The sequence below is a fragment of the Pelecanus crispus genome, chromosome 6 (genome assembly GCF_030463565.1).
Source record: "Pelecanus crispus isolate bPelCri1 chromosome 6, bPelCri1.pri, whole genome shotgun sequence".
Lineage (NCBI taxonomy): Eukaryota > Metazoa > Chordata > Aves > Pelecaniformes > Pelecanidae > Pelecanus > Pelecanus crispus.
The window spans coordinates 43771514-44059871 of NC_134648.1; the positions used below are offsets into that span (position 1 = coordinate 43771514).

At 37.2% G+C, this 288358-nt stretch overlaps 1 protein-coding gene across 1 annotated transcript; it reads left to right on the forward strand.

Annotated features, from left to right (window-relative positions):
* Positions 1 to 7604: 7604 nt before the first annotated feature.
* AKAP6 (A-kinase anchoring protein 6) lies at positions 7605 to 243034 on the forward strand. Its single transcript, XM_075713039.1, has 12 exons — positions 7605 to 7928; positions 47841 to 48092; positions 53471 to 55258; positions 78548 to 78670; positions 99641 to 99737; positions 101009 to 101172; positions 157354 to 157502; positions 163502 to 163622; positions 194158 to 194304; positions 197761 to 197985; positions 215718 to 215933; positions 239600 to 243034. Exons 1-12 carry the CDS (start codon positions 7605 to 7607, stop codon positions 243032 to 243034), a joined length of 7041 nt encoding a protein of 2346 aa, XP_075569154.1.
* Positions 243035 to 288358: the final 45324 nt, after the last annotated feature.

A 288358-nucleotide genomic window follows, 5' to 3' on the forward strand; every position in this document is an offset into this window, starting at 1 on the left:
TGTAAAGATGCACAGTTGGTACCTTTTGAGATATGAACTCTCTCTGAAACAGAACACTGCTTTGCTTCCAGTTTTAATCCACTGATTAATTATAGGGGCATAATACTGTACACTTTATGAAATTCCTGGACTTGACAATACAGGTGCAAATTGTTGATATGATGACTATACTGCTTTTATGCCCAAAGCTTTTACTCATATAGATTATCATTCTTGTGGCTTTATATATATATACTGAAATGAATTCAGATCAGGGACTTGGAGTTTATTGAAGCAGCTGAAGACACTGAATAAACTGAGGGCTTGAGAGAGGTGAGTTCAGGACTGTTTGCTGTTTGAAATTTTCAGTTATGCTTTTTTTAAAAGGAAGCTGTTTGCAGGTTAAGGTCTTTTGTTGAGTTGTTCCTGAAAGGAATACCTGAAAGCGATTCTGCTTAGATCTTCCAGGTTCTCCTTTGGAGAACTGTGTGCAAAAACCATGGCAAGTAGGATGGCTGAAGGGCCCTCTTGGATATATAAGGTGGTTGGGCAAATGACTGGGACCCTGAGAGGAATTGTGGTCTACCACTTTAAAGACCTTTGGGCAAAGAGCACATGAGAAATGTAATGACTGCTTCCATTGACAAGTGGTTGGGGTTCTTCTGAAGAATGAAGAGACCTAGGTCATGAAAACCAACAAAATTTAAAGCTTCTGGATAGCACGATCTTAAAGTGGTATTTTATGACCTCCATCCTAGTCTCCTAAGTCACCTTTTTTCAAGGCTGAGAGTTTCAGCCTGCTCAGTTTTCATTTGAACAGAAGCAACTACATATTCCTGTTTGTCCTTCAAATTGCATTCTTTCAACCCTTTTCCAGCTCCACTGTATTCCCTTTGTGATGAGGGGGCCAGAATTGCACATAACATGCCGGATGTGTACCATGGATTTAAACAGTGATCTAATGATTTTTTTTTTTTCTCCTGCTTTATTTCCTGTGCCTTTGCTAAATGTTCCTAAAGTTTGATTTTCTTTTTGACTACCATTGAGTATTAAGACAATGGTTTTAATGGAACTTTCATAGTTTTCCTTCCAAGACATTGCTCTTGAGTAGTAACATTCATCTTGGAGCCCATTCTATACATGCAATTGGGACTGAGGTTTTTTTCATATACATAACTTCATATTTGCCTATAGTGAGTTTAATCTGATATTTTATTGCTCAATTTTTCATTCTTGTAAGGTCCTGCATTTACTTACAGTTTAAATTTGTCCCAGGTATTTCAATACCTTCTGCAGACTTTTTCACTTGATTATTCATCCACTTTTCAGGTCATTTATCAGTTTATTGAGAAGCACAGTGCCCAGCAGAGGTTTCTGTGAAACTCTGCTTGTGATCTCTGTTTCCGTTTGTCCTCCATTCCACTGTCCATTTATTGCTACTGTTTCCAGCCTTTTACTCAAATATTTGTCCTTTCAAGGACCTTCCTCCTTATCCTGTGGCTATTTAGATTCCTTCAACTTTTGGCATTGGGTTTTGACAAAAGCTTTCCGTGATCTATTTGGGAAACTCCAGTAGTGTGGCTTTTCAAAAGCAGTGGAGACTCTTCCTCTAAAAAATAGTACTTTTTCATGTGTTGCCTCATTCTGCTACAGTTTCTACTGATTTTCCTGGTATAAACATCAGGTGGAGAGGTCCCCCAGAACCTTTCTTTAAGAACTGGTATCCTAAGAACCAAAGAAGTTTCAAGTGAAAGGTCATGCACACCACAATCAGCAATTTGGCAATTTCACCTCTGCCTTCTCACAGGTTGCCTGGGTATATAATGCCTAGACCTTGTGGTCTATCAGTTTGTTTCATAGTTTCTCCTACTGTCCCATTGATTCCAGGCAGATCCTTGCTAAATCCTCCAGTAGAATCTCCACTTGCCCTGATTTGCCACAATAATTTCCAATTTCTAGCTAAACACTTGCCTTGTAAGATCTACATTTTCCTTCACCTTGTATTAGAAAGAGAAACATCAGATACCAAAGAGCATGCTGGGTCACTGCAGTGTCTTAAATCCTGATTTATAGACATAATCAGGAACTCAGAGATCCATGGTGGGATTTCCGCAGTTAATCATTGGTGGTCTGGCTTTGCTACCTTGGGGGTAGACTTTTTAATGGACTTAAGTCAGTCACATTAAAAATTTTAATCATGATTCACATTAATGTTCAGGCTTAATATTGGCATTGCTATGCAAGACTGTTTGGTCTGTATCTTGCAGGAGTTCAGGCATCATCATATTCCCTATCAGATATACCTTCTAAGAGTATACATACATCAAATACAAGGCCTAGCAGCGCTAAATGAATTTTTTTTCCCTTCTTGTCCAATTTGTTCAGATTTTTAGGTGTAGTAGTAGGATAATTGTAAAGGATATGTTTTTGAAATGTGTTCAGAGGGAATGATATGAACAGAAAAAACTAAATTGGCTCTCTTAGAATTCAGTTCTTAGAAAGCTTTTTGAAATTGTGTATTTCTTAAATCATGTGGGAAATCAGCAATAGAATAAGTGTAGCATGGATAGTGTTAATGTGATATTAAATTCAAGTTGCTCTATATGGAGTTACTGACATGATGTATTTCACTTTTTTGGTGTACTGACACAATTTATTTTTTGCAGTAGATACAGTAGATTGCATTTTCAAGGAAAGATGTAATGTGTCTTACAACTTGGCAGAGAATTCCTGAGACTATTGAAATGGAAAAGGAATGGAAATATAACTTGGCTGTGTGAGATATTAATTTTGACTGTATCTATTTAAGAAAACTCAACATCAATGAACTCATTAAATCTGATGTTAAAATTTACATCATTAGATTTCAAAGTCAGCAAGCAGACATGATTATTTAATGATGGAGTTTCTCTGGATTTTTTTGGGCCATTTTTGAGAATGAAATGAATTGTTTACTTGACAGACAGGTGGCTGTATAGTGCTTATGGCTGATTTTAACAATATGCGACAGTAAGAAAAATTAGAGCTTATTAACATTCACTCGAGCCAGTGTCTGCACCACTGATCAATACTTGGACTACTGTATGACATAAAATGCTTAATGATCTTTGTTTGACAGGAACCAACTGCTGTTGGAAGAAAACGTGGATGATCTGATAGTTGGCAGAGTAAATATGGCCTGTACTTTATAAACAAGGAAAATGTGAATAATTGGGGAGCAGAATGAGTGAGAGAAGTCTTTCAAGGCTTGTGGTGATTGATGAACTATATTATGGTTGACACACACATTCTATGTTTTGCATAAAAGCGTTAGCATCTGATTGAGCAGAAAACCAGGGAAAGTGAGATTGCCTATGTGATTAGTGGAAGGTAATCAACCATCTGTTAGGCATAATGCACTTAATAAAGATGAAGATAGAAAACATATGTGTGCATGTGCTTACACAGGATCTCACCTTTTGTACAAGTATCCATGAAAATATAGAACTGTATCTAAAGAACTAACACAAAGCAAAAAAAATACTCACAATTCATCTATTTTTTTCTCCCACCAGAAATAGTCCAAGCTTGTAGCTATGTTGTGTAGTTCATAAATGTGTCCTTTCAACAGACTGAAACAGTAGCTTCAGAAATGCCAGAAACAAATTATTTGAGGTGGGTTTTTTTTTTTTTTTTTTTTAATAATGGCATCATAACTCTCACTCTGACTGTGATAGGGGTCCTGCTTAGGAGGAAATGGATCGCTTCTTTACCTCTTTTCAAAAATTATTTTTGCATAGTAGTGTATAAAGAGAAACTCTAAAAAATGTATTCCGTTTTAATATGTGTTCTAACACTTATTATAGTGGTTTACAATTCACTGTCTGTACATCTGACAAAATCTGGAAGAATAAAATACTCCAGAAATACAACAAACTCTAAGGCCAAAATTTAAAATCAGTCACTTAAAATACCAAACACCACAACACATGACACCAAAGTATTGTTTAACTTGATCATCCATTCATATATTTTTTAGCAAATGTTTTAATCCACTAGATGACAGTTTGGTATATGGAATATTGTTCTTAAATACACTTTTTCAAATTTCAAATTAAAATCGGTTTTGCTGAAATTTATCATATGTCACCGATGGTACGTTATGCAAATAATGGAACTGCTGAAGAAGGACCTCCCTGCCCCATCTTGCTGTTTCCACCTTCCATGTTTCAGTAGAAAAGTAATATCCTACATATTGGAGGGGAAAGGGTATAGCTAGAGGACAATAGATGCAAGTGTCTATATCAGAATGGGGTGGAGAGCAGCTGATTTAGGCATCTTCAGTAGCTGGTGTCTTAACAAAAATTTAGGAATGCAGTCCTCTGCAAGGCTGCTGGCCTAGTTAGAAACATGGAATTCTAACTTGCACGTGGTCAGTAATCCACAAAGTGGAACCTACTTCTGCTCAAAGGTATTTTGTCAAGTTTTATAACTCCTAAATTGCCATATGCCTGTGAGGTTTGCTGATGTTGCTGGGCCTTGTTGTTTGCTATTTAGTGTTTCAACATTAGAACTTTGTAAAAACACCTCTGTGGCAAGGATTTTCCTGTTTTCCTTTCATACCCGACACATGAGGGTGACTGAAGCTTGCAGTCTCAGTGCCCTGCCAGCGGGTTTCATAGGTCAGTGCAGGCGTGACAGAGGAATTATGTTGCTTTGCCACAGTTGCAGAGGAGCTGGGGGAGGGATAGTGGGGTGGAGCTTACTGTTTCTCCAGTGATTTTAGGAGCGCTCCTGTGAATGTGCTGCCTCAGTGCTAGTTTTCTTGGGCAGCGCAGGAGAACCTTTCAGTTTTCCTTTCTCGCAGCATAGTTGATGATGCCTTTTTATTCTGCCAGGAAACAATTTAATGAATCTGTGTCCTAGTGTTCAGATTCAGTCATTTCTAGCTGCAAGTTTCTCCTTTCAAGCATTTGTGTGCTTTTTAAAGGTTTCCCAGACCTTGCTAATTAGTATCCACAGCGTGTTTTATTACCTTTATAGGATTTTTTTCTTAAGAATGTGAAAAGAATGATCTGTTTTAAAGTTTCTCCACATATTCTTACTTGAAGTGTTGCAACTTGTGATTTGGCAGAAAGAAAAGGATTCAAAGGACTTGACTTTAAGAGCAACTAGGATTAAGGAGGCATTAGCTGTAATGCTGGAGAGCCAGTATATAGAGTCAAGCACATCGTAACAAAAACCAGGTCAGCAGGTTCCTAATGGTTGCTAATTGCAAACTCTGTATCAAAGCTAGAGCTATGCTCTGCATGCAGCATGGACTAGCTTTTGTTTGCTTCTGCAGGGGCATGTTTTAATTTCTGTTTGCTAATTGCTTTAACATCCTTACTGGAGCTGAGTCATGTTGAAAAACTCTTGCAGAGTGCCCCCCCCTTTTTTTTTTTGTAGGCTACTAAGCAAATGCTGCACTTCCTGTGTTTCTGTATCATTTAGTGATTCAGGACCAACTCTTCTGCTGATAGCCATGTTTAATTTGTTAATGATAAACATGCAGAAATAAGGATCATGTGCACTGCACTAAACTTTCATTTTCAGGAGGAAATAATGTAAAGAATATGCTTGAAGTAAGATATTGGCTGTTAGAACAGTTGATTTACATGCTTTAAAACTGGGGCTATGAGCAGCAGTGTCTACGACAAAAATGTTTTCAATTTGAGTGATTTGTCTAACAATGTATTTTGAGTATGTATGGCAACAAAGTTTAGGCTGAAAAACAGGCAGTGAAAAGAAATGGATTTGAAAAATACTCATCATCCTGAAATGTTAATTTCATACGGTCTTGTTGCAGAGCTTTTTATATAACACCGTTTAATTCTGAAGTCTTCAAAAATCTAACTAAAAGAGTTGGAAATCGTACAGCAGGCACTGAGAATGATTGGAATATTATTCCATTCCCTTTCCTTGATTACACTGATAGAAAATTTTGTTCTGAGGTGCCAAATTAATATTTACTGGCTTAATATCAGTTCTAAATATTGTTTTGTGGGGGTGACAGATGTGCAAAAGATAATTTACCAAGTAGTGGCAGGATAGGAAATAAAATCAAATTAACAGTAAATATAATTTTTTTGTCCTTCATGGCTATGAGAAGTAGACTGGTGTTTAGATACTTCTTTGGTACTCTAATTGCCTGCAGGAGTAGTCTCTGGATGCTGAGAATCCACTTGAAATATTTAGAAATATAACTCAGTAGTCACAGTGTAGCTGATTTAATAGTGAAAGGCACTGGTTTCTTTTCTGCAATCTTACAGCTATTATGCTAAAAGCTAAAATGCAGACTTTATAGAAAAGGGAGTCAAACTACAAACTTGAAATGTTGCCCAAATTAATAGCTGCATAACTAAGTTATTTGCAGTCGTAGCACTATGGAAAGGGAATACCGGCAAAAGTTATTAAAATGTAGTGGAAGTATTTCTAATATGCACTGGTTAAAACAAAGGAAAAACAGCTTTAAAAGGACCTAATAGTCCTAATTCTCTTAATGTAGACCTACTGAATATAGCTTAGGGTTGCAAAGTATTGAAGAAACAAGTAAGTGCTGATATAAGATTTAGTGAAGTTGTATGTCAAAGGCAAGCATGTGTCAAATTTGAGTGTCTCCAAAATTAGGTAAAAAATACATCTCCTACTGAATAGAAGTTTTCATAATGCTTTAGGTACTTATGTCCTAACTGGGTGCATGCTGTTAAGCAGAGTATTTTTCTTCTTGGGCATAGGGTTTACAGCAGCCTTCTGTATTACATACAGCTAGAGTGCACGGACAAAGAGGTATGCTGTGAAATGTTTTACTTATTTACATTTTCCAGTGAAAAGTATATATTGACAACACAGCTTTTGCGCTTTAATAAAGCCACTCTTGTAAAATGATGTTTTAATTTTAGGTACATATTTTGACATTTGGAATTCTTATCTATAAGTTTTGATAGAATTGTTGCTTATTGCAACAATTCTTAATCAAACCAACCCACAAGAATTTAAACTTCAAAACTAAAATCTGCCTACAATAGCTCAATCAGGTGTCCTCAATAGTTGCTTCAAATTTGCCTTCAAAATTCTTGTTGTACGTGATCAATAGTTGAGTGGACAGTTGGAAAATTTGAATAAAAGTTGAGATCATTTTGGTTTTAGTCATAAATTTCAGGCCAAGGAATATGTTCTAATATGTGCTAGTTTACAAATACCAGTCCTACATTAACTCATGGAGTTTAGTAAAGCTCTGCTAGCTTTGTCAATGCTCAGTTTATTTATGTTGCAGTTATAGAAAATCAGAGCATATTTTTCATCAATGAAAAGTGTCATTTCCAAGGTGATTGTCTACAATGAGAGAAATGTGGTGTTTGTTATTTTTCTCAAACAAAGAACTTGTTTGTTCAACAACATTAATTTGAAAAATGTATTTTTTCTTGAAATTCTAGTGTAGATTTGCAGGGTGAAAAGTTTATTTAGAAGTACAATACCTCTCAGAGGTTGCCATTTAGTCCTTCTCTTATGAACATTTTTGTTGCAAAATTTGGTCTCATAACAGCCGTTTCTTTTCTTTGCATCTTTGCAGCTATTTTGGAAAGAATTATCATTTAGACTTTCCCATGTTAGCCATGGATGTAGCACTTTCTCCCATGAGAACACAAGAACTGGATCCCATGCCGTCTGATGCGTCTCCCATGCTTATAAACATGACTCCTACGGTGGAACGAGATGGGGAAGAGGATGTCATGAAGGAGCTTGATTCTGGCCAGCAGTATGAAAAGCCTCCTCCTCTACACACTGGGGCCGATTGGAAGATTGTTCTCCACTTGCCAGAAATTGAGACCTGGCTTCGGATGACGTCTGAAAGAGTCAGGGATCTGACCTACTCTGTCCAGCAGGATTCGGATAGCAAACATGTGGATGTGCATCTAGTACAGCTGAAGGTAGGATGAATTTTATATTGCAGACTTTTCAGTGAAGGTGTTTCACTTGACTCTGCTACTGGTAAAGTAAACAAAAGAGCTTTTCATAACTGCTGTAGCATGTCTGACAGCCTGTGTTAAAAAGCAAGTAAAAGGTTTTCAGGGAGATAATAGAAACTATCATTCTCAGTTTTTTGCAACATTATTTACTCATCACTTAATTCAACAGTCATAACCATATTAATGAACATGCTCACACTCCAAGAGCAGCTAATACAACACTAACAATAACCTGACCTGACATGTCAGAAGTGCCCAGAAATATTCTCATTGATTTTAATGGGCTTCAGTACCTAAAACTCCCAAATTTGTGTCCCAATAAACATGGCCGCATTTGAAAACTAAGCAAGTTTCAGAGGCAGTAGGATAGAAAGGTGGTCTAATGTCTGGCCTTTCAGTCACGTAAAGGTTACGCTGAAGATTAAACTCAGGTGGGACTACATACAAAATGGTAAACATGTAGAATTTTTTTTCGGATCTGAGCCTTAGTGAGAAATATGAAGTGATGAGATTCGAATGGTCACAGCCAGTAAACCAAGCTTCCCCTCCCAGCAAGAAAATGCATTAACAAGACTGGACTTTGTCCCCCAAAAATCTGTTTTGTGTAAACTAAAAGAGCAACAATCTCCATTCTCCCAACCCAACAACTGAACACAAGTATCTGTAAACAATTCTCTCTCTCTTGGTCCCAGATTTAAATTTTGGTGTTGAATCTTTAAAGATATTAAGGAAATTCAAGGTGAAATTCAAATAGATAGTGTCTGGGACTGTGTATATATGTTCATTTGTATGGCTTGGTTTGCAGCAGCAGATGAAGCATGCTTTTGAAGGCAGCAAACAACCTCCAAAAATAGCAGGCAAATGTTATCTCTTCAGGCTGAGCTGTCTTCAGAGTTGCATTCTGAGGCCTGTGTATGTGAACATAGTCTTCCTTCATACTCAGCGCGATGGTATTTTATTTGTGTTTATTTCAGGAGTGGAGCTGTAGGCTGTCTTAAAATACAACTCCATGTGCTAGTGCTAACCATACAGCAATTGTACTGTAATGATCGCTAACCAAATAGAGAGCTGATCTTGAGTTCTTTATGGCCCCGCCATTTTTCTGAAAAATTTGGGGTAGACATTGCGGCTTTGGATGAGAGAAAGAACTATGTCCACAACGTGCAGTAGGTTTTTAGCAAATACACCTAAAAGATATTTCTGTAGGCAGGCATAACAAATCTTGCTGGACTGGGTGACAGTTCTGATCTGGAATTGCTTGTGGCCGTATTAGTGCAGTGCTGAACTGAAACTAAAGAGCTGTGGAGCTTGTGGATGGTATTTGCACACAGCTTTGGACTGGCTCAGAGCACAAGTAGAAAAGATTTGTGCCTGCTTACAAAATGAGAATATTCTGTGCATACAATTCACCCTCACACATTCATTAAAAGGTTTTATTTCCAGATGGAGGTCAGTGAATGAATAGTATTCCTTATGGTTTTCTGCTTTTTAGAGATTATTAGTGAGTTTGCAAGAGTCAACAGTAGTTCACAAAATACTTTCCTAATGTTTTTTTCCATGTAAGCAATTGCTGTAGCACCTAGGGATTGTTTGGGGCTAGGAAGAGATCTGGTTAATGCAACTGCAAAAAAGGACAAAAGAATAACATGAAGGAATCTCAATTATCTGCAATTATCTGGCCTGTCAGCCTGGGGGGACCTGTCACTGAGGCTGTCGAATATTCTATGTGCCGACCCTGGACTCAAAGGGAAGTGCTCTTTTTCTGTGTGTTTATGCATGTGTGTATTGGGTGCGTGCACAATAATGACTTGTATTTGAAGATATTTTTTAAATATTTGATTTTTTTTTTAAGTTTTCACAAAGTAACATAAACAGAAAAAGCTTTCAAAAAGATCTGTAGTAGTATTAAGAACGCAGCGAAGTCTTAGCCAACACATAAGGAATACAGAACTTCTGTAACCTGCTTACCTTTAAACCTGTATACAGACAAAAAAGAAACAAGAATGTAAAAGCAAGTGTTATGGAAATACTTTTATTCAGACTTTAGATATATTTTAAATTGTTTATCCTTGTATCCTCTTGCATTATATAACTTAATGAAAATGAGCTAAGCAAAAAAAATTACATAACCTCATAGAGTTCCTCTTTTTTTATTTGTTCTGTGTTCCAATAAATCTCCTTGAGGAGCTCTTTCCAAGTGGTCTGGGTCCTTCTGGAATTGTTGTGCCCAGGCTTGACACAGGGCTCAATGTGAAGCTTCACCATTGCCAGAAGACTGGGAAAAGTATTTCACATGTCTTTCAAACAATACATAGCAGTTTAGTATTTTCTTTTTTTCACAACAGCAGGAGATGGTTGATTCATGTTCAGCTTATGATTCACTGTAACTCCCAAACTCCTTTGCTGCACTATGGGTTTTTCACCTCTCTCTTATCCATTTTATCTGTGAAATTTTACATGTAGGATTTTGCCTTTGTCCATTATTGAACTTTTTTTGTTAATCTCCCATTTCTCAAGTGTGTCCGTGACTTTTTCAGTTCAAATCTGTCTTTTGGTATGTTTGAAGTGTCTCCCCCAAGCACACATATTGTCATCATCTACAAATTTAAGAAGCCTTCTCTCTACTCTTTTGTCCAAACCATAAAGACAAAAATACAGACGCAGGATAGAAGTCTGTAACATAATAGTTTCTGAATATAATTTTCAAACTGCAAATGTAGCAGTAAGGCAAACAGTTTTTCATTTTCTCATAGTTTGTTTTCCTCAGCCAGGAGAGGTCCAATTCAATTTTCAGGCAGCTTTCTATTCATTTTGGATGCCTAAAGTTGATTTCCTTTCTCTGGCTGTCAGCTGGCTCATGGTGATAGGGCTGGTTTGAGGATCTAGGCCATAGCAGACTTTTTATGTTATTCCTTGGAAAAATTGCTCTGCAAACAGATCATCTCTTTCTCTTGTGAATATTTGCTCTGTATTCCTGTTGCAGATCTGTCTGTGCTTCTGCTCTTTCTGTAATCAAGAACATTGTTTCTTTTTTTGTGGTTTGTTCCCTGGTGATTTTGGTGTTTGCTGGCAGTGTCTTTTCATGCTACATGACTTAGGGCTTTACTAGCCACCACTGATCCTTTGAAAATACTTGTTTCTCTCACTTTTGCAATGCCTTTTCTCAGAACTAGCTACGTAGCATGAGTGGGAGGCTTGTCTTATGTCATCCCTTGGGAAATTTCCTGGAAAGCTCAGCTTCACATGAGTGCTTTGGTGAGCTAGATGCATGAATCATAACTCTCTGGGGTCTGGAATGCCTTCTATTAGTCATTTATCTGGTCATCAGTCTTAACTTAAGCTGTGCAAAGATACATTTACATCTGTCTAACACATTCAATGCAGCTGTTATCAATTGCAAGTATTTGTAAAAGAGATGCAAAAATTACAGGTTTACTACAAACAAATCTAAAGGTGTTCTCTCTGTCCTTGTATTGTGTTAACCTGCTAAGATGCTTTCATGATCCATTTAGCTTTTTTCAGTCTGAATAAAATATGCTTGCTTTTACAGCAAATTCTTTCTTGGAATCCTCCTGAGGTCCATCTCAGATTCAACTACCATTCTTCTGCTTTACTTTATATCCCTTAACCCTCTCAGGGAAGGGTCTAGTGTTTCAACTCTTTGATTATGGCTTTCTCTCTTTTTGAAAAAAACCTGTAATTTTTGATGATCTAGTATAATCTTCTGTATTTTAGATATCTGTTAACTTTTATTGTGGAGTAAAGCACTCCACCAGCGCTTTGTGACTTAAATGTCTGATTCGTATATTGACACAGAAACAAACACATTTTATGCTATGATAAGGTCTTTAGATCTTTTTGGACCACTGATCTTTTCTCTCTTTCCAAGTAGAGAGACTTCAGTCATCTTTTTCCAGGGTAGCTGGGTCAAGCTCAAACATCTCTTGACTGGATCTTTCATCTTTCCTCCTGACTCCTACAAGATTTTCATGAACTTTGGAGAGAGGTCAATATCTTGTAACCACTATCCTTTGCTATCTCTGTTTCCACTTTTTGGGGGGCGGAGGGGGGCAAAGAATTTTTAGTTGTTTTTCCCCTTGTACTTAAATCCTGGATAAGAGAAGAGTGTAAGGAATTATCATAGAAAGACATTAAAGGATGTTAGTCGAGACAGCCAGCATGGCTTCACCAAGGGCAAATCCTGCCTGACTAACCTAGTGGCTTCCTATGAAGGAGTGACTGCAGCAGTGGACAAGGGAAAAGCAGTGGATGTCATCTACTTGGATTTCTGTAAAGTGTTCAACACAGTCCCCCACAACGTCCTTCTCTCTAAATTGGGGAGACATGGATTTGGTGGGTGGACTGTTCAGTGGATGAGGAATTGGTTAGATGGTTGCATCCAGAGGGTAGTGGTCAACGGCTCGATGTCCACATGGAGACCAGTGACAAGTGGTGTCCCTCAAGGGTCTGTGCTGGGACCAGTGCTGTTTAATATCTTCATCAATGACATAGACAGTGGGATCAAGTGCACCCTCAGCAAGTTTGCAGATGACACCAAGCTGAGTGGTGCAGTTGACACACCAGGAGGATGAGATGTCATCCAAAGGGGCCTGGACAAACTGGAGAGGTGGGTCTGTGTGAACCTCATGAGGTTCAACAAGGCCAAGTGCAAGGTCCTGCACCTGGCACGGGGCAACCCCCGATATCAGTACAGGTTGGGCAATGAAGGGATTGAGAGCAGCCCTGCGGAGAAGGACTTGGGGATACTGGTGGATGAAAAGCTGGACATGAGCCAACAATGTGCGCTTGCAGCCCAGAAAGCCAACCATATCCTGGGCTGCATCAAAAGAAGCGTGGCCAGCAGGTTGAGGGAGGTGATTCTGCCTCTCTGCTCTCCTCTGGTGAGACCTCACCTGGAGCACTGCGTCCAGCTCTGGGGCCCTCAGCACAAGAAGGACATGGACCTGCTGGAGCGGGTCCAGAGGAGGGCCACAAAAATGATCCGAGGGCTGGAGCACCTCTCCTACAAGGCCAGGCTGAGAGAGTTGGGGTTGTTCAGCCTGGAGAAGAGAAGGCTGTGGGGAGACCTTATTGCGACCTTGCAGTACTTAAAGGGGGCCTACAAGAAGGATGGGGACAATCTTTTTAGCAAGGCCTGTTGTGACAGAACAAGGAATAATGGATTTAAACTAAAGAAGAATAGATTTAGACTAGACATAAGAGAGAAATTTTTATACAATGAGGATGCTGAGGCACTGGAACAGGTTGCCCAGAGAGGTAGTGGAGGCCCCATCCCTGGCAACATTCAAGGTCAGGTTGGATGGGGCTCTGAGCAACCTGATCTGGTTAAAGCTGTCCCTGCTCCCTGCAGGGGGGTTGGGCTAGATGACCTCTAAAGGTCCCTTCCAACCCAAAGCATTCTATGAGTCTATGATTAGTTTCTAATATAGCTGCAGTTAGATACAGGTTATTCCTTTTTTCATTCCATTACAAGCATTTTGACAAAATTTAAAACCAGGGTACTGTAGGTGTCTTTCTCAACCACCCTGCTCTAGAATTCAGTAGGCTTTTATTCAATAAATAATATTAAATATTGCTTGTTTTATTGAATAAATACTGCAGGCTGGACCAAATGAATTTTCTGAGTACTTTTCAACTTTTTTTTTTTTCCCTGTATCAGTTCCTTTCAAGAGCAAAAATCAGTCTTTTTTTTTTTTTTTTTTTCAGATGTTAAAATAAGTCACTCAAAATACATCTGAGTCTGGAAGATAACATCAGTAAACTCAATTTCTTGTAATTTGTAGCTCAGAACAGTCTTTATCATAATCTGTAAAAGGACTTATTCAATGCTAGTAGCATTGCTGAAGTACCTCATCTACCACATGTCTTTCTGTAACATTAGAAACAGGGCTATTCTTTCTTCTCACCTTTGGTTTGATGACTCTCAATGGCTCTATTATTCTGAAGCTTGTGACAACATACCTTGCTTCTGCAGTTGTACAGCTTTTCAGCTGTGCCATCTAAACCACCTTTAACTAAGTGCACATATGAAGTTTTCCTAAAGTCTGAATCTCTAGACTGTACAGACAACTTATAATAATAAGAGAACTTGGAGAAGAATTAAGCCTCATTGTGTTACCATAACATCATTGATATTTTACGAAGGATCATAGAAAATGTTAGTGACAGTCTTTATAGAAGGATGTATAGATGAAGCTCCTAATGGAAATAATGAGTGAACTGCTTTATCTTGACAGAAGTTTGCCACAAGATGTATCTGTTATATTCAACAGATGAAAATAAAACTTGAATTGGAGAGATTGACTGCAACGTTATTCAGCTGTTTTGCTTGCAGACAAGATATGATCCTGATACTTCAAGTGAAGAGTTGCTATGCAAATTTATGAGAGTCATTATTCAAAAGGAGGTGAAGGGAAATAGTGACTCTTAAATCCACAGACATATTTCTGAGAAGACTTCTGGGCATGTTTAACAGTTATGCTTCGTGAAACAAATTTCTCTGACAAATACATTTATACCTTCCATGTGTGGATGTTAGTATGAGTGTCTATAAAAGTAAATATTTGATTATAAACTATGACCTATAGCTCAATGGAGACAACTTCAAGACATACTATTTTATTTAGGTCTGAGGATCAAAAAGTTGTTGCACATAAATTTGTGGAAGTGTTATTTGCAGAGAATCTCAGGTCTAGCAAATAAGTTGAGAGCCAGTAATATGGTAATTGTTTGCTTTTGGCACTATTACCAATCCTATACTAAGAAGTCACTTTAAATTGCATATGAAATAAAATTAGTTTAAACATCATTGAAATGCAATTCGCTTAACAAAAATGAACACTTAAGGGTTATCTGTGCAATAACATGTCTCTACTCTGAAATGTGATTTTTCAGTTTTTGAGAACTATTTTAGATTGTCTATAGCTAGAGGACAGAATGTTCACACCAAAAACTCCTAAAATGAAAGTGGACTGTAACTACAGTGAAAATGTAACTTCTTTCATATTGAACTAGTTAACATGTCCTAGATGTGTAGGACTGTACATCAAAAACGGACTCTCTTAAACTAATGGCACGTAATAAATTTCAGTCTCCTTTATCCTGTTAAAGTTGTAAATTTCTCTGAGAAAATTAATCTGAAAAGTTTAACATTTGGAAGACCTCAAATGTTTCAGTTGAATGCTGAGGGGGAGGGGAAATATTCTCCATGCTATCAACAAGCATAACTAAAACCAAATTTACTGAAGAATTTTTTTAAAGAGCATTTTCTTGAATAGTTGAGGTTTTGGTGTACACTGCAGATTTGAAGCAATTAAAAATTATTCATAACATTCAAACTCTTTATTAACTTAAAATGTAATAAAAAATGTGCTAGCTGGAACTGTATTTTCAGACTCACAGTTCCGAGTATCAGGATTTCTTTACTGCAAATTTGGTAAGAAACCTCTAGATCTTGGTTCTCTATGTAACATATGGGATATTTCTGTGTTAGAATAATTATTTCAAGGAAAATATATACAAAATTGCTTTGCTCTTATCCTTTTCTTTCTTTTTTTTTTTTCTTTTTTTTTCAAATCTAACCCAAAATCTCATCTGATGACAGGTCATATGTTTGTGAAGCACTTGAACACCAAACAAACAGTAATTTGACTATAAACATATCATGTATTACACTGCTTTTTATGCATAGTGATTCCAAAGATTTGACAGTCTTTGTAGATTACAATCTAAGTAACTGCAGATGTGACTTTTTTTTGTTGTTGTTTTTCAGCCAGATGGCTTAACACAACATAGGCAGAAATATGCTACCTGACTGGCTGCAAATCAAACCCAAGTTTGCATATGGAAGTATGGTGAAAGACTAGATAATAAATACATTTATCTATATGGAACATTGCCAGTGGAATATATTTATATAAACATGTAAAATATGTTTATTTTACACTGGTATTGGTGAAATGCTTTTTTTTTTGAAGGGGAAGGGTTAGAGTTAAGAGCACATTCTAGCTCAGCCTCTAGTCAAACGCTAAATTTAATGCACACTTATCCCAACAACCTCAGTGGGGCAACTTTATGTGCTTTAATTCACCTAGCATTTAACCAATGGATAATAGGATTTATTTGGATAAAAACAGGTTTGTTGTAGATATTTTTTTTAACTGTTTGTAGGATCTATCATATTTCTCACATTCAAGTTATTTTTCAGACCAAGTATATTATGAATTCCAAAAATGTCAGGCACTCATAAGTAACTCTACCAGAGCAGATGGTATATAACAATATATATCTATAATGATAGCCTGATACATCTATATATTGGCAGAACATATCTGCTGTATGTATTAGTTCTATGCTTTGTAAACACAAGATTTCATACACAATTTAAAGGAAGCAATGGGTTTGTTAAGAAGTTGTATTCTTATTTAGTTTGCCTCTGAACAGCTTGGTGGAATCACACCATTCTGTAGGGCAGTTGATTGTAAATGCTGGTAAATACAGATTAACTCTTCCGATGTTTTTTGCAGAGGCTACCCTTTACTTACAGTCCAGGCTTGGATATTAAACAAATGGGTTTATTAGTTTTTCTTATTTTCTGAGTAGCTGAGTGTGCCTACATTTTACACTTCTTTAATTTTTAAATTTTCCTCTGTGCCTTGAGCATATTTCCCTGTTTTGCAAAAAAAGCCTGAATGGAAAACATGGAGTACCAGCAATAAATCTGTGTTTCTTAAACTCTATTTGGTCAAACAATCACATTGTTTAGAAGCCTTCCAACTTGTATAGCACTTCTACAGTCTTGCTCAGATCGATGTTTTTAAGGAAAAAGACGTGACTTGTTTACCACATCTTAACATGCTTTACTACAACAACTCCACGCCTATAAAAGTCATCTTGGTTTTGTAGCTTTTAAGCTAAATTCTCTTCTGCCTGAGGGGAGCAAAACCACTTTTCCCACATCCCTCGAACATTGTCCTAAACCCTTGGCTATATGTTATCAAATATAAACAGAGGCTAATGCTCTATTCTGTATAGAGAGCAATGCTGGAGGTATGAGGCATGCTGTTTGCTCACCTACTGGGTCAGTGCCTTCAAGGATGAAAATGATGATCAAGTAAATGTCAATTTTCTGGGTACTAATTAGGTTTAGAAATTCGGTGCAAAGTTGCTTAGACTTGCCAGGACTGGTGGTAGTCTGAGCTCAGAAATGCAAAATTTTAGGCAGCTGGATACTTTTAATTGAATAAAAGAGGTGTACCTGTGGTATTTAGATATCTATGAACTAAATGGCAACTGAGCAAGATGATTCAGGACTGCATTGTTGCCTACATCCCATCCTAACGTTTGTTCTGCTCTGGTCATTAAAATCTGTTAAAAATGCATTCCTGAAGGCCCAATCTTAAGTTCCTAATGGAAAAAAAATACTGTTCTGATTGCTTACAACATTTCTCAATAAATACATGAATGCTTTGGATTACTGCTAGTTATATATTATTGTTAGTGCTGAAACCATTTTGGTGTTACAAATATTTTATACTAGGAGAGGTATCTGTTAAGCCTGTGACCATTTTGGTGTTACAAATATTTTATACTGAGAGAGGTATCTGTTAAACCTGTGTAGGCTCTTACATGTTTTTAACTTCAAGTATGTGAATATTGCTAGTGTCTATATTGGTTTATTAACATTCAGACAATCTGTTTTTCAACAGTAACCTTAGAAAAAACAGTAAACACCAACATTTGTAATCTAATTTTAAATTATGATCTAGTGTAGTTGTAGATAATACTGCAATTTCAAGATGAAATTGTATATCTTTAATGTTTAGGTAATGCACATTGATAATTAAAAATTGTTTTCAAAAGCAAATAATGGCAGGTTAACACAATAGTTTTTAAAAATTAGGTGGATTTAAACTGTGCCATTCAGCCTAATAGAAAAAAACTTCCCCCCTCTACTGCTGGTATTGTTCAGTCTGTGTAGATACAATGAAGTTAAACTGATTTTCTTTCTCCTGTTACAGTTTGGTAAACAAGTCTATTGATATAACTCATATTTATGCAAACCCATTGTCTGCTTGGGTGCCATAATGTGAACACAGAAAGAGCGTAAATACTTTATTGTAGGTTCAGTTGCCTTCTAAAGAAAGCTGGTCATTATTTGAGGGATCAAATTAAGATGAAAGGCTGCTGGTTAGAATATAACAAGAGGATGAAAGAATTGGGAGCTAATAAAGAGAAGAAAAAATGGAGAAACAATAACAAATTTCTATCTGTTGTGATATCATTTCTGAATAGAAAAATGAGAACTACTTGGTTAGTCTGCTGTTATCTATGTATCAAGGGAATGAAAGTAGCTAAGAGCTGGAAAGGACTTGACTGGTAACCCCAGTGATAATGGCAGATCTGGCTTGCATAATTTATCAGGATAAATGAATAAGTAATAAATGTTGCAGACAGCATGCTGGACCTTTTTTAAGTTCGGACTTTCTTTCTAGAAGAGCAGGGAAAGTATACCAACAAAAATGATTGGAATTACTGCTCTTGTGACAAAGGGACTTGAATATTCCTTGGAGTGGTAGAAGACACCAGCACTGGTATCCCTTCTTGGGCTTAGGCAAAAGAGATTTTTAAAATAGGAAAAAAAGGGGGGGGAGTGGGGAAGGAAAAAAAAAAGGCACAGGTTACCTAATTGACTCATTTGCATGAGTCCATATGCATGGCATTTGGAAAGGAATTGTGAACAATGTGTGGAGCATCTAAGCCCTCCCTTAGTGCAAGGGTACAATCTGAAGAGCTCCTTAAATCAGCTTGAGTTTCTTCAAAGCAAACCAGTAAGGATACACTGAGCAAAAATAATGCAACCTGTGACATTCCCTCCATGGGAGTGCTCTTCTTGCAAGGGTAGAGATGCATTCATTAGTTTCTGAGCAACATATCTGGACATAGAAGGGTGATGTGTAATTATGGGGGGTGTAGATATAAAAGTAGAGTAGCATCTGCGATGCTATGGAGGTCTTAAGGTTGTCCTAAAATAGACATTTGGATTATTCAGCAGTCAGGGGACTTGAGAAGAAAGGTGAACATTTGCCTGTGAAAAGGGAATTGGAGCTCTAAGATGAGGAAAAAAGTGGGTGTTTTACCACTCTCAGTTTCTTAATCTAGTTCTAAAAATAAAACTCTGCAAAATCTCACTCTTATTTGGATATCTACAGTTTTGAAATATATACTTATTCCAGAATTTCTGGTTTAGACCTCAGCAATACAGGAATACATGTAAGTGCACTTTGACCAAATATAATGATTATTTCTCCCTCTTCTCACTTCACATTGCTCCTACATTAAAATATGCTAATACAGGCTTTAGAAAATGAGCTAATGTACTCTACCAATGGTCTCTGGAGAAATATTAAAGTAAATATCAAATTCCAGCACAGATGTTACCTATTACAGTCTTCTCTAGTCTGTATCCTAATCTGATTAAAACACAAATGTTTACTGGATATAATGATGTAATGATATAAATACTTTTCAGTATGATGAAAAAATGTTGTATGTTAAGTCATCGTGCAAATTAATTAACCAAAACATTTGCTGAGGGAATGTATTTTGTTGTTTAGTGTATGTATATGTGATGATAATAACACCTACCGATATCCAGATTTGCTGGAAAAAACTAAACTAATACTGTTTCAATGGTATGAGTAAGATTCAATAATGTCAACTTTTTAAATTAAAGGTCATTGACACTATATCATTATTTTTATTTGAAAGTAAGGATGCCAATGGGAATTTTTATTATGAAAGCTGTGAGTTGGTTGAGTTTATTTTATAAATAAATATGTATATATGTAAATATATATGTGTGTGTATATAAACAAAAGCATACATACAAAAAGCAGTGCCACTTAAATCCTCCTGGTGATTTTTTTCTTGAGGATTTGTTTGAGTCTATATGTAGCTTAGAAGGTAGGCTATTATTATGTTTTATAACAGTCATCTAGTTCTGATCTGCATAGTGAACTATTATATTTACAGACGTTTTCTTGCTTGGCATATTTCAGTGGGCTTTGTGGACATATTTCTTATTAGTCATTATACTGGCAGGGTTTGTTGCTTTTTCAATTTATAATTACATGTCACTTATAATAGATATCTAAAAACTGTAATATGGCATAAGGGAGCAGTCAAAGAACAGGCACAAAAAATTGCACAAAATGTAAAGAATTTTTTAGTTTGCTTCATTATTGTCAAAATTGCCAGATGGGCTTTTACTATAAGAGAGTTGACAGAAGAAATTTCAGGTTATAGGATGATTGCTGTCTGAATGCCAGAAATGCAACATGAATATTTCAGTAACGTAACACACTTGTATTTTATTAAGAACAAGTTCCACAAGTTTGTGATTTTTAAATATCCTTGGATATTTGCCTCTCGAATTATATGAATTCTTCCTCAGAATAAAATCCCTTTCTGTATAGTTAACCATTAAAAAGCCTTCTGTGAATTGATTCGATTCCTTCTTAAATCAATTAAAATCTCACAGCTAAGAAGTAAGCAAGCACAGCAAAAGGGTGTTGTGTATTTTCCTGTGGCGACTCAATGACATGTCCGTATAGCTATGCTTATACTTTTAATTGAAATGTTGCCCTGCTACGGGGCAGGGTACTATGATGCATAGTACCCATCTTGTGACTGAGGTGTGTGAGATGTCTTCTGTAGCACTGAGGTGAAGTTCATGTGGCTTTGTCCAAGCCTGATCTGTCTTCTTCGGGCAGTCTGGGAACCGTGCTGGACCCTGAGCTTTTTTTAAGGATTGCTCTAGAGCTTGGCCTCATTGTTTGCATCTAACAAATATAGCTGGGTGGTAAGTCTGGGCGGGAGCCTAGGTTCAGGCTAATGTCTGACTGACATTGTAGGTGTAGTGATGTCATCTTCTTCAGAAAAGGTTATAAATACACACTAGATTTTTTTCTTGGATTGTCTTATGCTTCCTTGAGTTGCATGTAAAGAAGCATTAGGAGTATTACATACATCCATCCAAAAGATTTGATCTGCAGATTTTAATGTGTTCCATGTAACTGTCTCTAGTGACATTGTGCAGAATCAGAGACAGATGAACAAGCTTTCTCCTTGGACAGGAGCTGAACCATTTACAACCGACTGTGCAGAAACAGGGAGGAAAAGGAGAATACATACCTACCAGTTCCATCTGTTAAAGCTTTATGAATGCTCTCTCCTCTTTCTCACTGTAAACGATTCCCTGGAGGAAGATAATAGCTTTTGTGGAGTCAGTTATGATTCTAGGCCTTGCATTTTGAAGACAGAGCACTTCTTTCTTTTGGAAATGTTGCCATTTCTTTTTGGAAAACACATGTAATTTAGAAGGCATAAAGCAGCACTGTATTAGCAATCGTAGCACTCCAGAATTCTGACAGACCTTTCGTAAGTTTTCACAAAATAGAAAATCTACTGAATCTAGTAATACATTGCAATTTCCCTTTTCCATTGAGCAGTGTACTTACTTTTCATAATCTGTATTAGCTGAGAAAATGTATCTCATAAATTTTAGTGAACTATATTGCTTTTATTCTCCTCAGTTGGCCCTGCAACCATACCTGCCCTTAGCTGTGGTTACACACTTCAAAAGGGACTTGAAACAAGTTACAATATACAGTCTTATCTTTTGGTGCAGCCATGCATCTCTTAGTGTTCTGATGAGTACATTTGCTTCTGATCACGAATTATACAGACATTCAAAAGGCAAGAAAGCAAGTAACATTTCTGCAGAACAGGTTCTGTAGATGTGATCATAATTTATCTGATAATGTATAGGGAATAGATGATTTTATGTGTGCATTTCCAATGTGATCGTGATCTGGCATTCTGAAATAGGCTCTTTTCAGTAACTGACATATATATATAGGGTCATATATGTGCATAAATATATGTGTATATGTATATATAATTTTTGTAATATCGTAAAAGAAATTCAGTGCCACTACTATCTCAGTATTTGTATATCCACTTATTCCTCATGCATTTCTGTTTTTTCTCCAAGATTATTCTGAATTATCTGCCCTAAAATATTTGAGCTGCTCTACCACAATTCACTCTAGTACATGATTTAATTTATGTGTGTGAGTAAGATCTCTGTGTTTGCAGTTCACCTCATTCTTCATAGTTATTGAGGACTACCCTTTGTCTATGTGTCTATTTAGTACACTGACAGAACAAAAACTTCTGACATGACAGAATATTGCTACTGTCTTTTGGGAAGCAGAAATTGTACTCAAGGAGCAATGTTATATTGTAAATGGTGCAAAGTATCTGTACTCTTGGATACAGTAAAGTATCCGAATGACCCCCAGAATAATAGAAACAGAATTTAATTTTTGAAGCTATTAAGCTGTATGGGATGAGCAAAATGGTTCATACACAACTCAGTCAGCTTGTATGAAAGGTATGGCTGGAATTTGTCACTACATCCCAGCACTATCCAGCATCTAGAAGACAAAATTGTCAAATGGAAGTCTGCAAAATCATTAGGCAACTATGCTCTGAAATCATAGACCTGAAATACTAAACTGAATAGTCTTCAGCAGTTATTTTGAGGCTATATTTTTAAGAAGCAAGCAAGGCTAGAAACCTTTTAATTAGATCCAGGATTCTGAGGTAACAAATGAATTTCACAATCTGGACATTCAAGAATATTATCAGGTATCATAAGACTCATGATAAAATAAAGGGAAGAGGGATATTTCTGAGGGCAATACAGTAGGATTTTTACAGATGTGGTACCATTTAAGCTATCCTATGTTTTCTTTGCCGAGGTCATCTGGACCTATTTCATACAGCATTTATAGGGACTTCCTGAAAGTTCAGATGCCTTGTTTAACTGGGAGGACAGGACAGTTTGTATGCATTTGTTTGTCCATTATCAGGTACAGGAATCCCTTCTTTATCTGTTTTTCACATGGGGCTAGCATCTTAACTTGAAATGGATAATTTTGATACATTGGATTAAAATAGCAAATGTTATGCAGTGTGTTACCTGTAAATGTGTGTAACCTCATGGATTCTTGCATATGATGCACACAAATATAATCTTCTCTTCAAAGAGTAGTTTAAGTATCCACACTGTTTATGAATCTAGGCCAGCAGTTCAGTATGAGAAATTAAGGCAGAAGTAAATAGGAATAGTATACATGGGAAGGGGGCCAGTCTCTTTTCTCCATAGGAACATTGCCTCTCTTGTTACGAATAACATTGTTTTCTTTCTGAAATACTGACAGAATACTGACAATTCTGTATTTCTTTCAAATTTCAGGTAGAATAAGCAAGGAATGCTGAAAACATGATTTTTTTTACCATATTACAATTTAAATCATATGCTTTTGATTTTCAGCTGAGATCTGCAAGAATAGCTTCCCTGACTCAAATCTGTTCCAGATTCTTCCTTGATCCTAATTATGAATGAAATACTTATAATATCCCCTTCTCAATGTCTACCCCTGTTTTCTCTTTCTATTTTTTTAATGCTAAGGAATAAACAAGTACAGCATCAAACTAAGTGTTTGAGTGGCAAAGACTCCATGGTGATCTCCACTGCAATTTAAACCATGGTTCTCAGTTTTGTAGTTACAGTATTTGGGACTGATTTGTGAATTTTGCACCAGTTCTTAATTATTAGCTGGATTTTCTTTGCTACTGTGTTGTCTTATATAGGAGAGCTGAAAAAGATAGCAAATCAGAATGACAGGGCCACACCTGTAAGTTAGTATAGAGGTTGCTTGAAAAATTACCAAGGAAAAACCCACTTTGTATAGGTATCTTAAAAACTGCTGAAAAAGGGATTTTCCTCTATTCAAAAGAGTACACGTATCGGTGCGGACCAGCTCAGGAGTTTTATTTTGTTAAGTTGCAAACCAGTTTCTACCTATTGGTTGCTAGCTTTATTTTCCAGCCTCTCTCCTCTGTTTTCTTTGCCTTTCTGCTCTTTTCAGGTTCTCTCTCTCACAATTTTTGTCTCCCATCTGATTCTTGTCCTTTTTCATTTTCTTCTTCATGTCTGTCCTTCACCAAAGCACATTGCCGAGTCATCTGCTACTATGCTGAATTGCTACCTCAGAAAGCCTGCCTTTCTTTCTTAACCTGGACCAATGCCACGTTCTGTGGAGAGAGCAGGAGCCTGCCAGAGCACATGTTTAAGAAATACTTACTGCATTAGAAATGAAGGAGGGAAGTAGAAGACAATGCCGTTCTCTACACATGGGCCTTATTTCGGTTTAGTGCCTTTTTTTAAGTCTCTCTTTGTGTGATCTCTATGATCATAGAAGAGTAAAGAAAAAGTTCAGTTTAAAATCTTTAATACCTTTTCTAGTATGCTCAAAGCAATGAATGCATAGGTTCTTAGGGTGTAGGAGTTGTTTCTGCTTCAAAGAGTTTCTAGCATGGTCGTGGTATGTTCCTGCAGCAAATTAGCCAGTCAACAGTTGGCTGTGTGTGTTCACACACGGTCCTGCATCACTAGAATCTGATCTTGCTGACTTTAATGGAGGTTTTATACTTAGTCTTCCATCTTCCCTTATTAAAGACCAAGATTCAGTTTTTATAATTGAATGGATACGGCTTTTGTTGCCTTGCTGTTTGAGTAATCTGGCCTTGAGTAAGAAATACAGCTATTAGCATTTATAGAAAGGAGGCAACTTAATTTTGGTAGTGAAAAATGGCAATTGAGAAGGAACTATAAATTAGTCATCTACAAGAATTTCCCAGAATTCTCCATTAAACTGCAATTATTAAATGCTTCAAGTCTACTTTGAAGGCCTCACTTCAAACTGTTTCAGGCAAGCAGACTTTACTCTTTTGCAGAACCAGCTGCAATTGGGAAAGTACCCAGTACATGGAAGTCTACTTACCAGGGCCAAAATTAACAAAAATAAAAAGAACCTACACAAAGTCAAAACCTCTGCATTTAGCATTATACAGAAAGCCAGAAAACTAATGTACATTTAGGACATAGTTTTGCAAATGTGCATGATGGCAATTTTATGCTCCTGGGATGCCCTTGAACTGTATGGAACCACTCAAACGTGGACTTTAATAACATATCTGAGTTACTTTTTAGCATGTAAATAACATGTTTACAATGTTGTACCTTGTTGAGTTATTTTTATAAGAGATTAAAATGTCTTTATTGCATTGTACCCGACTTCTTTCACGAGGTACTAGTTTTGTATCATGTAGTATTGTAGGAAAATCTCTGTAATTTATCTTCTTGGTTCACCGCATAAGACGACAAAGGAGATAAATTATAATTTTCAAAAATATTGGCTTTGTGTGTAATTAATTGCATTTATTATGTACGTTGTTAATCTTTTCGTTCGTTATTTCTATTCATAAAGCATTTGTGAGAAATCCATGCTAAATATAGTGTCCTAGAGAGCTAGAATTTCTGTTAAAAAAAGCGGGGGGGGAAGCCCCAGATGAAACTCCGGAGCCTCTGTGCAGTAGTCTTTGGGAATAATGTTTAGTAACTTCGATATTAAAAAAAGCAGCGAGACATTTCCCACGGGGTTTCCTGTAGCCCAGGCCGACGGCGGTTGCGCTTGTGCTGCAGCGCCACCTAGCGCTCCGGGGAGCCGCCGGGATTTCCCAGCTGCTGTGGCTGCTGAGGGGGAAAAAAAAGAAAAGGGGAGGGAGGGGGGCGAAGAAAAGGAGAGGGAAGGGGGAAAAAAAAAATGTTTGGTATCACGTGCACAGAGCTTTGGAGCATCAGTAGTAATTTGCAAAGGTTTTTTAAAATATTTTTCAAAAAAATCGTTACTAACATGTCAAATATAGCATAAGACGACTTTAAAAAAATAAAATGCTTGATTTTGCAATGGTAGAGCTGCTATAGAGCCCTTAGGGAAACATATGTACATTTATGTATATACTTAGATTTACAAATATTTATACTGGTACTCCCATGAAACATCTAATTTCTACAGTGCTTTACATGAGAAAAAATAGAAGCCTGGCAACGCTGCTAATAGGAGACAGTGTTTAACTTAAAGGTGTCCCTGAAGAAGGAGACACCTATAACCCCGGAAGTTTTGCCTTGGATACAAAATTACAGCTTCTCCTGTTCTGCGTGGGTCACTGGAAAAATTAATGTTTTAGTTGGTTTTACCCACTATTTTGAAGTTGTTTACACAGTGAAAGTTAGCATGATCACACCCACTGTGTATTTGATATAATGCAGACCAGCCAAACACAGTGTGACTTGTACTGAAGTCCAAAATAAACTGGTAGTAAAATCAGGAGTAAGAACAACTTCTTTCCGTTCCACCAACCCACGAGACCGCTGCTGCTATCATCCCCTCACCCTCTTGGGCAGTTCTTAAGGCAAGCTCTCGCTCTCTAAGAGCATGTTTCTTTTCCTGTTTTGTTTACACTTCACAATTTATTTTAATCAAAACAGGCTTTTATAGTGTGCAGTAAACATTCTTACAAAACAAGTTTTCTGGAAGAGATGCAGACATCAGTGTAACAACATCCTGGATATGTAATGTATCCAGCATGATAAAGTTGGAGAAATGCCCTTACATGTTAAGTAGACTAGTGGGTTTTGTTTACCTTCCTCTGATAAGTTAATGACCAGCTAAATATCTAACATCTAAATATGTTTCTCAATAGAAACATGATAAACTCCCTTTATCCAAATGTACTCATGTTTTCCTTTACTGAAAAAAACAAAACAAAAACAATGAAAAAAGATGTAAGATAGGCTGAACTTGAAGCTCAAAAAGAGGCTGATCGTATGTGCTGGCATGTATCCTCAAAAGTATCTGTGCTCTGCCTTAAAAATCTCTGTGTGTACTTCCCCTTCTTTTTTTCCTTCTATGAAGGCCTATAAGAACTATTCACATGTAACACATACAGCTGTGCACATCAAACCCTAGTAAGAAGCAATGTGAAATACCCAACAAAATACTGTACTGATTTTGTGTGGGGGATGGATAAGGGGCTGACAGTCCATTGAAACAGTGATAAGACCAAGATTTTTGTATGCTGCGTTTCCCCTAAACTCTGTTTTCTTTCTGTTGCCTTGGAACAATATGTGCATTCATTTAACTATGGAATAAAACTGGTCTTTTGCACAGTTTCATTTCACTGCAACTCAGATGGACTGAAAGAACAGCTGAATAACTTGATATTGAAAACTTAAAGGTCATGAATATTGGATGTAACAGCTGTTTCCATTAAAAAAAATGAATGATGTAATCCCATTGCCTAGAAATGTCTGGAATGTGACAATCAGTTGCTTGGAATAGGAGAAGGAAAACCAGTTTTAACCAGCCTTTCATTTCCTAGGAAAGACCATGTTTAGAGTTTTGCATGATTAAATCCTTCAGGGCAAAAGCTAAAACTGTCATTTGTCTAGCTATTCATTCTGTATGAAATATTAGAAATGCAATTTAGAAAAAGAATTCCTCTGCAGTAGCCTTACTCAGCTTTTGGTTTTTCGGGAGGATGATGAAATGTTATAACAGAGAAGTCTGGCTCCACTTAGAGTCTTTCAATTACAATATATATCTCTGAATATGTCAAATCATACCTTCTAACGATAATGCGTTGATGATTTTTTTAATAGGTTACTAAGCTTGAAACGTGTGGGTGAAATCTGCAGCTTCATCTATTTTCGGTGCACTTGTTTGCTAGAATAAATAGGATGCCAACATGTGTGCACTCCAAGCAGCCCCATTTAATTCCTTATTTTCTGAAGGAAAGAATTTGAAAATGTAGGGAGGAACAGATTAAACCTTCAGTCTCTGCTGTGTGCAAATGGAAGATATGCTGTGACAAAGGGATACATAATAGGTATGCAGTGAAAAAATGATTTAGCTTCTCAATGATTCTCAGTTTAAATGCCAGTAATGAAAATGCCAAAGGCAGTATTCACTGATGTTTTCGTTATCAAAACCAGAGGTTAATGTCTATACTACTTCTCTGTGCCTCATGTTGGTGCAATTTTTCACATATTTTTTCTCAAGACATTAAATAAATGCAAATGTGTGCAATAGGACCAGCACTTGGGACAGATTTGTTGTTAAACGTCATTTTTCAATTAAATTACAGTGATACACATGCTGCAAAAACTGTCATCTTAGAATTTATCTGTTTTGCTTTCAATCTATTTGCTGCTTCTAACTGGTGTGTTCTCCTTTTTTGTTTATAAAGACACAAGGGGGTGCTTAGGGAAAATTTTAGGGGAAATGAAAATATCAGTTAATTTCAACTTCATTAAGTTTGAACGTTCCCACTCTTCTATTTAGACTTGGTTATATTATCTGTAAGAGAATAAAACCAACCTTCTATTCTGGTATCTTCAACCTTCAACCTCAAATTGAATTTTATCTAAAAAGTCGCAGAACAATATAATATCATGCATCCGACACTTGTCTTTGTACCCTTCTTAATTATTGTGCATAAGTCCTTGATGTACTCCATGCAGAGCTACACTTGTGTGAATTAGTAAATACCAAGTAGAAAAGAGATCTGAATTCTGGTCTCTTGTATCCCACTTGAGAACCACAGGTACATAATGGGCTATAAACCAATTTTTTTTAATCATGCTCATTGAGTTACTTAGACAAACTGGATATCATGGAGGAAAGCCTATTCTGCTTTTGAGAAAGTTTTCCAGCCAAATTGTACACAAATTTATTTGCAAAATTTTGATTTAATTCAATACATATTTTTTCCAGTGAAGATTTATTCAACTGGAAAACTTGAAACTAGCTTAACTCATGTTACCCAGCTCTATTTGCAAAACTCACAAAAGATCAGGTTGGTTGCAGATGTGGGCTGTATTCTTAGTCTATTATGTAAAAAAAGTGAGTTTGTAATATACATTATGCAGGCTGTCTGGTTGGTAAAGATAGCATAAGGGAAAAACCATAGGTATTAAACCCCAAACGGAAGTACATAATTGAAAAGAGTTACAGTGATGTTACAAGTTTGAAATGAGAAGCCTTTCAAATCTTATTTCTGATATTTTTTTCTAAGCCCCTCCCCAAACCTCATTATTAACAAATAAAAAAAACCCCACCCAATAATTCTATTTAAAGTGTATAAGTCAACCCACCAGTGATGAACCTGATCACAGGTGTCACTTCATTGAATGTTTGTGTTTGACCTAACCCTTCTAAAAGTATTTGTATTTCAGGGAAAATAGATGACTCATTAATTCTACCCCTGACCTGTTTCCCTTACTGCCTTCTCTCTTTCACATCTCCAGAATAATTTGCCGAAAATGTGCCTAGTTGTGCAGAGCTACTAGCAATAAAGATCTTTCAAAACATTTATGATGAAACCACCAGCTCTGCTGAATGATCCTCCTACTATGTAGTGTTTGTTTATTAAAAAGTCAGCTCATGTATTATTCTGCTTATATTTCTTTCACCATGGATTTATTCATAACCTTTATAGTCTTTCTGGTTAAGATGGTAGTCCATTTCCAACTTATCAGTAGACTACATGCTTTTCTCACCCAACTTGACTCATCCATAGCTGCCTCCTAGAAGAGGGAATGCAATCAGCAAGTAAAATACTTGCTAGTAATGCAAATGACATGCTGAGATAAGTTTCTTGGAGTTACTTGGTATTCAACAGGAAATGGATTTCCTGCTATTAGACAGGTATGAATCAAGTTTCAAAGAGAGAACTGAGCTGCTGATCCTCAGTTATACTTTCTTGGCATTTTACAAGTTAAGCCCCAAAACAGAGGAAGCCCTTGCAGATTCATAGCATCTCAAGGTCTCATGCCACTGTTGCATGTAAATTAAATAAAGGTTTTAATTGACCTTGGAAAATCTAATATTGTAAAAAGGATATAAACCTACTGTAGCCTACGTATCTGCCTGTTTAACTACTAGCGCTTGATGAAAACTGATATTTTTCCGATGAAAGTTATAATATTTCTGAACCAGAATTAATTGAAACTGGAACTGAAATAATTTGCAACTGAAATAATTTGAAATAATTTTGAGCTATGACTTTTTAAAATTTGGCCAGAGAGCTTCATATAACATTCTAAATTACTTGAGTAAAACCAGGTAATGCAGTGTAGGTTATAATCTTTGAGCACAGAGCAAGCAACTGTGGTCAAACCTGGAAATGCTGCTTCAGTCAAATTTTTCTGCCCTCTGCTCTGAAGACAGTAGTCCTAATCTGCTTTTTCACTAGGCACTGAAATAAAACATTTGTCTTACTGTTATTTTTTCTGCCACTTTTGAATCAAATACTATTACCGTCTTCTTTTTTAAATTGCTGCTTATTCCTACAGAAGTCAACCTATTTATATGTTCAGGAATTGATCTAAAATGGAAAACACATCAATTTTAATGCAGAATTTGTGATTTCCAAGTTTTAAAAAAGAGGATGGCTAAGAGGAAAACCTGTTTTTATTAACTTCCTTCTTAGAGTTTTTGACAGCTGAGGCTGTCCTGCATTAGTAAGCCACTGCTTTCATGATGTCTTCAAGTAGTTGGGTTATGATAATACATAAGAAGTCTTCTCTTATAAAGATATTATTCTAGAAAAGGTAATTGTGTATCCATGGCAGTAATGTTTCTGTTCTTATGCTCAGAGTTCAGAAGTGTGTATTCATTCAGGTACTGTACTATTTGTGGTGACTGCAGTATCCTTCTGAGTGTTGACCATCCTGAAGGTGTATGAATTGTCAGTTCACTCAAAAACTCTAGCTCTTGATCTTGTGATATATTTGAAGACTCTGTCTGGTGCCTTTATTGTATTTTAATATTTGCTATTTGGGATGCCTCTAGCAGTCAGCTTGTTGCTAATTATTTTGAATGCCATCTCAAGTTTGTATGTAACTCAGGATACATTTGCTATTTTTAAATGAGGACAAAATGAATTTATGTTGTTTTCACCATTCTTTTCCCAATATTCTTTATTTTCAAAAGCACATTTTGCCTCAGGTAAATTTTGCTACAAGACCAAGGGAGCACTTTCATTGTGATTAGTGATGTGTAGAAGTTACTAAATCATTTGCAAAAGCAACAACTATTCTTGGCGGAGATTTTTTTTGTTTGGTTGTTCCCCCTGCCCCGATCATTTACTCTCTCCTTTAAAACAAATCTCTCTCTCTCAATGGCGTTTCTGATTGTGGTGCTTTCAGAAAAGCTTGTCTTGTGTGTGTGCACGCACACAAGCTGGCTGACCATTCCAGTTCTAATGTGGGACAGTTGGAGGAGCTGTTTGTTGTGGCTCCATCTGTGAGGTTAGATCTGCCACTATTGGAAGTATGAGGATGGGTGGGAACAAGAAAGCTGATCCATGAATACAAAAGAAGAAAAGAGGGGGGGGGAGGAATGAGAATGAACAATGATGAGGGTGTGGAGGTATGACTGAGCCTTTTGACACGACTTTGAAATAGTTAGACAGCCAGAGAATTCAGAAGGAATCCAGGGCAAACGAGGGGTTACCAAAGGCCTGTACAGAAGAGGGAGCCCTTTTCAAGATAACCAAAGAGAAACTAAAAGATATTGTTAGAGTCCAGCTGTAATAAGTTCAGCTCGGTAAGTTATTTTCTCCTCCCATTCAGAATGTAACAGGTAATTATTACAAATGTGAACATTACAAAAGTAACAGTCTCTGTTTTGTAACTGATGAATCACTCCATTGGGGAAGTCATAACTTCCTATTAATACATTTGTTCCAAGCATATGATCTACCAGGTCCTAAAATAAATTCTAAGCTTCCTAATATTAACCCAGTAAGTATTTCCATTCCATTCGAAGCTTAACAATGAAAGTCAAAGTAAATTGGGGGTCAGATATTTACTTTTACGCTGTGAATTAGAGGGTCTCCCCTCTCTGAGATCAGCTTTACAGGGTTACCAAGTGACCAATATTATACCAGATTCTTTCTTGTCATAATGCCATAAACATTCTGCTGGAACTTAGGTCAGTGCTTAAAATAACCTTGCTAATTGCAAGTCTACAAGTGTCGGCTGAAATTTCAGTTAGCTGCCATACAGCAGATCTGAATGCTGAGAAATCACTACTGTAGCTCTGAACATGCAAGGGAAGAGCAGACAGGCCTGAACTTGATCTGCACAATAACACAGGTAGAGGCAGCAGACTATTTGCAATATTTCATGCAAAACAAAAGCTGTTGACTCGGCACTGAAGATGGATTGGGTTACAGATCATCTATGGCTTACTTGTCTGTCTTTTAAACAGACACTTATTTTCTGAATTACTGGATGCATGTAACTCCTTTAGCTGAGGAAAGGAAATGGGACAGTCTTTTTTTTGCAAAGCTGATACCTGAAAACTCTCCTTGCAGTATAAAAGAGGTAAGACACCATTAAAGTGAAATACTTTACAAAATGTTAGAAAAGTCTAAAGCAATAAATTATCAGTGTTTGCAAATTGCTTTATCAGTAAGGGTAAATGCTTTTTTAATCAGCTGGTTTTCAGCTTCTAAAGAAGTATTGCATGGCCTAGATATGTTTGATTTGGAATAATACAATTCATTTTCTGCGCACTGTAAATCTAACTTGCAAAACTGACAGAACTTTTTCCCTGTGGATGTAGATTTCTGAATATTGGGAAAAGCTTGTTCAGTCTCTTTCACTCCCTGTTCTACACAATGTAAAGTTTCTGCAATCATGATCTTAGGCTTAAGCAGTTGAAATCTTTCACTTCTGAAGGTAAAAAAGTTGTTTGTCGTGTAAAGCTCTTAGTCCCATGTTTCGATGGGGAGATGATAGCTTTTGTGTGTGTGTGGAGGTGAAACTTAACGCTCAATCTTCTCTATTCCCTGAGACATTACTCAGCTAACTTTTTATAGGTCACAGTATAATTAGAAATAGACACTGTAAGATTATAATTACATTACTTTGGCTAAAACTTTGACCTATATTGTGAAGAGATGTGTTTAGTGAAGGCTCAGGAAACCAACAGACTGAAAATAATTTAAGTAATGGAAAATATGGAACTTCATCATTATATCTAGATTTTACTATCTTTATTAGAAACTTTAAAAATTCTGTAGTTCTTCATAGGGAGACTGAATGTGACATATGAACACTCTGATGCTTACAACTCACAATTGCATTAATTTAGGAGACCATTTTCAAGATATTCTGTGAGCTGTAACCTTTCCAAAGGCCCTTTGTTTTATTTTTGTTCTCAGCTCACAAAGTTGTATGTGTGCCATGTCCTGAGGAATATGCTCAGACTGCTCAAAAGTGTCTGTTCACTCTGCAAAATTATTCATTCTTTTGAAATTGTATCTACAGGAAAAGTTCAGGAATTTTTGGTTAGCTAAGACTGTTTTCTTCAAAGATTTGCATTGGATTAAGACAGTAAAGCCTTTTGACTTTCCTGAAGCAAAAGTTGGCACTGGATGGAAAATTGTTGACTGATGTATAGTTTGTACAAGGTGTCAGAAGAATGGGAAATCAGCCATAGATTAGGGCAGCAGTTACATCTGCTATTTGGGTAGGAATTTCTCATTGACTTTTAAAAAGTTTTTACTTTTGCTCTTCAGCTGCCCATGCATCAGTTGTCAATTGCTCTTGTTTAGACTTTGCTGGCTAAGCAAGTTAGATCCTTCATGTCTACAGTGGCAGCCATTGCCGTATTCTTCTCCAAAGTGCTATTCATGAAAGTTTCATTTAAAGCTCAGAAGCATCAAGTAGTGGAAAATTCTGCTACAGCTATACGTGTTTAGCACTAGACTAAGTGTAGTAGGTGCTTGTTACATAAATATTATTTCTCCATTTGTTATCCTTTTCTGAATGCTGTTTCAGATATTAAAATGCATCAGTAAAGTAGGAGTCTGAATTCTTTCTGCTCCATATAAGAACTAGAAAGATCTTTTTGCTTTTCCATGGGTATGTCTATATCACCATTTTAGTTTGGGTTGAAAGTGTGATTTGGAAGTGAATCGTAGAATCTGCTGTTTCACCCCATTCACCACTCTTGGGCTCATGCTGGAGAACAGTCCCCCTGTGTATAAACTGCTTGCTATTGCTCACAGTCTTTGTCAACTAGTGGTTTCTTTTTTTTAGAAATTTTTTTTTCAATCCCTTTGTCTCTGTTTATGTTTCATTTGCTGTTGCATCCGTAGTGATTTTTTTTTTTTTTTGCATTTCCTCTCATCTGATACTTTCTTGTGCAAGTAGGTTTTACATTTAATGTATATGTGATTGCCTTGAACGAGTTAGAGATAAACTTAGCTGGTATGGTATTTGCCTTTCCCGTATCTATTGCCTGTACTGATAAGCGAAGAAACTTTCTCAGAAATCAGTATTTTTGTTGGTTTACTTTGGTTTTGCAGTATGCTCCCCTCAGAGACAAAATCAGAAAGTGTAGAGTGAACTTCAGTTTTGATTATCACCTGAATTTTATTGTAAGTCTGCAAAACAGAGTTCTCATACTGTATTTTCTACAAATGCAAGTTCAAAATATCTTCAGGAGAGATTTTATATTATTTTGATGCTCCTAATCCCATTTGAAATTGTAAGATACATAATGAACTATAAACAGTAATTGTAGATTTTAGAGATTCTTCAAACTGTGAGCTTCAAAAGAAGGTATGCCTAATGTTTTGGGAACGGGTCATTGCAATGAGCAATTTTGTCATCCTTCATTCTCATGCTTCAATCTCAGAGTGCAAGACTGCTCTATTCATTATGAGCTATGACTTCCCTCAGCCCTTTATTAAGAGAGCTAAACAGTTGGCATGGGCTTTAGGATGTCTTCTTGCTGAAAGTTAATTTACAGTAATGGATAAGAGGAGTCATAATGTTCTACTTAACATATTAGTGTTTGGTTAATGTATTTTTGGAGGGCAGGATATTGTATTATAGGCAGTGATAGAATTTTAAGAGGATGGATGTAGAGGGGATATATATGTTAGGTTTGACAGACTTGCTGTTATCAATACTATTTCCAGAATTTCTCAGCTGACCAAGTTTCCTATTGGCTCAGTGTGACTTAGTTTCTCACAAAACTCTTGATGAAGTGCTGAAAAAGTTTCTATGAAAACACCTCAGTATTTAAGAGTGTAATAAAAAGATTATTTAAAAATACCAATACTCCTTCCATTTTAGTCAGACTTGCCAGTTATTATGCCAAGATCTGCTGATATCCTACTGTGGCTTGTCAAGAAAGGGAACAGTTGCAGTTTTTGCTTTTTCTACAGCTTAATGGTTTTCCTGTTTTGGTAGAAGATGACCTGCATAGAAATACATTATACAGTGGAAATGTGTTGAAAATATAAAAGCTACAGAATCCCCTAAGAATGTAAGCTTTCAGGGTGTATGGAAGGCTGTTTCTTCTTATCAGTTCGAGAACAGAAATCACACTTTTGTGGTGAGGGCTGCTGCAGGTGTTTTCCTTTCCAAGACTGTCATACAGTAATGCTCTCTTTAGCCTACCAGAGTTAGTCAGTCCCTCATTGTCCATGGGCATTTTATATTACCTGCGCATAAGGTGGAGAGTTAGTCCAGCTACCTCTGCTAGGCAGAGAGAGTCAGTCTTTGGCAGGGATACTAGCTCAAGTGTGACACCAGGACGGTACAGTTACTGTATTTCCAGGGTCGCATCCAGTCCAGCAGCAGTGTGGCCACTTTATCACAGAGGAAAGCCTGTGAGCAAAGCTAGGTCTCTGCAGACCCAGCTCAATTGTTCCAGGAAGAATATGGAAATATGAAATCTTGCAATTTGATGCGTTTCTTACCTTTCCTTCTTCCCTGTCTGTACTTCAGGCTGCCACAATCCAGGGATCCTATGCCATTTCTTGTGAATCTTATTATCTGAGGAAGATGAAAGATTTGACTTTGTGTAATTCAGGATTCAATCTGAGGCTAGCTTGAGGATGACTATTTTTGCAGGAAATAAAAACATTTACAAGTGAATAAAATACACAAATATGCATTTGAAGCTTGAAGTCACTTAGGTTCATTAACTTCCACACAGACAAGTTCAGCTATTGAATTTCAAAGGGTTAGTTTACAAGCCCAGGCATGGCAACAGCTTTTCTTTTTCTCATTGTGCCTGCACAGTGGTGAGTTACACTCATCACTGAAAACTACAGACTAGACAAGGATAATTTATAATCTCTGTAGAGCTAGAAAAGAAAATGGCATATAAAGAAATGCAAGGCTGTTGATAGATAAAAATGTTCTTTCCTCTGTCAGCATAAGAAAGAGTTTATCTCAACCAAAAACACAGGTCATGCTGTCTTGCTTTCTTAAAGATGTGAACAACACTGACTATGAAGTGCTTTATAAATCAAGGATCTTATTCCAGTTAGCAACATGTAATAAATATATTTGCCTATATATACATATGTGTATATAGAAATGAATAAATATTTAAATAAGCACTGCTCATTTCCTGCTTCTTTCAAGGCACTTCAGTCCTACTGTGTAGTGCACGAGTACTTTCTCAAGCAGCATCAACATCTTAACAGCCATTAAGCCTGTCAGTGCTTTACACTGGAAAGTTCTCTTGTAAAGCTAAACCCAGCACTATTAGGAGAATTATCCTGCTACAGCACAAGCTGGCTTCTCAGAATTGTCACACTGGAATATGCTATGTATGCGTATGCTGTTGGAATGTGCTCTACAGTCTCGTAACATGTTTCTAAATTACAGTCACAGTGTATTTAAGTAGTTCTATCTATAATATCATGTCTAATTTTAAAATTAAATATTTTATTCTAAATACAGTATTAAAATGCTAAGGACTGGCACTCTCAATCTTATAAGCAGCCAGGACAAGCATCTATTATTAGTGACACTGAATTTTAGGTTCCTTAGAGCCAATTTAATTGGAAATAAGTGCTTCATTGTGTCTATTGGATATAGAAATTTTTCCTTGATTGAATTAGAAGTATTTGTGATTGAACTACTGCAGATATGGTATAAAATCTGAGTTTTGATCATTTGCTATTTATACAGTATCCTCTTTACATCTACATCAAAAAATCAAGGATATTATGGACATAATTTTTTTAAAAAAGAAGATACAATAAACAAACCTTTAAATATACATCTGCATTAACCAAGAGCCACCTGTGGGATGACAGTGAGATCTGGAAATAATCAGATAGTACAAACTACTAGATAATGTATGTTGTTTTTTTTTTTTATATGTGAAGTCTCCTGTAAGCATTTTGGTACCTGCCAAAAAACAATTAAAGTAGTCTGGATGGTTCAGTTAGTTTTGGATGTCATGCCAGCCCCATAATTCCTGGTTTTCAATTTAGTCTCCATCATAGTCTTCCTCAGAAAAGCCTACAGAAAACCTACTGTATTCTTCCTTCTGTGGATGAAAATTAGGCTTTCTGTTTAGTTTTGTCTTTACTATATTTGAGTCCAAAACCCACCGAAACATTCTTTGTGACCTATGTTGTACGTATCACAAACAAATTAGGAATGATTTCTAATATATTGTCTAATTAGGAATCATAATATGGGGTTTGATTTGCCTGCTAGAAGAGCTCTCTCCATAAATAAATCAAGAAACTCCATGTGCACTTTCAGAAGTGAAATTAGAATAGAAACCTTGTACATTTTAGATGTCTTTAAGATTCAAACTTCTAGCTTTTAAAATTTTTTCTAAAACTTGCTCTTTTATTTCTTCATTCATTTAAGACTTTAAGTTTGTAAAATAGTAATTTAAGCTTTCTACTGATCTTTCAAATTGTTCTTCCTGGATATAGCAAACTTAGGTGTGATGTTTGTCTGTTTGTTTGTTTGCTTTTTAACTAGCACTGATACATATTCTAACCCTGACTCTTATAAGAGAGTGAGTGATATCCAGTGTGGAACAGGCCTCCTGGTACACTGGGTTAGGTGGTAGCTGTTGCAGACTACTGGAAGTGCCTCCACATGCTTGGAGTGCTTTGTAATTGTTAGTAACTTACTGGAGGATCTACAAGAGCTTTCCAGCTGACTTGAACACTTCTCATTCTGGAGAGAGTGCAGGGAGGTCATGAACAGCAAGCAGTATGCAAGATAGACCATAAGGCTTCTTTACCATGTTTCTGAACCGAGCTAAAAAATCTCAGTGATCCCCGTAAGGGTTCATGGATTAAATGTTCGTTTTCATTGAACAAGATAAAAGGGAACAACAGTGCTAATAAAGCAAAGTCTGCTAATAAAGAACAAGAAAGTTTGTGTCTTTTTTGCCATCCTCAATGATGACTGATGGAAAGTAACTTCAAAAACGTCACAGAAGCTCTTGAAGGCTTAGCTACACTGATATCAAACAGCCACTTATCTTGAAAACTTCCTGTCATGCTATTAATTTTCATTATAGAAAACTTGGTACAGATGGTAGTTCTTCACTTCTGACCTGTTCCAGAAAAGAAAGGAGAGCACAGTCACCATATTGAGCATTTGACATGAGAGTAAAGAGTCTCAACATCCTTCATCAAATTCTGTTATAGCCACTAAGCTTTACTCAGAGAGTGAATGAGGTTAGCATTCTTTGGCTTGAGCAAGTCAAAACATTTTGATTACAATTTTTCTCTTGTGTTCTGCATGTCTATGCAGAAGGACTGAATTTTTCTCTTGTGTGAACTTGCAGTTCCTTTTATTTATTTATTTTGACGTCTTACATTTCAGTAGTTCATTGATGCCTAAAATACCTTGTGCTATTTATGTGGCGTTACACTTTGTTATTTGAAACTTCATTGTGAAGAATGAGACTTCTTTTTCTCCAAGAAAATTTTCTCTTTCATCTAAACTCTCATCTTTAAGAGTAGCTGATCTCCACCAAAGACCATTATTATGTCTGTTGAGTTTAACAGGAACAAGAGACTTTCTGAAGAAGTCTATAAACTGAAAAATCTTTTAAGAGAAAAGCACCTACTTTCTTGTATAAACAATAAAAAGAGATTGGCTCATCAGAAAACAGAGCTCAGACAATGAAGATCCTATGGCCCCGCAGAAGGCTTAAAGAATTGTTGAAATTTTCTTGTTCCACGTCAAGAGTAATTCCAAATCTTCTTCTAACTAAGAATGAGGAGAGAACAAGAGTGGGACGTATTCAAAGCTGAGCTGTCAGAGTAATAGGTTGGCTGCATAAAGCTTTGAAAACTCACTGTTTTTAAAAGGATAACCATTTTGCTGGAAAATTATTGAACTATTAGTGCATTAGCATTGAATTCTGCTAGTTATTTTATATTGTAGATCAAATGATGAAAGTCCTGATGAAATAATAGGAGTGGTCTTCTTTCTACTTCTTCATGTAGCTGTCATGATTGTTTATCACGTTCAATTTTTGTATGTCTTGCATGAAATGATAATTGGGGTTTCCTCATAGCCAGTTAACTACTCTCTCTCTGCACGGAGGTAAAAACTGTCCAGTCCTGGCCAGGCTGCCAAGAACCATTTGTTTTAGCTACAGCAGAGTGTACATGTTCACCGTGAGTAAAACATCCTTCCATTTGCATCCTCAATTTTCATTTGCATGTGGTAATTTGAACTTGTTAGAAATGCCTTTAACTTCCATTTAGTTTACATGACTTGCAGAATGCAAGAAAGTGCTGAGTAAAGAGAGTAAAAAAATAAGAAGCAAAGGCAGTTATCTAGATAGTTGCAAAATATGTCCTACATACTTCCATTATTGCAGAACAAGTATAGACTTTTGTGAAGAGATCTGTATGGTATTTGGAGGGTGTTTTAAGAAGTCTTCACTCTTCCATTTCAGTAGATATGAATATATAATACATGATGAGTATGCTTAGTATAAAGCTACCTTATAATTTTTTTTCATTTCTTTGTAATCTTAAATGATAAGTGCAAGATAAATACATTTATATTATTATCATCATCCAATGAACATGCATTTGAAAAATGCTTATTGTTTTTCAAGACTTGCCTCTACTACCAGTTGGTTGACTAGACTTTCATACAGGTTTTGGGTTTTGGTATTTTTCCTTTTTTGTCAGAAGTAGCTAGAATCAAAATCTGCTACTGTACTGCACAGTTCAGTACCATCTATCTTGCATGAAAAGCTGGTCTAGAGTACCTGTGTAACACTGTCTTCCCGGAGGCAGTACAAAACTAGATTTCAGTGTACACAAATATGACTTTTTCTGTCAAGTTTTAAATTTTTTTTCCATGCTGTTTTTTAAAATTTAGAAAGTTAGGCTTTTATACCAATCAGTATGCTTTAACATGCTTGAAGTAAGATAAACAAAAAGTTGTATGGTTACTCATTGAAGAAATGTTGTACAATGATAACTTCAATGGGCAAAGTCTCTGAACATTGTGGGCTTGGCTGATTATGGGGTGTACAAGAATATATTTCTTACTATGAAGGTTTCAAAGGGTTTTCAGGTCATAACTTTAGGCACATTACACAGTGGAACCAGTGGAAGTTCAGGAATATGAAAACATCATTGAGCTGCTGATGTCACATTACTTCCCACACCAAATTAGCTGCCATATTCAGTTCATATATGTGGTTTCTTACACAAAAGAAATTCATGCATCAATTTTACCGATGTCAAGAATATCCCAGAAATGGCTAGCCCAGATTTGTTCACACAATACTTTTTCAGTACAGTTCTGAGGTGCCTCGTTTTATTGCTATAACTTCTCCTGTGGTTCTTCAGTTTAATCCCATCCCAGGCCTTACAGTAGAGTGTTTTTCTGCATCAGCTCTCTGAAGCTTCCTGGGAGGACTAAATACTTCCTTGCATTTAAGAATCTGGCCTGTGGTGAATGCTGTGACCAGAAAGTCTTTTTACATTAAAGTACTGTTTAAACTTAATAGGGGAAATAAACATTTGAAAGCAGACTGTCTTCTCTGCAGCCATCCCCTCGTGCAGAGAAGGTAGAGGCTGGCCTGGGTTTGTAAGGCACTGCAGCTGGTCCTGGAAGTGAGCAGGAACAGCTTCCAGTGGCAACTGCCCTGCTTCTGGACAAAAGGATCCTTTTGCTTCTTCCCAGTATGTTTGATCCTTTGGCCCCAGCAATGGCCCATATGGCAAAACAAATGCAAGTTGCTGGAATCCCAAGACAGGAGCGTCACAATCCAAATTTCAGGCATTGTTACTTAACAGCGTGAAGTGCGTAGCGAGTGATATCACATCTTACTCCTGTCTTCCTTTCTTCTTACTTGTTTTCCTTGCAGATTGATAGTAAACCAGTATATTTGCATAAGAAACATCCTAATAAAACATGTCCTGTAAGCTACTAATAAATTATTACAGAGCGGCTCCATGTCTGTAACAATCCCAGACAAACCATTAGTATTTTAACAACTCTGTCAAAGAATTGGTGATTTGGCATCTATTTCACATTATTTTGAAGTACAGGGATATAAGGATGTAACTCACTGAATCCTGAGATAACAGAATACAGTAGAAACATGCCTACTTAGAGCTCACCAAACTGGATATTTATTTTCAAAAATTTTTTGAGCAATGTTTACACAATAGAAAGTGGAGCATCTTTTCTTACAAGTGCATCACAATGACTAGTCTCTGTAACACCTGAAAATTTCCATTGAAGAAATCTGTTTGAAAACAGAGGTGTCTTGATGGTGGGGGGCAGGGAGGGGGAAGGCAAAATATTTTTCTACAGGGAAAACATGTCTGTCAAATTATCAGCTTTCCCATATTCTACTAAGTTTCTGAGGATTTTAGCAAAAGGTGAAATGAAGATTACTTACTGGAATTTTGCAGTGATGAAAATGTTGTTCACTTATAATAATGAAAGTAAATTAATCAAAATAAAAGCCAAGCTGTGAAAGAGAATAATGTGCAGAAAAGGATGGTGCACCAGAAAAAGTTACTATCAGTACTATGTGTATTATCATGAGGGAAGAGCAGAGAAGCAGAGAAGTGTACTTTGAGGACCATCGTGTTTCCAAGCTGCCGGTGTCAGCGGAAGGCAGGGTCAGTGATCTTAGAGCCCTCCTGGTAGCTGTTTTCCTGCTGCACTTTGCATTCTTCACCTGGTAAAATGTATTCGATTCCCCTAGCCACTGAATGCCCCAGCGATACCAGCTACAGTACTTTAGCACTTCAGCTCACTTCCTGACAAACTGGTGACTCGCAGTGAGTCTATAGCTCTCTATGGCAGTTGATTTTGCTTAGTCAAACTCTGGATTTTTCATGTATGGTTATTTTCTTTGACTTAATTGTTTACTTAAAAACAGCTGTGAAAAAAAGCGTTTGCTCTTAAGGTTTCACCAATAATCCAAACCAGAACAATTTTATCCTTGCTATAACACTGTTTGGAGGTACATGCAGGTAAAGATGAAACCCTGTTTCTCTTTGAGAAGGCAGGGTGCGTTTTAAAGGAAAAATACCTTTCTGAAAGCTGCAAATCTTTATTTGTTTAGCAACAAAAAAGCCTCTCTTTTGTGCTCTTTATATATAAGCATAAAAGGGCAGTGCAGAGAGTGAGTTTAATTCATAATTTTCAAGTACATTTAAAAAAAAAATCTGAAAATTCCTTGACAGATATTCTAATTTTTTTCTGAAGAGAAGAATTTGTACATTCTGATTGGAATATGTGTCTTATGAGTTAAAATGCACTTAAAAGAAAAGACCAAATAGGTAGACATTTTCTTAAATAATAGATTTTGTTTTGCATGTACAGTAGTTGTAAGACTCAATGGCAATCTGTTTTTCCTACTGAGGTTTTACTGCAAGATCAAAGAACAGAAATCTGCAGTATAGTTTCTCTGTCACTGATATTAACTTTAAAGCAACATATTGCAACCTTTCATCTTTCTGTAGTTTCATGTACATCTTAACAGAATTTCTTGAAGAGCAGAGAAAAAATATTTTTTTAAAGTCAACATCAAAGCTTAGTTTTCATTGACTCTTGAGGGTTTGTTTATGCACAGTTTATGCACTTTTTCTTTGTCTACTGCATTGTTTGCAGTTCAGGCTATTTTAGTTGAGGTGGAGGGCTATGAGCAGGCTGATGGGTTCAGCAGCTGCAAATTACAGAGTCAGCTGTCTGGAAGACTGAGTGAAGTGGGCAGTTGGCAGCCAAATGGATACAACCCCTGTAGCCTAAGAAATTCCACAGTCAGTGCTACAGGACAGCCCATGAGAGGATTACAAAATCTTTACCTTAATACCACTATGAAACTGTGTAAAATAAAAATGCCTAGTGGACGTTTGAGATCAAAAGATTATAAAAAGTTGTTTTGGAAATGGTGCTTTCTAAAGATCAGGCTACGATAGCTTCTAATATGAAACTACATAGTGATAAAATGGGGAAGGATTTCCATGCTTATATTTGTAGGCTGTATATTATTGCATTGACCTGGAACTAGGCATATTTAGAAATAGATGCCAATAGATAAATACTATTTTCTTATTACTTAAAAGTACATGGTTTATTTTATCTACCTGCTACTTCTGGTAAAAGCAACTGGCACTCCTTACAGCATTTAGGTACTAACTTGTGATACAGTTGTTCTTTATAAATACAAAGTGTAAAAATGGCACATGACAATGTTGTTCTGTTTTTCTTCTATCTAATGCTAAATCACCTGTAAGGAGTTAGGAAGTATGAGGACAATGAGGCCACGTTGTACCAGGTCTTGATATTGAGCCTCGGTAAAATCAGGAACTTACATAACATGACATTTTTGTGCTGTATTTGAACTGTATTAATTATTACAGAAAATCATTAAGTTCACAGCTGTGCTAGATACAATTATTTCATTTTGCTGAATTATATGTAAATCTAGACATCAGGTACAGCAGCAAGAAAATGTACTAGATAATGCCAACTGGATTTGACATTATATTGTTTCCTCTAAATATGCTGTTTTGTTGCAGGCAAGTGTAAAGAAAAGATGCAAGTAAATAGGCTGCAGCTTTTCTGCTGAGGACTAATCAGCATTAACTTATATGGCAAAAGTGATCATTTCGTCGTAATCATGTTTGCTTGATAAAGGGCTGGCATTAATCTTTACACAGCTATTCTTCTGTCCTTTGTGCAGCCTTCACCTTCCCATTATCACATGACACTTAAAAAAGAAGGAAAGGGGATACGAGTAGGGGCCTAAATTCTTTTTTCTAAACTTTGTGTAAGATAGACTTCCTTCAAACCCAGGTCTAATCCATTTTATTCAGGAATCTGGCCTCCAGTGAAATGAAATCCGGTTCTTTTGACAATGGCTACAGACTCAGTTGAAATGGAAGTCACCCACCAAAGCAATGTTATGTGACGCAGCAATGTCAACTTACGGCTCCTAAGACTTTTTTCAAGAAATACCCAATAGACTGATTTATGACCGTGTGCCATGTATGCAGAGTCTGGTGTATCGGGGACTGCTGATCAACTACTAGCTATCACACAAGTGGTTAGTGCACGTTCAGTAAGATTGCTGCATTGACACTACTGCTCTTTAAGCACAGAGTGAATCTAGCCTACACTTGTCTGTCTGCAGACTCAGGATGCATGTGCAGGTGGACTGCACAGCATATATGTACTATTGAACTGGACACACTGAACTTGTGCATGCACTGCAGACATTTGTCCAGGCCTTCTGGACATTGAATAGCTGGAACTATTAACAGGGGAGTTAAATCACTTTAAATCTATGCCTGGCCCTGTTGCAAATTTAATCAGACTTCCTGAATGGTTCAATCGGGAGTTCATTTAGTAGGAAGAGAAGAAAAAGAAAAAAACCCCGACATCCCCAAAGGTCACGTCACGTGAACATACATATCAGCAAAGGAAAAAATCCTTTCTATTCTCCCATGAAAGTAAAGATAAGACTACAGTGAATGCTATACTAATTCCAGGCCAGAAGGGAGAGGGAGCTGATGATAAAGTCAGAAAACAGAGCTCGGAGTTTATATATTATGAAAAGGTATAGAATGTAGGGACTTGGTTTCTTTCCTGGCTTATTCAGCCACTCAGAAAATAGCTTCCTGTCTTTTGGCCACCCACTCTTTCTAAAACCTAAATCCTTTAAGAGCTGGTACTTTGTTTTTCTCTGACTGAGATGCTAGTCTTACATGTTAACATCAGAGTATGTGACCTTTATTTGGACATGGACAAGGTTGGCCTTAGGTTCTCTCCGTTACTGAAACTGTCAAGAGTGGTTAATTATCTTGTTAGTACGTAAAGCATTTGGCTGCTGCTATGCTTGCAGTAGTCTGTAAGTACTTCAGACTTTGTTTTTTGAGGAAAAAGAGCAACTTATAACAAGCCATGTAAAAATTCACAGCATATGTCCTTGAATATGTGCTTCTTTCAAACCTCTGGTGGTGCTGGGATTTGCGTTTTGGTACAAAATTTTCTGTGGTGTTGTGGAAAAAATTTGTCTTCAAGAAAACTTGAAAAAAATTCAGAAATAACTTCAGAAATTTGAGATGCTTTGGTAGCTAGCGTAACGGTAGCTCAAGAGAAAACTTGTCTGAAGTGTGGGTCTGAACTCCTGATTTAGAGTATTATCTAGATTACTAGCCAATATTTTCAGTACATTATGTAATAATTGTCAGGAGACACTTGCTCATTGTTAATACTTTCTTCTTGTAGCTTTGTGTCTTCAACCTCTCTGGGAATTCTTATGGCAGTTGAATTCAGCGTGTAGCTGTGTGCGTGAAACTGGAAAATGAAAACTTGTTTTGCAGGGTGGCACGGACTTGACCTCATTCACATAAGTAGTCTAACTGAAGATATATTAAGTATTTTTCTATAGATTGAGTCTAATTTACAATGTTAGAGTTACTAGGCAACAACCTATTTTTTAATCCCTGAAATTAAAATTAAATTGCTTTATGGCCAAGAGGAAGAAGACATGAACAACATTGGAGAAATGAATGCAAATTCAGTCAAACTAACTCACAAAAATATTTTTTAAAACATTTGAAACAGCATAGAAGTACTGCTGTGATTTTTCAGTCACGTTTCAATTGTAGCTAGATAAATGGATAATAATAACCTTTTCCAAAGCTTGGAAAAGATTTTGCTGAGAGTTTTAGCTTTGTCCATGTGTCTGTAGGATTAGATTAGCACACTGATCTGGTAACTAGAGTGTCCATTTGCTCACCTGGAAGTGTGCGGATATCTGAAGCCCTGAGCACTTGCAGGCCTACGTGTTGCCAGGCGAGGCTGTGTGCTTTGTCCTTGCAAATAGAGATGCTGGCTGTCACAACAAGGGGACTGAGGCCAGAGGGCAAGAGATACTGCCTGTCTCTCAAGGCAGCCCCAGAACTCTGCTCATTGAAACTCCAATGTTTTGTGCTCGTCTCTGGCATTTCTGAGAGCTAATCCTGCAGGCGACTTGATTTAGCTGTCAGTGCTTTATTAAAATGAGTAACTACTGATGGTACTCAACCATAATAGTTTCTCAAGGGCTAATATTGTGCTATCTGTTGTACTAAAATTATTTAATACTATCTAGGCATTTGATTTCAGTTTAATTTCTTACATACATACAATTAAATATTCAGTAATTTCACTTCACTTTCAGACTGAATATGTCAAATCTGAACTGATAAAAATTACTGTCCTGTATTATTAATTTAGAAAGAATCAGCTTTACTGATTTTCTTGCTATACTGCTGTACAAAACCACAAGAATATCATCAGAGATATAAGGTTTCATTGCAAATGTCTGATAGAATTATTTCAACAGCAAATTTGAAATTAGTCAAAACTATGTTGTTTATTCTCATTTTTATTGATGTTATGCATATACCACCCTTTGCCTAAAAAGGACACTTCTGAAGGTTTGAATTAAAATAATTTCTTTATGCTTTTTTAAAAGAAATAAGTCTTGGATTTAAAATATGTTATTAAGTCACCTTTAAATATATGCCACAGATGTAGGAAAAAACCTTTTAGGATCCAGTGCTAATTTTTTTTCAGTATTTTAATCACATTTCCTTACTGGTTTATAACATGCTTTTTACATATAGTTTTCAAACAGAATTGTTATAAAGCAGTGTTGTTTGCTCAATAGTATATGCCTAAATATTCTTTAGTCTTGCGACTTCTTCATTCACAAAGAAAATTAAGCCTAGATTGTAAAGATTTTACACTGTATGCAGCAGAGTTTAGAAATCTGGAACATTAGTTGTTAAATTTGGAGGATACCAACCCATCAAAACCTTAATTTTATAACCTGGTAACTTATACTTTCTTTTCTGCTTTCTCAACACAACTGTTCACAGCTTCTCTGCTTTCCCTCTTTCTCCTCCACCCATCTTCTTCTGCTCAGTTTTGAGTCCAGAACAAGGCTATGCACAAGTTAGTGCCCTCTCCTCACAGCAGTCAGCAATAGCTTATCCACATCGAGTCTATCCCAGACTTTTGCCCTACTTGGCTAGAGAGGCTAGATTAAAAGGTAAATTCTGTCCAAAAGAATTTTGTTGATGATGGCACAGATCAGATTCTTTGCATTTTAACCTAGGGGTGGGGGGTGGGGATGGGGTGGGCAGAGAGAAGCAGAGAGGGAAGCAGAGAAGGAGACTGCTTGTGGCAATCTTATCACTTTCATTCCTATTGCTGTCTTCTAGGATGTCACTTTAAAGTGTTAGTTTTCTGCTTCTGATTCATGTGATCTTGTTGTGCCATCCTTTACTGTATGTGTCGCTGCACTTATTGAGCAGCCTGCCAAACAGGACAGCTGCTGGTTCAGTTGCTGTAGCATTGCCATAAATAAAAAAAAAAAAAGAACGAACAACCCTGGACATATTAATTACATTATCTTTCCTCTCTGAAATAATCTATTATGCATTTAATAAAAAGTACATGAAAAGTAGAGCTGATACATGAAAAGACCATGCCTGTAGCTAAATATCTACTTTATTTTTCCATTATAGGATATTTGTGAAGATATATCTGATCATGTTGAACAAATTCATGCTCTACTAGAGACTGAGTTTTCCCTGAAGCTTCTGTCTTACTCTGTCAATGTGATAGTCGATATCCATACAGTACAACTACTCTGGCACCAGCTACGTGTTTCTGTTCTGGTTCTGAGAGAGCGTATTCTCCAGGGACTACAAGACGCCAATGGAAACTACACCAGGCAGACTGATATTCTGCAAGCATTTTCTGAAGAGACTAAGGAGGTATAGTAACTAAATTCAATTTCAGCAATTTCATCTGTATTTGAAGCAGCTCATCCCTGTTGCACATTTAAAATTGCTAGGGTGACAATTTTAAGGATGGCTTACTTGTCTTCTAGATATTTTGCTAATTTTGTGTTCTAAATGTCTTCAGCTGATATCTGTTCTCATTGAACCAAATTAAAGGAAATTAGGGCAACTTTCAGAAGTGCTATGCTAGTGGTTAGCAATGTTTTCTCCTGACTGAAATATTTTTCATGAAGGATAGGAAACACTTACAGAGGTGTACCTTGTCCAAAGTCCTTGGTCTGGTCACTTGTGAATTTAAGGTTCTTATCCAATTCAAAACTCAATTTTTATGTGCAGTGAATTCTTTAATGAAAATTTTAAACATTTCCCTTCTTGCATACACAAACCTGAAGCTTACATAATGTTTTCCAAAAGTTTCCAGACTAGGTTAATATTGCTTTAAAGCAGAGAGCATGGATTTTAATTTGTTTGAGTGGCAATTCTGCAACATGCCTCTAAACAGTCACACATTTTGTCTGAGAAACAATGATGCATGAATCATACATTTTTTACTCTAATGGAGTGTCAGATTCATGCATATGTAATGCTTTGTAAATCTGGATTCATTTGACTCAAATGCCTTTTCCTTTGAATTCATCATTACCAAATTATCTCAGTTAGAAGGACACTACTGGCCCAATTATTAAAACTGAAAGAAGATGCATAATTTTAATAGTTAGGGTAATTAACGCTTAATAGAAGATACCTTAGCCTGTAGAGGATTCTTCATTTGCGGAAAGTCCTAAGATTAGGATAAAATGCTTTTGTTAGGATTAGATACATTTACAGAAAGAGACCTCTAGATCAATGCAGTGAGATTCTGTGACCTGTGTTACAGAAGAATTCAGAAGTCCCCTTAAACATGTCCTGAATTTCAGATCACTCAAGTTTAAAGAGAATATGCATATTTCTCCGCTCCCTGTTGCATTTTATATTTGTCTTTGGCACAACAGAGTGGGTGGTCCTGAAATCAATACTCAGATGTGCTCAGGCCCACCTTCCACACCCCCTCTTCCTGATGTACACATACCTGGTGCTTCAGATGCAGTTTCTGCTTTGCTGTTGCTGGTAAACCTTCTCTGGCAAGTCTGAAGGAAATCCACACTTGCCTGAAAATCCAGAGTGGTGAATTAGGGTGAAGTCATTATTTTATGACATGAGCGTGGTGATTTCAAGACATAAGGAAGAGGCAGATTCAGATACTAAGAAACAGGAAATATCCCATCTGGATCTGATTACAACTGCTATAAAAAACATCCCTCCAATACAGGGGAGGACTGACTGGGGAAGGATAGATTATTTTTCAGTGGGGAAAAAACAGTTGCCAAGTAGGCTTATATGGTAATAAAAAAGACAAACCATACTGACACAGATCTTTTTTTCCACCCCATCTAAAACATAAATAATATTTGATAAAATTAATGGCTAGCAATAGCAGGGACACAATATTAGTATTAAGTTTCTGTTCTATTGCTTGAATAGGCTGCCAGAAATTGCTCTGCAGTTTTTTACCTTCAGGTATTTATTCAAGCTTTTAATCTGGTATAATGGTAGTGGCTTTATTTGACAAAAATTAATAAATAAATAAAATGTAATGTAGAGACAATTGTATCTACTCTTATCTACCCTTTTTTTGGCATTTCCCCCATATGCTTTCCCAGACAGGACTACATTGTAGGACTCATGATACAAGTAGTGCCTCATGATACAAGTATTATCTCTTAGGGATTTTCATGCGTATGTGAATAGTGAGGCTGTTTGAGCAAACCTAGAAACCTTTGCCCATACAGATAACCCTTCCTTGGAGAATCATTCTCCTAATTTTCCGTACTCCTTGGGGATTATGAACCGGGAATGACAGTTTATTATTTTCTCCTAAGATTGAGAAGTCTTCTGGTTTGAAATGAACAGAAGGAAACTTTCACACAACAAAGAATTCTATTTTGGAATTCACTACCGTAGCACGCTTAGAAGTGGAAAGAAGTTCAAAAAACAAATGCGAAAACTAAGCAAAGATAGGAGGTATTATAACCTCATGCTGTTCATTGGTAGAAGCTGGGAGTGCAGATAGAAACGTTGTGTGCGGAAGGGCCATGTATATATATGTATATGGGTATATGTATACCCGTGTCTTATAGCTCAGCTAGCAGAAAATCTTTAGAAATGATGCAGAGACAGGATACTGGGCTAGATGGAAATTTGATCTGAACCAGTACAGCAAATGTTATGCTTTTCTGTAGTCCATGAACCTATCATTTCACAAAATGTTTGGCTCACTCTTCAAGTCAGCTGTCTTCTCTGTAATGGTGAAGAGCAGCTTTGACTGACAGTGTTAACTGAGGAGCTCCATGGAAGAAATGACCTGCCAAGGTTTCTTTCGTGTTCAGTGAGACAGTCTCATCTCGTTAATATTCACCACTCTCTCAGTTCATAGACTGTACAGTCAATCACAAAGCAACAGTCCCGCCTGGGCTATATTTACACCGTAGCTGTAACACACATAAATACACACAAGCTAGCCTCAACGTAATGAACAGGGATAACACTGGTAGAGTAGCTACTAAAACATGAAAGTGTACAGCACAGGCTGTACTGGCTTTGTTAGGAACCAACTTATTTACTGGGCAGGCAGTAACTGTGCTTTTGGCTATCTCAGCAGTGCCATACTGAATAAGGTGCCAGGAGGAAAGGGCACAAAAAGTTTCATGGCTTGGAGGAAATAGAGGAATCAGTGAGGCAAGCTGCCTGTCGTGATGGAGATGCCAAATTAAGAAACACATTTTTAAATAAAAATCTTTAGAAAGGTAAGCTTTTGAAGGACCATTTCTCCCTCAGGAATTACCCAGAGATAGGTAAGAAGGAAAGAAAAATGAGTTCTGTGCAGCCTGAGTTCTGTCCAGCTGAACCTAACCTGTAAGTTTTATTTCACAGTTGATAAAACCAGGAAATATGGAAAGGATCAGTATAAGGCTACATTAAATACAGTGAATCCTGATATTCTTAAACAGTTGGTAAAGTCACAAAAGAAATATCTTACAAATTAAATTAGCTCATTTGAAGGAGTAAAAAAAATGTAGAATTGTGCTGGTTTAAATATAAATACAAGAAGGTATTGGAAACAGCTTGCAGAGCTTTACAGGAAGCATTACTATGTGAAAAGGGACAAATTTTTTGAGCTAAGGCATTCCTATTGGTAGCCATGCAAATAACTAAATGTAATATTTTTCTGAAATAAAAACAATAATAAAAACATGGTAATACTGGCATTAAATAATGCTCCTCTGAAGTACACATTTAAGAGGCTGCTTGGAAAATGACCAAGCAAGACAGTTTAATGCATGTGATTGTAAATTTTATTAATGTTAATAAACACATTTTTAAGAGACGAAGGAATGGAGCTCATTACTCAGGAGAAATGAAAGCCCTTAGGGCCTTGGAAAGGGTTTTGATTTATATGTGGGTTTACAGTTTCTAATCTTTTCCTGAGATTAGAGGAAAAATACAGCTGTAATACTGATCATTGTTTAGTCATTATTTTCCTTAATAAATGCAGCTCCAAAATACAAATATGACAGATTTGTAGAAACTTCCCCTTTTAATTCTGGACTATTGACAATGTGGCATAGGTTCTACATCTGGATAGAAAATGTTAAATAAAAGATATTTTCAGTGTCCAAGATTATGGTTGATAAATAACTTTCTAATCAATCTTTTCTACAAATAATATTTTTAGCTGGAGGATTTTTTTATATTTTTACTTTGAGTAATGCAAATGTTCTAGACAGAGTACAGGGCTCAAACCTTATACGTTTATAGAAAATGGCAAACAATAGCTTTCTTTATTGAGAATATTCTTGTTCTGGCCAAAATCCAAGTGGTTTACTGTGAGATGAAGAGACTGTGGGGTTATTGCAACTTCTTCAGGCCTGATGCCTAAGGTCCTTAAATTATGCATTTAGACAGTGTAGTGAGACAAGCGGCTCCAGAGAACAATTTGGACAGGAACCTATTGTGGATACTCAAGAGTTTGCTTTAAAAAACTCTATTATGAAAACCAAACCTGGGTAGAAGGACCAGTATACTGATTTAGGCACCTAAAGTTAGAATCCTAAAACATGAGTTTCTGTCCTTTATGATGTTTCTTATGTCCTTTATGATGTTTGTTGGCTTTTTTATTTTTAATTCTGCTTTTCAGTTTCTTTTGTCTGATTGACATGCTCTGCCAATTTTTCTTGTTCTAGATAGTTTCATAGAGTTGCTTAAGATGTACACCAGTGTAAATAAGAACAGAAATCGTTTCAGAATTATTTGATCCTGTGTTCAGGTTTCAAATTACATGCTGGGAACTGGAAATAATTGAGGCCTGCCTAGGTGTTAGAACATTAAATGATCTACTAAAAATATGCTTATAAACCATTGACTAAACATAATTTTGCTGTGATTGTTATATATCAGGCTGCTTCTGGATCTTAATGTAGTCAGATTTTTTTACTGTCCTTTAAATAAGTCACCAAAATATTTATAAACTTTAATTTGATTTTGATATTAAAATTTCATTTGCCACCTGAGATGGTCTCCTCTGGCTATGTCTGTGTTTCTGAGATTGAAGGACTTCCATTGAGAAGATGCTGAGAAGGGGACATGGCAGGCCAGAGGTTTAAGACTCCCAGCTATAGTTTCTTCTCCTTGAGCTGTTCTCCATTTGTGCTCCAAATATCCAGCAGATAAATCCTCAGTTGATAATGCTACAAAAAAGTGAAATGTAGTTAGCAACCTCTATTTCATAAATATGGGAAGAAATGTCTGTCATTGCTAGATGATGCTTGGAAAAAACATTCTGGCAATCAAGTGGAAGATTGTAGAGCAGTATAGATTTCTGAGAACACAAGATTAAGAAGCTGGTTGATATACTCAGCAGTCCCCAAGATTCCCTCCCTCCTGTTTGAGGTAGTTAACACAGGGAAATACCACAAATCTATTGTATGGTATTTCTGAGTCCCCCCGCTACAGAAGAAGTAGAACTGAGAGCATAATTTAAGGAGGAGAATACCAATACAAAAATAAGTTATTTTTAATTAACTTGCTGCACCAGACTGAAATTAAGCATTTTTCAGTTTACTGCCATTTTTAATTCCCAAATACTTTAGAATGGTTTGCTCATCTACAGGGTACTGCAAAAACAGGCAGGTTAGTGATGAATGCTTTTCTAGATGTTAGGCAGTGAAACATAGAAGCTGATAGTTCGTTACTTTGTGTGTGCTGTACAGGAAAATTAATCTTCTAAAAAAGTACCATTTCTTTGTCTATTTCAGGACCGTCTTGACTCTTTAACTGAAGTTGATGATTCTGGACAGTTAACCATCAAATGTTCTCAAAATTACTTGTCACTGGATTGTGGTATTACTGCATTTGAACTATCTGACTACAGTCCTAGTGAGGATTTGCTTGGTGCTCTGGATGATATGACCTCCAGCCAAGGGAAAGCAAAATCATTTGAATCCTGGAACTACAGTGAGATGGATAAGGACTTTCCAGGACTTATCAGAAGTGTGGGTTTACTTGCAGTAGCAACTGATACCATTGCTTCCCAGTGTAATGAAGCATTAAATGAGAAAGAAACCCATGTACCTCTTTCAGCAGACGATGGAGAAGAAAGCAAAGACACGAAAGCATCATATGAGCTCTCACTAGTATCTCCTTCTGCGAACTCCTCTATTTCTAAAGGACCTGGCTCTGAAGACGGTGTTTTACCTACTGACAGCAAACCAGTTTCCACATTAAAAAAACCAGAATGCAATCTTCCACAGCACACCAGTGAAAAAATCAAACACTCTCACTGTGACAACTCAACTCCTAAGAGGTCCATAAGAGACTGCTTTAACTATAATGAAGACTCCCCTACGCAGCCTACATTGCCAAAAAGAGGTCTATTTCTTAAAGATGATGTGTTTAAAGATTATATGGAAGCCAATGATTTAAAAAGGCAAATCTCTCAGATAGTTAAAAATGAAATGAGTAGAAGTACACCCTCATTGTTAGATCCACCAGACAGGTCCAAGCTTTGCCTAGCTTTACAGTCACCCTATGCTAACAGTCCATCTGCAGTTAGTCAGTCATATGATTGCTTAAATACAATAGGTGATAGAAATCTTGAGTACACAATAAATAATCACTTTAAGGACAGTCCCATAAGTCTAGGGAAGTCTACTTTCTATACCTGTAAAGAAAAATCAAAGCACAAGAAATCTCATGACGCTCCAGAGAAAGTGAAAGCTGGCAGAACACCTGGAGGTATGTGTAAAATGGCTCCACCAATACAAGTCAAAAAAAGAGGACATTCTTCTCTACAAAATGGAATTACTTCTCATAACTCTCAGTCTCTCGAGGAGACGGAAACAGATTCTTCTGCATCATCGGATCCTTGTATCCAGGGAGACGCAAATGGGCAATCACAAAGTAAAACTGAGCCTTTTAGTTCACCAACACGTAGCCAAAAGAGTGCTTCCTCAGCTGGTTCTGAGCTTACCAACTCATCACCTCTTCTACTGAGAAGAAAGAATAATAAAAGCTTCTCCTCAACACCAGGCTATACTCAAAAAAACAGTAAAGATGGTGAGATTTGGTATGGATCTGATGAATATTTAGCACTTCCTTCACATCTCAGACAGACTGAAGTATTAGCTTTAAAACTAGAAAATCTGACAAAGTTGCTGCCCCAAAAGCCCAGAAGAGAAACCATTCAAAATATTGATGACTGGGAGCTGTCAGAAATGAACTCAGATTCAGAAATGTATCCAACGTACCAGACGAAAAAGCACAAAAAAATGGGTAGAATTTCACCAAGCTCTTCAAGTGATATAGTATCCTCCTTAGGTGACAGCATTGAATCTGGGCCTCTCAGTGATATTCTCTCTGACGAAGATCTTTGTATGCCTGTATCTTGCATTAAAAAATACACTGAAGAAAAGTCAGAAAGGACTGTTGTCACTCAGCCCACTGAGAATGAGATTTCTGCCTCAAATAAATCAACTTTAATTCATCAACTGATGCAAGATATACAACATCAAGAGAATTATGAAACTATATGGGAAAAAATTGAGGTAAGGGAATAATCCTGTGTTCTTGATAAGCCTATATATGGAGGTGGAGCTGTGGGCAGGGGTAAAGTTGCTTTCTTGGTTTTTTTAATGGTGAAAATAGTCTCATCTAGTGACTGCCTTCTAGCAGTAGTAGTACTGTAGAGAACAGCAGTGATCATTGTAATTGTAATGGACTGCAGTTAATTTTAACTAACTATACAGAATTTGCCTATATTATTTTACTTACACCAATTCTTTTAAACTTGGCAAAACATTATTTTACCAATAAAGCTTCTCTTTGTCAAGATCAAGTACAAGATAAGTTATTTTTTGAAGTGAAAGATAAACATTTGGAAATCAGGGATCTTTGTTGTATTTGCATGAAGTTATACCTAATATCATCTCCGTATTTTCTTTATAAAAGAGAATTGCTTTAGTCCAAGAATAGAGGAATCATTTTCTTGATTCCTGTCATATCATGTGTAATAACCACAGTTCTTTTTAATCTGTTCTCTTCCGTTGCAGTGATTATTTTCCCTCCAGTATTGGTGGAACTAAACATAACATCTTTTTTCTTTTTCTCTCTCTCTTTTTTTTTTTTTTTTTTTTACTTAAATAATCCTTCCTAAATGATGGCAATTTAATAGTACAATGTGCTAGAGCAATACTGGCAATATACTATCCCATTAAACTTCAGATGAGACAGGATTTCATTCTTGGCTTCTGGCATCACTTCTTCAGAAGTAACTGTTCTTTACAAAGTGGAAATGTTTGCAGTAGTTAACACTATGAGATATCTTTTCAAGAAAAAAGATAAACTTTGGAAAGGGAGGTGACTTTGAATGAATAATCAAGTAAGGACCTAGCCATGTCAATAATATAATTATTAGCTTACATACATAGCAATTTTTTTTTTTCAATTTTCTGATGTGTTTGTCTTCCAGGCCATTGTAGAGAACTCTCCTATTCAGAACATTTCATGTCCATCCTCAACATAGTTTAGTAAAATGACTGTCAGAAAAGCAAGTTCCACCTCTACTAGATTTCAAAATCCTTTAAAACTCATGAAATAAGCATTGAAGTGTGATCTTGGCATCTAAATGCTAATCTCATATCTGCATTACCTTCTGTGTTATCAAGCTCGTAAGAGCTAAGAAAAAAGGAGCACTTAGTTTTGTAACTTCAGTAAATGCTTCTTACGATGTGTGATTTCTATAACCTTTGAATACATTGGAAGTATTATGACTAGTAGAAAAGTAGTTGAGCTAGAGATGTTTGGGTATAAAGTCAGGGTAGAACACATAGAAAGAGAAATTTCTTAAACAAAGGAGAGAGCAGCAGCTGTCAGCCTTGAAGCAGTCAGCTCTAAAGGGCAGCGCTTAATGATTCAAGTTGTTCCCGCCACCCTGATGGCTGGGGTTCATCTTCCAGACTCTGATGAAAGAACCGTCTTCACAAGTGCAAGCTGTTTCTGTGCTTAAGTTTGTGTAGTGTTGAAAATTAGTCCAGATGAAGCTGACAGACACAGAGCCCTTCATTCTGTGCAAGCAACAAATCCCATCAAAGCTGCTTGTGAATACGTAAGACACTGTCTTTCAAATGATACTACAAGAGCCTGTTTAAGGAATGGAATTGTTGAGTGTCTAGGGACCAGCTCCCTCCGCTAGACACTGACTAGCATCCTTTTGGCAAAAGCAGGTGGCAGAGAAACTTTTTGCATCCCCCTCTCAAATATTCATGTTTATTTTTCTCAAACTTTTTGAAAAGGTAATTCTCTTTTCGGAGGTCATCTGTTTTTGTGTGATTCCCTGCAGCTGCAGTTCAGTACTGCCAGGATGAAGGAATAAGAACCAGCTGTAACAACTGGCTGCACCTGTAAACACCCACATCCTCTCCTCACCTCCTCTGGAGAGTGGATTGAGCTCCTGACAGCAATTAAAGGTAGTTAGCTGTTCTCTGGCCAGAGTAAACCCTTCTAGCTAGTGATTACAGCTGCTGCTCTTGTCCTTGAGGAACTTTGCTACTGCTGACATTGCTTTTTCTACAATTTCTCAGTGTTCCTGGTTGTGATGAATGTTTGGGAAACATTGATCCTGGAGTCTGAAAACAATCTTACAAAGTGTCTTGTGGGAAGGGGCTCAGAGTAGAAGAAGGGCTTTAAACAGAAAGAAGACCAGATGCAAACAGCACTGCTAGGAAGAGGGATAGCTTAGTGATCAATGCCCTTAAAAGTAGCACACAAGAAAGTTTCATACTTATTTCATGCAGAAAGATGTATGCTAGCTACACTAAATGGCTTGAAAATGTACTTCCTGAATGGTGAATAAAAATAATGAAAAATTTTGAAATGTTTTGCAAAGCAATTATAATATTAGAATGTTTTAAAGAAATAGAAAGTTTTCCCAAGCTGCTTATTTACCTGAGTTTTTCCATTGCTAGTAATTATATCTTCTCCTTGTAAGACTAGTAAAGAACCAATTTTTCAGTACAAGGTAAATCCTGCCTCAGTAACACTCTGGTGCCTTGCTGAGGTACTTTAATTTGACATGAATAATAGAAAAAGAGAAAATTCCTCCCTTATGTGACATTATGAAATATTGTAAACAAAATCTAACTAAAAATACCATGCCGGTGTCACAATTGAGTCCTTTCTTTTGCTAGAACTCCTGTTTAATAATTCCCTAAGCAGAGTATCAGAAGTGTGCCATTGCTTTTTTAATTATCATCATTTGGCATTTACATTAATTCGGTTATTTAATAAGAAGTCTCCAACTGAAAAAGGAGTTTCCTAATTGCATGAATACATGTCTTAGCAATAATTCAATACTACTTTTGTTAGCGGTAGTTTTGTGCTAAAGAAGTCAGATCTGAAATGAGAACTTAATTAACGACAGAAGAAGCATGGTCATGCCCGTTAGTAATCCAGTTACGCTGCTGCAAATGTCTAGCCTAATATATTTTATTTATTGAGATTGTAAAACAAAACTAAAATAACTCAACCTTTCATTTTGGGATAACAACAGCTTAGAAATGACTGGCAGCCTCAAGATCATTGAAAGTCATATTTTAGCTGGGTAATAGGGCAAACAAGGACATTTCAGTATTTTATTATGATGGGAATAATTTTGAATTTGTATAAATCTGGTAATATCTTGATAGTAAGCAATTTGTTGAACATATGCTAAAGCATTTATTGGAAGCCTTATTCATTTCTCAGTTATTTGGAGGATAGTCAACAGAAGCTGATAAAATGTAGTTTTTCATACTTGCAAATAATGCAGATGTCCTTGCATGGGTATTACATGATGTTAACCTATCTGTCTACCTACAAACAGAATTCTGCCTGACTGGCCCATTTGCTGTTACATAGGATCACTTCCTTGCTTTGCAATTAATATTACATACTCTTGCCATATTTTGCCTTGCACTGCAGCTAATTCTTTGGCGCACGTTTTTATGCCTTTAGTACTGTGTATCTCCATTCTAGACTACATAACAATTTCTGTGGCGTTCCTTGTGTTTCAGAAATTAATTTTTGGAGTTAAATGTAAGAATGAGTGATACCAAATTCTGAATGTTCCTCTTATTGTTAAAGTATGGTTCAGCTTTTAGTAGGTACCCCAAATAAATTTTTAGAATGCAGATTAAGTTCTGTATTTTCTGTTATACTAACTGGAGGGGAAAAAGATAACAACATCATTCTCACAGGTAAAGTCAATAGAGTTCTTTGCTGTAAGAAGATGGCCGATTGCCACTTCTCATATGTAACACTAGGATTCCATAGTATCAGTTTCAGAATGCTTTAAGGTTTACTTTCTGTAAGAAAACTAAGTTTTCCTTAAAATCATACTAATAATTGACTTTTCCCCCCATTTTTATGTGCAAACTGGAAAATGGGAAGAAAAAGTCTGATCTTGGGTTGATCTAATGACAATGCATTTTCAGTCATCTTATGTGAATAAAATAATAGTAACAATAAAAAACCTTGTTCAGGCATTTTTACCTCCTCTAGAAAGCAATGTTAGATTGACTATACTGACATCCTTGTGCTGTAATCTGTGGTCACTGATAATCCTGTCTACTTGATTTTTGAGGGCACTATTACAAAGGGTAGAAATATAACCATTTGCAAGACACTCCATTTAAATGAAGATGTGTTTGCTTTGCAGGCCCCAGGGTTAATTGTATGGAGCAAATCGCTGATTTTTTCCTGTTATACAGACTTATAGCTTGTTTTGTCACAGGCTCCATTTCCGTAAGAGGCAGATGAATTTCCTCTGCAAGAAGCAATTTGATATCTATCGATCCCATCTTTTTAGCTCGTCACATTTCATGAATTTGCCCTCAACTCCATTGGCTTTGTAATTTGTCTTGGCACTGGTTACCCACCTTCTTGATGTACTAAGGGAATAAAATAATGCTGCTCTGCATGTTTTTCTGCTGTGGTTTAGAGCATGTCCCAGGGATCCTACAGCAAAGAGTCAGATAAATGATTTTGCTGCCTTCCAGGACCCAGTCAGGGACCCCCTCACTCTCGTGCAACCATTTATCCCCTCTGAACCCAAGATGCCTCAGTGGAGCAGAGATTAAAGACCCCTTTTCCAAATTATTGGAGTAATGGGAATAACTTTCCTGTCCAGGAGGAACTAAGGATCAATGCAGTCTACAAAGGAGAGTGCAATATCAGAGCTAAACTTGTTAGCGTGACAAACAGCTTGTGTGTTTGGGTGGCAGAGATTTGCATTTTTAGAGGGTGTTCACAAAAGATGACTAAACGGTAGGCTTCTGCAAATGGTTAATGGACTTGGTAGAGCAAGTTTGTATTGGAGATATGGCTGGAGTCCATTTGGGCAGTGGAGAGCCAGTTGGTTAGAAAATATTTGGAGAACTGACACAAAGGGGAAAGGATTTGTGTTGTCTGGATCGAAAGGGGACAGAGTTGCTTCTGGGCAGAGGATGGACTGAAAACACACCAGTACAGTTAAGGTGGAAGCTGGATTGCTTTAGGGGAGACAAAGTTTATTTGTGTTTGGAGGTGACTTTCACCAGTAGGGGGAAAAGCATGCATAGAGGACCAATGAAGTTTGGGCTGTTGGGCTAAGGCAGTGAAAAACTAATAGGAACTGATAATGCTGATGAGGCTTGGTTACAAAGGAAAAACATAGAACTGAAATCAGTAATGACAGAACAGGTGGAAAAAGCAAAGATAATCAACAGGGAACAGAACTGGCTTATTTCGGATTATCAGATAAAGGATTTTTAAAGTGTTGTAGTGCTCCCCTCAGCCCTCTTGCCTTCAATAACTTAGTAACAGTGCTTCTAATACTGACCCTTTTAAAATAAATGGATTGCATATTTTTCCTAATAGATAGAGTGCTTGCCAAAATTTGTTCATCTCTGAATCTTACTTATACTGCTTCGTACAATTTAGATTGAAATACTGCTCTTGGTTGATGACCAGTTTATAAAAAACAATAAGTGAAAGAGGTATCAGATCCAGAAATTCCTTGGCAACTCTGCAGTTTTCTCAGCAGTCTTGCTGCTTTGTGCAGCACAATTGAAAATGTCACCTCACATTTTGTACTGAGAGTCAAGTTTGTGCTTTTTTATTTTGAGTCTGATGATACTCCCCTGCTTTGAAAGCCCATTCCTCAGTTTTCAAGCTGGTTAAACTATTATTAAGCAGTAATGTAGTATACATATGGAACTCTCACTTTTACACAAATACTTCTTTACTAGAAGATGATATTGAAATACAGTGAACCCTCTGTTCCTCCAAAACACTTCGTTCCTAACAGTTTGCTTGAATTTTAAACAGCTCCTCCAAGTACATTCACTTTTTTTTGGCATTTGCTTTACCACAAATAGTCTGAGCGAGTTTGTCACCAGCAGTCTTTGCAAAAACAGCAACTTCTTTGTAAGCTGGGCAAATTATGAATTTGTAACTTTACATCTAAAACTGACTGCAGGAATTATGCTTCCTTAATGAAACACATCTATTGTGAAGCATATGCTTGTTCAGAACTGTTTGAGTTTCCAATGTAAAGACCTCAGAATGATTTGGCAGTGAGCAGTTTTAGATCAAGGATTTTTTACATTCAGTATTTGGCAAGTCATTCCAAATAATTTGGGGGGGGGGGGGGAAAGAAAGAGGGGGAGAGAAAAACAGAAAAATTCTGCTCACAAATAATTTTAGTAGCATTGATTTGAGGGTATGTCTTTACTAGTGTTTCAAACTGATTGTACGGCGTATGTCTACATCCAATGTTTGGCTCCCATCTAACGTGAGACCTTTGGCTGCAAAAAGCCTCCCGATTCTCTCTTGTTGTGCACATAGTTGGATACCACATCTCAGCTCAGGGATGGCTACTAACAGCTTAGATGAACAGCTGCTTTTGCATACATGATTCTGTGAGCCCTCCTATTCTAATGCAGTCACTCAGATCAGCTTTAAGTGACCGTTGGCTTTACAACCCAGAGTCATGTCTTAACCATCTGTATCACAGCCTAGCCACAAGCCTGCACCTGAGTGTTGTGGTTTAACCTGGCAGGCAGCTAAACACCACACAGCCGTTCGCTCACGGGGTGAGGATTGTGAAAAAAAAGTAAAATTTGTGGGCTGAGATAAAGACAGTTTAATAGGACAGAAAATGAAGGGAAAATAATAATAATAATATACAAAATAAGTGATGCACAATGCAACTGCTCACCACCCACTGACCAATACCCAGCTAGCTCCTGAGGAGCGATCACAGCCTCCTGGCCACCACCCCCCACCCCCCCACCCCCCCCCCCCCCCCAGTTTATATACTGAACGTGACATCATATGGTATGGAATGGCCCTTTGGGCAGTTTGGATCAACTATTCTGGCTGTGCCCCCTCCCAGCTTCTTGTGTACCTGGCAGAGCATGGGAAGCTGAAAAGTCCTTGACTAGCATAAGCAGTACTTAGCAACAACTAAGACATCAGTGTGTTATCAACATTCTCATCCTAAATCCAAAACACAGCACTATGACAGCTAATAGGAAGAAAATTAACCCTATCACAGCCAAAACCAGGACACACAGCCATCCACATCATTTATTTGTGAACAGGAAACTTTCTAGAAATTGGTCAAGGAGTATTTCTTACCTTCTGAATCTCTGCTAATAGGCAAGAGGGTGCAGCAGAGCTGAAAATAGAGAGCTAAGAGTAAGACTGCAAGAGATGGACTTCCTGCTCTCATTGTAGCAAAGGACAGGCTCGAAGGTGAGCAGTGGGTGCCAGGTGACCTACCTGGAAAGCCAATAGAGGCCCCAGATTTAAAAGGGACACAGCAATAACTTGGAGAACTAATCAGTATCGACTTTAAGATGACCTTATGGTTGACTCCTTCCTATCAGTGCAGACAATCTTTATTGCCTGGGATTGTTTAGTGCTTTCAGTTCTCTCATGGAGGTAGAGAAAGACATTCTGAAACCATTGAAATAGGTTTGGAAGCTTTCAGTGACAGCACTAGCTTTCAAAACACAGACAGAAAGAGTCAAATTGCTATTGGGAATTTACTTGTATGTGCATATGGCAGTTTAAGAGGAATCTTCTTGTGTTCTTCAGGACTGAATCCTCCATAACTACTGTCTTGTAGGGGATGGGTACTGGGCAGAGAGTTGTTTGTTTGTGAATAGTTTGACATAACTTCTGAGCTACCCTGTTAACTAGTTACTGTATTGATTTTAGGGCTCCTTGAAGTACCACCATTATTAAACAGAAAACTATTGAATTTTAAATAGTGTTTTCTAATATTCCCTTAAATATGGTAAATATGGAGGGGTGAGAGAGAATGCTTATTGCTTTATATTTTCATAGTGGCATGTCTTTCCCAATGTTTTAAGGTCTAGCTATTCTGTTACATAATATACTTAGGCTCTTGCATACTTATGTTTTATGTATCTTCTGCATGGAAGTACAGGATATTCCAGAAAGATACAGTATACCAAAATCACCATCCTCTATTCTAAATATTTAATTATTTAAATAATACATTGCTACTAACTTCTACGTAAATCAAATTCCAGTCTATCTACCGTTGTTAACACATCATTGCCTTAAAATGTGTACGTGCTGGAGATGAGTCAGTGCAAGAGAAATGTTCTAGGGTCTAGAGAGGATTAACCTGAGAAGAAAGATCAAGTCCACTTATGTAAGATTATTGCATAACTCCTCAAAATATGTTCATATCTTTTTCTTCTTGTGTATCTTTATATGTTTTGACAGCACTTGGTTTTCATTCCTTCATCCTTTCCAGTATGTTATGATCAGGAATGAAACATTAAGTCATGCTGACTCTTAAATCATAGTTGTCATCATTAGGCATCAGAGTGAATATGATTTGTGGTAAATATGGACAGGAAACTGTCTCTCAGAGGCTTGTTTCTGATTGTCTTTATGCTTATGCAGGTATTTGAAAGTTCTCTTGAAAACAACCAGAAAGGCAAAAAACCTTTTTCTCATCCCTGCTTTAGGTTTTGGAGCACAGATGATAGTACTCACAAACAGCTGAGCTGTCCTTAGCAAATCAAACTGGAATCTTATCTGAATATTCTTTTATTGTTAGGAAAGACTTATTTTGAATGTTGATTCTCATGCGGGTCAAGTAAGGTTACCAGAATGAGGGCTAGATTTGCCTCTGGTTTCACTTGGACAATGTTTGGAAACTCTCCAGGCTGACAGAGGGAGAACCAACAAGCAAACAGATTTTTGGTAGTAGATAGTGTGGAGGTTCAGTCACAGTAATGTAATATTACTAATTGCTTTTTCCCTACTGATGCCAGCATCTGACTAGATGAATGTTTCCTCATTGTGCTGTACAAGACTAAAGACACACAAGGTAATTTAAAATGTAAATACTGCTGCACTATTAGCAGCAACTGAACTATAGCAGCTGGCATAAAATTGGCTCAGGTAAGCCCAAACTAGGGTCAACCTCATCTATGCATTGCAGTGCAAATCTCCTACAGCTCTGTTGAAGTACAGAAAACCAGAAAAAATAGTATATTTGTTAGAAACAGCGAAGCTTCTGGGGTTAAAAATAAATAATAAGACGACAAAAGAAAAAAGACCAGAGATGGGTTTTATGATATTCTGTAAAAGTATCTAAATTTGGGGATGAAAAAAGTAAGTCAGCATTACGGTCTAAAGAGGGTATAAAAGAATGCTCACTAGAGACCACTGAAAAAAGTAAGTGTCTAAAAAGGAAGGTAGATGAATTAGGAGGCAAAAGAAAAGCGATTAATGGGGTGACTAATGGGGACAAGATTTCTTTGGAGAAAGCAGGTGAACAAGAATTGAGTGCATAACAGGAGGCTAAATTAGGAAACTAGAGGAAGAATAATGGAGTAAAGAAAAGAGGTGGTGAATCTTAATTCTCCTCGCTGCTGCCATTAGTGAATAGTGGCAATCACCATTTTCCCTGTTTTTAAACTCAGAAATCTTAACTGCAAAACAAGTTCATGGGTCAAAGAATTATATCTCTTGTGAGGTGACAGACTTAACCTCTTCTAACCAATTAGCCTTGAATAATAGGAAATGCTGAATTAAACGTTCTGATTTTGAGGGGGAATTGTGGTCATTATATCTTAAGTCATGCCAATGACATAGCAGAGGTCAATATACTTAGCAGTTACCCACAAGTAAACAGCATCTGTTCTCTTAGTAAAAAGTATTTTTTCCTTCATTTTGGAAAACTTTTAGACATGGTGATATATCGCCCTCTAGAGGCCAGAACTTGTTGCTGCACCTATTTTACAGAAATTTTGTCTAATTTGCTTCTCAAATGAACGAGACTCACAACTTTACAAACTTAGTTGTTATAAATTCAGAGATCAAATAAGTCATCAGCTAGAATCTTTCCTCCTTATGAAGATCTTTTTTGCTTTAGTGTAGTCTCCAACTATTTTGTTGCTATGTATTTTATTCCAACAAATGTAATGTTGACATACTGTCCTGATTTTAAAAAGTAACAGCATGTGTATGCCAGTTATTAAACTTTTAAAAAATATAACGTGCATGCACACTTCTACGGATTTTGTAGAATATATTAAAAAAAACCAACCCCTATCCTCTGAAAAAAAATTTAGAGATGTTGTCTCCCTGCAAATATAACTGCAAATTTTTTATTACTATTTAGAGAACTATAGTTATGTTATTTAAATAAGCAGTGTTTAATCCTGCTTTGTGACCATCAGGCCAAGAATATAGTGGCTTTCTTCCTTTACCTATCACTTCCTGGTTAACTTACTGAAAATGTTATGGAAAAAAATAATTACTTTAGTTTTTATTTAAAAGGCACTGAAAATCCTGTGGAATTAATTTTGTGCTATTGGGTAAAGGTACACAATTTGTCTAATTTCATTCTTTTAATATGATTTGTTCTTTGTTTGGGAAAAGGTAAAATTTTTGGAAGTGCACAAATCTCTGTTTAACTGAAGTCATGCCATAGGGCCACTCTGATTTCAGGCTGCAGGAGCAACCATGATGTATATATGTCATGTGCACCTTTCAAGGAATTAAATGCTGGGGAATGAGGTTCATTTCTAGCAACTATGAGATCAAAGAATAAAGAAATGTTGGGACCAGTTAGGGGAGGTGCCAGCATGGCTCCAATCGAGTGGCCGCCAGCGCTGCCCAGTGCATGTGCAAGGTAGCAGCTGACCATCGGCAGAAATAACAGCTGCACAAGGGCGTTCCACCCCCAGTCCACTGTCTGAAGCCCAAATACTCAGGGTATGCAAAGCCAGGAATGATGGTCATCCATAACTGACTGCTTTTTAGAGCAGAATAAAGATGTATACTAATATATTACAGAGGCCATTATATGGAAAAATTGCAAATGAAGATTAGTTCATCTTCAGGATGCAGTTCAACTCATAATCAAAATAATGAAAATAAGGTTTGCTGAAAACACAATATTTAAAATAATATGAAGAGGCAATGCAGTACTTCCAAGTACCCTTACATCACTGGAAGTTGCTTCAACATCAATATTGGCAACATTTTTAGAAAAAGCGCATCAGAGAACCAGCTTCATTGAAAATTAAGATACTGATTATAGACTCACATTACCCACAGAGTTTGCATCAATGTTGCTGCATAACAAACATTTCATACTGAAAGGGGACAGTTCTGATCAGGAGACTTGATTTTAGGTTTATCTGTAGAATAAATAATAAATTTGCACTTACATACAACAGGTCCTGAACTAACTTCTACATTTTCTATTCCAGTTTAGAGTTGCTCAGAGTGGACAAAGAAAGAAATTTGGGACTGTGAAATAGATGTGAATTTACTGCAGCATTGTGCCACTATCCTTTAAACAGGACATAGCAACCCATTTTGGTGCCTGGTGTTTTTACCAAAGACAGGCCCCTCTCCTGTGCTGTGCCCAGGGTCCCTCCAAAATCCAGACACTCCTTCCAGCTGCTGCTGCAGAGTTGAAGTCCTCCTTTCTGGGAGTTACTAGCATTGTCTTCCTTGGCTCGGCAGATTTATTTGCTGTTCTCGTCCTTCCCTCGATACATCACTGGCTACAAATTTCTGGAGACATTGTGCTCATAACTTGCTCCCTGGTTTACCAGCTGAGTGAAACAAGAGTATGTGACCTAAAAACATTCACATCTTTTAGTTGATCTCTAGGTATGGCAAGTCTGACTTAGACAGGGTCACACAAGGGTATAATTTAAAAAAGCCCCAGTTTAGAATATTTGATGCTGTGATATGTAAGAGAAACTTAAAACTTATCATGTACTATGATAAGTGCCCATGTTTTGGGCACCTATCTTTATTCCCTAGCTGCTGCTTAGGCCTCTTGGATTTTATGTAGAGAAGAAATGACTCAGAAAAATGTTATTTTAGGAGTAGTGAGAGTTTCTGTGAGACATGACCAATAACAGGCATTGCTCTTTGTGAAGAGATATATTTTCAGAAACAAGTTCAATCCTAGTAATGTGATGAACTTTGAAGACCAGATTTGGATGATCATTCAGAAGTTGGTACATTACTCAGCTCACTCACAATATCACAGTTGCTGACTGTTCCGCTTTTAACTCTAAGAGCTTTTGCCTGCCTGTTTTATTCCCAATGACCCAAAGAACATTGAACAAGAACATTTAGGTTTTTTTAACTAAATAAAAAGAACTATCTTGTCCTTTGCTTATATTTCCTTCTCCTCTATTTTCCTCCCTGTTTATGCCCCATTTCCTTATTGTCTGTTCTTCCTTCCCGTTTCTGTCTCATTTTCAGCGCTCTTGGTATCCTTTGACTCCTTTGTTTCTCCTTTCTGCCGCTTATCCTATTCATTCCATAGTCTGAATACTGTTTACTCAGGAATCTTTTCCCAGACAACCTCAAAATTTCACAGACTAGGGATGCTGAATGAGTGCTAGAAACACGTGAATGCAGATTTACACTGCAGAGGTTTTCTGACAAAAGCCAGTGCTGATTAGAACAGTGGAAAATACTTACTTTAACCAACATATCTGTGTCTGCATAACCCAGTGGAGATAAAACTTATTCATGTAAAAGTGGTGGGGTTTTTGTCAATATTACTTTCATCAGTTTGAGAGGATGCTTTAGCTAGCTTGCACAAGAATGGTTTTGAAGCGGTATGAATTGTCTCCACGAGAGGGCTTGCGCAGGCTGCATTCCAGCAAGCGCATTCTCTCCGAGGCCAGGCTGCAGCTCTGTCTTTGCTGCTGCCATCCGGCACTATGGTCTCACGTGGAACTTGAACAATTTGAAATACTGCCTCGAAAATAACTAAGATTCAAGTTAGTATGCGTGATAACTTAGGAGGCAGATAAGCAAAATTATTTTCTGTCATCTAAAATGTGAAGGCGTATGTAAAATTTTTCCATACAAAGAAGGATATGCTAATTTACTTATTTACTTGATTCCCTTGAGTGCTTTGAATCTCACACCACTTTTGAGATACAGCACTGGCCTCCTGTATTTTCTCAGCATGAACCCTGTCCTCACCTGAATGAATGCAGGAGGCCTAAAACCTTACCTGGCTTTGTGCCTGTTAACATTACATTTCAGGTAGAAAGCGTGGCCACGTCAGCATGAGAAGAGATCAGCAGCCATTTTGTGTGCCTGGCATTATTGCCATCAGAGCAGACGGCATCTCTGGAGGTTTACAACCAATCCATATTGCTGTTAAGTTATACCAGATGATTCTTTAAATGATGGATGAATCAGACAGTCTTCCCTTTCCCCTCCCTTCTCTCCACTAGTCCTCTCTACTCTTGAAGGCTTGCAAAGTCACAATGGTGCTGGCCTTTCCTGTGCTGCTATATAACATTCATATGCGTAGCTGTCTTGGCCTCAGGGCTACATGGATCTCTTTGCCCCAGCCCATGGATTTTGCTTGTGTGGTTCTAGGTGTTCACTGATCCTTCAAAAGGCTGGGGAAAATGTTACTGGTGGTGTTGGAAGCTTGTCTGCTATCTAAGAATATACCTCTTAGGAACAGGGTTTAGGAAGCATTTGGCTTACTTTTCCTGTATCTATCTTTGCCCCACAGTCAATCTGCTGATACTAAGAATGTCCTGTTTTAGATCTTCTAAGTTTTGAATAGCAGTGGAAGCCTTCTGGTAGTTCTTTTAAATAGAAAGTAGATCTTCACCTTGAGCAAGAAGTAAGACAAGGCATAAGGTAAAGAAACAATTATATTTGTGGCATCATGGAAAGGTTTAAGTAATCTACAGAGATACATTTAGGAATGACTGTTAATATTCAGATTAGCGTAACCTGCTCTTTGTCTAGAAGCAGAAATAAAGTCGACAGTCCCATGGGGGAAGTGAACTTTTTATTGCAGAATCAGATTCACTGTCTTCAAATTTTTAATGGATTGAAAAGTAACACTTTGCATGTTTCCCTGTATCATGCTTTTTAAGCCTATCCTACATTTATGTTTCTGGCTCTTTTACCTAGAAGGCTTTAGGAAACTGAGAACTGGTTAAAAATCTTGTCTGCCATTCCTGCTCTAGTCAGAATACAGTATGGAAAAATAGCTTAGAAATGTTAGCAAAATCTGTTGACATAGTAGTGGTCCAAAAGGTCTGCAAAAATTAAGATTAAGAGTAGCCTGTCATCAACTTTTAGGGACAAAGCTAGAACTGAGTTAATTTGTAGTGTTTTCCTAGGCTTGTAAGAACTGTACTTTGTTGTCCTCACTGTTTCAAGACTAGAAGTACTCTCAGCTCTCCAGTGAAATCTCCCTGAAAAGTTGAGATATGTCTAACTGGCTCTTCTGGATAAAAATATCTATATTTTTATATATTAATCCTTGTTTTCCAGCATCAGAATGCATCCTGGGGACTCTAAAACCAGGAAACGTCATGAGCCAGTGAACATCCTGTGCTACCACTTTCCGTTCTCTAACCACATAAAATATGAGCAATTAGATAGATGCCCATTACAGAAAGTATATTTAATAGTAATTTCTAATTCTGTGTGTGTGGTAGTTGGGCAGAAAATCTAGAGGTGGCCCTCATGAAAGTTTTGTATAATTTAACAGTTGGTCTTAAAAATGCTTAACTAGACAGTATATAGTAGAAGACAAAGATGACTCTTTACATGGATGTCCACTAAGAAAAGTATTTGATCTTTATTTTTTCCCTGTTTGGAGGGAACATTTAAGTTGCACATTCACATAGGCTAGGGTTATTGAGAAAATGTGGTACTTCTTTAGCAGAAAGCTGCTAAGTTCTATTTCTGAAGTGTTTGTGAATGAATGTATCCTGAACTGCATATTAAGTATTGGCATCCTCCTGATGCGTTTGGTCAGTTGTATGTTTCTGTGAGGTCATTGTCTGCCACAGAATCTTGACAATATCACACAAAGAATATTTTCCATTGTGGCACCTTGGTTCCTTGGGGATCCCTAACATCTGTACTGCTAATAGTTTTATTGTTGCCTCTGGGTCTAACTCCAATTAGATTGACTGTGGCAGTTTGTTGCAGCCTCATCCTCTTGAGTACCTGGATTTCTTTAACTTACCTTTGCCTATGAAGAAAGTGCACTTTTATCCTTTTGAAAATGAAGTCCATGGGCAGGAATGTGTTCCTCCTGAGACTAATATGCAAGTCCTTTTGTGGTTAGACAAAAGGGTTTTCTTAATGCATTCTGTAATAGAAGTGCCCTTAGAGCCGGCCCATCCTTGTACACAGACCCCTCTGTGAGCTCAGTCTTTTTGTAAATTGGGAACAAACTTTACATCACTGTCTGCTTGCAACAAAATCGGACATTCATTTTTAAGCACACAGCCTCATAACCAATTCTTTTAAGAAGAGAACTCCCTTTGTGTAATAAAAGGGAAGGTGGAGAGAAAAAAGGTCTGGGGTAGTGATTTGACAAGCGCTGTTGTCTGGTGCTTCCACACTGAGGTTTGTGGAATACAGTAGACTTTCCACCGGCACTCTTAACTACCATAGCAGATAATTTTAGTATGTTTGCATTTAATAGTTTGGAACATCTCTTTTATTCTGATTTTTATCTTAGCTCAAGTCATTAGAAGGGCTTTGTACTTTTACAAATGCAATGACCAGAAGTGCTTTAAGTATAAGCCAGCATGCATGTTAAATGAAAATGTTAGACTAATAAACTGAGCGGTGTTAACACTGCACTGCTTAAAATTACAAGCCAAAAGGTATTGAAATAATTTTGCTACCTGTGCCATGCATGCACAGTAAATCTGGGAATTTTTTTCCATAAAAAGCAAAACCAAAATTTAGCCTAGGATGATGGCCATATAACATTTCATAATGGTGTTAACTGGATGCAGTTTCATCCTCTGTGTTTTATGGCATAATTTTGGCAATGTTAATGCTAGTCCACATATCCAGATTCTCCATCTAAAGAAATCTCACATCAAAATTATATTAAAAACATCTAAGACACTGCTGCTTTTAGTGTACCAAAAATAAAAAAAGAAGTTGCATTTTTTAATAGAGTAAAAATTCCATGTTTTCACTTTTTTTTTGTTGTTGTTGTTGTTTTGGTAACCATAAACGTGCTATCTCTTAGACTAAAGCTCAAAATTACAGAACTGGGCTTTAGTCTGTTTCCATTCTAAATGTGGTCTAATAAAAGATGGATTTGTAAAGTGATAGCTGCAGCTGAGATGGAAACTTCCTCCTTTCCCATTCCATTCAATTAATGAAAGATGAACTTCAAAGTCTAAATGAGATAATTTGAAGTGCTAAAATTATTTAACACCAGAACTGTTTACTTTCCTGTCTGACCAAAAAAAGAGAGAACCTGTAAAAGTAAAATTAAACCACTGAAATGAAGTTAGGAAACTTGAAAAGTTCTAGTGCAAGAAGTGGTTTTAGCTTAGTTGAGAGGCATTTGTGCATAATTTGAAGTGACTCACTTGATAGTCATGCATTTTTTTCATGCCTGTGACAGTAAAAGCTTTTCTGGGAGGTCTTAGTTGTGTACTGCTCAGAAAATTGCAATCCAATGAGAATATGTCTGAGCAACACCCCTGACAAGCTAAAAGAATATGCAGGGCTATCATCAGGGACTGGAGCCTTTCTCCAATACCATAAGCACTTAGGTTGTCATTATTAGTTTCACAGTTGTTATCAGAAGTTTTTAAGTTGGTCATCTGCTCACTATTTTGCTGACAGCCCATAACATTTCTCCTGGGCTCTACTTTGTCCTTGTTTGACCATGAGCATTGGCTGTGCCACCAACTCTGGGGGAGCATGTAGCTAGGGTCAGTGGGTACCAAAACTCCTTTTATTGACTCATTTGATGGCAGTAAGCATCAGCTTTGAGTCTGCTGCTGCAAACTAGGAAGTGGGAAGTTAATGGATATCTATTTCTAAAGGAGGTCGGTCTTTGGCCAGAGATGGGGTGAGCTTCTGAAGCTCAATGGGAAAGCGCAGGAGGGGACTGTGGAAGCTGGAGAGTCACAGGGAGTGAGAAACTTTGGGGCCATGACAGAAGGCAGTAGTGGGGTGCAGGTAGTGAGCACTGAGGTGTGCGAGTAGGGAGGAATATGCAAACAGGATCAAGTAAAACAGGAAAAAGGAATGGAGTCAGGCACAAACTGCTTGGGATGCCAAAGACTGCCTATTTCTGTGTTCATTTTAAGTATTTAATTTTTCTGACACACACTTGGGATAGACAGAACACACAGAGTCCGATTAAATGTAATGAATTGCATGTGAGACTTGTTCATCTGACCACCTCCGCAGGCCTTGCCACCATGCTCCGGGGTTTCTTGTACTGGCAGCGCACCACCACAGCTGCTCTCCCACTCTCTTATCCCACGGGCCAGACACAACCAGGCTGCCTAACCCAGGATCCTTTGACCAGCTGTACTGGGTCCAGGGAGCCCTGCAGCCCTGCGCAGCAGCTGGGGGATCCGTATCTTTTGTATGCCCTTGTATTTAACAGAACAAGGGTGGGAGGCACACTTCCAGGTGCACCCTTCCTCGGCCCGATGTCCACCATGCCTTTGGCCTCTGAGCTGATCCCTCCTTGTCCTTTTTGGGTGACTCGGCAAGTGAATTCTCATGTCTTATGATTCAAAAAATTTGAGTGTTCTGGTCATTAATGAGGAAGTCTCAGGATATTTAGTTAAATCCCATCAAATTTATTTTTAATTCTTCAGTTAATTAATTAATTCCTTAATTCTATAGAACAATTGAATTAAGTATATTTTCATTCTATAAGACACCAAAGCAGGCACACTGAGTTACAGCTTCGCCCCCCCCCCGTACTTACAGTTGTCTGTCTTTTTCATTCTTATCCATCCAGAGCAAATAGAATTAGACCGCAAAAAATAACTTTGTACGTGCCAAATTTCAAATGAAGCCATTTTTGCTCTAGCTTCATTCAGGGATGTGTGATTAGAACTTTCTTCCTCTCCTTAGGAAAATCTGTAAATTTATCATAAAACAAAATGGAAAGCTGAATGTTTTAAAGGTGAACGTTTAAAAATTTTCTGCATGTGGTATGGGAAGAGCTTTATCATTATTTGCAAACTTTACTTATAGAAGTTGTTACAAATCATCCAATAACAATCCAGAAACATTTGTTTCTGTACTAAGCAGCGTAGAATAAGAATAGCTTAATGCTGTGTCATGTAGGGGCTTGAGTTTTTTTAGTAACATCTAGCTTGCTAGCACAGTACAAAACTACTACATTTGCAAAACTGAACCAGCTGGTCGAAAGGCAGAGACTGGATTATACTGGTGCTCCTTTTTTTCTGTTCTGTTCCCCTCTTTTCTCCCTGGGGAATTCTTGTACAGTAATTTTTAGTTTCAATGTGGCTGACTATGGGTTTTCAACTTCCAAGAAGTTTTGATGGAAAATACAAAGGTTTAATTTCCCATTGCCAAAGCATGAATTGGGTAGATTTTACAGTATTTTCATTGTAAGTGCGATACTGTCTAGATCAGACCCTTAACTAGTATAAGTCCGCCTAGCTCCACTGAAGCTTATACCTGTTGAAACTCTTTCCCACCTTAAGAATGATGAAGAAAAAAAAAAATCTGGAGAAAGAAAAATGTAAGTTCAAATAGAAAAAGCAGAAAGGTATGAAGTGTCTAGGAAGGGATGTGAAGTGGTTTTGTGTGCATCTGTATAAAATGAAGAAAAAAACCTGAAAAATATCCTGTATTGGTTAAAATTTGTCATCCTATGAATTTATTTCTTTCACTGAGTACTCCTGGATTTGGATTTAGGATTGCATATTAGACCTCATTCTTTGTTTTGATATAATTTATGTTGTAATCTGTTTTTTCAACGCATAGTTTCATGCTCTGACAGAGTCTCACAATAGATTTTCTGTATTGTAAGACAACCTTTCTTATTATTTTTTAGAACTTATTTTGTCTAAAGGTTTTATTTAAAATGTATGTTCTGAGAAGTATTTTACATTATGAGAAAAGCAACTATGGTAATGCAGTTTATGTCGCGGAGTACACGTACATCCTTAATTGCATTCTGTTCCAACTAACTAGGCCACCTTGATTATGCAGAAATGACTCCGTGTTGGTCAATCTGTGGAGGGGCAGCAGCCCTTCAGTCGGGGATAACTTATGTTTCGGACTTCCCCTCTGTTGTGAGACTTGAGGAGATTAAGGACCTGGATTTATACTTGTGACAGGGCTACATGGACCATGGATGCTGCAGATGCTCTTTCTCGGAGTACAAGAGAGCAGGCAGGCTCCTGCCTTTGGCTGCCTGGGCCAGCTGGGTCAGCAGAGCCCAACTCTCTGGGCCAGCTGGGGCCACAGCTGATGGCGAGAACTGGCCCAGACCTCGAAGGCTGTCGGTAACCACTCCTCGACAAAAAGTCAAAGGCGAGAAGGGAAATTTCAGCGTTAAGGGCGAACTGCAGTCTCACCCGTAACTCCAGAGCCGCTGCAGTTGGTTCTATTTGCACAGGTTTCAATTTCCAGTCTGGAGCTGCCTCCCAGGCAGGGATGAGCCATGAAGCTGGTGGCTGGATGATAAAGGTGGCTCCTTCCTTGCTCACTGGCATCAGGCTATTAAAATAAATAGGATGGAATCATGGGCATTGCTATGAAAAAAACCCCAAACCCCACCAACCAAACCAAACCAAGCCGCGGGGCATTGTTTTGATCGTTAAGTTGTGGCGAACGAAGCCGGAGCCGCATTGCTACAATTCACTCTCACATGCAATCTGAGATAAAAGTAGATTTCTATTTTGCGCGCCTGCCCAGGGCTTAAAAGACGCCGCCTGTAGCCCCGCTCCCTTGCGCCCAGGCACAGGCCCCGTCCCGCCTCCTTTTGCCCCCGCGGCTCCCCGCGGGCGGCGCGCGGCGCACCGCGGCGCGAGCTGCCGTGGCGGGGGCGGGGTCGCCCCTCGCGGGCAGCGGCCGGGCGCCGCCGGGGCCGGGCGCGGGGCGGCGCGGCGCCAGCAGGTGGCGCTGTGGGCCCAGGCACGGCGCTGGGACAGGCGGGCGGCGCTCCCTCCGCCGGCGGCCCCGCGCTGCCCGGCCTGCCCTCCCCACCCCTGCCCTCCCCATCCCAGCCCACCCCTGCCCTCCCCAGCCCTGCCCAGCCCTGCTCTCCCCATCCCAGCCCACCCCTGCCCTCCCCAGCCCTGCCCAGCCCTGCTCTCCCCATCCCAGCCCACCCCTGCCCTGCCCAGCCCTGCCCATCCCTGTCCTCCCCATCCCAGCCCACCCCTGCCCTCCCCAGCCCTGCCCAGCCCTGCCCTCCCCATCCCAGCCCTGCCCATCCCAGCCCTCCCCAGCCCTGCCCTCCCCAGCCCTCCCCATCCCAGCCCTCCCCAGCCCTGCCCTCCCCATCCCATCCCTCCCCAGCCCTCCCCATCCCATCCCTCCCCATCCCATCCCTCCCCAGCCCTCCCCATCCCAGCCCTCCCCAGCCCTCCCCATCCCTGCCCTCCCCAGCCCTCCCCATCCCAGCCCTCCCCAGCCCAGCCCTCCCCAGCCCTCCCCATCCCTGCCCTCCCCAGCCCTCCCCATCCCATCCCTCCCCATCTCTTCCCTTCCCATCCCATCCCTCCCCATCCCTGCTATCCCCAGCCCTGCCCTCCCCATCCCTCCCCATCCCTGCCCTCCCCATCCCTCCCCATCCCATCCCTCCTCATCCCTCCCCATCCCAGCCCTCCCCATCCCTTCCCTTCCCTCCCCTTCCATTCCCATCCCTTCACTTTTCCCGTCCCTCTGCTGTTTTCAGTTTCTACAGATGTGCTCTTTCAACAAACTTTTATTGCCGTCATTGGAAAAACCCTGGAATTATTGTGATTTGTGCTGCCTGGCAGAAGAAAATCTGCTGGGGCTGGTGGCGGCCAGCACTCCCCTCCGCCGTGGGTCTCCCTTCGGGCACCATGTCCCCAGCTGCGATCCTAAAGTGCCAGGTGGCACTGGTGCTTGCAGCCTTACCTCCTTTTCCTCGGATAACTTGGCTCATCGTGGTTCTGTAGGAGACTGTATCTATATCTTCTTTCCAGGCCCCCAAACCAGCTCCCAGGCGTTTCCTGCGCCCCGCCGCGGCCTGCGCGGGCCTGCAGCCCACCCCATCTCTGTGGCGAGGGGACACATGCCGGGCTGCCGGGGCCTGCTGCTTGGGAGTTTCTGAGCACCAACGTGAAGTAGCAGACATTAAAACATGGGCACGTTTTGTGAGAGGGCAGAAGTAACCAGCTTGCTAGTAGTTGCTTTTTATAACGGTGCAAGCCTGCAATGTTTCTGAGCACCCTTTTGAAGGCATACAGACATCGAGTACTGCAGGCAGATGTTATACGCGTCTGTCTCTGTAAAATACATGACGCATACACAACAGAGAGCCTTTCTTCATTTTTTTTTGTGCTTACCATATCACCTTGTCTCTCAAGGACAGCACGTTGCTAAAATACAGGCAGAGATTTATTGGAGGGACTAGAAGGACTTGACTTCTCCTGCTCCTCTCCCCCTCAGCTCACGTCTCCCACTCCTCTGCCAGTCTGGCATCTCTTATGCTCCACTGCGACCTGGAAGAAAGCAAGCAAAGGAGCCGGGGGAACATCTTGGCCCCCCGCTCTGTCCCATGGCTTGACGTGGGGAACATAGCCCTTGTAGCATGGCCTGCTGTGGGAGAGAGGAGATGCAACTAGCTTCGTTACTTGCCCCAGAGTGGAGGCACGTTGTCTCGGTCACCATATCCACTGGGTTGTTTTTCCTGTGTTCCTTCCCCCTTTCTGGAATGTCCTGACAAACAGCCTACAGCGAAACCCGCAGAATCACAGTTTTCTTCCTTATAATGCTTTGAGATACAGTGGATTCTGTGAATAGAGATGGCAATAGCTTCCTTCTCATCCTAGGAACTTGTAGGGACTCACGTAAAAAATAATACTACTACTTAAAAAAAAGTCTTCAGAGTGCCTCGGTGAGTGCTGTTGTGCCTGCAGTATGCACTGGAGCGTCCTGCCAGAGGCTAGCTTCCGTTCAGAAGCACAGCCACTTCAGCGGGAAGCCAGGAGTTGATTATTGGACCCTGCTTCTTGGCACAGTGTTGGGCCAAAATGACTCTGCTACCATGAATTTTGAAGGAAGCGTGGCTCTGCTTGGTCTGGGTTATTACCATTGCACTTCTTTGCGTAACGCAGCTGTGCGCCAACTGCTCAAACTCCTGTTTCTGTCTCATTTAGAATTCCAGTTTCATGTGCCACTCTGGAGAAGGGGATTTAGGCTCCTGAGTTGCTTAGGAATCTTTAGAAGTTTTATGCTTAGCTTGCTTTTAGCTATCTGAATGGACTAATAATTAGCAGAAATCATTCCATAAATGAAGTGGTGAGAGTGAGATACTGAGTGTGTATACCCAGTTGTTATCCAACTGGAAATTAAAATTCTCACCATGCTGAGAAATTCATAGTTAATAACTAATAATATAACCAGTATTAGACCTAACTTAATCTAGTCTTATGATGCTTGTAATAGATGGACATTCCTTTTCAGAATTAATTTTCAGGGTGCTTATAAACATCACGGTCAGTTTATTCCATTTTGTCTCTTGCTTTGTGGTAGATAAGACTTCAGTAAAATTATCTGTACTCAGTATGTGCCTATAGTATCATCCAATCATGTAAATTCAGGGGCACTATTTTTAATCAGACAATATAATTGGGACTAATCTTGAAATAAATGGTGCTCCTGAGAAGCAGGAGCTCCTGTCTTCTCAGGCGCACCATCTGTGTGGCTCATATGCAATCAGCAGCATTTATATTAAATGCTATATATTCTGCCTCACCTACTGTTTGATTTCTTCTCTCCGAGTCTCATGCTACGAACCAAAACAGGAATCACAAGACCCAAGTTCTGCCAAGTAGTTTCTTCCCTCAATCTACTGATGTGTACCTTGTTAATACAGCTTTGTCCAGCACTTCTTTCAACCAGCAGTGCTCATGCTACACCCAGTCTGCCCAGTGCAAGGTCTTCAGCTCAGTTTTCACTGTAATTGATATACTGCTTTTTATATATCCCCCTCATATCTTCTAAAACTTTGCTGTTTTCTCCATTTCATCACAGTTATATGGATCTCACATTGTCCTGTCCCAAAATATCACCTTAGATTATCCCCAGAAATACCATTCTGCTCCTCATTTACTAGAAGGTCACTTGCTAATTGTTTTTTTCTTTGCATGCTTGTAAAAGGCAAAATTTTACTGTACAATACTCTCCTGGCTTAGGGGAAAAAAAAAAAAAAGCGCATATACTTTTCAGGTTGCCATTTTACTAACAAATATGCTTTTCTTGTTCTTTCTTTTTTCTTATCTGGTAAGGGGTTTGTAAGCAAGCTGGATGAATTCATTCACTGGTTAAATGAAGCCATGGAAACAACAGAGAATTGGACTCCTCCTAAAGCAGAGACAGACAGCCTTAAACTGTACCTGGAGACACACTTGGTAGGACAAGATTATACTATGATTACTATCAGTAATTGAAGTGTTCTGCTTGCTTTTTATTTGATTATTATTTTTTAATTACTAGTGTGCATCTATATTTTAATGTAAGATTTGTGGCATTGCAGTTTATTTTAATGAAAATACCAACAAATTATTTTCTGTATTTGAAATATGTACTGAAAGCTTTTTAAAAATTAAATTAAAAGCCAGAATTACATTGCAATTCAGAAATTAGCCCCAAAACTGAAAGAAAATGCCAGTAACAAAAGGAGAAAGGATAATGTTTTTTCTGCTGGTCATTCTAGGATTTTTACTCCATTGTAACATTAAAAAAACTCTTACTAGTAAGGAACTCTTATTCTTTCTCCCACAGTTTTAACATAGTACAGAATCATTTAAATAAAATATTTGAAATAATTATTTCAATCATTTTACTTGATGTGCATTTCTGTCATGTAATTAATACAACTGTCACTAATCTTGTTCTTGTGCAAAAAGCTAAAACATTGGGTGGAAGTAGAAAACACTTGGATGAATAATCTTCTGAATATATTACAGGCTAGAATTATAGATTGAGAAATATTTGAAAACCTCATGAGACTTTCACTGAATTCTTCCAAGAGCTGCTTCTAGTTATGAAGGTGAAACAAAGATCTGAATTAAACCAGGTATTAAGTTCTCAAAAGCAAAATTTTATGCTGTAGGTAGAGAATAGAGATCAATGTGTGCTGTTCAATGGGTAGGTATCTTAATAAGTAAACTACTCTACCTGGTAAAAAGAAAAAAAAAAGAATGGAAAATTAAGCTAAGAAATTCCCTCTCCCTCTGCCAAAATCTTAGGTTCTTGCCAGTATGAATTGGAAGATAACCTGGTGATAGCGCTGTTCTGAGCCAATGAGCTAGACACTCCAGCTAGGTAATACAGTGCATTAGCTGAACCCACATCAGAGCATCAACCCCCTAAGCTCAGTCTCATTTCCACTCTCTGATAATCTGATGGTGAAAAATTATTTGACAGTCCCAGGAACTCACATGATGCATTACAGGAAAAAATGTCATCCTAATCCCTATGGTAAAATAGGAGTGACCATTATTAAATTAAGTATACATTAACCACATATACAATTAGAACTGAATTGAAAACTGTCTTCAGAATTTCAGCTACAGAGAAAACTCTTTTGTGTCTTTTGTTCTTAAACATTTCTGCTGCAGTACCGCCTACAGGCAGCCACTAGATTAAGTGCCCATTGCGGTAGTCTATCAAATGCAGTATGAAGACACTGCATTTTTGCCTTACGTTGCAGATTTTGGATTTTGTGGCTGTTTGGATTTTTGCCTTGTACTGCACACACCTGGTCCCATGGTCCCATGGTTCCCATTGTTTACAGGTGCTCTGAAGACACAGGCACATCGTGAGATCAGACATCAGAAAAGGCATTGGTCATTTCAATTTATTTTCCTCTTACTCTGCAACATGAAACTTTTGGAGAGATGAGTTTTTATGAGTAGCATTGCAATTTTTACTCTTGACTGGATAAAAAGAAACATATTCCAGGAACAGGGCAATCACCAGGTTGAGTCTCTGTCACGGTCAAGTTTCTTTTTCCCCGTGTTCCATGGAGAGGAGCACTGTAGCTCTTCTGCAGGCAAATTACTTCCAACTTTGCCTTGTGGTTCTGTGGGAGGTGAGGCCAAAACCATCTATCAGCCTGGAATGTGGAGTAGTAGCCCAGAGGTAACTCCTTCATTGCTAGACGTAGTCAGAATAAATGACTATGTGGGCACCTGTACTTCACTTTTCCCTGTAAGTACTTTGGCTCCCAGCTGTACTCCGGATATCTGCATATCTTTGGGGTAAGAAAATCTTTGTATGTTTCAGGGTGACTATGTTATGAAACAAGGTGGTTTTTTTCCTTTACTTCTGTAAAGAAATAAAATGTCTAAAGAACAGTTCCATTTCAATTTGATGTTTAATTAAAGGTTTTTTTATGGCCTATATAGCCAGTGAAAAAAATCATTGCGCAAGCTGAAAAAAAGTAACCATGACTTTTCTTTTTGGATTTCAGAAAACATATGCTATCATATTCATTTCTATACAGCAGAATTGAACTATTAAAATACAGAGCATTTTTATAGTACAGAAGATAGTTATCTGTATTAATTAGATTGTCAGCTTTTCAGTGGCATTTGTCTGTCAGAAATCTTAATCTGTGTTTAAACAGAAGTATATGAACTTCAATTCACATTAAGCTCAATGTTAAAATTTCCCTCGGCTGAGCATTGTAAGACACTGGTGATCAAGGTCTTTGTGAGGGTACTTACACTGCTCATTTTCTTCTTTTGCCAGTCAGGTTATACGTGCTGTCAGACTCACCTGAGATTTGTTGAAGTGAAAGGGGCTTAGTACTTTATAAGTTTAGGTTCCAGACTTAGGGGTTCATAGTACAAACACTGGTAGCAAACTAACCTGGAAAACAAAGAAAATGTTGGTTCTTTTCTATATACTGCATCTGCGCTAGCAAACCTCATAACTATGATTCCTTACTGGTGCAGATTTTCTGGTTGTAGGAGTGAAAACTCAGTGTAGATTAGTATTTGTATTTTTATTTTTATTAGTAGAGACAAGGCCTTAGCCTTTGGCACAAATTATCAATTTCACCACCTGTGATATTGTTTTCTTGGAAATATGTTTGTTGCAATAACAAAATTAGTGCCATAAAGAGAGAATATTTTGCATTCATGAATTAAATCTCTGCTGTCAAAATCTAAGAAAAGAAAATATGGGAGCAGGAAAACAGAAAAAAGTTCTTGTTCCCTTTCTCATTATTGGCTGGGAAAAGTCTTGCAGAGGAGACAAGGACAAGGTTATGAACATCCTCCGAATTTTTCAGTACGTAAAATTCTTGACTGCCATTTTAGGGTCCCAATGTAAATTGTTGATAAAGGATGGAATTTTAAAGTCTCTCCTCACTGAGCCTCGCTTTTCTACATCTTTGACATTTTGAGAAATGGTGCGGCACAGACACTTAAAGAGAGTGTGTTTATTAAAAACAACCACCACAAGAAACCTACAACATCAACTTATTAGAATCTTTGCATAAGGTAATGCTCACATGAAGAGTCAGATCTCTTGAATAGGATGGCAATGCAAGTCCCCATTACAAGCATTCTTGCATGACATCTTCAGCTTATATTGGTAGAACTCCCCAAACTATTGTTCTAGTTAATTCTTATACCTGGTCTGGCAAGATTGTCCACCCAGGATGTTAATCAGCACTTTAAAGCATACGAGTAGTGTCTGTCTATTGGTCTTGGCCCAGCAAGAACTGCCTGAAGTCTTCTCTGTGACTGTCTGAAGTTTCCACCTGGACAGCTCCTGAAATAATTAGTGAAGCTCTTTGTTGTGAAGGTGGAAGGCAGCCTCTCCTCAAGTTGGTCCGTTGTTCCTAATTAGCCCATTATCTTATCTGTGCAGAGACTAGCTAGGGAGTTCCTGGACCACCCAGGGAATTCACGACTGAGTGCACTGTGTGTGCACACAGGCACAGCCCTGATACCCAAATACACCCAATTATAATTATTAACTGTAGGACAAATTGGAATTTCATTCTTAAATCACAGTTACGCCTTAAACTCCATAGATTTTGCCATGATAAGTAACCATAAGGTTTGGTAAACAGTATGAATTTTTTCTACAAATTGAAAGGTAGCCTACCTCTGGAAAGTGTGCCAAAATAGACAATCTTTCCACCCGAGAGTACTGAGGGAGCTGGCAGAGGAGCTTGCCAAGCCACTTTCCATCATCTATCAGCAGTCCTGGTTAACAGGGGAGGTCCCTGATGACTGGAGGCTTGCCAATGTGACACCCATCTACAAGAAGGGCCAGAAGGAGGACCCGGGAAACTACAGGCCTGTCAGCCTGACCTCTGTGCCGGGAAAGATTATGGAGAGGTTCATATTGAGTGAACTCAACAGGCAAGTGCAGGTCAACCAGGGGGTCGGGCCCAGCCAGCATGGGTTCATGAAAGGCAGGTCCTGCTTGACCAACCTGATCTCCTTTTATGACCTGGTGACCCACCTGGTAGATGATGGAAAGGCTGTGGATGTCATTTACCTGGACCTTAGCAAAGCCTTTGACACCGTCTCCCACAATATTCTCCTTGGGAAGCTGGCAGGTCATGGCTTGGATGGGTGTAGTCCTCGCTGGGTAAAAAACTGGTTGGGTGGCCGAGCCCAGAGAGTTGTGGTAAATGGAGTTAAGTCCAGTTGGCAGCTGGTCATGAGCGGTGTTCCCCAGGGCTCTGTTTTAGGGCCAGCCTTGTTTAATATCATTATCAATGATCTGGATGAGGGGATTGAGTGCACCCTCAGTAAGTTTGCAGATGACACCAAACTGGGTGGGAGTGTCGATCTGCTGGAGGGTAGGGTGGCCCTGCAGAGGGACCTGGACAGGCTGGACCGATGGGCCAAGGCCAACTGTATAAGGTTCAACAAGGCCAAGTGCCAGGTCCTGCACTTCCATCACAACAACCCCATGCAACGCTACAGGCTTGGGGAAGAGTGGCTGGAAAGCTGCCTGGCTGAAAAGGACCAGTGTTGGTCAACAGCCGGCTAAACCTGAGCCAGCAGTGTGCCCAGGTGCCAAGAAGGCCAACAGCATCCTGGCCTGTATCAGGAATAGTGTGGCCAGCAGGAGCAGGGAAGTCATTGTCTCCCTGTACTCAGCACTGGTGAGGCCGCACCTGGAATACTGTGTCCAGTTTTGGGCCCCTCAATACAAGAAAGACATTAAGGTGCTGGAGCGTGTTCAGAGAAGGGCAACAAGGCTGGTGAAGGGTCTGGAGCACAGGCCTTATGAAGAGCGGCTGAGGGAACTGGGGTTGTTTAGCCTGGAGAAGAGGAGGCTGAGGGGAGACCTTATCACTCTCTACAACTACCTGAAAGGAGGTTGTAGTGAGGTGGGTGTTGGTCTCTTCTCCCAGGTAGTTAGCAATACGACGAGAGGAAACGGGCTCAAGCTGTGCCAGGGGAGGTTTAGATCGGATATTAGGAAAAATTTCTTCATGGAAAGGGTAGTCAAGCATTGGAACAGGCTGCCCAGAGAGGTGGTGGAGTCCCCATCCCTGGAAGTGTTCAAAAAACGGGTAGATGTGGCACTTTGGGACATGGTTTAGTCTAGTCTACCCTTGATTGGTTTAGTGTGGACTTGGTAGTGTAGGTTAATGGTTGGACTGGATGATCTTAAAGGTCTTTTCCAACCTAAACGATTCTATGATTCTATGATTCTTGCAAATTTTAAAACCCTGTTCCCTGATTTTCTGCAGAACAGAAGTTGTTATATGCTTCATTTTAGGTAACACCAAAGCACAAAGCTATCAATGAAAATGCTCTCAGAGACCCCTGGAATAGTCACTGAAATTATTCTTTCAATTTTATGGGTCTTCACAACTGAGTAACATCGGTGAAACTGATTTGGGAGCTGTGTGCTTCCTATTCATATGGGAGGGCTGACATGGAGCTGCCACCACTTGACTTCTGGCACTCCTGCAGGCAGCCACCCAAGCTGGCAGATGTTGAAAACACTAATATGTCTTCATAAAACAGGGGTGTTTTTCAGCAGAAATATACTTTGCCACAAAGGCCTCAGTCAGCCCTACTAGAGAAAAAAATGAGGTAGGTTTTGAATTTTGTGAATGATTAAGCTCAAATCACTTCCTAATGAAAAGATAGCTTCATTGACCTTACCAAAAAAGGAACTTCTGAAAATGGTTTCTGATTCACTTTATCTTTTGTAGCTGCTCTTTTCTGTTTATGCTGATTCTTGCCCATTGGCACCCTGATCAAAATGAGCTACTAGCAGACTCTAAGCATAGACTTGGTGGTATGCAAATCAAGTCTCATCAAAAACAGTATCCTGAAGGCAGCTTATGAGCTAAAAGCATCTGTCTAGATGGTACTGCTGTGCTTGTGAAACCAAACAGACTTTCTTACCAGCTCAACAAATAAGAATTCACCATGTTGTTCTTCACCATTTTAGTTTGCTAAAAGAGACATTTTATTGCTCTTTATCCCTGACCTGAAAATATACATTGTTTTAGCACAGTAAAGAAGTAAGCTGGCAAATGAGGAGATGTGAGGAACCACTGAGGAAAAGATTTAGAAGAAAGGCACTAGATATATTTTCTGAGGCCTGGGACTTTTAATTCTGTAGTCTTAACTTTTCCCTTTGTTGTTAACACAGTACTCTGTTTTCTTGTTGCTGCACAACTCCTAGTTGTGCACCTTACTGTGATGTGCTCTTAGGTCTTTTGGCCAAAGCCATTTCTGTGTCTAAGTGTGATACTTAGAGCTAGATAATACAAGACTTTTAAATGGAAACCTACAAATGAAAAAAATCTCATTTTAAACTTATTCGATGGAACTTTTTAAATCCTTCTTGCATTATTAGTAGATATTGACAAACAATATTTTTCAGTGGAGATAAAATTAATTAAGGAAAGATCATCTTAGAAATTTGGAACTAGTAGTCAGGCATTTTTGTCCTAACAGTCTTACTCTTCAGAATTTCCATAAGATTAAAATTCTGAAATCTGAAATATATATAGAGAGAGTAATGATAGGTTTTGCATTTTTTTTCTTCAAAACCAGCTAAAGAATGGTCAGAGGTTGCCATGATGATGTACTTTCTTTCAAAGTGGCTGTTTCGCCCTTTTGAGTAAGACTGTGGCTGTAACCTGCCTACATTTAAGTTTGCAATTTGGAGGGCAGCAAACCATAGAATCATAGAATAGTTTGGGCTGGAAGGGGCCTTTAAAGGTCATCTAGTCCAACCCCCTCTCTACTAAGCAGGGGCATCTTCAACTAGATCAGGTTGCTCAGAGCCCTGTCCAGCCTGACCTTGAATGTTTCCAGGGATTGGTCATCCACAACCTCTCTGGGCAACCTGTTCCAGTGTTTCACCACCCTCATTGTAATATATTTCTTTCTTATATCTAGTCTGAATCTACCCTCTTTTAGTTTAAAGCCATTACCCCTTGTCCTATCACAACAGGCCCTGCTAAAACGTTTGGCCCATCTTTCCTATAGGCCCCCTTTAAGTACTGAAAGGCTGCAATAAGGTCACCCTGGAGCCTTCTCTTCTCCAGGCTGAACAACCCCCCACTCTCTCAGCCTTTCCTCATAGGAGAGGTGTTCCATCCTCCTGATAATTTTTGTGTCCCTCCTCTGGACCTGCTACAACAGGTCCATGTCTTTCCTGTGCTGAGGGCCCCAGAGCTGGACGCAGTGCTCCAGGTGAGGTCTCACCAGAGCAGAGGGGCAGAATCACCTCCCTCGACCTGCTGGCCACGCTTCTTTTGATGCAGCCCAGGATACGGTTGGCTTTCTGGGCTGCAAGCACACATTGCCGGCTCATGTCCAGCTTTTCATCCACCAGTACCCCCAAGTCCTTCTCCTCAGGGCTGCTCTCATTATTTCACTTTATTCTCATTGTAATTGTGGATGTAAGATCTCCTTAGAAAAGATGGCAGCCAATGGTTTCCTGTTTCTCCAGATAGCACAAAGAGGAATTGTTTGTCACTCATGGGTAGAATGGAGGAGGATGGCCTCCTTGAAAATAATTAATTGTTCACACCAGGGTTATTAGTTTGTTGCGGGGTTTTTAGGCAAAAATATATGTTCTGTTTAGTTGAAACTAGAATAGCAAATATTGTTCTGTAGAAAGTTGTCCTGGTTTTGGCTGGGATGGATAGAATTAATTTTCTTCCTAGCAGCAGGCATAGTGCTATGTTTTGGGTTTAGTAGGAGAAGAATGCTGATAACACACTGATGTTTTAGTTGTTGCTAAGTACTGCTTATGCTAGTCAAGGACTTTTCAGCTTCCCATGCTCTGCCAGGTGCACAAGAAGCTGGGAGGGGGCACAGCCAGGACAGCTGATCCAAACTGCCCAAAGGGCTATTCCATACCATATGATGTCATGCTCTGTATATAAACTGCGGGGGGGTTGGCCAGGGGGCAGTGATCGCTGCTCGGGAACTGTCTGGGTATCAGTCAGTGGGTGGTGAGCAATTGCATTGTGCATCACTTGCTTTGGATATTATTATTACTATTATTATTATATTGTTACTATTATTATTATTACTATTTTTCTTTTTTTTATCTCAATTATTAAACTGTTCTTATCTCAACCCAGGACTTTTCTTACTTTTACTCTTCCGATTCTCTCCCCCATCCCACTGGGGCAGGGAGAGTGAGCAAGTCGCTGTGTGATGCTTAGTTGCTGGCTAGGATTAAATCACGACAAAAGTACAAGTGGCTAGGATTGCATGCAGTCAGTGCAGTACAAAGTGTTGTTTGGATATGCTAAATGATCTTTTCCATGAATCAGAATTTCTTGGTTTTCTTTTGTAATAAATTGTGTGATCCCTGTCTGTAATTTTTATTTCAATTTATTCGTGAGTTTTGTGCCACATTAAAGTGCTTTTTATCCCAGAATTGTTCCATTATATTAACCTCCTCAGTCACCATATTTACTTTACATGCTACAGTCTTAAAAATATCATAGAGAAAGTATCACTAGTATTTTAAAACAAATTATACAAGTTGATTCACACTAGCGTTTACTTCTCTTCTGCATAGAAGTTTAGATGTCATCTCCATTCCAAAACCAAATTCTTCTTAAGATACAGGAGTTTTAAGAGTTTTATTATCTAAAGAGAAATGAAATAAGAATTTTCCTGTGTCCAGTATAAATGTTTCTGGCCACATCATGGCTCAGCACTTTCTTAGCTGTAAACAGCAAATCCTTTCATACAGAAAATAGATTGTATTTTCATATTTAAGAAATTGTATTGGTGAAGTAATGATGCTTCTGTGATATCTCATGATAACTGATCATCTGTTTGTAACAAGTCTGCTATGTCTGAAAAAAAAAATCATTCTCATCTCCCGGAAAATCTCATTTTCTGAAAAATGTCGGTTTAGAGAAGTATTAAATACCTGTTCTCATCGAAAATAAGGTTAAATACACATGCCTTGGGCTAATCTACTGGCTGCTTTTGTGGTAGCGGTGGTAACAGTAATTTTATTAAACGTATTAAAGCCTCTGAAATGACTAAGTTATGTACTGTGCTTTTGCTATATGAGCATTTCCAATGTCCATGGTAGCCAATTTAGATTTTTTCCTCAAAACACACAATAGGATGATGGTGCTAAAGAATCTGAGCACCATGAGTGGACTAATCTCTTACTTCCTAAGGACTTAGGTTTGAATCTGTTTAGCCTGTTGTTAGTTTGAGTTTTGAATTTCATGCTGTTATCTTGAAAGGTATCTTTGGTATGCATGGGTTCCTGAATGTATGTCCTTTTTATAGGAAGCACTCTGCAGAACATACTAATCAGAGATATAGATAAAACCCAGCAGATTTCAAATAACACAGGCAAATAAAAGGACTTAGGAAGAAAGACATCAGCCTTAAATGAAGGGAATGCATGTATATTGTCAGTTGTGGCTATTATTCAGGTTTTAAAATCTGTAAACCTGATAACCTCTATGTAAGTTTTTCTGTTTCTTGAGTTAAAGTGCCCAAGAACATCAAAAGGAAACGTTGCTGTCATTTGATACATTCGGCTGTACCTGTGTTATAGTCTGGAGCTAGAGAGTGCATGGTTGCTGGCAGTGGGAAAAATACAGATTTCTAAATTGTTTGGACTGTTCTTTCGAATTTCAGTTACTTTTTTGGTGACTAAAAAGGAGAAAAATCAGGTATATGAAAGAGAAAATCCAGCCATATATCCTGCTAATCAGAGTACTGTCGCCCTGACCAATACAGAAAGCTGCACTTGATCTAAAATTGTTTCCCATAAGGTCATGCAGTGCAGAAGAGCTGACACATATCTTTTCTCTGTAAGGAGAAGGAGTGGGCCATGTTTATGCTCCCAGCATCACAGAAGTAAGAGAACTGTTGTGGTGGAGATCTGTCATTACTAGTGTGTTTTTAATGAAGGAAGGGACTGTCCATTTACTGTCCTCCCACACAGTTGTTACTAGCTATTACCACACAGTCCCACTCAGGAGGTTTATTTTGTGGAAGCCTGTAGCATAAACAATATTTTCTTAATAATTTTCCCAGAGACTGAATGGTTTGAATATTGTTAAGAGTACTACTTTTTTCTAAACCTGTCTTCCAAATTTGTAGATAACTAACCTTGTGTGTGTACTTTATACAGCTGTGAATTAAAAAAGGATATTGCATTTACTTTGGTTTTTGATTGGTTCATATCTCCCCAGCACTCCTTTTCTTCTCTTTGCTACCACCCCAGATTTACATAGTTGTGCATAGGAAGGGGATAGGAACCCATCATAAAAGTTAGCACTGTTGGGCCTGCCTGTTACATATTAGTTGTTAACTAGCTCCTCAGGAGGCTGTCCCAGCTTTTCTAGTTCTGAGACCTGCAGCTATCTCTGGACAGAGGAGGCATTAAACCAGAGGCAAAGCATATTAGGATGTCATCCTAAAGTAGCTCTGCTTCTTCTACTGAAGGAGAAGGGAAAATTGCAATGACCGAAATCTAAACTCTTATCACTTGAGAGGATTTTGAAGTCTTTTGATCTAAGTGTATGGAAATATAGTGTATAAATAAGTTTGATCTATGTCTCAAGAACAACTGTATTGCTCTGTTGGTTTTTTTTAATTCATGATGTTTGAGGTTTAAAAACATTAGGATTTTATTCTCACTGGTATCCAGGATGCTTTTAAGCTAACATTTATTGTTTTGGAGGAGGGAGCAATGAGATCCTTAAAACACAGTGTTCTTTTACGTGCAAGAATACAGAGGGTGGTATATTCCTCTGAGTGTATATTAAATACCTGATGTAGTTTTCATAGAAAACAAGGCCAAATGCTGTCATAGAGCACATTAAACCCCAGATTGTTCAGACTTTGGGAAAAGTTTAAATTCATTTGCACTTGTGGGTGAAGCTGAACAAGGTAGGCTAACTTGATTTAGCAGTGTTACAAATGTTCATCCCCTCTTAAGTCTCACCACCCAAAACTGTAAAACTTGGGTGATGAGGTATCCCAAAATGCAGATACTCTGAGTTTGAGCAGTGAAAGTTAGGGATTCCACTGGGTCCATTGTGTGCCTGGCCTGCAGAAGTTGTTTGCATGCAGGGGATGCATTGCATGCAATATTGCATGCAATAATATAATGAAATCAAACTGCCCTTATAAGATGTTTTGAACTAACTTGATCAGGAAATTTCATTGAAAAAGTATTTCACATAAGTTCTGAATTAGAAGGTTTATAGCAATTGCAGAATAATCACTCTTTGAATGACAACTTGGTCATGCTCTTTACACTAACTTACCATTGTAACAACTTTTGAAACACCTTTAAAAATTTGATTTGAAAGTAATGTTTATTTTATTAATAAATTGCATAATGCTTATGTAGGAACTCTGTTCATTGTAATTTTTATGTCTATTAAAATGTATGCTATTGCCTGAAATTTTAGTATGCTGGTATGTTCAATATAGTTGTAGTCTGTAATTTGGTTTTGAAAGTGAAACAGAATTTATTTTTAAAAAATTCTGAGATTGGAAATCATTAAAAGAATATAATACCAGGATCTCAAAGGACAAACAAGCATGCTTTTAGCAACATTTAAACTATATTTGCTTTTACTTACCTGCCAAGAGCTATGGTCCACTCCCATGGGTTCTGTGCTATGTCTCTCAGAGGCATAATATCATTCACACTTTAAGTACTACAAGTAATACAATTGCTGTCTGTGTTTTGGTGTTTGCAATGCCAAAGCTTTCAGCAGAAATACAGAAAATTCAGGACATGAATGGAGGTCTTGGTTGGTAAATATTTTTCTTTGTCATGGTTTATCCCCAGTCGGCAACTAAGCACCATGCAGCCGCTCACTCCCTCTGGTGGGATGGGGGAGAGAATCGAGAAAAAAAAAAAAGGAAAACCCATGGGTTGAGATAAAGGCAGTTTAATAGGACAGCAAAGGAATAATAAATAATAATAATGATAAAGGAATATACAAAACAAGTGATGCACAATGCAATTGCTCACCATCCACTGACCAACGCCCAGTCAGTCCCCGAGCCAACTCCCCCCAGTTTATATACTGAGCATGACATCATATGGTATGGAATAGCCCTTTGGCCAGTTTGGGTCAGCTGTCCTGGCTGTGCCCCCTCCCAGTTTCTTGTGCACCTGGCAGAGCATGGGAAGCTGAAAAGTCTTTGACTAGCACAAGCAGTACTTAGCAACAACTAAAACATCAGTGTGTTATCAGCATTCTTCTCCTACTAAATCCAAAACACAGCACTATACCTGCTACTAGGAAGAAAATTAACTCTATCCCAGCCAAAACCAGGACAATAACAAACAAACTGAGATTCAATTTAGGAAGCCTTATGTTAACTTTTTTTTTTTTAACAATGTAAAAATGTTTAGACAGACAAAAGCAGAGAGAAATTTAGGTAGTGAAACACAAAAAAGAAATTAGAGTTGGCAGCAGAAGAATTTACGTGAGTTTGAAATACGAAATATCTGCAAAAATGGCCTCTATGCCTCCTAAACTAAATTTGCAAGATAGGCTTCCTGGAGAGTTGGACTGACTATCCTTTTTCTCCACATCTAAAATCATGCATTCAAAACTTGTCTAAATTACCTAAGAGGTGCAAACACAACTAGGAATGAGAAACAGAAATTGGGGGACCTAAAGTATTTAGTGTGAGGAAGATCGTGCTATTCATGTTTAAGAGGTAGCAAATGGAAAAAACATTGATTGCCTAATACAGGAATGGCAAAAGCTGTGACAGAGAAGAAAGTGATGAGGTGATATTACAGAAGTATGAATTACTGTAGGACTACTGGGGTAGAGCCTGCCCTTTTGTATTTAGTTTTGCTGGCCTGTCACAAATTCTGTGGCATGTGAAAGAACTAGGCTACTGCTCTGTCAGCCCATTGCATTGCAGTCCTTATCGCTACATTTTTATCCAGTCTAGATTTAAAGGTCTCATGGGATCAGGGCTTTCACTGTTTCCTTTAGGAGATTATTGCACAACCTAATAGATCTGACTTTTGGGGGGAAATTTCACTGGTATTTATCTTAAATTTTCTCTTTCTTAATTTAATTCCATTAGTCCCATCTACTATACCCTCCGATACTGTACTATGCTAATAAGTCTTCTTTCTGCTTGGAGTTCAGTTTCATGGAATATAGGTAGATAATAATGGCCCTTTGTCTTAATCATTATTTAGTGAGTCTTATTTATTTCTTATAATCTTCCACCATTTCCACCTTTAAACATATTTTGTTTGCTCTTCACTAAACTCCCACCAGTGTGTCTCTTCATAAATGTTCTTGGTCCTCCCAGGCAAAAAGTACATTCAGATCAAATGAAAGGTGGAGAAATTATGGAATTTCAGTAGTGAGGTTCCCAGATCAGTTTTCTGTCAATTTTAAAGGCATTTTAGATTATAATCTGGTATTGTGAATCAACATAGACAGTGATACTATTATTTTGCCCATTTTTGTATGCCTACAGATACCAGTGGAAGGAATTACCCCCAGAGAAACCCAAGAAATTATTGTCTGTTAAAGCTTTCTCATTGTTGCAGGGGGTAGAAGACCACACCTTCTTTCCACTAGCTTTTCAATCTTAAAAAATATCTACCGGCTCCCATTGGTTACAGAAGGAAGTAATGTAATAAGGTTCATCTAAGGAAAATGATGGTCATATTATATTAGGCATTGGAGATTTGCTTAGCAGTTGGTGATAATTAGCACCTTGGCCATCATTGCTATAGGGAGGATATGTTCACAGTCTCAGGGAGAGAAGAAAAAGACCCTCAGTGGGTGCTGCAGCTTCAGATCAGGATTCACCATGTTCTCCTTAAAAAGTAAAGGCAGAATCCTTTGCTATTGTGGTAAAAATCAGCCTTGACTATGGAGCTGCACAAAGCATTTCCCTAGTGCTTGTGTTCTGTTTAATAGGTGGAGTGTCACTCAGAAATACAGCTTAAAAGAAAAGAAGAAAATAAAAAATTCTTTATTGTCACCTAGGTTTTATGGAAAACATGAACAAAGGATACATTGACTGGAACCGTTTCACATGTAATGTTTAATTCCAAGGAAAACATTCTAGTGACTTCTAATACTAAGTAGGCTTTATATCTGTGATGAAAAATGTGAGGCTTTCCTAAATAAAGTATTTCCCAATTGTTAAAAAGTCAAATAGTTTGATGATATATTTGTAGATATGATGTGTGAAATGCACTATTTCACAGAAGATAGGATCTTTTTCCATGTACAAATTGCATATGAATATCCATTTTATATAACCATTGAGCAATTAATTATGTATTTAGTATTATGTCATTAAAATGCTAAATATATGACCATTTCCATATTAATATAAGGGCAGCTTACATGTTGGTTATTTTTTTGATTTACTGAATGTCATTGGTAGGTAGTGTTCAGAAGCATGAAAATACCACTACATTATTACATGGCTTATTAGGTTATTAACTCAAATACGTAAATATTAGGCAGTGTCCACTCCTCAAGAAAAAAAAAAAAAAAAAGAAAAAAAAATAGACAGCTACCTTTCCATAACCAAAGGTTGAATTCAGTACTTGATAGCTGGGTATTTTGTCATAACAAGCTATTGGGAGGTAACTGTGCCAGGACCAATACAGTTGCAAAAGTAACTGCATTAAGAATATACAAATAAATTAATGAACTGTTTTAAGTCATATTCACTTGAAGACAAATCAAATGTGGTAATTAAAAAAAAATTAAAATAAAATTTTCAACTTTTTTTTCTTGGAGATTATTGTTATATAACATATATTTAATAAATAAGTGACACATGTTTGTTGCTCCATTTTCTTAGAGCTTTACTGTGTGTTGAAACTGTCTCCCTATCCAAAACATAACATTGCTGATAATATTTGTGGGAGTTTGGTTATAGAATCATAGACTCATAGAATGCTTTGGGTTGGAAGGGACCTTTAGAGGTCATCTAGCCCAACCCCCCTGCAGTGAGCAGGGACAGCTTTAACCAGATCAGGTTGCTCAGAGCCCCGTCCAACCTGACCTTGAATGTTGCCAGGGATGGGGCCTCTACCACCTCTCTGGGCAACCTGTTCCAGTGCTTCACCACCCTCACTGTAAAAAATTTCTTTCTTATGTCTAGTCTAAATCTATTGTTCTTTAGTTTAAATCCATTTTTCCTTGTCCTGTCACAACAGGCCTTGCTAAAAAGATTCTCCCCATCTTTCCTGTAGGCCCCCTTTAAGTACTGCAAGGTCGCAATAAGGTCTCCCCACAGCCTTCTCTTCTCCAGGCTGAACAACCCCAACTCTCTCAGCCTGGCCTCGTAGGAGAGGTGCTCCATCCCTCGGATCATTTTGGTGGCCCTCCTCTGGACCTGCTACAACAGGTCCATGTCCTTCTTGTGCTGAGGGCCCCAGAGCTGGACGCAGTACTCCAGGTGAGGTCTCACCAGAGCAGAGTAGAGGGGCAGAATCCCCTCCCTCGACCTGCTGGCCACGCTTCTTTGGATGCAGCCCAGGATACGGTTGGCTTTCTGGGCTGCAAGCGCACATTGCCGGCTCATGTCCAGCTTTTCATCCACCAGTATCCCCAAGTCGTTCTCCGCAGGGCTGCTCTCAATCTCTTCATCCCCCAACCTGTACTGATATTGGGGGTTGCCCCATGCCAGCTGCAGGACCTTGCACTTGGCCTTGTTGAACCTCATGAGGTTCACACAGACCCACCTCTCCAGCTTGTCCAGGTGCCTCTGGATGACATCTCATCCTCCTGGTGTGTCAACCGCACCGCTCAGCTTGGTGTCATCTGCAAACTTGCTGAGGGTGCACTCGATCCCACTGTCTATGTCATTGATGAAGATGTTAAATAGCACCAGTCCCAGTACGGACCCCTGAGGGAGTCCACTTGTCACTGGTCTCCATGTGGACGTCGAGCCATTGACCACGACACTCTGGATGTGACCATCCAGCCAATTCCTTATCCATCGAACAGTCCACCCATCAAACCCATATCTCTCCAATTTAGAGAGAAGGATGTTGTGGGGCAGTGTGTCGAAGGCTTTACAGAAATCCAAGTAGATGACATCCATTGCTTTTCCCTTGTCCACTGCTGCAGTTACTCCTTCATAGAAAGCCACTAGGTTGGTCAGGCAGGACTTGCCCTTGGTGAAGCCGTGCTGGCTGTCTTGAATCACCTCCCTGTCTTCCATGTGCTTGAGCATATCTTTTAGGAGGATCTGTTCCATGATCTTCCCAGGCACAGGGGTGAGGCTGACAGGTCGATAGTTCCCAGGGTCCTCTTTTCTTCCCTTTTTAAAAATGGGCACAACATTCCCCTTTTTCCAGTCAGCAGGGACTTCACCTGACTCCCATGACTTCTCAAATATCATGGAGAGTGGCTTGGCAACTACATCAGCCAATTCCCCCAGGACTCTGGGATGCATCTCATCAGGTCCCATAGACTTGTGCACGTTGAGGTTCTTCAGGTGTTCTCGAAACTGATCTTCCCTTACAGTGGGAGGGGCTTTACCCCCTCTGGTCCCCATCTTTTAGTCCATTGATTTGGGAAGGGTGAGGAGAGAGGTTGCCGGTGAAGACCGAGGCAAAGAAGTTGTTGAGTACCTCAGCCTTCTCCTCGTCCATTGATACAAGTTCGCCTTTCTTGTTCATCGGGGGGGTACAGTTTAACCTTCCTTTTCTGGTTGATATACCTGTAGAAGGTTATCCTTCCAGAATTGTCTCAGTTGAAGAATCCCATTTCTTTTCTACCAGAAACTGTTCCCATCACTCTACATTTCACAATTTAATTGTAACTGTCACAGTGAGTGTTATAATTAAAATTCCTACATTCTTAGCCAAAATATGCATTCAATTGTTCAGAAATTTAGCAGTCCATATTTTAGTCATAGTGTGGTTTTCTCCAAAAATGCAAATGACTATTAGGAAATTTTAAATTAAGCTTTCTATTTCAAATTGTAAAATCATAAGTTACTTAGATAATTTTAATTGTCTGTACCATTGCTCTAAAAACTAAATGCTCTAGAAGCAGTGATATTTTTCTCAAAGGTATTTAAAAACATCAAAAATGAACCTCAAGAACATTAGATCTCAGGGGTACCCCAGTGCACCACACATGCTAATAGTATGATTGACTGAGAAAATTAAAATATTTCTTTTAAAATATTCTTTAATAAATAATTAAATTATTCCTTTTAACAGTATCTTAATCTGGCAATAGGTGTAAAATGCTGTGTCATTTAAACTAATCTATGTATAAATTGTAGGTTTGCAAGATACTTAGTTGCTTATTTGTGTTTCAGAGACAGAAAGTACACTGGAAATAATTAGTTGGACATATCATGACTTGAAAAAAATGCAAAACATATTTTTGGAAACAAAAATATTTAATAGTTGACCGTCCTTACTGCAGATATGAATAGGTCAAGGCCCAGGCAGTGTTTTACCAAATTGCAAAGATTTGCTAAGAACAGAGGGTTGCAAAACAGTGAAAGATTACATATCAGAGCTCGATATGTACGTGCTGTAGGACACCTACTCAATAGAAGTTTCCCAAATTTCAGGATCTACAGGCATAAAATAAATCCTCAGGGGAACTTCAAATAAATATTTTTCCAAATAATTTTTCTCATCTTCACTTGTACAGACAAATAAGCTGAGACGGAGAGATTATTATATGCTGGAAAAGTGCTCTCTTATTTTTAGTGTGTTCAGAGCCCAGTGTAGATCAGGAGGTGCTGCTTTTTTTCCCCATGGAGGTTCTGCAGTATGGTTGTCTGATGGATCAATCAGTTTCCTGAAAGTCAGGGGACAGCTTCATTTTGTGAACGCTGGGCTCCTTTGCCCCATGCAGTCAACAAAAGATAGCACTCCTGGGGCTTTGTACTTACACTTTTGGAGTCTTTATTCCTGTTTATTTACAGTTCTGTAGCTTTAATAAAACTTCATGATTCCTGCTCACTTTTCCTTTTTGCTAAATAAGAACAGTTGATATTTATATATAGGTGCATTGTGACTGGGAAAAGTGCAGAGAACTTCATAAGGGAATTTTGCTTGTTGCAGCTTGTAAACTACATTATATACACTGTAGTGCTAGGGATGACATTAATGTGTTGTTTAAAAAGCTGCTGTCAGGCCAATGCACATGCATTTTCCATAATGTATATGTGCTCATGTGTGATATTTAGACTGCTCCATAGCTGCAAATGTGTCTGGAAAAATGGCTTTGATTAATTGACTTCCCTTCCTCTCTTCAGATGCTGAGGCTCCATTTATTATCAGGGAAGATCAGAGGAGGAGGGGAGCAGAGTACCTGGGTCACACACTGTTAGAGTTACAATTTTCCAAATGCCATAAGTAAACAGTAGTGAATGGGAAATATCCAGGATGGGAGAAGACCTCTGTGTTTGAAGGTCCTCCTGCATTCCAGATATTTGGTCTAATTTTACCTTTAGCTGTGCAAATTTGCATCTCTCCATTGTATATACATGTAATACTTGTTACATCTTCAACTCTGTCTGCTTTTTTCATGTGTCACATTTTCAGCCCTGCAGGTATGAGGAACCACAAGCACTGATGCACTGATTGAGGGCTATTCTTTCCACTGTTCCTTGTCCATTTGTTCCTTTTTCTTAGGAGATTAGCACCCATAAGGAATTACAGATATGTATATAATTCTAAAGAGAAAACTCATACTTCACTACATCAACTGACAATTTCCTTCACTTTTGTTTGTATTTATACTTATATGAATGGTTCCCTCCTTTTGATGCCTCTGTGCTGAGAAGAGTTTATTTCTGCTAAATTTAATGTATGTTCACGGTATTTGTGCCATGCATAATTTATCCATAAAAATCAAAATTTTGCACAAGGAGAATATTGCTAGTCAAAACCCAAAAGTTTGGCCCCATCTTTATTCATCATATTTTGCTTCTTCAGTTTAACATTATTACTGGTTAATAGGTGCACCTGAAAATCAAGCTCTATTGTAGTACCTGGTGCGTTATGTTAAATGAATCTTTTCTAGGACAGCAAGTCTCTTTTTTTCCTAATGAAAAAGAATACCTCATCTTTTCCAATTTTCCTATCAAACACATCCACATCATCTCGAGACACTGCCACATCCAGCTGCATCTATACTCAACTTCAATTATATGAAATTACACAACCTACTCTCAGGTCCTTTAGGTTCTCTTTTGCTGTGCGAGGCACACGCATAGTGCATTTCCTGTGAAGTGCATGATTACAAACTATTCAGTACAAGCCTGTTTTAAGTAAACAGTAAATTAAATATTGTCAGTGCTTGTTCAGACATGCTCTTATGAAGGAAAACGAACTTCTGGATTTGGGTTCATAAAACTCTAGATTTAAGAAAGGGACGGACATAAACTAGGCATCCTTTTTCCTTTTTAGCTTCTCTTGGCTGACCCAGTTGTTCAACAGCTGGTACAAAACAATATATTCAGATGCCCATACAAGGAATATTGGGCTAGACAAAATGCTGAAGGTAGCAAAATTCCTGTTTATTGCTCTTTATTTGAATGGAGAATTCTCAAAAACATTCTGTCACTAACTGTCAGGTACACTGCTGCCTGGAAGACTGTTAAGAGTCTGTCTGAGCAACATACCTCTTTCAACCATGACAAATACAGTAAAAGAACATAATTTTATTACAGTTCTGGCAATATTATTTTCTGCTACGCCAATCAGCCTGACTACAGGAGTTAGGAAAGAAAGGAAATATTTGCTTCCCTAAGAAATGAGGGCTCTTGAGTATTTTGTGGTGTCTGCTCCTTCAGTACTAGCACGGTCACTAGGATTTGGAGAAGTATAAAAAAGTTTTATAAAAACCAGAAGCTACAAATGTGCACTTGCAAAGTCTCCTTTCATTTCATCTCTGCCAGTTAACTCTTTCCCAAGAGAAGGCGAAACTCTTTTCTTCCAAGGGGTCAAATATTGTTTTCATTCATTCTGTAGACATTTCAAAGAGACCAAGAGTTGCATGTGCGTGTTCAGGGCTGCACATGATTTATGATTAAATACAGCAAGTACCCCTTTCTTTATTGTATTTTGTTTCTCTTTCTTACATGCAAGTATGAGTGAGAAGCTCTGGCAAATAATTCACAAATTTATCCAAGTTATCAGTGGTGTGTGAAGTGGCATAACATATAGTAGTAGACCATGTTTCCAGTTCCTCTCTCTATTACTAGATTTTAATGCAATTTGTAAAAATAAAATATAAGTTAAAAACAGAAACAAAATACTTTAATCACTGTTAAAGCAGGGAGTTTATAAACTAGTAAAAATATTAGTGCAAAAAAGGATGAAAAATACTTGCTTTGCAAATTAAGAATGCAGAGATCTAAAGTAGTCTGATTTGTTCTTTGAAAACGGATATGAGAGTTAACTCAGAAACACAATATTAATAGATTTGTATGAGTGCGCATAAGGCCAATATATTCAATGCTGTAATTTTTTTATGGTTTCATAAATAGTGCTATCACCAACATTTCAAAGAAATCTGAAAAAAACAGAGCTTATATGTGGTGGCATAAATTTAGTGTATTTTATAGAACACTGTTACTCCAGATATAGCCTACGGGTTGTGACTTTTCATAAAACCTAATGAATTTCTAGATTTGTCAGCTGTTTCAACACAGATGCACTTTGCTGATCTAATGGAAACATTTTGAGCCCAGATCCAAAATATCAATAGCTTTTAGTATCGCAAATTAGTTTGGCTATTGGGTAAATGGGGATGTAGTTCTTGATAAAAAGCAGCAAGTAATTTTGTACGTGTGTTTTATGAAAACTGCCTCTCCAATGTCTGATACTGACTTTTTTTCTCTCTTTTTTTTTTCCTTTTTTTTCAGAGTTTTAAGTTGAATGTAGATAGCCACTGTGCTTTAAAAGAAGCAGTGGTAGAAGAAGGACGTCAACTTCTTGAGCTTATTGTATCTCACAAATCAGGTAAATCCTTCTGAAATATTGCAAGTCTTTATGTCTCCAGACTATTAAAGAATGAAGAAGCATTGCTGTAAATTACTGCATATATTCACTTCCTTATGTATTATTAATATTTACATTATCAGATTGACCTTCAAGATTTATAAATGTTTCATATACTGCATACAATGCAGTGATACTTATAAAATGAAATACTGCCTGCAAATAGTCTGTTCATTTTATTTTGGTCTTGCTGCTCAGCTGAGTTTCAATTGAAATCACATCACTGAAAACTTCACACTGACACATTCTTTGATGTAGGTGCTATGGAAATAACAGTAAGATAATGAATTAGGATTTCAAATATATATATATTTTTACATACTCTGCATGGGTAATTGCATTGGTAAAGCTTTATTTTGCCACTTAAATTAATTCTTACATCGATTTTAATATATTTATGAGGAATAGATTAAAATTAAAAATACCTTTTTCCTTTGGTTAGGCTTGTTTTTTTCTGTAGAGGCCTTAAATGAGAGGAGGGAGAGAGATATACTGATTTCCCTTTCTCTAACTCCCACCACCCCCTATATTTTTAGACGTTTGCATGACTTGTATGATAATAGGCTTTTAATCAGCATATACTGCTACGGAGTGCCATCTTAATTTTGGCCTACTTAGCACACTTTTCATCCAGGTTGAAGTTATCCTTTGGTCTATGGTTTTCTGATCATGCTGTACATTGTGCCTCTATTGTTTCACAGTGTCAGACAGATCTGTGTAATGTGAAAGCTATAGGAAATTAGTGACTTCCAGGTATAGTTCCAAAGAGGTATAGAAGCCATAGCACAGAAGGGTAGTGCATGTCATCATATACTTAGAAATGGTAATCTGTAAACTACAGAAAATATTTACAGGTGTTGGAGGTCAGAAAAATGTATTTGGAAGATTACGAAATGTTTTGAGATAAAGACTAGATATTAGACGGTGAGATTACCATAGTGTTCCATACTGCATTGAAATCACAGTTTATGTGGGATTTTCCTTTTCTTCAAATTGTCAGCTGAAACATAGTCAAGATTTAGCATGATGGCTAAAAGAAACATTTTGACCCTATAGCACTGTTTTGCAGTATGAACAATAGTAATGCTTGGATTTACTGCTGAGAAAATACATTAAAATTCTTATTGCATTCATTCTTTTAAATACCCTGCTAATTCTTTGAATAAAGAATAATATTTAAAGATGCAGTTGAGTTTACAGCTTTTACTTTTTTCCCCTTCATTTTGGAGAAGGACTGAAGGACATGCTGCAGATGATTGCAAGTCAATGGAAGGAACTACAGAGGCAAATCAAACGGCAGCACAGCTGGATTCTTAGGGCTCTGGATATCATCAAAGCAGAGATACTGGCTACTGATGTGTCTGCAGAGAATGAGGAAGGGACTGGGAGCCCTAAGGTAAGTGGCTTGAAGTTTGCCTTATTTCCTCTTATTTCCGTCTTCTTTTGAACTAGGCACCACTGAAGTTTTCTTTCCACCCTAAGGCTTTTCATTTCTACTGGGTAAACTTTTTTTTTTATAAACAAAATGAAATGCCTTACTCTGAAACAATAAAAAATCTTAGAACTTTCAAGTTTTCCAGGAAGACCTGTCTCATTGTGTGTAGAGGGGCATGAGGGGGAACATAAAACATTTAGTAAACAAAACATAAAGCATCTTTAACATGAATAATCAGAATGGTTTTAAATTGTTTTGTTGCAACTATAAATCACTATAATCAGTGCAATCACTCAGCTCTGACATCCATTAGCCGCTTGGTTACAGCAAATTAACAAAGAAGAGAGAAAGTGATTCATTATCTCATTCCTGTTAATGACTATCAGATGCATTGCTTAATTAGGGGATGGCCATTGTAGTGGGAAGAAGGTCATATGCCTTTTCACAAATCTTTTTGCTCTGAGTTTAAGTCCTTCATAATGGTGCATGTGTCGAATACAAGTGCTTCAAGAATAAGGTATTGACACCTATCATCATTGTGTGGATATTAATTATTAAAGGGGGCTATAGTACATACTAGTTGCCAAACTTAATATTTGTAAGAGCATTTTAAATACAAAACACGCTTATTCAAATTGGTGCAAGCAGTGTAGGGACACTGCTCACAATAGAAACTTCCGGCATAGGGTCCATGACCTTTCATTACCATCAGTATTAAGCAAAGGTGGTTGGGGATGGTGCATTGGAAAGTGTTGATTTTTTCCAATGCATTCTAAGCAAAGAATATGCAGCAGAGCAATCCGGTAGCTCTTAACATCTTGGCATGCAGCAGGCTGAAATTTGTAGAAAAATTCAAGATTCCTGTTTCTAGAAATAACAGAGATGGTTATGCTGAGTAGATTTTCAGATTCTGATGCCAGACAATTCTTTGCATTGATATTCAGTGCTTCCTAGAAGGTAGTTTGTAGAGTGACTCTTGGCTAGGTTTACATGAAATGTTCTGGTGTTTTCTTACCATAATTCTACATAGCAAAAGAATGATCTTAGAGATGGTGAAGGAAGAGCCAAGGATAACAATGAAACAAAAAAGCAGGAAAATGCATGATACACAATTTGGATTGATACCCCTCATCACTTGCATGTGCTAATGTGCCACATAGCTCTTACTTTACGAAGTAGGTGGTGGAGCAACACTTGGTTTCGTAGTTAGGTCTGTTAAAGTAAACAGACTAGCTCAAAGTTAAGTTTCTGCCCCGCCAATAATATGACCCTATATCTCTGACTTGAGATACAGGGTCTGACTTGGCTTGACTCATCCATGGCCAAAAGTCTAACTGCTTAATCAAAATTATCACATAAAAAGTGTTCTAAAATCCAGCTTGATTTTTCTATGAAAATTATGAAATCCCTAGCTTGGAATAATTATATTCAAATATCTGCTTGAAAAGGGAGAAATGGAGGCATGGTTTATGTTGCAGTAAATTTTTCATATAGATAGGTGGTAGCTCCTTGCCCTGTGCTTTTCATCATAGAGATAGGAACCTGAAGCAATGCCTTTTTTGTGCCTACAGTTAAATAAAAATGCAAGTAGACAAAAGAATGACCAAACAAAAAGTATTTTCAGGTTATTTCATTCACTAAATCACATACTTATATGATTCTTGTAAGTATGGGCAACAGTGCAGTCAAATACCATCTACTTCTTCGTGCTGAAAGATTAACTAAAATTAAAATACAGTTGGTAATATAACTGTAGATTTCAGTTTGCATTTATTTCAAAAGCCAAAAGGAACCTGAGAAGTATAATAGGAAATCTAAAGATTATATCTAGAGGGTATTTTACTTTTTGCCTTGTTTGAGAAACTACAGGAACAGTGTTGGTGTTAGAAATCTGTAAAGAAATAGGAAAAGGAGGAATTTCAAAGACCCTAGGAAACTTTTCCCTTAGGACTTTTAAAACATGTTTTCATAACGCTATGGCATCTTTTATGCACACAGTGGAGAGTGTAAGGGAGAGAGGGACATTCTGCACTCTAGAAATACATTGTCAACATTTGTATTCAAGAATTCAGATTTTGCTTATGATTTTTTCATTTTCTTAGATAAAATTTTACTGTATAATTTTCATAGTGGTTTATAGTGATTGCTATAGAAGACTTAAGGGATTCTAAATATTTCTGAAGCCTAAGCTCTTCTAATGTACTGATTCTCTGTACAATCTTGGAAAAACAATGAGATCTCTTCTTTAAGTAAGTATGTACTAAAACTATTATTCTGTCATTTTTATAAATAAACAGATGGTGACTGTATTCAGTTTAAATTGGACGATATAAGGTTTTGCCTTCTTATGCCATTGAGAAGTACCTTTAAAAATAAATTTCAGAATTGCTGATACATTCCAACAAGTACTGACCTAACATTATGAGTAGTAAGCATGACATACAATACATCTAACTTTCTTTCAGAATCTTAAGACACATAGATAACAGTAGGGGTTTTCTCCTGATTGAAATAGTAAGTAATATTCTAAAATATCTGGCAAATAGGAATGTTTGCATATATGTGTGTACCTGTGCTTTTTTCACCTTCTGGAGACGTCTGAGACCACTTGTTTTGTAACTGGTCTCTTTATAATTGGGCCACTTCTTCATCAGGAAAGGCCTACTGGAACAGTATTGCTTTCAATAAACAGTAAAGAGTGGTATTGAAAAATAACATGATGTACTTTCTTATCTAGTGGCTGTGAGTGTTACTGCCTGAATATTACCCTAATCTATTTAACTCATAGTTTGGTGGAAAAATTCATTGCTTTCTGAAAAGCGTGTAAGTTAATCATTTAACTAATGTCCTTGAAAGTTTACAAATCTTAATAGCATTTGCCCATAGTAGACATTCTCCTTCATTCCAAATTGTATGGAACAGTATTCTTGGGGTCAGTTGTAAGTTCTACTCCCAGCATGCATTTGGACAATTAGTTCATGAATATAATTTTCAGATCTGGATATTTTTGTTCTGCAAGTAAATGTTTGAATTAGTGTAACAGTTCAGAGCATAACATCAGAACTTAAAGGCTGGTAGGTTAAAAGAACAATGGTGTATTCTAGAAATATATATGCAGTCTGTACTTCTGGACATGTTCCTTTCCAGGATAATTGCTATATTACTGAAAAATATTTCTACTTTTCTGTTCCAGCTTCAGAGAAATAAGCATGAAACTGGTTAAGGCATTGGGCCTAATGCTTAGAACATTGAAATCTATCTTAGTTGTCTCAGGTAAAAAGCACTCTTGGGAAGATTGTCTTAACTCTGTAATGGACTTGTCTGTCAGTGGGTTAATGATAGAAGCAGTAAGGATTTGAAGAATATTAGAAGAGGAGGTAAAAATATGTTTAATAAAGTAAACCTAAAATCACAGAAATAGTAGATGGCTCAGGATAACAGAGTTTGACGTGGTTAAACAAACCTTCTTATCAAGGGAAAAAGAAAACCAGTGTAATTTCCTCTTGATATGTAATTAAGCATCCCACACTTCCAGGATCATCTCCCACTCAGTTGCGCATAATTTTACAGTTTTTACAGCCATTCTAAACAAACAGTCTTCAGTACAAAAAAAAAGTGATTTTCATGAAAAAAAAAAAAGAAAACTTGGTGAAGCTGTTTAATATCTACCACAATCTGTGATTCTGGGAACACTCCTTGACAGTTTTATAGTGACACTGGTCTCAGACCTAGAGGATGGACTGCAGTCCAGAACAATTACATCCTGCTCAGGGGCTTAATATGAGGATGAACTTGTGAAATGGACAAGATAGAGCAAAGGTTAGAGAATGGTAACAGTCCTTTCTTTATTACTTCAGACTTGTAACCTGTACTGGCCATCCAATCATGCTGCTATGACTACAACATTTAGATTAATACTTTGATACAAAAGGAATGTACAAATTAAGTGCTTTGGCATCTTTGTGATCAGTGCAGAGAAATATCATATTTGTGAGTAGACATTTCGGTTTTTCTCAGTGTCTTTTATCAGGTCTAGATTTCTAATCTGCAGACATCAGTATGATGCATGTACTGTAACACTAAAGTGAACACACTGGTATTTTTTCTGATGTCTTCCATTATTTAAAACCAGGGAAGATCTATTATTGGGACAGTCTTAAATATTGTCAACAGATAACAGAGAGCATGATTTCAGAATCTAGTGGTTTTTACTTACATAACCACTTTGAAAACTGTGTTTCTAGTGTCCAACATATGCAGTTGGAGTATTGTGTGTATTATTGTAGTGGTCAGTGCTTTGAAGTAGTCAAATATTATGTGTAACTGGCCTTCATTCTCTTCTCCTTGAGTTAGTTGCTTCTAGTGAAAGGGCATGAATAGCATATGCTAGCGGGATCATTTTACTTGGGTTGCTGGAGTTTCTTAAGTCACAGGGGACTTTTGAAACTTCACACCTCAAACTGAATTTATTTATTTAACTTAAAGTCTGTCTTTCTCTGTCTTCTACATGCACAAACCCAGGATCAGATGCATGCATTCAATCCTGTGTCTCATGTTCTTAATATTGTGGAATAAAATGTCAAGTAAATAGCCATCACTTCATCAGTAACAATTTAAAAGATAATGAAACGGAAACCAGACTTCCATCTCTGACATTGTACAGACATACAGAAAGGGAATTTCATCTGGTGATACACATGCCATCCTGGTCTATGGTTATCTCATGCCTTAATCAAGTCTTTTCCTGGAAAAGAAATGTACAAGAAGAGTTGGTATTTGTGCTTTAGCAGAAGTAATTTTTTTCTCTAATGTGTCCATAATGAGCCACATTCCCATCTAGACACGAGAGAGTTTTATGTTGTGACTGGAACACCTTATAGATCAGACATTAAACTGAAGTTCCAACCACCTTTATCCAGGCTTACTTCCAGTATCAGTAATTACCATCTGCCACCTTAATTCTTTGCAGTTTCAGCTGAATGTATTAGTCTCTTCTGTTCAGAACAACTGAATAGTCTTGGGCACAGTTAAATAGTTACTACTTTTCACTGGTGAATAAAATATCTTATAATACCTTAAAAAGTATTTCTGTGCTGAAAAGTATTAAAGCAAGTCAGTAGCTTCACTACCTCAAAGATGGTGACAGGAGAAGTGATTTCCTGTAATTGGAACAGAAGGCTCTGCTATGTGGCCATTGAGGCATAGTCTTAGATTGTTGAATATTTAAAATGTTGTCTGTCCATAAATAGTATTATTGTGCCTAACAGCTGAACAGTTTAAAATCATTCATGTGACATTTCAATTCTGAATCTTTTGGATCTTTGGAAGTTTAGACTAAAGATACTGTGATCTTACTCTTAAGTACAAATTGATGCCATTAATTCTGCCCTACTAGGAAAAAATGCATCTACAGTTGTTATTTTGCTTGGCTTTAGGTATTTTAGTATGTGACATTACAGTATTCTTGGTCTGTCAGCTTCTATGGTGGGGTTTTGAACTATGGATGCATTGGCCAAATTGATAGAAAAGGTAGTGGTATTTAGAAAATCCTTTTGTAAATCAATAGACAAAATTTTGGTTTTGTGAGGAATAAGCCTATCTTTTAGTGTTTTTACTGGAGCGTGTGAAACACAACTGAGTTCTTTTTATATTAGTTGTTATCCAAATATAGGACTGAAAACATCCGTTAAGAATTTCCAAGCTAATCAAAACAAGCTATATTGAGGTAACAATGAAAAGAACCTAAGAAAGAAGCAAGAAGAAGGAATATTTTTGTCTTTTAGTGCAGCTAGACACTTCAAGTTCCTCAGTTTGCTAGTTTTTAATACCTTGCTTTTATAAGTTATGTATTTTTAATTTACAGACATCACCTAGAATGTGCACAGACCTAGCCATCATTATAACAAAAAGTATCTTCAGGAAGGATTTGAGAGGTGAAACCATAATTTTACACACCATTTTAGAGTGGATGAATAAAAGGAAACAGAAAGGTGTTTTAGAGTAAGTGTAGTAGCAGAAGCTGGCATCAGTAAAAGGACAGCCTGAATATGCAAAATTGAATGGGACTGACTAATAGCGAGTCTTAATTGTAGAAACAAGAAATACAGATAAATGGGACCTACTGAAGGGTATCAAAGATGTGATCATGACAGCTGGGCAGAAAAGCTTTGTTAAAAGTACTGTATCAGACTCTGAGAATTAGTTGGAAAATTTTATGTGAGAATTTTAGTGTACATAGAAAGAAAAATAGAATTTTAGTACCTCTTAGTACCTTTCTGGTACAGGGTTTTTTACTGACAAAACCTGTGCCTTGCCAAGAAAGTGCCTCTCTTTATCACACTTTGAAGTGAAATTTTCTTCAGATAAGGAGAAGCTTCGAAAAACCCATGCAAAGCCAAAGTAGCCATGTAATCTTCCATGCACAGAATGTTTCCTTTAAGTTTCTAAGTGAATGCAATCTTAAATTGATACATTGCATACAGAATAATATTCACAGAACGCTTCCTCTTCATCATAAAACTGCTAAGATTCTTCTGTCTTGTATTTTGTATCTACCCTAGAGTAAAGGAATTATGTAGTTGAACAAGTTCTTGCTTAGTTAAAATGCTTTAACTGAGCAAGTAATTTGGGGGTGAAAGATTTTAAGTTTCCAAACTGGTAAAATCTCAATTTGAGGGTCATTAGACCAAGGCCTTTTTCACAAACATAGGCACAAGCAAACTGAACCTTAAAACCTTCCTTTGGTCAGCTCTTTTACAAGGGCTTTCTTCCCACCACACCCTGAGAGAGGCAGGTGTCGGAACTATTGTTCCTTTTCCAGAGGAAGAATGTTACATTCCAGCTGGCTGTTCATAAGGATTTACACAGCTGAGATCTTCCAGGAAACGCCGTAAATTAAATCATGTCCTTGGTGGCCTCATCTTGCTGTGCCTCTGTGGGCCTGTTGTGGACCATGCTGGTGGTGGGCTGCTTCACAGGGAAAGAGGCTGTGCGGTTCTTCTCCATTGCCTTCCTCCCCACTGGCTGGAAATCCACAGCCTGTGTTACTGAGGCCACCTGGGATGAATCTAACCCATTGTTTTGAGGGTAATATGTTGTAATAATAACTACAATTCTAAATGGCTAAGGTGCAGGATTATGCAGATGTGCTTGTAAATGGATTAGTAATGCTTTATCATTACTTTTGGAAGTCATTTTCAGTTGATAGAATTTAAATGTTATGTATCTGAGAGCGCTGTATTTTGAAAATGTTTCTTGTGTTTAAATAGTTAAAGATTTTTTTTTTTTTTTCTGAATGATTGAAAGCAAAAACATCAGAGGTGCCCAAAAAAAGATTTAGGGCTGTTGGATGTACAGTCAGCTTTGACATGGTAGATTCACTGCTATTTACTGGAAGCTGTTTCTCCTTAGTTGTTAATTGTGTGCCTTTTGGTGGGCAGGAGGAACAATTTTGTGTTTGATTCAGAGATTTCCTTCACGGAGAAAGGAATGAAGCTAAGCAGCCAGTGTTTGGACTGCAGTAAGAGAAGACGAATATAAGCTCCGTCCTAAACCTCTTCTTTCTTGTTACATGAGCCCTGTTAAAACTTCTCTATATCACAATTTAACTAAATATTTTGCTAGTTTTTTCATGAAATTGTGTCCCTGAAGTCTTAGTTAAGCAAACCTGAGTCCCATTTTAGCTTACAGAGATTGTTTTCTCATCTATCCATCAACCTCCTTGCATATTTGCTGCAAATTCTGTATGACAGTATTGTTTTCATGGTATCTAAAATAGTTTTCATAATCTTTAGCAAGTCAGATTTCTAAAATGGTAGCAGAGGTCCTCATTTTTTTCAATTTATCTAAAAATAACCTTATCTCTGGTTTATTAAGCTCACTACCAAGTACAAAATGTAGAGAGCCACACTTTAAAAGTTATATTTTTACAGTTAAATAACATCTACTATTAAGCACAATATTCAGTCCTGTTATAAAACATAAGTACGTTTTTAAACCAACATACTCTAATATTTACTGCAAAAATATCAAAACTCATATTCTATTCAAAGATGCAAACAAGGACTCCAAGGTATCTGTGGAATTTATAGTATGCTTCTATAATTTTTACACCTTGGTGATTCTAGATACTATATATTGATTACTTTTGGCAACTGTAGGCTCCCTAACAGCCATCACTGTTAATAGAAACAGTTATGCTTAAACAGTTAGTAAAGAAATTATTATTTTTGACTTTAAGAATAAGGAAGGCTACTTTCTATGAAAACATAGACCAAGTTTGGTTTGAAAGATGTTTTAAATCTAAATCTCTCCACTGAGAACAAGTGCAGACTGAGAACTTGATGAGAACAGATATTTAAACTGACATACACCCAAGGGGCAAATTTTATCATAATGCTGTTTGAATCTTTGAACACTATTATCTGAAACTCTGAAAGTATGTTAGGCTGTTGTAACTTCACATGTATAACTGGACCAACTCTGACCAGTTTTATTTAGGGAAAAATCCCAGTTGGCTTTGGTCTGTATTTGAAAATATAAAAACACTAGTGTATTTGTACATGTATTCATATGAACACATTTATCTTAAGTGACTTAAGCTAAGTTAACCACTCAAAGGCCTTGATTTTCTATTTTGCTAGTATCTGTTCATTCTGCTTTCTCTATACAATTGTATTGATGCATTTTTGTTCTATAATTTTTAATAGAATGAAGTTTTAGTGGTGAATATTGGTGGAAAGCTTCTCTTATTCCTATCTGCCTATTGTTTCATATGCTTCTCAGATTTCCAGAGGAATCCACATTTAATGAGTTTTTAGTAACACATACACACAAATACACAGATTCATTTTACTGAAAACTGGACATCTCCCACTCTAAGGCATAAATTTCTAGGATAGCTGTCAGAGCTATTACTTGTATCCTTTCCTGTGTGGGCTCAGAATCCTGTGTACCTATTCAAGGCCAAGTTTTTACAGCCTCAGGAAAAACAGAGGTTTTTTCTTTATTTATTTTCTGAGTTTGAATTCAGAAGTTAATGGAACACACTAAAATAAATTCATAAATAAGCAAGTGAAAAGAAGGAATCCTAGCGGACAGAAAAGGTCTTGATGGAACAAGTTTGTAGTTGGCTTTATAGATAGTGATCACTAACGAAGCAAAGTGTTTGAAATTCAGATCTTTTCAGTTAACTTTCCTTCCTCATTTCTTATTCCTGCTCCCTCGCCTTCCATGCCATCTGTTGCTCTTCAAAATAGTTCAGGGTTTCACCAGGATCACAAGTGAAACAAAACACAGGAGCGTGTGGGGAGACTTCTCACAGGGTTCACTGATGGAAGTGTGGTAGGACTGAAAGCTAGCACTCTATAGACATCGTAGCTGATTTGCAGACAAAATTGGTTCTGGTCAGCTCAAACAGTAGAGTTTGCATGTGTGTTCTACCCATGTGTTGTTTACCAGTCATCACAATGACAAATATTTTGGATGGTTCAAATAATGTGGCATAAGAGCTAGAGGTTGGGCTTACAAGGTTTTCTTCTACTTTCTCCACTAACCTATTTTGCTTTTTCTAGCTCTGGTAGTAGCAATGCAGTATCACCTCATGCTTCTCATCCTGATTACCTCTGGTAGTATAGGCTTCAATGGAGTAAGCTCAGCTTGCCTCCTGTACTGAGATGCTTGCTTCTGTTTTAGTGCTAAACTGTTCCACTATGTTTTGCTTTTAAAAAAAAAAATGTTTAAAAAGCTAGTTTTTCACTTTTGATATAGTCTCCTAAAAATCCTGTACTTTAAAAATGGCAGCTTAATATGGATGTTATTGCCAATTGTCATTACTAAAGATTGTTGCTTCTGTTAATAGCATTCTATCTTTGTCATTTTATTAAAATTATATTACTGCTCTGAAAACAAAAATGACTGCTTTATTCAATTGAAGAGTGACTGGCATGGCACTCCTCTAATCTTTAAAAAGAAATTTTACTTTCATTGTATTTGTGCATTAAATTAAGTGTTCGTATCTACAGAATAAACTAACATCTTATAAATATTACTGTGTTTAATTATCAGTTCAGTATTTGAGTTTTTGCTCTTATGGTTGATGTCTAAGAGTGATTAAATATGTAATAGAGAACAAAAGGAACATTGATGTGAACAAAGATACTATTAGATAAAGGTAAATTTTATCTTCTGCATGTTTTTATTCTTTTTAACATATTTTAATTACTTTTATATTCAGCGTGATTGGATAGCATTTCCTTTTTTTCCAATTCAGTTCCTATTTTAGTCTTTCAGAACAACATCTAGCAACGATTTAATCTGTAGAATCTGTCAGTTCTAGTCTCAGCTGTATACTTAAAGCAGCTATTCTTCACCGGGTGGTCACAAAAGGGAAATCAGGTAGAACAATGTTTGAAGCAAAAATCTACTTGGGCATCCTGCATCTTAAATCTGACTTGTTCTTAAATGTCTTGTGGCATAGTACACTTGAATACACTTAAACTTTAGATTCAGAGTGATGTTACAGATTTTACTAGTTTTTTAAACTAATCTATTAGAAGGCAACAGAATACAATGCTGAGTGTTATGTGGCCCCACTTCTTTACCTGTATATCCATTATGGAAAAAAAAAAACCCAACCTTTTCAGTAGAGCACTTGGTGAAACACAGATTTACATATTGAAAGACTGCAAGATACTTATGGTAAAAGCATGTGCAAGTTTGTATATCAGCTCTAGTAAGTTGTGGATAATATCTTTTTGGTTTTTTTTTTTTTTTAGTATTTTGCCAGGATTTTTAATTAAGTCTTTCCTATAATATCTCAGATGCTCCTAATTTATTGATAATTATACTTACCCAGGGTATTGTAGATAATGTGGGAGATACAACTGGGACTGCACCACATTTAGAAATTTAGACTTGTTCCTTAAACACCTGGAAGTAACTGCAGAAAAATATGTGTGGTAGTAGTGTACTTAGCCACATCCCTGTGTAGCTGTAAACATTAATGACAGTTAACCTAAGATGGCTTTAAATGTAAAATGAGATTTCTGACCAGGAGACAGGTGGTACACCATATTCTTTTATAATCGCCCCATAGCATGCTTTATGAACCATCATCAGGCCAGAGAGAAAGAACAGCTCATCTGGGCATGTACACTTCATTTCTTCATCCTCTTTTTCCTCTTTACAATTGTGTTACAGAAAGGAGCCTGGCATTTAGTACAGAATGCCTTAATCCTTGAGTTTATGAGCCCTAAGAACATCACAAGTATGGTTGATGCTGACAGGTCACATCAGCCTTATGAAATGGAGAAAAATGGTGAGAAAGGAGAAAGAAAATTGCAAAGGAGAAAGCTCAGATCTGCTTAAGAGTTCAGCACCATGTGTTCTGAAATACTATGACTCAAAGCTATGATACGCAACAGAAGTCTAGAATGGTGCATTTATGATTGCTTACATTCAAGGACCATCTTTTCAGTTTGGAGGAGGGGGGCAAGAAGGAGGTGGCTGAGGTCAGCTTGTCTTTTCTGTCCTTGCTATCGGTTTGGCAAATTTTGCTGGAGACTGCAAGGGTATTAAGTACAAGTATTAACTTGTACAGGCTGCCCTTCCTATCTTAGTTTTGAGGTGCAAGAGTTCAGAGCATTGTATAATAGCCAACTATTAGTAGAAGAGCAAAATATAAAGAGGAATGCAAGAAAATAGGATCAGTTTCTATTTTACAAACTCTGGGTGTAGTAAGATGAAACAGCCCTGAAACAAGGAATGGAAGTATATGCCCAGCTTTTTTCTAAATATGACAATTAATGGGTCAGTTTGCAAATCCGTTATTTTTTGTTATTAACTAGTCAACAAAAATAAGGTTTAAAAGTTACCTTCACGGGTTTCTAAACCAATAAAATGTTTTAAAAATATGTTGTTTATCTGTTGGACAGAAAATATATTAAGGAAATAAATAGAATATATTTAAGTTTATGTTTTTGCTAGTTCATTTATGTGGGCCTTGATTCTTACTCTTTAGTATAGATATTGTATGAAGCATCCATGTTTATCTCAGTGGACTTATTCCTGACATGTATTGCTACAAAGACTTTTGTTTGTGGAGTATCAGCTAATTAAAATAAATCTAAAACTGAATATGAAAAATAATGATTTCCAATTCAGTGAATCCTAGCAATATTATAATAAGTTTGGTTTTAATTCTTGAAAAACATATTAAAATTCACTTTTCTCCCATTTACGTAATGCGTATAACTAAACTTCCTTCCTACTGTGAGACAGTTTCATTTATTGTTATTTGTAAACAGCTTAGTAAAGATGCATAGTGGATTGGTCTAGAAACTCCTTGAACAGTTTCTTTTGAAATAACACTACATACGTTAAGCTCAATTACACATCCAAACAGCCACAGCACACTTTTGGTAATTTATTCATTGATTTAACATAGTACCCAGAAGAGTCATGCCTGCTGTCAATTTTGTAATATATTATGTTTTAAATATACTCATGCTCACCCATGCACGCCATTAAGGTGTGCATAAACCTGTGTTTTTCTCTCTTGACAGCTATAAATGTTTGTTATTATTACACAAAACATATGTTCATGTTGTTTTTGTCTAAATTATTCTATCTGGGGCTATAAAGTTTTAATGTTATTAGTTGCCCTTAGAATTTTAATGTTTCACTGCTGTAACCTTCTTAGGATTTCTCTGCAATTAAATAGAAACTATTTCACTACAGCCTGGAAGAACAATATATTTTATACAAATAATAAAAAAAAAAAAAAATCCTTCTTGCTCCATTTTCTTCCAGTGTAGTAAACTGTCTACTTGACAAGGTTCTATATATAGCAATCCTATCTGTAGTATTTTCCAGAACTGAATAGAATATTACACTTTCCTACAGTCTTCTCATTAAGAGAAAAATCTAGCTTAACCCCTTTAATATAGGAGGTATGTCACAAGCAGTTTTCTTTGAAGACCCTCTCCTTGTTGTTCTCTGTTGTCCCCTTACTCAGTAAAGTAGCTCCATTACAGAGGAAACCTCAGTCAATGGAACAGATATACTATGAAAAAAAGCTGAGGTTTTAGGAGGTAGCATATTAGCGTAGAAAAATCATTTGAAGAAATGTTTGCTGTGTTGTCTTCTATATAGCAGCAGTGTTGGCAATAGGAAAATGTATGACTTCCCCCTTTCAGTTTTCAAGGCCTTTTTCTAAGGAAAGAGAGCAGATGGGAATTCATCCAGGACATTAAAAGATATTTACTGCTTTTAAATGAGCAAAGGACTCATTTAGGACATTCTTTTCCATATACTGGATTAGGGCATTTTATGGGCCTTTTTTTCACATATTTTGTGCCAAAATAACATCTCATAGAGCAAGTAGTGTATAACAGTGGCATGCAGATTTTAAATATCTGACTTTTATTATCTTATTTCTAAGTATAGCACACTGGTATTTCTACTAGGTTCATCAGGTTTTGTTCCACAATCTAACCGTAGCTCCCTTCATGTGTAGAGGAGCAAGAGGGAGCAACAGCGATCAGAACATTCAAAATAAACTGATTAGAATATGCTTGCTCTCTTAAATTGATTAGGCAAGATTTCTTTTAGGAAAAAAAAAGTTATTTCTAACTGAATTTGTGCAAAATGCTTGAGATACTTCAACTGAGCATTTGAATTGGAAGGTGCTTCATGAATCTTGTATTAAAAACTTGAAATCAAAATAACCTGCCTGACATCTTTAAGAAAGATATGAGGAAGAGGACACAGTTAATGGCATTAGTAGCTATTAATGCTTGGTATTTTTGAAGCACAGCATACATAAACTTCAGAATGCTGTTTGAAAAAAAGGTATTTTTTATATTTTACAGAGAAAGAAACTGAGGCGGAGGTGTAAAGAGCCTTCCCCACAGTTACAGGGAGAGTCATTAGGCCAGCTGGAATTAGAATTCAGGAGTTTTGTCTTCTAGCCTTGTGTTGAGCTCACTGAACCAGTAATTCTCACACTTCTACAGTAACAAAGATCCTTTAACATTTAATGCTTCCAGGACTCTGCCAGAAAGATTTCTTTCTTTATGAAAATGAATTCTGTCCACCCAAAATTAATTTGTCTCCCCTGCTTTTCTTGCTCTTCTTTATTTGTTCTTTCATTCACTTTTTCCTTTCACTTCCTTTATGCCCCTGAATCTTTCTGTCTTTTTAAATTAATTTTTCTTTTTTCCTCCTTTTGTCCACATGCTGTTAGAGAATTGTGTCTTTTCATCCCCAACAATATTTCTTTTTTTGTTCCTCATTTTCCCTAGGTATCTCAAACCTGCCCTCAGAACTGCTCTGCCTTACAGGACCACAGTTGCTGCTCACAAACAGTGTTTCATAGCACCCTAATTTTCAAGATTTTAATTATATCTGAAGCTTTGCCAATTACATGGTGAACTTCTGCATTGGAAAGAATAAGACCACAGCCTCCTATCCTCAGAACTGAAAAGCCTATAATAGAAAAAAAATGTACCATTTGTTGAAGAATAGAGATAACAGGGAAAAAGCAGTGTGTCAAGGTACTTGGTTAAACAATAATCTCTTACAGAGCACTCATTACTGCTAAATAATTGACTGTGTGGGGAGAAAGGTTTCTATGTGAAGAGAGGTTCAAGAAGGTCAGTTATCTAGTGGTAATGACCGTAGCGGTCATTAGAGGGTATTAATGCTATTAAGAACAGAACTTTAACTTTTTATTGAAGTTTTTATTTAAATTATATTAACTTTGATTCAACTTTTAATTGAGGTGCAACCATCCAAATTCTATAGTCAGGAACCAAGAAGTAATGAACATAAAATTACATGTTCTTCTGATAGGCTGATGGGTCTTTAATATATTATAATTTCAAGAGTCTCTACAGAGCAGTTATTAGTATAAAACTATTCAGAGGTATTCTATTAGAATTAGGGTTGGGTGAGTGATTCAGGAACAAATCCTGGCTTGACCCACAGCAAATGCAGACAGTATATTTTCTGAGTCAAAAAGAACTATCTTTTCATAAATACAGTTGCATGTGATCTCAAAACACTTGCTAAGTTAAAGCAAAAATCCTTTGATGCCTAAACTGATCTGTCTTATAAACCTGATGCATGGTGGCAGCAGCACTGAATTTATTCTGAATTGAGCTTATAGTTCCATACTAAGTTCAGTACTTGTTGTATAGAGAATCTCATGCTGAAAGTAAGTAGGGACAGTATTACTGTTGTTCTTCCAGCCACTACAAGAACCAGAGTCAGGGTATGGCTGGGGCTCCCAGGAACCTGAAAGGGAGTTACTAGGTGGAAGGACTGAGCTAATACCTCAGTAGCTCTCCTGCTCTATCTTTCTGTGTTGTCTTTTTCTCGAGGGCATTTCAGGAATAGGCTGCTGCATAAGTCTAAAGTGCTGGAGGGCTAGAGAAGAGGGGTAAGACTGTAAAATTAACTCTTAGGGGACCAGAGGAATATCGCATGTCATGCCACCTTCTAGTCTTCTTGCAACAGAATTTTTTGTCCTTGCCTTTCTAACCTGAGGCCATAGTAACAGGGTTTAAAATAACAACAGCAAAAACAACATACTACCAGAACAAAACGCTAAACACTGTTTCATTCACACAGGGGAATGATGAGCAAAAGAATGGCTGATATATGATAGGAGTTAATCACATTGCCAAGTGCATGTCTGGGCAGGTGCTAAGAGACTTTGGTAAGAAAGGAACAGCATAGCATACAGAGGATTGCAAGCTGAACAGAATCTTCCATGCTGTCATGGCAACTTTTCAAGGTACAGTTTGAGAGCCAAAAGCTATATTGTGTTTATGAAAAACTGTGACATTAAAAGAGATGTAGCAGTCTTAGAAAGTAGAAAGGTTAAAAGAATTGCAGGGTGAGTTAGTTTTAACAAAGGAGAACATGCTATCTAAAAGCTTTTTTGCTGCTTTTATATGAATCCATCAAATAAAAACAATAAGGTTGAACAGTAGTTATTTATTGCATTATTATCTGACAGGGTTTTTTTTTGCAGTGAGGAAAACCCAGTTACTAATATTATTAGGGCCAAGTGACCTTACTGCAGAAAAAATATTCTGGGTTTTGGAAATGTTCTGTGTGTTTCCAAAACTTCCAGGATGATGTTCAATTTGCAGTTCTGTTGTTCATTATATATTTCTATAGTTTCATTGTATAGAGTGATGCACAGTTCTAAGAAAGCACCTTCTGCTTCTAAAATCCTTTGAACTTTTTTGTTTTCTCATAATTAAAGACTTGGGGAATATTTTGTATTAAATTGGTCTGCTGCCATTTTCTTGCAGGGAAATTTGCTATATGAACTGATAATGGCTTTTTTCCCGTGTACAAAAAAAAAAAAGAAAAAAAAAAAAGGTAAACTGCTTTACATTTTTGGTAGGAAGCCAGGTTTTTGTCATTTAGACATGTCACATCGTTATGAAAACATCATGCATCATAACAGAACATAACAATGTGCTTTGCTGAGATGCTGACTCCTCTTGAAAAATTGTAAAGTGGTGTGTGCATATTTCCATGCAAAGAACTACTTGAGTATTTTAGAGTGTTTTCCTGTGGCTGCCTGGTGCAGTAGTCTGATGTATTAGCCTTGTAACTGGGGGAAGATAGGTTCTAATAAGTGATGTGCAAGTCTTTGTAGTTCTACTTCATGGGTACATGACATTTTCATAAAATCGTAGAACAAAGTACTAAAAGACATTCCAGGAGGTCATTTAGTCCTCTGCCCAATACACAAAAAGTTAAAAATCACATCTGAACTGTTTCTACTGTCTGACTGTTTTCTTAAAAACAGCCAGTGGTGGGTATTCTGTAACATCCAAAACAATTTATTCTAGTGCTTAGCAAACTTGAAAGCTTTTTCCTACTGTCTTGCCTAAATTTACCTCACAGCAGTTTATGCACAGTTGTTCTTGTCCTATCCCCAGAAGACACAGAGATTCGTTACTTTATTCTATGTGGCAAGCTCTAACATATTTGAAGATCACCATCAATTTGCTATTCTGTTTCACATTGCATGGGCTGGTTCTGTCAAATTGTAAAGTGAGTATAAAACTAATACTAAATGAAAGTCAAGATAAATGACTTCCACGGTAAACACAAGCAAACAAAAGGAGTTAAATCCTCTTCTCTGCACCCCTTGAGATTCAAACATTATCCCAATATTCTGCAGTGTGGCAGAGCCTTCACGTTGTCAACAGTCACAGGAGGACACTTCCACCTCCCCTGGTCCTTTGGTGCCAGCTCTGTACCTGGCTGTTGTTTCTCACAGTAAGACCAGTTCTATAATCCCTTAGACAAAGTGGAAGATAAGTCTGGAAGCTGAGGCACTGCAAGAGTGTCTGAAGGCAGATGACATTTAGTCATCTGCCACCCTTCCAGTCAGGAGTGTATTGCTGTTATCCTACTTACCTGATATGACATTTAAACTAGATTAAAGTAAAAATGTAAGAACAAATATTTGAGAGAGATTAAATAGTTAAGATTTTTAGAGAGGACATAAATGAAATAATAAAATAAATTATGCACCATATCTTTAAAATGACATAAAAAATTCTCTCATTCAGCCCAGTCACTGCTTGCCTCCTGTCAAGGTGGGAGATAGGGCCTGGTGCATGCTCTGCATCTCCCATTCAGATCTTCTGGAGGGTCTAGGCTGTTTTAAGCCTTTACTCTTCAAAACTCTTATTTTCTTCTTCAGTAGGGGAGACTTTCTGGCCAAACTCTTTATTAGAACAACGTTTGTTTCCCTTTGGTGACCACGCAGAAATATTCCTTGATTGTACTAGGAATAATCTCCTGCACTTAACTTGCTAGTAAGCAACTCAGGGAGATGTACACTTTCCCCCCTACTCATTTTGTTGCTACCTTAAATTCTCCTCAGTGTGTAATGTACCTTTTGCTGGACCTTATGTTCTATACTAATATGTACGTTAAAAAAATATAGGATAAGTCAATTGTTCTTAGCTTTGTACTATCTCTTGACTAAGCCCAATGTCACTAGCAGTTAACAGCTTTGCAGTGTTTGATCCCTCAAAGTTTTCCTTCTAAGGAGACCTGAAGAGAAGACAAACAGTTGAGTAGTTGGGGAGGTGTAGCACTGGTCAGATAAAGGCAAAAATACTTTAAAGTCTTCATCATTTAGGTATTAACACATGTATTTATCCATGTGATGGTCTTATTAAAGACAAAGGAACTATTAACATGAGTAGAGTCAAGCATGTCCTCAAAGGTTGCCAGAATTGAGACACCTGTCGAAACATACCATGATAAATGGTAAGAAAAATTGGTGGTAGTAGGAGTTTGGAGAAATGGAGGAAAACAACAATAGGAGGGGTAGGCATGCCATGTATGCATCATGGTAGCTAAAAATTAGGAGTCAAAGTCCTGTTGGTTTGAATTGTTACAGTCCTTTCACATTTGCCTGTTGGAACTGTGTAGGCTGAAGTAAAGAAGTTGTGGGAAGTGAGGTGTCTGAAGCAGGATGAATCTGATGAAAAATTGAAAAAGCAATGATAAGAACATAACGAACTGAAGCAATACAAAGTAAAATAATGTGACAAGAAATAAGGTTACTCTCTTTTCCTGGTTACTGACTACCCTATCTAAGCAAGGGAGAGGGCAGATCTAAGCTTGCTGAGATCAGAGCTGCTGTGCACTACCTGTCATGAATGGGTATTCTTGTTTTCAGAGGTGGTAAAACAATGGAGAACAGGAATGACATGGCCAAATGATGCAGTTATGAATGATACTGAAGGTGTATATGGAGAAGTTACACTTATGAAAAGACAGTAGGGGTGAACAGGCTAGGCAGACCTAAAACTTATTTGCCTTGTTTTTGGTACAAGCTGATGGTGAGTTCAGAGCTCCCCTGGAAAAGCTGAGCTGTTCTCAGGAACTTTTCCCAGAGGAGTGGTAGAGACAGAGGCTGTATATGCAGTCTGGAATGAGTATTATTCCCATCCAGCGGTAGTACCAGGGCATATGGTGCATTTCCTGTTTCTGAAGGGTTGCAGTCTCTTTAAATCATGCAATGCAAAATAAAATAAGACCAATTTTCATGCTGTCCAGTTTATTTGGGGAATTTTGTGCAAGATAACTTGAGTAGAGTTTCTTCCTTATAAAAGCACTAATAATATTATCCCCAAAAGAATGGAAAAAAACCTCTTTTTAAATTGTTCACTGTATGAATAAACATGAATTATCTTTTGACAACTCTCATATGAATGGCACCATTAGGCTCATGTGTGCTATGCGAGCAACACTTTTTCAGGAAAGTCAAATGACCACATGTATTGATTTTTAACTGTAATTGAAATAGCTTAGTGTCGCATGGTATCTGGTTCCAATTTGTGAGTTTGATTTGTAGGGATTGTGAACTAATCTTGCCATCACATGTTACATTTGTAAACCAAAGTTTTAAATTGTGCTGATCAGACATATGTAGAATATTACAGCTGCATTGCAGGCTTGCACCTGTGCCTGGATTTCATCTTTTCTAGTCTCTACTCAGGGCACATGTATAAGCTATGAGAAAATCTGTGGTGTGGGAAACCTGTATTAGTAGTATGTGTACCAGAAACAAGTGGATAGGAAGTAAGACGTGGTTCTGTTTTATAGTTAGGGAATCAGAGGCAGAGAGATGGAAGCATTATTAAGAAGTTCACATAGCAGGTCAGAAACAAGGCAAAATCAGAATCCATATGTCCTTATTCTCAGTTCCTCTCTGTGTAGACTCTGTAAGTCCAGCCTGCTTCATTTTTTGGTCCATTGGTTGCTACTTAAACATGGCAGAATGTAGTGCAATAATATTCTCAATTAGCAAAGGCAAGGAGTGGTGGAAGAGATCCTACACAGAGTGGTCAGCAGTGATACTATTTCCTTTGCATCTAAAAGCTTGTCTGCATGGTAAGCACCTAGGAAATCTTACTAAATCCATAAAGTTATTGTGAAAAAGTTAAGGAACATTAAATTCCCATATGGGTGTTCTTACTCAGGAGTAAAGTCACGGTAGCTTGCTCTAGCTTCTTTGAGAAGGATTAAGCTACAGCAGATTAAGGCCACTTTAGTCCTGAATGAGTGTCCACATGGGGGATTAATGCCCTTTAACTCATGCACATTAGTTTTGAAGCATTAGTTAATTAATCTTAGAAGTCTTGTCCCCATTCTAACAAGTGCACAGAGAGCTTCCAGAGATGTTGATTCCCAAAGTGCTAGTGAGTTAGTTCTTTTTGCAACTCTCCTGATATGACATTTTCTGAAGGAACATATTCTTAAAGTTCAGTATTTAAACACATGATTTCTAAACATGTGCCATTCTATTCCTTTGCTCATGTAAACTTTGAAAAAACAGTCTCAAATAGATGATGTATGTTGACATCATAATGGTGTCAGAAAAGAACTCACTCCAATTCAGTAAATTGCAATCATCTTTAAAAGGGGAAACATCACATAAAAATAAACAGGGTTAAGTACATATTTTCCACGCTATACTGTGATTTCAGATAAGTATAAAAGCCAGTACAATTGTATTTGCCAAGTTAGGCTGTACCAATGAAAAGCAAAGCAGTATGCAGAAATATCCCTGAAATCCGTCAGTTTCTCCTGGCAATGCAGTTGAATTTGATTAAAATATTTACTTTCCAGAGCTTTTTTTTTTTTTACTTCTGAAAGAGACTTTTTAAAAGATGCTGCACACTTGCATTTAGAACAGAAAACTAGTATTGCAAAGAAGGAATGAATACTGGTAGGTAGTATTGTTATTACCCAAAATAAAAATAATTCCTCTAAAGCTGTTCAGAATTTGGGTGTTGAAAAATAGCCAAATGGACATTAATTTAAATGGAGGCACTTCAAGAAGAAAAAAATGACAGAAGTTACTGGTCTGACTTCATTTTTCTGCCATTATTTTCTTAAATGTTCAGCTTGACTGCAGCTGTTTGAATAGGAAGTTGTAAATAGGGAACATGGCAAATTCTCTGGGTTTTTTCCCTGTTGCCTAACCTTACATTGTGTAATTCATAAAAGTAGCCCTCACATAAAACTGCCTGAAAATATATGCTTGTTTTCTCCCATCCCAGGCCAAGACATATCCAAAACAGTACTTGAAAAACTATTTATGTTATTAAGCAGATATTCATTTATCCCCTTGTATACTTTGTTGTTCAGAGTGGGGATCGTGAAAAATAAAAAAAAGAAAAAAACCCAACAGAGCAAAACCCCAAAACAAAACCAAGATAAAGTCTGAAAGGGAAAAAGAAAATTCTCTATTCATCATGCATGCAGAGTTGTCAGTTCGTTAAAGTATACCTATAATTAAAAACTTAAGTTAATTAAGTTTTTAGTTTTTATATTCTTGTTATCATAGAAGAGAAAAAAGAACAGTCTGGAGGGATCTTAATGTCTCACAACTATTGCTGGTTGGAAAACATCCCATCTTTTTCTCTCCATGAAATACTCTTACAAAAAAAAAAAAAAAAGAGTACGGTCTCTCAAGGTGAAAACTAAGATGTTTTAGGCCATAATTTATACTAAAAAACAGTGTTATAAAAAAATTTGTTGTAAACTACTTTTTGCAAAACAACAAAATATATTGTTAAACAACACCACATTGAAAAAATGGTAGCACTGGGAAATTTTCAACATGCTTTACTCAGCACAGTAAAATTTTGCATTTAATTTGTTTTAAGGAAGCCTTATTGGCTTTGGCAATAACTTCTGTTGGCAGTTTTGTATTTATCACTAGTAACAGATTTTGTTGTTTTTTGTGGTAAGCTTCTGCATCTGAAGTTTCATCCAAAAAAATATTTCTAATGAACTTATGGGCTCAGAGAAACTCATGAAGAAGGGATTCATGCTGGTTTCTGCACATCCTGTGGGAAAGACAGTGTTGAAAGGAAGTCTTAGATTTACAAGGTCTCATTTATATATTTTGTATTGACATTCAGATTGTGAGAAATCAGGAAAGGCAGACAAAGTTACATTCACTTTGAATTTTCTATCTGAATGTAATCTTTACTTTTGTTTCATGTATAAGGGTGTTCTCAGCTTTATGGTTTCCAACAAGAAAAGAAAAAAATCTATTACATGTTGCAGAGTTTAAGTGTTCTCAAATTATTTGAAACCAAAATAGGGATGGATGGAGAGGTTTGTTCCGTTTTAGTCTGATTTTGCTTGCCTTCTTTTAAGTATAACTCACAGCTTTTCTGAGCACAGGGCATTCACCAGAAAAATGAAAGTATAATTTAAAATGAACTGTCGGATGTGGTTTTTTTCTTTCCGTTTCTAAAATTAATCTTCAGTTTTCATGGAAAACTGTAGCACAGACACTGAAAACTTGGTAAAAAGAACCCAACAGTATCCTCCCCTCTCTCCCCCCCACCCCTTTTTATAGGGTTTTTGGCATAGGGTAGCACTTCCATGAGGAATCCAATCTCTCAAACAAGATGACCAGTCATTTTCCAAGCGGCAGTCAGCAAGGGTTCTGCAGTGGTGGTGGTGGCTTCAGCTGGATCATATGAGGTTCCCCAAAGTGCTGTTCTGCTGAATTCTTATAATTAGCTGGCCCATGGTCCTATGTGACCAATACAGCGTGTGAAGGATCCATTGCTACTTGTTATTAGCAATGAGTTACTAAACATCTCTTTATTGTCTTAATTATGTACAAAGGAATGCCCTGCATAAGCATTTCTTCAATCTGCAGAGACAGTTTTTACTGTCTATTTACAAGTATATTATCCATGTCCAGTTTGGTCAGTTCGGCTGCAGGAGCTGCCTGGGGGGTCTCTGGTCCTGCCAGGTTGTCCACCCAGCATGTTAATCAGCACTTTGAAGCACACAAGTAGTGTCTGTCAGCTGGTCTAGGCACAGCAGGAGCTGCCTACAGGAATCTCCAGGACTGAGAGTCCCACCTGGAGAGCTCCTGAAACAATTAGTGAAGCACTTTGTTGTGAAGGTGGTGAGGCAGTCAGGCAGTTGCTTCTTAAGTTGGTCCGTTGTCTCCAACCAGCCCATTATCCCTGTTCAGAGACCAGGCAGGGTGTTCCTGGGCCACCCAGGGAATTAATGACTAAGTGCACTGGCTGTGTGCACAGGCACATGATATCCTTGATTTCCAGCTGCACCACAATTACAACTTCAGCTCAGACCTGAATTTCATCTTTATATTACACCTATAACTTAAATTCCATAGCCCTTGCCACAAATCTCTGCTGTGAGAGACTCATTGAAGGTAGGAAGAAATGGAATATCTCTTGCAAAGCTATGCAGCTGTGAAGAAAAAAGAATTACAGAGGTGTTAGTATGTAAGATACAAAATTCTCTGTTTTGGCATATTAAAATATAAGCATGAAAGAGAGGGGATTTGTATTTGTGTATTTCATTGTCTATTTTTATTTGTGTATCTGTCACTCCAAAATCTGGATAGAGAGCACAATAGAGATTAATTAAAATCAGAGTTACTTCAGAAAGCACTTCCTATAATAAAGCTGTATTAATAAATTAGTTGTGACTAATAGTCTTTTGTAGATGGATTAGAGGCATGAATTAAAATGTAATCTGAAATAACATTGATAGAAATTATGTCTGATAAATCCAAGGTAACTTCTATCCTTGACTGGAAATAGAATGCCATTATGCCATTGTGTGCTCCCACAGCAACACAGACTACAAAATGTAGCTGTGCGCTAGGCTGTCCATTTTCAAAAGATTCCTTAGCAAGAATAATCAAAAGCACAAATAATGCCCACTTATCAATTAGCTGAGTCTATCATTGGATTCTACCCACCTAATGCCCTCTGCTTGCGTATTTCTACCAAGGCATAAATTAAGCTAATGTTCTAAGTATATGTATGTATGTATGTATTTTCTATATATATAACACATTTTTATCAGTATTTAAGGGGTTGGTATCATTTGATATGTTATTGTGACAATTTACTAATACTCATCAGGTCAGAAAATTTCATCCCAAGTAATTTATTAGAGACCTCTGCTTTTTCAGAGGATCCACCTAGAGGCAAATGAGGTGTCCCTCTTAAAAGTTACTAGTGTAGGCTACTACCCACAGGATATTTTCCAGATTGGTTGCCATGTGAGAGATAATGCATAACATAACAATTTTATAAACATTTTGGCAGAATATAATAAATCTAAGGCAATATTAATATACACTTCAAGCTGTTACATTCCAGAAATACTTCTAAATTAAGGTACAACATTTCTCTATAAGCAAAGATGACTAATAAAAGTATTCAGATTGTACATGTCGAGTTTCCAAAAGACCTTTCACAAATTAGCATTGTTTTGGACTTCTCAAATTCCATTTGAGAGCTTTCAAAGCATATTTTCAAAGACAATAGTGGAAGTAGTAAGCTAAAAGCAGCTCGCATCATTAATTCATTATTTGAACACCAACACCGAAGTTTACTTTGGGACACATACAAAGTTTAGCAACGCTTCTCGATTGTTTCCATAGAAAGCTTTTTTAGAGTGAGCACTTTTCAAGTCCAAAAGCATCATGTATTTAGACATTGGAAGTAAAGGTGATTTTTTGAAAGAAATAGGTTTAAAGGGAGATTTGTTTGAGGATTCAGCAATTGCTTGACACATAGGATTTGGGAAGCTGATGAAAGCATTAAGAAGTAGTACGAAGAAAGTATAAAGCTGGGAGTGGGACTAGATAGAAGATGAAATTCACTGCTATGCGAAAGGCCAGCACAAAATCTATACATCGCTTAGATCTTACTTAATCCCTCAATGTAGGGGTTTATATGGCTATGAACTGTTTGAAGAAATTATGATGGAGCTTAAGTGGGACCCATGCAGAGCACTGATCTCATGCCAACTCATTGCAAAATGAGCACTTACCATATGGAGGAGGATGGTGGAGAATCTTAGGAGTCATATGGAATATATATAATGAAATGAGAGTACAGATATAGAAGAGGTCAAATGATGAAGACTTTGAAAATATAACAGGATGAAAGGAAAAATTGCTAGGAAATATGAAGGAAATAATATTTCCAGATGTACCTCCTTTAAGTAAATGGTAAGTTATGACTCTCCTCAGACTAACATAAAAATGAAATTAAAAGAAAAATAAGGTCTCTAACACCTATCTTGTTTATACTAATCAGGGTTAGCTTTATCCTAATCAACAATCTTAGTTTCAATCTGAATAATATTTCATTAGCTTTTCAGATCTACCTTTCCTGTCTAGGTCTAATTATATCTAATGGAATGTAGCTCAACTCACCATATTAAATCATTAAAAAAACCCTCATCATTTTAAATGATTATGGGGCCTTGGGACAGAATAGTCCCTCCTTCTTCTAAGACCTAAAGGGCTTGCCCCAGATACTTGTCATAATTTTTCTCCAGGCTGTTGTATGCTTGAAAAGAAACTTAATATATCCATTTTCATTTGTAACCATCTATAAACAGCTACATAAGTACAAACATAAACATCTGTTCTAATCAATCCTCAGAGAAGGTTACTTATTCATAGAAGTCTGCATTCTCTTAGAGGGAGATATTCTTACAATTATACCTTTGTATTATACTTTGTCTGTTCAGTGTCTTGCATATTCTATTATTTATGAAAGGGTTAAAACATGAATACATTGAACTGTATTCAAATGGGCTATCTGTGGAATTGCCAAAATAGCCACTATCATTTACGCATGTTGCCAATATCAGAAATAGACATGTATCACTCAAAGGATGTTTGCCAGAGTAAGACATATTAAAAAAATAAATTCAAAGAAGAAATTAAAATTATTTTAGAAATAATTAGTCCCAAGCAAATTAGATCTCTCAACAATGATAAGGAGCCTTTACTGGAGAATCCACAGAAGAATGTAGCATGCTGGTTGATCCCAGGCTAGATCCTGGATTTTTAGGAGAGCAGTGGAGCAGAAGTTGGTGAACAGTGAAAGATGCTTGAACATAAGATAGGCTTGAGAAAATATTAGATCTGTATTTCATCTCTTCATGTTTTGAGTAGCTGTAAGATGTGTCACTTTTTAAGGGCTAAAAATATACTTCAAGAATTCCCAAGAATTTACAGAATTCTGGGAAAGAGTTATAGTAATAATATTGCAGGTTTTATCACTGCTTATTTATCTTGCTGGCAACTGTATTTCTGTATATGTGTGACTGTGGTATCATGAGCCTGAAAGAATAAAACAGTAAAACATATTGATTCTGTGTTTTATCTAGTAAAGTTGGAGACCAGATGCACATATCTTAAGAAGGAAAGGAGAGACCCTACTGGGAAATTCTAGGGAATCTTGACTTGAGCTTAGATATTACATCTACTTATGTGAAGACACACAGTAGTCATGTTAAGGTATTTATGCTGAAAAATGTGTTTCCAGCTCTCTGACCATTGAAGAATCTAGCTCTGTCATGACGAAAACAAGTGGTTAACAGGTTTCTGGAAATGTAGAGAACAAGAGATGGTTAATGTAGTCTTTTTGTTTGAGGGAAACTATTGCACAAGATAAAAGGCTGTTAAGCTAATTAACTAGGTATCAGTATTATTTTATGTGCTTTTTTCATGTTTGCAAACTAACTTTATTGCTATTTTGTTCTTGTTATAGTCAGCTATATATTGATGATAAGAGAACATAATTAACATGAAAAATTATACTGCAGTGGTTGGGTCTATATTTTGTAACTTTAGCATTGCCCTATTTGGAGTCTTACAGTTCTTTCCCACTTGCATTCAATAATGGGCTTGCAGTCAGGAGCATTGTATTGGGACAGTTTTGTCAAAACAGTTTTATCTGTAAAAGATTTTTATCTACATTGGTGTAAAAGTTCTGTTTCAGTTTAAAATTTTAATGTAATTTCTTGCCTCCCTATTTCAGGCAATAGAAGGTTTTTCTCTCCCTGATACTTCCCTGGTAGCTGTCTATTTTTCTCGTAGTGTGTAGATTTTATTTACTAAAATGCAAAGACATAATCCTTGAAATTAGATATCTTTCTTTTAAATGGATGATGCAAATAGCAGCAAATTGGAACAACATCCATGTATAAAATCATGGAAGCTACTGTTATGTTATGCCACATAAAAAGCTATGTCCTGGCTACATGTAAAAGTGAATTGTTAAAAAAAAGGTTAAATGAGTCCCAATAAATTTATTAACATAGGAATATATTCCTATCTTGACTCAGAAAGATTTATCTTCCTTACTGTCCTATATAAGGCTGTTATATTCTAGAACAAATGTTAATACTCGTATAAATGAAGCTATAAGAGTGTATTAATAGAGTATATCTGTGTGTACATTTCCCAGAGTGCATTTGCATGATGGTAGTAAAATACATTGGAAAATGGTCAACACAACAGAAAACTCAGATTATGTTGGCAGTCTTCATTATTTCATTGTTTTTTGTTAAAACAACCACAGCCTGACACAGAACTAGTGTACATACAAAACTGCCAATACAATTAAAATATACACATATATGTAATATGCATAGCAATATATAAAGAAAGGAAGGAGAAATAATAGAGAGAATACCCTTTCACTCTTGAAAAGGAGAAATTCTGAGCATTTCTTTCTGTTCACAATATGTTCATATGTTTTATCCAATAATTCTTTGCTGAAAAATTACTATCAGCCTCTAGGTTAGGGCCAGGATTAGGACCAGGAATACAGGCTCTCCTTTCCTCTCTTTTAATTTACTCAGAAGATTGTCCTTCTCACTGGGTGATAGGCAGGATTCCTCATGCTTTTTCTCTGGCATGAGGAATCTCACATTGCTGATTCTCATCACCCAGCTTCAGCAGGAAGAGCAGACAATACCTTGCATGCAGTCTAGCTGTCTAAGCAGTTACTATGAGAAATCAAATCTCTATTTTCAACTTCCCAAGAGAATGCTCTAATTACCAAGCTATCAAGAAACAGATTAATCATAGCAGCTCCAATCCCCAGATTTTTTTAAGAAAACAGTGATCTACTTTTCCTGTAGAGCTAACCTATAGGGATATCCTATGTCCATTTTGTATGTTCACGAGGCATTTTACAGTCTGAATTCCAGATTTCCATGACATCTATTTTAGGCTTATAGGCAACAGTGTGAAATTTGGCCTTTCTTCATCATTTCCTATTGATTCCTTATATAGCGTTCTGCTCAGTACACTGAGTGTCAGAAATCCCATTCTTACTACCCAGGTATCTCCATGCCTTGTAAAAAGAAGCTGGCCACCTTGCTTGGACTGTGAATTCTACTTTTAAATTCCCTCCTATGGGTATGTCTTGATCTGGGTCTCACATGTCTCTTTAACTTTACACACCTTTTAGGTACATACTATTCAGCATGTGTATAAGTCATGACAAATTCAGGATTTTAGTTACAACTTTCATATTGAAAAAAAGATAGATTAAACAGCGGGGAGCCTAGTATTAAAGTGCTGAATTGCGTAGGTATAAGTAAACAGAGAGTTACGCATAAAATTTTTCCTGACCTTGGAAAGGTCACTTAAGTAAAAATATTCAAACCCAAGTGTTTAAGACTGCGCACTTAAATCAACACTTTGATGCCTGAATATCTTAGGTTTTCTTGGCAATGGCTAGGGCTGTAAGGAACCACTTCTGTCAAGCAGACTATTGTAATGTCCAGGTAATAGTTTAGCTATATAATTGTATGCATGAATGTTTTTGTCTTATTATCTGGTATCAGATTGTCTCCTGGAAGGAAGATTTCCCCTTTGAGGTTCTCCAGATCTCTTCACCATTTGTTGGTCTAAAGTTTCCTCTCACCTCATTAAAGAGGAAAAGCAGTTAAAGAATATGAATCTTAAGGATTCAAACAATATATAGGGACAACTATATATCAGCTATGCATGTGCATATTGTCTACAGCCTTCTTAACTATTATTAGCATGGACTTTTCCTATCAGCCACTGTATGAATAACTCATGGTTATTCAAAGTAATACACCCTTAAAGTTTATCCATTTTCCTGTAGGTAGTCCTAGGGGTTATGGTAGGAAAATTCTCCTGGACCTAGTCTTCCATATTCTAATTTATAGCTGATAATTTAAAATTTCACTCCTGTTGCCTCACCAAGTTGAAAAATTCAGTACATAAAAAGCATAGTGCCTGCTTCCAAGGTAATGTTCATTGCATATCCATACCTTTTCCTGATAGTAAGTAGGAATTACTTTCTGTTTTCAGCTACACACCATCTGTCCATTTAGAAAAAGAGAATATCCTCCCTACAATGGTCTGGTCCTCAAGAGATCAGTAGTTCAATTTTATATTCTCTTTTCCTGTAGGAATATTTGAGTGTGTACTAAGCAAGATGCTGATCTTCACTTCTTTTTTAATATACTTTTCACATCCTTCTCAGAATTCCATTTTCCCTGATTTACTTAATTTTACCTTCACTCCCCTCTTTCTCATAATCTTATGATGACATTTTCTTTGACAAGGGGCTGGATACTCCTTCACTTGGAGACCAGCTGAGAATGTCTAATGACAGGAAAGGTTTTCTGAGAGTTCTTATAATGCTGCCAGCACTGAAGGGAGGGTTAGCCTAAGCACCACTGTATTCAGCTGAAGAAGTCACAAACCAGTCATCTCTGTTAAAGATTTATTTTGTGTGGTGAATACTGAAGCTAAATCCTTTGTTATTATCTTGATCATAAAATGTTCACAGGCACATTACTTATGTTTACACAGTTCCCCTATAAAAGAAGAATATCTGCTTTCCTAAAAGACCTTCCTTCTTTCTAAAGGTCAAAAGGAGTCACTACCATTCTGACACTATGCACTGAAAAAATAGATCAGAAAAAGCTGTTATTAATTTCTATGTATAAATCTGTGTACATTTTTAAAAGTGCTAGTGGCTAAAGCTTATTTGTAGTAAGAGCCACAGTCATGTAAATGCTGAAAAAGTACCTTTCATTAAAATCACAGGAAGCAATCAAGAATGTTGTTTATTTATCCTTTTGAAACAGTGGAAATGCCAAACTGCCAGTCTGAAGCCAGGCAGTCCTACATTCTGGAATTAGTTCGTTTTTGCAGTTCAGTCTTGCCACACTTCTGCAAAAGACTGCAGGAGATCTCAGCATCCAACTATCACTATTTTTTTTTCTTCTGTTTATATATGGGTTTTTAAAATTATATTTATCCTTATGTCATGATTCCCAAATTATGATGCAATGCCATAATCCTGTGCATTTGACATTACAGTCATTTTTGGGAAGACGAATTGTCATGAAACAATGAGATGTAATGTAACAAAAAAAATCTGGCAGGCATTGTAATGTCCTTAAAAGAAGAGTTACTTCTGTGGTATTTACAGGTATATGTTGTGGTAATTAGCAAGCATAAAAGAGGAATTCATATAGTCAAAGAACATGTCATTTTCATGCTTCAAAAAAAATGCTATACTGCTGCAGTCACTTAAAGAGACATTTGATGAGATTTTTTTGGTGCCCAAACGTCCCGGGGTCTACAGTCCTCTAGAAGCATTTTTAGAAGTGCCAATACAAATTAGGCACTGATGTCCCCCAGAAAATAATGGGAATTTGGATGCATGCATGCATACTTTTGAATTTAACTACCTAGCTGAAACCCTGAGCACTACAAACACCTTTGAAAATTGGTCATTTTGAGCCTTCTCTACATTTGTTTGTTAAAATCTTCATCTCGCAACTACTTATGCCTGAGCAGATACCTGCTGATTTCAGTGGAGCTTTCTACACTGGGGCCCACAAGGGTCTGTCAATGTGCAGCAGACCGCAGGAATTGAGGATATCATTTAGAGACATTCAGTCTCTGGGAAGTTCTCACAAAGGAAATTGAACTGAGGGGGTAAACATTTGGGCTGATTTAGTTCAACCATTTTAAAAGGTATTAAATAAATATGGAGGAATAATAAAACTTGGTGAGAATTATGGTCTTGCTTGGTTTATAAAAGTTAGTATGGGTATAACTAAGTCTGGAATGCTTGGAAATGAATTGTCAGTAGAAAGAAAATGTTCCAATGTAGAGAGCACATCAGAAAAAATGTGGAAACACCCAGAGAAACTTGGCTGAGCAAAAGAGATTTTATTCATCCCTCACAATGAACAGGTAACTTTGACACATTTTCTCCTACCTTTTGCAAAAATGCTCAGAAAAAGACCGTGGCATGAATTCAGTGAAATGCTTACACATGCACTAAAACTTAAGGCATGTATGTTGCCTCAATGACCTTGCTGAAGCTGCTCATGAGTCTGAGTTTCCCCTCTCTGTTCGGGCAACAAACACTGCAGTCGAAGGGCGGATTAAAGATAAAGTTTTGGCAAGTGCAGTCTTCAGTTCTGGGGGTAGCAAAGATAACTGTATTAATCTTTGGTGGTTAAGCTCCTGGATGTTCCAATTTCTCCAAGCTTCTTTTTTTTGAAAACAAGAAATATTTAAGTCCCAGTAGTACACCCAGAGGAGTGTGTAAGACCTCTGTGTCCAGTATTTCAGGATATATTTTTTCTTTAAAAACTTTGCTTGGAATATTATTTTAAAAAAAAAGGTAATTGATAATGCACCACCAAAATTATAAATAGAATAAATTATGAGATATAACTGTTGTAAGCATTAAATCCTCTTTGATATTATGCTCACATCTGTGTCTGCTCATGAAACTGTTAAAATTAAACACAATTATCTGTAAGACAGCTAGGTTACTTTATAAAATTTAACCTCATTAGTACATGCTTTTTGAATTGTATGTCTCTACATCTGCATTATGCACTGTCTCCAAATTCCTTGCAAGCGTGTGTTCAGCAAGGACTATGAAGTGTTGAGGTGTTCTTGTTCACAAAAAAAACCCCAAACAAGACGTATCACAACATTTTCCAGTGTTCTTTTTGATGGTGAAGTAAACTGTAAAGCTTTACATTAGCACCATGTTCCATTAACAGCAATATAATACATTTTCCTATAACTGGAATTAAAAAGTCTTAAAATCTTCTAGCACGCAATCCCTGAACACAGGTAGCCTAAAGGTCCCTCCTGAGGAGTCAGCTTCTATGTGTTGGGCTGTGTGAGAACAAAAGTCAGCCTTTATTGCCTTGATAAGAAATTAAATACTTGATGTTGGATGGCTACACATCTGTTATGGAAGGTGGCTGAGCCACCGTTTTGGTAAGACACACTTTCACTGTTCTTACACCTACTGTGCTTTTGGTTCAGCACATTTAAAAAAAAAATAGGGTACAGTCCTCTTTTGGTTTTGAAAGCAAGCTACTCATTTTTCAAAGGAGCAGTGAGTACAAATTTTAACTCTCACCTAATCTTAACTGCTTTTGAAATGTTTATGCACTGAAACCCAGAGCCCCAGTGAACATATATTATAAGCATTACCTAAGAAAACCAGTCTTTTAACATTTCTTAAATTAGGTGTCTTTTATTTCTGAAAAGCTAGTACCCAAACTAGCAACAGTAAAGATGTCCAGGTTTCAATGAAATATATTTCATAAATTAGCTTATCATTGCACTGATTTAGCATGCCTAGCAGGTGAAAGACAAAAACATGTGTTATCTTCCCTAGGGAACCTTCAATGAATGTCATTCTAGCTTCATATGTCTTTCTTCTCTCCCCTTCTTGAACTGATATAAAATTCTAATGTGTGCCCTCTGGTTCCATCTTCATTGAAATCTAGCAAAACCGCTGAAGGTAAGATAGTGGCAATGGTGCATGAAAAAAGGGAAAAGGAATACAGTGATTCATAGCATACTTGAAGAAAGTTGCAGTTGTTAACAGCACTACTTTTGTATGTAGACAGGTTAAAATGTGTCATATATCAGTGTTAAAAATAAAGTTATTCATCTTGGCTATTTTCTCAAAGTTCAGAAAAAAAGGCAGTAAAACCTATGCCATGTGTATCTTTAAAAATTATTTTGCATGTCTCTGAAAACAAACCAATTCACTTGCTCCCAATGGTAGCACTGGTAAAGGCAGCATTTTTACACGGATTTGCTTGTGTAATTTCTGTAGTTTTGAATAGTGATTGCTTTTTGTTGAAAAGCTTCCACATGTTTTCAGTCTTCTTTTGTCCATGGACATCTGAGTTACTAACATACAGGGACTTTTTTTTATTTCATATTTTCCTTGGAAATCATCATTGAAAGTAGACATAGTGAACACACAATAGATCATCGTTGTCAGAATTTTAATTTATAGGCACCACATGGTCAAAGGTTCTTCTGTAATTTAAATTTGCGCAATAAAACAGAAAATGTAACCAAATAAGGCAAAATGATCCTATCAAATATTGAGCAAATCAACAGCATAAAATTAAATGAAAAGAACATAATACTCTGTTTCCCCACATTCACAGTAACGCAGATGAAAGCAGCAAAAAAGGAGTAACTCAGAAATAAAATGCTATGACCGAGTTCTTTAGTCCTTCTCTGAAAGGTGACAGAAATATGTTGTGGCATTGGGTATGTCAAAGAAGCAGAATCTTGACCAAAAGATTTGACAGGTCTTCACTGGAACAATACATGGTCTGTGGAAGTTGGTAGGTCCAACTTTACCATTCGCTTTCACAGCTAGAGTTAGAATAACAAAGCATTAAGAGCCTTACCCTGCAAACCTCCACGTGTGGAAATGAGTAATCACTGGAGTAGCTGCCGTGAATTCAGAAAGAGTGGTATATGAATAAAGTTCCTGGACGAGTACATGTTTGCGGGAAGGAATCTGACTTGGTGTGCTGGCTACTGGACTCGCACTGACGTCATGGAAAGCTGCATGAGTAAAACCACGTGCAGCGCTTTGAAAATGTAACAATGAGCACATCAGGGGAGTGGAACATCCACTGACTTCAGACGAGCAGCAACGTGCTGCACAATTCATCTTCAACCCCTCAACTTCTTAAATCTGCAGCTCACAAATGCACAAGCTGGTTTTGGGGTTTTTTCACTTGCTTTTGCAGTTATTTGTTAAAAAGCAAGGATGACTTTTAGACAGTAAATCATTGGAAAGACCTTTAAGCCACCCCATTCTTAAATGACTCATGACTGTACACAAGCCACCTAACCGTATTTCAAGCTCACATGACATTTTAAAATAACTGTAAAGAAATGGAGTTCTGGAGACAAATATTTTGATTAAGGATATTTTCATTGTTTCATTGGGCTTTGAATCAGGCTATGAAATTTTTCTTTATTAAACACTTGAAGAAAGAGGGGAGAAATATAATTATACTGACTGATAAAACAGATCATTAATGTGCTTTTGACAAGCCTGAGAGTCCAGTGTCATATCTGTCTGCAGAGGAGGGCTTTCTTCTTTTTCAGACTAGAAATGAAATAACCTACTGCGATGAGTCTTTCCATAACAGTGAGGTTTTTCTTAGGTTTTTGACCCCCATATTTATGTAGCATTCAATTCACAAGTAAGTAACACAAAAGGAACAAATATGTAGGTGTGAAGGTCTTGAGTCACCAAAACCTTTAAGCAAGTCCACAACTTGTAGCGGTAACCGTGGAAATAATCCTATTGCCTTTCAATGGGACAGATTATGTGCTTAAAGTTAAGCATGTGTTTTACAGAATTAGGGCTTTAGTTACTGGTTTTGTGTTTTGATTATCAAAGTACTGTCACTTTCCATACACAATATTCTAGATCAAATGTTTTAGGGCTAGCAAGTGGTAACAAAATGTGTTCTCTATAAGACCACAACATATCCTTATTTGGTAATGAAAAGATACAAACCAGTTTAATTTAAATCTCCTTCATATTTAAGAAAAAAAGTTGGTTCTTCAGTGAATTAGTGGTTCATGTTGAAAGCAAATTTTAGATAGGTAAGACAATAGGGTATGAAAACAGTGAAATACTCACACATGTTTATATGAGCAAAACTAAGTAGATAAATTTTCAATTAATATCTAAAATTAGTGTTCCTTTCTAATATTTGTTTGCTGATTGTAAATGGAACTGAATGCTTTTTTTTCAGTACTATGTGCTGTATATTAAATCATTTGCAAAAGGATCCCAGCCCATACTGAAAGCATTTTTGGACACACTGCAGATAGTTTGGTTAATGTCAGTAACAATAAATCCAACATATTTGGAGGCACACACTCCATATTTGTTAGATTAGAGATTCTAAATGACTGGTAATGGATTCAAGTGTACAGCCAAATAAAGCTGCATTACTCATAAGCATATGTATCCTCATATTCAAATGTAAAAAATCCAGTTAAGCTCCAGCCCTTCTTAGTTCTTCATTCATGAGATGATACCTTTACAGCAAAAGCAAATAAGTAAAAAGTTTCTTTTACCCCAAATTAAAAAAAAAACAACATATTTAAATATAAGTTCGAAGTTAGTCTTCCACAGATAGCCAATTAAATTATGCTAAAAATGACATTTTTAATTAAACACCAAGGTAAGCATAAATGGATTTCAAAATAATTAATCAAACATCAAAAAATTGAAACCTTTTTCTGCTTGAGCAGCAGAAATGAAAGAACCAGTCTTCAGGTCTCATAGAGATTCAATCTAATTTAATTCTCTGTCTTCTCTAAATAAACATTCCTAAAACCTTTTTTTCATCTGGGGGAATAAGGATGAGAGGGGTAATCAATATTTCTAGCATTTTAATTAAAACCGTTAGTGGAATAAATCCATTTAATTATCAGTTAATGAAATACAAGGTCATTTACCTGACAGGAACTTTGAAGGTGGATTACTAGCTGGAATAAAGTAGAAGAACCCAATGTCACAGCCATTTAGCTTCTGTCAAATTTAAGGTTAAAATCCTTTTAGACTGTTTAACCTATTCTCTACCATTTTCTATTATGTATGCCAATTGGCAAGAAGAAATACATGATCAAAACTTACCTACCTATAATTTCTCTCCAAAGTTTTTCCCAAGTTTCTATAATTTCTTTTCCATTTTTTTTGTCTAAAGAGACGCAAAGTGCAAATGAATCCTGGGGTATTTCCACTTACTGCAGAAGGTCTCCTCCTTGAATGAAGTCAGTGTACTGTGCTTGAACTTTGTTAGGAAACTATTAGCAATTAAATGAACTAAACACAAATGTAGCCAGTAGTTGTATTTGTTGATGAGCAATATTAAGCTTGTCTATTTTTGATATGTAGTGAAGAAAAATATATGACTTGATTACAGAGGATTTTTAAGGCTGATGTTCTCATTACACCTGTAAGAAGGAAAATGGAAACAGGGTTCTCTGTGAGTATGGCAGCAAACTTCCCATGCTCCTGGTACTGTCTCAGTAGGACAGCAAATTAAGTGGTGAACAAAAGTTCTGCCAGAGACGCAAATAGTGAATGTCACTATTGGCAAGCAGCAAGATCAACAGAGAAAGAAATACTCTTTCCAGGATTCTGGGACAACCATGCAAGCACAGGAAAAAAATCAACATTTAAGTGGACTGTTCCTACTCTATGGTAGAATTTTAAGTTCAGGGTTGATTTTATGTAACTAGAAATAGGTTATATCAAATTGAAATGGATACAAATTATAAGCTCACAGTAAAAGTGTACACTGCCATTTGGAAACATGCTAAGGTGCACTGCTCTACTATCTTCTTTAAAAAAAAGTGACTCTGTAAATGACGTGCCATGGAATATAGAGCCTATCATAGTGACTGTTTATATAATGTTCCAGTGTCTTTTATATTATGGCATTTTAAGGGTAGAAAAATAAAATGTAGTTTTTCCAAACTGGTTTAGTGAGTTAACTTTAAAGTTGCATTCTCATATTCATTGTGGCTTTTGTAAGTGTAAGTCACATTTGCCAAATTACTCATAAACCTCCATGAGACAAAAATAATAACTATCATTCCAGTTCATAAAGGATGTTAGCTATGTATTTTAATATCCTAAGAAAAATCATTGTTCTTAACAAAAGGATATCGGGTGCTGTGTATCACACACATTTTGCTTTAAGTAATTACAGAAGTGTTCCAGGAGTGTTTAAAGTAGTGTTTCAGAACATGTCAAGCTCTATATGGTGCAAGACTACTCATAACTTTAGTGTGTAAGGACAAGTTATGAACTATAGACAAGGGAGGCAAAGTTTAATATCTGTTATTAGACCATCTGTTAGAGTCAGAAAAAGAACAGAAAGCTTAAGGGGTGGCTCTCAGCACAATGCAAGGTAGGCGGTTGTCTGTGCTAGCCATGACCCTGCTGTCTGCAATTGTCTGTGTCTAAGTCATGGGAAACTTCTAGCTGCGAATGAAGGCTGGTGTTGAAGGAGTGGCAGCTAGTACAAGAAGGCAAAATCCACTTCCCACAGTGAACAAAAGAGATTTGCTGTCCCCAACCCTTTCTTCCTGCAGCGGTACTGGAGAAGCAAGGCTGACATTTCAAGTTCCAGCCCAAGTTATTAACTGAACTCTATATTGTCCTGTTTTCCTCATGATAAAAGGGGGCTATATTATTCTTAGAGCAGTAAAATTCAATTTTTCCTGTAACTGCGGAAAAACACTGACTCCTCTGCACTTGCTTTCAAACTTTTCTTTGCTGGCAAGCCTGTATCGTGATAGTTACGCTACAGTATGCTTTCCCTATCTTAAAAATATGTAGAATTTCATTGTCAGGAATCCATATCTTTGAAATGATCAGCTTATATATGTTTTTTGTCACATGATTTGTAAGACCATATTTTGCTTGCTTGAAGTAATAATAAGAAAATTGCCATTGACTTTGACAGAATACAACCCATCCTTCAGTTTCTACATTTAGCTTATTTTGCTAGAGCTGCTAGAAGATTTTGAACAGTAGCACTTTAAAGACCTCACTGGGGGGGGGGGGGTGGGGGGGGGGCGGAAAGAAACTTTTCAAGATGTCATGAATGCAATGCAATTCATTCCTTGTATGTTTATAATTCTTGTGTTACTGGAAGTCCTGAAACTTCTTTTATACAACTGTTTACTGAAGAAAAACACTGTACTGAAGAAGGACATCATACCTACTACACTGACCAGTTTGAGAAGTTGATTTTTGTATTTTAAAACTGACGTTTTTAGCAGACTTGTAAGTTGCTTATTTATAATATTGTATGACGTGTGTGTTTTTACTATGTTAGGACTCTTTTAAGCCATTCATTTTTAATAAAAGTCTGAACAAGTTTACATAAGGAACCTCAGAAATGGTGGCACAGAGGGATGAAGAACTGATTTTAATATGGTAGAATTTCTGGGCCAGTTATTCCCAACTTTTAGTTTGGTATTAAAAGGGAAGCATGTCTATTTTAACTTTGTGGTATCAGGACTAATGAAGAGTATAGCATTTGTAAAATCCATCACCCTAACTTCAGGCTCATGTGAAAGCAATCAGAAACTCTCTGTCACCCAAACCCAACAACACTTGCAGACGATTAATCCAATCAAAATTGAAGTTTCTCATTGTATCCTTCTGTTGCCCCCATTGCCCAACATTAGGGAGGATTCCTCTGAAACAATGAAAAAGTGATAGGTAGAGCCAGCTATTTCATTATGTTGCAATGATGGCCTGAGGATGATTTTCTGATGGAGCTATAGAGGAGCTGGCCTTTTGCAGAGTTATTGAATGTTCTACAGAGGAACAGGTTTTTCTGTGGCTCCTTGATCATTGTGTGGTCAATACACTGTGGGTTCTCCACCTCAGGATGAGACTACCTTGATTCTCAAGATGCCGCTTAGAATTTTTTTAAGCACTTTCTTTACATATTCTTGTTTCTTTGTTACTTCCCATGGGAAGAAAATATGTAGTTAAATTCAACCAAGTAAATAAGGCAAAAAAATATTTTTGTGGATTCATTCAATATTACATGTAAATCTGAATATGTACAGACCTCGAAGAACTCTATCTTGTGAAAATCACTATTTTAAAAGTATTGTCACATTGTGTTACAGAAAACAATAATTTTCTGATCTCTATGGCTTACTCAGGTACAAGTCAGCACAGACTTTGACTATTTATGTTGGTTTCAGTCTAGCTGTGGTTTTGCAGGATATAGAATGTGGTGAATTCAACAGCATGCCATGAAAAGCACTCAGCAAAGTACTCTTTTAGCGGTAATGCTCTTTTAATTTCAGGGAGAACTGTCAAAATTCCACAATATGTTCTCCAGAATCCCACAAAATCTGGCAAATTGCACCAAAGAGATCTAGCTTTTTTTTAGCTGGAAACATTGTAGATTCAGTGTCTGGAAATCCTTACATTTGAGATGTGTGTATGTGTTACGAATATGAAACACAATGTAGGTTTTACTCCCGTGAAGAAAAAGTGCTTAAAATTGATTAAGTGAAACTTTCCAGTCTTAAAGCATTTTTTTTTTGTCTTCATGTTTCTTTCATGAAAGTTCTTTCCCATTTAACAAAAAGAAACAAACAGAACCCCGATGTGATATTGATGTGGTACTTCTAGGAGCTTCAGAAAGGACATACTCTTTTCTCTGCACATGTACACGCTGTCTTTGAGATCTGCAGATATTTGGATGCGATATGAATAGAGTGTGTAGTCCTTTAAGATCGTCCATTCCTTTCACTGCCAAATGCAGTGGAAGTTCAGAACGTGCAGAAATTGTGGAAACAGATTTAGGTTTCAACTGACTGTATTATTCAAGCCAACACATCCAGCATCTTATTATGAGAATTGTATAACTATAATTAATACACGTTCCACCTCTACATCTTGAGAAAGGAAACACAGGAAATCTAAAAGTGAGTGGATCAGAAATCTTCTTTGTGGTAACAATGAGGTTGTAGAAATGGAACTTAAAAGCTGTCAGGCTCATATGGGTAAATGCAAAACAGAAGGAAAGGATTAGGAAGACAAAAGTATCTTTGCATTGTTTGGAAATGTATTTTGAAAGATACTGATGTTAAATTTTATTTAAAGAAGGATTTTTAAGCTGGAGCTCTGCACTATTTAATTTCACAGGCTTGGATGGACTTCCTTATGTTAGGTATGTCTGGGAATATACTATGCTTCTAAATAGGAATTTTAACTTCAGATATAAAATAAAACAGTCCAGAATCATAAAGACATTTTCTGTATCAGAAAAATATTCCTATATTTGGTTTGAAAGTGTAAGTGTAACTGCACTTGTTCAAGTTCTCTTGCTTACAGAGCTTGTATAACTGTAAATGGGACCCACTGCAGAAAGGCTGATCTTGAACCAGCTCAGTTATGCACTACAGCTCCCCAATGACTTGAACTCCCAGAGGTGATGATGCTCAGCAGTGGGCTTTGTAAGACAAAAACTTTTGGAGGAACAAGCCAGTTCTTGAGGATGCTGTTTAAGGCTCTGAGCAAACTCAAGAAGATGTTTAGTTCATGTATGCAAACGTGTTTGCAGTCAGAGGCTTACTTACTCTGGAGAGCAGCATGGTGTTAAAATGTTTTGTACTAAAATAAGCATGATGGGAAACAAAGCTAGTACTGTTGACACGATATTTATTTTTAAAATACCAGCTCTGGAAAATACTATCTTGGACTCTTCCATAGAATTAACAGTGAGTGGTGGATCTGATTAGAATTGCATTATTTTCATTTATAGAGCGACTGTTTAGATACACACACACATATATATAATATACATATTTATAGATTTTAGACGGAAGTTTTGAAGTATTATGTGAGCTTTCTTCATATTTTAGATATTCTTAAGAAATCTTTCCCACCATGTTAAATGTTCAAGTATGCTTATTTTATATGTATATTTCTCCTTTTAAAATATCTTGATGTATTTGAAGAAAAAAAGAATTGATATGTTGTATGATTTACAGTCTTGGAAAAAAATAACATAGTCATAACTTTGCAGTTTTTGTGATGCATGAAGATCAGATTTTTTAATGTTGGTTAATGCTTTACTAATTAAAGTGTGCATGTTAATTAAAGCAGAGGCTAATGTTAATTACCTATATTAATGGAATCTCATGTAGCACCTGCCTGAAGCAATGGGTTCAATTTTCAAAATATCTCAATTAAGGCTGAAACTTTTGATTTGCATCTAGTAGGGTTTCAATTAACTGCATTGCAAACTTAAATAACACACTTAAAGGGATAATATCACCAATCACATGCAGCACAGTGGAATTGGTCGGTTCAATTATTGACTACGGCTATGAGAGCTTTCACAGTTGGTAGGTAAGTACTATGGTATTGGCAAGTGATTATTGTCTAGGGCTGTCATCACTTCTGTGGCTGTTGTAAGAGAGATGTTAAATTGCTGTACTTGGGTCTCACTGCAATTCCATTGTTGAGGGAGGCAAAAATAGAATGATGTTTGCTCACATCCAGCATTTAATGGTGAAGATTCAGCTTGTTCCTCTGAAATAAATGACCACTGTTCGATGACATGGTAAGGCATTTTATCAAATGGGAAAGCAGCATTTGTGATAAAGTGTGCGATGTTGCAGTGTATTTCTCAGCCAAGCCAAGAGATGTGATTGTATTCCCTATCTCTGTTTCAGCCACCACAGCATTACGTGTTGACATAGGAGCTTTTAATGAGCAGCTTCAGGAAGCGATTAACAAAGCACTAGAAATAGATGCAATCATGCTGATTGGAAATTCTACCTAAGCTCCATAAACAAGACCGTAATGTCCTGCTACCATACAACTTTCTATGGTAATTATTCCTGATAGCTCCAAGACTTGAACTTTTAATCTGAGCCTACTCCAATAAGGCATTGATGGTTCAGTTATAATGAAACCAAGATCCAAAAAAAGCATGCTAACTTTTGTTTGGACACACAGTTGAAGAATGGATGTAGGGTTCTGTGGTAGTAGCCAAATTTTGTTCATACATGTAATGCAAAAGTATCTCCAAGCATAATTCCTATGTGGCTTCTGTGGAAACAGGCCACTAGAGGATCAGTTTTCAACCACGCTCAGCAAAGAGAACCTGGAGCACAAGGTTAGCCTTTGGCTATCTTACCAGGATCTCACACCTTTACCTACATATTTTCCTGCTGAAAATGTGCTTAGGCCTTAGATGATCTCACTACACTGGGTGCTGACTATCTGTATAATAGATTGCCTGTGCCTGTTAATAAAAGCTGTAATATTCCATTGTAATACTCAGGCTTAATGCTTCCATTTTACTTAATGCTATGACAAAAGCAAAAAATCTTCACAGCATCAATCAATCTGTTTAAGGAATTTGTGAGATTAGAATAAAAACCTTTTACCAAGCTGTATTTAAAATATTTGTTTTAAAATATTGTAACGACCCTTGACACATGAGTTATCAGTATGTGACCTCTCTTGGGTCTAGATTAATCGGTGTGTAATGATTTTTGTTGCTATTTTCGCTTCTAAGGAGCCTCTGTCCCACATCATGTTGTAACGTCATTAGATGGTTTAGAACTCACACTTTTTTTGTCTCTGGAAACAGATTAAGGTCTATCATAATCTGAGTGCCCAGAATCGCCACACAGTAATACTCAACTTCTTTAACAGTATGATGTTTTTTATGTGTATTCTATGGCGACAAAGTATTGTCTTATTTATGGTGCATCTTTTAATTAAAGCTTTCCCTAGACAGGTATTTTCTGTAGTAATTGAACTTCTGTTTCCTTGAGTCAATATGCATCTTATTTTAGCTGCAGAAAAGTTGCATTTTCATGGGTCAGGTGTTAAACTAAAAAGATGCAACACGTATGCGTATTATACTGTGATATGTTATTGTCATCTCAGTTATACTTCCTAGTATTGTTTGAAGAAAAAAGATTAAATTATGCAATTGTATAGTCACATGAACATTTGTTACCCACATGTGTCATCTTTGAACATCCACGTCTTGAGGGGGTGATTTTGCTATTCTCAATCTGCTTTGGACCTGGCTTCTTTTCCTTGTGAAATGAAAACATTTGTTCATATCCATTTAAATATCTGTCTAAACTTATGTAACAAATAGCCAAATGTCTCCTGTTTGTTGAACTCTTGGTACCACAGAATACTGTAACGATAAATCATGTATTAATTTGGCAATTTTAACTACATTCTAAATGAGGAGTAATACAGCACCGAACAGGCAGTATCTTCTGTAATGGTCATGTCTTTGATGAAAATCTGTTGAAATCACTGTATTTACAACATTACTGAGTTTAGGTCTCTCTGGGTATTAGCTGGCCCAAAGGCACTTAGCCAATTAAGGCTACTGGAAAAAAAGAAAGTAATCCAACCTGAAGCTTTCTGAAAGGAATCTTTAACACCATTTACTTCTCTTGCTGCATAGGGACTGTAATATAGCACTTTCAATGTCTTGGGTATACTTGGTTTGGTTTTATTTAGCTGGGTTGTTTTTGTTAGGTATGAGAAAGAGAAAGAAGTTTAATTAATTGTTCAAATTACAAAATAATATTATACAAAAAGCATCCTGAACAAGTGATTCTACAGTATCATTTTATTAGGGAACAATGAGGAAGGCAGCCATGCAAATTTGGATTGATCTTTATCAATGGTGATTTGAAAGGCACACCTGTAAAGTTCTTGTTCTTACGTTTGGGCACATATAGTCCTCCTGGAATGTTTGCTGTATGAGTAAGTCAAGAACTTAAGTGCTTTAGCCAAATCAGCTGTGCAGGTTTGGGCCTGGAGTCATGACAAGTTTGTAACGGAGGTCTTGGGGAAGAACAAAACAACTATGAGTACAGAGACGTACATAGAATGCAGCCTGTTATACTGTGGCATTTTCAACAAAAATGGAAGGAGCAAATGGGTTGAGTCCCATTAGATAGTCATGAGCTAGAATGTGTGGTATATTTTTTAAATGGTTCACATAAGACCCAATTGTGCAATCTTTACTCTGGCAAAATTCCCTTTTATACTGTGGAAAGCTTTCCTAAACACAGTATCTAAAGAATTTGAGTGCTGGATATTGGCTTTTCTTTTAAAGTTATTTTTGGAGCTTTGACACAGAAAACATAGATGTGAGTCAAAATCTACCTTAAAGTGCTGAGATAAAAGATTTCCACTAGATTTTGTCCTGATAATGCAATAAAGTGTTATCATATTAGAATCCTTGTCTAAGTAAGGTGTCTAACATGTTTCTGAAAAGGCAGCATTCATGAAAAAAAGTTTTTATTGTTAGAGAAGTACCTTTTGTTATATTTTAGGGCTTTAATTTTCTGTTACTTTGTCTTAGCCTTGAACAGCCTCTATATATGAGTGGATCATATCTTAATATTTTATATGTATATATAAACTGAGGTTTTTAAAAATAATTTTATATCACATCTGTTTTTACTGCATGTTGCTGCATGTCTCTAGAGGCATACAGCATTTTTATTTTCATGTAAATTTACATTAGTTACAGTCTCCAGCTGTTTTAGATATAGGATCATTTCCTGTTGGTACAGTTTCCAGGACAATTCCCTTTTTTTCTTCTCAGAAGAATGAGAAATTTAATTTAACAAAGACATCTTATAATTGCCTTTGTATCTAGCAAGGTATCTAGCAATCTAAATATTTTATTTTATTTAAAACATCTGTCTACATAATATCATATGACTATACAAGCTTATATCAGCCTTCTGAAAGACAGCTGCTGCCACTTTTATTTAATTTATAAGAGACCAACAAAATTGCTCCTTAAGATAAAGCCCGTCTGCCACTGAGTCATATGTAAAAAAATTTTGCAAGATGAAAATTGCTTGCATTTACAGTTCTTGTTAAACTAATCTAGGTCTTTTTCAAATTTAGAAGCATCGTTTTTCCTTTTCCCTCTGCCCCCTCCCCCTGCCCCCCAAATCACTATGGAAACATAGGAGTTTTACATATACATTTTTTAGAAGCTGATTTTATTAAGATTGAAGGTACATTTCTTTTTAAGATGAAATGCAAACTAGAGTCGCATCTTAATTGCTCGCTTGTGGGATCTATTTATCTCCTGCTATCTTCATTTTCACAAACATTTGGTGCAAATTATACTGGTCAGACTTTTCATGCAGTTCTTCAGAAAATATTTAGGGGAAGTCATAATGTCAATATCGATCTTTATCTGTTTTGTGTTACTAAGCTTTTTTTGCAGCGATTGTAAACTGTTTCTTTGTATGAAGCAACTCATACTGAAAAGAAAATGTTTAATAGATAGTATCAATTTAGGCACAGCAGCCGTCCTAGAAAAATAGACATAAGCATTCTACAGTACATCTAAATAAGACAAGTTTACCTTTTCCAAGGAAGTAATCAAAATATTCCTTTTTGGAGAACTAAGAGTATGAAAGGAAAATGTTTATGGTTCCCTACTGGCACACAGTTATGATTGACAGGAAAAACCAACAAGTATGCCACATGAGACATCTTGTTCAGGAACTTTCAGGAGGGTAGTAAATTGGTGTTGGCACAAACACAAAAAAATAAAATGACTTGATTCAGCAGTTTTCAATTCTAAATCCCCAGGCTCCAAAGAAAGAAGTAAATATTCATCAAATGATCAAAATTTATATTGATTTTTATTCTGCATTAGCAGCTCAAAGTCAAGATTCTTGACAGGGTGGATGTCGGTTTGAATGATTCTCTTTGAAATAAGGAAACAGGCAGTGGGCTGAGTGCTACTGTGCATTCCTGAACCATAGGAAAAGACTATTAGAACCCTAGGAAGCTAAATTTTTTAGAGAATAGTATAAAGGCATGCTTGTTTTGTACTGTTTTGATAACTAAATTGTTGTTATTAGTATGTAAAGTAATTCTTGTTGTTCCTGCTTTACTCCATCCTTTCCATTATCATCTAAGGACAACTTTTCTACAGTACTTCAAAGGGGAATGGTAGTTCACGTACTATAGTAACTGAGTTAATGTCAGTACTTCCCAAAGTGAGTGTATTTTAGAGTGAAGTGCTAGTCTGGCAGAGCAAAGGAAGCAAAGATTGTATCTGCACATTATACATCTTTAATTTTGCAGTTTCTGCCAGGGAGTAAATAAAGATCTTGGGCAAGGGGGTGGGGGAAGGAGGATGGAAATCCAGGGGAAGAGAATGTGAGCATGAATGCAGCACTGAAACGCAAATGTGATGGCTGTGATTACCGAGCTGTGAGATTTAATGAGAAAGCCTGTATTAGAGTGAAGTAGAAAATCATAACCATCACCTCTAGTCTATAGGAGTATAATTGGATCTCAGCCCCCAGCAAAAAGTAAATAAATAAGTTAGTGACATTTTTAACAAACTTAAATATATTGAGAATAAAAGGGGAAGTTATCTCCATTACTGTACTGTTGCAGTATACTTGGGGGTTTTTAAGTATCTCAGCTTGCATTAAAATAAGATTCATTGTCGTAAAATGGAAGAAGAGAATAGTAAGTGTGTGTTTGGGGGGGGGGGGGGTTAAATAAGAGGAAAGTGAGGCAGAAATACGGTAACTATCAAAGTGTTAACAAATTTCCCGAATGTCCTAGGTGCTTACAATTCAGCAAACATCTTTAACAGCGTCGCTTTAAAATTTAATTTTACAAACATTATGGGTAATGCTTTAATAGTATGCAAATTGCAATGAAGTCAGCAGCGGCAAAGCTGACCTCTCAGCAATACAAATATTTTATGTTTAAAACAGTTATCTTTTTACAGTTCCCTCTATTTCAGTAGTTGTCAGGTGCTTCAAGAGGGTCCTCATCTGACGATCATAAATAAACTCAAAGGAGCAGCAGTCTGTGCTTGCTTTTTATACATGGCAAGGCAGTTAATCAAATCAACATATTAAGCTATATGTTTTGCTGATGCTACAGTAATTACTAATATTTTTGTTAATATTTTTTTTTAAATTTCCTCAAAACCCTTTTTAAAATTTTCTGTTTCTAATTTTCCTCAAAAACCATATCTATCTCTCTCTCACATATATATGGATAGGAAAAATAGTGTACAGAGAAAAATACTTAGCCTGTATTTCCCTGCTGTTATTAAATAAATAAATTAAGTAACATGTAGTTTTTATCCTCCTTCATAGTCTGCCTATTCTTACTTAATCTTGCAATGGAGACAGAGACCTGTGTTCATATCTACACAAATTTATATCAGTAGTTCAATATGTAAAAAGTTGTTGAAAAAAAAAATCACAATTTCTCCCTGTAAGAGGAGAAAAAGTGATCTTAATTTAAAAAACAAACCAAACCAAACCACTTACATTGTATAGTAAGAAAACATTCCCATCTCTAGGGGTAATATAACTTCAAATAGACTATCTAGGCATGGAGAGAATCTTCAATTTCAGAACAACTCAAATAAGCATTCAATGAGAGTCTTTGAGGTGCACTCTGTGTAGGAATTTGGACTTGAAAATGATGCTATTGAGCCTCTCAAAATATTTGACTCAAAGTATTGAATCAGAAGGAGACTTTAGCTCAAAACTTCTGCAATTTGTCAGTTGGTATGTATAGGAAATTGTGGAACTAGTTGTTAGACATATATATATTTGTAATGATTAAGTCAATAAACAGGAAACCTTTCTCAAGCATATAAAAGTTTAAAATGTAGCTACTCAGAAAAAAATCAAAATGTTTATGCACTACTTAATTACTATGTAACATGCTCACAAATGATGCAGTATTACAGAAAAAAATTTCATACTTTTTCTGTAACATGACATCATCTTACTAGTTATTTCTATATTTTAAGTGTGTTCCTTTCAGCATAAAACCAAAAATTATACAAAAATCTCTGTTCATTAAAAGATATCAAAACATAAAACAGTAAAACTGTTACAGTATGGTAAAATTAAAGTCAATGTGTATTACCAAAGTCACTTCCAATTCATACATTGCAAGTTTAAAGAAGTAAATAATTGACTTATATTTAATTCCAAATAAGATTTTTCAATATAATAAATTCAGATAACTTGGAAGCCACTTTCTACAAGCAAGTTATCAGGTTTCATTTCACTGTAAGGCAGTACAGCTCCCAACAGTGAGAAAAGAGATTTCACCACAATATGCGCAAAGTAGATCTCTGAGCAAAATTTCCAAGGAAAAGGCCATAACATTTTTATATTAGCTCAGTCACGCCTTTCTGGGATGTGTTGGGTAGTTTTCCCTAGGAGGAATTGGTTTTGCAAGACCTACCTTCCCTCATTATTTTTAAATAGAAATGTATGTGTCAATCTGCTGCAGAGATGAGGCGGAGCAATGTGCACCATCACTCCAGAATTTCTCTTGCACACGTGCGCCGTCCTGAATTCTGAACATTGGTACCTTTAACCTTAAGGGCATGGCCATTTTGAATGCCCAGTCCTACAGGTCGAGTTAGGTGCATTGCCTGTCCGTGTGGTTTGGTAGACAAGCCTTTTAGAGCAGCATGACTTCTAGAAATAGCAGTGCCTTGGGTGACAGGCAGACTCTTTAACAATTGCTTTTTAAGCCACTTCATTGCTCTAAAAGTGCAAACAGAGGGAATGGTAGGAACTATCACACCTGTGCAAATAGCGGAGGTTTTAATTAATTAAGATTAAGTTTACAATTTTAGCACATTGAGGAAAGACTTTCTGTGTCTGACTAGTCTTTCCTCTTCCTGACTACTTTGGGATCTTGAGGCTGGCCCAGAAACGTATTCAACCTTGTGTTTAATAACAACGTATCTGTGTTCTGACCTCCTATAACAAATAATTTTCTGTGCTGAACAGGGAAGAAAAGGCAAAAGGTTGTGTTGAATTGCTACTTTAATAAGACAAATTATTCTGGGTTTGTAAGAATGGGGCTGTTTGGGCTTACAATTCTTGTGGCCTGTGAAGAGGTGTCACTGAAGGAGCTGGAAAGCATGTGGCAGTCTTGATGAAATGCATTCTAACCCTTACGTGGATGGGTTCGGCTGGATCTGCATCCTTATTAATTTGGATACTCTGCCTGGTTTTAAGCACTACTCTATCATGCTAGCCCTTTCTGTTGTCAGAGCAAGCCTGTTCTCCACCTGGCCCACGATTATTACAAACCCTTCTTTTGCGTCCTGCCTTTCACTGTCTTGTTCTGCAGGCTGGAGACGCAGACCTGCAAGACAAGAGAAGCAGCAAAAGAGACTGGCCATTGTTCAATTCCCATTCTTACAAGGACTTTTTTTCACCTCGTGATTTTGGGATGCTATTGTCAGAAACGATTCACAGTCTCGGAAGTCTCTGGGGAGGTTAATCCTTTCATACTTTTCTTCGATGCTTTTTGGTATTTGTGATATAGGGAACTTCTCTGGGTACATAGCTGAGATCTGTTTGATGCACAGGGCATGCCACACACTTGTGTTGTATTTAATGTTACACTGAACAGAACCAAAGGCAGGGGGACAGACAGGAATTAGACACCAGAGGTCCAGATTTTAAATTAACAGCATGATCAGGAGACCTCCATGGATTTGGTCAGACAATGCTGCTGACGACACGGTACTGATTGCATTTGCACTCCACGGTCCTGAAGTCACAGGTCATGTTCCTAATCTTTATAACAAAACAACAAAAACCCTATGTACTTCTGAAAGCCAAGGGAAACCCTGCAAAGGTATTACAGTTATTTACTGGCGCTTTTTTTTTTTCTTTTTTTCACCCTGTTATTTCTGATGGCTCTGGGAACTGCCTGAAGTTCTGTCTTGCCATAACACAGCCCTACTCTATCTAAAATTTCATTTTATGGCTCCTGTGGACAGCCTTAAAATTCACCGTGTTGTTACTACTGTTACTTAAACTCTAGTTTAAGTACCTTGATAAGAATGTTGTTGTCTTGTAATTTTGCTCATTCTATGTGGAGGTTTTACATTGTTGTGATGGTTTTAGTACACTGAAAACCAAAGTGATAAAGTTATTACCAATATAAAAGCATTTCTGAGATTTATGATGATAAAAACACTTTGCTAAGATTTTAACTGGTAACAAGCATGCCCTGATTAACAGAATTAATTTCCTGCATGATCAAAACACAGCGTGTCCTTTGTAATAGGACTATCAAATGTTCAGCTCTCAGTAAACACATTTTATGATATAGGATTATTTTTTAATCTGATTCAGTCCTGAAGACAGTGTGCAAGATGAAGGATGGAAGAGGCAGGGGAGCCAAAAGCAGGAAGGGTAACAGACTAAGAAAGAAGTCAACTGCAGCAAGGTCCCTGGTTTAATTATGCAGAGGAAGGGGGGAAAAAGAGAAAAGAAAAAAAAAACCAACAGAAGATAAGAGTTACCATCCTGCTTCAAGAACAAAAACAAATGCCTACACTTAGGGTAGAAGCAGTACTTCCAAGAAGTCACTTGAAGTCCAAGAAGCCTAACACTGCCAACTGGTGGACTCAATGATCTTAAAGGTCTTTTCCAAACTAAATGATTCTATGATTCTATGGTTCTGTTATACAATGCCAGTTAAAATGTCGGGGTGACTTCTTGGAAGTACTGCTTCTACCCTAAGTGTTTTCAGCAACAGAAGATCTGTTGGCTGGCTGTGGGGATGGAGTGGTAGATGATCAAGTCGGTCTGTATAGAGTCTTCGGTCAAACTCCTGCCTGCCAAAGAACTCTCTGTAAGCTACATCTCCATGGAAGATATTTTGAGCTATGTACTCCTCAACATCATTTTGTTCAGTAGCTGCATCTGTGACAGAGCCAGGGTCTGTTTCATGTCCTGTAACAAAGCCTTCTCCACAACCTTATAATGTGGAGAAATAGACAGTATATTGTGATAGAAAACAACAAAAAATGCTTGAGGGCACAGATAAGACCATGTGAATCCTACTGTGATCAGCTTAATTCTGGTAAGGAATTACTCCTGATTTTATCTCTCAAGAAATTCACCAGTTACAAAGATATAAAGAGTGCCAAGCTGGGATGTGCATCCTTTTAGAATGGTGCAGCTGAGTTTGTACTTCTATAAAATATACATATAGGTGACCCTTCTAAGTCTACATTCTGCATAATGCCATCTGACCACCTCCTTGTTTGGCGGAAACTGTAATTAATGTTTTAATTTAAGAGCAAATGTTTTTATCCTGCTTAAATTCAACCAATGGCAGAGGAACTGAACTATGTCTGTATTTCATCTGTAATTCTATAGTAATTACAGTCTAGTGTGGCAGTGGTATAGCTTTTCTACAGCACTGTAGAGAAAGGATAATGCAAGACAGGATACTTTCATAATTCAGATTCAACTGAATGTATTATAATTTGTATATTTAAAATACAGAATAGCTTGCTTACAGTAACACAGTTAATAACAAAAGACTTGTGCTCCCTAGGAAACAGTGTCTGAAAATACTTTCCTTTCAACAACAGTTCATTGATATTTACTCTAGTACATTCCAATATAAAAAAAATTTTACAGCAGAACACACTAGCACCGAGTTCTCATCTCCAATTTACATTGGTGTAAATTTTGAGTCTCTCATTTGACACTCTCTATACAATATAACCTCTCAATCTCCTTCCTCCCACAGTAACAACTATTATCCCTTGTCTTGTCTTTCTCCACTTCAGAATAAGGTCATTCTAACATGTAGGTCTAACAAGAAATACAATGTATTTTCATTGATTTGTATTGTCACTGATTACCCCTTCGTGTTATATAGTGATCTGTATAGTAAAGGACATTCTATGTTATCATGCAAAGCCAGTCTTAAGGAACAGATTCTGTACCCCAGGCTCCCTCAGTTTATTTATTAGGTCTTGCTTTTTAGAAAACGAGCTTTCTGACAGTAGCCTTGAAAATATTTACCATTATTAATTGATCACTAGAACTGAATATTTGGCAGTAGTATAGAATTTTTTCACTGTTTTTCCCCAGAGACTACTGTTTTTTCATAGTCTTGTTCAGAGATTGGATCCTCCAGGCTCAGGAAAATGAGAGCATTTTGTCATTTGATTATTGGAAATATCTCAGTTTAATTTACAATGGAATTTTGTAAACTCATTCCATCCTAGTAGGACAGTGATTGTTAGAGAATCTGTACAAGTGTGTAACCAGACCATTACCGGCATCTTTATCATGTTTTTACTGCAAAAATGGTCACTTAGAAGAGGACCATGAGGTGAAAAACAACTGCTGAGTATCATTCCTCGGCATTTTTTTCCACTTTCAATTTCTCACTGATTCTGACTTGCTACATCCTCTGAAAAAAAAAGAAGCAGCTGAATTCCACTTCTAAGATGGGGCACTAAGAGTAAATGAATGATTGCCTCCCACGCAATTTCTATCACATATATTTGGGATGATGCATATCTCACTAGGCTTTCTAAGGATTTGCTAGATATCCATGTCCATAGAGGTGTGTTTGTGACAGAGATTAAGTTCTAATAGTTGTGTTAAGTAGCAAGAAAGCATATATAGTGCAATCTTAAAATGCACATTTAAAACAAGCTAGAAGGTAAAGAAGTAGCTTTTCTATGTTTGATTAACAATTAATAAAGTTGTTACTTTATTCTGCAAGAATACTGCAAAATTAGTCCTTCATTATCACTAAAGATTTTAAATTGAAAATAAACTGCAGTAGATTTATTGCATATCTGTGCTGTGTACTATTTTCTAGATTGTGCCTTGTGTCTGTTAGTTCAGCTTCTGCAGAATGTAGGTTTTTGAGACTTAAACTGATCAATACCTACTCGAGGTCTTCAAAGCCGCTTTGGATTTGCAGTTGATATCAGTAGAACAGGGACAAAAAAAAAATGCTTAAGTACAACAGTGAGATAGATTAATTAATACAGAGAAGAAATCAGAGAGATCCATCTGAAACTCTACAGTGCCCAACTTTGAGTTACTGTAAGTATTTGCAATAGTTGAAGAGAGAAACTGAGTTTAAAAATAAAAATAGTTGATGTATAGAGAGATCAAGTTTCTGAGGTACAAGAACTTGGACACAATTGCTTGTATTCAGGATTCGTAGAGTATAATGTTGATGGAGTTCATAATCCTCAGTACAAAGAGGACTTTATAGCTGTGAAGAAGAAATAGTGGATTCTCATTCATTTTTCTCCATATCTTTCCAACGTGTTTTTCCTTTCCCCCACTATTCTATTTCATCCTCCTTTTTCTTCTCCCATTTTCTATATACATTAATGATTTGCCTATTTACAAATATTTTTGCAAGTGAAGAGAGAATGAAAGATCGATCTGTGAAAAGCTGTTTTCTTTATTTTTCCCATTTGTTATTTCAAAATACAGAGGAAATTATAGGGAGGGGAATTAGAAAATGCCCAAAAAAGTGTATCTCAAGTATTGGGATAGTTGTGCTATTTGAGAAATAGCATGTGCTCATATAGTTCAAAGGTGAGTTTTAATTCATATGTGTGAGGTTCCAGAGTTTAGGCTATGTGTGATTTCCCTCCTTTTGGAGTACTGGGGCAGGGGGTGGGAAGGAGAAGGTTGTATACGTGTCATGGTTCAAGCCCAGTCGGCAACTGAGCACCACACAGCCACTCACTCACCCTGCGCCCTCCCTGCCCCTGGATGCATGGGGGAGAGAATCAGGGTGGGGAAAAAAAAGTAAAACCTGTGGACTGAGATAAAGGCAGTTTAATAGGACAGCAAAGGAAGAGAAAAAAAAAAAAAAATAATGATGATGATGATGGAATATACAAAAGAAGTGATGCACAATGCAATTGCCCACCACCCACTGACTGATGCCCAGCCATTCCCTGAGCAGCGATCATTGCCCCCGGCCAAGTCCCCCCAGTTTATATACTCAGCGTGATGTCATATGGTATGGAATAGCCCTTTGGTCAGTTTGGGTCAGCTGTCCTGGCTGTGCCCCCTCCCAGCTTCTTTTGCACCTGGCAGAGCATGGGAAGCTGAAAAGTCCTTGACTAGTGTCAGCACTACCTAGCAACAACTAAAACAGCAGTGTGTTATCAGTATTATACTAAATCCAAAACACAGCACTATGCCTGCTACTAGGAAGAAAATTAACTCTATCCCAGCCAAAACCAGGACAATACATAATTTCAACAACAGCCAAAAAAACCCAAAACCCCCCAAAAAACCACACCCAAAACCCATAGGAAAAAAGCAAGACTTACTTATCTTGATTTCCAAACCCATCCTGAAAACCAAGGAAATTATTTGCTTAAAGTTTTCCACAAGTTTTCACCTCTAGGCTTAAAACAATCACGGAAGATATTAATTGATAATGTAATTGTTTTAGAAAGTTATTGGTCACTCATAATGGGGCTTTAGACTGAAAGTGTCATGTCAACCATAACTAAAACAAAAACAACCAGTGAATAGCTGCTTTCTGGTAAAAAAAAAAAAAAAAAAAAAAAAAAAAAAAGCCTTATGTGGACAATACAAAATACTCAGCTGGAAGATTATCCTTACTGGTGAAGAATCCTTCCAAAAAAAGAAATTTGATCAGGAACCTGTATATACTGTGGAAGGGGATTGTTTATCAACTTAAAGGAAAATGTGCTTGGGGGTGGAAGGGGAACAGGAAGGTGAAGATGTTTGGGAAGGTGATGATGTTTGTTTATTTGCTGCTTTTGTTCAGTTCTGAGTTATATAAAAAGCAGTTTTAATTACAGTTTCTGAAAAAGCATGTTTTATAGCTCTATCAAACCTTAACGTTTTACTCTAACCAGACAGTCTCAACTAGTTAGTCTTGTATTCAGGTAATGTTTCTTCATTGGTAACCCTGTGTGGTTTAATTTTCCACTATTTCAGACTAGTTATGAAAGGCCTTGTATTTCATTTATGTACACACAAAAGATCTGCATGGTTTACTTGGAATTTTCATCTTCCGTGTCCTTGGAAAATTGCTAGTATTTTTTGTTGATTTTTTTTAATTTCTCAAAAACATATTGGGGTTTACTGCCAAACTTAAAAAATCAGACTGTAAGAAGCAGCTGAGAGAGAAAGCTGTAAATGTTTGAAAGAGAAATTTTAAAAGGAAATGGAATTTCCAAATCAGCTACATTATTACTCAGCAAAAATTGCACCAAGGCAAGGCATAAGCAAATATACGTAACTGTTATTACCACAAGCTTATTAACGACATTCCAACCTTCCTTCAGACTTTGCCTACTGACATTCTTCAGTGTCTATTTGCCTCCACTTGCCTACATTTTCCCTAGATTTTGCAGATTTCCCTTCTCCTCTCTAGCCCTGTCACTGTTTCTCTTTACAGCTGCCGTTGTTCCATAGATTGGTAACTGTCGTGTTGTCAGCAGCCAAGCAAACTCTTCACTTCAGTGCCTCCCACAGTAGAAAATACAAGAGAGTCCTTGTACAAAATTTCCTCCATGCTTCTTGCATTTGCTTGCCTTAGCACCAAATAGTTAAGCAGCCGTTCCCCTCCTAATGGAAATAAGAGTATGTAGTTACACAGAAGTAGCAGGTTTTGAAGCATTAGCAGAATTTGTAATGCATTTTTCTTTCAGTGAAGCATATTAAAAGAAAACAATAGCATATTGGTCCCAAAGTGCTTTTGAACTTACTCTACCCTCTGTTCTTTGTCCTGTTCCTAAGGGCAAGTGTGGCAAACAGCAGATTTCATCCTTTTATCATCTGGTTCTCTGAGCCCCAGAATCAAACTGATCACCACAGCTGCAATAAATAAAGTGTCTATTCGATAAGTTATGATGCCAAATATTATTCAACATTCTTCTGGCCAGGCACAGAGTCTGACGGAAAACAGCACATCTCGCTTATTGCCTTTTTCCTTTCACTTAAAATTGCTGAGTAATCAGTGGACACCAGATATGGGAAAGCAGAATGTGAATAATGCCAATTTACTTGGGTTTTTTACACTTCTTATTTAAAACAAAAATACCTATAGCAACGTGGCTTTCATTAATTATGAAACACAGACAATGTGTTAACAATATCAGTCTTGAAGCCTGTAAGAAATATTATTTTATGTATCTTACCTGTTCTGTCATAGTGCATGATTTCTAATATCTTTTTCATTCATGTTCAGACATTTTTATGCAGCATTTGATTGTATATACATCTCATGGAATATATAGCACATTCTCTGTTAGAAACCTAAATAGTTCAATTCTAGCATTTGGGAATACACTGTACTTTTCTCTGACTTAATGGTTCAGCCTTTTTTACTATCATGCAAGGAGACAAATGATGGTGTGAATCATTTGGATAAAATTGTTGCAGTCCAAAAGTATTTGTTTTAAATGCATTCTTTCTGAATCTTTTTTTAAAAAGTTCTGTTGTGGTTTTTTTTTCTCTTTGTTTTCTTTTTCTAGGCTGAGGTTCAGCTATGCTATCTGGAAGCACAAAGAGATGCTGTTGAACAGATGTCCTTAAAGCTGTACAGTGAGCAGTACAACAGTAGTAGCAAGCGAAAGGAAGAGTTTGCTGATATGTCAAAAGTTCACACAGTGGGAAGTAATGGGTAGGGAACTATTCTTTTTGTTGTTTTATTCTCACTGATCTGTATTTTTTTTACATGATATACTTTTTTCTTACTTCTAGTTAACCAGGATTTTTCTTCCTAGGACAAGAGGCAGGGGAAAACTCTCTCTAGATGTTTATTTTTTGTCATATATGAATGCAAAAAATAATGGGTTCTGGATAATTTATCCAAATCATGGTTTGTTCATAGGACTACCTAACATTATCTAATAGCAATCGTTATTTTGATATAAAAAAATATAATGTGTCCTTTTGCTTCAGACTTTTCTCCTCCAATGGTTTCATATATTTGGATTTCTTAGCATCTTCCAAGGAAGTATCTTTATAATGTGTTAATATCTCTGCAAGACAATTCTCTATAATCATTATTCTACTAGTGACTAGTAAATATGAATGTGAAGACATTCACTTATAGTTCACCCATTCAAGCATCCCAGTTCTGTACTTCTAGGAAGCTTTCATTTTAACTGTTTTCCCTTGACTTGGTCTTCCCAGTCTGTTTTTTAATAAGTGTAAACACACATAAACCTCCCCCCCCCCCCCATATATATTATGTATGTAAGTGTATATATAAAAGCACTCTTTCTTAATAGTTTGAGCAAAGAATCTTGGACAAATTAATCACTGGACTATGCTAAAATGAAATCTTGCTGCCCGTCCCTTTTTCACAACCAAGAAAACTTGTAGTTCTGGTTTAAGACTTTTTCTTGAAGGTCTTTTGAAAACCATATCTTCCAACTGCTAGCTCCCCTAAATGAACATAAGAACATACCTGTGAGTTCATAATAGTGTGGGGCAAAAGCAGTTCAAAGGAGCCAACTAGTGCTCATTGTTTGGGTACACCTTCATTCTGATAGAAGTGTTCTTGTAATCAGTAAATACAGTAGAACTTTTGCCTGCAGTTCCCTATGCAATGAAAGTCATTGACCAAGGTGTTCATGAGTTCTTTATCACCAGAACTTCCTTTTCCAATTGTTAACTCAATGTTGAGGTCTTGGAAACACAGTTTTATTAAATTACTGCCTGTAAAGATAAATGAGCCTTGTAAACATCCCCTCTTATTATACGGAAAGATGACTGTTTTAGAAAAGTTGATGTGGGCTAATTATGTAGGATTACTGAGATCTTGATTACATATGCAGAAATCTGTCAGATTCTCAAAGACGCCGGTGCAGCTAGTGCCAACCATAAAAATAATTTGTTCAGAATTGGTGTGTATATGTATATAAATGTGCACTAGGGGCTACACGTTCAAAACCAACTTCTAATTTTGCAGCCACAGTTGAATATCAGCAAGACTTAAGGTTGGAATTTTGTGGGGGACATAAGACGGTAAGACATCAACAGACATTTGATTTTATTGAGGATAGGGGATACAAAGATTTCAGCCTCATGGAAAAATCCAGTTTGTAACTCTACATGCCATATGTGTAAAGCAAGTAGGTTCTTAAATGCACTTGTTTGTACTAGTGATTATGTGCTTATTACTGGGAATGGTAACCTACTAGCGTTCCGTACCTTTTCTGTGTTGTGGCCACCTTTCTGGGCCCTTATGACCATCCCTTAGAGGCTCAGCAGTGGCTTCAAGGGCTGAAGGACTGGAGGGAGACAAATACAATACCATGTATTCAGCCATTATAGAAACTAGGGTGGGCTGAATTCAGATGGAAAACTTCCAGTTGAACCAGTCTGAGGTATTGTATTGAACACAATGGAAATGCCTTTCAGATATTTGAAAATACAGTTGATACAACATTTCCCTACTGCATAAAAACAGTGGACAAAAAAACTGTGGACAGAAATTCCATGGTAGGATGACCTAGCTAGAGAATGAGACCTCTACAGAGAAGGGGCCATTTGCATAACTGGGAAAATTAGGGTATCTATCCATTAGCTGTTGTGGAAGTTTGACCTAGGAGAAAGAAGGGTGTCTACAGGGAGAACAAGTTATTGTAGATGGAGAATTGTTTATATAGAGGGGACATCCGTATAATAAGAGGGGATGTTTACGAGGCTCATTTATCTTTACAGGCAGTAATTTAATAAAACTGTGTTTCCGAGACCTCAACATTGAGTTAACAATTGGAAAAGGAAGTTCTGGCAATGAAGAACTCATGAACACCTTGGTCAAGATTTGGGACGTGACTTTGTGTAGGAAATAGTTAAACTGAGATAGGTAAGGTAGTATCTGCAGAATAGGGTGATGCAAGTGGGTGTGTAAAGAACAGGAGATTTCCTGCAGAACAGCAGTCTTGTTACAACAGCAATAGAGAGGGTTTATGTGTATCTGCATGGAAATGGCTAAAGTGACAATGAAAGAGAAGAGAATGACTGTCCGCTGCAGGAGAACACGAGCTAGCCAGGCAGCAAGAGGCAAGCAAGAGTAGTTGAGAGCAGCTGCAAAATGCTATAGCAAATCTGGCTGGAAAAATTGCATCCCTTCAAAAATGAGGAGGAGTTTATACAGGTACTATTGGGAGATATGGATACGATATTTACAGCACCGTTGCACAACATGAAGAACAGATCCTGGTGTCCTGTCATCACCTAGTATTGGGCCTTCATGGATGAGGCTTTGAGATAAATACATTAGAGGGGGCTTTAAGTATGCACAGAATATAAAGCAATTTTAAAGCCACTAAGGTCAGAACTCTGCTTTCTCCTATATCCTCCTAATAAAAATATGTGTATGGAAAGGAGTTCCAAAAAATGATGACCCAGAAACTTGGAGGAACTTTTTGTCTGGCTGAATTTTTTCCTTAGGCATACCCGTGTGTTTACAGCACTTCTAAATACCATGTGAGTTATGCCATCAAAGAAATAATACAAACTGGAAGTGTGTGTTAAACATGGGGAAAAAAGCTGATGGAAATAGCTTCACATTCCTTTTTATTTATTAATGCCACAGACGAACTGGTTTCCTCATGAGAAAGGTGCTCATGAATTTTCATTCAAAATAATAAATTGATGTCCACATTTTAAGAAATATGTTTAGGGTTCAAGGGATTAGACATGCAACTCTGCATATCCGATTCCCTGTTTACCAAAATAAAATATACTTCTTAATGTCATTTTAGTTGTTATGTAGCTAATGGTTTTAGCTTATTAACCAACAAACCTATATTAAGGAAGCTGTAGTTACCTGCCCTTTAACTAATGTTATAGCATTCTTGTTGGCAATGTTTGGATACTTCTAATGGAGGAATATTTTTTTGCAATAAACAGATGACCTAATTTATTCTTTTTTTAGCCATTGGTGGATTTGGATAATCAAGCAAAATTAGATCTTTTCTGTAGTTCTTGCATCTGTAACACACATCAGTATTTCAGAAGTTATGCTTTCCCTGATTTTGCCTGTGGCAATATGAAAAAAAAGATCTGCTAAGCCCAGAAAAAATAGATTCTGAATAAAAAAGAAATATTCAATATACCACAGAAATACCGACAGTCATATTTTAATCTTAACCTGTCACTGATCCTACAATTGCTGGATTTTCTGAACATATTTTTAGCAGCTTAGTAACTTACATCCTTTTCCAAATAGCAATTTAATAGTAATCAGTAGATCCATCTATTTAGATGTGAGGCATTCAGTTTAAAAACAAAGCTTTTTGCCTTTTTTTTTTTTTTTTAAATATCAGAGTTATGTTAGAACTATTAAAAACATTGCAATCAAATTTAAAAAAAAAATTGATGATGCTTTGTAGGCTGACTTCACTATCTTCAGGCTCAGGCAAATAACTGCCATAGACAGTTTGCTTAAAAATGCTCCCAGATGACTTTATTTTACAGCAGAAAACCAAAAAAGAGAATAGGCACAGTATGTAAACTGTGTGTGTGGGGGGGGAAATCCCCATTACATCTTGCATGTCTTCCTGGGCTTTTTCCCATGGATCCTCTTTCTCCCACTCTTTGTTTTGGGTTGAGTTCCTTTAGCTAGAAATCAAAATGTTCAGCTGTTTCATAGTGCTTAACTGGGTTTTATAAAGGTCAGGGGAAAGTGCTTTTGTGTGTATTTAAAGGATCGATTCATTCTATTGCACCAATAAATGGACCAGTTTGGACTGTAACTAAGATGCGGTTCTATAGACTCAAAGCAGGTGGTTGGATCCAGCACATCTTCTGCCTATTATAGTAAAATCCCAGTCCACTTCCTGGTGCATTTTCCAAAGGCAGCCCATCCCATTCTGGCAGCAGCAGGTCATGAATGTTGGATGTAGCCTTTGTTTCCCATCATCTTCACATCTTAATTTAGATTTTTCACTTGTACAAACCGTCCAAGTCCAACTGAATCTGTACCAATTTATATGAGGCAAAATCTAGCCTCTTGTATCATAAAACATATGTTTTAATAACTGCCTGTCAGTTTGATGACTTTGGATAATATTTTTATAAGATGGAAGGGGAAAAAAAGGAGCAGTAGATACTAAAGATACAGAATGGTTATCCTGCTTTCTGAGGAAGGGATAAAGATTCAGTATCACTGCAAATATACCATTCAAAATGGAGTTTAGTTTTATTTTAGTTTCAAAATAATATCTAAGTCAAATATCTCCTGAAACAGGAGAAAAGCCCTGAACTCCAAATGAAACTATTATATTTCAACAATAGTACTCTCGCCCTTTTATGCTTGCTCTTCTTTATAATAGCATCATTGCTTACCTTCTCAGGGCAGCAGGCAATTTTAAGTAAGTGCACCTCATAAATTATTGAGTAAAAGTATACTAAGTACAGTGGATTAAACTAGAGAGTTACTTCAGAAGCAGGAATCAACACTTGTGCATTATACAAGACTTCCTTTGTTGTCAACTCATTGAAAATAATACCACAGAAGGCAAATGCTTTCTTCTCTCTTGCTTTCTTGCAGAAAGACAGTTCTACTTGTCACAACTTTATCTATAAGCTTTCAAAATTACCATGCATATGGTACTCTAGTTAATAACAACTGAAACTGTGATAGTATTAATAACATTAAAAACATGTTTAGTTTATTGTTTCTCTGTTGAAATACTGCTAATTTTTTAATGGCATTGCTAAAAAAGTTGTTAGTAATTGGAGAAATTAGCTTTAGTGGAACATGCACTATTGTTTGATCAATATGGGTGTTTTTTAATACTACTGACAAGGCTTTTGTTAGTTCCAATTTTGCAAGTTTGAAGATCCCTTTTCAAGGGGTATCTTTTTGACGAATGCGCAGTTTTTCAGCATGTACCTTCTGTCTTGTATCACAGTGTTTTAGAAGAATCTATGCTTTACTTATTCACTAGGCTTTCAATAGAGAATCACATTAATCCTTTTAAGCTCCTTATTCTAATGATTTATTTTGTTGAAAACCGTAGTGATCCTCCTTTGAATTTTAATGATTGCTGGCTATTCAAGGATTCATTGTTTTGACTTCCTGTCCTTACCTTTGTTTCTTACATGTCTGTAGGGAACACCTGTCTAATACTGTATCTGGCCTTAGTTCTCACTGGCTTACCATATTCACTCAAGCCTATCTTAAGGCGTTAAGTTGAAATGCTATCTACTCATCCATGAAAATAAATGTAGGATATTTACAGAGATAGGCAGATAGACAGCAGAGGGATGGCTGAATGGATTGAGTCATTTTTCAATGAAAATAACGTTTATATATGAATTATATCAATATGATTGTTGCAAAGTTTGCTCAATATAAACTCAGCACTTTAAAAACCATTAAACAACAACATCTAGGGGGGATTTCTATTTCAAAATTTTTGAAGCAAATGCAGTATGCCAACAGTTGTCAGGATTTGGCATCAGCAGCTGAATTTAGGTCATGGCACTGGCTTAAATTGGATTTCAGTTTTCATTTTCATCCACTCTGTAAAAATACAGAATGTCTCTTTAGAAATATAACTAGGAACATCATGAGTTTTCAAGAATATATTATTCTAATACAAGATTTTAACAACTACACAGTATTTATGCATAATACATTTTGTTCCTTATCTACAGCCTTTTGGACTTTGATTCAGAATACCAGGAGCTCTGGGATTGGCTGATTGACATGGAATCCATTGTGATGGACAGCCATGACCTGATGATGTCAGAGGAGCAGCAGCAGCATCTTTACAAGGTTAGCGCTACCGTTACTGCCTTTACCTAGCTATAGAAGATCTGATTAGCTTGACAAGTCTTTCTCTCACAGGATATCGCTGCGTTCATTGTATGTATCATGGTGTCTATTAGAATTCCCTTCCCTGTCCCCAACCTCATTTCCATCCCCTGTGCGCTGACAGGCTGCACCGACATCATAATTGCAAGAAAGTTCCCTTTATCACATTCTATTTGGTGTAATTCTATAGAAGGACAAAGATTTGTCTTCAAGATGAATAGAAATAAATGAAACTGCATTAATAAATAGAGTGAAGTAAAATGAAGGAAAAAATGAAATGGTAGCATTTAGCAAAATGTGTTTTGATTGGAGCTTTCAGCTGGATTTTTATCCACCTTTCAGACCTCTTCTGGGAAGAAAGAAATTTGCCTTGATTTTGGTTTCCTGCTACCAGGATACAGGACTCTTCCAATTTAATTTTTATTAGTTACACATAAAGCAGACATTGTCATGTTAAGTCATCACACTTGCTTGTGATGTCAGCAAAATTATTTTGAACTTGCATATTGATTATAGGGTCTTCATCTAATATGTGTGTGTATATATATACATATATATGTGTGTATATATATACACACACACACATGGTTTCTCTTATTTCTCACAGCAGCCTCAGCCCAGAAGCTTTATCATTTCTTTTAGATAGACAGTACTTTTAAGAAGTCCCCCAAAATGTGTGATTTCATCCTAAAATTGATTCAGGTTTCACTGTGTGTCTAAAGAAGCTGTAGTCTACGGGTCTGAGGGGTGGTGGGGGAAAGAAAGGAGGGGCTTTCGACAGAAATATCAGGCTGCAGTAAATCTTCCTCATTTAGGCAATTTTTATTGGAGTAATTCTGACAGTTGTCATCCTTGAATTGCTTTGAGCATATGGCATATTTCAAAGAGCAGATTGTGAATCATAAAAAATAAAATTAATAACTAACCACAGAATCAGCAACAGTATAATGACAAGAAACAACTACCCTCTAGCTTTTTTTTATTTCTTATCGAATAAATGGTACATTCAAGGTCAAATAGAAGTTGTTTTCTTTCTTCTGTGATTGCATGATTTGATAATTTTTTAAATAGAATTTTTTTTTTCTTGCTTTGGCATCCTAATTTCTTGATGGTCTGCTTTCATTTTATTCTTTCTAATTTTAGTCCTTTTATTTAAAATACCCAGTAAGAAAGGGTTGTCACATGAGTTAAAATATGTTTATAAATGGAAATATGGTTCAGGTCCAAACTATTTTAGGCTGCAAGTGAGTTTAATTCAGTGGCCTCCATTTCTTGCTTTGATAATCATTTCTTATTTTTGTTAATGTCTTTTTCCTAACTTTCTAAACAGTTAATCAAACTTAATATATATTAACAGTCCTGGCCCTGGCTAGGCTCAGAAATAAACATGGGTAAAAAGTTTCTTGTGAATCTAAAATAAGGTGTTTTGGTAGTGCCTGTCCATACAAGACCAGCTTGTACCATGCCTAATCTAACCACTAGTTTTAGTCCTATACTAAACAAGAAAACCCATAAATTTTAAGGAAAAAATCCATCCATCAATGTGAAAAGGAGCAAAGCTTAAGCAGCCAGCCTGAGTATTTTAGGTGCTATTTAGGATACTTTCCTTTCCGATATTCAAACATAACCATTACGAATAATTATAGATGGTAAGACTGTTACAATAATGCATGGTGAAAAGAATAAAAGAGGGCAATAATTTAAGAATTAGTTTGCAGTACAGTATGGTAACAAAATGAGGAATGTTGTATATTCAAAATGGGAAGTAATAGTCTCTTGATACTGTGAAATTCTGTATTATGATAGGCATGACACTTCCGAAAGTGGAAAGTTTGTGCCAGACAGAGTAGCTGAGTCTGTAGTCTGTGCAGCACAGACGAACCAGCACTGCTCCTAAAGCACAGACAGCTTATTTGCTCTGCAATTTCAGCAGGGGAAGGCATCTGCTAATTAATAGAGGCCCCATCTAAAAAGTACCTACCTGGTCACTGCAAAGCCACTTGAAGAGGGGTAGAAACAGACTGCCTGCCCTCCCACAGTGAATATTCTCTGCATATACCTTCCTAGTGAAAGCAGCAAGCAAATTGTTAAGGATCGAAGGGAAGACTTAACTAGAAATGTGGAGTTTGGTTAAGAGATGACTGAGGAGTGTCCATAAAGCAGGAAGAGTATTTGCAGGTAATGTAAAAAGCTTGAGTGCATAGCATTAAGATCTATTAGCCTTTCAAAAAAAAAAAAAAAACCAACCACCTCCCGAAGAAGTGTTGAAAGCCCCATAATTTCAGACATTTAAAAGTAGACAAAAGACAACATTAGCAAATGTAATTGAGGGAACAATTCTGCACTACCAAAGGAAAGATCAGATAAATCACTACGTCTTTATCACCCTTAATTTCAGAGATTCGTCTAACAATAAATCATGCCCTCAAAAACAGTATTAATAGTTTTATAAAACTAGCCTAGTAAACCTCTCTTCTAATCAATAGTGACATCCTTTTTATTTGGAGAATCTTCTACAGAGTCGTGGATGGTCTGGCGTTCACAGCTAAGGGGCAGGAGCGCTGCCTACACTTTGCAGTGAAGACAGCCATTCTGGCCTGTAGGGAAAGAAAACTGTAAAGAGAAATGCAGGCAGCTCTTATTATCAGAATTCCTCAATGATGTGGGGTGTTATGAAAACACAGATCTTGCTTCAGTCATTCTTTATCAGCTACAGCTTCAAATGTGAACCTGCTAATTGCACTCTCTGCATTTTGGTGGATTCTCCTAAACCCACAGATCCCTCTTCTCAGTTATTGAACTGACAAGTAATTGCACCTCTGAGCCAGCTCAGCAAGCCGCCTCTGCCAGGGAACCTGCTGTGGTATCACTGTTACCAACAGTAATCATTGCCCCTAAGGAGTCTATGAATGGGAAGGAGCAATGATAAAACAGGTAAATCGGAAGGGAAAAGCATACATTAAAGCAGCGTAACGTAATATATAAATGCTAAAATTGCATATGGGAAAATAAAATGTATTTTCATGGTTAGACTATTTTCCCAGTACCCTGTTTTCAGATTTAATATAGGTTTAAGTTAACTCTCAGCTTAGTTTTGTTTTGTAATATTCCAGGAGCTTCATAGGTTTTTATTAGGATCCTTATTATCTCCCTTTAACTAGGTTTTATTTTGCCCTTAATATAATAGGAGCAGCACAGCCATGTTTTTTTTAACTCTAAATATTTATGTATGACTTCCTCCACATTACCTAGATTTTAGTGCAAAATTTACAAAAAGAGAAACTTCTTCCTCACTATGCTCCCCCATAGCCCTAAATGATTTCAGCTTTACAGTCTTAAACTAGCTAATGATTTTGAAAATCAACTAGTGTTTGATAAAATGGCAGTCACAGAATGAATTGCTGGCAGTTTATTTGTCCTCTAACGCTTTATCTATTGACTAAGAAAAAATTAAAAGGAGCATTTCCATGGTTTTGGACTCCTGCTTCTTTGTACTGCTGTAATAGCTCAGTTTAATGCCGAAAGTATCATGTTTATTTCATTTTAATCTACTGCATGTGAGCCTGATCTCATAAGCTCTAAGTACACAGAACTTGCATTGACTTCAGTTGTGTTCGTATGCCGTTACTGGAGGATCAAACCCAAAGAATTTAAACTCTGCTAATTAGCCCTTTAGTGGCAACTTGAGTAATTCTGTACCTTGAATGTTAAAAAATGAAGCAAATCAGTATTTACTGGAACTGTGGAGATTAGAAATGAGCATACCAGGCAGAAAAGTTAATGATAATTCTTTCAATTTTCCTCAGAAGATTAATTGCAAAACTTAATTGTGTTAGATTAAACCCCCATTTAAATAAGTACAGTATGATTGTTAAAATTGTTAGTATGTTCAGAATAAAATTAACTAAACATTTTTAAAATCAAATAGAAGAAATGATATTTTTGTGTCTGATTACAAGTCATGTATGGTGTTTTTAATACAAACTGCACAAGCTGTAAGTCTTGCACTAGTAAGTCTTCAGCAACGATGGTCATGACAGATGGAAAAAGAACCTTAGGAGTGCAGAGATTTTGAAAACGTTTAGTTGACACGGCTTTTGAACAGGTTACCTGCTAAACTCTTTCAGCAAAGGGAAGCAGTTCACTGTATTAAATAACAGGAAAATGCACGTCAAAAGCTAAGGATACCGTTCAAAAAAAGTTGAGGGGAAAAAAATCTCCCAGCAGTTTTTGTTTCCCTACTGGAAGCTCTCCCTCCTCGGAAGGTGCAGTTCATGTTCTCCTCTGGGTGCGCTGCTGCTCCATTGTGCCGCTCGCCCTGGCTCAGTGCGCTGTGGCCCGGAGTGGATCAAACAAACCCTGGTGAAAGTTGCCCTCATTTGCATCACTTCTAGACAGCCCTGTCGTACTCTTTGCTGACAGGAAATCACTGTCTTTGTCACCTTTTTTCAGTGATCTTTTGGCAGAGATTGGCCATGTGACCAGGATTAATCACAACAACAGTTCTGGCTCAGAACTCAATGACATGTTTTCCTCAGCACTTCAATAATGGTGTAGAGGAGTCAGTAGGAAATGAGTACATTAATTTCAGAGTGAAAAGATAATTAACACTTAAGGAGTAGTGCTATAACCTATGGAGCTATTATTCAAATTAAAACTAATTTATTGCAAACTTGTGGAAAAAAAAAAAAAACACCACCCCAACACAAAACCCACAACCCTGTCCTTTAATGCAACTCTGAAAATAATCTTACAAGAGTACCCCAGTTTAAAAAGAAGCACAAACTATATTTAACGCAGTAATAGAAATACATAAAAACTTAAACATTTGAAACTGGAGGCTGAAGTATGTAAAATGCTTACTTAGATGATATGAATAGGATACTGGCAAACAAAAGCAGCAGCGTGCTCCTAGAATGCTGTGCTTCAAGGAGTTTCCTTGGCAACAGAAATGCAGTTCCAAAAGTAGACAGAACTTTCCTCAGAAAACATACTATTAATAACAACCTTCCGGAACAACTTGGAACAATTTGACTACTTGGCAATAATAATGCCAAGTGTTCTGCAAATTAATCTAACACATAACAGTTATATGTTTCTCTTGCCCATAATTCTCCTGAACTGGAGGACCGAGTTGTCTGCCGTTAGAGGATACAAATGTGCAAAGCGGTTCCAAATGCTGCGCAAACCGAGAGAGGGCTCAAATAGCAGCAGCCTATAAGGATCAATTAATGTGCTTCGTATCATTTTAACTTGTAAAACAGATTAGTTTAATTGGATTACTTTGTTCCATTTAAAACGAGTCCTGTGTACCTACTGAAGCCACATTGTAGTTCAGTCTTTATTTCAAGCAGATTTTCTGTACAAAGAAAACTTATTAAAAGTTTAACAGCCTGTAGAGTGATATATTTGGACAATATGCTTAGGGGATTGGTTATAAACTAGAAAACGTGAAGATTTTTGCTCCTGCACTGCGTATTCTGCACGGTCCGGGATGCCTTCTGTCTGTCTGGTAATCTGTCAGTGCCTGCGCGAAGCTGCTAAAACAGTCAGTGGGAGAAGATGATGATCATCACTTTGGAGGAAGCTCTCAGCACACTGCAGGATTGAGCCCCTTGTAGGTAGTAACTACAAATCTGCTACGCATGCAGTGTTTTTCGAGAAGTCATCATTTCTGTATCAGCCAAGAGAATAAACCAATTTCAGATTTGCCTTGCCGATAGGAATCATTAGAATTCCACTAAAGGCCGTAAGTTTACCAGACAGGAAAGGTAGGCTGCACTACTACCTCAACTTTTCCTGAATTCTTAGATCTAAAGGTTAAAAGTAATCAATATCTCATTGTGCAGCCTGATAATAAGTAATAACCATGATGTTAAAATCTAAATGATTGCGGATAGCACGTAGGTGTGTTGACCCATTTGGGAGGGCTTTTTAATTGCAATCAGAATAGTCATTATAGTTTGCTAATAAACTTTTAGGCTACCTTGCAAAAAATCACCACCTTTTTGAAATATTACTTTAATGCTATTAGCAAATTATGTCCCAAAGTGAAAGCTTTCATTTTAACTGACAAAGCATATGTAACGCTTAAAGAAAAAGAGAAAGATTATTCTGCTAAATAATATCAATGGAGATATTCATTACCAATAGTAAATTACAGCACTTGCTTATGTCTACATACATGCATTGATACATGCCTCAATGGAAGTTATTCTTTGCCCTTGACATTGTAGTATGCTTTTAACTGTCATATAGTAAAATGACTGAGCTAAGTTTTGCAGAAAACTCTGACTTCAGTTACTGTTCTTCATGACGTTCAGTAATTTCCATGTGCTAGGCTGGGTTCGATTTTTTTTCCTCAACAGTTAAAGAACGTCTATGACTTTCCACACTAGGTAGGAAAATCAACTGTTTTATATGAGAGGTCTCAGAAATGCCTGATACACCAAGCAGCAGTAAAAATCTGACTGCTATTAGAACATCAACTAAATGAGTTCAGGGCCTGACACAGCAAAGTCTCCTAGTCTCTTATTGCAGGGGGTGATGAAATTGGTTAACTTCTTCTAGACAAGTATTTTCACTTCAGTTGCACTGGAGAACAGAGTGAAAACTCCTTTGTGACACATACAATAACAACCAGCTCATTTTTCAGTGGTCTATATGTTTAACTTTGTAATATGATTAAATTCCTTGCTACTTCTGGTAAATTTTGTATTTTAAAAAGCAGAAAAGAAAATTATTGTTGGCGAAAAGTCTTACTTAGAGCAGATAAATGTTAAGTTTTAATGACTTATACAATTACAACAGGAAAACACTGATTACCATGTCTGCAGAATTACAAAGTAAGCCTAGAGAATGGATAAAGAAAGAATATGAAAAATATTTTTACACTTTCTTGGTTGCTTCCATAATGTATTTCAAACGTAAACATGCATTTTTAAAGGCAGCGTTGTAATTTCTATGGAGCAGTCTCGCTGTATTTCTGCAAGAAGTGGCTTCATGCATTTCACAAGAATAAGTGGGTTTCTCCCATTTCTTCCCTGCATGACATTGAAGATGAACTTCACATTGTAGCAAAGCAGTATTTACTGAGCTTGTAGCAAAAGCCAGCACAGCTTTTGGGAGATTAAAGCAGTGTGTCTAGAATGAAAGAGGCATTCGACTTCAAACAAAAGTAAATGTGTACCACATAGCTGTCACCACCATTCCTTACTACAGCTGCAAAATGTGGACAATTTACAGTCATCACGTCAAGCATCTTAGTCAACTCCACATGCTCTGTCTTTGTGCCCTTGCTGGTATAAAATGGTAGCATAAGGTCCCAAGCAGTGAGACCTTAAAGCATTGTCAAATATTCAGCACTGAAGCAATGGTCTGGCACACTCAGCTGTGGTGGTTTGAGTGCATACATCCAGCAGTAAATTACCCAAAGCCATTTTCTGTTCATCAGGGATTTTTAGTTTTTAAAAAATGGAAATGGCACCTTCATTCACCCCAAAGGATGATGAAAATTACAACCCTCATTGCTTTCTATATGCTAGGACTGCTTAGTGTCCAAACAAGGTAGAAAAGGCTCAAGATTAGTCTCAGATATACTAAATTATTCACATTCTCTAAAGGACAAGTAAGAATAGCTGAAGTATAGCAGCATTCTGGCCTAATCATTGGACCAAGAGTCCCTTAAGAAAAGGTGTTATCTTTGTGCCGTTATATGTGCGCTCAAACACCAGGGACAGCAATACCGGTGCTGCAATGTTCTTCGATGTCCTGAACTGAGTAAAGAGGCCATATGAGTCTCCAAAACACGGGCATGTTCTGATTTACATTGTTCTTAGCACAACCTTTCAAAACTTTATCCATTCATCTAAAGTTTAGGTTATCTGTATTTTTTTGTTTGCTGACACACTGGATCATATGCAGACCACATGTAAGCACTGCAGAGTCCTAGGAGCTGCCCACTCTGAGGCTAGTCTTTAATGCGTTATGGCAGATTTTATGAAAGTTCATATGAACTGAAAACATCTCATGAAGTGATTTGTGAATTTGCACTCACAATTCACTCATAAAGTCTCATCTACAATGATGTCAAATAAGGGAGATCAGCCCTCTATAAAAATGAAGAAATTCAAAGAAGCCAGGACTGGTTTCTCTTTATCACACTGCATCTCAGAACCTTTACTCTAATATTTCACAGCCTTTGCTCTGGCTTGTGAAATCATGTACTACCTTTAAGATCTTACACAATGACTATGTAACAGAAAAATGGCTCCATCAGCTCCATCAGAGAATAGCGTGTCCTATAGAGTTCTTCAGATATTTTTAGTGCATGAGGTTGTCCAGTAATCCCGCGCCCACATAACGGTACAGAAGCCGTAGCATCCCGCCTCCAGGAGTCCCACAGGTTTAGCCCCGTGCTGTGATGAGCCACCTGTGCATGGTGTCTGCACGCCTGTCTTCTCTAAAGCTGCCTTCCACTGGTCCCACCTGATGCCCCATAGTACTTTTGTTGGAAGAAGCAGCAAAAAATATATTGAAGTAAGATAAAATTAGGAGTGTTAGTAACACAATGCCAACATAATTTTTAAAGTTCCTTGTGGACGTGTGAGGGGGTTAGCACCTTAGTCGATGAGGCTTTCTTAGAGGGATGCAGATAAAAAAGTAACTAGCAAAAAATATATGGGGCAATAGTATTACCCTATTCCTCAATTTAGTTGCCAATTTTTAATTCACTTTCCTATTTTTTCACCTCATACTCCACAAGAAAACATATTTTTTTTTCTAAACTTATAGGAAATATGTGCTTTATCCGTGATGTTGTGCTTCATAAACACAATACAGGAAATACTATTTTCTTTCCCAATTACGCCTCATCAGTATACCTCATAAATAATTGATACTGTAATGTTTCTTTTTTAAAAATAAACAAAAAACAGATGACCACAGAAAAACTTTTTAGCAGGTTTTCTATATGAAACCCAAATTCACTAAATCTCAATAAACTTGCAGTGGCAATACATTCAATGCATACATATCTAAATTATAAAAAAATAAGTTGCAGTGAAGTATACCAGTTTATAATCTCCTGAATTTTTATTTGTGTATATATATTATTTGTATTTTTATTTTTATAAATATATATTATATATTATATTTCTATACTGAAAATATGTAAAACATCAATGTAAAATATTGATATAAAATATTTATTTGTATATATTTGTAACTTTTTTACATACTTAAGGTTAGGTGATGGTTTTACATTGTGTGTATACATTTTTAATACATTGTACTAAAAATAGCTGCAGCATTTTGTGCTAACTTCTCCTTCTAACAATGTAAAATAAGCGATTACTATAATTTCATTCATGGTTGTTGCGGTTGCGGTTGCATCACGTCCAGTGGGGTCCTAGGGTAGGCTCCAGCCAACTCCCGTGGCCAGTGAGAAATGCCTGTGGTTCTTCTTAACTTCTTGTGGGTGCTGATACTTTAGCACTGCAGAAAACATGGTTGCTATAGAATTCCAGTGATCATGAACTGTAAATGTTAAAGTTGGCTCTATGGAGAGATGCTTTTGGGGGAAGACAGCGGTTGTACCCTTCACATCCCCGTGCTGCAGAATGACAGGTGCTGTTACTGATGTGCAGGACATCCTTCAGCTGTGCCACCGAGCAGGCCAGAAACATGCTGTCACAGGCTGCAGGGAAGGCTATGGAGAGGTTGCAGTTTCCCCAGTGATACAGTGGGAGAAGGGATCATCTGTGAAGCCTAATTAAGACTACTAAGGGAGCTAAGTAGACCAGCCTCTGTTGTGAGGAGGTTCCTCTAATGGGTGATTCAGAGCAGAAGCTTGAGTTAAACACTCTGAAATAGTCTCAGAAGAAACCTTTTCTCTCTTATCTGTCTCTCCACTGATTGTATAAAGAGGTTATGAAGATCAGCCTCACTCAGCGTTATCTCTCACTGACTCTCAGTTATCATGAAAAGAGGAGGTTTTTAGTACCATTGTGTCATGTCTATGCAATATTCTAGTTTGAAACCCTGCTGTGATGCATCCAGATTTTGACAGACATTGCACTGGAGTTCGATCATCTCTGCTTTACCAATTGATTTTTCTTAGAAATGGGAGATGATAGATATAGAATTGCCGTTAGAGTTTTTCAGGTGGTAACTTTCTAAAGATTAACATTAGCCTTTTTGAATGATGTATTGAGACTGACATACATGGGTTTTGCTGGCCTTCATCAAGGAGGACTATGTGTCTGCTATCCAAGTGTAAGAACAGTAATTCCCAAGATCTCTTAGTTTGTTATCATAAACACTGTCAGAGGTGAGAAGTATTTAGTTATGTGATCCCTCTTTGTTGTCTCAAAAAGTTCATCTCTATTGTTTTGTTTTTTCAGTAAGTGTATGTAATTTATAGTTAGGGTTCATTTCTCTCCAGCAAGTCAATAGTCAAATGCCTCATAGTGTGAGTATGGAAGATTTTTGCCTTTTTTCTCCCCAGGTCCCAGAAAAAAAAAAAAAAAAAGAAAAGCTTTCTTTCTGAAAATATTTAGTTTCCTTATTATTTCAGCTTGGGTCAAAGGAAAATTCTACTCTTAGAACTTCTACCTGATTCAATCTTCAGTTATGGTTTTCAGGTATCTCTTTTTTGTTAGCTATCTACTAGAATATGTAAGGTGTTTACACTAGAGGCTGAAACATGTAATAGTTTAAATAAATAAATAAATAAATAAATAAAAAGAGAGAGAATAAAGCAGGTGGTGAAAATCACCCCTCTTTTCCACCTTTGCCTCTGTGCTGAGCTGGGGATCTTTCTGTCCATTCCTCTTTCTAACAGTAATGGTTAAATGCTATGGCCATTGTGCTGTATGAGCCTTATAGTCTTTGTGCAGTTAGTTTCGTTGCTAAGTAGAGAGTAAAATGCACAAGATGCCTACTAAAAATTAGAATGGATATGAAGATGCATACTTGATTCAGTTTTAATAAACATACGGGATGATTTTTTTGTAAATATGTCCAAACAGCAGTTCATCCTCAACTCATGAATGCACATGGTAGATTGGGAGCTCGCTCATGGTGCCCAGAGGATTAGACGCAAAGGAGCAGGCTTCACTGCAGATGGACACTATTAGTCTGGGCTCCCTGGGTCTGCCAAAGTTCAAGAGTCAACCAAGGGACTGAATAAAGAGCCAGTTTAAGACTAGAAATATTAAATCCTTGCATCTTATTTCCCCAAATGTAGCGTATGAGATCTGAGGCAACAGTCACGTTAGAGAGGAAGGCAATACCTGTGATTACCCACATGCAAAACACCTAAAAATCATAGGACATAGATAGCAGTTACTCTGAGCAGCAAGAAAACTGGAACTCTGGACAAAAAATGCTTTGCTTTGAGGCATTAGAAACAATGTTTTACTCTCTAAAACAAATTGATCAGAATGATACAAATAATTCTAAGTAAATTTAAAGCTATAAAAAGGTTTTCTTAACCAATACCAGAAACAAAAGACGATATGATATGGCGCCAGGAACTAGAGCACCTGTGTGTAACTGGAGACATAAAACATTTCTTAATTGTATCTCTTCCCCAGGATCACTTGTAAAATACACAGTTCCCATTCACAGGGAAGACATTAGAGTAAAGCCAATCTAATATACACCTCCAAACAGTGGCCAAACAATCCAAGGAAGTGCCAAAACAGAAACAGCAGAACACACACATAGATTTAAGTCAAAGGAACCCATGAAGCAGGGCAGATGCAGACTGGCTAAAAATGTAGGCATGTTAGTGCAACATGTAGTGTAACAGGCAACATGAAAAGTAGAAGGAAAAATGTTTTTGAGAAAAAGAGCCAGGCAGACAGATTGAATATTGCAGTTAGCTTTGAAATTAAAATATAGTGTCTGAAACCATTGAGAATTTAAGGTTTTAATGAAGAAGGAGATATCTGTAATGTGACTTAAGCAGATCTAAAGATTCTGAGTGTTCTGGCAATGCAGAAGGCTGCCAGGCATTCAATTGCTATATTTGCAACTATGCTATTAGATCAATGACTAATTTGATACCAGCTGGATTGTGGAGCCAGCTGCAGTGCAACACTGATAAGGAGCGAAATTAGACTGGAGAGATGCAACCAGGCACTGCAGATGTGCAATGAAATCACCATGAGACCAGTGGATAAATGTAGTCAGTCAAAAAGGAAGCCCTGAAATAAGAGATGTCGTCGCTTAAAGTTTACTGTAGTTGTTTCACAAGAATTCTACACACCCGTGGCCACAGGTCTGTACAAGCCCTGGTTTCAATTGGAAAGCAATATTCAAAGCAGTACCTGAAAGGAACAGGAAAGTCGCTGTGATTGCTCCCTAGCATTCCAGCTGAATAGGACATATTTGAAGACGAGGAACACTTAGATGTTAAACTGAAGTTAGCACAAAACTGAGAGGAATACTTAGAGGTATTCCAGTGTAATATGGAGTAGGCCCCGTTCCTCTAGTGAGTAGCTGATGGCAATCTAAACATAGGAAACAGAAATGTCAAAAAGAGGCAATGAATAAGCAACCCCTAAACAGAAACCTGGACAGGAGTATTAATCTAAATGCAGAAAACTTGAAAGAATCTGAGTCACCTGTGGGTGGCATCTGTTGATTTTTGAAGGACTTTGCTGCTGGCCATGAGAAAACAGGAGCCCCTCGGGAAACAGGCAGAACACTTGACAGATGGACAGTCCAGTCTTTCACAGAGATGAACAACCGTTTTTACAAATTTTTTGCACACTTGGCAAAAGCCTATGGATTTTTGCCATGGTCAATACAGAGTAACTAAAAAAAAAAAAAAAAAAAAAAAAGTTAAAGGGCCAAGGGCAAATAAAAGAGGGGAGACTATTTCAAGGGACTGAGCTATGGTCTTCCACTTTAACAAAGTGGGGTATCTCCATTACAGAATTGCAGAGCTTTAGGAAAATCTCCTGGTGATACAGAGCTCCTGTAGCAGCTCCTCTATAATTTTTCCCACACCATGGTAGAAGTAGTGAATGAGTGTAGGGGTAAGTAAGAATGAAAATAGCGTTCCTTCCAACAGAGATCCCCAGGGAGCCCTGGTTTCTGGAATCAGTGAATCTAGGAATTTCTATATTACCCAGAAGCAACAGCACATCTTGCTCCCTTCTCATGCACAGTGCAGTTGTCTTCCAGGAGAGGCAATGTACCACAAGTTATCTGATGGGCAGTATCTCACCTTTAAGACACCACCTGCTGCCTCCAGCTGCAGACAGACCCACACCCCACCTTTTTTTTTTAAACTCAGCTCAAGTGCTGGATGTATCTCTACAAAATAATGAACAGTACTGAGTCCTCCATAAAAGCAGATTAACATAGTTAGGAACTTAGTATAGATGCAAAGCAAAGAGAATATAATTACTTAAAGACACGTATCTTCATTTAGTTCAGTTGTTTGTAAGACATATATCTATATACATGTGTTTTGTCTGACAGCACAAATGCTGAATAAGTGAGCTTTGCTATTCCTGGCACATTTCAAAGTTACTCAGAGTATTAAAATGTTAAGCAATAAAATGTGTATTTCATGGAAAATGTTTCTGTTTGCCTCACATTAATTAAAATTCAACTCTTCCTGTTAGAAGCTAGATTGAAAGGGAGGTATAATATTGCTGGCCAACTGCAACAGGCAACAGCAAGCAGAACTGCGTATTGGGGGGGATAGGTGGGATATATGTGAGGAGCTTTTTGCATCTCTTTTAAAAACCATGTGTTCCACAAGCTATTTCTTGGCTGAATGGCAGGGTGTTCTCTCTCTGTGGACTAACCATTTCCACAGACAGTGTTCTTCATTGCTGTGGTAAACCAGCAGGTAGGAAATCCTGACCTTGGTGCTGAGGCACACTCACCTGATGATAGCTAAAATATTCTGGTTTGTCCCTGCATGTTTAAACAGTGAGGAACTGTATTTCCTGCACTTTACCCAAGTGAATGCATGCCAGAAAATGAATCTTCTACCAATTTCCCCTGTTTCCTTCCCTTCAAACCAGTCACTAGAAATATACTACTGTAATAACTTGCATATCATTTAAAAGCTGTTATGCTCATGGGTGCCTATATGTATTCTGAACATCTCTTCACTGTCTGGGTAACCTCCAAACAGGGAGACCTAGAGTGATGGGAGATCCGATGGTTTAGGCATTTGGTTCCATTAAAATCAGCATAGGTCATCTGGATCGTGGGTATGATTTGTTTGTGAACTTAATGTAGAGGTCTTATGAGAAAAGGCTTTTATATTGATATTTATGGGTTTATAAGGCTAAAAGTGTCATAGAACACCCACCATTTCCAGTCACATGCATACTGCTTTGCTCTCTGGCACTTTCTGAATTCTTTCCTCCTGAAGCATATGGTTGCTTTTCCAGGTTCTTCGGAGACTGCTGCATCTTTGAATTCTTTTTGTAGCTGTATCTTTTAGCTTGGTGACTTAATCTGCCAGGGCCAGAATTTGCTACCTTAGCGCTACAGATTTTAACACCAGCAGATTCTGATTAAAGAAATCTCAAACTAAGCACTCTTCCATGTTCTAATCCCTAGTTGTCAGGTCATCCAACAGTTGAGGATCTTTCTGAAGTTTTGACTTTTAACTCATCTGTTCAGGCATCTCAGCTACTTGTCACTAGTCAACAGTGACCATACAATTCATATCCACTTCTTCTGTGAGTCTGAATGTGTAGCATCAACAATAGCTTGCACTGATGCCTGTTGTCATTGCTTTGTATGGCTCTAAGATATTTGGATCTAGATCTGTGGGCATAGCAGTCTTAGCTCCTACACCCTTTTAAGTAGTGGTGCTGGCCAACGTGTTTTTGTGTACCCTGTGTTCAAGCTTCCCAGGGAAGCTCCTGGAAAAAACAGTTATGGATTCTCTTCTGGTCTTTCCTAGGGAGCTGAGGGGTGTAGTGTGATAGACTGACCTGTTATTGAACCTGATTTTATAAAGTGGCATGGAAAAGCCTAGGAACTCAGCTACTGTTCATTTTTAACCGAAGTAAACATTACTCAGTCAACCTTGGTATCCTGCCTCAAGCACTGACCACTCCCAGAAAACCTAAGATAAGCTGAAGAAACACTCTCTTTTCTATGTACTTACATTAGTTCCAATAGGCTTTAGTTGATGGGGGTTTATGCATTTCTTTCATGTTTATCTTTCCTTTGTATGGTCCTCTAATTTTGTGTTCGTTTAAGATGGCTAATTAGCTGATTTGACCACCAGGTGGCCTACTACACTGTGTTGTTAGCGTATGCCCTAACTCACGTCTTGAGAAGGGTGTACAGTAAAATTTAATAAGACTTCTGCTGTTAGATGACGTTATTCTGTGAGTGCAGGTGTGGCATTCATCATCTTAACTTGGTCTTTTTTGTTGTATCAATCAAATGTAAATGTGTTCATACTAGTGGGACTTTTTCATGTTGCAAAATTAAAAACATATATAATATCCTCAAAGATTTTTGCATGGTTTAAATGTTTGAACCTTTTTCTTAAGTGCTTAATGGCTTTACCAAAGGACAGTTAACTTCTGCCTTTGCCATTTCTTCCACACTTTATTAAAGAGGCAAAGAATAAAATCAATGCAATGACAATTCTTCAAACATCAGTACCAAATGCCAATCACCAATGAGCTGGAAAAATTACCTTTAATAGGGTTAATGTAGTGCTAGTGTAGTCGCTTAATGTACAAAAGCTCTATGGCCTGTTCTAAAAGATGTATTCATTACTTCAATTTCTTTAAACTTCAGTTCTATAGCAACATATTACACCTCTAGCATAACAGCTAACAAAAATGACCTAAAATTGTTGACTCAGATGTAGATTTGAAAAAAGTAACGTAGTACTGTTAGGAACATGGAGTATTCAACAAGGTATACCTTTTTTTAACTTTCAGAATTGTCATTAATTATAAAATGATTGTTAAGCTAGGAAGTACAGCCACTTAAACTAGGAAGTGAAACCACTTTATGTCATTGAAGTGCAGATACCATTCACAAAGGTTGTGTCACCATGAAAACCGGAGTCACTTGTTTTTCCTGATATTCTCAATAGAATGTATTCCTTCAAAAATCTGAAAAACACTGAATAAGCAACAGGATCTTGTTCTTTCCCCCTGATCCTTTTCTCAGTTTTTTCCTTACATTTTTCCATTTTCATTTGGACTTACTAAATTCCCTACATATACAGCATAGTATAGCAAACATCTATTAACCAGGTGGACAACAGTTAAAGTTGAAGACATCAATACACATTACTTTAAGCATATATCTTGTCTTATATCTTTCAAATTTGGATTTGAACTGCCAGACAGCTGTCATGGCATGCATGGTTACCAGGATAGGCTTTCCGCAAAGCAGGACCAGAATGTCTTGAGAGAATGCCAGAAATACAAAAGTTCATGTCTTCCTTACGGTTCACTATAGCTGAAGTAGATCCAAAATATCCTGAATTTGCTTCATATTACTTCACTTCTGGTTTTGTGTCCTGATATTTCCTGCTACTGTGGTCCTTTGAAGCATTTCTTTCCTTCTCAGATATGTGCATATCTTTTCTAATTTTCAAGACATGCCTTTTTCATCTTCTTTACGTAGAATTCAGACATTAAAATAGCAATAACTTACCAGCCTCTAAATCCACTGACATTGCAAGTGTTATATAGATTTGAATATCGATGCTATAGTCACCAGTTTATCAGTCTGCTTAGAGCATAGAAATTAGCATTTTGGCAAGGCAACATAAGTCAACATGAACTTGTGGGGTTTTTTTCTAAAATCCATTTCTACAGTTTCATTGCAGTATCTCTACAGAACTATTCTTTTTTTAATTGCTGAAAGACAGGTTCTATTAATATACAGGTGTTACGCTGTGTGCTGGTTTCAGAGAAGCTCATTACAAAATGCTAAACACAAAGGGGCAGATTCCCTGGTCTGTCAAGATCATTTCACATTCAACTTTAGAATTTCCAAAGTGAATCTAGAGCAGTCGGTGGTATGCACTAGAAAATACTCTCCTTGTGGGTGAAATTCTCATTCGTATCACCCACTTCATCTGCTACTGTGGTCTTTTTGTGCTGCTCCCCATCATCCTTTCCAGCATGAATAGAAGCAGAAAAGAATCTTTAAGTGAACCAGGAGAGCCTAACAAGTAAAAGCCAAAATGTGAGTATGGGCAATACTGTCCATAAGCACAGATTACTTGTCATTTATATCAGGGCCAAGTCATTGAAAATTGGCTTTCTGACAGCCCTAGGAAGAATCAAGCCTTAAGAGTGTTCGAAGTATGTGTATTTGAGTTCACCAGCCTCTGCAAAAATTGTATGACTTCTCTATGTTTTGGTTTTATAAATTGTAATCCCAGAAACACCGAACAGAGTTGCCCCAAGATCAGTGCAAGTCATCTGGTTTCATGTTCGATTCTTGTAGTAACGTCATGCTTTCACAGACGTTCAAGCTATTGGCAAAGGTATAAGAAGATAAAACATCTGGCAGTTAAAATTAAACAAATTTAAACTAGAAACAAGCCATGCAGTTTCTAACAGTAAAGGAAGCTGGTTATTTATCATCTTACCAAGGAATGCTTTGAATTTTCCATCATTTGCATCTTTAAATCAGGGCTGGATGCAATACCAAAAGATTTTCTCTAAGCCAGAAAGTTGAGAGCTTAATACAGGAAGAGAAGGTAAGACTATGGCACATTTTATACAAGTGGTGAGGTTAGATTATGACAATTTCTTGAACTTCAGATCTGTGAATCAGCCCAAGGTTTGTCAGAGAATATTTTGGCAGAATTCCATTAGAGATGAGAAGGCGCTTTCAGCTTTCATCATGCCAGCAAATAACAGAGTTCACATCTAGCAGCAGCATAAATCCTTGAAAACAGACACCTGAAATCAGGGAAATAGAAAGAAACAGAAGAAAAGTTTCTTTTGTTTCTGTCTCGCTAGTTGTTCAGTAGACAAAATGAGTTCAGTGTCACTGCATTCATGTATTCTTTTAAAGGTAACTATTAGTGTGGGTTCCTAAACGTCTTGTAGATATCAAGATTCATCGAGTTTAGAGCTGAGGTATTTTCTACGATGACTAAAATGTATCATAAGTACAATAATTCTTTTTTTTTTTTTCAGTTTAGTGTGGAGCAAACAAGTTAAGTATCTCTGAGCTCAGACAATATATTCTGTTGGACAGAACACTGGAGTGGATCTCAAAAGACTTGTGTTTCCACATCAGAGATCTTCCCTGACAACACGGTGTCTGTCTGTATCTCAGTTTCCCATTTTAAATTGAGAATAATATTTCTCCACTTCACAGGACTGTTGCAAGTCTGCAACTATTTGAGGCATAGGAATGGCAGGCTTGAGCCTGCCTGTAAAAGGCTGCATGAGGGATATACGTGCTGGTGGCCACTTGGGAAGAGGCTAAGTATCTCTCCTAGGCACAGTAGCTGTTGGAGATACAGAGTGCCTGGCTTTCAGCATGTCCTAGATGATTGTTTAGTTTCCAGCATTTCCGGGCACAACTGAAGTTCATAGTAACATCTCACTCCACATCACATCACAGAATACCAGAGTGCATATTTCTGTTCCTGGTGGTTCATGATCAGACTTCTCATACTCCTCGGAAGTTACAAGGCTTTTAAAGAGTAAACCCAAAGTCACATGCAGGTGGCCAGAAGCAGGATTTCTTTGTCTTTTTCCCTTTTCTTTTCCTATTATATGTGTGATAGTTCCTCTCATCTTTATTGCTTAGGTTTTGTCTGTCTTGAATTATTTAAAATATTAAAATATTATCATATTCCAAAAGTACATTTTTAGAAATTAACTCAGAGTCTAATTTTCTAAGACTCTGGAGGTTAAAAAAAAAAAAATCATATAATTTATCATGTACATTAGTTTTTAGAAAAAATGGCCACGCTGATATAATCCTTTAAATATCATTCAGCAAATATAGTGGTGGTGTTAAGTGTTCTAGAATTGAAATACATCTTGGAAGAAGTTTTTCCACCTTCAAGGTAGTCTGGCTCTTGCTGCAGAAGCTGCTGGGGTGTAGCATTATGCTGTTTCAATCACTGGTGAAGAAGAGAGAAAGCATCTGTGTTAAATACCCATAGGTCCATCAGGGTGTTACCAGTCTCAGGTATTTTGAAGAAGGCTAGTGGTTAGCCTTTCAGTCTCGCCATTCAGTCATCTTTATATGCTTAGTTTGTTTCCGGGACTATTGAATTTCCTATCAATAAGGCAAAAAATGATCACTGCTGTAGAATTTGCAAGCAAAGCTGTTAATACCATAAGAAATGAAATATTTTCTTCCATGTTAAAATAATTCAATGACATTTGTGAGGTGTACAACTTCTTGCCAACTCTTCTAATTTAAAACATTATCTGTTTGAGGAAAACATATGTTAGAAATTTTTAATTCAGTGATAGGAAAGGCACTAATGAAATATGCATGTATGAATTTTGTATTGCATAAGTTTCCCCTTTCTTGAAATATGATTAAAAGCCAAACATCTGGATTATGTTTAAAAAGCTTGAATTTCCAGTTTTCAGAGAGATTCAATCTATTTTGACACTGTACACTTAGCCTTAACATTTTCAGCATGCTGTTAACATTACTTGCTATTGTAAAAAAATAAGTTCAGGTTTAAACAAAGTTGGAAGTTGGACTTCTCCTAATGCTAAAAATGTTCTCTGAAATAGCTGTTTCTGCAGCATTCACACAGCCATAGTTTAGGCTGTGTCAGCAGTTCCATTATAAATTTGCTCTTAAAGTGGTTTGTAGTTGATCACAAAAATAACTTTTCAACTTGAGAGTATTTTTTCTTTTATTATAAAAGTACTATGTTTTTCCTAGAATAATACTAAGAATGAAATATTGAGTTCTTAAGAATTTATAAAATTCAATATAAAATGAGATTAGCCTACTGTTAGCAAGGATAATGGCATTGGGATGCCAACTTTCTCCTTTTGTTTTAATAACATTAAAGTGTACTGGAAATGTGAATAGCTATTATCTGCTATGTCTCTTGAAGGGTTCAGGATATGTCTGTCTGGAGACGATAATAAGTAGTTAACTATATAACTTTCTTTTTTAACATGTTTTAACAATAGTTTTGATGCGGTACGTTGTAATGGTATTGCTATAAGAGGAATTACGGTGATTGCCAGTGTTTTAGATAGTCAGCCGAGATGTTTTAGCACTCCTAGTGGACCTGCTGCATGTGCCAACTTTGACATAACTCAAGGGAAATTATAAGGAACAAATCAAATAGCACATTATAAAAACTATTAGCTTTCACTTTACTTAATACAGTACAGGATGTGCATTTAAAATAAAAATGACATTTTTCATTATAACTTTGGGGCAAATTGAGAAATGTGCTGTCAACACCCTTTCTGATCAGCACCTAGACAGGCCCTCAAACAGGTGTAAGTCCTGTCATGCAGAAAAAGGTTCAAATACTTTAAAGATCATGTTGTTACCCTAGATACTACAGGTAATGAGAACTCAGATCCACACATTCTGAGGTTAGGGACTGAGCAAGCTAGACGCAGATTCGGTCTGGTCTTGACTTGAGATCACTCATCAGCCTGCAGAGATTGCAGGGCTGTCACAACAGGCCAGGGATAATTTTCTTTTCTCATAGCTGACAAGGTCTAGTAATGTGGATTACTAAAGCCACTGTGACTTAAATGGTGGGTGTACTCACCTTTGTGGATTCTCCTGCCCTTTGGTGGAGACTTTGAGTTCTGCCTCTGTTGGTCTATGGAACTTAGATTTCCATTTGGCTCTTTTTGCAGTGGGCAACCTCTTCTCCCATGAAACAGTATAGTAAATAGGTAAGAAGAAGAAGGATTTTCTACCCTCAAATGTATCCCAGTAGGTATGGCTAGAAGAGAGGATAATTTATTTGTCGATTTTCAGTCAAACTTCACTCACGGGAGGCTATTACTGACCACCATTAGCATTCTGGCTGAGTAACAATGGAGTAAGGACTTCAGAAGAGCCAGTCTGTGAAAGAGAAATGTGCAGGAACATCCATTTCAAAATAGAATGATGCCTGTTACGCACAGCCTGACAATAGTTGGTGCATTTGGAATTAAATCTTTGTGTAGAGGAGCTCCAATTTTATGTTTCATGCATACTGCAGAAGCAGGCACAGCTTAGCAGAAGGGAGGATAACAGGTTATAAATTACTTTCTTTGATTATCTTCTTCAAAAAATCTCCATCATCTTACATTGTCATATTTTATTTTGTAAAAACGTAAATGTAAAAATGTAGCTATATGAGATTTGGTACATGTAGGGTCAGCATTTCAGAATATCCAGCCACGGATGGAGCTGCAACTCCACCTTTTTTGTTTCCAGGCCAAACAGTTTCCCTACAATCAAGTATCTTTTCTATTCAGTAATGGGCTAACTGCAATCTACACCAGTATTTTGGAATCTCCCTTATTTTGTGGGTTTTTCCTCCATAAATACACCTGAGCACTAACCCAGAGGTATAGTAGTTATTAATTCCTAAAGAGCACTATTTTTTATTTATTTAATATCAATTATTCTCCAGACAACTACTAAATGTAGATTAAGCTAAATCCACATTTGATATGCTAAGCATGTCCATAGGTTGCATCTGTATTAGTCTGTGCCAAAAGTCACACCTCTGGTGCAAGGTGTGAAAAAACCCTCAAAGCTCTAACAGCATTGTTGCAAGGTATACAAGATGAATCTCAGAAATTCCTTTGTATACCAGCCAGAGATCCCAGTAAAACTCACAGTTTATGAGATCGATAGATTGTTATAACATGAAGTACACCAACTCTGTGGCCTTGCCTGAACTGCACTATAATCTGTATTGTGGGCCCATGTTCTACCATCATCTGCCAGGATTTGTCTTTATTTGTAGATGGGCGGCAGTTTCTAGATCTAGCAGAATCTCATGCACCTGATACTCGATTACCCTTGCTATAGGAATTCAAACTGCTGTCTTTTGCCTATATGTTCTTAGCAATTTAATTATATTAAAATCTGGTTAATAGTGTAGTAAATAACTGGTATTGCTACAAAATTGCATTCTGAAGGTACTGGGATTGAATTTCAACACAAGTTGACACTCAATTAAAATTTCCATATATCTAGTGAATTAGCCAGTTCTTGGTTGCTATATTAAGGGGGATGTCTTCCTGCTTAACTGAACACTGAGCAAGACAGGCAAAATGCATAATAAAGCCAAATCAAGACTTAATATACCCACTCAAATTTTTATTGTTTGTCTCAAGCAGTGAGCTTGCAGAACAAACCCAGGGATGTGGATTAAAAAAAAAAAAAAATCAAATAATCAGTATCTAAACAAAGTTCCTGTATATTTAGAGTAACGAAGCTGATCAAAAAAAAGAGAAACCCTTAAAACTTCTTACTGAATTACTGCCATCAGCCCGTAGATCCATGGGGCTTGTTCGGCTAAAAGCCACAACAGACTTTGTAATGCAATGATGTAATCTTGGCTTTGTGTCATTTATATTCAACCTAAAAAAACAATTTTCCTGAATAGACAGGCTGACAACAATATTGTTCAGTGTTGGTTTTTATTTGGATTGTTTCCAAATGGTTCATATGCCTCCACAGCAACACCCCATGCCCGCTTAAGTTTTTACTCTGAATTCCGAAGTTTCCCCTTTTTCCTCGCATTTTATTTTGCTTTTAAAGTCCCAGTTATGTTTGTGAAACTAACCAGCTCGGCCACAAAATTAGGATGTATCTTGCAGAGTGCATTCATTTTACTTTTTGCATATTTTTCCCGAGGTCATGTCAAGGTTAGTTTGAATTCCATCCTACATTAAGACTTCTTTCACAGCTATTTAGCTCTGCAGCCTACTCCCCGCTGGGGTCTGCCCCTTGGGCACGTCAAAGCTTCAGACCTGACAAATCACACACAGATGAAGCTGTACAGTTTTTTAAACAGTTTCATCAGTAACGTGGGGGTTTTTTGGGGTTGTTTTTTTTTTTTTTTTTGCCTTTACACTATACTTTTTTTTTTTTTTTTTTTTTTTCCCCGCTGGAGTTTATTCTCTGAATTGCAATATCCTGAAGACTGATTTCCGTATGGAAAATTCCCTTGCGCAGGCGAGTTGTAAAATAGAAACGGCGTTGTACAGTACGTGCCACTCACAGCCTCCCAGAAACTGAAAGTACTGCAGATCCTCTTAATTAGTAACAAGCTACAGCTCCTTGTCTAATAACTGTAATCGTATTGTTAACATCTATTTGCACAGAAGAGCCTAAAACTATAAAGGCTGATAAATATTCAAAATTTATCGTCCATATTGCAAACCCGTTAGTTATCCAGGAGAGCTGTTAGTTGTTCACAGGAATAAACTTCTGTCATCCTTGGGATTACTCAGACGAGTAAATGTTCATCGGTGTCAAGAAATGATGCTGTGCTTTCACAGCAATCCTTATGGGACTTGGGAAATTTTAAGTGGGTGTATATGTGTATATATATAATTAGCTTCACAACTATATGCAGGGCTTTCACCACCTACGTTCATGCACAGACACACCCCCCCATGTATATGTTGCTGCACAAAAACTGACTTGAAGTGTATAACGCAGCTTGCAGGTGAAAAGAAATTTTCTAAAATTCTTAGCTGTAGACTGCTATCTGTATTTTAGCATTTTGTGAAACTAATGGTGCAACACCATTTCCCGTTTAATTGATGAAGTTAAAATGCTTGGCTGCTAATGAGTGTATTAGCAAACAATATACCCTTAACAAGCTTAAGCAGCTCAGGATTTTAAAAAGCAGCTTACTGTCCTCCTCATTTTTATAAGACAAAATGTACTGCCTTCTACAAATTGCTTGATCGACTGATGAAGTACTATAATTATAGTTGTATTGCAGTTTTGACAAAGCCACAATAACAGATTGTAGTTTAGTCCCCACTCTAGGCACACAACTCTTTGCATTACAAAACCCAGTTTTACTGGTCTAATTCTTACTGAGAACAAAAGGCACCTGGAGATGTTAACTATATACTAAAAGAAAACTTGGAATCTAGGAAATAATAATATTGAAGCATGACTTTTCTTCTCGCAGTTCCTTCATTGGGAATGGTATCTAATGAAGAGCTGTCTAAAGGCTTGCTTGTTTGGAACTAATTAAAGACAGATATCCTAAATAGAAAAAGGATCATGGGAATTACATTAGGTGTCTGGAGACTTGTTATTCTTTTGGTACTCTGAGTAGATTGTGGAAGTTGTTAGGGATTCAAGAAATAAGGCAAGCTAATAAAAAGTTCTATTTTTCTGGTTATTGGCCAACTATTGTATTTTTGTTTGCAATAAGATTTGTGCCAACAGGCTAGGGGCTTGAATAAAACATTTAAACATTTGTGCATTAACACATTATGGTGAAAAGAGAGTCTTGTGCTTTCACTCAGTGCATTTCAGCCTTCAATTAATGTGAAAGCACTACAATGCCTATGCAACTTCTCTTGCCTAGTGGTGCACCATTTATCATTGCAGTTTTACATTGACCTTGACACCCACTTCATTAGAATAAAGATTGTCTACCATTTAGGTTACATTGTTCCTCTGCACAGAGACCCCATGCAAATTTCTGTTCAGATAGAAGAGCTGTGAGCCTGTCAGAGGTCATCTGCATTAAATGATTGCAGCTATTTTCCAACTGCTTCTTTTCATTCTACTCAATTCAGGCTAGGAGGATCAATCAAGCCCTCTGCCTGAAACAGTGGGACTGCTGGGAATATAACTGTTTTTGGTAGTAGTGGATATGCCCTAAACAGTATTAAATATTTAATATAAATTCATTAAAGGGCATACAAAGTCTTCAAAAAGATATTACATTTATAGTAAAATTTAAAGGGTTGGGATCACCTTCCTTAAAAAAAAGGCAGAACAATGGGTACCGACTGCATAATTTTTTAATGTAGGCAAAATTTGGTTCATGAAGTTACTTAATATTTCTCTCAATGTGTTTATTTCTCTAGCTGCCACAGAAATGAATGTGTAGCAGAAGTGTAATCCGCATTTTCTACTTTCTGAAACAAAAAAGCAAGGTGTCGGCAGCGGTTTAAGACAAAAGTGCTAAGATTTGTTTTGTTTTACAGGCATGCACCCATTCGCACATGCACTCTCACACAAATACATATGGTACTATTGTGCTTATTTGTAGGGGAAAAAAGCAAATGGAAATAAGTTAGCACTCTCCTCCTTGAGTTTTCTGAGTGATATAATTGGAATTAAATTATTAATGGGAGATACTTAAAAAAGATTGTTTTATGATCTTCTATTAGAGAATTTGCAATTCATTTTAATATTTGTAGTTTGATTTATATTAAAGATAATGCAATCTATGTCCAATTAACGATACATAGCCAATGTAATATGATTTCCAGATCATGCAAATGGAATAAACTAGAAGAGGAAAAACTGATTCTTAACCTCAGATGTAATTTGCTGTGTGAGTTCTGGCAATTTTAAATGACATTGCACTTTTTAATTTTTCCAAAGGCTCAGCAGCAAATTTATCCCAATCAAGAAAGCCTATTATTAATTTACAAGGACAATTGTAGGAGTCTTTATAATTTCCCTGTGCAATTATTTGCCATAAATTGCTAATAGTGAAATACATGAAGTTTGTAAGAAACACCAACTGCTATTTATCTAGACAGATCACTCGGCCCAGATCTTGAATGTTGTCCAGAGGTTCTAGTGCTATTGACAGCGTAAGAAATATAACCATGCTTCTGGACAGTTTCTAAAATGTTTCACACTGATAGTACCAAAAAGGTAGAAGCATTAAGAGCTATTGTGAAGGGTAGGCTGGCCTCTAGCAGATTCCTTCACTTTGCTTGTATACAGCTGAGCTTTGGACCCTGGACTTTGGAATAAAAAGAGTCTTTGTTCGTCACTGAATGGCATTAGGCATGGGCTTCCTAAGGGGCCACCATGAAGCCTAGCATGAAGAGTGCAAACATTATCCAGAAAGCAAAGTGAGAATGTGTGTGAAGAGATGATGGACAAATATTGCTATATGTGTATTGCTATATGTTTATATGTTTTTCTATTACCTATTTGGTGAATTCGCTTGCAGAGTATATTCTTTACTCAACTTTATGCATGCAGTATATTTTACAAATGTGTGCCAACACTGACCATGCGTGCACATACAGACACTGAGCATGCATGTGCACATATTTGCGTCTGCAGCAGCCAAAACACCCCAAAAAGCAAGTTTTTAAAACGTAAAGATCCAATCCAGGTAAAACTAAAACTGCAGGTCACTCAGTTCTGATCTCAGTTGTATATCACACAGTGTCATTTGACTGAAGACACTTTGTTAGTATGTGAATGATGGAATGCAGAACATCTACAAATAGCACACCCTTATTCCAATAATGGAGAAAGTTCACTGGCTTAATTCTTCTGTACTTCGTAGCCATAGCTCCACTGTGTGTTCAGTATGTCTAGTCTCTTTTCACTATAACCAACAGAAGCACCATACAAAAGTCTTACAATGGATGTCTTAATCTCTCTGTGTGCTTTTAGAGCATTATTTTGAATTCCATCATGCAGGCTTTTTTTTTTTTTTCTTTCCTCTTCTGAAGTTTTATTACAACAACAGAATTCCCAGGGAGCTTTAGGGGCAAGGTTCGCATAATATTGCCCTAAAGTTTTGCTCGAGGGGTGGAATCCGCACCCCAGTCCTGATCATCTTTTTGTGGTGTTTCTCTTTCTGAAAGATGCAGTGCGCAGTCTTACCGAGTTGTTAACTGTGTACAGATTTTTTTATTGTTTACCAGACAGTGCACATCTACGAACCTTTCATGATGATTTCTTTCTCTGACCTCTCAGTGACTAGGCATCTTGTTCCTTAACACTGAGGGAGGCTGAAAAATGCTTGAGTTGCTCAATGTGTGCCTTCTATACCAGTTTCAAAATGGCTTATTCTTCTGGTTTCCATGGTGACAATTAACACTGTTACAAGGCATTGTTCCAGTCTCCATTTGGGCAGAATTTTCGGGTGTGATTTTTCACACAAAAAATGTTTTATATAATTTTTTAAAGAAAAAAAAAAAAAGGCACAGTTTAGTATAAAGTGTCAAAAAATGTGTCTCAATCAAGCCTGCCTGGATTTCTTAGAATATTTTTACCAGGGGAAGTAAGGTTTTAACTTGCTTTGTTTTGAAATTCAACTTCTCATGGTTTAAATATTTTTGCCAAACTTAATTCACGGACAAATGCCGCTGCCTTTTTTTAAACTCCACTATTTGTCCTTTGAGAAATATTGATCGTATTGAGTGAGAAGGAATAACAAGTCAAAATTCTTTAACTTACATAACAATGTTTTGGATTTCTTTTGAGTGGCTTCAGGAACACAAAACCAGCCATGTATGCACACAGCTAATCATGCTGTAAATATTTTGCAGTTTTTCCAGTATGTTGTTGTTGGGGGCTTTTTTCCCCCCAGATTTTTAATATGACAGGTGTTATGGGAAATTAAGTATTACTCATTTATTTATTATTGTGGCTGTTGTGAGAAACTTGTGACTTTAACTTTCTTAATCTCATTTTTGTCTATTAAACAGTAACCTATATCATAGCATCCACAGACTGTCACAATGGAGCAGCCTTTGCTCACTTTAAAGCTGAAGAAAGAATTGAATCTGAAGATTAAATTATCTTCTCACCACAGGATTAAGTAGTCCTACCAGACTAGGGTTGTGCAGCACTGATAGAGCTGGTAGCTAATTTTTCCATGCAACTGCTTAGAGTGTAGGTGTTTAATGGATTAAAAAATAGCACGAGCAATAGCATCTTGTGCTATCAGTTCTCAAACTGTACCTCCTGTACGTTAAACTCTTCCCTTAACTTAAAATACACACTGCGTGTTAAACATCCAAAAGTGAAACGATACTGACTCTCAGTCACATACCAATACATCTAATAATGAACTGAATTCTTTCATCTTTTACAGTTACAGTATAATGCATTTTCTATCAATCAGCACTTTCATCATGCTTGTTTATACAGTAGGTTACACGGTGACAAAGACAGAGCATGTACATAAAATCTAGCTTATTTATTTTTTAATGTAATAACCTTTTATAACATCTGTCACACTATTTGGATTATGCTGCACTGAATTATTTTATCTAGTCCAAAATTAAATGAAACGTCTTCTGTTTCTATGTTAACAAGAGCATTGTAGTTATGAAACATGCAACGTATTTTATTTCTTCGTCAGTCCTGCACCGTCCAGGAACGTTCCCAGCCCCAGTCCGGGCAGCAGCAGCTGCCAGCCTAGAACAGGTGATGAGTATTAACTAGCTGTGCCTGCACCAGTGTCACACAGCTAGAGGACTCCCTCAGTCTATTAATTCACTTGACAAAAGAAAGGGAGTAGCACGAACTGGATTTCGGTGCCTAGCAAATTGGACTCTGGATTCCCCTTGATATTACATGTACTTATGGAAATAATTATGCAAATCCTTTTCAGCTATATCATCTTTAAATAGAAATCAGATTACATAAAGAAGATTGTAATCTCCTCCAGTAACCATTCTAGCTGAAAAGGCAATAATACGGGACCAAGAAGCATACTTGTTGAACATTTTAGTCCAATAAAATGGTGTTGCCTCTCGGCGGATCCGGTTCCCTAGTGCCAAACCTGGCTGATACCTACTGTCGTACATTTGTGAAATCTTAGCCGCAGTACACCAAGTATCAAAAGGCAAGCCCTTTATAAACAATTCCTTGTTTTTTACTATGCATATTCATGTAATTTCGGTTACGCAGACACCTGATCAGTGTTCATTAATAATGAGAAATGGTTTAAATCACCTAATTTAAAACATTTGCTCTATGATCCACAAATGACTAATATTTGCTGAAGTTTACATAATACAAATGATGTGCATGTGTTGTGTAAATGAGAGATTAAAATATGAAACTAACAATATGCAAACATATGCATGGAAATGCTGAGGACCTGTTAGCTGAAACAGTGATTTCACACCTTTATTATTTTCTTTAAGCTGTCTCCAATTGTATTTTTGTTTTGTTTTCCTACAGAGCATGTTCGTGGATCTGGCAAAGGCACCCATGTTTTAAACATTCCTTATTCTAGTTTAATTTGTTATACTTAGCCCACTTATTAACATTTTCAGTATGAGCTGCTATGGCATTTTTCTTGGCTGAATATAAAGCAAAGAAAGCTTAATGTTTAGGATGCAATTTGCTAATAGCTATGCATAATTTATGTATGTCTTGTAAACACCTTTGTAAGAATATGTGCTGAACTCTCCTTTTTCAGTAAAAGGTGCATTCTTGGTCATATCAGAAGTTCTATTTCTATGAGTGTTTTATACATAGGAGGGAGAGGGAGTTAGCTTAACCCTATATAGGATATATAAACAAGTAGATGCTTGTGCGCTAAATTTTATTTTTTGATTTACTGTACCAGCTACTAAAACATAATTCATCACTACAGTAACTATTGCATTTAATACTTAAATCAGGTTTTCAGAGAATACAGGTTTTAATGAGGTTTATTTGCCAATGCGTCTGTAGATTAGAATACATTTTTATAGCGTTTATAAGTAATATACAGCTAAAATATTTAGAAAGTCATATTAAAGTAATTTTGAAAGAAGCTTCTGGTTTTATTCCTGTTTTCTTTGTCCTGTTTTGTTTTTGGTTTTGGTTTTTTTTTTTTTTAACAAGATATAACAGTGCAGGAAATAAAAGCTAGTTTCAGCTTGAAGAAACTATTGGACTGTATGAGCGTTGCAGCTCTTCTCGTTTGTATGCTATTTCACTGCTCCTGTTGGTTGATGCAATAAAAATCAAGTTACTCGTATTGAGTTGTAAGGGAGTTATGTCTAATTGTTTTTCTAAGGTGAAACTCTCACGTTTTCATGTGTAACAGCATTTCAGGCCTGTATATGAAACAGAATCCACAATGAGAGAGTTAAGAAATAAACTGTACAAGAAACATAATTATGAAATTATTTCCTTGTTGGTTTGTTTTTTTTTTTTCCAATGGAGAGCCTCAGTCTTACTTGCTGAAGTAACATATTTGAAAAATAAGATACCACTGACTTGAATGAGACAAAGTCAGATTAAGCTTCAGATGAGAGAGTGTTAGTGGATATTACTGTACAAGTGAATATTGTGAGTGAGTGAATATTACTGTATGTAATCAATTGCTAACTGCCTGCACAGATATGTCACCCGGAAGGCTACGTGCTTGGTACCTAAATCTCTTATGATATGTCATGAGAAGGTGGTGTGCTTAAAAAAAATAAAATTAAAAAATGGCATAGTGAGCATGATCATAACTGGGCACATAGAATTAAAGTTTAATTTTTTATAGAGAAGACTCTTTACAGTAGCTAATATTATCTATTTCTTTTCATTTTAGAGATACAATGTAGAAATGTCAATCAGGCACCCGAAAAAGATGGAACTGCTTAGTAAGGTTGAAGCTCTGAAGAAAAGTGGTGTTTTACTACCAAATGATCTCCTTGAAAAAGTGGATTCAATTAATGAAAAATGGGAACTGCTTGGGGTATTTGCATTTTTATTACTGTTTGTGGGTTATGTGTACATTTTTGTGTGTTGAAGTACGCTGTCTGTCTGATTTCTAATTTGAGGCACAAATATCTCTCTCTTTCAATTCACCACGTACATTTCAAACAAGCTACTCATGCTATTACAAAAACTCCATAGTATTTTCCTCTTCTGTTGATTTTTTTTATTCCATGCTTGTCTCCTGTCTGACTTTAATAATTTTAGTTCTTTAATACATAAAAAATGTAAGTAAAATATGCCATGTATTACGGGTATGCACCAAGTCAACTATAATGCAGTATATCTGATATACACTGACTGTCATGCTTGAGTGAATGTTAATAGAATTTATTCTGAAGGTACATGTTAGAGACATCTACTGTTTAACTATTTACTATACCCTTAAGATGAAAAGTGGGGTTGTCACTGCATATTTCAGGTCACACTGATGGCTCAAAAACAAATATGCAGATTCAGTACAAATCTGAATACCTGAAGCTAAGAATACAGCCAGGATATGTTTCATGCTACTGTATTCAGCTCACTTTTGACAAAAGCCAAAAAAGTTTCATGTAATTCATTTCACGCTATGATGGGCTGGGTCTCAGCCAAAGAGTGAGATACAAGAATCTGGCAAAAAAAGCAATATAGTGATTCTGTTACCCAGAGACCAGTGATGGCACCGTGCAGGAGACACTATTGTCCTATTGTTGTAAAACAGCTGAGAGAGAGAGAGGTCAAACTATATATTTTTCCTTCCACTTCTCTCCTTAATTGCCTTCACTTCAAATCAAGGGTAAGATAAATTTATAAATTACTTTAAATGATTAATTATAGATGTGTGATATTAGCAATACAGTTACATTGCATAATTTTGCATGCTATTATCTTAGTTTAAAAAACATTTCTAATATATTACGAGTAAGCAATACATGCAACCTGCCAACAGCATTTTAAATACTGACTTGTGTCACTTTAGCTTATTTGGTAATGCAATAGCCATTTTACAGAGGGTGGGGCTTTTGTAGTTCAGCACAGTTGTTTCTAATCGCTTGATTCTCTAAATGTGCAAATTGTCAGAAAATGTTAAAAGTTGCCTTATGACTAGTGAGCTTATTACTTTTTAATTTTAATCTGCAGCATCACCACAAGCATTTTAAAACTACCTGAACATTAATAAATTTACTGATAAAAATGGGACTTATTAACCTATTCTTTTACATCTGATCATGACAACTTGTATTTTTAAAATAATTTTGGTTGTAAGCCTTACATTTATGATTTGCAATGTATTTAATCAGGTTAATTCAGTGGCACTGATTAGAGCTGGTAGGATAGAAAACTATGAGATAAGTAACTGATCGTAATTCTAAAAATCTAGAAAAACTCTGTCTTAAAAAAAATTTAAGCCCTCCACTTCTCAGTGTGTTAAAATCAAAATATAGCCCTGGATTAAGTTTTGCCATTAACTTCAGCATTTACAGAAAAATAAAATATAACTATTACAGTTTTCCTGCTAAATGCAATTTCATGAATAATAAGCAGAGTTTGATAGAGTTTTGTTTAATTTAATAAAAACCTCTGCAGAAACTAACAGCACTAGGCATACTGTTTTAATTGGCATGATTACGTTTTAATTGGCATGAAAAAAATTAAAGACAAGGATTTTAACTTCTAACAATGGTAAAATAGAGGGATATGGTTTTTAATATTACTTTCATCTAAGGTGAACAGTGTGGAATGGAAATACATTAGAATGAAATGTCAGTGGTGCGTACAGTTTAATCTGTGAAATTTTGTCCCCTGTGCTGAATATTACTCTGTCTCAATTGCATATTAAACAACCCTATCAAGGCAGGCATTGGCATCTGCTGTGCTGACACAAATTGTGAATTAAATGAAATTGATGTCCTCTGTCGTATATTTATGAAGACGGACCATTCTCTGAAGTATTCTGTTTATGAAGAATTTATGATTGCAAACTGTTCCAGAACAAAAAAGTGGCAATAAATTCTTTTTTGTGACCCTACCCTCCAAGGGCATTGATTTCACCTCCTGCTGCTACTTTTGTTACAGCATAAAAACAATAGCTAGCGCTGGATTCCACTGAGGGTCTTCAAATTATCAATATTTGCACCATGAAAATAGAAGGGTGTTGCCAAGAAAACATGTTTTTCAGTTATGATCTCCTAAAGACGTTATTTACAGAATGCCACATCGTAGATTAATGTCTGTTGGTCTAATTTTATCTGTGTTTTAAAGCTTCTTTTTGGAAGCTAACTTCATTGTTACAAATTATATTCCAGTAACTTTCTAAAGCATGTATTTTCAACAGACAGCCATACTGGGTCACCTAAAACTGTATCTTCATGTTACAACAATTAACCACTGCTAATTATCAGTTTAAAAGGTTATTGGATGTGATTGTCAGTGTATATTCAATATTCTACAATCAGTAACACAGATCTAGTGCTTATAATAAGTGTCAGCCTGACAGCCTCTTATAGGTCAGATAAAATACTGCTTGGCACAGAAGAAGCAGGCAACAGCGTATCTCCCTTGTGATGTTAAAGGATTGCCTTTCAAAATACTGAAAAGGAAGGTAACTTTCTGTCCCTGGCCTCTTCAGAATATTCATTATGCTCACAGCGTCCACTATCAAAATGTTATTCAGTGGTTCTTTTATTAGAAATACTACTTTGAAAAGCTGTAGTAAATTAGTTTCATTAGCGATCAGAGGTGAATGTTTATTCTGGTCCATTATTTTTAAAGTGGATGCTTAACATGGAGAACTTAAACCCGAATTTAGTTGCCTAAATAATTGGCCTGATGTTCAGGAACATTGAGGCTTTGCAATTTCTAGCTTATTGGCATCTGAATGAGTTCATCCACTTTTAAAAGCAAACCAGCTGGTTTGTGACCTAACTGCTCCTGTATACAACCTTGGGGCTACAAGTTTGGAAACTATGACCTGGCAGTTCATACCTCAAAAAATATTTCAGTAGTTCAGTGTTTCCCCAAAAACTTAGACGGTACCTTGGATAAGAGTTTGGTGAACGCAGTGCTTGTCATATTTTTTGTTTCTGCCTAGAAACCAGTAACTCTCATGGTCATAAGCGTCTAAAGCCACGGACAAATTCTGTAGAGTAACTACTTTTTAAAGTTATGTACCTTTTTGTCTCCTCTGTCCACAGTTGCTCTTAATAAACATTGATTTATCATACTTCCGAGCAAAGTCGGTGACCCAGAGAGAACAGCATAAGTGAGAAACAAGGATACAAAAAATGAAATTGATTGCAACAAGGAAACAAAGAATGAAATTGATTGATATTAGTAGTAATTATTAAAAAAACCCACATCTCTAGTCATCTCACAGATGCTTCTTGTTGCACATTAACCTGTATATGTTTTGGTACATAAGACTAATCTATGTTTTCTTTATCTGATGCATTAGAAAACCCTAGGAGAGAAGATCCAAGACACAATGGTAGGGCACAGTGGGTTAGGTCCACGTGACCTGCTCTCGCCTGAAAGCGGCAGCCTGGTAAGGCAGCTGGAGGTCAGGATCAAAGAGCTGAAAGGGTGGCTGAGAGATACAGAGCTTTTCATCTTCAATTCCTGTCTGAGACAAGAAAATGAAGGAACAATGAATGCTGAGAAACAACTGCAATATTTTAAGGTAATAAAAAATCAATCGTAGTTTTCATAGAGAGACTCCTCTTTATGGTAGGATAAAATATTTATCTTATACATAACGTAATGCAATGCATGTACATATGTAATCATATATTCATATTTTCACCTTCATTTATGTACTATGTGTTCATTCATGTTGATTTTATTGAATCTTTACAATAATATTTATTCCTTAGACTTTTTGCAAAGGAGAGCCTTAGAGGGCTAATCATACCGCAATTGCAAAAGCAATAGTATTCTTTCATTCTACTTCATTATAAAGCTGAGTTTTGTCACAAAAAGCTTCACTCCGAATTTCACTCCCTACATGAGTTAAATTAATTAATGTGTTAAATTAATTAATGTGTTGTGTGACTATCAGTTTAATAGCCTATTTCTCTGCACATATGACTCAAGAACAGCCTATTTGAGGTCACATTTACAGAGATATAAATTTAGCATACATGAGAAAACACTCAAGTTTGTGGTGAATAGGTATGTGGAAAAAGACATATACACTATGAGATTTGCATTAATCTAGGCCACATCTTAAGCCTAAGCCTGAAGATTTATGGAAAGGAGGGAAAAGAATTGTAGTCACAATGCTATATTCAGATGGATAAGCTCCTTCAACTGAAGGCCAGCATTCAGCTTTGCAACTGACTTAATGGAGGTTGTATGTTTTGTTCCATTCCCCCAAAGTAGTGGGACCATTTAGGAAAGAGGGCTATTAAGTTAGCAAACAAACCTGGTAGAACCATGCAATTTTCTTCTGTTCATAGCTATCACTTCTAAATAAACCCTCACCTGAATCATCATTACAGGTCACTTTACTCTGCAAGTGATCTTTGACCAAAGAATAAGAAAGGAATCACGAGTAATTGTTGAGCTTTGGAGGTAAAGAGGTTTTTCTCTTCCTCTAGTACATCAGGGTGTCTAGGGCAACAACACTCTTAAGGTGACGGACAATTTATTGAATACTCACCTGAAAGGGCATGTTGCAAACACTTCTAAAAATACTTTTTAATACAAGCACTCAAGAAAACAACAGCAGAAAAATGACTGCCTTCCCAATTAGTCATTCCTTAACTCTTCCTTTTCCAATCATGAGGATTAGTGAGAAGGTTGTGTCAATGTAGATAGAGTTGGTAGGGGGGTTTTCAGGTTCCTGAGCATGTCCATTTTAATGTAATTTTAAGTTTTCTTATGACATCTATTTTTTTTTTTTTTAATGATTTGTGGTCTTCTGCTAATGGGAAAAAAAAATCATGCTGATTCTGTTTGTTCTGTCAGCAAACTTCAAAGCTACTGATTATGAAGGACTGTTGATAGACCTGCAGAACTTCACAGCAATAGATCCATGTTTTCCATAGGAAATGCTGCATGCTTTTTATTTCTGTGGAAAATTATGGCATTTATTTAAGTGCACAACTATGGATTTAAAAATCTCATTTCAGACAAACTTGTTTTTAAATATACATTTATATACATATGGCTAAGACTTTTATATATATATGAAGAGAAATACCATAGCAGTGTTACTTATGTGTTTGAAATGTGCATAAATATCTCAAAAGAAATATTTTATATATATATGACATGATGTCATGCCAAGAGCTCGAGAGATGTTAAACAAGATAGTACCACCCACCATGATGTAACCAGAGTATTTCATTACTTGGTTGATTATCTATTAATTACATAAATAATACATTAATTATTTTCAAAACGGTAGCCATTAGAGTATAAAAAATAATTACCTATCAAATATGGTGAGAGCACATCACTTTGTCATATATATTAAACCATCTTTGTGTCATTAAATCTGAACTCCACTATAAGTAAGTTTTCCATTCTTCACTGATCTCCTGGGGAAGTGTAGAAAAGAGAAAATGGATATAATTAACAATACTGCAATGTATAATACATATATTTGAGAAAGAACATTTAGAACATTTTCAAAAACATTAGTTATGCCACTAGTAGGAAACCTGCTGGGGTTTAGTTTGACTTACTTTCCACTTAACTTAAGAGTTTAACCTTATTACTGCTTTCACTGTGGTAAGTGAATCATTGTTTCTTAATGGAAATTTATCGTGCTGCACCATCCTGATTATACACATAGCCACTGTATACAGAGAAACATTTTTAATAAAGTAAACTCAACGATGCCGTTGATTTTCATTCCATAATATTATATTTTAAATTACACTTATGCCTTAGGAAAAACAGTTATTTCATTTTTCAGGTGTTTTCCTTTCATTTTGCAATTGCAGGATGTATAGTTCACATGCAGTTGGGACCCAAGATGAGAAAAATGTGGTGGGAGGAGGGGTTGTAAAATTCACCAGTAGGAAATTATTTTGCCTTCTTTGTTTTCTTTTATAAAAAATCATGCTATATTAATCTGAGTGTTCCTTTTATTAAAGAATGTACTACTGTACTACTTTTGGGATATTTCTGTGCAATAATAATACTTAGCATTTCTGTAGTACTATCCAGTCAAGGAGCTGTACATGCCGTACAAACATCAATGAACTAAGCCCCACTAAACCTTTAAGGGAGGTATTATTATCCCCTTTTTAGAAATGAGGGAAATAAAATGCATGGAGATTAAGTGACTTTTCCAGGTTTTGACAGAAAGTCAGTGGCTATGTTAGGGTAGAAAGCAGTTACGGTGACTCTAATCTTTGGCGCTAACCACAAGGCAGCCCTTCCTTCCTTCCTCCCTCTAGTTTTCTCCTCAGTATATTCCATTTTCATATGTGATGAAAACGACAGCTTCCTTGCATTTACTGCTGTTTCTTGTTTATATTCAAAGTTCAAATCCTACTGAGTATGTTTGGCATACATGGACATTTTCCCATACATGGATTTCTTCCCATTCTGATTAGCATATTTAGATATTACAATTACAAGAATATTACTAGTTAAGGTCATTGCCCGGCTTATGTAAGGTCCTGTATTTCTGGGTTTTGTGGAAACTGTGTGGTGTACTTTGGCCAGCCCAGTGATCTCCGTGCAACACAACGTGCAGCCAGTCTGCAGAGCCATTTTGTTACTCAGTCTTCCAGCTTTCAGTGCTCCTGGCTGCCTCAAACATTTTCATATTTAGTTACAAAGAAGAGGCACAAACTTTGCTTCAGTCTCTAGTGACACTTGCTGGCCATTCCACAGCAGCATTAAGTGAGCTTCCAAGTGTAGCCTAACTCGGGCTCCTGTCGAGAAGGGGGAAAGAGTGAACGCAAGTTGCCCAGCTGTAAAGGGGGAAGCATGGGTGTCTTACTCCTGGTTCCTTCTCTTCTTTTGCAACATGAAAAACCCATGAATCTGGACTAAGAAAATCAAGAGATTGACTTAAAATTCATGAGATCTCCCTAACTACGAACACACATTTATTTTATTTATTCATCCTTTTTATTTCTGTTCTGCCTTTTGAGTCCCTTGAGTTCATGTTTTCTAGCTTTTCACTGAAATGATGAGGACCAGAACCAGAAACATACTTTTTAAATAAAATACAAGATTCTCAGGTAAACACATAATTCTAGCAGCTGAAAGACCTAATGTCATGAGACTAATAATTGGCACAACTGATTTCCTAACCTAATGATGTATGGCAATTTTGTGGGTCAGGAGAGATTTGGAGCAGGAAAGAATGAGGAGCAATAATAAAAAGAATTCACATTCTTTCATGAAAGTTTTAGTAAATTTCATTTGAGTAAGGTCTAGCCAGAAATTTGTGTGCTTGTTGGCTTGTAAGTAGAAGTGTCCTGCCACATTTGCTTTTATGTGTCTGGGATTTGAAAAAGCATGCTGTTTTCTATGCAAAATGCCCTCCAAAAGGAGCAAGGGAGCCTAAATAATTAGTCATATATTTCTGTCACTTGCAACAAAACTTATGACTTTAAGTGTTCAATATAGAGAAATGACCCATCAGCATCCAAAAGGTAGTTGTTACGGCTTGGCTCACAGACCAAGCTACTCAAGAACAAGCTTAGACTTGTGAGTATCTGTCCATCTCAGAATCCCTTCCTAATCTTGTAGAACTAGGAAAGTTTCTACTGCTTGCAGTAGCAAGATCTATAAAGGATCCTGTTCTCCTTCCCCTCCAAACCAAGTTTGGAGGGGGAGCAGGATTTTCCTGTTCAGAACAGGATTTTAGCAGAGGTTTTCTGCTAAATGGTGCTCTTTGGCAACAGTGACGTTGCATTTCGTGTAGTTTTCTGATCTGGTTATATTTGAAGCAATAAGCAACATGCTATATATATTGTCATACCTGTTTCTGAAATCTGTATTTGGGCCTTTAAAAAAAAGAGACATGATTTTCAGCAGTACTGAAAGCTTGTGGTTCTCATTTAGTCAATGTATTCATTAAAGGAATCAGAGTGCTTATTTGTACCAAAAAATGTTGGAAATGTTTTCTCATTTAATATTTCTAAGTCAGTGGTCTATTGAATTCCACAGCTAGTAGTATTTGTAGCCATTTCTGATTGCCTTGTAAACAGTGTGAATTATCTGATGCTTGTAACTATTTCTAATGACTAGACTCATTCAGGAGTGTATGTTTTCATCTTCGACTAAATTTGTGACCAGATGATGCAGTGTCACTTAAAAAAAAAAAAAGTATTTCTCAGCACCATCTCTTATTTCTCCAGTGCCTAAAGGAACTGAACTTTCTGATTAAAGAATACAGGTTGCATTGGTAATTAATAATCAATCAGTTAATCAGCACTTCTTACGATGCTTTTAATTTTAACTGAAAAGTTTGCATAAGAGTCAGCACTGCATATCTTACAAACAATTCAGTTAAACATAATTCTATCAAATGAAACACAAGTGAGTTTGGGAGCATATAAGATTATGGTGAAACTGATATCAAAGAAAAGTATTAACTTTGAGTAAATATTTGGAGACTCAGAGATTGGAGAAAAGTGCTGGCTGTTCCTACAGGTGCCAGGAATCGCTTTCGCTACTGCATTTTGGATCCTGTACAATTTTTGGAATGATGTTCCTGGCAGAACTGCAATCAAAGAATCACAGAAATTCAATGTGCATGTAACAAAAGTATGCAAAACGGTTTCCAATAGAAAGTCCAAAAGAAGTCAAGCAGGATTTAATCCTTTTTATACCTCTAAGATGACAAAAAGAGTTGCAATAATTTTAATAAATTTCTCAAAAAGAGTATGACTTCAGAGCCCTAAATCTTTTCACAAATGAAAAAATGTTTACCCAAATTTTGTTTGGATTAAACATTAACAAACAGGAAGGCATACAGTATTAAATCTTATGAAAAACAGGTAGTTTTCCAAAGTCAAATGTAGCCTAATATCACTTAAAATGGTTTGAAGCAAACTCAGACTGAATTTACATGACCCACCATCCCAAAACAGCACTTCCATAGACAACTTAAATGAGAAACCACTTCTTTGTAGTAAAGCAGCTCTACATATTTTTTGCCAAAAATATGGTATTTTGGCCCTAATACAATATGTGGTTTTATAGTTCTAATTTGATTTTAATATACTTAAATATCAATGCTTAATACCCTATATATACACACACACACAGAGTACTCACATACTTAATATACTCAAATGTATCTCAAATTTTCATTTAATATACTTATTACTGAAAGAAAGTTCAGTTTGTGTGTCAATAAGCTCTCCCTATTTCAGGAACACTAATAAAATTTACAGTTCCCATTTAGGACTAAATATCCCATCTGAGATAGCAGCTTTCATTCCATCATCCCATTAGGACTGTGAAGCTTGAACTGTATATTTTCTGAGTTTTTTTAATATTGTTACTTAGTTTTTAATTAATCAGAATCTCAAAATTAATCATAAACACTATCTGGTTGTCTAAAGCCATTTTGCCCCACAGTTGCTCCCTTTGCTGGGGGAAAGAAAGAGCCGCAGAAGATCTAGCCACCAGGGATGGTTAGATCTGACGTGCTGCAGGGTTCCACAGAGATCTGATATAAAGTATCTGCATGCAGTTCTGATTCAGCAGTGGCAATGGGCTTCTGGACTAAGACTGGGGTGTGGGATGGAGGTTACTGTAGTAACAGGAAGAACCCTGAGTTCAGCAGAGCTCAGGTACAGCGATACGCTGAATCCTTTGGTGGAGGAGAGAATAGCCTAGTGGCAATTGTTAGGCTGCTAATTCATATTTTGCTTCCTTCCTAGCTCTATTTTATGTACTGTCCCCTTATTTCTGGTATACCAAGATGATTACCCTGCAGACAGCATAGCTGCATGATAGAGTTATGTTAAAACAGGCTAGCTTCAGATACCTACAGTGCAGAGATCTTGTCTGAGCTTCTTTTATAGTAATCGGGGGGCGGGGGGAAAGCACTTTTGGGATGCAATTAATCTGTCCTGTTTTAGGCATCTGGCTACAGAGAAGATGTACTGTACTTCAGAATACCTGCTTCTAAATTACTAGCTGAGGCGTCAAGTTCTCCATTAGCTCAGATGAATCCCACTCAAGGAATCATCAGGAATGGCTTTAAGACATGAGGGACTTGAAGATGTTGAGGCAACTGCAATCCCAGCTCAGAAAGATTTACTGCTAATATCTGTGAGGTTCTCCCACACTAACTACAGGTTTATTTCTTTTCCAGAAAAGTTGAGCCAGAATCTTTTTCTCAGCCCTCCTGAATGTGCAATAGGGTGCTTATTGGAACCAGTGCCTTCTTGTTAACTGGAGCTGGTGAGAAGGAGGCAATGGGGCTCTTGTCCATGTCTTTCTTACTGTATTGGGATGGTCTGCATTTAATTCTCATGTCATGAATACGCTTGTAAGACTCAAGGTCTGACTCAAACTGACTAACACAGAAGACACTCTGGCTTACAGAGAAAGCTGTCCCAAACTGGCCGTTACAAAGTAAAACTTGCCATTTCATAGTGACAAACAGCTTACAGTTCCTTTCCCAAACCTTTCTCATCAATGACATCTGCAGACTTTGGGCTATATTTCCCCTCTCAGTCATGGGCTCTTGAAGAGTCACAAGTACTTCACTTGTGTACAAGTGAAAATAGCTGTCTTGGCTTCTTTTGAGAGAACATTCTCAGTTCCATCGTTTACTATTGTCATTATCACTGAAGATATAATTGATTTTCTTCTTTTGACCTACCCAAATGACTCCTTGAAAATGTGACTGCTTATTGTCCTGCTATTGCCTTGAAGATCTATTTACTACAAAACCAGAATCTTTCTCTTCTGTTACTATTAAACTGGAAAAGGAAAAGAAAAATTAGAAGAAAGCAAAAGATGACAAAAGAAAAAGAGAAAGAAATATTTCCCCTAAAAATAAGCCAAGATTGACTTGCACTAATTTACAGTGAGGGTTGGTACTTTGTTTGGCCTCTAAGCTTTATTTCCTTTGTTAGTGATAACATCTAGAAAAATAAGTACAGTGTGGACTGGAAATATAAGACAGTTAACAAAAATTCACTGTACTGTCTCCATTAAGGTCCACTTTGTACTACTGCATGTGATTATACGATTTATTTGATTGTCTATAACTGCCCCTTTGGAGCCATAGCATTGCATTTTCAGGTGCAAATCTCTCCATATTAGTGGATTATTGATTGAATAGTGTTCTCTGGAGCCACTAAATCCTACTAACGAGGTTTTTCCTTAATTGGTGGATCATTGACCTAGTAGACCGTTGCCTAATTTTGGTTTCAGTACTGGACAGGTTTCCCAAGTTTCATCTTTGCATGTAAGTTAATAGATCACAGTCCCAATAGGGAATAGTACTATAGACTGTATTAGTACCTTTACTCACACTATAATTTTATACTGCCAGGAAACCCATTGATTTTAGTAGAATTATTTGCAGGGTAAAGTGTAATTCAGTATGAGTAAGAATATGAGTGTAAAAAGAACAGGCCTTCAGTATACATTCTGAAGTGTTATTGCAATCCTTATCAGGTATGTTATGTATCACAAGTATCAGATGTCAGTCAGGAATGGGATTTGCAGACTGGCAACATATTACTAGAGACAGCAGAGTGGCTTGAATTATGCTTGCTGCATAAAGTCAATGAAAAAAAAAAAAGATGGATGTGGATTCCTGTCCTTTGCAGGATGATTCCCTTACTGGTCTGTTAGGAAAGTGCTGCATTTCCTCACCTCAGAATAAAACTGAAGGCCTGGCCTCGAATCTGATGGATTTTCTGTGCATTTCGCCAACAGCGGATGATGCAATGTCATTTGTAGTCCACCACCTTCCCCTTTATCACAGTGATGCTTATTTTCATGTTTTGCGCACAATAAGAGGAACCTCGTTATGTTCTCTAGTCTAAGCTTTAGTGAAGGAAAGACAGCCTGTTTTGTGCCCTCTTTGTTTTCATCCTATCTAGTCCTCTTACCCCAATCCTGTTGTCCTGGCAATGGAAGAATGGCAGTTGAAGGTGCAATAATATGGGTAACGCTGAGCCTCTAATAGCGTCATACACAGTCACCTCATCCAGCCATTTGGCTTTTGACAACTCTTAGCTTTTTGACTGCCTTTCACAGTTCTTGACCACATCACCTGCTTCTGTCCTCACCTTTAATTCCAGCTTTCTCATAGCCCTGCGGGCCTAAACTATGCATGACAGTCATGTCTGCCTAACTTGTACAAGAGGCAAGTTAATGTTAATTTAAAATTTAACATATTTTGCAAACGCTTGCCTAAAACTTATTGTCTTCGTTTAGCCCCAGCCAACAACTAAGCACCACGCAGCTGCTCGCTCACTCCTCCTACCCCGATGGGATGGGGGAGAGAATCGGAGGAGTAAGAGTGAGAAACACTCCTGGGTTCAGATAAGAACAGTTTAATAATTGAAATAAAGTAAAATAGTAATGATAATAATAACAATATAATAATGATAATAATAATAATGATATACAAAGCAAGTGATGCACAATGCAATTGCTCACCACCCGCCGACCGATACCCAGACAGTTCCCGAGCAGCGATTGCTGCTCCCCGGCCAACCCCCCCCAGTTTATATACTGAGCATGACGTCACATGGTATGGAATAGCCCTTTGGTCAGTTTGGATCAGCTATTCCAGCTGTGCCCCCTCCTAGTTTCTTGTGCCCCTGGCAGAGCATGGGAAGCTGAAAAGTCCTTGACTAGCATAAGCAGTACTTAGCAACAACTAAAACATCAGTGTGTTATCAACATTCTTCTCCTACTAAATCCAAACCACAGCACTATGCCAGCTACTAGGAAGAAAATTAACTCTATCCCAGCCAAAACCAGGACACTTATTTATACAAGTAAGATACTGAGGAAGGCTAGCCTACTTCAGATATGAGCAAACCTACCTCTTCTCAGTGCTGCCTGGCTCTGGTTGATTCTGCTGCGAGTAACTTCTCTTATTTGGACCAAAAAATGTGTGTCTGTGTCTATGTTTATGATTAAGATATGGCAAAAGAATTAAAATAATGGGTTTATGTTTTAATGATATATCCATTCTGAGGATGCTTTTTTTTTTTTTGAAATAAGATGAGGAACACCATTTCTAGAAAAACCTGCTTGTTGTTCTTGTGAATATACAGATACACATGAAAGCACCATAATATATTTTCCTCTGTTTACCCTGGAGCAGCTCAAGCTGTACATTTTTGCATCCAGGCTAAATTTGCTTCACTGACACAAGAAAAAAGCCAAAGGAAATCTTTTTTTCCTTACTCATTAGATGTGTTTATTTTCGTTTTGTTATCACCCTGCCTGTCCTGAAGTCTCCAAAAGATTAGTCTAATTTATTTTATGTTTGCTGCTTTTCCATAAAAGGGTAATACCAATGGACTGCAGGATGGGTTTTTTTTTCCCTGTAATTCAGAATAGGGTAAATTCTCACTACATTGCTGAATACACCAGGCCTATTGCACAGGGACAGCAAAAATGCATGTCTACCATCTGTGGGGGAACTAGATTAAGAAAGGGAGTAAGTACAATATTAACATCTGAACCTCAGCCTGAGGGTTACAGGTATTGATGTACATCCATGCAAGGAAGTTTTTCCCTTTAAAGCCTCTTATATAGCTCTGAGGCAGGATACAAAATTTTAACAGTTTTAACTGTTTGTTAAAGACAGCTGAAATTCTGATACCTAACAGTGTTTAGGCAATTGGAGTGGGTTTCTTGACATCTAATGTGCAAAGTATGTTGAGAAACATCTTGATTCCTTTTAAGCTGTAATTCTAAGTGAATTCCAACAACTGGAAGTGAAGTTGAGCTTAACTTATGCCTCACTTGATTTTGTAAAGTTTCCACCTGTACCTTAAGTCATTTAATCTCTTGAATTTCCACACATATTCATTTGAAACTCTGCCTAGTGTGGTGATCCAGAAAAAATTTCAAGTTTGTAATGTCCGCTAGAGGCAAATTAATTTTTGGGTGGTGTAGTTCAGGATTTATTACAAAAGCAAAACATAGCACTGATATTTATCCTACCTGTCTGATGCTTTCCCTACTTTTATTTTAACATTTTCAGGGGTCAAAAATAAACCCTAGCAAATTGTGTCACTTCTTTCAATATTTCTCTGTTGGATCTGTTTCTCTGGAAAGAGAACTTCTCAAATTGAATGAAAAGAGGGCACGAACTGAAGGCATTTATAAACACAAACAGTGTCAGACTAGAAAAATGGATCCTCCTGCCATCACATCTGGCTCCTCTGTCTGAATGACTTGGCTTATCCCCTGGAACCAAGTTAACCCCAACTTTGCAGTGTTTAGTAAATGGCTCTAAAATATTTCAGTGCGAAAATGAATCTAATTAATCCCCTGTATGAAACGTGAGAAAAATAAGGCTTGGAAAACCTACGTTGTATTTCAGTAGGGAAGACGCATTTACATCCAACACTGTTTTTCTTCTATTTTTAAAAGTTACCTTCCTGTAATTGCACACTAGTTTAGAGCTAAGATAGGAGCATCTTAACAATAATGGGCACTTTTTTAACAGATTATTGCCAAAAGTGCATTCTTTATTCCAGGGAGACACTGCAATAGATACCAGCGCTTTAGTAATGATACAAGCAATCTGTAAGCTATTACAGTTTCTTTTATAGTAACTTAATCTTCATATTGTTTTATATGTCTGGAATTTTAATAGTGTTTTTAATTTATGAAGAGAAGTATATTACGTATTACTAGTTACATGGGAATATGAGCTAAATATCTGACCATTGAACTATATTCTTACAAACAAATATTTTGAAATACTTAAACGAACATAAGGAATAGAACAAAGAAATTAAAGAATGTCGTACAGATATAATAGCAGCTTGTATGGAATGAGCCCAGAATCATCTATTCTGGATTGTTACTGTTTTTAATGCATATATTGTACTTCTAGAGAAAAATGGGGAAGAACACGGGTACTTGTAGAATGCTATTTAAAAATAAATATTTTACTTAAATATATTTACCTAATTAATAAATTTATTTGCATTATCGATTGCAAATAGACACAAATTCCCGTGTAATTTTTTAATGCTAGTGAAATGAATGAATTAATATAACCACTTGATTATATGTAGAATGTAGGCACCTATGTAGATTCTTGTAACCGGTGCAAAAATGAAGTATTTTTTCCTATTAGTTCCTTGCCATTTTTAATATGTATAGAAACAGACACAGTTCACAAGGAATATAGTGAACTGTGCTTAGACTTGCAAGAGAGATATCGTAACACTTTGCTAAGCAGTGAGTTACAGAGAGATATGATCAGCGTAGCAATTTAGTGGTTGTAATGCTATTAAAAGTAGGTCTTTTAAATAAAGAGAACCAGTTCACTGTTTTGAAAGAAGTCATATTCTACTTTAAACTGTCATTCTGTATTTCTGACTTGCAATTAGATGATATTTCTAAAATGTCAGTCCCCGATTCTGTTGTGACCGTCATCGTAATAAAATGTGACAGCAAAGATATTATATCAATACTTTTTCCATAATTAGCATTAAAGATCTCTCAAGGGTTAAGTACAAAGGTTTTCCACTGAATGGTCTGCAGCCCTTGTGCCTTTAAAATCTTTTAATATAGCCAAGACTGGTGACAACCAGGAGACAAATCTATGAACAAACCCGTTTGGAGAGAATAGTTTTGTGGTGTGTGATGTATGTTACGTAAATGAGCTTATTAGGACTCTCATCTATTTTATTATTGGTGCCCAATTTAATAGAGGCATTTAAAAAACAATATTTCTGCCTGACTCCTTGAAATGAAGAAGATACATTGATATAATTGAGAGCAAATGATTGCATGTTGTGCCATTTAATCATGTCATTTTTCAATTGCTGTTTTTTGCACTTCACTGCATACTTATAGAATATTTAGCTTCAGTATAGATTAAGTCCCACAGTATGCAACTGAGTAGAGTTCCCATATTAGGTGACATTTTCTTTTAACCTTGAAATCAGCAAAAGCACACATGTTTGGCAGTGTTTTTCTAAAAGATGACAAGTCATCATTCATTTCCTATCTTTGTCATTTAGCTTTTTTATTTTGAGGAATTACTTTCTTACTAATATTTTTATAGGAATTATTTGGTTTCTTTTTCATTCAGAAACAGAAATTCTTATTTTTACCATGTGTCCCGTAACGATGGAATTTGACATACAGGGATGCATCACCCCAAACAAGAGAAGGTTCAACTGGCATTGCCATTTCACAGGAAACACCGAAAATTAAATTTTAGCCAGCATTTGTGACCATATTGTTTCCTGTTTTCCCTTTATTGGTGTATTTGTGAAGTTAGCCATGATTCTTAAGGTTTTACATTAGCACTTTTGAAAACTGAAGTGCGGCACTAGCGAAAAATCGCATGTAAAAAGGCAATTTACATTTTGTTAAGAGTTGCAGTTTGGATGTTGTAGTCAGCAGGGTAGCTTCCATTCTCAGATTTTGCCTTAATTTCTGCATATGGCTGTTGTACTAAATAACAACAGTTCCGTCTTCATTTTGTCTTCCATCAGGCAACAGCTAATGCAATAGGAAGGGTATCATTCCCTCCCTCACGTACCCACAAGGAGAAAGAATAAGCCCTTAACAGACCAAGGTTAGACAGAAACTTCATCTTGGATCTCGTCATTCCAGATTTATCTGCAGTCAACCTTCTTTTGTTTTCCTAAAAACACCCAGTATTGCCCATACGCAGAAACACAACATAAGCTTAGAAATAACATTTGTCTCAGTATAGCTTGGCATTTCTTCTGAACCTGAAAGCACAAAGAAAATCCATCTGTGTAAGTTGCCATTTGTCATCTTCTAACTATTTTCAAAGCTCTGGACACCTATACGTGGACCTTTATTATTCCTAATTGTAGAGTGAAAGCAAGAAGTGGGAATGGTTGAAAGAACTTCAGATCACATAAAATTTAATTCCCCAAGCAATATGTAATGAATGCTGCTACAAAAATCATATCTGAACATCTTATGTAGTGATTATATGTGGATTATGTGGATTTAACTGGATTAAACTAATTTTAGACTGACTTCTAAACTATTTTTAATAGTTTAATAATTTTACAAGTCGTCCCACTGAATTCACTGAGAACCTTAGTACTTTTAAACAATTAATATTAAAGATCTGCTCAATAACCTTGATGTTACAGCACTTCAGTGGCCAACTCAGGTACCATGTTGTGTGAGAAAGCTGACTTCCCATCCATGTCCTTCAGTCATGCAGTGCAAGAAGGCCGAGGGATGGAGGGGGGTTGAGGCTTAAGGAGCTCTAATATTCCTCAACTTCCCACCTTTCTATGCCTCCCACACTCTCTGGAACTCCACACATGTTTCTGGTCATATGCCATTCACTTAGGAGTCATGCAGCTATGCAGAGCACCTTCTGTTCAGATCATGGCTACTTCCATCCCCATAGAAAGTGCCATTAGCCCGTGGCTTGGAAAGAGTGTTTGATGTCATTCGACTCAGCAGGGACTTTTCCAGATGATTTAAGACATGGTATTAACAAGCTGTGAAAGTAGTTCCAGCTAGCCCTTTTTAGCTATGCGGGTGATAACTTCAAAGCACTGAAAATAGGAGTAGGCAGAGGAAAGAAAAATCTTCCAAGATTCTAACAGCACAGACAGGAATCCTCAGTATGGGAAAATATGACTCGTAATAACATTATAATGAATAACATCTCAATGTTATCAGGGTATCTGTTGCGAAGCAAAGGACTCGGACACAAAGTCAAGTTCATGCAGGGCAGCTGCAGTTACTGCGTATGCTCTTAGCCTGCAGCAAAAAAGTCAAATACATTCATTTAAGTCTCACTGCAAATTATTTAAGTGAATGTGTGTCTCCCACATTTACAAAGATTTGGGTTGTATTTACAGTTACCACAGCTCAATGGACACATGATAGTGTGAGGACCCACAATCAAAAGTGTCTGATCTCTTAATCTATACTTCAGCAAACCTTCTGCACACACAGGAGACTAAGCCAGCCTAAGTGATGCTCCTCAGTCTACTGTTAAATCATTTCCTAATTTTCTGAACCATCAAGTACCCAGTAGCTTACTGTAGCAGCTGTAGACCATCAGGCCCAAGCCTCAGTAGAGATACTCATCATCTTTCTTTTCCTTTTTTTATTAATCATGAATTATAGCTGTTAATTCACAATGTAGAATGTACCTTGCAAATAATTATAGTAACCATGGTCCTGGAAGCATACTTTGCGTGTACAAGTGCCATATTGACAGGTTTTTATAGAAGCATGCCATTTTAACAATAGCAGAACATGGATGGATATACAACGCTGTGAGATGTCAGGTTGTAGGATACAGGCAATTATTATGTCCCTTTAGGACACTGTATTCCAGACCCTAATACTGCTTAGATTCATTATTGCCAGTGCTATTATATGGGGTTTAAAGATGTCTTTACATGATTAAGTTCTCTGGCTTTTAAAGTATTGTTGCTATAGCCAACTCTTTCAACACGCTGTTAGATACAAGCACTTCATTCTTCTCCTGTTTAATATTAACCATAATATCATGTAATAAAATTGAAACAAAAGTGCCATAGGCCTAATTGTACTGTCACAGCCATGTAAATCAGAAATAGCTTCAGTAAAGCTACTGTTATTATGCTGGTGTAAAATTGATGTAAATTAGAAATGACTTGGATGCTGTAGCTCTGCTTGCAGATAACACAATGTAAAGGCCTCACTTAAACTCCCACATAATGGCTTATGAATGAAATGCTCCTTATCTCATCATATTATATGGTATTGTATCAAAAATGAACAATATTTATAAGGGATGACATAATCAGGTAGATCAAGGTAAGTTAATGTTATGGGGCCAGCTTCTGAGCTGTATTGACTTCCATGAAGTTAATGCAGATCTACGTAGATTTGACTGCCATCAGTATATAACTTACCATCACTTCCATACAACTGAATTGCTTAGCTGTTATACAATGTAAAAGAAGAACCCTGACTTTATCTTTAGGTAGATTTTTTGGTTTGGTTTGGTTTGGTTTTTTTCTGATGTGACATTAGGCTAATGAACAGCATGAGAAAGGAAATGTGCCAGACATGGTGGTTACATCAAGAACTATGCAGAAAACTAGTAATGAACTCTAGGAAAATAAATAAGGGCAAGTTCGGGAAACGTAACTGGAAATGCAGCTCTGGTATAAATTGAATAATAAAATTCCTGGTCATATTTTGCCGTAAATAGTGGTTTGGGAATTTGTCATTCACCTTATTTAAAATTCAGAAATATTAAAGGTACAGGGTTCTCTCATTATAGAAGTAATAGAATTCTAGCTATTACAGAGTTAGGGTAATTTAAATAGCTATAGAATGCATTATATCAATAAGTGGAACATCTGTATGAAATGTCCACCTGCTGATATACTGCTCAGTGTACTTTACAATAATATGTATAATATGTCCTTAATCATTTTAAGATGTCTTCTAATGAAGCCTTATCGGGATTAACATTTTGAACACAAATACTTTTAGGCATTAAAACTTCTGCTTTAAATGAGATTGCATTGTCTTGTTTACCCTTGTTGATTAATAAGCAATCTGTTAACTGTTAGAACGGCCCAACTGTGCCAGTGAAAGTAGATTAGTAATTCAGCTATGTTTGTGGGTTTAATCATCATTTCTCTTGAAGGCTTTGAATAAAAAAAATCACTTGCACTCTATCCATAGGCAAAGAAAAGATATATATTTTTTGATGTGTATACCAATGTTTTGCTCCAGACTTTCAGCTTAGTATTATCGATCAAGCACATACTTGCAGCAGCAAAATACTCCTCTCAGGTGCGATATTTCTAAGTATAAATTCCAATTTTTAAAGAAAAAGTTATATGAAAATCTGGGACTTGAATTCACTTTCTATAGAATATTATTGTTTTGCTAATAAAATTCAGGCGGGCAGGTCCTAATTTTTTATCAGTTAACACTTGTGAACAGCTTTGTGAGATGCGGTGGCTTTTTTTGTTTGCTTATTATGATGAACTGGAAGCTTAAAGGCAGATACCTTGTCTTCAAAAAAGATGATAGTTCACATTTTCTCATGGGGTCATGCACTTTCATCTGTGGCATCCCACAGAGGGAAACAGATGTTGGCAAGTTACAATTTAAATTATCTGGAAACCTCCCACGTGTGGAGCACAGTTCTGTTAAATTCAGGAGAAGCACAGGCCTATGATAATAGTTGAATACTTGAACCATGCAATGCTATAAAAGTATAGGGTATCAGAAGCTGGGCTGAAGCAGTCTCCTCAGATGCATTTGTGCCTTGTGTACCCCAGCTTCATAGATATTATTATTAAAACACATTATGAGTTAATAAAATCCTGATTTGATGTTGAATGACGGTAGAGTGTGATTGTGGATAAAACCATGCTCAAAAGCACCCCATGCCGTTAACTGTTTCTGGGTGGTAGATCTCTCTTTTAGTTTTGGCATGTAGGATGCATTATTTTTACTGCTATTCAATGAGATTCTCAGTGTAATTACTTAGGTTTCTGGCATAGAACCAACATATCCTGGCTCCCATCAATATTCAGCAATATTAGGGCTTAGCAATTGTCTCCCATCATGCAGTTCACGTCAGACTGCATTGTTGGTAGCACTGGAATCGGTATGATGAAATAAATGGAGTGAATAACTCATCTTTAAGAAGGATACAGTTATCATAGCATTCCTACATTTACTTGAATATGGAACTACCCAGGAAATATTTTATGATAACAAAAAACATCTGTAAAGAATTTTATACTGAATTTTCTCCTTCCTTAAGGTTTCTCCTCTGACACGGTACATATGACCCATAATTTCTATTGTTTTTTCTAAAAATATATATATTCTCATTGCATTAATACAATTTTTCCCCCCATTTTTTCCTGAAGAATTTCTGAAGCTGATTACTGTCAGGGTAACTCATTTCAGATGTGTCCCAGTTGAATGAAAAAAAAAGGAAGAATAAACCAGTCTACACCATAAAACTTTCAACATTATTGAGACAGTTAGCTATGTATGGCATTTGTTTGAAGGAGATTGAAAGTAGCTTTACTCCTTCTGTGCTATTAAGACTGTGTTTATCTGAAAATAAAACATTAATCTTCGACACTAAGTATGGAAATTTATGGAAGAGCTGAAAAAACTATTGTAAGACAGAAATTTGGCACCATTAAATATCAGATAATAGTTAATGTTTTAATTTGCAAAGTATTCCATACTGACATCTGTGGTTTGTCTGTCCTGCAGTCTCTATGCTGTGAGATCAAACAGAGACGTCGTGGGGTAGCCTCTGTGCTGCGATTATGCCAGCACCTCCTGGATGACCAGGAGACCTGCAACCTAAATGCAGATCACCAGTCCATGCAGTTGATAATTGTAAACCTTGAGAGGAGGTGGGAAGCCATTGTCATGCAAGCTGTCCAGTGGCAAACAAGGCTACAGAAGAGATTGGAAAAAGACTCGGTGAGTGATACTTGCTTTAAAAAGATCTCACGTGGTTTCATTCTTCATGAGAGACACTTTTTCAGTGCAAGACAAACACATTCATCTCAGAGTGTTTTCTTCTGACTGAAGATGCCATTCCTAGTATTTACTGCCAACAAGTGAAGCTTTAGTTTTTCACAAAGCATTGTATTCTGTGGACAAAATTGATTAATAAGATAAACTCACAATATACATGTTCTGTTTGCTGGATATTTAATCTCATCACATCTGATACTGTCAAGTAATGAAAACAATCTTCTCCTGTTGCCAAGTTGCTCAGTACCTAACAGAACTGGGCCCAGAGACATATTTCACTGATTGTAAATGTGTTTCAGAAAAAGTATTTTCTGTGTAAGTAAGACTGGTTTTAATTAGCATCCCAGCAGTAGATACGTATTTCACATAGAATGCCATGGGTATGTGATTAATATACAATTCTGTGTTATTTGAATATAAGTAAAATGCATTAATTTGCTTTTATCTCAGGGAAATGATTCCTAAGAGGCAAAATAACACTCTGCTTAAACCATCCATTAAGTGGCATAAATTAGACAGGTTTTCTACAGCATAAAACTATATTACAAAGCAGTATCTACATTTAAACAATAAACCATAGGGGGAACAAAATAATCCCTACTGTAACACTATTGACTGTAATGGATGAATTGGCTCAGCATGTTTTGTGGTACTGTCATAATGCTGAAGTCTGTACACTGCAGCTACATTGACAGCAATGATAACCCTATGTAGTGCATACACTGAAAAGCCTTGATGAGATTTGAGAACAAGTGACATATATTTAGCTTACATAATTTTTTTAGGTTTACATCAAGCAAATAAAAGGAAAAAATTCTTGACACTTACATGCTTCCTAACAATTATCTGACAAATAGTGAAATACTACTTTCGACTTCTTTTTGTTAAAGTTCCTTTACAAAAATAACAGAAGCTGTAATTCTCTTGATCAGTTACGGTAGTGTAGTATGAAGATATACAAGACTGTTCTGAAACACTATCAGTTCCTGATTGAAAATACTATTAGTCTAAATGGGCCAAGAAATGGTGAGTTAGTGAGGAGGATGCTGTGGAGAAGTGCACTGTTGAAGGTAATAATAATCTGTTGCTTGCCCTCCTTTATCAAATGTTATAAAGAAGGAATGCTCGTCCGCCTGTTTGGTTTATTGGTTGCTTTGCTTTAGGTATTGAGATAGAAATGGGACTTGAGGAAGGAACAAGGTTTTAGTAGACTTTCAGGCCAAGTCAAAAGGGGCATCTCTCTGTATGAGGCAACATGGAAGGAATACATTATTGCAAAGCAGATGGAGTGTCAATGTTGCTGTTTATGCAGCCCCCTGAGCTGCAAGAGAGGGACAGGGAGCAGAATGAAGCCCCCATAATCCAAGGGAAAATGGTTAGCAACCTGCTACACCACTTAGACACTCACAAGTCTATGGGACCAGATGGGATCCACCCAAGGGTACTGAGGGAGCTGGTGGAAGTGCTCACCAAGCCACTTTCAATCCTTTATCAGCAGTCCTGGCTAAACGGGGAGGTCCCAGTTGACTGGAGGTTAGCAAATGTGATGCCCATCTACAAGAAGGGCTGGAAGGAGGATCTGGGGAACTACAGCTCTGTCAGTCTGACCTCGGTGCTGGGAAAGGTCATGGAGCAGATCATCCGGAGTGCCGTCATGCAGCACATGCAGGACAACCAGGTGATCAGGCTAGTCTGCATGGGTTTATGAAAGGCAGGTCCTGCTTGATTAACCTGATCTCCTTCTATGACAAGGTAACCCATTTAGTGGATGTTGTCTACCTAGACTTTAGTAAAGCCTTTGACACCATCTCCCACAGCATTCTCCTGGAGAAACTGGCTGCTCATGGCTTGGACGGGTCCACTCTTTGCTGGGTAAAAAAACTGTCTGGACGGCTGGGCCCAAGAGTTGTGACAAATGGAGTGAAATCCATTTGGCAGCCAGTGACAAGTGGTGTTCCTCAAGGGCTCAGTATTGGGGCCAGTTCTGTTTAATATCTTTATCAATGATCTGGATAAGGGTATCAAGTGTACCCTCAGTAAGTTTACAGGGGACACCAAGTTGGCTGGGAGTGTTGATCTGCTTGAGGGTAGGAAGGCTCCACAGAGGGATCTGAACAGGCTGTATCGATGGGCCAAGGCCAACTGTATAAGGTTCAACAAGGCCAAGTGCCAGGTCCTGCACTTGGGTCACAACAACCCCATGCAACGCTACAGGCTTGGGGAAGAGTGGCTGGAAAGCTGTCCAGCAGAAAAGGACCTGGAGGTGTTGGTCAACAGGCGGCTAAATATGAGCCAGCAGTGTGCCCAGGTGGCCAAGAAGGCCAACAGCATCCTGGCTTGTATCAGAAATAGTGCGGCCAGCAGGAGCAGGGAGGTGATTGTCCCCCCCGTACTCGGCACTAGTGAGGCCGCACCTGGGATACTGTGTTCAGTTTTGGGCCTCTCACTACAAGAAAAACATTGAGGTGATGGAGCGTGTTCAGAGAAGGGCAACGAAGCTGGTGAAGGGTCTAGAGAGCAAGTCTTATGAAGATTGGCTGAGGGAACTGGGTTTGTTTAGCCTGGAGAAAAAGAGGCTCAGGGAGACCTTATTGGTCTCTACAACTACCTGAAAGGATGTTGCAGCAAGGTGGGTGTCAGTCTCTTTTCCCAAGTAACAAGTGACAGGACAAGAGGAAATGGCCTCAGGTTGCGTCAGGGGAGGTTTAGATTGGATATTAGGAAAAATTTCTTCACGGAAAGGGTTGTCGAGCACTGGAACAGGCTGCCCAGGGAAGTGGTTGAGTCACCATCCCTGGAGGTATTTAAAAGACATGTAGATGTGGCACTCAGGCATATGGTTTAGTGGTGGACTTGGTAGTGTTAGGTTAACGGTTGGACCTGATGATCTTAAAGGTCTTTTCCAACCTAAATGATTCTATGATTCTATGATTCTATAAGCATGGGAGTCGTCAACTGGCAATGTAAGAAGTGCAGATAATTGGGAAGAGTCAGTTAAGCCTTCAAAAATTTGATCTGGTTGGAAGAAGTGTAAAAATGATGAAGCTACATGTGATGGTACAAGGGTATAGAGAAAAGAAAAGATTATTTTTCAGCCTTTCCTTATACATCTATGTGCAGAAAGGGAAGTATCAACTTAAGAGGAACGCTATTGGAAACGACCACGGAGATCAGCTAAGAGCTTTCACTATATGACCAGCAGAAAAAGGTCAAATCTTAATGATGCTAAGATTCCTCTCACAGAGCTAGTGAGAGCTGTAGATGTCACAGCTGTTGCAGATTACCAGAGGGAGAACAGTCATACTGACAGAGCATGAAGAAAAGAGGAGATCTGGGGAGGACAGAGCAAGAGTTCCATTTTGTCTGTGCTTAGTTTATGTTAATGGACACTAAGAAGGAGATATTTAACAGACAGGTAGAAGAGCAGGGTTAGATGCAAAGGAGTTTACTTGAGCCCTTGGTCCAGAAATGGGAACTGCAGGTATCCAAATGTATATTATCATCTAAAAAGGAGAAAGAGAAGCAGGTAAGGGAAAAGGCTTGTTTGACTCCAGCATAAAGGAGAGAGTGAAGGAAGTAAGATCAGGAAAAAAAAACCACAGAGAAAGTAGAAAAAGAATCTAGAGAGCAGAAAAATCCAAGGCAGTAATTTGTTGAGAATCTGATCAAGTGGAGTCAAAAGTAAAGCAGAAGCTGGTAAAATAAAGGTCATGAGAAAATGTTACAGAAATTTCAGTGGAATTAAAGGAAGAAACAGAATTAGTGAACATCCAGAATGAAGCTGAATAGAAACTGAACATAGGAGTTTTAAACAATACATTCACATTTAAATGAGAAGAAAGTCAAGAAATAGAAGACGACAAATGCCATCTCATCAGTGGCAGAGAGACAACATTCTTGAGTTTTGATGGTAATGAATCTGGGAGAGCAAGAAATGAGAACAGAAGTCAGCAGTGAAATAGGCTGGGCAAGTGAATGGGTTAGAAGATAAATATGAGACTGTGGAATAGAAAAGATTGTTAAACAAAGAAAGAAAATATAATAATAGTCAAGCTTTTTAATTCTCTTGAGAAATGCTGGTTATACTTTTGTGATAGTTCCATCTTCAGAATATTTTTCGCCATATTACTCATATATTACCTCAATAGCTCTAGTAAACTGTTGGTTACTGCTACACAAAATGTTTAATGAGCTGACCAGCAGTAGAAAAAACGGTTGAATTTCGGAGCTTCAAGAACAAATGTGTGCATTATTAGGCAACAGCAAAACCAAAAATACTTCTCAGAATCCTGAATTTTATTTGCTAGAGGCTGAGTATCTATTAGGTTTATAACTGCCGAAGAGAGATTGGACCAGGTTTCTACTGTATTTCTCTAAAAGGTAAAGTACCGCAAAGATAATGAACTGCCTTTTTCATCTACAAAACTTACCATTTTATTGTAGTAAATATATATCTTCTATTGAACTTGGAACAGAAACAAGTTGTATTTGTGAGATAGCTTAGAGAGTGCTGAACAGAGCCCCAAGTTACTGTAGTGAAAGCATGTTATCTCCTTTTGCATGTGGGCAGCTGCTGTGTGGAAGCAGTTTGCTGTTTGTAGCTGCAGTTACTCTAAATAAACTGTTATGAGCTAATTGGAGCTTGGCACTGCTCTTGCACCAGCAGCAAAGTAAGTCTTGTGTTTCTGTTTGGGATTGCAATCGATCAGGAGTTGAGGCATGGTGAGGGTATGAGTACTGCACCTTGCTTGATATCTGGATGCCTGGTACTTCACAAGGTGCATGCTGCTTTGTTCCCTCTTGGCCTGAGGTAGTCTGGAGTTATTTGCTGGGCTGAGTTGACTTTCACCAGGCAGGGGATGTACCATTCTTTCTGCTGAGAAATGGCAGCCATTTAGAGCTATCGTGATGCTCGTCTAATTTTCACTGTAGGCTGTTTTGTTTTGGAACCTCTCATCCTAGGCTTGTTTATAATAATATGATTCTTTGAAGTATGTCAGTATCTACAAGTTTTTCATGTTGATAAAACTATCTGTATTCTCAACATTTAAAGATGCCCCAGCCACTGCAGGATCCAGGTTTCTTTGTCTTCCCTGGCCTGAGTTGGCATGTTCTAGCCTTCCTTTTCACTCAGTTCCTGTGTAATCATTTCTTGGGTAGGTACCAGGACTGTTTCTTCTGCTTCCCTATCTCTCTGTATTTGATGGTGTGCCAGTCTTGGCACATAAACAGTATCCCTTGGTAACAAGTCTTTATTTGTGGTTGCCCACAAAATACTGTAATTTATGAAAACAAATGAGACGTTTTTATACCCTGATGGCATCTGACTCATTCGTGGCATCTGACTTGCTGACAGTAAATAAGATAGCCCAAATGATTATACTGCCTCATATAAGTACAAGAGTCGCTTGCATCTTCTACTGTCTTCTTAATTTTTGTACTGGGATCTTCCTTTGTCCCATTTCTGCCCTTTGTTACATTCAGTCACTTATCTGGGCCACTTACAGCATTACGAAGGTATGCTGGAATTAACCACAAAAGGCTTTTAGGTTTCTTTTGAATTGTTTGCCTTCATTGATGGTTTTCAGCAGTGTTTAATTTTGCTCAACTTTTGCGATAGCGGGCACCGTAAGTTTACAAATAACAAGAAGCTATTAACATGTACTACAAGCACCTAAAGTCTGGTAAAAGATGACCTTCTCATAAACCAAAAGTTATGTCCAGATTGTGGAATTATCAATAAGAAGCACTCCAGAAGGATGAAATGTAGTTAGATTCAGTAGGTTAATCTAGCTATAAAGAATGAAGTATTCATACAATGAAAAAAACAAAGATTACTTTTAAAAAACAGTAGGACACTTGTCTGTTACTGGAAGCAGTCCTAATCTGTTTTAGCAAAGGAGGTTTTTATTTCCCCCATCTGTTTTTTTGTGTTAAATTCTTTTCCCCCAGATTTATCATTCCATAGTTTGCTGATATAATGTTATATGTCACCTAAATTTAACTTCAGAATTACACAGATGCCTTATAGTTTGCCTAACAAGACCCTGCTGGCAATCATCTTAAAAGAAAAAGGAGTCTGTCTGGCAATTGCAACAGCAATAGCAACAATCTTTACTCAACTAAACCCAAAATTGCCATCTAAAATTCCTGCTCAACAGCTGGAGAAGCTTTAACTCACTATGCGCTTTCCTTTAGAGGGTCTAGTATACTTGAAAGACTGAGCAGTTAAAAAAGGATTTGGGACAGACTCAGTCATGGTCATGCCCACAACTTTACAACAGTTAAGTCAAAGGGGAATATGTAAGTTGTTTTATGCAATTTTTTTTGATCTTTTGTTCAGTCAGCGGTATACCCAATGTGTCATGTGTTTAGCCTCAGTGGATTATTCCAGCAACTACAGATGTTCACTGTTTGGGGATGTCCTGTCCAGGTGAGATACGTCTCTGTATAGAAAGCTACAATGAGGTGACCATGCAAGTTCACTTTTCTGGGAATGTTTACCAGTCCTGGAGTACATAAAACTGTTGTACTGCCATGGCTGAGAGAGAGAGACAAAACTGTGGTTTCTAATGGATTTTACTTCTTAAGTTGCATTTCAATATTCCTGCCTTTTTGGTGACTGGAGAAACTGCTTTTTCTCCAGACTGCTCATTCATTAAATGAGAAACATATCTGTTTTATGGAGCAGACAATCTCTTTTCTTATTCAACAGAGAGGGCTAATTATTGAAGGGACAGTATTAATCATGCTTTTAAAATGGAGATTTTGAGCTAAAGCAATTTGGGTTAAGGTGCTGTAATTCTCACATTGTCCTGAAAATGTATGAAATATTCATTTGTCTGATCACTAAGTTCACTGCTATGCTTCATGAAAAAAAAAATATTTTTATTTCTCTTGTTCTCCTGAGTCATCCCATGTGTACACTACACTGTATGTCCAGCAAAACCCCCATCTGTATTGGCTTGAAAGTATGCTGTACATCCAGCCACATAATTGAAAATAATAAGGCCACAATAAATGGGATGGCCTTGGGGTATAACACCCAAGGGATTCAATTGGTGTCGCTTTGCATGAATGTCCATGCATCATGGTAATTGAGGTAACATAACCAATTACCACATTTTAATTAGAGTTGTAAGGACTTGGGAAAATCTGCAATGGTGAGACAGATCACTTAAAAAAAAAAAAAAAAAAGCACCTCTGTCTTTTCCACAGGCTTGTTTCTTAGAAGGTAAAGAGCCTGCTTAAAGCTCTGTTTAGGATTTTTTCCAACTTCCTCTTGGTTTCATTCTTTATAATGCACTTTGAAAAACAAGTTGTTTAAAAATACTACATTGCTTCTGATCTGGTATCTTCATCCCTTTTCTCTATTTATCTGTTTCTGTGATGCTTTCTGGAAGAGAAAACATTTTTTAATAATGCTAGGCACAGTGTCTCCCCTTCACTTCTCTATATTTAATTCACTGGTGCAATATTTTTTCAAGCCATGGACTGACACTTGTTCTAAGCTTAAAAAAACACCTACAAAAAACCTGCCTCAGAGTGAAAAATGAATTTGTCATTGCTCAGTTATTTGTTAGATAGCTTCACTAAACAGAAACTGGGTTTCTAAAAGATTCTTCTTTTATCACAAGCCATTAATTTGTAAGGTGGGATCTAGCTAAAAATCCTGCATAAAGTTTAGAAGTTCTTTAGAAGTGCCTAATACAACAAAGTACTGAGTGATTATTAACTTAATTGGCTGAGGAGGCCGCACTACGTGTCATAAAGTGCTGAACACCTATTACATGATCTAGCCCTCACAAAGTAGTTATTTAATGAGTTATGTTTGAACCTTTGCAAATTGTTTTTTTCATTATCTATCACAAGTCATTTTTGGTTTGATACAGGACCTCTTCACAGCGTAGTGTATGACAGTACAATCTTGATGGCTTTTATTTGTTTCTGTCAGTCATCTTGTTTTACTCATATTTCAACACTGAAGACTGCTGACTTTGGCACTTCCTTAAAATATGTATTTTTTTAAGTGAATGGATATTTGATTGTAGAGTCTGTGATGTGATGCACCATCCTTGTACTTGAGGTGTGTGTGGTTTCGAGCTTCTGGGTTGCATTGCATGCCTGATTTGTGACATGGAATAATCATCTGTAGGATCTGAAAGTTACATAAATGGTGAACATAGGTCTAAATTTTTCTTGGACTTTAATTGAAGGCGGGTGATATGCCCCACGTTCTTGCAAGAAATTCTGTATTTCTCATAATTTTCTTGAGGACCAGCCATAGTTATGATGGCAGCCATCACAGCAGTATGCAGAGTCTGGATGTTCTGGCAAAACTAAAGCTGGGAAAATCCTTCTTGTTGAGCAGATCTTGGTAAAAAAAAAATCACGGACTCAGTGGAGTTTAGTCAAAATTAATTAAAAATTCAGATAAATGCTGTGTTATATTCTTGAGAAAATCTCCTGAGTGGTCACCTGCAGTGATAGCTTTTTAGAGTGAATAGAAAGAAAAAATAATACATTTAAGTTGTTCCACAGAGATTTCTTCTCCATCCTCACAGACTGCAAAACTTTCTGTCACAACTAACTAACAGTTTAGGGCAACAATCTAGAGATGAAGTACTCCATGTGACATTAACAATCTGCTAAATTATTCAACAGTTTCCTTCACCTCTGGCAGATGTTGTCATGTTTTGCCATGGCATAAAATGATAGAAAGCCCAAAAGGTATATTCAAACTCATAACCCCAGCCAAAACAGAACAAATCCCAGTCCTCTGAGAGAGAAAACCGTCAGAGGTGATCATCTGAGCTCACTGCCACCAAGTCATATTTTTAGCTGTTGCTCTGATTATAGTCACTGTAGTGGACTCTTTAGTTGCTGGTTGGACTAGGCAAGGAGAGGCTAATGGTTAATCCAGACTCCAGGGACTAAGGCAGCTCTATTTCACTATTTCACAATCTCTGTTAAGCCATAGTAAGCCTGAGCTCTCCCGCTGGAGAGGATGGAAAGTAAAGGTACATACTCCTAACTTTCTCTGGGGTCCCAGAATGATCTGGGAGTAGGCTGAACAGTTAAGGTTGAGACCAAATGTACTCACCAATTCTACCTCATTGCTTGTGTGACCTTTATTCTTTTCTGCTCATGAAAAGGGAGCACTGCATGGGAAGTTTTCACGTGTAGCACAGTTTCAGTACTGACAATGCTAGGAATAGGCTTTCCTATGAAGCCTCTTCCAGTGCTCCATAAGGTGAAACACCTGGAGCAGGAAGAGTAGTTCAGCATTCTTGTTCTTTCGATCCTTTTCTCTGCACTGAAATTTCCAGACATACAACATTTCCTGCTAATGTTGATGGTGTCAACTACATATGAATTTGTAGTTTCCAGTATAATGAAACCTACAAGAACATTTCTTGTAGCTTGTTCAACCACAATCCTACAGTAGCAGGTTTCAATCACCATCCACCTCAGCTGGAGTGAATATACTCCTTGGAGATGCACGTTTCTCTTCTGTGACTCCCTGCTAATTCTGCAGCCACATTTAGTTTCTTTGGCCTCTCCAGGGTACCCAGCAAACTTTGTAACATGAGAGGTGAAAGTTACTTTTTTGTTGGTGGTGTAAGCACAGGAAGAAAAATGAAATTATATTAAAATTAAAGTTATTTTAATGAGAAAATCAATTGCTGCAATACTTAACTACCCCAAGCCCCCTTTGAATTTTTTTTTTCTTGACAAAGCACACAACATTTCTGTGCAGTATTTGAAATTTACTTGCCTTTTTACGAGACAGGTTTCTTTATGAGACTGGGAATGCTTCATAATGTCTGATCATGGTTTTAAACAAAAAGGCTACAAAAGCAAAATAAATAAACCATATATTTCCCAGTATTATTTTTAAACCAAACATGTTTGCTTGATCATGTATAACTACTGTCCACAGCTCATACTACAGTGAAAAACTGACTTCAGGTATTCAAGGCAGAAAATATCATGATGACAGTATTACAGGACTAGGTTCCTGGTATTATAATTAGCTCAAAGCATAGTGTCTGTTTGGGGTATAAAATACTGTGTCTGTACTAACATTTTTTAGTAGTATCCTGTGAGCAGTCTGTTTCACTGACTGACAAGCCTTCTCTTTAAGTCACAGATACTTTGAATTTTTTTCTCTATTATGATCTATTATATTAGGGAAAGAATTAGATAAACTTTCTGGCTCAGTGCCGCAAAGTTTTGTATCTATGTCTATATATATTTATATTTAAAAAGGATTAGTTCTTTGGACTTCTTTTGTATTGCTTTTCTGGTTAATGCAGTTTTAATCTGTTCAAATGTACAAATACAGAGAGAGGGAAAATTGACATATTTTAAAGTTGCTTAAACACTGTGAACTGTTGTATCTCAGGAACATTGAAGGCTGGTCAGCGGTGCTGTGTTACCCAGTGAGAAGCTGGAAATCTTTTCTTTTGGGGGTGTACAAAGCTTCTGTGTTCATCTGTGCAGCCAGAAGATACTTCTGTTTCTCAGCTATCTACTGGCACTCTATGTTTCGGAGTGGTGCTGTTTTGGAGTTGGGTGAGGGAATTTGATAGCTGGTAGAAAGTTGGTAGTATTTCTCTGCTGATCTGGTTTTCTTAAATGGTTGGTGTTTACAAACCCTCAAGAGATTCTGAATGCCAGTGAGGCCTTCAGATGTGCCAGTTTATCACGTGGATCTCTAATTCAACATATGATCATGAAAACACTGTCCTTTGTCTCACAGGTAATAGCATTTGGCCCTCATTGGTGGTGTATCTAACATTCTTAGTTTCTTTGCATTTATAGATAACGACAATATTAGTAAATCAACATGCCACAATTCCTTAAAATAAATATTCAACAAGTAATTACAAAAAATTCAGGTTTTGGGGCAGCAGAATTCAATCCTATAAAATCTAGAAATGTGAGCTTTATAACTTTATAATGGGAAAAGTCAACATCACAGTAACAGGTTTAGGTCTTTACAGCATGTTTGCATATATTCGACCAACCATCTGTCAATCTATTAATCTTTTTTTCTGTGTTACAAATTAAATAATGCTCGAAACAGTGTGATTAAAGCATTTTCCACAACTTTGATAAAAAGACATTCCCTGCTCCTGAAACATTCATTAGAACCATAAGATGCATAAAATCTTCAAGTGAATTGTCAGGAATGATCAGTTGTAGTAGGAAAATATGTAATATTCAGAAATTGGGAATCTGATGTTTCCAGTGCATGCAGATGCTGAAAGAAGTGTCAAACATAATTTAAATGGCAAAAATAACTCATTAAAAAGAAAGAGAAAGAATGGCTAGGTTTTTATGTTCAAGGAAAGGGGTTTTATTTCAGAAGAACTCACTTCCTATTTAGGCACTTAAGTATAGGGCCAGATATTTAAAAGTGCTTAGCAGATAGCGCTTCTCATTGCAGTGCAGATTACAGGATGAAGTCAGTGTTTTATTCAGATGCCTAATATCCACTAATCATGAGATCATGACTCAGGCCAGCATTGTTTAAAAAATTAGAGTTAAGGGAAATACAAGAGTCACAAACTTGTGATTTTTTAATTAATTTAATGACTTGTTGCTCTGCATCTGCATCTCTAATGACCCCAGTTCTGCAAGGAATGGTATGTGAGTGTAATTGAAGCTAATTTTCTCATATTTTGTTTCAAGAGTTCTGAAACAAAATATTTTCTAGAAAGAGAGGAAAAAACCTTATTTTCTAATAGCTTGTACAGCAGTTATTTCCATCTTACAAGGATCTTCCATATTGGATGATAGGGTCCCAATCCTCCAGCCATTATGGAAATGTATTTGCAGGATCTTCAGTAAACACATGTATAATCAGTGTTTCATTATTCAATATTTTAGGATGTTCTAGGAGCTGCATCAGCTGTAAGCAGACAGGAATACAATAAAAAACTATTTAAAAATGCATGAAAATAAATAAGGTACAATTATTCACTCTTTTTCTTAACACACAAAATAAAAGGTACCAAATGAAATTATCAGACAGGAGATTTAAAACAATCAAAAGGGAATACTATTTTCATGCAGTGCATAATAAAACTGAAACTTGTTCCTACAGGATGTTGTGGATAGCAAAAACACAAATGAGTTCAGTAAGTGATCAGACAAATTAAGGGAAGAGACATCAATTAATGCTTATTAAATTCCAACTCTGAAAGTCCCCACAGACTGGCTTCTCAAATTTGGGGTGGCAGCTTCTATACTATTCTATGTGTTTGAGGATTTTTTTTAACTTTTCCATAAACATTCACTACTGGCCACTGCAGAAGATGGACTCAGCTGAAAGGACTGTTCATCTCACCCAAAATGACAGATGCTTTTTGAAAGCACATGGACTAGCAGATTTGAAGGCCTACCTATTCTATATTTTTATGTATAGCAAAGAAGTTTTAAGGAATGCCTAGAGCGTTTTCATTGTATTTGTTTTTTTCACTATTTCCAAAGACTGGGATGTGGTCATTTCGGTAATCTGCTTTCACCAGAAGAAAACTTTGAAAAATGTACCCACTTAACAGTTTTTCAAAATATTTCTAGCACATTTTTCTGTAAAATACACAAAAAATATAATACATATATCTACTTAATATTTAAATATGTACACACATTTATGTCAGAGGTACTATAATATACATTAAATAATAAAATGTAAATCGTTAGCAATGATGATCTGAATTTTGTTTCTTCTTACATATAAGACATTTGTGTCATCGTTGTAGCTCTAATCCATATTCAGGTCTTCGTGTTTGGTGTGCAGTAATATGTAAATTACCTAGCCAGCTGCATTAAGCAGTGTTTGTTTATTCTATTTCTTTTGGCATAGCATATAACTGAATTTCTGCCAAAAATGTGGCTGCTTCAGGGAACACTGTTCGAGTAGAAGGAAGTTTTGAAAGGAAACGCACATCATAAGTCTTTACTCCGTGAAACAGTAAAATCAAAATGAACTTTTGTTCATAAAAATATCTGTATTAATGTAAAATAATGGGTTTGTAAAATACGATGAACGAACTGAATCTTTTTAGAAGGCTTTGTTTACATTGGCTTTGTAAACAAGAATACAATACTAAGAGGCAGTGATTTTTGTTATACATGGGTAGGGTGACTAAAACTGGTGAAACGTGAAAATGGAAAGTTTAAGAGAAATTATTTTAAAATGGCATATTAATCTCCCCTAACACATAGCATTTAAATGCATTTAAATTTAGAAAGCAGTGAAGTTTAAGTGTTAAAAAAATTGCATTAATGATGCATAGAGCTATCTACTTATGCTGGCAGTCCTTTCAGTCTTCCAGTCTGACACTTCCTTTTTTATCCAGCCAGCTAATTTCCCCTCTTTTGTGAGGAGTAACTGTTTTCACACTAGTGCTTACCCAGCAAGCCTCCTCATTGTTTCATGGTTAATTATCTTCTTGAGCTTCACCTTCTCGAGTGAAAGGATAAAGACTGGGCCTCCCCACAGCTCTAATGAAAGCTAGGTTTTAGAGATGCACTGTGTGAATAAATGCAGTGTCTGATCTCCCAACATAATAAATGAGTTCCTAAACTTTATGGAGTCATAGCTCATCCAGCAGGTTTACTGAACAATGCAGAAAGATGTTTATTTTTAAAATCCTTTTTTATTTTTAAAAGGGGGGAGGAATATTGCTTCAGTGTGAAACCAAATACCATAAACTGTTCCAAAATCTCTAAACATTACACAAAAGGTGCATGTCAAACATTCAGTTTCAGTACAAACCTGAGCTGCTGCATGAAAGACTTTGAGCTCTATACTTTGAAGTTGTATATTAACAACACTTATACTAATAATGTTAATACTAATAGCCTTGTGCCCCTCAGTTATTACACCACTTTGTAAACTCTTAGTACTCACTGGACTTTTTGCACCTCACCAGCACGAAAATAGCAGTTGTGGATAGACTTAAATCTTCAGCTTGTGTTCCAATTTGGGCCCAAGTTTAAACTGTGTAACATTTAAAATACACTTTCCTGTAATAGAAGAATGTTGAACAGTGGCAATAGTGGTTTTGTAATAATGAGGTATTCCCCATTGTAATTTTGTACTCAGCCAAACTAAAGCAGGCAAATATAAACCTTTCACCATAACAAGATATAGTTGTCCATTACTTTGTCTTCTTCTAAGTGAATTTCTACAAAGTGTGCTTATATAAAATAATTTCTCAAGTGACCAAACCCAAATGTGCATATAACACTGGTACTTGAGGCATTGCACGGGATCTATTTGATGTACTAGGTTAGACTGAAAATTCCAATCCTTTTTTTCCAGCCAGCTCCAGGACTGTGTTGGCATCTATTATGTACAGAGAAAACTATAAACATCATCACTTACCAGTGATGGAGACAAGAAAAAAAAATCTGGAAATTCAAGGATGAGATGATCTTAGTGAAAGAACTCTGCTTAGGGACCTCTTATACTTGGAGATAAGGCCAGTGTTTCTATTTTGCAACATTTGAAAAGCAGCTTTTCTTAGATATAGGCTGTGTAATGGCAAGGAGCAGTTGTATTGTTGTAGCCTCAAGGTGCTTACCATTGTAATTTTGATTCACCGCCAGGAGAACTCTCTGCTGCTTATTGACAGCTGTGGTGTTTAACTTAACACTTGGAAATCCATAGGTAGGCAGACTGTGCAAGTACTTATAATATGCAGCATTCTTCTAGCTTTTGACTTCACAATACTTGCTTATTGACTCCCCTGTAGTCAATACCCCAAATTTACAGATGGTGAATCAATGACGTCAGGAAGTGCCTGAACTCAGCTTACAAAGAAATTGTGTTGAAAATTTAAATAGGGGGAAAAAAGAGTCCATTCTCTTTGATAACATGAATTAGGCTAAATTTGGTAGTCTCTCAACTGCTTCATGAGGAGGAGAAACTGATGATAGAGCCAGATATTCTTCATGCAGTCTTGTTATTCATAAATAATAGATAAGGCTTCCCTTTCCAGTATACAGGAAGAATTTTTATTTAGAAATTCAAGCCTCTCTCCTCCAGCTCTCAGTGAGAAAACTTTCTTTCTAGGTTTCTCCTAAGGTCAAGCTCCCAAGGGCTTATGTCCTGTTCTTTTGTACCTTATATCTATCTGTTTCTATGGTGATTCTCACTCTTTAGCGTTTCTCACAGACACTCATTTCTGCTGAAACAAAGCTCTTAAAAACTCTGTGGTTCCAGGTGTTCTGGTGTGCCTGTTGTAGGCTGGAGATGGCTATTGTGTGTACTGAGTCCGTCCATAGTGTCCACTGAGTTTTCTGGTTTAACTGAGTGTACACCATTAAAGGACTACCAGTTCCAATGTAAATGATACTAAAATGAAAGTATTCTTAACCAGTGTGCAGACCTCTTAACTAGTAAAAAGACAAAACAATAGTGATTTTGTTATGACACTGTAGCTTTGCTAGTACAACTTTGTCCATGAGCATCTGAATGCAGAATGCAACTGATTTGCCATCAATACAGGCATACCAGTGAAAAATTGTGCTGAAGTTCTGCATTGTAGACAAGCAATAGTTAAACCTGTTTAAGCATGGTCAGTTCCAGAGATTTCCTGGATTTGGTGGATTTTTTTGTCTTAACCATAAAGACTGATCTTTGATTGGGTCAAATTCTGAGACTTGGCATGGATGAACTCCCACCAGCTTGCATGGGCATGTATCTGAGGTAGAGTGCTAGGATTTGCTCTTTTCTGAACTAGGTGTTAATGGCAACATTTTGGGTTTGGGTAAAGCTAGGAATGTTTTTCTAAGAGTTTCATAAAGGGCTTGTGTTGGATTCTTGCACAAAGAAAATCATATATTCCTCTGAAGTAAAGGTGAGACCAAAATGACATTCAAGGGCAAAAAATCCTGTCATGTAACCTCTTGACAGATGAAAAGAAAACTACAAAGCAGCAAAAACAACAGTCAGTAAAATATGCCATGTAGCCAGGTTTTCTCCTCACAAAAATAGTAGAAAAAAAAAAGCACAAATACACAACTTCAAATATAGGTCTGGGATTGTAAACCTATTTGGATGACAATATGATTCGATATAAAAATGTTGTAGAGGTTCTTCTGCTCTCTAGTAACATTTAAAGGGCATCTTCAGCAAATGAGAACCAGAGATGTTAGAAAGCCGTATGAGGATACAGTGGCAAAAAAGGAGGCCACTGCTTCCATAACTGGAAAATGGATAATGGGTAGTGTGTTAGCAGTGATAATCTGGGCACAGTGCAGGGACTAAACATGTTGAGTCCCTGCTTTTGCCTTGATCTGTGATAGAAGTTAGTTCCTGCAGGCCTTCTGCTGACATGGCTCACCTTCTGTTCCAGCCTGCCTTGTCTGCACCAACTGGTGTATGGTGGAGGGGCTGGAGCCTTTCACTCTTCCTTTTGGCCATGTAGTACTGTGGGCAGCTTACCCAGAAAATTAGAAGACCCTCATAGGACTCATGTGCAGGCATGACTGACCCCAGAGTGTTATCTAGCATCATCAAGTGACATGTAAAAAGCAGAGGAATGGTTAGAGAATGGCCAATTTCTCTGTCTTTTTAAGACACTTCTACTACTAGTAGGGACTAATAGTTTTCAGCTGGGCATCCTGTTAAAATGTCACTGCAGTTATTTCATCTGTTGCTTAGAAGATGTGACCACAAACCGCTATGAAGATAAAGAAAATTCTCAGTTTTAAAACCTGGATATGAAAATTCTATCCTCTAGACTTTTATTTCTGAGCATTATCACAGAACTTCAAACATCATCATAAAGTCAGGTACCTGAGCAATGGTGGAAGCTCAGTTGTTCCCATAAGACCCAGCCTGCACTGAGACCCTTGCAGGTGACTGCAGAGAGTGGAGGTGAAGTCAGCATCCTTCCTGTGGTACAGGAATCTGTACATATAACCACCCATGTAGGACCCTGGCAATACTTAGAATTGTTCAGGAATCATAGAATCATTTAGGTTGGAAAAGACCTTTAAGATCATCCAGTCCAACCATTAACCTAACACTACCAAGTCCACCACTAAACCAATTAAGGGTCGGGTGATAATTAATTTCATGTTCCTGGCTTGGTGGCTGGATTATTTTTTCATGAAGTAAAACTAGGAATCATTAAGGTTGAAAAGGACCTCTAAGATCATCAGTCCAACCATCAACCCAACACCACCATGCCTACTAAACCATGTCCCAAAGTGCCACATCTACCAGTTTTTTAAATACCTCCAGGGATGGTGACTCCACCACCTCTTTGGGCAGCCTGTTCCAATGCTTGACTACCCTTTCCGTGAAGAAATTTTTCCTAATTTCTAATCTAAACCTCCCCTGGTGCAGCTTGAGCCCGTTTCCTCTCGCCCTATCGCTAACTACTTGGGAGAAGAGACCAACACCCACCTCGCTACAACCTCCTTTCAGGCAGTTGTAGAGAGCGATAAGGTCTCCCCTCAGCCTCCTCTTCTCCAGCCTAAACAACCCCAGTTTCCTCAGCCGCTCCTCATAGGACTTGTGCTCTAGGCCCTTCACGAGCTTCATTGCCCTTCTCTGAACACGCTCCAGCAACTCAATGTCTTTCTTGTAGTGAGGTCCCCAAAACTGGACACAGTATTCCAGGTGCGGCCTCACCAGTGCCGAGTACAGGGGGACAATGACTTCCCTGCTCCTGCTGGCCACACCATTCCTGATACAAGCCAGGATGCTATTGGCCTTCTTGGCCACCTGGGCACACTGCTGGCTCATGTTCAGCCAGCTGTCATACCTGTAAGCATCCATAACGCCTAACAGAAAAGTACAAGTTCTGCATGTGCAGGATTGAGCATATTATTTCATCAAAGCAGGCAATAATAATTGTAAAATGAAGGAAGACAAAGTATGATCCACAGTTTTGGATCTTATTTTCTCAGGAAATAAACAGGTACCACCTTCTTTTAACTACAAGTGTAACAAATATGGATGTTCATGATCAGTCTCTCTAGTGAGCTGTGATAAAGCATACTGCTTCCATATATTTTGAGACCATATTGTAATGTGTAGGTCGCTTCAGTATTATGCACATGGAATATTATGCATATGCTTATGCATATTAAAATGTTGGTGTTGGGAAATGGGGACAGTTTTCTTGTTGGCTATGGTATAGGAAACCTCATTTACAAAATGAACTTAAGTGAAGCAGAGGTGAAGTGGGTACTGTACACATGACTATTTCCCTCAGCAGAAGTACTCGGCATGCTTGCATTTTTCAAAAGACAAACTCATGTTTGTCTTCCTTGAATGTGCACACATTCCTGGAGATGGGGGATGGTTTTCTTTCTTTCTCTTTCTTTTTCCCCTGGCCCCTAAGTGCAGTTGAGTTTTGATAATTTGTCCACAGCAACTGAAGGATATGTTGCAGGGGAGGGAGGAACAGAGTTTGTATTTATTATTGTAAAAGCTCTTTTTTTCATGTTAATTCCTTTAAAAAAATATAATGGTACGTAGGGGTTACATTACAGGCCTGTTTCACCAACACAAAGTATCTGTACTGGAGTAGCACATGCAAATGAAGGCGAAACAGAGAATCATTGTTTAATAAAATTTGCTGCAGAAAAAGCAAAACTATCCGTGTTTTAGTAAAGGAAACAAATGCAAAAATGCATTTTTGAGACTTTTCCTTAAAGAGAACTGGGGTTGAGGAAATTCCTTTATTTGGCTAAGTAATCTTATTTCTTCCCATTAACATTTTCAGTAGATTAACTGTTTAACCATTAAACACCAACTCTACAAGCATTTAAGTGCACACCTAACTTTGCTCATATGAGTTATCCCACCAAAATGGGAATACTGTCCTGAGTGAAATAGTTCAGGGTTCATATTAGGAACAGCCAAAATCCTTAAAGCAGCACTTTCAAATACATTAGAATTAATTCAACCTTCCACTCTTAGTCTGTAATTTAATTGATTACATTAGTAACTTTTCATGCAACAGTAAATGCTTCCTAAGTGTTGTTTATCTTGTGGTAATGTTTTAAAAATGGGAATATGCATAATATTGTGCATCTTTTTGTTCTTATTGCATTGTTATTTTTTATTTGCTTGGTCAAAACTATTTCCCTTCTTTTACTGTGAACCATGTGACCATCAAGATCTACTCTAGACATAGTGGTATTTAGTGACTTTATAATGATAAAGTCACTCTGACCTACTTTAAAGATACCTATTTTTAGAAAGATGACATATACACACACATACACACATGTATATATGCATGTGTGTATTTATACGCACACGCTCTTGCACATATAAAAACCAAGTTTCTAAATTCCAGGAAATTTAGTACAATCAGTTACACCAGCTGGTATCCAAAGAATTTTTGCCAGACAGAATGATACCTTTGCAGCATGTTTTGTTACAGACTTCAGCAAGGCCAGGACTTAAGAGCGCACGTACAGGGCTCACCCCACTGGAATCTGAAGCTCTGTACCACACTCTTTAGTTTCTCTTTAATTGTAGTCTCTCTTACTTGTGGAGATCATGTCTGTCTGTGACAGACCCCTTTCTTGTTGGGTATTTGTGGTTTGAAGAGTGATATCTTGAACCAGGCTAGGTAGAACATCTTTTGGAGTGTGTAAAAGCAAACTCTGTGGGAAAGCCACATTCATCATTAAATGAAATGGGATAAAAAACATGGTGCATCTCTCACACTAGTAAAGTTTTCCCAGTTGGAAATGGCAGTAGAAGATTTGCCTGCTTTGTGTAAAAGATGCATTGTGCAATACCATACAGTTCTTTGGAGTGAAAAACAAGACAGACAGGAGAAGAAACAGCAGCATTTTTTCCCAGTAAAGTGAGCAATCAGAATTTAGCTCTGACACCAGCTGACACCTATGGTGTTGTACCTCCCATCCTTTGTATAACACCAGGTAAAGGACCAGTTTGGGGAGTTGTAAATGTTCTGTTGTCAAGAGCTAATAATCTGTTACTATCATGATAATTCTAATCCTCCAGCAAGCTACCTATGTACTAAGCAGCCTGATAAGGAGACATCTGACATGGTAAAACTAGTCCTCAGAGATTCCTGGGTTTTACCTTGCTACTGCTGTCAGTGCAAACATAGGCTGGAGTGATGCCACCTTCCATTCTTCACTCCAGAGCTTCATTCAGGAGTCTGTATGGTGCTGCTCTCTCCAACAGCTACATCAATGTCTAAAATCTCTTTCTTGTTTGAGCAGCTTGCTAAATTTTGTAAAAAAGAAAGCAAAAATATATATCCCTACGGAAAATGCCAAATACAAAATGTTTGTGACTTAAGCTGAGTGGTTTTTTTTTCAAAGTTAAAACTTGGTCTGTACTTAGTAAAGGCTGCCAATGTAGCTGATAACCACTGAAGTTGTACTGGTAGGTTTCTTCAAGGGAGATGATGCTTATAAGAAAAGTAGTAATTCAGTAATATCAATTCAGTCAGTTCCTTGGACAGAGAAAGCTATGCTGGTAAAATGACCATATCTACATAAGGGCCTCTGAAATTATAGCTGTCACAATCAGAAAAAAAAAAACCAAACCAAAACCAAAAAAACAATGATCAAGTCCCTTACTGTCATAGCTATGCCTGCAAAACTTCTGAGTATATATCAGGTCTCAGAAAGCATGTGCATTTGAAGAATAAAAAATAGGCTTTGAAGTAAGGAGCACTCATTGAAGATGAATGGGTTGAGGTCACAACTCTACATGTTTTATTGTTTTAGTCCATCTGACTTGCAGAGCAAACAAGGCAGCCAAGTGCTGATTTACAGGGGGAAGGTTATCTTCCTGACCAATAAGGACCAAATGTTTTGGTTTTGAGAAACAAAATCAGATTCTATGGAACATAAAATCCTTGGAACCTGCTGCTGATTTCCTGCCTTCGGGAATTTCTTTTTGCAGCTGGCAGAAGCTTAAAACAGTAAAATTGTGCAGTTTAGGAAGCTTTTCACAGCAATGTCTTCCTAATGCTAAGTACGACAGAATTGTAAAATATGCCACAGAGAAAATGAGTAGTTGTAGCTGATTTCTTGTTTAATCTAACAGGTTTTCAAACTAGCTTAATTTAATTATTGTCATTCTCTTGCACCAGTTTTTACTTACATGTTGGTTAAGGGTCAGCTAGAGGTGGGAAACTGGGGCCAACTAAGTAAGTACCAGCCAGGAGCCATTATGATAACATGGTAAAACTGACAAATCCAAATATGGATTTATGAACCCCACAACGTACAGAACTGCTCTGATAGCCTTAGTTGTCTAGCAAATGGGTGTTTTCATGGAAATCTAACATTTAAGCTATCACTAGCCAATATCTCACAGGGGAAAAAAAAAAGACTCTAAAAAATTTACCCCATAAAAGCTTTGGGGTAAGTAGATCCACAGAGAGACTCTAGCCTTCAACACTAGACATGGCAGATTCCCAAAAACCCCAAAGCCTCCTAACCTGCCAAGAGGGAGAAAATTCTTTGGCACCCATATTTCTGCCCATGATTATTTGCGATATCATAACAAAGCTGCAGTACTCAGGGATCTACCTTACAACTAAGCCCCATGAAACATGAGGACATCCTACATGGAGAATGTCTCTGTTTATCAAATATATTAATAATCATATATATATATCTCATTATATATATATAATAATCACCCTGCTGAATGGTGGATAGCTACCCTACCCCGTTTGGAGAAAATAATTCTTCCTTATGTCAGCTGAGTGTTTTAGCCATTGGTCTACTGGACATACTGGGATGGGATAGTCTTGTGTCTTGCACAGAAACAGTGCCACCTATATCCATAATTAAATAGACACTGTAGCAGGGATATAGACACTGGAGCAGGGATTTGGACCTATCAGTGCCTCTTGCCAGCCAAATGTGCTGAAACTGCACTGTAGGATAAAATTGTCCTCGTCTGTCTATGACCCAATTAATATTTAAATGAATAATGAATGAAAAACATGGAGATGTTGAAACAGGAGAAGCAAGCTTCTTTTCAGAACAGTGTGTAGGTAGGACTTCTCAGAGAATGGGAAGCTGGTTCATGTTGCTTATGCTCAGTCTGACAAAGTGTCCCATGCCCAAAATCAGCGCCCTAAATATTGAGCTGTTGGAGAACATCCCATGATTTCTCACAAAAGGGCTGAGCAGCTTTCGTTCCTACTTCAAAAAGAGAATTCCCAGCTGAGAATCGCAGAGATACGTGCCTTCCCCTTCACAATTAACCTTGGCCGAATCTTGAGGAATCTAAGTCAGTAACTAAGTTGTGTACCACTGCATTTCATTGGACTACAGCCTCATTTTATCTCCTTGTATTTCTGTAACTTTGTAAGTTTATCGTGATTTAGATTGCTGTTTGGCGTGTGATCAATGCTGCATTTGAAAAACAAAACTTGCTCCAAGAAAGTTCGAGAGAGTGAGAGATCATAGTTGAAAGGGTTTTTTTAAAAAGTGCTTGTTTTTCTGGATACAGTGATCATTGTTCAGTTCTTAAGATGATTTAAACTAAACAATTCTACATTAGTTAACAGTTCTATTACAAGACATTGTATAATCAAAGTCTTCCCTTAAATGGAAGCCTCTCGATAAATAGAAAAATAAAGTAAAATTTAATTGTGCTCAAAGAACCAGCCCCAAAATCAAGGACCACTTCTGTCTTGTTTTGAGGGGTTTCAGGTGAGTCCATGCTGTTGGCCCCTTGATACATCACATTCGAGTGAGAAAAGTTGACAAGGTGTTCTTCCTCTCCCATACATGTTTCTAGAAGGAACAATTCTTGATACTATATATTCTGAGTCATAATAGCAAACACTACTGGAAAGTTACAAAAGTCTTAAAAAAGCAAACTAAGTTTAGCTCAATCATTTATCAGCCCTTTCCCAGAGAAAGGTGCCAGCACAGACAATATTTGAAATTCATGTAGCATTTGATTAGACTGATTGATTGTTCTTACAGCTGAAGATATTAACATTCATTCGTCTTACTTACTGGTCATTAGTACTGCCTTTATTATCAAGTAAAGAATAAATAGAAATTCTAATAAAAATTCATCAAGTCTTGTGATTTCCAGTGCATTAGATCTGTTGTTTTAAGGCTGACAACACAGATTTTGTTATAAACATTTTAAAAAATCCCTAATAAATCCTTTGTATCTTAACTCTTTTAAAATTAAGCAGGCTAAGAGACATTCTCATATCTCCAACATAAAAAGCACTAGTTGCATGGTTTTTACTAACACTAATAGAGTCCTATGTGATTCTGCAGAATGAATAAAACTTGTTACATATAAAACAACTAATCACAATTAATCTCTATTAAAGAAAAGTCAAATTTCTGTATTGTATTTTGACAGCAAATAAGAAAAAAACCCTAAGACTAAGGAATCATGCAAAAATTGATAGGCTTCATTTTAATTGATCATTTTAATGGTACACAAAACGTAACAAAATTAAAAGTCTATTAGTGATCATTGTTCCAAAAATGCACTTTACTCCCATTAATTTACTTATATGATTTCAGTAGAAGCATGTTTAAAGTGCAGCTGTAAATATTTTTAATCTCTGACTTTTTTTTTACAGGAGCCTCTGAACGTTATCGATCCCAGTTTGATGGATCTAAATGGTCCAAGTGAAGATGCACTAGAATGGGATGAAACTGACATAAGTAATAAGCTGATCAGTATTCATGAAGACTTAAGTGATCCTGATCAGGAACTCAAGAAGGATGATCTAAACCAGAAACCTGCTTCAGGAGAATGTGGTGATAACGATGTGAATGAAGATGAAAGTATCAGTGATCGTGGAAGTCCTCTTTACTGTCCCAGCATTACTTCCCCTCCAAATCTTCACATCTATCAGGTCTATAGTCTTCATAATATTGAATTATCAGAAAAAAAACACATGCCTTTTTTGAAAAAAACATCCAAACTGTCCAGTGTAACACAGTCTAATATTTTAAACAAAAGTCTTAGTAAAGACTCGTCATTTTCATCTACCAAATCCTTGCCAGACCTAATAGGGGGGACCACATTGGCAAAACCATACAACTATATGTATCAGAGTGGAAACATAAGCAGGCATTCTGAGAGTGAGAGTGGGATAGTGAGTGAATGTGATACAGAAACTACAAATAATTCAGAAATTTTTTTGTTAAATGATATTGAAAGCACTCAGAGTAATCCTGAAATCGGGCATGCAGAAACTCAAGTGGATGATATAGTCGATGTAATAAAACAAAAAATAAAGCAAGATGAAGAAGACCATGCTAGTCTCTCAGACGATTTCCAGTTGGCACCTTCTGCATGTTGTGGAAGTGAAAATGATGAGGATCTGGACAGCATTACCATGTGTAACCCTGCTTGTCTAGAAGAATTGCAAGGAAAACATGATGTGTTTACATTTTACGATTACTCATATCTTCAAAGCTCCAAATTCAAATTACCAGTGATAATGAAACAATCACAAATTGAAAAAACACATACAGAGGGCAGTTTGTTTCATGGGTTGTGTTTTGATAAAATACCTGGTAAATCTGAACATAAGCCTGGAGAATCACAACCAGATGGGTTGATTCATGATCATACTCTGGCAAGTATCCCTGGAGAATCAGATCCCAATTCTTGTAAATCTGCAGAAACTGTAAGAAAATTAACTGCTACAGAGAATACAAGACAGGTTTCAACTTTATCTCGTAGTTCTTCATTAGAATCTCTCTCTGTAGTAGGTGATTTGTTCAGCTCAGGTATTTTTAAAAGTGGAGATGGTCTTCAGCGAAGCACCTCTTTGGAGAGCTGGCTGACTTCCTACAAAAGCAACGAAGATCTTTTTAGTCATCATGGCTCAGGAGACATAAGTGCAAGCAGTGATTCTGTTGGAGAGCTCAGCAAAAGGACATTAGATCTTTTGAATCGCTTAGAGAATATCCAGAGTCCTTTAGATCAAAAGATAAAACGCAGCATCTCTGATATAACACTCCAAAGTAGTTCTCAAAAAATGTCTTTTACTGGACAGCTGTCTCTAGATATTGCATCCTCAATCAATGAAGACTCAGCAGCTTCTCTCACTGAACTCAGCAGCAGTGAGGATCTTTCTCTCTGCTCTGAAGACATTGTACTGCACAGAAATAAAATACCAGATTCAAATGCATCATTTAGAAAACATCTTAATAGATCTGTAGCTGATGAGAGCGATGTCAATGTCAGTATGATTGTTAATGTCTCCTGCACTTCTGCTTGTACTGATGATGAAGATGACAGTGATTTGCTTTCAAGTTCCACCCTTACCTTAACTGAGGAAGAGCTAGGTATCAAAGATGAAGATGATGACTCCAGTATAGCAACTGATGAGGATATTTATGAAGAATGCAATTTAATTTCAGGACTTGATTATATAAAAAATGAACTCCAAACTTGGATTAGACCAAAATTTTCTTTGACAAGGGAGAAGAGAAAAAGTAACCTCAGTGAAGAAATTCAGCGCAGTAAAGAAGTTAGTAATGAGACATCAAAAGCCACAGATACATTAAGCATTGAAACACTATTGAATGGTTCAGTACAGAAAATATCAGAAAATAATGGCAATAGTAAGAATGTACCACGTGATCGTGAGAAAGGGACAAAAAGTCACCTGATGAAAGATATCTCTCAGGCTGTGAAGGATCAGCTTGTGGATGATATGGAGAATGGCAATGTTGAAAATACTCTTGGCAGTCAAAAGGAAGGTCTTGTTAGAACATCAGCAGCTCCCAAAACTCATGCATCACTTGATGTCAGAGAAGCTGAAAATGAATGTTGTGTCTGTGAAGCATTTACAGACAGTTCAGATGATTCACATATGGACGGCAAGGAGACTGTTCTGTCATCAGATGCATCCAAAAACCCTCCAAAAGAATGTCAAAGTCATCTTCAGCCTGATTGTCACTCTGTTACTTCCTCTCCTGCTAAAAAGCCTTGTCTTGAATCTTCCCCAGAAATGAATTTTGTAGACATACAAGATACAGCTTTACAAACATCCTTACCTAATGTTCAACAACATAGAATAAGCATTACTGAAAAATCTAGTGATTGCTGTACAGCCTTGAAATCCAGTGAAGCAGAATGCGACTCCTCAGCCAATGGTCTTGATTCATGCTGTAACTGTGAATCTGCTGCTTTTGATAAAAGAAACATGGAAGATGGCTCAGTACATAATTTTGTGAGGGAGATAATAGACATGGCATCAACAGCTTTGAAAAGTAAGTCACAACCCGAATGTGAGTCATCTGCTCCAGCTTCGTTAGCACAGATCAAGGAAAAAGTGTTAGAACACTCTCACAGACCCATTCAGCTAAGAAAAGGGGACTTCTATTCTTATCTTTCACTTTCTTCTCATGATAGTGACTGTGGAGAGGTAATCAAATACATAGAGGAAAAGAGCAGCACTCCTGTACCACTGGACTTCACAGACGAGAGAGAAAATATTGAATGCTTTTTTGAAGCCTGTCCTGAGGAAGAACGGGTTGAACAGCAGCGATTCATTTCTAATGGTACTGCCGAAGCACAAGTTGAGCGGCAGCAACCTATTTCTAACAATATTTCTGAAACACCTCCAGAGTCAGTAGGTGAAGTGACTCTAGAGTCATTAGAAAAAGGTAAAACTTCATCTGAAGGTAGGGATTTATCTTTCTTATGTGATGATGACAATGATGTAAAGGTCCCCAATCCTAACAAACAAAGTGCATCAAACAATTTGAAAAATGCTGCTGATGATTCACTGATTTCAGATGGGCAACCTGAAGGTTTGGAAAAGAATCCTCCAGAGCTTAGCACTAAAAAGAGTAGTACAGGAAAATCACCTGGAACTGAAGAGCCCAAAGGATGTGTTGCTGCTTCTGAAGAGGCTTCAGCTATAGAGTTTCAGTTAAAGCCTGGCCATTCACAGAAAAAGGATGTTTTGCATCAGAACAGTAAAACTCTTACTTGTGAAGAAAACCTCCTGAATCTTCATAAGGAAAGACATACAAATATGCACAGATAGAATGTAACTCTCTCCAGGCACGTACATTATCCTAAAAACAGGTATGTACTCTACAAGTTGCACATTCTTTTCTTTTTTACATTTTTTTGCCTTTTTCTTTTTTTACATTTTTGTACAATGAAAGGAGATGAATCACCATCCAAGTCTTCTGTTTTATGATAGTGCTATATCACTTGTTTTGATTACACTATAATCCCAATTTACATGCCACTGGTCAACAATGCAGTGAATACTAACTGCTTCTTGCCCTTTGGCTTTGCACTGACTGGAGCTGCTCCCTTCTGGAACAAATCTGCTATCTTGTAGAACTTGGGAATTTCTATATCAGCCTCCTCTTCCCTCCTCAAATGAGCTGTGGAACCAGAAACCAGCTCTACTCATTGATCCCCTTCTCCACAGTCAGCTGGCCTTACAAGGTGTTCAAAAGCACTCAATGAAGCTGAACTTGCAGTTTTACAAGAATTTTGGGTGACTAGTGAGTTGGAGTTCTACAATATTTCCAGACAAGCCATGAAGAATGGCTAGGCAGACTGGAGAATAAGTAGAGAGATAACTCGTCATCTCTTGATGTCAGTTTACCGTGATGTAAGTTCAGTAAGCCATTATTAAGAACGCAATTATTACAACACAGTGTTAGGCCAAAAGTTGAGGTTACCAAAATAAGAAATCTTTGCAACATCATTAAAGAGTATAATGTAATGGTAATGTAGAATAAAGACCTGAATACCAAAGCAGATGGAAACTTAAAGCCACACAGCACTACTGGAAGCTTTGGTTCTATTTTGTTGTAAGCATTTTGAAACATAAGATGGTGGAACCTAAGATGAAAAAGTGTCTCTGATCTCTTCCAAAGTTTGAAAGTGGTTCAGATCTGGAGTTTCTGACATCACATAAATGTCTAACAATAACTGCACATTTAACAACAAAAGAAGATCTACAAAGCAACTTCTGGATCAGATCCTAGCATGTAGCCCTGCTGCTTTGAGTCTCACTTGTTTGGTGACCCAAAAGCCAGCATAGCTGTATAGAATGCCATTAGTCTTTGGAAACACTCCTCCGATAGACCAGAGCCAGCATGGCAACTCCAAATGCACTGCAATTTCAAATGCCACTGCTTGCCAGAAGCTGTAGCAAGGGAATTTCCCATAAAACACAAGGCTAAGCACAGGGCCAGATTTCCCTGGGAAGTTCTGGAGTCTCCATCCTTGGAGATTTTCAAAATTCAAGTGGACATGGCCCTGAATAATCTGATCTACCTTTGAAAATAGCCTTCCTTTGACCAGGAGGCTGGACCAGATGACGTTCAAGTTTCCTTCTAACCTAAGTTATGCTATGATCCCATGATGTTGCTAGGAGAAAAGGCTGTTATTCAGCACTGCCCATGAAAACCGCTAGTACTTTCCTATTGCAAACTATGTAGCTGTAGCAGAGGATCTGGGCCTATTTATACGAAATAGATTGCTTTGCTGCTATTAGATATCTAACTTCTGCATTTCCTAATTTTGCTGTATTATATTACTATGCTTTGGGCTTTTCTTTTGCACATATTGGCAGTTTACGCAGTATTCACACATTCACATATGTATAAATATGTCCAGCAAAGTCTTAAGGTTATGACAGCAATAGTCTATAGTTTGCCACTATCTCTTGCAACGCATATCTATTTGAATAATGCATTATCTTGGAACCGTCATAGCAAAGAGGATATTTCTTGAGTGGCTTTGAAATAGGCTATCATGACCTGTTGATTGCCAATTAGATTAATACTTGGACACATCCAAACAACTGGAGAAGCAATGGAAATCAACTGGGAATTACAAAACTCATAGATGATACTATATATATCCTAGAATCACATTAAAAGGATTATGTGTATATGGAAGCCTCTATTTGGAAATTGAGATGATGACAAAAGTATGAGGTTGATAAGTAATAATTATGTAAACATAAGCTTTTCCTAAATTGCTGTTTTATTAGTTTTCCTTTTTTTCACACATTTTTATAATATTAATTTGAGGCAGAATACTTACTATAGTGAGTGTGATTTTATTCTTGTTCTCAGTCTTTCGCTGATGAAGATAATAACACATCTTTTCAATTCATTAGTACTTTTCCTCTGAGGATCTCAAAACACTGTATAAACTTTCCCTCACTCTTCAGAACTTCATGGTTACTTACATGGTAGCCAGCTGTGTTTTTCAAAAGACTGGGATATGACAATATGCAGTTGGTGTAAGGACTAAGAGTGGACATAGAGGATGGAGATAATAAATGCCCCACAATGCAAAAAATGTAATGCAGAGTCTGTATACAACAACTTAATAGGGTTATGTTATAGTTTTAATTTTTGCCCAGGGGTTGACAAATATTTTTAAGGTAACAAAGCCCTTCACACTGCCTCCCACTTTTTACATTTAGGAAGATATGCTGATTCTTAACTGATATATATAGCATTGCTTCCATGGAAATTATGTACTGTATTATTCCCAGTAGTAAAGCCCTAGGATACATATAGTTTATCTCTGGCACATCAAAAAATGAAAATATGAGCTCCTAGATTTAGTTTCACTAAAGTCTGAGCTCCCTTCCCCCATTCACAAGCTTGGTGCTTTAACTTCATCTCTCATGCTACAGGGAATGAATTACAGGAGCAATCTATCCTAATTTGTTAACTTATTCAAATAACAGTTATTATACTTAACTATGCTAAAGATTATCTTTTTGGTGGCAGATTGTTTATTTTTTGATGAGGCTAATTACTGATTTTCCAAAGGTAATTTACATTTATTACTAATACATCTTTTAAAATGTGACAGATAAATGTTGTTCCCATAAGTGTATTATGAAAAAAGTTACTATTTAAAAACACATTATTTAATTTGAAAGATAAATGGCAAACACCATTATTTTTCCTGTAGCACCTGTGCTGTAAGCTCATTTAAATGTGTAATTCCATGTGTAGCTGCAATACTTAGAGAAAAATAACCTATAGTATATGTGTACCTTAAAAGCATACCGAGAATTCAAAGCTGAAAAAGGCATAGTTTCAAATGTGGTTTGATTTTATACTCTTTTAGTATTTACCTTGGCTGTACAGCAGAATAAAAGTAATAGTGAAGAAAATATTTTTGCCAAATGTTGCAATCCTATTATTTAGCAGTGTGCTACAAAAGAATGACCATTATGGGAAAATAATAACAATTCTATAAACAGGCTGGAAAATATCTCTGTCAGCACTGATTAGTCTCTCGTATGAGCCAACATGGAGTCCTTCAACATAAAGCTATACTGATTTTATATCTCAAGTAGAGGACAGCTTGAAAGAACTATCTTTCTGTATATGAGACCATGCGATCTTCTGCTGTCACTGTGACCCATGACTCATCAACGGGATGGGAATTTTTAGTCACATACTCAATATGAGTAGAGATCAATACATTAAGGAGGTTTATGTGATGCGTCCAAAGTCTTTTTTTAGAGGATACGTTAGAATTCTGCATGTAATCTGTTAGTTCTTACAAGTAAGTCCAAAAGCTATTTCCTTCCTTTTGTGCAGCATTTGTAATTTAAACTTAACTTTTAACTTAATTTAGGGAAAAAAGTATTTTACTTGGGCTTAAGAAAACTAAATTGGTTTTATCTGACAGTGCTGCAATGTTAGCCAGAATATCCTGCCACTTACTATAGCCGGTAGAAAGCCAGGACTGGTACTCAGAAGGCCTGACTGTTAGTTCTGGTTCAGCAATATATTTTTTTGTATGACTTATTCCTTCATTGCCTCAGTTTTTTTAGCAACAAAATAATGAGACTAATGATTAATGGGACCTGTGAAGCACGATTTATTCACTGAAAAGTGTTTTGAGATCCACAGACAAAGATGATACATAAATGCAAAGGACTGTTAGTTAATTATTCATTACAGGAGAAAAATAATATACAGGTTTACACAATAGTTAATATGTAATTATTTACTTTTAGAGACTGGAACTACAACAATAATTAAATCTTTTCTTACCCTTTTTTTCCTAGAGGTTTTTATAGGCAGGTAGATACTATAATGTTTCTTTATAGTTTAAAACAGTATGACTTTTTAGCTCATTACAGTAGCTGACTTTAAAAAAAAATTAAATAGAATAAACAGATAATCTAGTATTGTCTGTGAATTACATACTTTTTGAAAAACAGGACATAATCCATCAGTGAGACTTTTCTTGCTATAGATATGCGAAACTCATGCCAGAGTTGTAGAAACCTTTTTGATACAATCTTCCCCTTTATTCAGATCAGTTCTTCTTTAATTTCTAAACAAACTGTTGAGCTATTCACTATTTTCATGTTAGTATATTTCTTCTATAAATGGGGTGGGGGGGTCAGTTACAGCAAATAAGATCAAAGGAGAAGGTAACTAGATAGATCCAGATATTCCTGCTTAATTTGGAAGGCACATAATGCATGTCTGGAGTGCCTCCTAGGAAATGCCTATGAGATGTACTTTGCACTAATCTTTGAGCTGTATTCTGACAGTTATTTCTTCATAATCCTCATCATAAGCCTGTGCTCTTTGATGAATAGTTTAACCCTAAACTCTGAGCTGGATTACTCTATAGTACGAAAATTTAACTCATTGCTGGTACTAGAAGTGTCTAAATAGCTATTTACAATTTAAAGATACAGTGACGACACTGACAATTCTATTCATGGACCACTTCTATGACAATCTTTTCCTCCTCTCCATTGAAATCTCATTCCATATGTTTACCTAAATATTAAAACAAGTGATGGGTAGATCTTTTTGTTGCTTGGCTTTTGAAAATTCCTATGTTTTCATTGATCGGTGCACTTTTGAGTGCGCTGAAGGTAAGTTCGCAGGTAAGGATGAGGACAGGATCCAGAGAAAAGGTCAGATTAGATGACTCCCTTGTTTCTTTAGAAACAAAGTCCTTACAAAAATCAATGAGTTTTCTACATCAATACAATTTTTTACACTAACTTGTACCTCAGGCTGTTAAAAGTCATTGTTTGCCTCCTGTACGCTTCTGCATTAAAGGTTCTGGCATGTGATTATTTAATGACTATCTATGGTTGTTCTGGAAGAGCTATGTTTTGCAAATAAAACTTCATTTTCTGTAACCTACTATTACTTTTTTGTTTCCTTTTAGAAACTTGGCTGCAATTCAGGTGCAGGTTCATCCTGTAAACCCTGGGATGACCTCCAATTCCATTGTATCACTGCCTTTCATTACACTGACTCCCAAGATAAATTTTCTTTCCAAATGTGATTTGTCCATGTTGGCTTTGTGATCAGGCTGCATATGCTAGTCCTATTTCAGTGATCATTTTGTATTGTAGCAAGGCCATTTGCTTTCATAGGGATTCCTCTCCCAAGCTACCTCTAATGACCTCCCCTTCCTCAACCGGATGCTCCTGTACTACTTACCACTGGTTCTGTTCTTTAAAGTTTTGAAGTTCCAAGAATTCATGATCAGTCTGGTTCATCTTTTCAGAACTGTACCTGTCAGTACTCTTCTATTTTATGTATCAAATTTAATATTTATGTGTATAATGCATAAGTTTATTGAAACTATTTTACTTTTAAAGTGACAATTTTGTTGGATTGCAGCAAAAAGAAGTCATTAGCCCTCCTGATTCAATACATCTAAAAATTAAGCAATTAAAATAAATGGCATTTTATTTATTTAATTTTAAAATTTAATCTATGCAACACTTCAAGAAACAACTACATGGTGTTGTATATTAGGAACTGTTGACATTCTACTGAATTAAGTACAACATTTTGGTTTTTTATGCTTCTTGAGGTGGTAATGAGAAAAAAAGTTTTTAAAAAATGTGTGCCTTGCTGTATTTCTTATACCATTTATTAAAAAGCTGCTTTCACAGTAAAATTATGTTGGTTTGAAAGGAGGAAATAGCAAGGTTAAGATGTGTGAATAATTTCTGTATATATGTATAACCAAGTGCAAACATTGATGTATAATGACAGTATAAAATGCTTTAATGTTTGTGATGTCCGGTGATGTGGAAAATATAAGCCTTAAAACCATTAGATTGCATGGTAATTAGAATTGGCATAATAAACATAGTTTATTGGGGAAAAAAAGCAGAACTGGTGATCTGTTTTACCTGCGTTCCAAGAACTGAATGGTTTATCAAAGTACAGAAGAATATGTTTTTTGTTTGCAAATATCCCCTAGTGATATGCGATTCCATAGCTGGTGAAGATTTGTATTACCTGGCTCAGAGGTAAAGAACCTTTTCATTAAAGATTCTGCAGGTCTTTTGGGCCAAACAAGGAGATGCAAATATTTAGTAGTTTAAACTAGCACACTGCCAACTGCAGTGGTAGCAATGATCAAGCACACTTTTATAGCAGATATTTTCTTTGTTTATCATTAACAGTTTGTTGTCTGATTCTTAAAATATCATTCATTTACATAATTATATTGAATAAGCTTTATATATATTTATGTAGGCACTTTTACAGTTGGTTGTTTCAATGACTAAGACTGTACATTTTAAATGTTTTTATCTTGTGCTAAAACTATATTGGGTAGCCAAAACAAGCCAGACAGCTTTATAACCTATCTCTGCTAACATGGCATTCATCTCCTAAAAACACTGTTGGGAAGGGATATCAGGAAAGCTAAAAGGCAAGGAATGCTCTCCCATACCACCTTTTATCATTATTTTTCTGAGTATATAAAGGTTTTTACAAAAAGCTTCAACATTCTTCTTCCTTTAAAAAGTGTGCATCAGTTTGACAAGCTTAGCTAGTAGCTTAGAACAACTATACTGACTAGCTGATATATTCATACAACACTGAAAGAGCAGGTATTTAAAAAAAACCCTCATGTTTTCCAAATTATTAGCAGCTTCCTATTCCTGCAAGAGACAAATTATTTATCTCTCAAGTTAAATTTCCACTACATAGCCTTGGGTAGGCTATGAGGTGGGTAGGACAGCAGAAAAAACTCTTAGCTTAAAGAAAAGTGTAAATAACAAGAAACAATTTTTAAGAGACCCTTTTGACTCCATAAAGTTTTCTGCTCTTGCATGTCTTGTGTCATGTACAAATCTAATAAGTTAACCTATAATTACCTGAAATGTATAACTATATAGCTAAAGATCACTTTAATATATTTTAAATATTTTTTTAATTATATATGAAGTAATTTGGAATATAACTCCTAATTTTAGTAAAATATTTACAGTGACAATTATGTTCATCTATGAATTATTTCAAACATGATTTTTTAAATGGTCATGACATGGGAATTGAGTTTGGAATCACTCTTTCTTTCTCCCTAGCATTTTCTGATTTATATTGTATTTTTTTAAACTTACTTTGACTATAGTCATACCTTACACTATGATGACAGGAAAACTAATAAGTCAGAGGCTTTTCAGATCTGTCACCTCACCCAACAGCCTGTGCAGAACTCTATCAATTACTTGTACCATTCTATTAGGTCATTTGCCACACATTTGCTTTTTTCCTGGGGGAAAAGAGTAGTATTTGTCAAATCAATAAACCACATATTCATCATACAATATCTGGAATATTATATGGTCACAACTCAAATTTCTGTGGTTCCTTCCTGAGACATGCTGAACACTTTAATTTAACTAGTATTCCCAGATCTATATTATTTGGTCTCATGAGATAAAGTCATCATTTTTATGACTGTGACGCAAGACCCATTGTTATCAACTATTCCTTTTTTGGCATCGTTAGAAGCTTTACCCTTTTTTATTTTTCTTCTCACAATATACTGCATTTTGTTATCAATAAAAGTCGATTTCTAAAGGAAAATAAACCTCTGATATATACTCTACAGGATTTGTTCATGTCTTAGCATAAGTCATATGCTTATGGCCAAATTGTGCCTAGAACTTGCAAGAAGTTCTAGTGTTAACTCCCTAAAGAAAAATATTGGTATAGTGTAAAATTAATGTTGATGTACCAGTATTACCTCTAAGATCAGCCCATACGTAGATTCCTGTATAGATCCTGTTCCCTGCTGGTGAAATTCTCTTGTGGTGTGGAAGCATGCTGCAAGCTTTCTGCAGCATTTATTCCCACCTAAAGTTCCATAGGCTGCTTTTTATTCCACACACTCCCTGGCTTATGCTTGAACAACATCTGCAATGTGTGAGGAGGCCATTTGACAGCAATGGCCCTGACACATGGATCTCCCTTTCCTGCCTGCTTCACATTCCTTCCACGGAGAGCTAGAGTGCTCCAACTCTAAGCAAAGGGAATGCACACTAACGCTGCTGGTAAAAAAACATGCCTGGGACTACGATTTAAAAGGTGTTTTGTAATCACAGTAGTTTTATATATGGATAGCCTTGTAAACCAGGTCCCCAGTCTTTCTCACTTCATGGTTTGCGTTTTTCCCAGGGTAAGTCAAAGAGTTTTCATGGAACAGTGCCTCTGCACTTTTGTTACAGTAAACAAAATTTAGGTGGCGTCTCTATGTCCTTGTGGTTGGTTGTGCTGTTCATTGTATACATGTGTACACATAAGCATACAGACACATGCACACAAGCAAAGGTACTGAAATTGTTCCTGTTTGTTTCACAAACAACTCAAATAAAGAGTCGCTATCAGTTAGATGGCATTTTGACCTTCCTCCTTCAGAACAGTGATGGGATCCACAGATGACGTAGCGTCCCATGTCACATTTTTTAGAATTTTATTCCAATTCCCCTGTGTTGAGCTAAACAACATATTTTGACTCTATGTAGTAAAAGGACTGCTTTTTTTTCGGCTTGAAGACATCAGGAGCAATGTTGTGAAGGTTCCTGTGCTGCAGTGCACAGAAAAGTGGTTATTAATGTTTAGGCCAGACCATACTCATACTTGGCTCGAGAGGATTAACGGGGATGTCAAGTTCTTAGCCAAGTCAATCTCCTTCACTGACAAGTTTCTACAAACTTATTCCTAATAATAGCATCACTTTGAGAGGGATTTTGGCCAACAAATGACATCTGATCTATTGCCTTCAGTGCTGTGCTTCTAATTTTTCAGACTCACCCTGTCTTTTATACCTTTTCAACCAATCTGGATTACTTACATTTTTCATGTGACTATTGTTTGCTTCATAAATGCATGTTCATGCCTGACTTTAGAAATGTTTTGTGGTGGGTTGACCCTGGCTGGACACCAGGTGCCCACCAAAGCCTCTGTATCACTCCCCTCCTCAGCTGGACAGGGGAGAGAAAATACAACAAAAGGCTTGTGGGTCGTGATAAGGGAAGAGAGAGATCATTCACCAATTACTGTCACAGGCAAAACAGACTTGACTTGGGGAAATTAGCTTAATGTATTACCAATCAAATCAGAGTAAGGTAATGAAAAATAAAAAATAAAACTTAAAACACCTTCCCCCCACCCCTCCTTTCTTCCTGGGCTCAACTTCACTCCCGAGTTCTCTACCTCCTCCCCCCAAGCAGCACAGGGGGATGGGGAATGGGGGTTGAAGTCAGTTTTTCAGATGTTTCTGCCACTCCTTCCTCCTCAGGGGAGGACTCCTCACACTCTTCACCTGCTCCGGTGTGGGGTCTGTCCCACAGGAGATAGTTCTCCACGAACTTCTCCAACGTGAGTCCTTTCCATGGGGTGCAGTCCTTCAGGAGCAGACTGCCCCAACATGGGTCCCTTCCACAATGTCACAACTCCTGCCAGCAAACCTGCCCAGCGTGGGCTCCTCTCCCCACAGGTTCACAGGTCCTGCCAGGAGCCTGCTCCAGCGCAGGCTTCCCACAGGGGTAACAGCCTCCTTCGGGCGCATCCACCTGCTCCAGTGTGGTATCCTCCATGGGCGGATATCTGCTCCACCATGGACCTCCATGGGTGCAGGGGCACAGCCTGCCCCACCATGGGCTGCACCACGGGCTGCAGGGGAATCTCTGCTCCGGTGCCTGGAGCACCTCCTCCCCCTCCTGCTTCACTGACCTTGGTGTCTGCAGGGCTGTTCCTCTCACATATTTTCGTTCATCTCTTTGGCTGTAGTTGCACAGGTTTTCTTCCCCTTTCTTAAATGTGCTATCCCAGAGGCACTACCACCGTCGCTGATTGGCTCAGCCTTGGCCAGCGGCGGGTCCGTCTTGGAGTTGGCTGGCATTGCTCTATGAGACATGGGGGAAGCTTCTAGCAGCTTCTCACAGAAGCCACCCGTGTAGCCCCCCTGCCACCAAAACCTTGCCACGCAAACCCAAGACATGTTTTTAAGGACTGGACCATAAATGAACTTGGCATCACCTAGGTCTGTGCACTGGATGAATTCTAAGTGCTTCAGTGCTTTGAAAATGGAATTTCCTATGCAATAGCAAGTAGTATTACTTTACTTCTGGGGAGTGGGGAAATAAGCTAAGTTAAAAGTGAAGTTACAATTGTATGAATCAGTAATTTCAGTGTACAAATATTACTGGGATATTGTAGTTATTGTCAAACTAATCATTAAAAATGCAAGAAGTACAGAATTACGTCATACTTAAAATGAAATGGTATGGTATCAAAAAGAACAGTTAGACAAGTTAATGGTTTTACCTCTGCCTTATATTGAGCTCATGTCTCTGACATTCTGGGTTTGCAAATGGAAGTGAAAATAATTTTTAAAAACACATGCAATTTTTTTAAAGATATTTCTCTTTCTTGTAATTACTGTGAGGATGTTTTAAATACAGCAAGGATCCAGTTGCATTTTCCAAAGAAACATGAGATTGACAGGGAAAAGGAAACATATTTGACAACATTTCAAGCAATTGTGGAAAAACACAAACCATTCTTGATGCACTTCATTTAGAGAATGAAAAAACACAGACTCTGGAAGAACTGATACTGAGCATCAACCATCTACCCCGGATCTATCCCTTTTTTTTTAGGGGGAGATAAATGCTACAGGAGATAATGTGCCTTCAGGCGATGTGGTATGGCAATTTCTCATATAGGCTACGGTGTATATAGACCTGAACTTCTGCTCTGTAGCTCTTGAATCAAAAGCCTGATCCCAGAATTGCCTTTAGAGTGCATGGGTTTTGTTGTTTCTTCATAAGGAACTGGACCAAATTTGGGCTGAGAAACATCTGCCTCTAACAAGCTTGAAAATGAAGTAGTAGTGAGCAGATTTTAAATAATATACAATGGCAGACAAAAAGTTATGAAAGGAAAAGAAAACTAAACACAATTGTTCTGTAAATCCTAATGGTCCCCTGCCAGTAGTGTAATCAGGAATACTCTAAGCTGTGTAGGATTATGATAGTTCTATTAACTGATCATTATTTATCCTGACATACTGATGCCAGACAGATCCATGTCTGTCTATAGTTTTTGCTTTACTTACCTCAAAGCAGGGCTTTTCAAAGTGCTGAAAAGATTATGGAAATGTCTTTTCAATGGTTAAAATTGTGGCACGAATAAAAAAAAAAAAAAAAGAAAACCAACCCCACAGCTCTGTTGAGTTGCTGAGCATCTGTGCCAGCCCAGCTGATCAGTGATGCTTTTGGCCATATTTTGTGGAGGCAAAGTCTTTAAAAAGCTTTTCATGTGCATAGAGCTCTATTTTCCACTATTAATATGACTACTAAAGAAAGCTGCTTCTGTAAGGGGAGTTTTCCTTAAATGAGAATATAAATGTTTCTCAAACCTGTTGCTGTTCATTTTGCATATTCCTGCATCTCTCACCCTCTGGTCTTCTGAGCTGAACAGTTCTCCACTTGTACCTTTTCTTGCACAATTCAGCAAACTGAAGGAAATGTTTGCAACTTATATTTCTAACAGGCAATTTACAGGTAATGTTTTGAAAGGTGGGCAAGTGACAGGCAGAACAATACGGGTTTGGAGTGAAGAGAAGGTGGCTGGCAGATATGTAATGCTGCAGTTGTGCCAGCTAGGCTGGAGGGAGGATTCGGATCAGCAAATGTCATGCTGGCTGATGACTGAAAAAGAAGAGAGAAGCAGAGGAGGAGGTGGAGCTTCAAGGATGGTTGACGGGAACTAGCTCCAGTTAAAATATTTGTAGAATGATAGGAGCGTACACTGTATTGAAACAGATTTATCTCTATTGCTAGACTTGTTATTGCAAACTGTAAAGTGATGCTATTCATGAATACTCATTTTTCTGAATCTGCTGTTCAGTATGCCAAGCATATCAATCAGATGTACCATTGTCAGTTAATTAACATTTGATTGCATTAAACATAGGGTGTTGAAGAGGAGGTTTCTTCTCGGAGGGGGAGGGGAATCTATCTGTGAGTTCTTTGGAGGGGGAAGGATGTGTTCTTAATAATTATCATCAATTGTGAGTAAAGTCAAATTGTAATCTGTGTGTACATATTTCTGCACCACTCGCCACTCTTATGGCCTTAAGAGGGGAAGACAAAGGTAGTAACTATATCAGCACCTTAGTCCTTAGCTGTATATCCTGCACTCTGGATTTTCATATGTAGAACAGTATCTGGAAATGTAAAGGTCACCATATTAAACAAGCATAGAAGTAAGATAGTGAGAAACAAAATGAAAAGAAAGGAAAAAAGAAAAGAAAAGAAAAGAAAAGAAAAGAAAAGAAAAGAAAAGAAAAGAAAAGAAAAGAAAAGAAAAGAAAAGAAAAGAAAAGAAAAGAAAAGAAAAGAAAAGAAAAGAAAAGAGAAAAGAAAAGAAAAGAAAAGAAAAGAAAAGAAAAGAAAAGAAAAGAAAAGAAAAGAAAAGAAAAAAAGAGAAAAGAAAAGATGGGAAAAGGAGGGAGGAATGGAGGGAGGGGGAGAGGGAAGTTGAGTTATGCCTACAGTATATATCTATAACTATTTGATAGCATTTTGTAACACAACAGACATGATAGTATTCAAAATAATTAATGGTTTGGTTAAGACAAATCTGTCTTCTTCTCCCAGCCGCATAATACCAAGTCACTCATGGAAATATATTGGTAGCAAATTTAGACATGATGGAAGGAGATACCATACTTCTTTGCATGATATATAATTAATCTGTGGAATTTCATTTCTACAAGAAATTACTGAGACAAACAGCTTAGTGGGATTGTAAAGGAGTCTAAATACAGAATAGGCAGCTGTGCTAAGATAGCAGGTTAGTTCAAACTAATAACAGTGGAGAGCAAGCTTCATTCTCCATGATGAAAGCTGTTGTCTGCTGAAAGAACAGGGGAAATTTCCCAAACTTAATGCAAAAATGGCCAAAACAAGATGGAAGATTTCTGCCTTTCTCTGAGGCAATCAAAAATGGGCCACTGACAGGCACAATGCACATACAAAACCATAGAAAATGCCCATGTTTCTTTTCTTTCCTCTTCATTCCCCTGTTGAGAATGAAGATGTGATGTCAGAAACAAATTATTTCAATTACTTGACAAGCTATCGTGCCGCAGCATAAGAAATTATCTCAAATACATTTTTGTGGATAACTGTAACCAGCTTTCCATATGCCATATGTAACATATACATGGTTACCTAGAAGGAGTTAACTGTGATAAATTATATTTCAATAAAGAAAACACTCATATTTCAGGCCAGTTGGGTAACAATATTTCAGAAGAATAACCCTTCTTTAATCATATACTTTGATGGCGGAATGCTCATAAGCACATCAGCACAACTCAATTCTTTCCACGAGGACTGACATCTTAAACTGCTCTACACAATGAATCACCTTGTCAAATAAAGTGCAAAATGGAAAACCTGTTTTCAAACTCATCTGATATAATGACATTTACAACAACATGTTTGAGGTGATAAACTGACAATAATAATTATATTTCTCTTAGACTTCCATTGTACTTTGAAAGTTTTATGCAATCATATGCTTTTTTTTTCTTCAAGAAATTTTTATATCAGGACTTTTACTTTATGGGTCTTTAAAACAAGCCAGGAGGGAAACCACATTTTGCATACAACTGGAATTCTTAATTTTAACATTTTCTTAGAAGAAACTATATAGTTTCAGTTGCAAGCCAATTTTTGTATCCTCATCTGAAGATTCAGGTGGTTCTTTTAAAATATGATACATGTTAAAATTATTTTCTTATGTTTTTTCAATGGTGATCAATAATATTTATCTTTCCAGATCCTTATAATGACAGTAAACACACAGTCTGAATTTATGTCTTAAGTTTAGTCAAATTAAAAAGATGATATGAAGAAAGTTCATGTTAATCTTAGAAATCTACATTCTAATAATTATATTTTATCATATGCTCATGAAGTTTGTGGAAGGATAAAAAAGAAAGGAGTTTTAGGAACTTCCTTCCAGTGTTTTAGGAACTTCCTTCCAGTCACTCTTGCCACTACCAGAACAATGTTCTTGGCTTGCCCTGTCTCACCTACTACAACTGAACAGGGGCTGAGATGTCATCAAAACACATCTGCAGCTGAACCCTGACATCTCTGAACAGGGGCTGAGATTTCATCCAGCTCTTCTAAAAAGGAGGTTTGATGTGACATTTTTAGAGGTATTAGAACTGCAGTTATTTAGTGTCTGCAACAAACACATATAGATCTGGTGCTGTAGAAAAATGGGCCTCTGGGGAAAAGCTTGACTCTCAGCACTGAATACGTATGTTGAGCTGGAAAACAAAGGCTTAAGAATGTGGGATAAACTTTCCAGACACCCTGGTGAACAGCAGCTGACAATCTTTAATAGGAAGGAATGAAATGACAGATCAGGTGCTCGGAAAGTAGAGTTTGATAAGTGATGTACATGAGCCAGTACATCGAGAAGAGAGGATTTGATGAGGCTTTTGCACAACCAAGAAGAACATTTCTCAAGGTAGGTGTGGGCTACTAACAGAATTATTGTAACTGCTACAGTTATATACTTGAATCTAAAATATACCCAGTAAATATATCATCTTTACAATATTATTTGCTGAAACATCAGTTTGGATAAAAATGTCCGTATCTTATGCTCAATAAGGGAGGTCATAACAAAATGTTCAAATGAACATCTCATTTAAGTTATTTTCCCCAATGCTGCTTCTTTTGTGACTATATTGTTATTTTTGCTTTGCACTAAAGGTAACAAGAGAGTAGGTTTTGGAGGAGTACCTGTTATTAAAAGGAGAAAACAAACAGCAACCACCCCCAACACTTCATCTCTACTCCTACTTGCAAAGACACACAAAAAATTCATCGGCCGAATTTAAAGAAGAAGCAAAATTGCATAGTACACAGTTCTTCCATTTATGCCCATCCAGATTTAAAAACAGGTCCTAAGTCCTTAAATGTAATTTCATTGTGACGTTAGTGAACAGAAGCCAAGCTGTTCCTACACAAGGATCCATAAATAGTGGTTCTGAAAAGGGAGCTCTTGCTGTTTCATTTACTAGCAATGCCTGTGCCATAGAGCGGGCTACAGACTCTCATTGTCTGTTTTGCTTATCAGGAAATTCTGTTCTCAGCACAGAGGACATGATTAGAATGAAAGGGGGAAAAGATCCCTGAGTATTTCTTCCTTTGCAGTGTTGGAAAGTGGAAGTTGGATAGTGAGTTCTTGTATTCACTAGGCTAAAGCAGTGTATAAACAAACAAATAAATGGCAAGACAAGATACAAGTATGGGAAACTGGATGAGACTAGGAAATAGATGCTTAAAAAGACAGTATTGTTATGATGTAAAAAAAATGCCACAGTGGCCCCATAAATAGCCAGTCTTTATGCAAGATAATTTTCCCTTACATAGATGGAAACCAGAAGCAACTAGTATGAGCTCATTAAAGTGGGATGAATCTGCCTATAGAATCAGAGGGTCAGCACCTGTTTGAAGTGTGGCAAATGACTGAAAAAAAAATTGCAGCACCTTTCCTTAGCCCAAATCCTTATACATGTTTACATACTGTATGTTTAAAAAAGGCATAGTGATTTCTTTGTGCTATAGCAGTTACATCCAGACTGTACTTCATCATCTGTCAATACTATTGGTTAAGTAACAATCTGGCATTTTAAACTTGATAAGCTTGCTGTGGTGCTGCATATTACTACTCCTATACCAGATGGGTTTTTTTTCATTATTTCATTCTGGATATAGAAATCTGCTTTAAAGTCCAGTTAGAAATAGAAGGTTTTAAACTTAATTTATTTCATAACCAAATCTTTACTTTTTATTATTGTATCTTTGGAAACAGCAAATAATAGTTGGTTTGATTTGAGTATTGAGTTCTACAAAAAACTACACACTTAAAAGGAAATACAAATGCCTGTATTCTAAAGAAATTCTACCAGTTAAATAATAAATTAACTATCTATATTTTTTAAATTGCATGGCAATTTGTGATTATTGCTTCCAACACAATATTTCACAGAATTTAGCAACTTTAATTGTGAAAAGGATCTAAGTGCACACTGCCATTGCAAATGACAAATTGCCCTTTAGCACTGGCTAATGACAGAGACGCAGCTTCTTCATAGCATACCATGTTACCTAGAATATAAACATGAAAAAAAGAAATTAATGACAGGAAAATGCCTTTAAATGGATCATTCAGATAAATCCCCTAGATTAGATGATGGAATGGTGCCTGGATTTGAACTCCTGGCCACTTTTGTGAGACTAAGGTTTCAGATTTATTTTTTTTTTAAGACAGAAAAATGGAATAGGTACTGCACTATTAATTTGTTTTACAATCTATGACTTAAGAGTATTTACATAAGACAAGGCTGAAAGGTTTAGTTTTTATTAGTGTAAAACCAAAAGCTTTAATGTTTTTATATATTTAATACTCTCTGTATTTCTAGTGCTTGTATATGAACTCTGGGCAGCTGAATTATTTAGTGATTCCAAAACCTGTGCACTTACTTCTTCTGTCTCAAACAGTACTGGCTGCTTTGCTCTCACCACAGCTAGACAAGCCCATACTTCTGCAGAGAACAGAAAACGCTTAACCCCCTCCCTTTTTAAAGGCACAGAAAGCTGAAAGTGGAGAAGGTGTAAAGAAAAGTGTGTCTCAAAAAGGGGACTAGTATGGGGCTCCACAGCAATAGCAGAAGAATGACTGTGTTTGCTCACACTGGAGGAACCTTGAATTTTCTTAAAATCAAGTCCAATAAGGCCAATATCTAAGTTCTGAGGTTGCCCAGAGGAAAAGGTTTGTCAGACTATAATCTTTGTGGAAAAGTTGTTCCTTGACCTTTTCTGCCACTGTATGTCTACTGCAGCACAGGGAGGTCAAAAGTGCACTAGTTGTTAGCACCAAAGATGAAGCTTAACCAGACACTGAGAGCAATGATTGTCAAACGGCTCCATTTGCAAGACAAGAAGTGTATCCTTAGCAGAGCAAGGGAGATGAAAGAGATTATTTTCTAGGGGTCACATTTGTTCTTCTTTTCTGACCTCTCTCAAGATTGCAAAAGAAGCGGTAAGAGTTTTCTATAGCAAAGAGGTGCTACAAAGAGAACGGGACTGTGCTTTCCTCATCGCTTCTCCGCTAGTCTTCCAGCCACGGTTAAGCTCTGTTCAGCCTTTCTTTCTTTCTCTTTCATAAGAGCCTAGTGAAAGCATAATAATTGAATAGAGAAATTAAAAGGACAGTTTCAAGTGCCTGTAATTTTACATTTTAAAGCCCTTCTTAGAACCTGGAAATGAGTTTGGGCTATGGTTTGGAGCTTTTGTTTGTTTCTCGTACTCCTTCCCCATTTCTGTCATTAGTACCAGTATGGCAACAGCACCTAGGAGCCCTAGTCATGGGTCTGTCAGGTACTGGAAATAAATAAGCTGTTTCTGTTTTGCATTTCCAGCCTTCCTCTGTTTTTTATTGACTATACCTTGAAATGAACTTATCTGATTTAATTTCTGCTTTCCATAAACTCAACTCTATTCAAGGTGTCGGAACATTTCAGGGAACAGGCAGGTTGCAAAGCGATCCTTATTCCTTCCCTTGGTTGGCAGGCCCCACTCCACCAGGGTACAAATACTAAATCTTGCATGAAGAGAGACTCTCTTAACAGGTACTCAGTTCTGAAGATACGGCAATGATACTATAGCAATTTCTAGATGTATCTTAGCTGATTTGAAACTACTTTGATTCCTCTTAGAAGCAGGCAAAACACATCCAAAAGCTATTCTAGCTCTAGAATGTTGGGGTTTTGAACTTGAAATAAAAAATAAATTTTTGACCTATCACTGAACTCTTCAGGTTATCATAGATTGATAAGATTAATTATTTGTCATTCAAAATCATGTGTCTTTTTTAATAAGTAGTGAGTATGAAACTCATCACTTCTCAACTCTGATAAAAGAGCAGGATGGTGGATAAATGAAAGGGTTATTATAAGGCACAGTGTGAAGTAGTTACTGATTTTTGTACTTCTCTGTTGTGACCTAAAAATCAAGTTTGACCTAATTTTTCAAGATCAAGGAGGGGGAAAAGAGAAATTCTATGCAGAGGTAACTTGGAAATATGTTTCAAAGCAATTGACTGGAAATATGGACTAAAACTCCCTAAGTTACCACAAAAAAAAAAAAAAAAAAAAAAAAAAAGCCAACCAAAAAAACCCCAACCAACTATTGATTACATTTTTGAATACTCCTATCTTGACAGAGTAGTTAACAATCCAGATGTCACTTGATAAACATCCCCATAGTGGGAAGTCAAATTATGGCCAAACACTTCAAAGCTATACCAAACTTTTTAAAAATGCAGTAAGTCAGTCGGATATAAGGCTAAGAAAAGAGAAGAAATTCTGACAGTAATGGGCTACATTGTTTAGCCTCAAATGGGATTTCATGTACCTTTGCAAAGCTCTCTATCATAGCAATGGATTCTGTGATTATTTTTCTTATGACTTTAATTTATGTTTTACTGTCAGTCATCAATGTTTGTTTAACACGTGGAAAAGTTCTGTTTAAACATTCCCTCAAGCTACTTGGCTAAACTTGCCATCCATTGGGTGCCTCAGAGGATAAATTATTGAAATCTAAGCAGATTAATACCTCATGCTTATTCCCATGGCTAATGCGCAATTTTGCAGTTGGAATAAGAGTTTTAAGCCAAAATTTTAAGCGATGGAAAATTTTGCCTGCCTTATAAAGTAAACAGGTTCAAGTTACCTTTTCGGTTTGGGAGGAGCCCTTAAGAATCCCTTAATGTGGGAGGGATAGGCTGGTTGCCCCTGTGAGCCCATTGAGCAGCTTTTCAATAACTAAAATGCAAGCAAGCTGACTCCCTAGTTAAAAGGACAACCTAGGAATGGAGAAGATTTTAAAGGTATTTCATCCTGTTCTTGAATATCTTCACATCAGGTAATGTTCTCCTGAAGTGAATAAAAAACCATCTTTAATGGGACAAAACTTTGACTACTTTATTCCAATTTCTGGGCTGCTTCAAAACATTGTTTTGCTGATAGTTAGAAACTTTCTTCTAATTTATTTTATTTTCTATGAACAAGAATCTTTATCAACCAGATACTGATGACAGTTATTATATATAAAATATTTTATAGCTAAGACACAGCATATTTCTGTCTTGTTTAATCAAAGAAATTAAATGGATGTTAGATGTCTTCAGTCCTGTAGGTGCCACATTTCCTTGATTCTATTAACCCTTGCCCTCTCTAACAATTGTGCCCTACTTCTTCCTGTCAACAGCAAATACTTGTCTCACTGCTTACAATTCATGTTAAAAGCTCTTAAGTTATGGCAGTTGATATCAAGGCTGACAAAAGAACAGTCTTTTTTTCCCTTATCCTAGATAGGTATCTTCTAAGAAGTTTTAGAATTTCACAGTACACCCCTGATGTCTTAAAACCCCCTTATAAATACTCTCTCACTTCACTTCACTTCAAGGAAATGGGGAAAAAAAACCCAGAAGCTGATCCATTCTTACAAAACCAAGATCTGAATGGAGAAATACCTCTGCAGTACTGCTGTAGGCACTCTTGGTTCCCTCCCTGCCCACTGCAGCCCTAAAAGCAAGAAAGAACATGGTGATCTAGTGTGAAATAACTGAATGTAGGTCTGAAAATTTGGGGATCTCAATCCATATCTGAACCTTGAAACAAAAGAATTGTTTTTCAGAAATTCTGATTAGCCCCTATTTAAATGACAGCTTTCAAATTAGGCCATGTATATTGAATTTAGGCTCCTGAACCTGAAATACCTAATTTATGTGCCCAAAGTCATTAAATCTGATGATCTGAATGCTTTGTAGAGCTGTCAGAAAACTTTTAAGTATCAAGGGCAATATTAAATATAGCTTTCAACAGAAAAAATCACTTGTGGCCCTGCCTCTCCTGTTCTCTCTCTCTTTCTCTTTCTACACTTTTTAACTCAAAGATCATCCTTCATTTTAGCAATGGAGTGTTAAGCAAAACTCAACACGTAGCTCAACACTCCTATAATACAAACTGACTGTTGTGATTTGGACTGTGCTTCCAGCAATGAGTACAAATACTGTACTTAGCACATTTTTTTTTGTCCCTCTTCTCTTAAATCTTCTGCAAAGCACATTTTAAAGAGCAGGCATGACCTGGCTCATTGTGCTCAGCATCTTTTATAAACTCAGCAGAGCTGTGGAGAATAAGTACAAAAAACATGCTTCTGCCTTGACATATCACAAAGAAACAAGAATACCACAGAGATTGACCTGAGCATTATGGATGTATGTTGTGGACCAGAGCCAGGATATGTGTTAGGTTAATTACCTCAGAAATAGTTGAGTGACAAATAGCAATGATTAATTTAATAGAAAAAAAAAAGCTTATGCAAAATGTATCAAACCTAATGAAGATCCTACTACAATTATTTCCTTGTGCTTGCTAAATCTTTCAAGATCCAGATGCTCTTCCAATAATTAATTGTATAACCTACCACGCTTCTCTGATTTAACTTTTAATTATTTGCTTTGGAGAAAGGAAGTACTCAAGTTGGTTTGGATTTTTAAGAGCAACGGTACTTTTTCAAATACAGAGGTTACAACTTACATTATCTTTTAATTATACATTACTTTCTAGAAAGTAATTCATTCCACAAAACTCAATATAACTGGTCATTCTGCACCCAGGAGGGTTATTGCTGGAATGACTGGTATGCAGTAAGCTAGAACTGAAGTATGTTGCCCAAGTAATATAGACTTCATGCAAAGAATCAATGATCTAGTAGGTATCTATTATGATAACATACTCCTATAAAAGTAAAAGCATAATATGATAAGAGGAGTGAAATTAATAAGGCCTGCTTGTTCTGAAATATAATAATGGTATATGACTTTGATACAATACATGATGTCCTGACTGCATGTAAACAAACTCATTGATTATAACCATTTACATATGGCCTATATTTACAGGAAAGGCCAAGAAAACAGAAAGAACATGCATTGTCTTCATAGACAGGTGTCATTCAAATTTCTAAGTCATCACTTGATACCGGGTGATGTTGATGCTATAGTTAAAACATGCTTGGAGCTAACTTAAATGTTTGAGGTGGTTTTGTTTCAAATCCGCTAGGGGATGAAAGTTGAGCTTTAAAATCAGGGAAAAAATGTCTACTTTCATTACACTCCTAATGCAAAAAGATGAGGATTTAAACCCAGGTCTTTTGTACTACTTCTCCATACAGTTTGGTAAGTGTCTTAACTGGTGCAGGGCTATGCTCACAGTCTTTGTCCTTGTGAATGTTTAATAATTCAACAGGCAGGACTAACAAGGATTTCCCTTCCAAAATCCTTTAGCCTTGTGGCTATAGCACTAGCCAAACAGTTAAAAATGAAGGTTGACATCTCCTCAGGCAGAGTAATTTAAACTGTCTCCCATATTTGGGGAATGCTCGTAGCACAAAGATATTGCAGATAGGATGGTATTTTCGTTTGAAAGAAGGCCAGTCATCACAATGGTTGTTGAGTCTTTGAGGGGAAAAAATGATTTCCCAACATATCATAAAGCATCTTTAGTTTAGCAGGATGATGTATAAAACACTCTCCCTTGTTTTGGGAAGATTTTATTTGAAAGGGATTTCATCAGTTATGTTGTCGTGGTTTAGCCCCAGCCAGCAACTAAGCACCACGCAGCCGCTCGCTCACTCCCCCTACCCCGATGGGATGGGGGAGAGAATCAGAGGAGTAAGAGTGAGAAACACTCCTGGGTTGAGATAAGAACAGTTTAATAGTTGAAATAAAGTAAAATAGTAATGCTAATAGTAACAGTATAATAATGATAATAATAATAATGATACACGAAGCAAGTGATGCACAATGCAATTGCTCACCACCCGCCGACCGATACCCAGACGGTTCCCGAGCAGCGATCACTGCTCCCTGGCCACCCCCCCCCAGTTTATATACTGAGCATGACGTCATATGGTATGGAATAGCCCTTTGGTCAGTTTGGATCAAGTATTCTGGCTGTGCCCCCTCCCAGTTTCTTGTGCGCCTGGCAGAGCATGGGAAGCTGAAAAAGTCCTTGACTAGCATAAGCAGTACTCAGCAACAACTAAAAACATCAGTGTGTTATCAACATTCTTCTCCTACTAAATCCAAAACACAGCACTATGCCTGCTGCTAGGAAGAAAATTAACTCTATCCCAGCTGAAACCAGGACATATGTGCCTAGGCTATTAGCTGAAAATATTGCCAACTTTTCCTTCAAAATTATGAATGTATTAGCTGTCATTATTATTATTATTCTTTCACTGTACCTTTACCAAAATTGATACCTACATATTGTATCCATATGAGATAAACTATTTTTGGTGGCCAAGTAAAACCAATAACTGTTTCCTTTTCTTGTAAAGTGGTAAGGAGTTTTGGTTTGTTTTGTTTGGTTTGGTGTGGTTTTGTTGGTTTTTTTTTTTTTAATTAATTACTTGTTCTGACAATGCTAAGAGAATGGAATCTATCTTTCTGAAATATTGAGGAAACACGACATAAAAGATATTTAGATTGCTTTGAAATTCCTATTCAGAGCACAAGCTCATATGCAATGGTACACTATCACAGTGTCAAAAAAGCCACTGTAAATGGAATGATCTTGCAGCTTAATGAAACAAGCAGAAGTTAATCATCTGATTAAGCTGGTGGCCTGCCTAGATATAAAAGCTTCTCATGGAATTTGTATATAAATTGCATATTCCCAGTACCAGAAGAATAATATTTACTTCACTGCAGTTAGGCCTCTCTAACAGAAGGGGAAATAAAGCACAAAAATTGGCATTGGAGAATGAATACATGAGCAATTGTACTGAATCTGTATGAGGTGAGCACTGACAGAACAGCTATAAACAACATTCAGCAATAAGAAGAGAGTTTTACGTTAATGTTTCTTGGCCTGCTTTTGAGGAAGGCTGTGTCAATGATCTTAATGGCAGATTTAGTCTCTGCTCTTGTAAATCACTCTGGCTGTAAATAACAATCTGTCTGTGTGGATGTCTTCACTGGATTGGGACCACTAAGTGTTGTATTTTTGCTGGAAAGATTATAAGACACCTCAAACTGTAAATCTGAATACATTTGCGTACCAGTCAGGCAGTTCTAACACCAGCAAAACTCTCACTGAAGGGAGTTTTTTCTGTGTAGAGAACAGGATTAGTCCCTCACATAGTTATTTCCTCAGAGGAAATATTAGTGGAATGAGACATGATGCATTTCTTCTGAATTTAACATTATTTGCTCAAAATAGTTTTCTCCTATTTGGCATTTCCATTGATTTATGGATCTTCATTCTGCCTTTAAACCTATATCATACAGAGCAGACATTGGTTTCTGATCTATCTTGATACTATTTCCCAGATTTTTTTTATCATGCTATTAATTTATCATTAATGAGAATAACCCACATCAGAACAGCTGTGGCACAGCTACTTCTGAGAACTGCGTGCTGACAATACTTTAAGTTTACTTGGTGGGAAGCTTCACAGATTCTGTAGAACTGGTGTATTAATAAACGATAGGTGTAGCTTCACTTCCTAACTGATGTCTCACAAAAGGCAATGAAACAAATGAAAAGAACTAGTATCTACTTTGGCAGTTGCAATCAACAGAGCCCTTTTCTAGACTGAGAAAATTAAAGCCATGATAGAAAACATCTGATAATGTGGGTTAATGGGTACTCTATTTGAAAGTCTATAGAGACTGAGCGGACTGAACTAATACTATAGGAAAGAAGAGTTTTGAACTCCAGCAATAATCTTCATTTCATAAATATATGAGGAAGTTAGAGTTAATATCATGGCTTTTATTCAAGTCTAGAAAGGACAGAGCAACCACTACAGAAGTCTCCAACCTGAATGCCAGTTTTGCTCTGAAAACAGTCTATTCAGTCAGTGAATTGGACAAGTAGTAATGGGTAAAATTAGACAATTGCTACTAATTCTGCTATGTAGATCAAGATAGGATTTCAGCCTCCAAATGACTTTTCAAAAGTACTACCTTAGCATGAGAACAGAAGATTTGATTCATGTCATGTTTTGAGAAGAGTAGGTAACGGGAAAGCTGTAGAAGTTAGGAAGTAAAAGGTTTTGAATGTGCACTGGCTTTCCTACACCATGGCATATGTCTACATGCACCCTCAAAACATGACTATCAAACTAAAAATTAACAGAAAACTTAAATCAGTTGTTGCATGTGCACCAACCTCCAATGGTGTAGTATTTATTCTTGCATACCCATCAAACTCCCATGCTTATCTTGGTTCCTAGAGCAAAATTAAGTGAAACTAAATGAAAATATTGCTTTATGTGTACAGGATGAAGAATAACTTCCCTGTAATTCCCTCCCTCTTTAAGAGGTTTTTACCTCTGCCAGAAGTGCCTATAACAAATCCCTGCTCGTTTCCTTTCCAAGCTTCCTGAAACTCTTAGCTGGAGGCCCTCTGGTTTCACAGGAGAAAAGCTATTACTTTGTTCTCTGAAGGGAGGCCCAGGAAAGAATACTTGAACTTTGCATCATCTTGCTGCAACACATGCAATCAATACCTATCATTGCCCCATAAGCTTTACTCAGTTTCATCATTCTGTCTGTTCACTCTGTAATACCATTAGTTCTACAGTGCATTTTTTTCTTCATGTGGAAAAATAATTACATCATGCAAATATTGTTCTTCTGGTGCTAGGCACTTTATATTTCTGTTGGAATTTCAAGAAAAGCAGCATAAACATCAGCCACAATTATTGAAAGTATTTCCCTGCGTTAACATTACTTAAAATAGTCAGTTTTCAAATGCTTTGAACAAGAAGTTAGACTAACTCGTATGAGATGCCTATCTTTGCACAGCCTAGCAAATGCTATTTGTTGAAGAGTTTTGTGAGAAAAGTAAACTGTAGCTAAAAAAGCCAACACTGACACTGGTTTAAATTATATATGCTTATTGATTCCCTTTTGGTTGTGGCAAGAATATTGCCCTCTTGACAGCAAGGGACTAATAGGATCTGCACAGCATATTCTTTCCTGCAATAAATTCTTATGGATGGGTATTATGGCAATTATGTCCCAAAAAATTACCGGACTAGTGCTCTATGTAGACATGTAGGCTCATGTCATCCTTTCTGGTACATCCCATTTTTCTGAAATCTGAGCCAACATGTTGTGAGGAGTGTCTTGGTCTACATATGGGGTCACAGAGGAATTCTGAAAAAATAATGTAAATGGAGTTCTTTCTTTGCCTGTTTCTCTCATAACTCAAAGAGAAATCTTTGTGTCCTCTACATGTAGCAGAGTCTTTCACGTAAATGAGATGGGAAAGTGAGGAAAGAAAGAGACATGGTGACAAGTGTGGAGAAGAGGCACAAAGGTTACAACTGGTCAGAATTAATGTACACGTTAGGACTTTACATTTTACACATCCCTTGGACTTCATTTCCTTTGGGTCTCAGAATTACTCCTTGAACTCAGATCCACAGGCATTTTATTACAGTAATCAGTGCTGCTTCCTCATGAAAAGATCAGCAAAAATTTCATACAATACTCTTGATAGGCAATTTAGAAATTGAGACAAACCATTCCATGTCCTAAACAGGTTTCTAATTAATTAAAGTGCTAGACTAGTTGACGTTTCATCATACTATAGAGTAGAATCTAAATGGAATCTCAATTAAACCAATTTTACACCAAATCCATCAACTTCCACATTTCAAACAAAAGGAGAAAAATATATGACAAAGACAAAAAGGAGGGACTCAAAAGAAGCTAACATAGGGAACGTAAAATGTGAGGTTGCAATAGCATAAATAATTTTCTATAATCACTGCCCTATGACAGACTCTTATTGACATCAAAATTCACCAAATCTGCATTTAGTAGTCTCTATATAACATTGAGGAATATTTCAGAGACATGATTTCATGGTTGTATCACTTAACAAAAAGTTGTTTATCTTTATGGAGACAAACATGGGATTAGTACCACAGTTTTCTGTGCTCTCACACATTTCCTGGTCAAAAATTGGCGGCCATACCTCTCTCAGTTGCTGAGCATATTCTTACAGAAGTTACCCTACAGCTTTTAAAGCCTCACTTTGTTGCAGATCATTCATATGTAACACGATTTTTACCTATACTAGCATTTTCATTTGTATTTAAAGCATGCTTTTGAACAGTAGGTCACAAAGATTTCCAATTAACAGGCTTTGGTTCACATTGCAGGTGGTGTAAGAGCATACAATCTTGGTTGCTCTCAGGTAAAACATTTTAAAAACTATGCCCCAACAGTAATGATCTCTAATGCACAGAAGCTCTAACGCACAGCTCTGATGTAGAGGACCAGACTAGAGGTAGTTGGAAAGAATCCTTTTCCCACCCTCCAGGTGGATATACATCAGAAAGTGCATGGTATGGATGCTGGATCCTCAGCACCAGCTGTTCTCCTCTACAGATCTGACTTAGGGTGTGTTTACATGTTGAAGTGGTGCAACCAAGAGAAGCAGATTTGTAGAGGAAAACAAAACAGAGCAAAGAAACTTCCAATTTATGTAATATTTTGGTGGTTGATTTGACTTTTACTGAAATAATGCTAGTCTCCCCACTGATCTGAGAGCTGATTTTCTGTGTCTAATGAGCTGTAATTAAAAATAACAAACACTCTCCTCTCCCTCCCCAAAAACATGCCTGTTGCTAGTTTGAAAGCTTGTTCTTCTCAGTTTGGTAATTACCCCTACCATATTTCATGATTACTTTTTTCCTCAAAGGAACAGTGCCAAAAATTAGGAGTCTCTATCAGTCTCAGTGGCAAGGTATTCACAGGCTGCTTAATCTGCTTTCTAATTTCAAAAGGACAGTTGTCTTACCTGCCTGGCAGCCACACATAAGCCTCATGAGGTGAGTTTAGTGTTTGAGCTCTGCCCAGAGGGATGAGAACTCAAGACTGGAGTCCTGCTTTTCTACACAGTACTGTGTGAACATAAGAAAAATCAGCTAGGACTTGCGTCCTGAGCAAGGACATCTGCTGATGGTGGGGGAGTCAGCCAAGTGACTGTCAGAAAATCAGTCAGTTTTTCTCACAGGCTGAAAGTTAAATTACTTGTAAAGAGCACTCTACTCACATGCATTGAAACCACGTTCTACAATAGTTTGTTGACTAATGTTGCTTTCCTAAAGGCTTGTTATTGTAACACATCATATACATTTTTTTTTGTCTCCTATGTTAGAAAGAAACCAACCACACTAGGAGGACTAGACAACCATTTACAACAGGGTGCGAGATCCCCTGCTAGCATGGGTAAAGTTTAGACACTGGTTTGTGCTCCATGATTCCAGAGCTCAAGTTCAGTCACTCCTGAGGCTGCCCATGCAGATGTGACCAATGTTTTTAAGTCAGCTTTTAATGCTACAAAGAACCTGGTAGAAATAGACTGCTTGCAATCCTCTGTGGTTTTGCCTTCTTTTTTGTTCTTTTGTTTGTTTTGAAGATCCACAATCAGTCTTTGTACTTCAGGGTTTTTTGACTGAAAGTTATTCACCAAGGTTTCTTGAGTTTATTTCAGTTATTCCTTCAGCTAATATATCAGGTGCCTCTCTATTTTTTCACAACAAAAAAGAGTCTACTTCTCCTCAAGTGCAGGTTGGTCCCCTAATGATATTTGTGGGACCTCTGTGTGTAACGTAAGAGATGATTAAGTTATTTTATTTGGGGGGGGAGGGGGGGGGGGGCGAAAACCCACACCACAAAACTGAAAGCAGCTTTTTTTTAATATAAAGCAAATATGGTGCAAAGACTTTCCACCTACTTCATCACTCAGGTAAAATTTTGTAATGGAAAGCCACCAAAGAGACCTGAAACTACAGTCTTAATTCAGAGAAAGTGCTCTTTGAATCCTATGAAAATTTTAGCTGAGGAATGATTGTAGGATCTAATGAGTAAGACACAAAGGAAGACTTAAAGCTCACCAGTCAAGAAGAAGCCAACGATGCCAAAATGACACTTCTATCAAAATATACTAGTTCAATTGCCACTGAAAAAAAAGCAGAGCATGCGGTTCAGGAGGCAGCCTTGTGGCTTCATGATGAATGATGGAATAAGACTCTAACAAGAATCAACATGTTGCTGTGGAAATTGAAAATGGAAAGAACACCAAGGGGAGGAAAAAAACCCACCAACCCAAAACTTGGTCAAGGTGAGAAGGCAGAAGTCATTTCAGCTGAGTGACATAATGCTAACAAAATGGATTAGCAAAAGAAAGTTTTCCCTAATACCAAAGCTAAAGTCAGTCTAACAGGCAAGCTATACACCATGTGTGCTCATCAAGAGTATTTTCAGATGTGTTACAACTCCTTTCCTGGGCTGTCTTTGCATGGAAACCAAGTTGTATAGTGGGGTGATTCCTGGCTTGATCTTATTCTGGCACAGAGGTGGGTTACATGCATAGCACATAGTGGGACTTGTAAGCTTGGTAGTATTCCTGAGCCTTCCAGATATACCATTCACACTCCTATTTACTTTAGAAGAAGCAAGACTGAGCTAAGTGCTTGGTCATAAATGATAAGAGAAATTGAAATGATGCCTTAAAATTATGTAAGGTACAGTTCCAAACAATTTAAAAATAATTCCTTCAAAGCAAGTAGAGGAAGATGACAGAAAAATTAAGACAGGCAGGCCCAGTAAAATTTATATTGGGAAAGACTGAAAAAGGGAATACTTGAAATAGATGAGCACTTGCAAGTTGTCTAAGACGACTGACACCCTAACAGTGCCAAAGGAGTTAAAATGTGAACTTGTTGTACTGCTGGCATATTTGTCTATTTTAACTCCTGGTAAAGTAAGACATACAGGACTGCAAGAAGAGAAGGGAAAGGGAAAAGGAAAGGGATTGCAACTTTCAAAAATGTTCTGACCTTTGACATTGACTACTTTGTATCCTACAGAGAGGAGGAACAGGGCCAATAAACATCTGGATGACTAAAGAGTCCTACAAAATAAGCATTGTGAGTTTAAAACTAGTAAAACTTAACTGTTGAACACTATTACTTCTTTTTTTTTTTTTTTTTTGACAGAATAACTGATGCCCTTATTTAATAAGCTAAGAAAGTCCATAAAAATCTGTCTGGTTGAACATGAAGTAAAGTTTTTAGTGGTGGCTGTACTACATTTGGATTCTTGTTAAATATTAGACTGTATTTGCTTCTAGTTTTTACAAATTCAGATTAGTTTGATTTGGAAGATAGTTATCACTTGATATGACAACCTGGATGACTGTATACAAAGGGTATTGATAAACAGCATCACAGTCAATGGGAGAGAGAATCCTAGATTACCACAGGAATGTGTATTATGCTAGGCCTTGTTTAACTTCATTAATGATCCCAGAAAGGCAGTAAACAGAGCTACTAATTTTCATAAATGATGTTGAATTGGGAGGAGCAGGCATTACTTGTGAGGAACAGAGAAGTAATAGCAGAGGAAATCTAGAAAAATTAGATTTGTGAATAGAAAGTAATCAAATCAGATTCAATTACAAAATATAAAAGGTAACACAATTAGTACATTAATCCTAAATGCCCTAAAGCTAAGAAGGAGACCTAAAATAGTTCTTTGAATAAGACAGTAAGTTATGGCGAGAGCTAGATATGAAGATGCTGTTTGATAGAGTACAAAAAAAAGAACACTGCAAATGTGGCCTCTTTGTGCATGTCTACTGCATCAGGAAGCCAGGAGGCAACGTCCTTATAAAATAACTGATTCAAAGCTCACTGAAGCAAATGGAAAGACTCCAGCCCCTGTCAATAGGCTTGGATCAGGCCCTAGGCATGTCTGTGTGAAGTCACTTGGAACATTGCATTCCCTTTTTAGGCACAACCATTACCACAAAGACACTGAGAAACTGAAGGAAGGCCAGAAAACTCTACTACCACAAGCACAGGGACTGGAAAGACTGAATTCAGGGTGGATTGATTTAAATCAGCACACAGGAAGCTTGGATTTGTACAATTAAATATCCTCTTGTTGTGCATTTTTACTTTATTTTCCTTAAATAAAAGTTTATTCTTTTCAATAAATGAGCAGTAAAACAAGTTGATAAATATTTTTTTTAGATCCCTCAAATTTAATGGTTTTTTTCATGTAACTGACAACAATTAAGTATATTTATATAAATACGTTTTTAATTTAAAACTGATTTTACTGAAGATGGAAAATAGGAGAACTGACTCTTTCTGGCTACTATATCCAATATTTTATAAATAATCTCATGCTTTTCTCCTAGTTATTCATAGACTAGAAGAGGAAAAGAAGTTTTCCTGCTTTTTAAAAAATGCAGTCAGTTTTTCAGTTTTGAAAGATGTAGCTAATGAACTGAACCTGTTAGAGAAACAGAAATGAAGAAAATATTCTCTCCGGATCTATGGGAAGAGCTGCCGCCAGAAGGTGGTTTAGCTTTACAACAAACTCTGGCTTTAGGTACATGGCTGCTGACTTCCAGCAAGTTCAAAAGGCTTTTTGTCTGTCTTTTGAACTTCCACAGCAGATATATATGTGCTTTTGAAATCATAAATTACGTTAAAATTAGAATAACTTGAGGTTTTAAGAAGCTTAGATCAGATACCTTATACAAATATTCCTATGGAAAAATATCTTGTATACTTTACTTCTTGCAGTCTTTTCAAGTTTTCATCCACTTGATTGCTTTACCGTATCTTCCTTTATTACTACAAAACTGTTAACATAAGTGAGAGGGGAGCAAGGGAGAGTACTATGGTTACCAACCTACAAGTAGCTGGAGGACATAAATACTCAAGAGTTAGGCAGTGTGTTGCAAAGCTGCCTGTAGAAACAGGTATTAAAATAGGTAAGGGGGGGGAAAGACATAATTTCACCACAATCCATTCTTTCCACAGGGCTGGCCAGCATCTAGGTACTAGAACTAAATCATACCAGCACTTGGAGCTTGACATTCTCTTCTCAAGCCCATTTCCTCCAGGGGGAGTATCTCATGTCCTCCTCCTGAATCTTGATGTTGTAGCCATTTTAAGCCACTAGCAGACAGGGGTGGTGTTAAGCAGCTCTGCAGAAGCACATATAGAAACACCATAGGCTTGACAACAGATCTTATCTACAGTGATATGGGCTGACAATATATATGACGTATCACGAAAAGAGAAGAGACCTACCAGAACAACTGTCCTTCAAAGAAGTTGGCACTGTAACTACTACGTAGTGTATATTAAATTACATAATATTGTAATATATGTATTGTAATATGCACATTGTAATATATGTATATATTTGTAATATACATAAATATATGTCATATTTACTTAATATAAATCATGAGTCAGAAACAGAAAAATCTGTGTCATCCCTTATCTTTGTTCTGCAAAAAAAGGACATAATCTGGAGGAAAAAAAAAAATCAAGTCACTCAAGTATATTGCCTGAAGTACTCCATAGCTTTTATACTTCTCTCTGTGATGAGGGAGACGACCAAAGAATCCACGTAATAGTAGATCACCTCTTACAGCTATTGCTGTTCTGCCACCTGTTCTCAAGCAGTCATGCCAGAAGTCCCTTCAAAGTGAACATTTAAAATATACACCCATCCCAGGAAAGCTTTCTTCAGCATGGTCTGCATATTCAGGAGCTACTTACAAACCATAACAACCTTGCTGGTATTTCATTTGACAATAATGGCAAACTTCTGATCTAGTCACAGGGCTTTTTTCAGACATTGTCCTGGCTCCTCAAGCACAAAATGCTAAAGCTACTTTTGTCTACATAATTAGCTTTTCACCTTTTCAAGGGTATGAAATTTACTCAAGAGCTGAGGACCTGGGCCAGGTTCTGCGAACCAGTTTGCTGTCTGATGAACTCCAAAAGAGAGATTAAAAGCTTTGTTTTTTAATGGTTACTGCCCTACCGTCTTTAGTAGTACTGGATGAAATTATATTGCACTAAGTCTTGTGCAGCCTTTTATTGCCAGGAGAAACATCATGCAAGGTGACAGAGAATAAAGAGATGGTCTTGTCATTAAAAGTTTATGTTGTTCTTGTTGAAAACTTTACACTTAAGTGTCAGTAGTTACGTAAACAGTATTTCATCTCATCTCATATTGGACTTTTAAGATAGCTGGTTTCATCTTGGCCTCCAGGATGTCTTGTCAGAAGGGCATGTAGCCGCATAGGCTGTGGTCTTGTCCAAAATTACTCAACATTTGGATCTTTGTGTTTCAGAGTATTAACCAGATTACAGGTCATAATCTGTAAAAGCTCCCCTGCCACTGCTCTGCTTGACTCCATTCCAGATGAAATCTCTTCAAATAAATCCTGGATCACAATGATACTGCTTTGTGTGTCTACAGCCAAAAAGAAGACAGCAGAAAGGAGGGGAGGGAGGGAAAAAATGTATATATATAAAGAGACGTTTCCTTCAAGGGTAAAGACCTAAATTAATGAAGTTGTTCATTTATCATCTCTGGAATTTTAAAGTATCTGTTCTTGTAAGAGAGGCCAATTACAATATTTAGAGTAAAGTAATTCTTCTAGTGATCTCTCTTCCATTTGAAACTTCTTAATTTCTTATGCCCTTTTCTGTGGATTCACAATGTGAACATACCTAGGCATGCATCTGTTAGTTATGGCAATTTAGAGCAATTACTTAATTAGCTATGACATATGGTTTTGTTTTACATTGGAGGTATTAGACCTGTTTTCTTTTAAGATGAGAAAGGAAAAGCTAGATGCATACAATACACATGAAAGGAATTAATTGAATTTGTTGCATTGCATTAGGCCATTTACTGTTTACCATTCAAGACAGCTAGGGATCCAACTACCTGTTTCTAAATCCTTCATGAAATGCATTCTTGCTGAACTGCTTCCATTTATGGCAAAGACAATACTGAGTGCACAAGACAGGGAAGACTAGACTTGGACTCAGGGATGTAATTTAAGTAAAATGTATTTATAGACTTTTCTATAGTACGACTCCCCACGCTATATGACCACTCCATACAGACTCACCCCTATGCGAAGGTGAAATTTAACATCACTAGTTCCGTTTAAAAAAAGAGCAAAGAACTGCAGTGGAGAGAGAGGGAGTAAACAGCTTCTCCAGGATTACTCAGGAATTCTGTGGAACAAAGATGATCTGAGATTTCTTCATCTTAAGCACCAGCCCACTGCATCTAAAATCTCGTCATTACCATTCAAAGAAATGGAATAATAAAGAAATCAGTTGGCAGCTTGATCTGGACTCACATAAGTAAAAGTGAGGGTTTAACACTAAATTCACTGCAATGTTCATAAATAATACAGGTGTTGGTCTCACACTCAGAAATTATGTTTCAATCCCACTGATTTTCCTTCAGTGGTTTTTAAATACTGGAGTAACTTTGGGAAACAAGACTCAAGAGCCTAAGTCCCCAGTAACCTTTAAAAAACCTGCTCTATAGCAAGACAAAGAATGGCTGATTTGAAACTAAATAAAATTTTTGTTACTCATTAAAGGAAAAATAATAGCTTTGCTTAGATGTCATGTTCACATAAACAAAAGCCCAGAATTTGCGATCTAATCCAGCAATGTGTCCACTATGACTGAGTTTATTCTCAGCACCTTCCACCATTTTACATAAACAAATGTGACACCAGGAAGAACCCACCAGTAAGTCCAATAGCATACAAAGTATTTTATAGCATATCTTAGCACGGTCACAAACACCAGATCTGGGTTTGGTTTCTTTGCTACATCCAGGGTGTTAGAGATGTTAGAAAGGAAAGTTAAGCTTTCTCAGTTTAAGGTTTGTTTGGGGCTTTTTTTCCCCATTGTTACTATTTTTCAGGGATAAAGTCTGGTCCGCAGGAGTCATCATGCAGGGCAAGGAACAGCTGTTTTCAAACTGGAGCTTAACTCTAGATTTTCAGGTTTCCCAGATATTTTACAAATTCTCTTCATGGTCTAATGACAGTGGCATCTAGAAGTTCATTATGAAAGTTACTGGTTCTAGCTACTGACTAGAACATATTTATGCTGCAGTAAACCCTAACTGTCCTATACTTAGAATGGGGATCTTCAGCACCTTCCAGGAAACAAGTCCCGAGAGTTAGGATAACCAACTTTGGTAAGGCAGCAGAACTTGGAGAAAAACATTGACCACTGGGAGTGTATACCAGGAAAAGTATTACTCAGCGTGATGTCTCTGGTACTGTTTCCTCAGCATCCATTTTTGACTACCCAACTGAATGGGGTTGCATACTGTCCCAGAACGGCAAGTCTTACCCTTTCATGATAAAGGGAGTAGTAGTAGTAATAGTAATATCCCAAATTGCTTATTGTACAGGAGAAAAATGCATATTGATGCTTTGCAAACTAAAATCAGTTTCTACACTATCTTGTTGACTGTTTTTCAGATTTAGTGTACTAAAAAAAAGTCTTGCATGTGAGATGCCATTACTCAGACTGCTAATGGGCTGATATTTTTTCTATTATCTTGTAATGAACACTGCAGAAGTTAACATATCAAACACCCATTAGTCTGAGGGTCTCCCAAGAAAGTAATTGTAGTATACATAAAGGAGGGTACCTAAAATGTCGTCGGTATTCTAACATGAGTTTCCTTTGAATGTGTCTAGCCAGAGGAAAAAAGAAAGTACAAGGTATTTGTCTGAGGTGGAAATCAGGATGACAGTGCCCATTGTTTCTAATAAACAATTACCCAAGGAAGCTCAAAAGAAAAAACACAACAATTAGATAACCTGAAAGTCAGAGACTTGTGAAGAAGATTCCAGTTCTCCTGGCTGGCAGGGGCCATGGAGGGCCACCCACAAGGGTTCAGCTGCTTACCTTGTTAAACACTGCTTGGTTTCACCTGACATGATCTATAAGGCTGTAAAGTAGTCACACTTCAAGTGCCTTTCATGTGCACTTCAAATTCTTTTTCTTTTGAGATATTCTTCACTAACAGGATTTCCCGCTATGAAAGGGAAGACTCTTTCAAAAGATGACAGAATCTCTCAAAACCACAGCAAAAATGGAAAAGAAAAAAAAAAAGGTAAGAACAAAACAATGGTTTGGCACAGCCCTTAAAGTAATGTTAAGTAGGAAGAGTTTTATTTTCACCTTTATCAAACAGTCTTATTACCTGACAAGATTTTTCACTTTAGTATTACTTAAATGCACTTTTTTCCCCTGTAATACATACTTACACAACAAGTTACGTGACAGTGTTTGAAATGTGTTTGAAAGTGTCATTGCATCCTTATCATTTGCATTTTGCACTGCCCGTGTGGGTTGTACACATACCATGTGGCTTGTTGCCAAGGCATTCAGCTACAACACAAAATGTTTTCAAGTTCAAAGCTTGTATCATTGTTCACCTCATTCTTATGTTTTACCCTCGCTTCTGTTATATCACTAGAAGATGTTTCCCCTGCATCAATAAAATCCTTAATAACTTGCTCACTTTTAAAATGTGCAAGCCATAAATGAAAAAAAAAAAGGCCGATACATAAAGATAAAAGACGCCAGCTTTGTGCAGCTGCTATATTCAGCTATTTTTAAACAGTCAGTGTATAAGGATCCAGAAAGTTCAATTAACCCATCCATAGAGATATTATTGCTCTGTTAGAGCCTTTGTCTCGTACCCCTAAGCACATCTGCGGACCCTGTTGCCAGGAGGGTTCCACACGGGCCTGAGGCTTCAACAAGAAGTCTCTAGTTGCAAGACCAGAGCTTTTGTGCTGGCAACCACTGACAGAATAAATATATATATTTTAAAATATAGGTCAAGTTACCTGAGTATGCTCTACTTGCATATAGTATCAGTGGTCATCTTTCTTTTGTATGTTTCCTGGTATTAAATTATTCCCTTTCTTAGCAAAGCTTTTTAAAAATAAATAAATATATAAATAAAACATGATAGAGCTGCTTTTCCCCTCTCAACAGTCAGGTTTTCTCTCCTGAGTGGTAATTGGGGAGGGGGAGTACAAATCTTGCTTTGAATGTCTTGATTGCATTTTCATGCTTGTTGCAGAGGTTTTTCTTTTCTTTATATATGCACAGTAACAACAGAGCTTGGGAATAAATTCTACTTGGAAAATACTTTTTAGATGCCCTGAAAGTGTCTATAAATAAGCCTTATGATTGAGTGGAATATAAGAGCAGAAGACAAATATCTCTATGGGATCTAGGAATTCTCTGGGTTTTCTGATCCTCCTTATTTATTCAGCAATATGTGCAGGACTTCATTGTGTGTCATAACCTATGGCATATATGATGATTTACAAAGGTTAAGGATTACATCTGCATACTTTCCATTCTCTTGTGTTGTACACTTTTTTCCTTTTTTATACTTCTACTCATTATTTTTCAAGAAGTACCCACGTCACAGGCATTTGTACTAACAACAGATTGTTGGACCCATATGGTCAGAAAGATCTCATTAGGATACCTGTTTCTTACTGAGTATATTGTATCTCGCTTGAAATGGTGACACAGTACAAATGCAAATCAATAAAACATGGTACACAGCTGTTTGTGTTATGCTCTAAGAACATATTGCTGTGGTGATTTTAGGCATGCAGTCAAAGGACAAGTGCTGTCACTGGATAAAGTGTGTTTTGATTAGACTTCACTACTCAACCCCGTCCAGATTCTGTCCTGAACTTTAAAAAATCCAAGCAATCCTATTAATTTGGGATAAAATACTTGTATCACAGAATGTGAGGTTTTTTGTCTTTGTAAAAGAAATGAATAAAGGTTTAACATGAAGAAATGGTGGAAAGAAATAATTTTCTGTTGGGTGAAAGTCTACATTTCAGGAAGATGGTCTTCAACCACCGTGTTTGTATTGCGTTTGAAATTTTGCTTGCATTTAACTCAATGTAAACATCATATGTGTTTATCTAAAAGGAAAAGAGGCTCTTCTAGAGCTACTCCAAACACAAGGAAATAGTAGAGTATGTGTTGTAATAACCTTGCCCTTTTTACTTTTTAGTGAAGTGGAATGCTTTGGAAAATGTTCTGTGAAGCACATGTTCAATTATTTCAGTTTATGTGTATTTTTAATGAATGTGTCAAGTTATACAAGGGCTCAAGTTATCATGCTGAATCAGAGCCTATGAATATGTTGGAAACAGAAGATTCCCTGAAATTCTGGAACTGACAATTTAAATTACACAGGAAAAGGAAAGGAAAAATGCTGACAAATAGGTCAAAACAACTACAACAGAAGCTCTTCAGTAAGAGCAGGAAAAGGGAAAGTTGATGAGGAAGAGTGTATCCAAAAAGTGTAAAGTGCCTACAAAAGAAAGAACTTGGCAGAAGAAAAATGGGTTGGTGGCAGGGGAGAAATGCAGGAATTAATGGGCCAAAGCTATGCATAACATGGGAGAGACTTAAAGAAGCAGCTGTGAATCTGCAATTCCTTCCTCCCTCCTGTCCTCCCCTTTTCTTCCTTCCTCCCCCCCCTTTTCCCCATCCAGTGTTTACGAATATGTCTCTGAAAAGAAATCTTGGTCCCGTTAAGCGAAATGGAGCGATGGCACCAATTTCAACCAAAGCTTCTTTGACTCCAGCCGCCACTTGCCTGGACAGGAGAACCATGAGCTGACCATGATCAGACACTTAGGGCACAACTCAGTGCCCAAACGTAGGTGGCTAGTGTCACTTTTGCTACCCAAGGATATCCCACCTGGGCTGTAGTTGCCACTCCAGGAGCGCACTGGTCTCCCGTAGGACCTGCCAGCTCTGTGTTGCTGGCTTAGGTACCCCAGGATGACTCAGGGGCCTACAAGCCCATGATAAGGCATCCAAACTGCACCCTAAATGCACTCATCATTTATTTATCCAGAATATTGCAGCTATTGACAACCATAGTTTCAATGAATGGTCAAAAGCTGTATGTAGCAAATAATCATGCATTTGTGCTAAAAGGTCACCAGTAGGAAAATGTACAGCTGAAATGTTAATTTTTTTACCATGTCTACATAGTAAAATTTAGCAGATCTACATACACTGGTCTATTCAGTATAATTTAATGCTGCTTCAGTGAATATTATACGTGCTCCTTATGTCAAATATCTCCAATTTCAACTTAAAGAAAAGATTTCACAAGTGCAGAATGTCTCTTTTTACTAACCATAAGAAGATACTTAGAGCTGAGGACAATCACAGAAACTTTCAAGTTACCAGATTGTTTGGGTCAGTGTGAAATGTTAAACCAGGTTGTACAGACAGAGAGCTGTAATCCACACACCAGTGCGTTATTAAATTTCTGGAAAGTAATGAACTGGCACTGGAAGTGAAAAGGAAAAAAAGCAGTAATGTGGAATGGTCCCTTATTCAGGAAACTTTGAAAATGTGCAGCCATAATAGCTGTGGTGAAGTTCCTTTAAATGAAACCTTGGTATGCTGTGGAATAAAGTCAAAATAGGAGATTGTGGCATTCCAAGTCATACTGAATAAATGCATACATTGGGCCAAATTGTGGTCTTATTCACAAGGGAACATTTTTCCCCCTTTTCAATAAAAAAAAAAAAAAAAAGGAGCTCAGAACACTTCAAGATACAGGGCACAAATGTGTAATTATTCTTGGCTAACATGGTAGCTGTTGATCATTTAATGAAACCATAATTACCATATAATGGCAGGGTATTTATATGACAGATTACTACATTATTACAGGGTAAGTGTGTGATTATTTCTGTCCTCAAAATCAGAATAAAAAACACATGGAAGTGGAAAAATAAGTTGAAAAAAGAGGGGAAAAAAATCTGAATTTCCCAATACTACTCCCATATTGTTACTCCATCCCCACCTCAATCACACAGTGATGGCAATGGCCACCAGCATTCATGATGAAGCCAAATCTCCGCAGGAAACCCATGCCACAGTAAAACAGATCATAAGGCTTTTTGCCAAATGGCTACAGCTCTAGGCTTCATTGTGCTTATAGTTCAACTGATTCAATAGCAATTTGGTCACTGGTCTCTTGTCCTCAGAAGACACTATACTCCTGCTTGCTTAGAGAAATAGTATGTATGACGGATGTAAGAATTTGCATTGAGAGGTACTTAATTCCCACTTCTATGCCTTTAGGAGAGAACGGTGAACTAATGTGGTTTTCAAAGTAATACCAGTTTTGTACTGGGTGGAGAAGCTGAATTTGGCAGGGCTACCTATGAGCTGAGCACTGTTTGGTATGGTTTGATTTCAGTGAACACTCTTGATGTTCACCACCATGTGGAATTTTGACCATTTAGTAAGGATTGATTTAAATTGTGAGAAAATACCTTAAATGATTCCTTGTATGGGGAAAAATGCATTGAGAAGTTGTGAATTTACAAAGTTAGAGAGAGAGTTTTATATGCTGAATACAGTCCATCTCAAGCTTTATGAACAGGATGGCAACTTTCCATGTGGGAGGCAAAATCAAATTGTAAACCCAGCTGACTCACTGTTTACCCAAGTCCTACATGGATGTTAAAAGAGCTCTGCAGTCATCTACTCCACCTAAAATTTGCCTCTGCATCTTCATAGTGCCACTTCAGCTGTGTGGGAGAAGGTGGCCAGCACTCCCTGATTCTAAAAAGCACTCGCTGAGCCAGTGTTCTAAGTTACAAGTTATTGCAAGTACAAGAGTTTGGCCCTGTATAATACCTTCTGAATTTGGCGGGATTCTGAACTCTGGTTTTCCTAGGTTTTTATCCAAGAAGCAGCATTGTTGTAACTATTTTCAGCCTTTAGTCATTTCTTTCCCTTTTCCTTCTTGAATTTCTTCGCAGGGAGGGAAAATAGACTCAGGTAAAAGCCACATGCTGTTATGTTTGCTCAGAATTTATCCTGTACGTCTGTAAAAGAAATACAGGTTGCAAGAAAAAAGAATCTGGAGGCACTAAGAAATCAGTCTGTGTATACTTACTTAGAAGGTAGTTATAATTGCAGTACCGTTGTAAAAAGCTCCCTTAATAAACTGGTTGTTACTCTGAATGGTCAAGGATTACTCACAATTCACTGCTGCTACGTTATTTCTCTCTGCAGAGAAAAAGATCTCTGGTCCTTAAAAGGGCAGTGCACCCACAATGCCAGTGGGAATTTGGTTATGTTGGAGTCTAACACTGCTCTCCCTGAAGTCGAACGGAGCCTCTGCACGCTCCCACAGGCAGCAGTGTTCATTCACAAAAAGCAGCAGGTAGGGAGCTGACTACACATGTTGCCTGATAGAGTAATGACTTCTTTAAACTGTTTCATTGATATACTTCATTCAGCGTGGTGCCTTTTGTGAACTTCCCTGCCCCCCCCATATGTTTACTTTAGATGAAAATTAATGAATGAAAGAAGTTTTATGGACTGAACCCTCTGCTTCTGGTATCTTCCTTACAGGCTTCTTCTACCTCCACTATGTTTTTAGCACTATAAATTGTTACAATATATTGTCCAAATACCATTAAAGTAGCTCCTATAGATAAAATGGAAACTAAAGTCAGTATTATGAAGCTCTAAATTCAGGAGATTGCAGTGTTAACATTTTTGCCTATTTGTTGTTCTTTATACAGTTTATTTTTACGAAGTTAAATGTAGCTAGAATCTGAGTAATGTTAATGTTTTGCAGATTAACTGTATTTATAAAACATTCTCTTAGAAGGTGCTGGTTCCAGTGGAAATCAACAAAAATTAAGACATTCAGTGCCAGAATAGGAATAATCCTGTTCTTTTTCTTTTGGGGATACTGATGTTTTGACTATTAGCATTTCCATTAGGAAAGTAATCAGAAGAGTTTTATCAAATCTGTTTTTAAAAAAAGTCTTGATCACTCAACAGGATAGCAGGAAACATTTGGCCTCTCACCTCCCCATCTTACCCCAAATACTAATTTAAACAAAAGTGTTCAAGTAATTAAATGCTGTGTTACTCTGAAAATCCTTTATAGCCATTATAGTGTTGTTATCAAGGACCCAATCCTTCTGGCACAGTAAAGTTTCACTGACTTTCACTTAACATGGTAGGACTTCAAGCAAGTCTCATGAGGGAGGGCTTTAAAATAAAGTTCAAAATAATTTGTGATTACTTCTTAGAAATGTGTTCTATTTTTCAGCTATTGTTATCTGTATTTTTCCTCTTTCATCCATTTCCAAGCAAAGGTCATGTATTAGTAATTTTATTTTCAGATTCTCCTGGCAAAAAATCAGAGACTCGGGAAATTTCCTCCCAAGCTAAAATAAGTCAACTTCCAGGGTTTCAAATTCTGGCAAACCAACTTCTCCAAGGTCTCGTAAAAATTCTGGGCTGTTATCTCCATATGCCTGATAGACTTTTTTTTGTGATCGTAATTAAAACCGTCTGTCCTTTCTCTGTGACTTCAGGAGAATGGCAATGAGTCACAAGAGCTCTGAAAAAGCTAGAAGGATAGAGGCTGAGGTTAGCAGCTCAGAATCACTTAATCTGCTATATTTCATCCACAGAAATGTAGATCCAAAGCACTGCCACCTGCCTCTTAATTCAGGCGACTTCAGAACAAGTCAGCACGGCAGAAGACTGTATCACAGTTAGCATCAGGAGACAGAGGTAGTCCTGGGCTTAGATTGAACCATAAAGAGATGTAAAGTAAACTAATTAACTTGATATGGAACATCATTATCTTTGTAATGCTAATTTTTACTCTTCTTGTATAATCTGTTAGACCTTCCCAGTAATATGTTTTCAACAATTTCTGGGTAAAACACGTTTTTTTGAAATACGAGAGTATGTGAAAAGTGAAATGATGAATACATGAGGCACAAAAATGACACTGAAACCATTATCATAGTGTTATTAAGAGGAGAAATAACCTTCAAAATATAATTTAGAAAATTAGTTCACTATGATGTTGTTACATTCTGTAGTATTTGTGAATGCTCTTTATTTCTCACACCTTGATATCCATTCTCCAGATTTAATTGATTTCCTGTCTTTTTCGAGCAATCTTCAGTTTTGAGCCTTTTTTGCCACTTAGAAGAAGCTTGCTCACCAGGTGGGTCACTCCCCCAGCTCCTAGAGCCCTGGTCTCCTCCCCTTTTAAAATGAGAATGAATTTCAGCAACAAATTGATCTGAGGTTAGAACTGGAGATACTGGAAGATATAATCTTAATGAACGCCTTAATAAGCTAATTGCATTCCTGATGATTTCCTACATTAGTAATCTGATGCTCAGGGAAGCAAAAGTGAATGTTCGACACAGTCCTTGGAAGTTCAGTTCCTCCCTGATGAGTCAATTAGTTATGTAAAACTAAGCAAACATTCATATGCCCTGGTCCCATCATTCTCAGACTGAATATCATCACCAGCTTTGGCTCCCAAATTCAGGGAAAAAAGTTGAATGTCATGTGAGAATGACAGCATATGTCTGAAGTACCAACACGCTGGCTGCCTCCTGAGACTTGATGACCTCAGCACTCACTGGAGTTCAGAAAACCAAGTATATCTGAAGATCTGGATCTTAGGTAGTATCACTTTTTATTTTCAAAAAGAATTGGGTACTTAAAACTATTTGAGGACCTGGATCTAAGCTTTGCACAGGGTCAGGCTTTTTAAGTAGAATAAGGTTTGCTCATCAGAGACTGGATCTCTATCAAACAGTGTGCAGTGCTGCCCTAACAAAGCAAAACGTGTATCTACCCTGAAACAAATAATACTCTAAAAGGAACAAATGCATTCCTGGTATAATTCTCCTGAAATCAGCACAAGAGATGAAATTAGAAGCAACCTCTTAGGGAAAAGCTTTTATTTTTAATAAATAATATTTCTTCAGTGTATAGTAATTTTAAAAGGTTCTCTTTTAACAAATTTATTTTGATTTCATGAAAACATGTACAACTATTAATATAAGCAGGCTTATCAGTTCAATTTCCTACTGAATGTTCTTTTTGCTAGTTTTCTTTATTTTCTTTTTAGTTCTTGTTTTATCATTCAGAAGGTTTGCAGTGTATTCCTGTACATATTTGGTTTGGTGCCCAGAAATGTATTATTTTAACAGGGCTAGTTCATTAAAAGTTATTACTTTACAGGGGTTCTACCACGCATACATAATTATATATATGCCCTTCTACAATGAACAGTGTGGTAAAGTTACCATAAAAAATTTTGCTTTTTAGGGTTTATCATCTCTGCCATTTCAAGTCACATTGATTTGACTAATCCTGGCATCTAACTTTCTTACTTCAATTATTTTTTTAAAAGGTATTAAACTATCAAAATGTAATTTTCATTCTTTCCTCAGTAACATTAGTCCTTCAGAAACTATTTGGACTGTGAATTGTCCTCCCTTTGTGCTGAGGAAAAAAGCGAGCATAGCTGCTAACACACGGAACTTGCCTCACTCCAAACCAGTAGCCAGTTTTCAGTGACCTGCACAAGGATTGACTGTGATGCTCTCTCAAAATCCTTTTCGATTACTGTATTTTTCAGTAACTCCATGTCGCTCTATGAAGAGAGTTTTTGAGAGTATCTCCAGATATACAATATAGTTCCTTTTTTTTTAAGACTTTGAGAAAGATTTGAATAACCAACTTTATGATGACAAGTATCTAAGGGAATTTGTAAGATAAACAAATATGTAAAAGGAATGACATTTCCTTGCAACTATCTGTTTCTATGAAGCTGCATCACAAGGTCATGTAAGGGTAGAAAAAAATTCTGCACAACCTTTGCTGAGAGTTGGCATTAAAAGACTGAGTGTCAGTGTGAGCAGTGTAACAGAGCATTGTACTAGTGTAGTTGGTCAGGAGCCAACATTTCCAACCTGACCTGAAAAGCACGTTATATGCTGGTGTGACTTTAAAGTTACATAAATTTCTTCTGTACTGAGATACCTGACTTGCTTCCGGCAGCTAAGGCAGAATGAACAAAATCATCTATTACTCTTGAAGGAGGCAGGACATACAGAGTTTTGCTGCTTCATTCTCATCACTGACCACCTGGAGTTTCAGAGGATAGGTCTGAGACTACTGAAGCTAATCTACATTGGCTGACTTAGACTTTTTAAGTCCTATATTGACTGGGTTGCACATACTTTGTTTGTCTTTTGTACCCTATATACACCATTTAAGTTGGCTTATGTCCTTTGTCCCAGTGTTGATGGGACATTAAGTAATATTTTCACTCCAGGGGTTCCACAATTACAAAATTATTCTAAGCTGCAAAGACACTCATTAGTATAAAGAACTAAGCATTCAATGAAACTTGGAATTGCTGTACTTATATTTTAAAAAAATGTTTACAGGACCATTTTTAATCAATGGGAGATCTAGAGCACAGAGAACATTTTAGAGTTGTGGTGAAAACAAAACAAAAACCTGCAGATCAATTATACAATATGTAATAACTTTGAACTATTTATATACCTCCACATAGCAAAATTTATGTTTGTGTATAATATTTGTCCATTGACATTGTTTTCTACTGCAATGTGATTATGCAGTGGTGTTTGGGGAATGACAGCATCCATGAAATCGTAAAGCAAAGGAAGTCTCTCGCTCTGAACTCGTACAAAATGTAGTAGGGTCTAGTCATGCATCTGCTGGTTTTACGTGAGTTCCTCTAAATATTTTAGAAGCTAATAGAGATTAAATTTAAGTTTAAAAAAACCTTGAAGATTCCTCTTCCTGGTGATAAGTAGCTAAATTTATTCCTCATTAGTCAAATGTTGCAAACCCTGTAAATGTTCACTAAAGTGAAGGTATTCTTCCTCTCATGGCGGAAGACTTCTTTCTTTCATTTTGGGAGAGAAAGGCAGTGACTGTGTGTTTTACAATTGCTACCCTTTGCAGGAGACATCAGACTCCTTCTGCCTGATTCACATGGCTATCTAGCAAAAGGAAGAGCTTGAGGCACAGTTCAAAGAGTATAGGATATGTGATATCTTGCCTAACATTTCTCTCTTGAAAACCTGCTGTAGTATTATGTGAGTTGTG

Coding starts and splice junctions, on each gene's coding strand:
- AKAP6 (XM_075713039.1), top strand. CDS start 7,605: ATGTTAGCCATGGATGTAGCACTTTCTCCCATGAGAACACAAGAACTG. Junction 55,259..78,547: donor CTATATGGGAAAAAATTGAG/GTAAGGGAATAA, acceptor TTATCTGGTAAG/GGGTTTGTAAGCAAGCTGGA. Junction 194,305..197,760: donor AAAAATGGGAACTGCTTGGG/GTATTTGCATTT, acceptor CTGATGCATTAG/AAAACCCTAGGAGAGAAGAT.